We start from the raw sequence: 288,358 nt of genomic DNA, 5'->3' as shown, positions 1-288,358 counted from the left end.
AATGTCATGAATATTGTTCGACAGCAAAATATTTGTGTTCACATATCACGATACTTTCAAAAGACTGACATTCATTTCTTCGAAGTTCCAAGATGTGAAGATACCAAGTCACCGCAACCATATTGCGTGACTGACCAAAACGCGCACACCAACATCTAGTACCAGATGAAAAAACCGTCTGCACTCATTTTTATAATATTGGTGGTTTGTGTATAGTGTCAATGTCTATTAGAGTAATAGCTATTTATTTCCAGTGTTTAACGGCATTAACACCATGAACGAGAAAAAATGACTGCCAGTTTTTAACATCATCAGCATAAAAATTGGACAGTTCATAGTGTTTTGTTCTTTGAAGTAGTCGTATGTCCCTAAGAAAGAGTGAGCTATGTCGAAAATGCATTGTAAATACAACAAAAAACGTGTTAGACAACAATGTAATTCGCTGAAGGGGTAGGCAGTCACAGGCAAAACAAATACAATGAATAATATTTAAAAAAAGCTTAGATACACACTGGGTTGGATTATCAAGGGCATTTAGAGTGGTGGTGGTTTATTTCAGTAGGGAACAGTGAAGTTAGCAACCAGTCGCACTGGTTGCGTTAGCTGCATTAAAATAGCCTTTGCCGGCCTGTGTGGCCGAGCGGTTCTAGGCGCTTCAGTCTGGAACCGCGCGACCGCTATGGTCGCAGGTTCGAATCCTGCCTCGAGCATGGATGTGTGTGATGTCCTTAGGTTAGTTAGGTTTAAGTAGTTCTAAGTTCTATGTTAAGCCCCATAGTGCTCAGAGCCATTTGAACCATTTGAACCAAAATAGCCTTTTATTTGGTCATTATCACTATTCTGCGTTTGTATCACCATTTTCAGGTGAATAAAATGTAATACGTCGAGTGGACATATTTAGCATATAATTCCCTACCATAACTTAGGACGTTCTCTTGGTGCTTTATCCAGCCTGGAGATGACTGATCAGTCTTTAATAATCCTCCTAAGTCCGTTGTGGATCGCCCCTTTTATCCAGAGGGACCTTCCCTTGCGACAGCTGTTTTAGGGCACCTTGCAATATTTTTCGCTATGTGGGGATATGGCGAGAACTGCTAAATCTGAAACATGTAGTTGCCTTATTTAGAGGCAGTCACTCAACCCAAATAATGCGATATATGGAAACTGTAATGTTGCGCAATATGGCATAAACTCAACTGGGCGATAGCGACTGCCTCCTGATCATGAAGTGGATGTGTAATTTAACACGGGAAGCGACCGAAATACACGTTTCTCGTCTGCTATTGGTTGTTCAGGGCACGCTCTTACTGAACACTTGTCGCATTGCCTTTTGTGGCCTCTGACTGTCCTTCTAGAAAATAGATACCAGAATGTTTTGACAGAAAGGCATGGCTAGGCTGTCTGAGGACTAAGACGCCTAGAGAAAAACGTACATAAGGCTGACGAATGTTGTAAACAGCACGAATTTTAGTTATCTTTTATGACAGCTCAGCGTAATTAGGGTTCAAAGTGATGGTGAATTAAGGTGGCAGACATTGCACTAAGATAATTCTTCTGATAAGTAACATGTGTTTTCATCCCCCTGAGTAGTGCTTGTTTATTATTGTCCATAAAAAAAAGAACCAAGTGTAATGCGCTGATATATGTCGCGGAATAATGTTGGCACCATCACACTAAATGTAACCAATATAACGCAATCTTAAAAGTATCCACAGCTCTAGGTGTCAAAGTCCGCAGCTCGTGATCTAGTGGCTAACGTTGCTACCTCTGGACTGGGTTGAAGATTTTCTCTGCACGGGGACTGGGTGTTTCTGTTGTCCTCGTCGTTTCATCCTCATCATTATCATTGGTGACAGTGGCTAGATTGGACTGTGTAATAAATTGTACTGTGTAAAAATTGAAACTTTGTACAGGTGCTGATGACCCCGCAGTAGAGTGCCCCACACACCAAGCATCATCATCATCATCATCTAGGTTCCCAGAATTAGATTTTCACTCTGCAGTGGAGTGTGCGCTGATATGAAACTTCGTGGCAGATTATAACTGTGTGCCGGACCGAGACTCGAACTCGGGACCTTTGCCTTTCGTGGGCAAGTGCTCTGTAGGTTGGTAGAGTTGGTAGAGCACTTGCCCGCGAAAGGCCAAGGTCTCGGGTTCGAGTCTCGGTCCGGCACACAGTTTTAATCTGCCAGGAAGTTCCATCATCTAGGTTTCAAAGAGCCTGCTTGGTACACCCGTAGACACGGCGCCAAGACTCTTACCATAACTGTCTTCCTTTAGGCGGGGCAGCTTCTTTTATTCTGGTCGCTTGCGACATCATCCTCATGGTATCAAATAACCCTTAGATCCGAATTATAATGTCTTATGAACCAGATTAAGCCAGGAATGGTATACTTGCCCTTCCGCTCTTACCACGCGATCAAGCAAGAATAACTCGTGCTTGATCCTTGTCTCCGTCTCAGAAATAACGGCATTAAATAAGGAAGTTAGTATTTAGCGTCCAGATTTCCTTATTTTCGCCACATGGTCAATCTCACAAATGGTTTTCACTAGACTTCGCTGTCCATCTGCTGATTCTAGTACTTCCTTTATTACACCACTTACATTACCTCTTCATAGTTAACATCCACGTTTAGTTGCATTTTTTAAAATAATCACAGCTTCTTCTCTGGACTTCTTATGAATAGTGGTCCACTCCCAGACATTGTTCCAAAAATAGTCAGGGAAATCTTCCAAACATCGGCTCAATATTGGACAATACGATTCTATTAGATGTGTAAACTGAGAAGGCTACATTTCTCTACGACAATGTTCGTCTTCTGTACGTTCATCCAAGTCACCACTCCTTGCGTTTACTTTTCCTTCGTTGACAGCCTGGCAGAGGCAAACCTCCATCTCAGTTATGCAAACAATGGTAGTTATTTGGAGAATTTAACATTCAACAATAAATCAAGAACTCTTAACGTCTAATTATGACACTTTTTTGAAGCTCAACATCAATCAGTTTCCCCTCGCGTTTGATGCGAGTCCCTTACGAAGCATATCTGTGTCGTCTATATCGATTCTAACTCTCGCGCCGACGTCAATTGTTTTGCGCTGGATATTATCTTTGCGGCGTTAACCGTCACTCATGATTCACTGCCTAAACGCATCACTTCACACAGTTTACACATCTAAGCGTGCACTTGAAATTATATATGAACATTCACTGGGAACCTCTTTTGGTTACGCAGCGTCATTTTCGGGAAACATTTCTTTCTTCTTGAAGGTCATTCAGATCCTTTAAAAATCTTGATGACATTAGCAATGCTAAAGTTCCATGTTTACCCAAACACAGGGGAAGCCTATCTCCACTATATTCTTTACAGCACTCGATAGTAATAGTTAGTCACTATTTCTACAATCTGTGTCACTGATTAATTATTTCAGTTTAAAGTTTTCTAACACTAAACACACACAGTTTATTGTTATGTTTTTACGAGCGTTCATCTCTGTCACTCGCAATACCATTCCTCCCTATCTTCTAATCTTCATTAAATTTTTTCAAGTCGTTATGGGAAAATAACCCTTTAATTCTGTTAGACCCCGGGTATGCTAACAGATAAGCCCCAGGGTTCGGAATTTGTAGAATGATGTATGGGCCAGTATATAATAACTCCCATTTCTTTACACTCTTCTTTATTAAGGATGATTTGGTATGTCTTTCTACTAGTACCTTCTCTCCGACGTGGTACGCCTGTACCCTCTTGATTAATTTGTCATATTGTTGTTTTCTCTGATCTGCCTTTTGCGTCATATTTATGATGGCTTGTCTTATTTTTTCTTCCCAAGGCATCTCAGTTTCCTGAGTTTTGGGCATATGTTCAGTCCAGAAGTTTTCTTCTTTTGCCTCGAACATCAATTCATGAGGTGTATATCCAGTGGAGGAGTGGGGCATGTTGTATATCTGCTCAATATTTCCTTTTGAACTTGAGCCTTTAACCTCCAGGGAACAGGATAGAACGTTCTACAATACGTTTCGTGCGGCTTAACGTAGAGATGGCATATGTATCCCTTAATAACTCCTGGCTTTTCATCAAAAACGTTTTCATACGTTAATAATAATTCATTGAGCTGCTTCTTCTGATCTTCGATAATGCATTCGGATTCATTTAACTTTTCAAACACTAATTGACCGAAATATTCTTTGACTTGGAACTCATTAATTACGTGCTCTTTAGAATTTTGCGCCGCCCTGACTACTTGCATACTGATCCCACAATTATATTTTCTCGTAAGCCTTTTTTTTCTCAACGACTCCAACTCAATTTCTTGTTTATTAACATTCAACCAAATTTTTCCTGTTTTAAATCTATTTTGCATCCGTATTGACGTAGGCTGTCGACTCCGATAATGCAATCTACCACCAAATTTTTCACAACAAGGAATGGGCTTAATATTGCTACATTTCCGAATTCCACACCAAGTAGTGACTGCACCTTTACATTAGCCGATCGAGCCCCAACGGCGCCTATTATTCTGCAATCTTGAACTGGAAATACTGGTACTCGTCCTATATTTCTGATCCTGTTGAATAGTGCCTCCGAAATAACATTTGTGGTTGCATCTTTGTCTAAAACCGCCACTATAGATATGGTCTCCATAATGACTTGCACTTCGGCTACTGCCGCCTGTTCCTTATCCTCATCTTGTGGTTCTAAGTCCTCGGTCAGTTCATATGCCAGTAATCGTCCATCATTATACGTTAGCATGGGTACACATATCCTGTTGCCCCTCAACCAATTGTTGACCGCTCCTCCGGGGCACAAGTGGGTCCTTACAAGTTTGTTGGATTTTGATTTGTCTGCTGGTTGACATCTTCCGTCACTTCGGTAATTACCGGTTGATTCGTAGATGTCCGTCCCCACTTATGTTGGCTATTTGAATTCGTTCCACCTGGTTGATTCCACTTTCTATTATTGTTATTATTCCAGGCTTTGGGTCTGAAATTTCTTTCGTTCCCCCACACGAGATTGTATCTTTTCCCGTTCCTGTTGTTCCTTGAATAGCCCCTCGCAAGACCATTGCCGGGATTACTATTGAGATTTTGAGGGGTTTCTCCATTATTTAACGATCTCTGTTCATTCCTTTTAAGTGTCGATTGATCGCCATTGGTATAACACATACTTCCACCTTGCCTACCGTTTGGCGGAGGTTCTATCTCCCTATATTGGAATCTGTTAGTACGGGCTTTCTGGTTGTTCTCTTCGATAATATCTGTATGGTCTAACGTCGTGAGGAACGACTCCAAGTCTTTGTCGTTGCCGTAAATCAAATGATTCCGGATGCTAGTTGCTAGTCTTGCCTTAAGTATGTTTATTATGTCTGGCAAGGGCATAGGTCTGTCCCAGTATCTCGTTTTATTTATATATTTTTCGAAATACTTTCTAAGGCTTCCTTTCGAAAAGAAGAAAGGCTCTGGGTAGAGCACTTCCTGCCTTAGGCGTTCCTGTACCCCTTCTGACCAGAACTTTGCTAAAAACGCGTTCTCAAAATCGTCATATGTCGAGCAAACAGAAGTCACGTCCGAGCCCTAGATCGCCCCCGAACCTTGTGTATATCCTGTAACAAAACTGATCTTCTGCCACTCCGACCAATTTCTGGGTAGCACTCCTCTGAAACTCCGAATAAAAACAGTTGGATGGATTCCCCTTTTGTCAGGGTTAAAAATCTGGAATTGCCGATGCTTTATCATTTTTCCTTCGGCATGGCAAAGGCTTTCGTAATCTCCGTTAGATAAGAATTCATGCAAACAACCAGCTTGTGGCAATTTAATGTTTGAATTACTTACACAAGTCGGTATTGTGTGCGAATGGGCAGTAACAGGCTCTATAGTCGCTGCCAACTTCTGCTGCTGCCCTGTATTCATTTGTTCTGAGCTTTGTTGTGAAGCGCGCATAGACTCTTCTATCGTTTGTTTCCAATGCTCCAAATCAGCACGTAACTGCTGTCGCATCTCCTCAAGTCCTTTCGCAAACAAATTCTCTTCCTGTTTGCCAGATAAACTGTGGAATGCTGCCTTAACATTTTGCTCAACGTTTTCACACATTAGCCTTTTGTTTTCTAATGTGATTTCGGATAATTTACCCGTTAATACGTTAATTTGGTGGTCTATAACGTCTTGACGCTGTGTCAGATGTTCAACGCTTTCCTTTAGGTTAGCCTGTGTACGTGCCAATTCAGGAAGTTGCGCAATTGCACATGACATGGCGTCTTGCTTTTGTACTAATTGCGGAACCATTTCCACTTGTTCCCGTACAGTATCTATCTTAATAGCCACATACTCCTTCATTTCGACACGTACGCGGTCAGTAGATTCCTCACATTGTGCTTTCACCAATTCTATTTGTGCAGTTAATTTTCGTTCCGTCTCTTCGGCCTGATCTTTGACTTCCTTGGTCTTCGCCTCTATGCGCTGCTCTAATTCTGAAAAACTGTCTAGTAACTGCTGCTTAATCTCAGTCTGGACTAATTTCATTTCTTCTTGAGTTTGAGTGACTGTCACTAATTGTGCTTTAATATTGGTTTTCAGATTTTCCTGCCCTTCAGTAACTGAGGCTAATTTCGCGTTAATGTCGGTTTTCAGATTTTCCTGCCCTTCAGTAACTGATGCTAATTTCGTATTCAAATCATTTTGCCCTTCAGTAACTGAGGCTAATTTCGTATTCAAATCATTTTGCCCTTCAGTAACTGAGGCTAATTTCGCCTTAATGTCGGTTTTCGAAGTATTCGTGCTCTCGGTTATCATCTGCATCTGTCTCATGATAATTACCAATGGATCTAATCCATGCTGCGTACTTGCTGTTACACCTCCAGCCGTGTGTACAGGGCGTTCTATTGCGCTATCTGTAGCCATCGGTCCTACAACACTTCTTACTGCATCATTATTATCAGTGCTAACAGCTGAAGGCTGTTGCGTGCTGCTATGCTCTGCTTGACTCATCCTAAACATTGCCCTAGTTAAAACCATATAAATGTTCTACTATCACTAAATATAACTCCCTTCTACTGTCACTATATGTAACTCCGTTCACACAAGAGTACTTCTGTGTCTACTTTCTTAGTGTACATATACAGATAAATACAACTGGTACAGGTCAATCAACACACATCTAACATGAACTAGCAAGCTTTAATAATAAACATATAGATTTAGCCTTTTCTCTGCGCCCAGCGTGTTGTCTTTCGGCTTTATTTATAGATCCAATTATATCACCTGCGAGTCTTTTCTCTCTTTTCCAAGCGTCAGTTAGGTTAGCTCGTCGTAGTTGACATGAAACAGAGAACAAAATTATTTTAGCAACGTCCAAAAAAGTGTCCTGTCACGGATTGGCCATTTTAACATTTTTTTTTTATGTTAAGGATAATAAGTTGCCGTCTCTTCATCTAAGAATAGGTGATGAATGCAGCTAGCCGCTAACTTTGTGTAATGTCTTGTCTGTATAGACGTGTATCTGTTGCCTTTAAGATCCCTTCACCTTCACACATAAATCTATACAGTAAAGTAAGGGCCTCCCATTTCTTGGCTGATCCGTGATAAGACAGACGAAAAGTTAGACTAATGGAGGATTATTAGTATTATCTCTATTTTCATTCGCTCTCTCTCTTTCTCTCGTTTATCTATGTACAGTTTTTAATATAATATTTCATTATGTGAAATCAGCCAAATAGAATCTTTGGTGGAGTCCTTCGTCTTGGTAATCAGCGGCTGGCTTGCTGTAAGAGATCTTTACATTTATTATTACTGTTAAACACTGCATTCAGTCGGGAGAATCAATCGTGTGGACAATTTGTTCCTTTTACGAAAGATTGCGAATTCCAGCCTTTTTGGACGATTTAACACAGACTCAGTGATTGCAGGCTCTCTTCGACACAGCTGAAACTTCCCCACTAAGTACAGGGCCAACGTGATCATCAAATGATTCAGAAAAAACTCATTCGTTCATTCACTCCAAAACAAAAAAGTCACAAACCTTATTTATGAAGGAAATTGTGTATTCAATCCATCTCCATTACATGTCCAGATCTCCGTGGATTCCACGTCTTAATTATTTTCCGTTTACAGTCTCTTTCTCTTCAAACAACCCGCTAGCGACACAAATGTTAATTGGCGCGCTTTAGCGAGAAGAAAAGCAAAATATGTATCTCTCACAAACACGTCAATCCCTCAACAGATACTCCAGAAGCTGTCCTAGTTACCACTCTAACAACCATGGAGAATGCATATATGCATATCAGTTATTTCAAAGAATAAATGGCTCTGAGCACTATGGGACTTAACTTCTGAGGTCATCAGTCCCCTAGAACTTAGAACTACTTAAACCTAAATAACCTAAGGACATCACACACATCCATGCCCGAGGCAGGATTCGAACCTGCGACCGTAGCGGTCGTGCGGCTCCGGACTGTAGCGCCCAGAACCGCTCGGCCACTCCGGCCGGCTCAAAGAATAAACGCACTAGAAAATACTTTGGCGTCGTCGAGCTGTCGCCGCATATGTTACGAGAAAATCAGATCAGATACTTTTCCAAAGTGAATGAATGTGGATGGTTCGATTGACAATGATTAATTGGTGCGTGGTAGAGGGTATTTTCTGTGGGGACGTTACAAGAATCCATATCCAGCAAACATACACAAACATTACAGTGACAAATTTGGAAAGCATTTGAAACTACAAATTAATAAGACCTGTGTTTAGCTCGACCATGGGACCGGCATCTTTCTTTCATCTTTATAATCAACGAATAAGTCTACATATGTTGACTCTGTATCATCGCAGCGTTTATCATTTACAATGTAGATGTCTATCCATAGCGAATTATGTTGAATCATTTCATATTGAAATGCATTATTTTTCATAGAGTGATGATTCATGGAGAAAACTGGACTACATTTTAGACAAATTATCCCGTCTGCAATAAAATGCGCAACAGTTCCTCCATCTGTCGAGAATCAGGTAGTGAAGATTAAATTTACTGGAACGGCGTTAACTTATAACGTATAGTGCGAAGTGGATCGTCATCTATTGGCCCAGAATATTGTAGTTTCTGTAAGGGGCAATACAAGGAACCCTGTGGCCTTTCGTATAATAGTATACGCTAGTTCACAGTCCTGAAGCTATTTTTCTTAAGACAGTCTGAAGTTCTTTAATTTGTCGAATAAAAACAGTTGATAACACGTGTTTTAAACGCTTGTAAAAATGCCACACCGACTGTGGGTCAGTTACATTTACATCTTGACTTCCTCTGCTGGAGAAAATCTGTCAAAAATTGCGATGGATTTTCTGACTTTCGGATTTTATTGTGATGAAACATCAAAATCCCAGAACAATAAAAATTATGTTTGTTTTTGCACGAATTATATGTGACAATCATCCATAACAAGTGAAAACGACACACTGATAAAAACATTTACGATGTCCCGTGGAAATTTCCAAGCTGTTTTTGTCCATCCCGTAGGAATGATGACGTAGCAATGGCAGAAATAAAGAAAAGAACTCCTCGACAGTAGAAAATTAAATAGCATAAATACAGTGTAATATTTTAAGGTAAATCATTTAGAGGTCCTGTAATAATAGGCAAGTGTTGACAGAAATTAATGATGCAGATAATAAAATTAAAACTATATGGGGTATTGTGCAAAGGAAGAGAGGTCTACCACTCAGTGTAGAAGATACCACAAAAATTAAAGTAAATGAAATTGTTGTGACTGATATTTCTCAACTGGCCAGTCATTTTAACCATCACTTTCAAATAAAGCAGCAAAAATACAATTGAATGGTTCAAAAAATGTAATAAAAATGTCATTTCACAAACCATTATACAACTAGAAGCAGTACCAACGTACATCACTGAAATACTATAAAAATTCTGAAAAACAAAAGTTCATTCGGTATTCATGGTATTTCAAACTGAATTCTGAGAAGTTTTTCTAACTTAATAAGTACTGTCCATACAACGAATTTTTCCAGGCAGTTTAAAATACGGAACTCTTAAACCTCTATGTAGGAAAGGTGACAAGAAGGACTAAAATAATTGTCGTTCAGTTTCCTTGCTAACGTATTTTTCCAGAATTCTCGAAAAAGAAACGTACTCAAAAGTTACCTCACGTTTAGGTAGAAACAATTTACTTAGCAGCTCATAATTTCGTTTCCAGAAGGGTTGCTCCTCTGAGAATGCTATTCATACATTCGCTCAGCAAATATTATCTGCCATAAATAAAATACCCCAGTTGGTATGTTTATGATCTTTCCAAGACATTTGACTGCGATGATCATGCTGCAATCTTACAAAAACATAAGTTTTACGGAATTAACAGTTTACATGCAAATGGTTTGAATCACACTTAACAAACATAATACCAATACTAGTGCTCAATAATTCTAATATTGTTGAAAGAAGTGACAATTTTAGTGACTGGGAAGAAATCACAAAGGAAATCCCACAAAGGGAGACCTTCCAGTTAACACGCATCAAGCAGAATTGGTACTCTTTGCTGACGGCAATAGCGTTTTAATCAATCCCATTAGAGAGAATGGCTCAGAAGACATTGTTGGTAAAATTTTGAATGAATTATTAAGTGGTTCGTTGAAATTATTCTCCTCTTTAATTTTTAGAAAACACTCCATATTCAGTTATGCACAACAAGTAAAGGCATGGCAAAAACTGATGTAACACATGAACAGGAGTCATAAAATACGGAAGAACTCGTGCTATGAAAACTTGAACTGGAAGAAACATATTACTGAACAGCTCAAAACATTAAGTTCAGTAACTTCACTTCTTCCTATAATTGCAAGTCTTAGAAACAAACCAATCTACCTCCTGACATATTTTGAATATTTACACTCAATAATGCCTAATGGAATAGTTTTCTGGACCAAGTCACCACTTATAAATAAAATACTGATTGCACAAAAGCGACCAGTAAGAACAATATGTGGTGTCCACCCGCGGTCGTCATGTAGGAGTCAGGCATTCAACTATACCTCTCCATTACATATATTCGCTTGCGCAATTCATCATTAGTAATCCATCACAGTTTGAGAAGAACAGTGATGTTCATACCTACAATACTACAGGAAACAATGAGCTTTATTAACCGTTATTGAACCTATCAGTGGATCAGTTAGGACTGCAATATAGAAACTCATGTTTTTGTTCATTGATCCAAAACCGTAAAACATCTCACAGGTAGTAAAGCAGATTTTAAATCTATCTTAAAATCATCCTCTTTAGATAACTCCATCTACTGCATGGATCAATTTTTATTGCAATATCGATAGCCTGCAAGAAAAGAAACTAGTTTTTAAGTGAAATTGCATGAGTAAAACTAAAAAGATCTTCATTAATATTTACATTAATTATGTGTGCATTGTCTGAAAACTGACACGTTCCACATCATTTAGATAAAAAAAATCATTTAAATTATCTATGGAACATGCAACTGAGTGATCAATACAAAGTACGACCTGTGTTCACTCCAGACGTTACTCAAGAATTAAAGTTGTGTGACGCATGTCAACTCACGTTAGGGCCGTCTTAGTAGAGGGTACCTTCTCTCAGGTGAAACAACACACATATGAAGGGTGGTCGTTTCAGAAGGCTAATGAGATGCAGTTCTCTTGTTCAACACAAATTTCTCATTTGTCTGACTTTTTAGAAGTTGTTCTATACTCCTACATTTACGAAATAGGTGTGGTTGACATAATGGAACACTGCAGACTTGAAAGATTACCCTTCTCTTATTCAACTGTATTTGGTTTGTCCCCTCATCTCTTATCCCTTGCCTTCTGGACTAGTGATGACTGTTGATCTAGCTCCGTACAACGAAATAGCATCCTACTACCAACAGTGGTAAAAAGTGACCTACCAGACTGCATACAACGCTCGGCCCTATTCCACATAAGTCGATTTCGATATGGTCTGTCACTGAAAGGACATCACTATGTAGCCCCTCTCATTCATTCATATTAACAAAATTTGCGATGAGGGGAAAATCTCAGGAATTCTCGGGATGTTTTTATGTAAATGTAGAAACGCAAACTGTAATTTACAAAAATGGCATTTTATTCCTCTTTCTTAGAACAAGGACAAGCGCTTCAGTAAAGCTTTATATTTTAAATCAGAACTGTCACAGTAAACATCAAATGGTCACCACACACATCGTGGTTTAGATGTAGTGGGACAGAAATTTAAAACGACGAGAAAGATACTCACCGCTGAGTGCATGAGGTCTGTGATGAGGGAAAGTTAGTCTCATTCTCCCACATTAATCCAAGATACAAACAGAAAGCATGCTATTCTTACAAATTCCGAAAATAGTTGTTATGCTAAAATCCTCCCACTATATAAGAACTCAATCTGTTCGGTATTTCAAGCTCCGTTCACTAGCTCATGACAATAACTAGTAACGTGAGAATCACCAACTGATGCCAACGCGAAAACTCATTAAACGAACACCAGAAAACCGCTGAAAGGAGATAAGCCTAATCCTTGTCACATACAAGATTGATTACTTTTAAAGGAAGTCGCAATTAGAGATCTCAGACAATAAGCAACTACCAGAGAGCTACCCACATATAACTGACAACTGTGGTGATCAAAGTTCATCTCACAACATCTTCACAAAATCGCCAAAACATACCATTAAAATGGAATAATTTACACCAAACACTTCCTCATCATATGGTAAAAGGAATTGAAAACGATAAAGCACAAAATTAATACATTTTGATACATTTCTCCTAAGATCAGACACAACTTATCGACCAGCCAATAAATATCTGAAAACCGCTCCTGTTAGCGCAACCACTCCTCTGCTTAAGAAAGATGGTGGAGAGAGATTGTTGAATTTGAAAAGTCCAACCATCTCTCTCGCGACAGACTTAGCTTTTTCTCCTTATCCTGACGTGTTTCTTTCTTTTCCACGTCTTACACGACGCTAACTAGAACACGGTTTCTCTCTTTAAAAAGTGGTGTGGAGAGATTGAGTTTAAAATGCCCTACGAACTCCGTCGCCCCATGCCTAGCTTTTACACCCTTATGAGAACATGTTCTCTTATCTGCCTCCTATGCTTTCTTTTCCAAACACCCACGCAATCATTCAGTGGCGATCAACCATAAAGTACAGGATGAAAGAAAAACAGTATTCTCAGGGGGAAGTTAACTAAAGCAAAGACCTCAGTCCCAGGCTATCAGATATGTGAATGGATCGAAGACCTTATAAATAACAGATTACAGCGCGTCCTTCTGGACGGTGAGCGTCCATCACAGACAAGAGTATCGACAGGACTGCCCCAAGGAAGTCTGATATGACTGCACTTGTCTATACGTATATCCATCATTCAGATAACGGTGTGCAGCAGTCTGTGGCTGTTTGCTGATGACACTGCAATGCAAGGGAAGACGTCGTCGTTGTGTAATTTTATGAGAATATGTGAAGGTTTTCATAGAATTTCTAGCTGTTGTGCTGAATGGCAGCTTGCTCTACATGTAAAATAGTGTAAGTTAATGAAGATGAATAGAAAAACAAACTAGTAATGTTCGAACCCAGTATTAGTGATACGCTGCTTGACACAGCATCGGCTATTAAATATCCGGTCGTAACGTAGAAAGCAGCATAAAATGGAACGAGAGCATAAGGTCCGTAGTAGGGAAGACGAACAGTCGACTACAGTTTATTGGGAGAATTCTAGGACAATGTAGCTCATGTATAAGAGACCACTTACAGAACACTTGTGCAATCTATTGTTGAGGCCTGTTCGCGTGTTTGGGATCCCCACCAGGAAGGATTATAGGAAGACGTCGAAGCAACTCAGAGGAATGTTGCTAGATACGGTACTAATAGGCTCGATCAACTAGCGAAAATTACGAAATGCCCCGTGAACTTAAAGCGGAATGTATTCAGGGAAGACGACGTTCTTTTCGTGAAGCGCTGTTGACATTCTTTGGAGAAACAGCATTTGAGATAGATTGCAGAGCTATTCCACTGTAGCCAACATAGATCTTCCGAAAAGACAGCGGAGATGAGAATCAGTGTTCGTATGGAAGTACACAGGATGTCGTTTTTCCCGCACTTCATTTTCAAGTGGAAAAGGAAAGGTAATTACTAGCAGTAGTATAGCTTACCCTTAGCCATGCAACGTAGTTTGTTAGTTAGTTAATGTCCCTTAGATCTCTTCCAAGATTTTTTATGGAAATGGTGTAGAACGATTCAGTTTCCAGGGTACTTATAGGTATGTCAACGTTAATGAACACGTTTCTTAGTCCTACTCCTGCAATTATACTTAAAAGCAAGTGTTTTTTTAAGTTACTAGTTTTTTAAATAGAAATTCTTCCATGGTGTGAAAGAAGTTGTCTATAATAAACAATTTTAGGTTAGATTTTAACTTGATTTCCTACCTGTAAAACATTTTACGCTATTGGCCAAATGATCAAAAATTTATGTGACCACATATTGAACGCCTTTCTGAGTCATTGACAGCTTTAAGAATCGCTAATAACTGTCATTTTTTCCTTTAATATTGTAGGCATCTTCTCAAATTGTGCTGGATTATTTATGATGAATTTCATTAGCGAATATTGTGGTGGTGTAGTTACATTGTCTCACTCCTTGAAAAAGTCCCTACACCATGACCCCAGATGAATACCGCATAATAGTCTTCTTTCTCGCTTTCTGCAATCAGCACACCCTTTATAATTAGTGAGTGACCCCAGAACATATTCCATAAGACATTACTGCGTGGAAATATGTCAGGAGGTAGGTTCTCTTGTTTCCAAGACAAGCAGTTATACGAAGAGCAAAAAGTGGCTGGACTTAATTTCTTGAGCTGTTCTATACTACGTTTCATCGAGTTTCAGTAGCATTCTACTATATTTAGTGAGTTCCGTTAATGTGCTGCAGCAGTTTTTACTAAGCATTTATATGTAGTACAGAACTGAATACAGTGTATTTTCTCAAGAGTAAGAGACTCTGTTTTGAGAAAAACACTTAACAATTCTTTGAAAGTCATCCTAAACAATCACTCTTGCAGATTTACCTCTATTGAGATTTATTGTAATACTAGTACTGTGTGCAAAAAGTACTAGTTCTGCTTGATGCATATTAAGTGGAAAGTCTCCGTTTGTGGGACTCCTTTTATGATTTCTCCTTAGTCACAATGTCAGAATTATTCAGCACTACTATTTGCAATCTATTTGGTAAGTGTGAGATCTTAATTCTATTATTCAAATACATTGACACAAATATCCGGTGCGTGAAACTGAGTTCGAAATTAGCGTCTCATTCTATATATACCTCATTCCACACCACCTCTTTTAACTTGCTCTTAAAGTAGTGTATCCTATCCCTTGAACAAGACTCGGTGCTTTTTGTGAACCTGATTCAGGGCTATAAATTCCTTTGTTGTTTATTTACATTACATTACCCTATCCTCTATAACAAGACTCAGTGCTTTTTGCGAATCTGATTCAGGGCTGTAAATTTCTTTGTTGTTTATTTACATTAACATTGCAGTGTGATCAGAGTGTCCATTAACAAATTGCTTCGCAGTGAGCATTGCCATTAGAAATGTTATCAGTCCATGTGCTACAGTGTTTCGGCAGACGAGCCGGAAATTTGAATCACAAATAACGATTCCAGTTTACTTTTCCTTTCCGTATTTTTTAAGAAGTCTACATTGAAATCTCCACAAACTAAAACTGTTTCTTCTTGTCTCAGATGAAGCTCAATAATGTCTCTGTGTTTCTCATAAACATCTCAAAGTTTCCAAGAGGGGATCTGCAGACTGTTACGATTTCCAGACGAGTATTCCTCAGTAACACATGACAAGGACATGCTTCTAGGTTCTGATCTATATAGAAAGTATTTCTTTCAATATTTCTCATGTTATCGCCATTTTACATACGTCGGTACTCCTCCTTTTCCATGTCAGCTCTACACGAACAAGACCCTAGTTTATAACCCCTGATATTTAACTTTTCTATCCCTGTGCTCACGAAGTGTTCAGAGACACAGAACACCTATCACTTCAGAATTTTCCACATCTTCTAGTCATACAAGAAGCTCATCTACACTCCTGGAAATGGAAAAAAGAACACATTGACACCGGTGTGTCAGACCCACCATACTTGCTCCGGACACTGCGAGAGGGCTGTACAAGCAATGATCACACGCACGGCACAGCGGACACACCAGGAACCGCGGTGTTGGCCGTCGAATGGCGCTAGCTGCGCAGCATTTGTGCACCGCCGCCGTCAGTGTCAGCCAGTTTGCCGTGGCATACGGAGCTCCATCGCAGTCTTTAACACTGGTAGCATGCCGCGACACCGTGGACGTGAACCGTATGTGCAGTTGACGGACTTTAAGCGAGGGCGTATAGTGGGCATGCGGGAGGCCGGGTAGACGTACCGCCGAATTGCTCAACACGTGGGGCGTGAGGTCTCCACAGTACATCGATGTTGTCGCCAGTGGTCGGCGGAAGGTGCACGTGCCCGTCGACCTGGGACCGGACCGCAGCGATGCACGGATGCACGCCAAGACAGTAGGATCTTACGCAGTGCCGTAGGGGACCGCACCGCCACTTCCCAGCAAATTAGGGACACTGTTGCTCCTGGGGTATCGGCGAGGACCATTCGCAACCGTCTCCATGAAGCTGGGCTGCGGTCCCGCACACCGTTAGGCCGTCTTCCGTTCACGCCCCAACATCGTGCAGCCCGCCTCCAGTGGTGTCGCGACAGGCGTGAATGGAGGGACGAATGGAGACGTGTCGTCTTCAGCGATGAGAGTCGCTTCTGCCTTGGTGCCAATGATGGTCGTATGCGTGTTTGGCGCCGTGCAGGTGAGCGCCACAATCAGGACTGCATACGACCGAGGCACACAGGGCCAACACCCGGCATCATGGTGTGGGGAGCGATCTCCTACACTGGCCGTACACCACTGGTGATCGTCGAGGGGACACTGAATAGTGCACGGTACATCCAAACCGTCATCGAACCCATCGTTCTACCATTCCTAGACCGGCAAGGGAACTTGCTGTTCCAACAGGACAATGCACGTCCGCATGTGTCCCGTGCCACCCAACGTGCTCTAGAAGGTGTAAGTCAACTACCCTGGCCAGCAAGATCTCCGGATCTGTCCCCCATTGAGCATGTTTGGGACTGGATGAAGCGTCGTCTCACGCGGTCTGCACGTCCAGCACGAACGCTGATCCAACTGAGGCGCCAGGTGGAAATGGCATGGCAAGCCGTTCCACAGGACTACATCCAGCATCTCTACGATCGTCTCCATGGGAGGATAGCAGCCTGCATTGCTGCGAAAGGTGGATATACACTGTACTAGTGCCGACATTGTGCATGCTCTGTTGCCTGTGTCTATGTGCCTGTGGTTCTGTTAGTGTGATCATGTGATGTATCTGACCCCAGGAATGTGTCAATAAAGTTTCCCCTTCCTGGGACAATGAATTCACGGTGTTCTTATTTCAATTTCCAGGAGTGTATTTTATTTTTCAATCACCTGATGTTCTGATGGAACAAATTAATTGTATTTTTCCAGGGACTGTTGCATACATTATGATGTCGATTTGCAACCATTCACTCATTGCGTATTATTTCATATTTCTAAATCTAATGGTACATTTACATGTTTCTTCTTTTTCCTCTTGATATCCCTTACCTGTACGGTGCGGCAATCAACTTGGCAATGTTATTGGTAGAGTGCGGCCAAGTGCTCTTCTTGTCTCTGTACCAGACCTGTATTCACCTAGTGCGATGTGGGAAACCGCCTATAAACAACATCCAGGGTGGCCGGTACACCGCAGCTCGCCGTGGATCAGCCGGGTGGCCCCGACAAGGGGATGGCGTGCCTCCCTGAATCCTGGAAGTGACGTACATACCCACGCATGTATGTGGACGAGTCTACATCAACATTTGTATCTTCATATATTCTCTGTTAAGCACTGTGGAGTGCATGTTATGGGTCCTTCCCGTTCGAATCGCGTATCCAGGGCGGGAAGAATAACTGCATAAACTTCTCTGTGCGTACTGCAACTGATGTAATTCTGTCTTCACCATAAACAACGGTGTGGTACTTCGGACGCTTGAAAATATCTCTAGATTCTTCACATAACACTGGTTGGTAAAATATTCTAAATAGGCATTCTAGGTATAATGTGCGTCTTTCTGGAAGAATCTTCCAATTGATGTTGTTCAACATTGTCCGAAAGCCCACTAAATAGTAAAAAAAAACCTGTGATCATTCGTCCCTTCCTCCCATTTCTTAATTGGTCCCCACACACTTTTGAAACATTCTGAAATGTCACGCACAAGTGATAAGGAAGTAGTTCCTGGACACCACTGTTACTCGTATTTGGTTCGCTGTCTCCTTGTCTGCAAGCACGGCTACCGCTAGACTTGCAAAACCAAGCAGAACGAAATGATAGAAAGTAATCAGTGTCCGTTGGAGGCTGACTGAATTTAACCAGTATACAGCCACGTGACTTCCTCTTGTTCGTTATTCATTTATTGCAACCAAAAATTAGACAGTGAGAGAAAATCAATCGTTCTGTCAATCTACAATCTACCAACAGTCTATTTATTGTCTAAGATTACAGTTACTTTATTTACGTGTTCTTAGAATTATGATGTGCAAATTACGAAGTTAAAAATCGTACTCACTCATAATAAAATTATTATTTTAATGTAAATCTTGATTGAAGCGCAACTCCCACACAAAAAACTGGTTTCCTGATTCTAGCTATATGTACAAACACACATAGGAAGACGCATCATTTTTCAGAAAGTAAGGCAACTGGAGAACTATTTCTTGAATTTTTAGTTTCTTCTGAACGGTGCTATAGTACGTTATTATTTTCATTAGTATTTACAGAGCATTATGCAAAGTGTATAATATCCTAACAGTCTTTCGCAGATACTAAATCACGCTTATGTACACGCACTTTTGTTGAAACAGTTCCAGAAGTTCCCTATCCGTCGTGGAACACAGAATCTCTCTCTCTCTCTCTCTCTCTCTCTCTCTCTCTCTCTCTCTCTCTCTCTCTTTCCTTCACACACACACACACACACACACACACACACACACACACACACACACACACCTACATACACAGCGTGTTTCAAAGCATTTGCATCACATGTCTGAGCTGGCAAATCACATCGTCGGGAACAACTTTTGTTACAGACAGAATGGTTGCTGACATTTCCCGGTGACATTAGACTATCTTCTGAGCTGTTCATTCCTCTGACCGACAGCTAGGTGTTGGCATTCTGCAGCGTCTTGTGCATTTCCAGTAATCAAGGCATTTTGTCTGTACGAAAGGGAGAGGCACAAGAAAATGTTAGTTCCTGATTAACTTCTAAAATATGTTCCTTCACTTACAGAAACTCATTCTGATGATTTTCTTGTTGAAAATCACTGTGTCATGTTACTGTGGTTGGTAGTATGCTGGACATCTAGTTAGTATACCCTGCCGGTTCGGTCAAATTTTGTCGTCCCAGGGCTGCAAAATACTGAAGCATGCATAGCACCGCTGGGAAGCGTCATTAAAAAAATGGTTCAAATGGCTCTGAGCACTATGGGATTTACCATCTGAGGTCATCAGTCCCCTAGAACTTAGAACTACTTAAACCTAACTAACCTAAGGACATGACACACATCCATGCCCGAGGCAGGATTCGAACCTGCGACCGTAGCGGTTACGCGGTTCCAGACTGAAGCGCCTAGAACCGCACGGCTACAGTGGCCGGCAAGCGTCAATAAGTTGTTATTCGCGTCGTGATCTGTCACACCTAGACCTCTGATGGAAAGGCTTCGAAACGCGCTGTATATGTATACGTGTGTTTTCGTGGTCTTGAGTCCAAAGAGTGATTTGGTGTAGATCTCCGTGTTAGTCCTTCAACGTGCATAATTACTGCAACCAATATCAATTTGAATCAGCTTACTGTAGTCAGGCCTTGGACACCCTCTACAATTTGTACAAGCTCTTCACACTTCCAAACACTACCAAATTAACCATTTCTCGATGCTTCAGAGTGTATCCTATCAACTAAGCTCAAGTCAGGCAGTACCATAAATTTATTTTCTCCCCATTTCGATTCAGCACCTCTTCATTAGCTAACTGATGTACCTACACAATTTAATGGTGCGACATTTCAAATGGATCTATATTATTTTATTGCTTCAGCCACTTTTCGTCCACGTTTCACTTCTGGAGAAGGCTGCATTCCAGAAAAACAGCTGTGGAAGCGACGTAATTTGGAAATTTGTGGTGAGTTCCTGTGGGACCAAACTGCTGAGGTCATCGGTCCCTAGGTTTAACACCCTACATAATCTAACTCAAACTAACTTACGATAATGAGAACACACCCACCCATGCCGAGGGAGGGGGGCGGGGGGGGGGGGGGCGGAGTTGTGCGTACCGTGGCAAGGCGCCCACAGACCGCGTGGCTACCCCACACGGCGAAGCGACTTACAAAGATATAAGTTTATATTGGCTGTTAATGATTTCTCTGGCTCACAAAAGCTTTTCTTGCTCTTGCTAGACTGCATATTATACCTGCTCTTATCCATTTGCCATCAGTTGTGCTGCTGCCGAAAAACTCATGTAGTACTTTAGTGTCTCAATCCTTATCTAATTCAGTCAGAATCGATTGATTTAATTCCGTTAAATCCCATTATCCTTGTTTTAGTTTTATCGATGTTCACGTAATAACTTCTTTTGAGGATAGTATCCATTCCGTTCGGATATTGTTCCAAGTCGTTTGTTCTCTCTCACAGTTCTATACTGTCGTCGGTAAACGTAAAAGGTTTTATTTTTTCTCGAAGAACTTTAATCCCCTTCCCCAATTTCCCCTTGCTTTTCTTTGCTGGTTGCCTACAATACAGAGTGAATAACTTGATAGGTTACAACCTTGCTTCGCTCCTTTCTCATCTTCTCCTTTCTGCTTCAGACATGCAGTCTCATACTTGCCCAAGCTGCCACTAAACTGTATTTTTTCGCTGCTAGCTTCAGAATTTCAGTGTGTTCCATTCAGTATTTTTAAACCCTTTCCTTAAAACTAAAAATGCTATTAACGTCGTGTTGTCTTTCTTCACTCTGTCTTTTAAGGCAAGTCGTACAGGCAGTATTACCTCCCGTGTTCCTACATTTCTCCAAAATAAAAATTCGTCTTTCTCGAGGTAGGCTTACTACCAGTTTTTCCATCCGTCCGTAAGTAATTCGTGTCAGTATTTTGCAACCACGTCTTATTCAAATTATAGTTATAAAATAGATGTGAAACGAGGTCGCAATGTCATACCATCACAAATATATGGAGTACGGGAAAATATTTAGAGGATCGGTTTCCACTAAGACAAAGCGAACAACGTGGCGAATTTTTCTGACGTACACAAGTAACTTTTAACGTTTGTAGCTGAGGCAAAGTGATACCGGCTTTTTATGGAAGCTGTGTACTTCGAAGATGACTTCAACAAGACACCACGTGTGAAGCTCGATGAAACAGTAACAAGATAGCCTGTGACTTCCCGTTGGCAGAACTGGCCAGAAAAATGTTTTCTCTTCTGTACTAAATACAAGGAAACTATTACACAGTAACGGTCAGTTTGTTTATGTGGTGTCACCGCCAGACACCACACTTGCTAGGTGGTAGTTTTAAATCGGCCGCGGTCCATTAGTACATGTCGGACCCGCGTGTCGCCATTGTGTGATCGCAGACCGAGCGCCACCACAAGGCAGGTCTCGAGAGACTGACTAGGACTCACCCCAGTTGTACGGACGACGTAGCTAGCGACTACACTGACGAAGCCTCGCTCATTTGCAGAGCAGATAGTTACAATAGCCTTCAGCTAAGTCAATGGCTACGACCTAGCAAGGCGCCATTAGTAACATTGCATGTATCTAAAGAGTCTCACTTGTATCGCCACAATCTCCAGATGTACCAAAAGGATGGATTAAAGTTAAGTATTCCAGAAGCTACGTACTTTTCTTTATAGCATTCATTACACATCCTGTTTCAGACCTCACGCCATCCTGCTTTAGCTTAGCGCGTGCCTTTCGGCTTCCTCTCATTGTGTCTAGGCTGTCTTGTCTAGACACAACATTTTAACTGTGCGCTTAATATGTAACTGCAACATGAAAAGATGTAAGACAATGAACTATTTATATAAATAAATATGAAATTTTTATTTTTGCCTATGACAGTTTTTCCGTATGACAATTTGTTTCCGTCTGTATAGATGAATAGCTGAACTGATTTGTTGTATGCTGTTTATGTTCACCAAGAATAGGTGGCAGCTGAGGAATGGGATTATAAGTATGGGTGAATGGATATCGACCGTGAAATACGCTGACGATAGTACCATCGTTAGTGGAAGTGAGGAACCAAAACAAGACCTGTTGGATCGAATGAACAATAAAATAGGCACAAAGTATGACTGAGAGTAAATAAAAGGAAAACTAAAGTAATTAACAGAGATTAGTGACAAACTTGACATCAAAATTCCGGACATGTAGTAGCTGAAGTAACAAAATTCTTCTGGCTCCCAAGCAAAATAATCATGGAGAATTCAAAAACCAGACTAGAAAATTCAGAGACGGCATTATTCGGTGAAATAAGTCTACTAGTAACAGATGTAGGATTCAATTTTATGAAAAAATTTCGAAAAACTTTCGTTCGCAACCCAGCACTATGCGGATGAGGACCAGAGACAATGGGAAAATGGAAAGGAGGAGAATCAAAGTGTCTGCGAAATGAAAACTAAGTGGACTGATAAGAAAAGGAAGGAGGAGGATATCCGCGGAAATGGTGAGGAAAGAAATATGCGGACAGCACTTGCCAGTATAAGGAAGAGGAAGTGACTTCAGTTCCACTGTAGGCAGTCACAGAGGGCAGAAACAGCAGGGCAAGACAGGGACGTGTGAGTGCTACTCTGTGATGGGTGGGTGGGTAGGTGGGTGGGTACAGGAGGCGAAGTCGCGGAGAGCCGCACCTAACCACTCAGTCACGAAACAGCCCCCCCCCCCCCCAAAAAAAAAAAAAGTAAAATTGTAATGGTACCCATTATTCAGACTATTTTTGTCTTCGTTAATATTCGGTCCCGTGGTCGGATATCGGAACGGTGCTCTAGAGAACGGTGATTCACAGAAGAAAGAGAGAATCACCCGACACAGTTCTTGATAGCGCAATCGCGTGACCGGCAACGGACGCACCGAATTCTCACCCAACGCGTCCCTCACACCTTCGTCTCCACTGCGTATTCTTAAATTCTGCCTACAGCATTTAAAAAATGTGCTCCTATCGTACTTCCTTTGTTAAGCTGTTACATTCAGTGCATTTAAGAACTGCAATGTTTTGCGAGTCATTTAACTGTTGGAAAATCATCCTTTAATGTCTCGTCGACGACGAGTTCATTAGAGACGGAGAACAAGCTCGAAAGGTGGAAGGAAGTGGAAAACAAACAGCAGTGCCTTTTTAACAGAAGCATCCGGCATTTGTCTCAAGCGATTAAGAGAAATTATGTAAAATCTATATCTGGTTGGGCAGATGGGGAGCTGAATCGCTTTTTCTCTTAAATGCGAGTACAGCCTGCTAACGACACTTGCACTTAGCTTTATGCAAGCCTCTGAAATGAGCGCCTTTCGCTTAAAAACTACTGAATCACAGCTCAGGAAATGTTGGCAGACTGAAACTTTCCATCCTGTACACTTAGTGATCAGTTCGAGCGGCAACATTCGTATAAATTTTATAGTCGTTTGTGAGGCGTACGTAAATATCGTTGAAGGTTGGCATTTCTTTCCTCAGTTTAACAGACCTACTTCAAATGTGTATCAATGTCCATGAGACTTTGTAAGCAGCGTAGTTTATGCTTGAGTTACAGGAAAAATGAAAGAAGCTCAGTGTAACACACCTTTTATTTCGTGAACTGTTGCACATATCGAAACAAGATTTTCGGTTTCCGTCAAATATTAGAGCGTCGAAGGACACGCATATTTTGTTTGATTAATGTTTTTAGCGTTGGTGTCAACGGAGATATTGAAGCGAGTACATTTTTTAAAAATGGAGCTGCATTCGATAGCTCATGAAAAACTTATTACAGTGATATTGCGTTTGTCAATGTTGACGTTGAAGCCTTTCGTAAAAAAAAAAATCGAGAAATGAGCTAGAATCTTAGAGCACTGTGGCCGGAAACGGCACTGCTGTGAAAACACCGTCCAGCAGACGTCTCTGACCAGGCTGCGTTGTAGTAAAACGTGAGGAAGGCCTGCGCTATGAGAATAAAGCTTTGTTTCCACTGCAGCCAACTTACGACCCAGATGGAGGTTCAGCTACGAATGTTGTATACGGCCATACAACAGAGGCTAGAATGTAGCGTATCACAAAGGGAATAAGCAAATTATTTCACACTTGTGTATCCTGCAAGATTTACGTAGCCTGAAACAGAGAAATCAGCTGTTCATTCTTATACGCTGCTAAAAGCAACTACTGCATTAAATATCTAAATGTTAGAACGGAGATTTGATCTATCTTTTCCTGTACGTGGTTGTGTAGTTCTTAGAGTTGTAATACATGCTGCCAGACGACTGTCTCTACCTACACTGCTCTAAATTATATCATATGGCATACATTAGCTGTACTAAACATTTTATTAAAATACCTTGGTGACCACCTACTCACCGTGAAATAAATATTCTTCTTAACAAAACTTCTTTTCATGGTGAATATAAGCGCGTAATGACAATGGTACCAGCTACGCGCAATACACGGTGTCGACTTGTTTGACACTGCAGTTCAGTTTCGTACACACGTACGAATTTACTGACAGTGACTTGGTACCCACACAATTTACCTAACGTAAAATTTATGATTTATTTAAGCACGTACTCAAACTATTGACCATGGACTGAAAGGCTCGTTTGCAATCTCCGTTCAAAAGAACGATGAGCAGATCTAATCGCAGTGGATGATGCGGCAGAGTGTGTACTGGCGATTCGACGACACATATCGTCTGGCGTAGTTGAAGCTTCGTCATACTCTCCAACTTTGAATGCTCCCCGAAGGGGAAAATCAAGAGGTGTCAAATCTGAGGACCTCGCAGGCAATTTGATAACAGAATGTAGTCCTATCCAACGTCCAGGAAAGTTATTATTCACTAGTTGCGTTGCAACACGGGCCGAGTGAGCTGGACGACCGTCGTGTTGCAGCCACTTGCCCTGTTGAATATCCAGTGGTACCTCTTCTAGAAGAACAGGCAGAATGTTGATCATAAAATGTGCATGCGAATGTCTATTTAGAACGTCTGAGTCGGGCTAAATGTTTACGGTCCACGGACGTTGATATTGCACCTGGCGAAGACAGTGTGGACTGCGGCTGCCCAGCAGTACATGTTATGCAAATCTACATTACAGTTGTTAGGAGACGTTGCTTCATCGCTGGAGAGCACACGTTGGAAAAACTATAGGTCGTCTCTCAGTTTCTGAAGCGCAAAGCGACAAAATCGAGTGGCTTACGCAGTGACAAATGATGCAGAGGGAGAGTCTGTCGATGGAGGATGCGAATAACACTCGTCTGGCTCATTCCACATTCCTCTGCAATGTGTCTCGTATCACTGTGCGGATTCATTAGTGTCGTAGCCAGAACAGCTTCTTCGTGGTCTCTGGCAGTTGCAGTCTCCTTTCTTGCCATCTTTTTGAAGTTTAAGCAGCCTGTCCACACTACCATCTTAACGATTCGTGCAATTGCGTGGCGCTTCGGACATTGGCGATACGGATAGATAGTCCTATCCGCAGTACTGTTTTTATGGCATTTCTTTTACATTCACCATATAAAAGTAGTATATCAAAGTTCCGGTCATTGGTGTACATGTGTGCTCGCAACGAATGTTGAAGCAGTGATGAGCGGCCTGAAGTGCAGGCAAGTTAAGCTGGGAAATGTGTTGACATTCTGGCATAGCGCGACACGACAGCTCTGCCAGGTAGTGTTGCCACCGCTAATGCCTTCCGGCCACTGTGCTCTCTAACTGTACGAAATTTCTCGAATGTTTTTACGACAGGTTTCAACGTCAACATTAACAAACGCTACATCACTGTAATTGTCTTCTCAAGAGCTATCGTATACAGTTATAACAAGTACACGGTTCCATTTAAAAAAATGTACTTGCATCAATATCTCAGTTGGTACCAGCGCTACAAGCATTAGCGAAGCAAAAGCATACGTGCTCCTCTACGCTCTGACATTTGTCAAAAACTACTTTTCGATATGTGTAACCGTTCACGAAATAAAAAGGGTGTTAACGCCTTACGTGACTCACCCTACATACAGGACACCCTGTGTATTGTATTGCTTGCAATTGAAAGTTCATATGTCCGTAAACGAACCGTTAGCGAGGTAACTGCGACTTTCTCGTCACACAGGTGTACACCCGTGCCCATTGTCGCAATGAGTTTCGAATCCTTTCGAACACACTTGAATCATTTGGAAATTCTTGACATCCATTGACGGGTCTCTGCTACAATTCTTCACCCTTGTGAACCGGAGTGGCGTACGCTACACATTTAAGATGCCCCCAAACACAGGGGTTCAGATCAGGTGATCTTGGAGACCATGCCTCATGTCCTGGTCATCCCACTCATCCCTGGTCATATCGGCAGGTTAAATTTCGTTTCACCATAATGCATGTACCACACGGTCTGGCGTTGTTCTAAGGGAACATCTTTAAACAATCCTACACGATGGTGCCGCAGAAACCATAGGTAATTTCGTTCACTCAGTTTGTTTGGTTACATTCACAGCCCAATAAAACTATCACCTGGTACTCCTAACCATTCTTTCAGTGCGAAACATCGCTGATGTGGAGGCTAATGCGCAACATGCAGTTTGTGGCCTGGATGACTCCAAACCTGAGAACTATGATCGTTAAATTCACTATCACAAGTGAAATCCGTTTCATCTGTAAATAAAATGTTACTGTCAAGCCTACAACTGTCCATCACTTGTCGTCGAATACACTGGCAAAGCGTCAGTCTACGACCAAAGTGAGTCTCACTGAGACACTGAACTCGGTGGAGGTGGTACTAGTACACAGCACTGAAAGCATAATCCTCAAAACACAGCAGTGGCTCATTCTAGGAATTTGTGTTGCAAGTCACCTCGCCGAGATTCCTGGACAGTGTTCGACTGTTTCCAGCACCGCATCTTCAAGCACAGGTGTAATTCGTGCAGGCCTACCCATTCCCACAGCATGAGAAAACTCCCAGTAACTCGGGGGCCTTGATACATCCTTGTAAATGTTTAAATCTCGGGGTGCCTTTGGGTAGGTATGCTTCTTGGTAGAATCTTGCACTCGCTAATGCATTGCCGCTAGCTCTGCTATACATGAAATACACATTGGCGTGCTCGTCATTACTGCAATGTTCCGTGTTACCACCAACACTCGCACTACACAACTGACGCTCCACAGATGACTACGATGAGTAGCACTCTGTGTACTGCAGTGTCGTATCCGTTCTGTTTAAAACTCTACTTCTCGGAAATTTAACCAAAGACAACATCATGGACCAAAATCCAGTGTTCACAGAGAATCATGTTGATGGTGGTTGGTAACCACAATGCCCCAGTTATCTCGCAAACGGTTCGTTTGCGGACCTATGTTTATAGAGAACTTTTGTTTCTAGTATTGTGCACTTTCAACCATACATGATTACATCATTAATAGTGATATTCCATATATACTTACAAAGTATATAAATTGATGTACTTATGTCTGTATGTATGTTCCACATCTCCTCCTAAATCACTGGACCGATTTCAACCAAACTTGGTACACACATCATTTGTTGTTGTTGTGGCCTTCAGTCCGGAGACTGGTTTGATGCAGCTTTCCATGCTACTCTATCCTGTGCAAGGTTCTTCATCTCCCAGTACCTACTTCAACCTACATCCTTCTGAATCTGCTTAGTGTATTCATCTCTTGGCCTCCCTCTACGATTTTTACCCTCCATGCTGCCCTCCAATACTAAATTGGTGATCCCTTGATGCCTCAGAACATGTCATACCAACCGATCCCTTCTTCTGGTCAAGTTGTGCCTCAAACTTCTCTTCTCCCCAATCCTATTCAATACTTCCTCATTAGTTGTGTGATCTACCCATCTAATCTTCAGCATTCTTCTGTAGCACCACATTTCGAAAACACATCATTTACAGTATGGAAATAACAGCTGTGGGGGTAAAAACCACCAGTCTGTAAGAGGGATGGAGGTGAGGGTGAAAAGCAGCGTATCGCACGACGCGAGGAATACCCACAATTTAGTGATCCACTATTTGGGAATGAGAGCACTTAGAGACTCGCAACAACTTTACACATCATTTCAAACCTCTACGAAACTTTTCCCCTCTGATGAACCCCTTGATGAAACCGAGAAAAGTTTACCACTTACAATATTTTCGCGGTTCATGCTGCAAATCTGCTACATGAAGCATGCTTTTACTTTATTACCTCTTTACTAATAAGCGTATTCGAGACATATTTTGCAGAAAGTATTCACATGTACCACTGAACGTACCAGAAACGTTACATCATTCTACGACACTTACCAGTAAACGTACTCAAGGGATACACTTCGGTTTTGTCGGCTTAGAATATGTTCTAGTCTAGAGCAAAATAAGAGACACATATTTCCTTGTACAAGTCCATACACCCGTTAACAGGGTGAGACACCCCCTCGAAAGAAATTGAGTTTGATGTTTCTGAATGAACACCGTTGAAATGGTAACATATAAAAAAAAGCTTCAAAGTTTTGTGGTTTTTAATATACGTGACAACAGTGTACAGATTTTTGTCGAAAAAGTGATTTTTCGAAATCCCCTCCTCCACCATTACTTTGTTTTTAGCCATTTAACTAAAAGTGAAATGTACAGCATCGTTAATACCAAAGTCAGCCGTATGTGATGAAGCATTTCTCAGAAATTAGCTAGAGATATACGTACGTGTGTGTCCACTTCAATGGCAATTGTAAAATTCGGTTGTTTAGTAAGCTTTCCCGGATAAATATATTTTAAAAACAAATTCTACGTATATTTTACTGTTTTTCCTTTTAATAACGAAACATAAAATATCTTGCTTTGTAGAGTGTTTCCTTTTTACGATTGTTTTTTTTTTTTCAAGTTGTAACACTTTGAGATTTAAGTATGTTATATTTAAGATTGTTTGTACATTGCTGTTGTAACATTACTGTAAACGTGTAAAACAATGAGGAAGTGTAGAATAATTTAGGTCAAAAAATGCTCAACGGTCTCTGTATTTGTGCACAGCACATAGGACAAAGGCAGTTTCATGACAGAAGGGGCAAGGAAGAGATATTCCTCGTCTTCCCCTCTGCCGACCAAACGTATCTAAGTACTCGGTCACCGGATTGGCGACAAGAGGTTTGAAGGAAGTGTAACAGAGCCAAACACTCTGGGTACGGCCTTTCTGCCATACATTCCCAGAGTGACGGACAGAATCGGCTGTATATTGCACAAACACGGCGTAAAGACAGTTTCCAAATCGACAAGGAAGATCAAAGAATGTCTTAGATCGGCAAAGGATAAAAGAGACCCACTTGCAATGTCGGAAATATACCGCTTACCAGGTTGGGGCAGATGGAGAAATCGGCCGTGAGACCGACCATGTAATAAAATTCGCCGACACGTAGTTCGCCGACACATGGTTGTAGAGAAGCACTATCACTCAGCTTGTTTAGAGAAGCCGTAGAAATATACAAACACAGGAACAGCTTCAACAAGAAAGAAGAAAGCCTTAAGGTAAACGGATCCTGGCTTCCCGTACTGCAGCAAATGACCGTCGCAGGTAGCAAGAGGAGAACCGCGCCGGAAATGACCTCGGAGAAGCTCTCGGACGTTGGCGCGCCAGGTACACTCGCCAGCAAAAAATGTGGGTCACCCCTGAATTCCAACGTGTAGGCTGCACCTGAAAGTATCCAACCAACATAGCATATCTGTGTTGCACATAGTAGCAACCCTCCACAGTACAGGCGTTATAAGATACACAATGGGTACCGCTAGAGACTACTAGAGAACACCGGTCTTTATGACAGTCCGTCCAGATGTAAAGTAACACCACGATAGTACAGAAGAGATCAGACAGTCCTTAACATTTGTAAACTAAACTTAATTACAATAAGTGACATTTGAAATGTTATGGGACAACTAGTTTTGTCACATAAATCGTTCAGTAATCCTTAGGCACAATTAAATATTTGAGACAGTATATGGATTTATAAAGTTGTATGGCAATTGGCAACAAGTTCTTTGCTGTCTAAAAGGTTTACCCAACACATGCTGAACGTCGTTCAACGTTCAACAGGGTGTGGTTTCGCATCAACTTTGTGTAATACTAAGCAGTTAAAAGAAAACGTGATTAACGGCGGCAACCACTCTACGGAAATCCCAACATTAACAGTGAATCACAAGTAATATCATTGTTCACATTACTCATCAACAGGTACTTGTACACGAAGTTGTACTTTAAATGACATGACCAACGTCTTCGTTCTGGATCCAGATGCAAACCCAAAACGTAAAGCCATTGTTAACCAAGCAAGACTTTGTGCCTTATCGAGACTCGATCACTAGGCAGCAAAAGACGTCAAATATTGACGTTTGCACCAGTATCAGTTATCAATTCTCAACTTGAACGTAAATCGCGATAATGTTTGTACAAAAGCAGGAACCCTAACATGACAATTACCTTCTTGGTAATTAACCTCTAAAGACGTTGTATAGTGTTGCATTGTCAAGAAATAAAGGATGCACATGTTTAAAATTGAAATGCCATCATGTAATGCTGGGGACAAGGATGCGAACCCAGCACCTAATCGGATTGATGAATAAGTACGTACAATCGGAATGTAGATATCACAGTTTGTCACCAGTAGTGGGGTTGGAACCTTAAATGACGACTGAAGTTGTATTGCCTGACCGGGATTCGAACCCGGTGCCTACTGCCGTCGTTGTCTAACCAGGAACAGACGAGAAATGTCCAATGTTGGTCCATCATCAGCGATATGTGCACACGTTTAACTAGAAATAAGGTGACGAAAATGTCTATTCTGACTGAGATTCGAACGCCGCACACATGGTTATGAAGACACGTTAATAATCAACTTCATATTCAGTAGTAGCTAGGTGTAGCATGTTAAGTTGCAAACCTTAAGGCCTTACTCATCCCTAGTAACGTGTTGCATAATATCTGCGATATCATGATGTTAATTTACAAGTGGATTGACTGCCGTAAAGAGCAATGTTCTCTAGCAGTCATGTATCAATGAGATGTAAATGAAGTGCCTCAGCAGAAAGTAATTTCCGTCGTGCAGCACGTACTGTTTCAGAGACACTGAGTACATGTTATAAGTGCACAATACGTGTATTATATACTAAGTATATACTATTATTTGGACAAGCTGCCGCCAAACCTGTTTACTTATACTTTCAAAAAATTGGTTCAAATGGCTCTGAGCACTATGGGACTCAACTGCTGAGGTCATAAGTCCCCTAGAACTTAGAACTACTTAAACCTAACTAACCTAAGGACAACACACACATCCATGCCCAAGGCAGGATTCGAACCTGCGACCGTAGCGGTCGCGCGGTTCCAGACTGTAGCGCCAGAACCGCTCGGGCACCAACGGCCGGCACTTATACATTCCGCTTGGTTGTCGTGGTTGAATACAGGTTTTCTTAAGGCTACATCTAATGCACAGCGCTTAAAAGAAAGTATAGTTTCCTGCGTCATGTTATTGCTAGCTAGGTGGAATATTTTGTGGTAGCTATGTTTAAAATGAATGTATTTTTGAAAGTATTGTTCGTCAAATATTTGAATATATCGTCAACTGTAGGTGTGAGTGCACAAGTTATAGCATAATAGCTGTAGCTGCGTTAGTTTGTATTACAGACTTGGGTAGGTTCGGTGTAAATTTTGATCCTTCAAGGGGTGATCGTGGCCATGCGGCCCGGGTCTGTACTAGCCGCGGCTCGCGAGCTACGGGCCAGCCAGGCTGGCCGAGGCGAGACGGAAGTGAGCGAGCTGGCGGTGGCGTTGGTGGGCCAACAGCCCGGAACGAGCCACCACGACTGCGCCGCATGCCTCTGCCTCTGCCACTCCGTTTGACGTAAATATGTTTACCTCCTCTCCTGGCATCGACATAAGAGCGGCAAACAGAAATACACATCAGGCTGTCTGCCGTAATGGCTCACTGGGAGAGGTCTATTCGAGGTAGAGTCAAAAAATGGTTCAAATGGCTCTGAGCACTACGGGACTTAACATCTGAGGTCATCAGTCCCCTAGAACTTAGAACTACTTACACCTAACTAACCTAAGGACATCACACACATCCATGCCCGAGGCAGGATTCGAACCTGCGACAGTAGCGGTCGCGCGGTTCCAGACTGAAGTGCCTAGAACCGCTCGGTCACTCCGGTCCGCCAAGGTAGAGTCGTCGCTCTCATTGAGGAAGGAGGATGTTCCATCAGAGAAACTGGCAGACGGTATGGCGTACCACATACCACTGCAACGAGATTGTGGAGGATCTGCCTTGAAAGAGGCACCACCAACAGGGCTCCTGGCTCAGGCAGGAAGAGAGTGATCTCACAGCAGGAAGACAGGGCCCTAGTGTCTAGGAGCAGAGAAAATCCCTTTCTGAACGCGAATCAGTTGCGGCGGGAGACCAACTTCCCCGGCTCCAGTGACACGATTCGCCGAAGTCTGAGGGACGCTGGACTGCATGCACAACGATCCGCGCTGAAACAAAAGCTCAGCGAAGACAACCTTTTATACCGGCTAGCATTTGCGGAGCTCCATCTAAGGGCGTCATGGGACAACGTTATTTTCACTGATGAGAAGGTGTTTTCCACCAATAACGACGGTCCACGAACCGTTTACGGGCCGCAAGGCACTCGACATCCACGCGAATATGTAACCACGACGAGAAGAAGTGGCCGGCTATCTGTTACCTGCTGGGGTTGGAATTTTGCGAGAGGGGCGGGAATTCTTCAGAGGATAGAAGGAACTCTGGACAGCGCGCAGTATACCCACATATTGGAAAATGTGATGCTTCCGTCAGTGCGAATGCTGTAGGCAGAAGGGGACGTCACACTGGAAGAGGACCGTTCTCTCATTCACAAGTCTGCATTTGTTCAGCAGCGGCTCTCCACGATTGGCGTCAACGTCATGGACTGGCCACCACGGGCGGCTGATATGAACTCCATGGAAAACATGTGGGCTGAGGTCGCCAGAACATTAACAGAGAACTGGCCACGAAACCAACCAATAACTGCGGACGCTCTTGGGGACTGCGTCCTGGAAGCCTGGGAGGAAGTTGCTTCTTCAGGCTGTTACGTCCGACGGCTTATACATTATATGCCAAGACGCGTGATAGAAGTACAAAATAATGAAGGATTCTGGATAAAATATTAGAGTTCTTAAAATGTTTTGTTATGTCTTCTTTATCGTCATTTTTCCTCATTCGGAGCTAGTGGAAGATCGCGTGGCAACACAAAAGAGACAATATGGGTTAGTTTTCCTTTGAGTTGCCCGTTTAATTTAAGTGGGTTTCTTTTGAATATACAGTTTAAGTATTCTATTTTGATTTCATTTATACCCTGTCTACATACTTGCAAACCAATCAGCGTAGATGGACTCCGTCACAGTAGTTTTTGATATTTCAAATACGTCTATCTCTTCCCCTCCATCCATGAATACACCCTCCGTCCTCCACACAATACGCCAAAGATTTCATATTATGTTTACTCGCCGCACGGGATCAGCCGAGCGGTCTAAGGCGCTGCAGTCGTGGACTGTGAGGCTGGTCCCGGCGGAGGTTCGAGACCTCCCTCGGGCATGGGTGTGTGTGTTTGTCCTTAGGATAATTTAGGTTAAGTAGTGTGTAAGATTAGGGACTGATGACCTCAGCAGTTAAGTCCCATAAGATTTCACACATATTTTAACATTTATGTTTACTCGTTGTTTGTGGTGTCACCGCCAGACACCACACTTGCTAGGTGGTAGCCTTTAAATCGGCCACGGTCCGTTGGTATATGTCGGACCCGCGTGTCGCCACTGTCAGTGATTGCAGACCGAGCGCCGCCACACGGCAGGTCTAGAGAGACTTCCTAGCACTCGCCCCAGTTGTACAGCCGACTTTGCTAGCAATGGTTCACTGACAAATTACGCTCTCATTAGCCGAGACGATAGTTAGCTTAGCCTTCAGCTACGTCATTTGCTACGACCTAGCAAGGCGCCATTATCATTTGCTATTTATCTTGTGATGCATGTACCGTCAGACCAATGTTCACCAATTATGGATTAAAGTTAAGTATTCCAACAGCTACGTACTTTATTTGAAAGACTCAAATCCTTTAACTGTTCCAGACCTCACGCCAGCCGCGTGAGCTTGAACGCGTGCCCTTCGGCCTCCCGTCCTAGTGGATTGGCTGTCTTTCCAGTACACAAAATTGTTAATATCTCTTGTATTCTCTCTCCTCTCACTCTCTCTCTCTCTCTCTCTCTCTCTCTCTCTCTCTCTCTCTCTCTCTCCCTCTCTCTCTCTTTCTGACACTATCGCCGCAAGTGCCCTTACACTCCCCCAAATCTTTGTAAACAAATCTAGCGGTTTCCAATGACGCTACATTTTCTCTTTTACTTGCTGCTGTCTTTACTCTCTATCATTCCTCTCACCACCTATGAAACCGTATTCATTCATCTCCCCTTCCCTATAACCCATTCTCCGTTCTGAGAACTGTCCTTCCTTATCTCTCGGTCCTAAGATAAAACGAACTGTGGCACACATCTAAGTAAGCAATACTTTGCAAGCATTTCACGCTTATATTTTGCACTTCTGCGCTTCTATCCATTCCAAGATCCCGCCCTCCTTCCTGTTACGCGTCCCTTGACATCTGCATCTACATCTAAATGAATACTCTGCAATTCATAATTACGTGCTTGGCAGGGGGTACTGTGGTCTGGTGGATTAATCTTGTATTGATGTGTTCACATCTCACGTCAGGCGTAGATTTTTAACACACACAAGTAGCTCTCCTTCACCCCTAGTAACGCCAAGTGCAGAACGCCAGTAAGCTCCGTAGTTCAATATCCGCAGTAAGGATGACATCCCTTCGCCGCCGACTAGGCATTCGTTTGCGCTGTGACAGATGGAGAAACCCCGTAAGGCAGAGACTCTGTCATCAGCAAGCCGTCGTAAACTAGAAAACGTATTTCATTTAATGAACCAATGGCCATGTAATTTCACAAGGCTCTTACTTTATTTGAAACTGAGACGTTGAAAATTGTGGTGCTAAACTGGGATTAGAATTCGATTTCACTGTGTCCCCGAAGATTGCAAACTCTTCTAGGCTTCCTCGAAAGGCACCTATCTGGTTTCGAATCCTGATCAACACAAAATATTCATAATTTCATTTCAAGCCCTAGCATGTGCACTCCGAACTACTGGTGAAAAATAGTTGCGTTTTCAACGTCTCTTCGTGCGTTGTCAGCTGTAACGTATTCGTTTCAACTCACAGCCACATGATGAGTTTTTTACCACAACATTACAAGATCAAACGTTTCCTTACATCTTTTCAAGTTCAAACATTCCTCTCCATCCTACTGGTGAAAACGGATTTGGGTTTGACGTTGTGTTCGTTGTGATCACCAACGACGATATGTTGTGCATTCAACTTCTAGCCAGCAGAGTATTTTCCATCACATCATTGAAAGTACAAACATGCCATTCCTAGCTATTATTGGGAAAGAATTTGATAGTTAAAGTGTCTTCATGACCACGTGTGCGGGGTTTGAATTCCATTCAGCACAGAACTTTTCGTCGCCTGATGTCTAGCTAAACATGCGCCCATCTCGCTACTGGTGAACCAACTATAGCTAGAAAACGACGGTGCTAGATGCTGGGATCGAATCCCAGTCAGGCAAAAACAATTCTATCGTCAATTAAGGTTCCAGCATTTCGCTATTGATGAAAACATTTGATATTCAACTTCTGATTTTATGTACAGTCGTGCTCAAAAGTATCCGAACGACCTGAATTGCATTTCACCTGATTCCCATGCGACCTACATAATGCAGCTGTCTAGCAGGTCCTCTAATCGCTCCTTGGTACAGTCGTTTGGCCATTGAAAATGGTTCCAACGAATTACCACTATAAAACACTGCTCTGTATCGCAATAACTCAAGATGTAAAGTAGTACCACTATACTACAAATATCAGGGAACACCTCATCACAGATAAGACTGTCCTTAAGGCTTGAAAACTCACATTTATTGCAGTAAATGACATACATGAAATGTTAGCACTCTCATTATTACGTCAGATAGGTAATGCACGTAGTAAGTTCGTCGTATTCATGATTTCCTCTTCAAAGTAACATATCATACTTGTTATTTAACACAAAAGTCATTAAAAATTTACGTTATTCTCGAGCAGCTAGTTGAGAATATGTATGAACTTCAAATGACACGACGAACCGCCTCGTTCTGCATATGGATTCAAACCCATGTCATGCAGGCAAGGCCGCGGTGGACGTACGGTTCTGGGCACTTCAGTCCGGAACCGCGTGATTGCTACGGTCGCAGGTTCGAATCCTGCCTCGGGCATGGATGTGTACGATATCTTAGGTTAATTAGGTTTAAGTAGTTCTAGGTTCTAGGGGACTGATGACCTCAGATGTTGAGTCCCATAGTGCTCAGAGGCATTTGAACCAATCATGCAGCTAACATTTCGTGGCTGACGGAAATTAACAGTCATTCCTGACTAGGCATAAAGAGAGTGATATACCTCATTTTTGGACAGTATCAGTTAGCAAATATTAACTTCAAATTACATAACGTAACATTTTTAACGGACGCGAATTCCTACCCAGCATCTATTGTCCATGTTAACGAACTACAAGAGATGTTTAATATTGCTACTTCACAAGTAACTTACTTGAAATGCAGTGAGGTAAAGCATTGTGTTGGACAGGGATTCGAACCCAGAACCTAATCGGATTGTTATCGAAGCACAATCAACTTTGACATATCGGATTGTCTCGGCAGTAGATAGATGTATTAAATGAAATGACGAGACGAAACATTAATTTTTCCTTGCCAGGACTCCAACCCGGCACGTACCGCTGTTATATTCTAGAGAAAAGGAACTTTAAGTATGGGTTTGTTACACCAGCAGTAACATGCGAGCATGTTTGAACTAGAAATATTATGATGAAGTGTTCAGTGCTGACTGAGAAAAAAATGGTTCAAATGGCTCTGAGCACTATGGGACTCAACTGCTGTGGTCATAAGTCCCCTAGAACTTAGAACTACTTAAACCTAACTAACCTAAGGACACCACACACATCCTGCGACCATAGCGGTCGTGCGGTTCCAGACTGTAGCGCCTTGAACCGCTCGGCCACCTCGGCCGGCGCTGACTGAGAATCGAACCGCAAACTTATCGTTGTTGACTACACACAAAGAGACGACACTTACCGAATTTTTCTCCACCAGCAGCTCGGAATAACATCCTTGAACTTACAGTGATCTCGCAAATAGTTCTGTGTCTAACTGGGAGTCAAAAGCGTCAGATATCGTTAGTGTTGACAACGAATAAAAATGCATTAGGAATAAAAATTATTATCCACCAGCAGATAGGTGTTCTCATGCTAGAGCTTGATAACACATAGTGAAAACTTTAGTGCTGGGCCAGGATTCCAACCCATTCATGCGCAATAGAAAAATGGTTCAAATGGCTCTGAGCACTATGCGACTTAACTTCTGAGGTCATCAGTCGCCTAGAACTTAGAACTAATTAAACCTAACTAACCTAAGGACACCACACACATCCATGCCCGAGGCAGGATTCGAACCTGACACCGTTGCGGTCTCGCGGTTCCAAAAACTGTAGCGCCTAGAACCGCATGGCCACTTGGCCGGCCATGCGCAATATGTGGAGATGTTGAGGAATATGCAGTTTTGAACAAACAACAAGTTGTAGTCGAGCTGTATTGTCACGAAGGGATCAAATTCCGCGTTAAGGGCGGTCTGAGTTGCATTCCCAGTTCAGAACCAATTTTATCGACATACAGAAGCTCAAATAAAAGATGGAATAAGTGTCCTGTGACCATACACAGGGTTCGTTTCGTCACTAAAAATGGCTCTGAGCACTATGGGACTTAACATCTATGGTCATCAGTCCCCTAGAACTTAGAACTACTTAAACCTAACTAACCTAAGGACATCACACAACACCCAGTTATCACGAGGCTTTCGTCACTAGAAATAAATAACTCGTATAAGTAAGGTTACTGGAGAATGAGTTTCTACATGTCGCCACTCCTTACTTTATTGTGGTTCCACCTAACGTCTACTTGATAGAGAAGGAATATCATGTTTAATGTGATTTTCAGACAACAATGCCTTTATACCTTCTTCACTTGGCGTAGCCAGAAGAGAATCAGCCTCCCCTTATCCAAAAGAAAAAAGAAAAACGGCAGAAGTTGGAATCGAACCGAGACCATCATCATATGAAACTATCATTAGGCCAACAGACCACAAATACCCTCTTCTCTACGACTCATTTCTCTATAATAACACCGTTGCGGCACACAAGATGAGAATTGTGACACACAGGCTCCCTGTAGTGGTTTGCAGGATGTTCAGTATATTCATTTACTTGGTTGACCGAATCGCCATGAACTAGCTGCCTTGGCTACCCAGTGCATATATTCGACTCTGTTTTGTAATCACCGAAATAAAATAACGTAACTGCCACCTACACAGAACTGCCAACAGTGTAGGATGCAGAAATTTAAATAGGAAGTGTTCCTTTCCATTTGAGCTACTCTATTGCGCTATCTGTTTGTTGAAACCATCGTGCAGTGCAAAACAAATGCTGTAACTGTCTGTCTCTCAGAAGTCTATATCCGGCCATACGCATTATCTCACAGCACTGTGGAATGCCGAAGTTCTGGAGGAAGTATTGTCCACTTCCAGTGGTACTGTAGCTACGTCACAGCTAGTAGCGTGACGGTAAGCGTCGCGCACTGTCGTTAAGACGTCGCGTGTTCTATTACATTCGCTACTACATTTTTTTAAAAACGAAATTCTGCTGTCTGCTGAAGTTAACAATTTAATGGAACTTTGAACATAATTCTCTTCACTTCTCAACACAAAATAGTCGCATGTGGAAAAAAGGCTAACTTCTGCGTCATTTTGTTCTTTTCAGGTTTAATAGACGGCCAGACAGCAGATGTGCTCGAAGCTTTTGCATTATGTATGGGGAGAGCGCATCGTGCCAAAATAGTCAGAAAAGTATTTTCTACATTAGCTGTCGTCTGGTAGTGGCATTTTATTCTTCTTCAAACCTTGTTGGACAGCTTTAACTCAGAACAAGTTTCCTCAGTAATCAATAAACTGCATGTTCATTTTCAGACTGTTATAGATAACATCAGAGAATTCGCATATATCGTTGATGATTAATTTCTCTCTCACGTTTAGTATTGTTTTAACAACACTAAAAGAAACCATACGAAAACTTTGCACTGTATTGTAAGAAATGAAATAAAACTACCCACGATAACCTTACGACGAAAGTAAGTCTGTTTTAACAAAACTGAGTATCTGTACACAAGCGTGCCTCTATCTGCACGAGTTAGGAAAATACTACTCACTTAGATTTCGATTGGGTCTATGTCTAAATGGTATGATGTGCCATACTCAACAGGTATGTAAACGTGGCATTTCATAAATAAAGTTACGTATTCCTAGAAACCCAAAATTTGCTTGTCAGCAGCGGAAAGAGGCGTTACCTATTGTGCAGCATTGTAAGTTTTTCACCATTGCACTTAAAGCTGAAAGTATTTTCTTGCGATTTGCTAATCAATTTATTTCCTTCATACTTATCACCCTGGCATGGGAGTCTTAAGTGAAGAACATTATTGAATTTCGTATCGTTGACGGTCGATTCGAATTTCTTCAGAGACTCTTGTATTGTATTGCAGCTTTGCAGTCAGAAAGCCGAGATCTACGACCATTAACACAACTTACTGAGTCGAGCTGCCAAGAGGATTTGATGTGTAAAGGTTTTCTTCTGATTTTGTTACAGAATTTTTTCTGGGAATTCGCAGGTCCATGAAATAATACACAAAAAAAGCTCGCACGCGCTGCCCCTACCACGGTTAGAACTGACGATTTTCTTAACCGTTGGAACACGAGACACGAGCGGTACCACGAGGCTACGGACACTCTGCTGCCAGCACGAAACTCTGGTCATCACGTCGTCGTCTTTACGAAAGTGCCACTCAAGTGACGCTCTGGAGCACATCGGTTCCGTGTTCCCGCAAGACATCAAAAAGCTCTTCATTGCGTGTCTCACCACGAGCTACACTCCTGGAAATGGAAAAAAGAACACATTGACACCGGTGTGTCAGACCCACCATACTTGCTCCGGACACTGCGAGAGGGCTGTACAAGCAATGATCACACGCGCGGCACAGCGGACACACCAGGAACCGCGGTGTCGGCCGTCGAATGGCGCTAGCTGCGCAGCATTTGTGCACCGCTGCCGTCAGTGTCAGCCAGTTTGCCGTGGCATACGGAGCTCCATCGCAATCTTTAACACTGGTAGCATGCCGCGACAGCGTGGACGTGAACCGTATGTGCAGTTGACGGACTTTGAGCGAGGGCGTATAGTGGGCATGCGGGAGGCCGGGTGGACGTACCGCCGAATTGCTCAACACGTGGGGCGTGAGGTCTCCACAGTACATCGATGTTGTCGCCAGTGGTCGGCGGAAGGTGCACGTGCCCGTCGACCTGGGACCGGACCGCAGCGACGCACGGATGCACGCCAAGACCGTAGGATCCTACGCAGTGCCGTAGGGGACCGCACCGCCACTTCCTAGCAAATTAGGGACACTGTTGCTCCTGGGGTATCGGCGAGGACCATTCGCAACCGTCTCCATGAAGCTGGGCTACGGTCCCGCACACCGTTAGGCCGTCTTCCGCTCACGCCCCAACATCGTGCAGCCCGCCTCCAGTGGTGTCGCGACAGGCGTGAATGGAGGGACGAATGGAGACGTGTCGTCTTCAGCGATGAGAGTCGCTTCTGCCTTGTTGCCAATGATGGTCGTATGCGTGTTTGGCGCCGTGCAGGTGAGCGCCACAATCAGGACTGCATACGACCGAGGCACACAGAGCCAACACCCGGCATCATGGTGTGGGGAGCGATCTCCTACACTGGCCGTACACCACTGGTGATCGTCGAGGGGACACTGAATAGTGCACGGTACATCCAAACCGTCATCGAACCCATCGTTCTACCATTCCTAGACCGGCAAGGGAACTTGCTGTTCCAACAGGACAATGCACGTCCGCATGTATCCCGTGCCACCCAACGTGCTCTAGAAGGTGTAAGTCAACTACCCTGGCCAGCAAGATCTCCGGATCTGTCCCCCATTGAGCATGTTTGGGACTGGATGAAGCGTCGTCTCACGCGGTCTGCACGTCCAGCACGAACGCTGGTCCAACTGAGGCGCCAGGTGGAAATGGCATGGCAAGCCGTTCCACAGGACTACATCCAGCATCTCTACGATCGTCTCCATGGGAGAATAGCAGCCTGCATTGCTGCGAAAGGTGGATATACACTGTACTAGTGCCGACATTGTGCATGCTCTGTTGCCTGTGTCTATGTGCCTGTGGTTCTGTCAGTGTGATCATGTGATGTATCTGACCCCAGGAATGTGTCAATAAAGTTTCCCCTTCCTGGGACAATGAATTCACGGTGTTCTTATTTCAATTTCCAGGAGTGTATTTCACGTGGAATGGTGATTTCTACGAACTGCTGGAAGGCGTCGCCATGGGTAGTCCTCTCAGTCCAGTGGTGGCCAACTTCTTCATGGAACAATTCGAAGCACAGGCACTGGACTCGGCGACTTGCAGACCTAAGGTGTGGTACAGGTACGTCGATGATACTTTCGTGGTGTGGAGCCATGGTGAAGAACAGCTCGGTGACTTCCTAAGGCACTTGAACAGCCTCCATGCCAACATAACATTTACCATGGAAGTAGAAAAAGACAAGAAACTGCCATTTCTAGATGTGCTGGTCACAAGGGACGGCGAAAACCTGGGACACAGCGTGTATCGAAAACCGACACACACGGACCGATACCTGCACAATTGTCAAACCACCACCCGAGCCAGAAAAGAGGCATGATTAGTACGCTCGTAGCGAGAGCAGGACGAATATGTGAGCCGCAACACCTCAAACGAGAAATGCAACACCTCGAAACTGTTCTGAGGAGCAATGGGTACTCCACAAATTACATTAGAAGTGTAACAGAGCCAAACACTCGGCGAAGTAAGGAACCAGAAGAAGAAATGTCGGGTACGGCCTTTCTGCCATACATTCCCAGAGCGACGGACAGAATCGGCCGTATATTGCGCAAACATCGCGTAAAGACGATTTTCAAACCGACAAGGAAGATCAAAGAGTGTCTTAGATCGGCGAAGGAGAAAAGAGACCCACTTGCAATGTCGGGAATGTACCGTATACCATGCACATGCGGAAAAGTTTATGTCGGAATGACTGGACGATCCATTAACACCAGGATCAAAGAGCATAAGCGACATTGCAGGTTGGGGCAGGTGGAGAAATCGGCCGTGGCAGAGCACGCACTGAATGAGACCGACCACGTAATAAAATTCGCTGACACGAAAGTTCTGGCTGTAGAGAAGCACTATCACACGCGCTTGTTCAGAGAAGCTGTAGAAATACAAAAATACGCGAACAGTTTCAACAAGAAAGAGGAAAGCCTTAAGGTAAACGGATCCTGGCTTCCCGTACTGCAGCGAACGACCGTCGCAGGTAGCAAGAGAAGAACCGCACCGGAAATGACCGCGGAGAAGCCCTCAGACGTTGGCGCGCCAGGTACATATAGTCTGCGGCCGCGTGCTCGGCTCCAGTTCACGACCGGCAATGGAGGGTGAAGCTTTGACAATGCCAGCCACTCGTGCTGGAGAAACGTCAGAAAAATCATTAGATGAACGTCGGCCGAAGAACCCGAGACAGAAGCCAATAGGCAGTTTGTCAGCTAACCATTCTTCAACTCTCTACAGGTTATTCTGTAAATCGATATTGTTTTCTGGCATTGCTACTTTCATATGGACAATCGCGTCATCTACGAATAGTGTTAAAGACGCTCTCTACTAGACCATATATATAAATCTGGTCCTACACTCGATCGTTTTTTTTTCCCACTCAACAGCCCCCTTCTGGGCGGTACAGTAAACGTACTTCTAGATGGGCGGTGCTATAGAAGAAACGTATCGTGGAGCCGTCACCGTAAAGGATGCGCCGCTGTAGGTGACGTAACTGTGGATACTGCGAGGCCTACGAGAGAGACAGGTACTAGGTGTAGCATAATTTTATCGGTTTGATGAGGCATTACATATTTCATGAATTGAGAACTGCTAAGCAGTAGAGACTAAATGCTAAAAACGAGCAGTTACACCATTTATGCAGGGCACAAACCTTAAATTAGAGCTACTACATAGATGCGTATTTTGTTGTAGTACTAGTAATAAGTAAGAATCTATAAAAGCAGATTTCAGCAGAATATGCAATATTTGTTAATATGTAAACACCCAGTTACGAGTTAGCACGATCAGAAACACATTTCGTTTGCTGAGTTGAGCGAGCGAGCCGGCCGCGGTGGTCTCGCGGTTCTAGGCGCGCAGTCCGGAACCGCGCGACTGCTACGGTCGCAGGTTCGAATCCTGCCTCGGGCATGGATGTGTGTGATGTCCTTAGGTTAGTTAGGTTTAAGTAGTTCTAAGTTCTAGGGGACTGATGACCATAGGTGTTAAGTCCCATAGTGCTCAGAGCCATTTGACCGAGCGAGCGAGCTCATGCTGCCCTCGTGACGCGCGCGCCGCGGTCAGTCTTTCTCGAGGCCGCGGGATACTGCCACCGCAGCAAACCACGTCGCAGTACGTCGGCTAAGCTCTGTCGTCAGAGCGAAAACCCTGGCGCAATTCTTCCTTCACTTTCTCCCATGCTTATAGGACATTTGTGCGTATTATCACAACACTGATATGCATAAAGGGTATATGCATTACCAAGATGCCTGTGTTAATAAGTTATTTTACGTGAGCTGCCCAAGTATCACATTGCGAGGTGCATACCTAGGCACCTTGCAGTTCTGGAATCGACCCATGCTAATGATACTGCTTTTAAGCGCTGCAATCAGGGACAAACCAATGTCTTTGATCCACTGCAGTTTCTCTTCACATATCCGTTGTATATAAGTGCAGAGATTTACGTACACGTGACATTTGTAGTTGGCGGAATACACACATCTCCGCATTTTCAAATGATGTTATACGGTTTAAGCCATTCGAGCTATGATAACTCCCTTGAGTGAAGGGAGATAATGATATAAGCTATCGTGGAATAGTAAATCAGCTGCAGCTTGGAAGAACTGCTGGACTGTATTAAAAATCAGCCAGATTGTATAGACATTATGTGACATAATGCATACCCGTGGTTTAGGGGTAGCGTCTTTGATTCATAATCAAAACGTCTTCGGTCCCGGGTTCGATCCCCGCCACCGCCTAAATTTTGATAAATAATCAGCATTGGCGGCAGAAGACTTCCGGCATAAGAAGTCAGCCTCATTCTGCCAACGGCCTTGTCAAAGAGGGCGGAGGAGCGGATGGAGGTTCAGGGCATTCTCTTGTCCTAGGGGTGGGAAATTGATCCTAAAGGCGGAAGAATCAGCAATGATCAACGACATGAGGATGCAGAAGGCAATGGAAACCACTGCATTAAAGACACGTAACGTGTATCCACAGGACATGTGGCCTGTAATTGAAAAAGTGTCATGATGATCTCTCCATTGGCAAAAGATTGCCGAATAGTACCCCATTCCGATCTCTTGGAGGGGACTGCCAAGGGAGAAAAAGATTGAATAATTTACGAAAGGATAACGTTCTACGAGTCGGGGCGTGGAATGTCAGAAACTTGAACGTGGTAGGGAAACTAGAAAATCTGAAAAGGGAAATGCAAAGGCTCAATCTAGATATAGTGGGGGTCAGTGAAGTGAAGTGGAAGGAAGACAACGCTTTCTGGTCAGATGAGTATCGGGTAATATCAACAGCAGCAGAAAATAGTATAACAGGTGTAGGATTCGTTATGAATAGGAAGGTAGGGCAGAGGGTGTGTTACTGTGAACAGTTCAGTGACCGGGTTGTTCTAATCAGAATCGACAGCAGACCAACACCGACAACGATCGTTCAGGTATACATGCCGACGTCGCAAGCTGAAGATGAACAGATAGAGAAAGTGTATAAGGATATTGAAAGGGTAATGCAGTATGTAAAGGAGGACGAAAATCTAATAGTCATGGGCGACTGGGATGCAGTTGTAGGGGAAGGAGTAGAAGAAAAGGTTACAGGAGAATATGGGCTTGGAACAAGGAATGAAAGAGGAGAAAGACTAATTGAGTTCTGTAACAAGTTTCAGCTAGTAATAGCGAATACCCTGTACAAGAATCACAAGAGGAGGAGGTATACTTGGGAAAGACAGGGAGATACGGGAAGATTTCAATTAGATTACATCATGGTCAGACAGAGATTCCGAAATCAGATACTGGATTATAAGGCGTACCCAGGATCAGATATAGAATCAGATCACAATATAGTAGTGATGAAGAGTAGGCTGAAATTCAAGACATTAGTCAGGAAGAAACAATACGCAAAGAAGTGGGATACAGAAGTACTAAGGAATGACGAGATACGTTTGAAGTTCTCTAACGCTATAGATACAGCAATAAGGAATAGCGCAGTAGGCAGTACAGTTGAAGAGGAATGGACATCTCTAAAACGGGCCATCAGAGAAGTTGGGAAGGAAAACATAGGTACAAAGAAGTTAGCTGCGAAGAAACCATGGGCAACAGAAGAAATACTTCAGTTGATTGATGAAAAGAGGAAGTACAAACATGTTCCGGGAAAATCAGGAATACAGAAATACAAGTCGCTGAGGAATGAAATAAATAGGAAGTGCAGGGAAGCTAAGACGAAATGGCTGCAGGAAAAATGTGAAGACATCGAAAAGATATGATTGTCGGAAGGACAGACTCAGCATACAGGAAAGTCAAAACAACCTTTGGTGACATTAAAAGCAACGGTGGTAACATTAAGAGTGCAACGGGAATTCCACTGTTAAATGCAAAGGAGAGAGCAGATAGGTGGAAAGAATACATTGAAAGCCTCTATGAGGGTGAAGATTTGTCTGATTTGATAGAAGAAGAAACAGGAGTCGATTTAGAAGAGATAGGGGATCCAGTATTAGAATCGGAATTTAAAAGAGCTTTGGAGGACTTAAGGTCAAATAAGGCAAAAGGGATAGATAACATTCCATCAGAATTTCTAAAGTCATTGGGGGAAGTGGCATCAAAACGACTATTCGCGTTGGTGTGTAGAATATATGAGTCTGGCGATATACCATCTGACTTTCGGAAAAGCATCATCCACACAATTCCGAAGACGGCAAGAGCTGACAAGTGCGAGAATTATCGCACAATCAGCTTAACAGCTCATGCATCGAAGCTGCTTACAAGAATAATATACAGAAGAATGGAAAAGAAAATTGAGAATGCGCTAGGTGACGATCAGTTTGGCTTTAGGAAAAGTAAAGGGACGAGAGAGGCAATTCTGACGTTACGGCTAATAATGGAAGCAAGGCTAAAGAAAAATCAAGATACTTTCATAGGATTTGTCGACCTGGAAAAAGCGTTCGACAATAAAAAATGGTGCAAGCTGTTCGAGATTCTGAAAAAAGTAGTGGTAAGCTATAGGGAGAGACGGGTCATATACAATATGTACAACAACCAAGAGGGAATAATAAGAGTGGACGATCAAGAACGAAGTGCTCGTATTAAGAAGGGTGTAAGACAAGGCTGTAGCCTTTAGCCCCTACTCTTCAATCTGTACATCAAGGAAGCAATGATGGAAATAAATGAAAGGTTCAGGAGTGGAATTAAAATACAAGGTGAAAGGATATCAATGATACGATTCGCTTATGACATTGCTGTCCTGAGTGAGACTGAAGAAGAATTAAATGATCTGCTGAACGGAATGAACAGTCTAATGAGTACACAGTATGGTTTGAGAGTAAATCGGAGAAAGACGAAGGTAATGAGAAGTAGTAGAAATGAGAACAGCGAGAAACTTAACGTCAGGATTGATGGTCACGAAGTCAATGAAGTTAAGGAATTCTGCTACCTAGGCATAAAATAACCAAATGGCGGACGGAGCAAGGAGGACATCAAAAGCAGACTCGCTATGGCAAAAAAGGCATTTCTGGCCAAGAGAAGTCTACTAATATCAAATACCGGCCTTAATTTGAGGAAGATATTTCTGAGGATGTACGTCTGGAGCACAGAATTGTATGGTAGTGAAACATGGAGTGTGGGAAAACCGGAACAGAAGAGAATCGAAGCATTTGAGATGTGGCGCTATAGACGAATGTTGAAAATTAGGTGGACTGATAAGGTAAGGAATGAGGATGTTCTACGCAGAATCGGTGAGGAAAGGAATATGTGGAAAACACTGATAAGGAGAAGGGATAGGATGATAGGACATCTGCTAAGACATGAGGGAATGACTTCCATGGTACTAGAGGGAGCTGTAGAGGGCAAAAACTGTAGAGGAAGACAGAGATTGGATTACGTCAAGAAAATAATTGAGGACGTAGGTTGCAAGTGCTACTCTGAGATGAAGAGGTTAGCACAGGAAAGGAATTCGTGGCGGGCCGCATCAAACCAGTCAGTAGACTGATGACCAAAAAAAAACAAAACAAAAAAATGCAAACCCATTCTAGAAGCAGCTTATCGCAGTTCGCTGGAGGCTACCAAGCGATGGGGGAAAAGAGCAGGTCATCGTCGTTTTTAAGAAGGGTTATTGGACACATGCACACGATTATAATTCCATATCGTTCTCAAAAAGCTATAGTATGATTATGGAACTTGTTTCTTGCTCACGAAGTATGATGTTTCTTAGAACACAAATACCCTCGACAAAAATCAATGCGCATTTCGTTGGTAGAGGTCTTGCGACACACAGTTTCGGCGTCCATTGACTACAGAAGCGTGCTGTAAGTCAGTGAAAAAAATGCAAGTTGACCAGAAACTGGCCAGTTTTGTTACTGTATTGAGCGCTTGTTAGCGAATGAAGCTCTACATGCTATTCTCCATGGGATGAGACTGAAGGATGTAAAGACAATTACGGTAGTACCCCGGTGAAGTGTTATAGGGTCGTTACTGTGAGAATACATGAAAGTGATCCAGTAGAGAATGTCCGAAGCTCTGTGAGACTATTAATAGAGAGTGCTGTTGTCTATAGGACAGTCTGCAAATCCAGAGGACTGAAGTATAAAGCAGGGAGACCTGCAGGGAAGGCAAATGATTGGTGCACAGGCTGCCAGTTCACACTGAGCGTAAATAAATACAACCGCATTGATAGACGATGACTACGTTATTGGCGACATACCACTGGAGACACTAACATCCGTAAAATAGCGCCAACTTGGATGAATCTAATATGGTAAATCTTTCAACAGCCAAGATCGCATAAAATTTCTGTTTATTTAAGACAACCGGTTTCAACAGACTTTACTGTTACCTTTAGCGGTGACAAACCCTTTATAGTGTGTTATTTTTATCCACTTGACATCTTGTGAGTGAGGTTCAGCGTAAAATGAACATGTTTTAAAGCAAAGTGATTTTAATACCTGAAGATGACAGCAAAGTCTGTTGAAACTGGTTGTCTGAAATAAAGAACTATTTTATGCAATCTTGGCTGCTGAATGGTTTTTTACAATTAAAACAGATCGCACTTGAGTGCTCTCAGAATAAGAAAATTCAGTCTAATGTGGAATGACCGCACCAAACTACCTGTAGAAAAATGAGGTGCAGGCTGTGATTAATTGAAAGAATCCCAAGGAAATTTAATTCATACACAAAAGAAACACTTGCTCAATCGAGTCTTGAGTAATGCTGAAATGTTTCGCACCATTACCAAATTAGATTAACAACATAAACAGAAAAAAACAATGGAGAGCGAAGCGTTTAGCCACGTGTCAGTTAAGCAAGCGCGAGACCGTTATGGACATGCTCAACGAACTCCTGTGGCAGACGATATAAGAGCGGTGTTACGTATCGCGGAGAGGTTTACTCCTCAAATGCCGCGAGTGTACTTACGAAGATGATTGATGGCAATGATTACTCCTTCCCTCGTATTTTTCGTAAAATAGCCACAACGACAAAAGATCTGAGATCTAAGAGCGTAATGGAAGTTGCTGGACAGTTGTCCTTCCCACGCATCATTTCCGGATAGAAAAGGAAATGACACGTATTACAAAAGTAGCCTCCATCACACACCGTGAGGTGGCATGCCGAGTATAGATGTATATGTAGATGCAGATCTGAGAGAAACAGGACGTCATGGCAGCTGGACGAATATTGGGACATATTCTCCTTCACGACTTTTCAGAAATAATTGCAACAAGTTCCCTTCTGTGATTGTTCGGTTTTTACTATTCCATGACCAGTTTCAAGTCGCCTGGCGACATAGCGTCAGATGGTGCACAATATTAGTGATTGTGGCATTGTGGGGCGGTAGTGTGGTTGTAGCGAGACAGAATAGACGAAACAAGCAAACACTTAATGTGGCCCGTTATCTGGACTTATTTGCAACATAGGACCGACCTCATGGTTTTATTTATAGTTATTAGCGTCAATGGGATTAATCTGGGGGTCAGAAATCAATCCGGGATATATATTTCGCGTATTTAATTTATGTTAATCCCACAGTACTACATCAACTTAGTCACACGGGACAACTCTCGCGTGGTGGCCGTGCGGTTCTAGGCGCTTCAGTCTGGAACCGCGTGACCGCTACGGTCGCAGGTTCGAATCCTGCCTCGTTCATGGATGTGTGTGATGTCCTTAGGTTAGTTAGATTTAAGTAGTTCTAAGTTCTACGGGACTGATGACCACAGATGTTAAGTCCCATAGTGCACAGAGCCATTTGAACCAACCAACTCTCGCGTGCTTTACAGATGGTAAACAAAGAAAGAATATGATTAAAGTTAATGTTCAAAGATTCTGCGTTGGAAGAGGGATTTTGTTCTTTCAACACTCATTTTCGAAAGTTGGTGATCGATGACAGCGGATGAATATACCAGTTTAAGTTACATTCATTACCACAAAAGTAAGACGTACTCATTATTGCAAATGTAAAGCGTGCCATTTACAAACTATATAAAGCTACGTTTATATATACTTTGTAAAGATACGTTTGCAATAGCTTTTTATGCTGTGGAATTAAAATACCTGGAAAACATAACTTATGTTACCCACAGTAATATGTGCACCAGTATTAAACACGTGGATGCCAAAAATAGTTCAAATGGCTCTGAGCACTATGGGACTTTAACAGCTATGGTCATCAGTCCCCTAGAACTTAGAACTATTTAAACCTAACTAATCTAAGGACATCACAAAACACCCAGTCATCACGAGGCAGACATGGATGCTAATAACTGTAGGTAATACCTTCCAGTCGACGTTATGACCTAAATAATTCCTGCTATCTCGCCACATTCAGTGCTTGCCCGTTTCATTATCTCTGTGTTGACATAAGTACACAGCGAACCCTACAATGCAACTAACAGTCACTGAAAGTGTGTACCATCCCGTGATGACCCTTATTGGCACTTGAAACCGGTCATGCTATAATAAAAAGTGAACCATCACAAAATGTGTCTGGCTGCAGTTATTTGTGAAAACCTTCATTTAAGACAGCCGTAGTATTCTACTTACATAAAAAGAAAGCTTCTTCGTTCACTTTTCACTAGTAGGTTTCAACCAGATACCGGGAGAGGTGGTAGTTTGGTGAAGGAATTCTAATGGGGAATACAGGAAATCTTCCGAAAACTTTGGTATTGGCAGGGGAATGCATTCCTTTTTAAAATCAATCCTGGAAAAATATGTCCCAGATAAAAAAACAAAGTATCTGGAAAAAGTCGACGACTTACCCTACGCGCAGTGTACCTGTGTCGCTGGTATTTGAATCCTTGTCTACAGGAATGTGAGGACGTCTTGTTAATAGCTTCGTAGTGCTTAATATTAGTCTGAAAAATGTGAGACGGGAATGTCATCAGTATTCGTCGGCACAGAAAGCAATATGGATGTTGGAGGTGTACACGATCTCAACATCTGTTAAAGGACGTTAACATGGTGTGTGTCACCCTTCACCCTTGTGATGGCTTGAACTCTGCTGCAGACCCTTTCAAAGAGCCGTGTGATTTTCTGTGGAGGAATGGCATCCCATTCTTCCTCAAGGGGCTAAACCAGAGACGGTAGTGATGTCGGACGGTGGGCTCTACAGCCAAGTCGACGTTCTGACCCATCGCAGAGGTTTTGCATTGGTAGAGATGACGTATTGTAATACGTGAAGCTGCTGAATAATTTATTTTTTACTGTGCAAACGGTTTAGGTCAGCGACCATTTTCGAGAATAGTCTTTCGTAATAGTGGGTGTCTATATATCTCACAAAACAATTGTCAGAATATAACATATGTAAACAATATTCTGTTATGCCAAGGTAAATGACTATGTCACAACAAACAATTTTATGTTTTTCATAACAAAATATTGTTTACAATTGTTATATTTTGATAAATATTTTATGAGATATATGTGCCACCCATTATTACCAAAAACTGCACTGGAAAATATTCTCTGAGCGAAACCAATCCTACAAGGAAAAAAAATATTCAGCAGCATAACGTGTTATATTGCGTCATTTCTATGATATACCAATGCTGTGGAACACAGAAAAAAAAAGAAACGTGTTGCACTGGGTTCAGGGATCGGGACCCTAGGAAGGCGAATCCATTTCAGGAATGTTATCGGCCACAGAACATTGCTCCAGAGACACTGCTTTATAACAGGGTGCGTTGTCAAGCTGATACACCCATCGTCTGCGAGTTGCTCCTGCATTGTTCGAAGTGCACAGCGCTGTAAAATGCGTTCATATCGGTCTGCATTTAGTGTTTTTTTTTTTCTTAAGCGGAATGAGCGGACCGTGCAACAACTACGAAAAAACTCATCGATATCGTAACATCACCTCCTCCATTCTTCACTGTTGGCACCACGCACGACGGTAGGTAATATTCTCGAGGCATTCGCAAAACCTAAATCCTTTGCTCGAATTTCGTTTTCTTTACAAAACCATCTTTCGCTTCAATTTTTATCTGTGTTATTTTGTCCATGCTGTGAGAAGAATTTCTGTTTCAAATGTTTGTGCGACTATAACCATCCAATAAAGTATCTAAATATTGTAACGAAAAGTAAATTTTTCACTCGGTCGTACAGTCGTTATCAGTAGATTTCTTAGTCTTTTGTTTTTTAACCGATAGGTCGATGTTTTCAAACGTTCAAGTAATATGATAAGTAAAGTCATCTGGAGATGTACTACAAATGAAAAAATTATTAAAGGAAGTAAAAAGTTAATATGTTGATTAAAATGACACAGCAAGGGTTACAATGAAGTAAAAGTTGTATTAAAACAGATTCATTTAATAAAAATAGTGATCATAGTCGTTTCGACAAAAGTGTACAAAAATTTCTCCAGGAGGATTCGAACCAATAACCTTCAGAATACACAACTTAGGTGCTAGATTGCGGCGCCATTTTCATATTGACACTCTTTCCGAGCATCTAAAGGCTCTAGTGAATCGCAAGAAATTCTGAAATTCTTTTGTGCCAGTTAGTCGGAAACGAGGGCCCACCAGTGCGAATGTCAGCAGAGAAAGAGAGATACCTGGGAGCCTAAACCAACACAACCGTAGGTGATTTCGAATAGTCTGTCCCGTCCCTGGAGGCCTCTACTTGTCAGTGAAGGAATAAGAGAGGGGCGCTGCAGCAGACACACTTGCCACGAACAGTCGCTCGTGTAAATGGGGCTCAGATAAGGTGTGCCGCTTGCACGGAGCTGCAGCAAGCAGCCCCCGGGGCGTCGGGTGGCTGGCAACCCCTGGGGAGCCCCGCGGAGCCGCTGCCCGGGGCGACGCTGCAAACTGCATTACGGCCGGAGTTGGCGACTAGGCTACCCTGCCCCAGCCCCTGCCCCTGCCCCGTCGTGTCAGCAACTTGCCGTCGCGCTGCCTCGCTCCACGCGCTACAGGCCAGCGTGGTGCAGCCCAGGCGGCGCCTCAAGCCTACCACAGGCTTTAAATCCAAGGTGCCATCCCACAGCATGTCCGAAACTGCCAGTGAGAGTAAAACTGTCTGCCGAGGCGGGACTGGACCGTCGATCCTTGGCTCTAGCGGACAGTGCTGTTACCGATTTAGCCACCCCCATCTATAGACGTGGCCGCCTGTCTCCCTCCCCCCCCCCCCACCCATCGGTTAATTTCTAGGTGTATCTGACTCCTCTTTTGCGAGGTACGATTTGTCGCGCTTTTAACCTCCTGAGTTCAATTTTGATTTTATGAGAGAAAAGTTTGTATCAGTCGTCAATGAATTGTTCTTGGAGAAAATAAGTTTCAAATACAAACTCTAACAATCGAACTTTTCACGAAACCTGCAGAACATGTTGCAAGTGAATACTACTTAAGCTATAAAATAATTGAAATACTATGTTCAGTGCTGAGAAAATAATACGAAACAGTTTGAAAACATTGCCACTGGTGAAAGATTAGATAGTTCTGAATGTAGTCACAGTGCTACAAGTGCTCACAAATATGGCCCAATACGCCGCGCATAAAATCGGTGTTTCTGGTGGTCATACCTCGGTTTCTCTTGGTAATAAAAAGGTAGGGAGGCCCTCCTCGTTCCTTACCTCATCAATCCAGGTCTACTAAAACACTCAGCTGCGCCTTGTCTGACTGTGAGTCTTCACCTCTTTCGGTGGCAGGGAATTCACATTTTCGCACAGACGTCTTTGCTTCTTCTTTTTCGAGTTCACAATCGGACACCCAGCAGTCATCCAATTGATACGGCGTCTCAAAACGTTATCATGATTTGCCAGACACAGCTGCTACATTTCCACTGTGTCTCACTTTGGTGGCCTGCCTGAATTGGTGTGAATAATGGTGGAACGCATCCTAAGGGCGCGTTTGTCATGTTAATAGGTCGTGCAATATGTCTAAAATTGATTTATGAGTGATTTTTTGTTTCACTTTTTCCATTATCGTTTTCATACGCATGTCTTCGGTCTCCAAAGCATCCACTTCACAAGGTATTTCCCATTCTTCGAGGAGAGACACTCTGCCAATTGTGTCATTCAAACATTCAAACTCGATGACCACACTGGAATTGCCACCTAGCCACTGTATCATATGAAGGTGATGGCTGCCGAACACGTAAGCCATCTTTAGTGTTGCTCCTCTTCAGATGTGGAAGAAGAATCGCCACGCCTCATTCCACCGCGCCATTCGCTCCTGGCTGCTCTAACGAAATGCTACTGTAGTGTGGGGGCGGACATTTCACTGAGTACTGGGACTGGCGTGACGCTCTTGCAAAGCAACGGAACATGATTCACGCGTCAACTCAGCTAGGCGTGGATTCTGGCGCTAGCGGGCAGCAGTGGCCTCGACCGGACGCACGGCGAGGTGCCTCGAGAATGCGAACGCAACCTCAGTCTCACCCTCGAGCGGACCCCACACCCCCTTCCCCTCAGCCAGTACAGGGTGGACAAAATAAACCGACCTGAAAAACAATTCATGCGTCTTAATACATCAGATCACTAGGTCCGGTTAATACGTCAAACCACCAGGTCTGGATGGAGTCCCAGTTCGAGTTTACAAATAGTACTCTACGGCTTTTGCCCCATACCTAGCTTGCTTTTATCGTGAATCTCTCTCCCAGTGCCAAGTCCCAAGTGTCAGGAAAAGAGTGCAGGGACTCCAATGTATGAGGAAGGTAAAAGAATGGAGTCGCAAAATTACAGGCCAATATCTCAACTTCTTTTTTCTGCAGAATTCCTTGAATATATTCTCAGTTCGAATATAATGAACTTCCTTAAGTCTGAGAAGCTTATGTCGACGAACCAGTATGGAGGAGGAGGATATTAGTGTTTAACGTCCCGTCGACAACGAGGTCATTAGAGACGGAGCGCAAGCTCGGGAGAGGGAAGGATGGGGAAGGAAATCGGCCGTGCCCTTTCAAAGGAACCATCCCGGCATTTGCCTGAAGCGATTTAGGGAAATCACGGAAAACCTAAATCAGGATGGCCGGAGACGGGATTGAACCGTCGTCCTCCCGAATGCGAGTCCAGTGTGGAACCAGTATGGTTTTAGAAAGCATCGCTAGTGCGAAACTCAGCTTGACCTTTTCTCACGTGATATACTGAGAACTATGGATGAATGGCAACAGCCAGGGACCATATTTCTGGATTTCGGGAAAGCGTTTGAACAGTGCCCCGTTGCAGTCTGTTAACGAAGAAATAAGTTCACAGGTCTGTCAATGACTCGAAGACGTCTTAAATAATAGAATTCACTATGTTGTCCTCGACGGCGAGTGTTCATCAGGAATAAGGGTATCGTCATGAGTGCCTCAGGGAAGTGTGATAGGACGGCTGTTGTTCTCTATATACATAATTGATTTGGATAAAAAAATTGGGCAACAATCTGCGGTTGTTTGCTGATGATACCTCGCTGTACGGTAAGGTGTCGACGTTCAGTGACTGCAGGAAGATACAAGACGACTTAGACAAAATTTCCAGTTGGTGTGATGAATGGCAGCTAGCCCTAAATGTTGAAAAATGTAAGATAATGCGGATGAGTAGGAATATCAAACCTGAAACGTTCGGGTACACTATTACGCATTCTGCTTGATACAATCAAGTTTTTAAATATCTGGGCATAACGTTGCAAAGCGATATGAGTTGAAACGAGCACGTGAGAACTGTGGTAGGGAAGGCGAGTTGTTCACTTCGGTTTATTGGGAGAATTTTAGGAAAGAGTAGATCAGATGTAAAGGAGACCTCATACAGGACGCTGATGAGACCTATCCTTGAATACTACTCGAGTATCTGGGATTCGTACCAGGTCGGATTGAAAGAAGAGATCGGAGCGATTCATAGGCGGGCTGCTAGATTGTTTACCGGCAGGTTCGAATAACAAGCCAGTGTTGCGGAGATACTTTTGGAACTCAAATGGGAATCCCTGGAGGGATGGCGATGTTCTTTTCAAAAAACAATTTTGAGAAATTTTAGAGAACCGGAATTTGAAGCTGACTGCCGAAAGATTCTACTGCCGCCAACATACATTGCGCTTAAGGACCACGAAGGTAAGATATGAGAAATTAGGGCTCACACACACACACACACACACACACACACACACACACACTCGTTCTCGCTCTATTTGTGACTGGAGCTGGAAAGGAAATAACAAATAGTGGTGCAGCGTACCCTTCGCCCCGGCTACGGTGTCTTGCTGAGTAGTCTATCAATGTAGATATACATGTAGACGAAGAACGCCGTGAGTAGACGAAAGTCATTGGATACCTCGTAATGTCGTGCCCACCTACCTTACGTTCGGCGTAGTGCAGCAGCTAGACGTGGCATGGACGCAACAAGTCGTTGGAACTCCCATACAGAAATACTAAACCTTTCTGCCTCTATAGTGGTCCACAATTGCGAAAGCGATGCCTGTGCAGGATTTCGTGTGCGAACTGAGCTCTCTATTAAGTCTCACGAATGTTGGATGGGTGGCCAAATCATTCACTCGAACCATCCAAAATGTTCTTCAAACGAACCGCGGACAACTGTAACCCAGTGGTATGGCGCTTTGTAATTCATAAAAATTACATTGTTGTTCGGGAACATGAAATCCACGAATGGCTACAGATGGTCTCCAAATAGCCGAATATAACCATTTCCGATGAATGATCCAATCCATTCCATGTAAACAAAGCCTAAATGATTATGGAGCCACCACCAGCTTGCACAAGGCCTTGTTAATAACTTCTGTCTATGGCTTCATGGGGAACTCGTCAGACCAGACCACGGTTTTCTAGTCGTTTAGGGTCCAACCGATATGGTCAAGAGCCCAGGAGAGGCGTTGCAGACGATATCGTGCTGTTAGAAAAGGCACTCGCGTTGGTCGTCTGATGCCATGGCCCACTAAAGCAAAATTCCGCCGCACTGTCCCAACAGATAAGTTTATCATACGTCCCACATTGATTTCTACTGTAATTTCACGCATTGTTGTTTGTTTGTTGGCACTGACAGGTCTAAAAAGACGCCGCTGCTCTCGTTCGTTAATTGAAGGCCATCAGCCACTGCGTTGTCAGTGGTGAGAGTTAGGTCTAATGCCTCTTGGCATTACACTTCTCGGAATATTAAATTGACTAGCGATTTCCGAAATGGAATATCCTCGTCCAGAGTCTGTTAATTGCTGCCGTGCGGCCATAATAACGTCTGAAGCTTTCGCCCACGAATCACCTGAGTGCAAACGACAGCACTGCCAACACACCGCCCTTTTATGCCTTGTGCAGACTATACCTCCGCCTTCTGTACATGTGCACTTCATTATCGCATGACTTCTCTCACCTCACTGTATACAGAACCTATCAGTGTTCGTGTCGATGATGTAAGTTGGGAAAAAAAATTGGAAATTTGTGGTAAGTTCCTATGGGACAGCTGAGGTCATCAGTTCCTAGGCTTACATGCTACTTAACGTAACTTAAAATTACTTACGCTAAGGACAACACACACGCCCATTCCCGAGAGAGGACTCGAACCTCCGACAGGGGAAAGCCGCTCGAACCGTGGCAAGGCGCCCTAGACCGCTCGGCTACCCAGCGCAGCTGTAAGTCAGGTTGCCTGTCTTCATGAAAGATTTGGTCAGTTTCATTTTGCTCACCCTGTACATTGTGATTAACAGTAATTAAATATTTAAACATTTTTGCTTGTTCTTAAGCAGATGAGCTACAGACATCTTTATGTAAATTGTTATGTCAACATAATGAGGAGTAACTTGACAAAATATTTTTCGGTCTACAACTCGGTAACTATGAGTGTAGCGTAGAATGAGACTCAGTTTGTCAACAAAAGTACGCTGTCACCAATAGACGAAACGAATTAAGTTAGCCTAGCTAACGAAGAACATAAACGAGAAACCGCTATCCAAACTCTTTATCTCTGCTACCGGGATTATTTTATGTAGCTTAATTTGCTTAATCTACGTGTTAGATCAACGAACATCTGTGGTACATGGGTGACACCAGTGTTAAAGGGCTTACAGGCGTGAAGTCGTTCGGTGAACCGGTCATGATACAGTAAAGAGACAATTTTATGTTAAATTCCAAAACAATGTTTTTGTAGACAGAGGAACGGTTCACTATTACTATGCATTGTGGCAAGTCTTGTTCAGGAGAAGGTTGAGTGCTTACTACAACAAACTCACAAATTATTAGAAACTTATTAAAACTTGAACGCCCCATATACAAAACCCATTTTATGCACTAGAATGAAATTTTGGGTGTAGATAAAAATCTTGCACACGCTATCAGAAACCTGATAGATAGCTGACTCCTTTTCACTAAAATCAATATAGTGGCCCATAATCACATCAGCATTGTAATGAGCTATTTAAATATATAAATATAGGGTGTTCCGGAACTGCATACTACATTTAGCTGGTCCGCAAGACGTGGGAGCCATTTTGTTTTTACATGGGCTTGCAGAACCTGCTATTTCTATGACAAGGATTTGGAAAGGACACTGGTGGGCTAATTAAGATACCAAACTTCGTTATGTTCTTATTTTTATTATTATTATGTTCCGCTGTCTTAACATCCATCCGTAGGTAATGAACTAGCAGTTCAAATGTATTAATAGAGAAATTACATAATACTATAATATCAAAATATGATTCAATAAAGTGGAGACATAAAAGCCTCCTGATATCCTACAGTTTTGGTGCCTTTACCTGAACAGCTTTTTCAGTACGCTAAACGAAACTGTTCTGCCTGAAGCTTATCCCCATTTTGCACAGACTTTTAGGTTCATCTACGTCTATGTTATGGATCATCTTGTGCTAAAGTCACCTTCGTATTCTTGTTACGTGTGATTGTAACTTTATTTGACTTCTGGAATTTGAAATGGCACTGGCCTCGATGTTCAAGGATACCATCAGTGTACAATGTCCAACATTTTATTGAACGGCTTTGCCCCAAGTGGATTACTGTAGATGCCTTTCTGTCAGAACTGTGTACACCACTGGGATCTCATCACATCCTTATGCCTGAACTCTCTTTCCATTTTACCGAAAATGTTGTGTGGCGGAATGAATGAGATTCCGATAATAGGGAACAACATCTTAACAGTTTCATCATTTTAAAGGGCATCGAAAAGGAGCCAGTGACACAATGTTGCCAAAACTCCACTGTTCTTGTTCTGACCGCAACAACTGTCAGTAAATAAACGTACTCTTTAAAGAGCCTCTGTATCAGAGTTGCATAGCCTGTGATGTAGTGCTAATCCAGTTTCATTACACCCTCTGTGTTACTCATTCTTTCTTCTTGTAACGTTGCTGAAGGTGAATCTGCTTGTAGCAAGTGACTTCCAATTCTGTCACGCAGCATTCGGGTATCTCAAGCAAGCAGAAGCAGATAAACAGCTCTATCAACATAAGAGCATAACGCCTGCATTGTAATGCGCGTGTGCTTGTGGGTTCTGTAAGAAACAAATGAGAACCTGAGAAGCTGTCTCCTTGACAGAGTAAAGAGAAATATCATCTTCGCCCGGTGCCTACTTTCTTGCGGACTGCAGCATAAACATTAATTTTTATTCACAGACGATACAGTGGAATAAAAATTTATCTGATTTTGCACCCGTGAACTTAATGACTAGGCGGTAGCCACAATAGCTGCGAGCAATATAGTGCCTTTTGCACCTTCAAAGGAATATAACTGGCGTTTCAAGTGTATGGCTGATGCACGTACAGCACTTTGTAGCTCACTGCATTTTCCTTTTCTCGTTTTAGAAGGCTTGTTGCGCGTTTTGAAACTGAGGTAATAGCGAAACCTGTTGCTCGTTAAGTAAAAAAGGCTGGAGGATGGAAACCCACAAATCGAATTTTCTGTCGTATAGCCAGTTTTGCAAATGGGCTATTAACACGGCAAATGCTTTGGAAAGTAGTGTTCTCGTAGGTGACGTATAATTGATGCTGTCGCTAATACTTATAACACTTAGCACTTCGTTAGATGTAAACGTCGTGTGACTAGGGCCTCCCGCCGGGTAGACGGTTCGCCGGGTGCAAGTCTCTCGATTTGACGCCACTTCGGCGACCTGCGCGTCGATGGGGATGAAATGATGATGATTAGTACAACACAACACCCAGTCCCTGAGCGGATAAAATCTCCGACCCAGCCTGGAATAAAACCCGGACCCTTAGGATTGACATTCTGTCGCGCCACCACTCAGATACCGGGGACGGACAGCACTTCGTTAAAGAATGGCAGTTTCGCGTAACAGTTTAATCGTCTTTAACATGGCAGTATGTTTAGTATAACTGTTTTAGTCTCACGCAGCGAGATTTGTACTACGACGATACTGTCCAGAAAGCGATGAATGCATTTCCTCGCTGTTTGCTTAGAGGATGGGTTGAGCGACACTACGCTCGGACATAAATAACTTTCCGTCTACGGCGGCGTAAAAGGAAACATTGGTCGGCGTGTTTACACGGACGCCTCCGATTAGCTGATGCGTCTGGCAGCAACTATCTCAACATGTGGTGCTGTCGTGAGCTACTGACTTTTTCGTGATACCTTGTTCTGCGGACAACATGACAACTGTCGCGCTTAGTTACGATGCGCGAGCATACACTTGAAACATGCCACTGGCTGATATCTGAGTCCAAAGATGCAGAGCTATGTAATGAAAATTTTCTACATCTTTGTGAAGAATATTACTGACAGTGTCCCACCTGCACAGTACAGGACTGAAAATTTTGTTTCCTACACAAGCATTTCCTTTACGTCTGCATGAGAACCGTCTGTAGATTATTCATCAAGTAGAAAGTAGCATCACGGAAAGAACAAAAAGTTCCAATGAATTATTACGTTCTGCTTGAAACATTCAGGTTGACATTTTTTCGAGTCAACATTGTTTACATCCTTTCTAGAATAAATACGTGTAATACCCACTCTAAGACAGAAAGAACAACATACCATGAAGGATTTATCCGAATGTGACGGAAATCAGTAGATGAGATTTGCATGTTCAGGTAAACAAATGATTACAATTTCAGAAAATTGAATGATTTATTCAGTAAAAAGAGCTTTACAAATTGAGCAGGTCATTAACGCGTTGACCCACCTCTGGCCCATATAAAAGCAGCTATTCGACTTCGCTGGCCTTTCGGGCTCACTTCAAAAGGGAACTCATCACTGAAGACGCATTCCAGTCAATGAGAGTCCAGGCCGAAGACCTGTCTGGGTAGGCTGACCTCACGGACCGACAACGAGAACTGATGGTCTCTGACGCCGATTCCTTTCATGGACCCTTTTGCTCCTCATCTGTAGCCCCCTTACAGCACAGCGTTACGTTTGCGATATTCTCCGCTCCATTTGGTTGCCTTCCTAGCAAACCAAACTGGATAATGGATACTGCCCTCCCGCACACGGCAAGAGTTTCTACAGTTTATCTTCGTCCTTGCTAAATTCTCTAGTTTGAATTTTTGTCTGTGACTCATTTTAAAACATTTAAGCTCTTTTATTACAATTTTCTTCATGATATCACAGAACATCAAGAAGGTTTTTCAGCAGTATATTATGCAAAATTGTTGATCAAATGCACAAGCAAAATTTAACTTCTGAAAATCAGACTCACATTCTTAATTTATCTTGCTTTTAAAAAATTTCCTTTTTTTGTCCACAGGTAAGTGACGCCACCTAGCAGCGCCATGAACGGGTGAATAGAAGATGACGTTACACACCAGCTGGCGATCGGATTCAAGGCAGGCACAGATGGGTAACGTAACGAGATACTTTGTTTTCATAACTTATCGGGCCACTAGTCATGAGCTAAAATGAAAATGTAGGTTCATCCGAAGTAATAATTAAAACTTACAAATTTCTTTTGTCGTCATTAATTAAATGGTAGACTATAACCTGTATGGTACTTGTTAACTGCGACTCAGTATCTAATGATTCTAAAGATATTAATACACACGAAAAGTTTAAGTCAAAACAGTAGTGAGTGAAGATTCAAAGTTAGCTGCGCGTATGTTCCAGAGGATTCTCAGTTGTGGATACCGATTAAACGCTGTAAGCTTTTTGCCACTGAAAAATTCTTTGACCTTACCACATAAATATTAATCTGATTCGTTTATTTGCGAAAGCGAAGGCTGATATACGTTAAAGTGGTATCGTATCGGTAATTTTTTGTAGTAGAATGTAGGATTAAATGACACAACCAATTCGGTGATTTGATTAACTTGCACTTTTCACGGAATTCTCTGGGAAATATCGATAAGAAAATCATTATTTCACTAATTTTGTTTAATACATTATCACAGAATATTTATCTCAGACGAAAGAAGCAGATGCAACAGCCATTCCCCAAACTTCACTTCATGAAAATTTCGACGAACTTCCCGTTTTCAGATATTTGCGTTTTAAAAATACTTTCAGGATACAAAGGAGAAAGAGCCAAAGTTTCAAATATTATTTACCTGATGACTAGTTTTGAGTCGGGACCCAATCTCAAATCGGCCAGATACTCAAAACGGTGTTTCCTAAATTATAATAACAGTGTCACGGTAACAAACATTCACGTATAACAAAGTGCGAATGAACAGGTGCACAGCTCACAGAGCCTAGCCTACATAGTTATCTTTGTGCTGTGTAACTGTTCATTCGCACTTGGTTTGTTACCATGACATGGTTCTTATAAATTGGAAAATATTATTTTCACTATCTGGACGATTTGGAAAGAGGTCTCGACACGAAACTAGTCATCAACTACATGAAAGCGACATTTGTAACTTTGGCTGCTTTTCCGTTGTACTGATCAACACGAGTTGCTTCCATGCAATTACACCAGCATGCTTTACTTTAAAAAGTTTGGGCATATTCTGCTGACACTTTGAAACTAGGATCGTAAAAGATTATGGACAACATTTCAAGTAATAAAGTTAACGAGTCTCTGCTTTTAATAGTACATAATATAATGATGTGACCATAAAATATGTAGCTGAATATAGTTTGACTATACTTACACACTGACGAAGAAATCCTTTAAAAATTAAAAAAAAAATTTTAAGCTTATTATGGGAAAACCAGGTATTTTTCCTTAATGAAGAGGGTAAAACTTCATTCTACAAAGTCCTTGTGCCTACAAAAAAGACACAAATACTAGATCACGCTATTTTGCACCGTCGTGTTGCACCCTCCCAAGAAATGGAAAAAAATAGGAAAAAGCTTAGAAATGGCAATACAAGGGAAGTATACATAAGTAATATTACAAAAGGCAGCACGTTACGAAATACTGTCCTTCGTTTTTCTGTCGAAATCTGAACGTATACAGTATAGGTATAACATAATGTTATTTGTGTCAAAATCTGTTTCTGTAAATATGGATGTGTTTTGGTAAGGTACAAAGTGTCTGCAGCAAAGGCGAGGAAGAATTTCTTTGTGGTTAGCTGGTGTTAAGCAGATTCTGTTAACTTCCCCAACTCTGAGCGCTGCAGATACTGCCACACTGAAGTCCCGTGTCAGTGTTCTTTGCCTGCCCTGCATGAGACGCCTACGCCTCAGAGACACACACGCTTTGCGAGGCTGCCGTCTGAGCGCGCCTCCCACACGCCGCCAGCCAGTGTGTAGACGTGTGGTTGCGCTGCTGTTTGACATGGCGAATGGTGACCGTCCCTCTCGTTTCCGCGACTCGTTTGATGTACGTACAGGTACTCAGGTGTTGTGCGTAATTCCCTATCTTCGTCGACGTTATCGCAAATGACATATGTTATAGGGTTGGTGTTGGTTTGAAGGTTGTATACTGACAGTAGTTGCAATTTTGGCAACAATGTATATCGCTAGTGTTGGCTCGAAATTACGTTCACTTGTTTTAATACTCCAGCTCGCCTTCTTGTTATTCCATTTTATAAAAGCTTTTTGTCTGATATTGTTACTTTCTACCCCATTCGCATCTATCGATCAATACTGTTGTAAATAGGTGTCACTTACGTGTAATTTACGTAGGTACCTAGAAACTGAAAATAATTGGAAATCAACACTTGTACGCTATATGTCGGCGGAAAAATATTTCATTTTATGTGCCACAGGACGTAACAGGCAAATGCCTAAAATTTGAAGGAAGGTGGAGGACACAAAGCAACAGGACACTGTATGTTGCTTACGAAACATTTATTCACAGACCATTTTCCAAAACTCTGATGTAAGAACATCAGTAGTCGCAGAGTCGCTGATAAACACCTTTCTACTCGGAATGTGCGACTGTCCGTATTTATTTTGTAATATTTTTTCCAGCATTGTGTCACACGGGATGTATCACAACAGTTAACATATAGCTTTTCAGGGTATGGTGCCGCTTCATATGTTTCAGATGAAGAGAACGCCCCATTCGCGCATATTTCACCTCAGGAAGCCAAGTGTAATAAAGTTTCCCACTCCTACCACCACAGGAGTCCAACGGTATCGACGGTTATAAAATTGTGACGGAATGTCATGCTGAGTATAGGAGTCGTGACGAAACATGATGAACCTTCGACAAGAACATACCACAGTTGACCAAGAAGAAAGCTACTTCAGTCGTGGCCGAACCATCGACTTTATCTAGTGGCATTTATTTTACAGTTCAGACGTCACCACATCAGGAAAACTTCTCTATTAACATACTTAAGATGCGGGAACTTACGCAGTTGTATCGCAACGTATTTCGATTTCGCCTAATGATTTAAAAAAGGAACATAGTAACTCATCAAAGTTGTTTTATGAGCTAATACCAAGATATCCAGGACATCTGATGATGACATTCGTCGAAATATGGATGACATACGTAACATGTTTAACACGCATAGCAACAATTTATGCTATCTGAGGCTGGGGAAACGGGATGAAAAATATGTATTTACAAGTAAGTTACTGTGTTCTCTTTGGGCAGTGTGCCAGTGTGGGATGTAACGTTGTTGGAGCTTTTATTGTACCTTTTTAGCGAATTCTAAATAGAATATCCGTAGATGTTTCAGTGATATTTCTGCTGCCAACTATTATTAAGAATTTTCGCCTCGTGGCAGTTTTTTGTGAAGGACTGTACGAGTATAATTTAAAGTTGATCGCTCCACTTACACTCACTTGGAAGTGAGACAACAGCCGCCGTGAAGCTAATGGATTTGCTAGAGAATATAGGGAAAATGTAACACTAATAATCTGTTTAAATATGTTTTCGAGAAGCTATACTCCTCATGATCAGTCAAAGACAGAAAAGTATCGCAATGTTTATATGCCGCTACGATGTGTGCTGTTTGCTGGTTACCGGTGAACAGTTTTAGCCAGAACTCTTGTTTTGCTGATTAGATGCAGTGTTTGACGCCATCCATCATTAGCATTTGTTCTTACTCTTCCATCTTTACCATTTACGTATTGTGCCGATGTGTCATGATGTTTCCATTGTAGAACGAATTAACTTTATACACATTGAACAGCGCCATTGAAACTACTGTAAGAATGCAGAACAGTGCGAACACTAAGACATCAACGGGGACATAATATGAAAGGGGTGTTGTAATTATGATGCTTATCTTTTTCAAATGTAGGAGCAGTAATTGAAAAAACATCATTGTTGCCAAAAATCATCTCGAAATATTTCTGGAACAAACAGGAAAACTGACCAACTAATTCCATCTGAAAAATTTATCGTTATCAAAACATCACTGCGTGTCGTCAAAACTGAAGGTGATAAAGTATTCGGTGTAAAGAACTGAAACACTTAGGTGACTGGATCACGTAACTGACCAGAGAACCCAGACTTTAGAAAATAGAAATCGCAAGTTTGGCTGTCTTACCATGATCACAAAAGGAGCAGTTACAGTACTAATAACGTACTCACTGCACATCACCACCCCATTTAGGGTTTCTATTGGGTAACTTCGCGGCCGTCCTGCACGCCGACGGTTCTATCAACCCAAGTGTCACCGCCGGACAGCACACTTGCTAGGTGGTAGCCTTTAAATCGGCCGCGGTCCGTTAGTATACGTCGGACCCGCGTGTCGCCACTATCAGTGATTGCAGACCGAGCGCCGCCACACGGCAGGTCTAGAGAGACGTCCTAGCTCTCGCCCCAGTTGTACAGCGGACTTTGCTAGCGATGGTTCACTGACAAATTACGCTCTCATTTGCCGAGACGATAGTTAGCATAGCCTTCAGCTACGTCATTTGCTACGACCTAGCAAGGCGCCATTATCATTTGCTATTTATCTTTTGATGCATGTTCGACCGATGTTCACCAATTATGGATTAAAGTTAAGTATTCCAGCAGCTATGTACCTTTTTTACTAGACTCAACTCCTTTAACTGTTCCAGACCTCACGCCAGCCTGCGTGAGCTTAAACGCGTGCCTTTCGGCTACCTCGTAGTGGCTTGGCTGTCTCGCCAAGTCACAACAGATCCCTTGTAAAATTTACGATTGCAGTTGGAACCAACTGCTGTTCCTGCCCATCTGATGTTGTCTGCATAGGGTGTAAACCAGGCCATTTTGCACATATTATATATGTGATAAATCACTGGGGACATTATGATTGTTATTGACTACTGTATATACTACAAATTATGATGTGCTTGGTATAAAATGTGGACCAGTAAAGTTGTGGCCGAAGGCGTCATAGGTTTTGCGTCGCATTCATCTCTTACAAAGCAATACGTTCACCACCAGTATCATAGCAGAGATGGGCGAACACATCTTCGATAGATTCAGTGGCTCATTATTCTTTTCGCTACGGAAGAATTTCAACGAACATCACTTAAGCAACCGAAATTTTAGTGCTTCTTCTTCTTCCTCGTCTTCATTGCATGTGTTACGCTAATTGCCTATTACAGCACCCCATCTCTGTATGGTCTTCCTATATTTCTTCTACAGATGCATTTATAATCGAGAGACTTTACCTGCCGTTTTCCTCCACCCATATTCCTTCAGTTTTCTATTTTGTTTCATTCTTTTCTTTTAGATCAGAGATTCCTAATTTTTCATTACATTTCTCGTAGCATCTTCTCTCATAAATCCTTTCACCTTTCTTAGAAAGCTTGTCTGTTCAGCCTGTGCTCTTCTTTTTTGGTGTTTTGTTGTCACCCACGCTTCACTTCCTTAAATGTTAGTACTGCTATTTTTTTTTAAAACTGCACCTGCCCCTCTTTTCCGAGTTTTTCTGTAAATTTTTTGCAATCTTGCAACATATGAATGCTACTTTATTTAAATTTTAGTTCACTTCATGGTTGTGTTCCTATACTTTGCCGTATTCTAGATATTTAAAATGTTTCACCTGCTCAAAGATTTTATTGCTCAAAACTGATTTTAATCTTCCTGGTTGCATACCTTGAAACACCTTCGCTTTTCTTTTACCTACAGACAACTTACGGTTGTTTCCTGAGGCTATCTGCTGCGACGTCTAGACTCCCATCTTCATGTTCTCTCCACTCAGTGTTGGGTCATCTGCGTATAGGATTGAATTTAGTTAAGCGTCTTGAGTTAAAAATTTTGCTTTTTGATTCAACATTCTCCATTTCCTGATATCTTTCTGTGCATAGGGTGAAAATTATTTAAACGGACAAACTGTGGGATCTTACAAAGAACACCAAAACAAACATTTCTCTCTAGTGTCATAGTTACTTATGACCATTTTGTAAACCGATACAGGCCATAATCGCTCTCAGCATTCGGAGGATATTAGTGGTTAACGTCCCGTCGACAACGAGGTCATTAGAGACGGAGCGCAAGCTCGGCTGAGGGAAGGATGCGGAAGGAAATCGGCCGTGCCCTTTCAAAGGAACCATCCCGGCATTTGCCTGAAGCGATTTAGGGAAATCACGGAAAACCTAAATCAGGATGGCCGGAGACGGGATTGAACCGTCGTCCTCCCGAATGCGACTCAGCATTCGTGCAATTGCGCACAACATGGAGAGGAATGAGATGAGTGTAAGAAACGTCCCTGATGAGTAATTGTTAATCCAACTGTTACCTGGTGATTATCCACTCATAGCGCGGGTTTCACAGCGTTACCTCGAACTCTGGTGTACTGCGTTACCAGACAAGAAGAGTCTGCGACAGTTGGTACAAGAAGTACCTTGGAGGTACGTCCACAGCAGGAACATCGATCGCTGCGCACAAAGCAGTCACGCTGCCGTAAGAATCACCCCCCTGGGGCACCACCAGGAAGAGTGCTGCACGCTTAAGTAGCGGTGGAGTATCATAAGTCGTCAGCCGCAAGTTGTCAGTCCGAGTCTTGATGGGGACTATGGAGTTCCAGTTGAACGTTCGTCTTGTATTCAAGTCAAGTCGTCGAGCGACATAGAAACGGTGGGCGATAAATAGATAGTAGAAAAAGAACTGTGATTAGAATTACCGTGTATAAACAGAGATAGCCTTCCTATACATTTAACTGAGTAGTGTTAGTATGGAACTGTTCTTCTAATAGTAAATCAAGACAGAAGATTAGTTTTCTCCTCACTTTAGTTGGGAGAACGTTATTTAGTTTGTATTCCCTCCACGCAAGACGGATACGCTAAACTTGCTGTTTATAATTGCTATAGTCAACGTTACCAAAGTTCGTAATATGTTTTACTACTCACTATTTTGTGCTACTTTGATTGTGTGTGTGCTGCTCTGTAACCCATGCATCCGTGCTACCAGGACACCTTTATTAGTCTGTTTCAGCAGCAGCGAGCTTTTCATCAAAGTGGACGCCCCCAGTCCACAACAGAAAAGGTGTGAAATACACCTAGCATTTCCGTCGTATGTGCTTTTCACAGATGAAGCAACGTTTGATACGATGGGAACTTCGACATCCGCAGTTCACATGTTTTCAGTGAGGTCAATCCATATGCCAGGTCTACTCTTGCTCATCGATTGCGGTTCTACGTGAATGAGTGGGCAGATGTTGTTTGTGGCCATTTAATGGAGCCGTATCTCCTACGTAGATCATTAAATGACAGTCATTGTTTCAGTTTCCTTGATGGACGACGTGCCAGTCTCTACAAGAGAGCGATGTGGCTCTAGCATGACGGGCGCCGGCGAATTCCAGTTGTCCTATGAGTGGATTCTTGAACCGTTAGTTTCCAGAAAAGTTATTTGGCAATGATAGTTCTGTACCATGACCTGCAGGGGCACCTTCATTCCCCCTGCAGAGTACGGCCGAGAATTGTTACGAAGACCGAGCGAGGTGGCGCAGTGGTTAGACACTGGACTCGCATTCGGGAGGACGACGGTTCAATCCCGCGTCCGGCCATCCTGATTTAGGTTTTCCGTGATTTCCCTAAATCACTCCAGGCAAATGCCGGGATGGTTCCTCTCAAAGGGCACGGCCGACTTCCCTCCCCATCCTTCCCTAATCCTATGAGACCGATGACCACGCTGTCTGGTCTCCTTCCCCAAAACAACCAACCAACCAACCAATTGTTACGAAGAACGAAACGCTGACAGTTACTTTATGTGGGCTGCGCAACTTCAGGCGAAATCTGTCACCAGGCCCTCGTACTTGGTGGGAGGCACTATTTTCTAGGCGTCTTTACGTGTTCACTGTGCCTTCAGAACTGAAAGAGCATCGTGCGGCGATCGACGTTCGTACTAACACTTCCCAACACAACAGTGCAGAACTTCATCGGATGTTCAGAGTGGTTTCCATTTCGCCACCGATGGGAACTTAATTTCGCGAATGGAATGTGGTCCACTCTGCGCACTTTACTCGTATGGCAGCACATACTCGAGCGCTCTCTATGTAGCTGAGACACGTATGCAACACACTCGTGACGACGTGCGGCTAAGCAGCCACGTGGCGAGCAGCGTCCAGAGCCGGCACGTGGCGGATGCAGCCGCGGTCACAGGCCACAGCGTCCACGCCGCACACCGCACGTCCGTGCCGGTGACCGCACGCGAAATCGAGGGCCGACCGCGGACGGATCGGGGGCGCTCGCCCTACGCAGCCCACCTGTACTTAGTGTTGTTCTTTTTCCATGATTACCCCTCCAGTGAACGGTTAGCAGCCAGATGTCGTACAGGCTTTTCATGTAAGTGTGGACTCTCTGCACACTCCACATTTATTTTACACAAACTGGTAACACAACAAGAAGTAGTCCCAGTCCTCACGCTACAGGTCAGTACCTTTTCATGATTTAACTTTAAGTTTCATATTTATTTGCATTATTTTGCGCTACCGTACTTCTCACAATCATTTACTTTTGATTTTACGGTTCAAAAATGGCTCTGAGCACTATGGGACTTAACATCTCAGGTCATCAGTCCCCTAGAACTTAGAACTACTTAAACCTAACTAACCTAAGCACATCACACGCATCCATACCCGAGGCAGGATTCGAACCTGCGACCGTAGCGGTCGCGCGGTTCCAGACTGAATCGCCTAGAACCGCTCGGCCACCATCTCTGTACTCCTTTTCCCATAAAGCAGTAAAGAATTACATCACAGATCACGATATGACAAAGCTCTTGGTCTTTACGTTCAGTGTTTGTTTACTGTAAAACGCAGTGCCCTTAACCCGAGAAAACTAAAGGGGCGAGGGTTTGTTACATTGTTACTAACCCATCGTAAATTTTACTACTCCGTATTTCAGTCAGAGAAAGTCATTTTGATACGTATGCGTATGCTTAGGCTTCCGCCGCCATTCTCACAGTAAATGAAATTCTTCTGGGTCTATCTCCGCATTGTCTGTGTTTAAGAGTTCCGACGTTTCGGGCACATTCCATTTGGCCTTCCTCTGCGTGCTCAAACGTCAGTCAGAGAGAGAGAGAGAGAGAGAGAGAGAGAGAGGAGAAGAAGAAGAAGAACTACCCTACCATCCCGAGGAAGGCCACTTGCAATGGCTGCAATGGTGGCCGAATCGTCAGAAGTTTTAAGCACTGACAATGGGTGTGTCAATTTTTGTACTAGTTAATTACATTTGTAAGACCTCTAGTGGTATGCCACATACATTGTAAGTACAAAATGTCATGTTTTACATCCTATCCTGACAATACCAGATTAGCGGGAACCGCAGATAGGTAGCAACTGCAGTCGTAACATAACTATGTTAAAACATAACTATCTTTTCATTTCGTATACATTTCATTAACTTAAGCCTAAATTTCCATTACTTTCAATAGCGCCTTGATCGTATGGACTATCTGCACACGTCCAGAAAATAATGTGTCTGTAATACCTCCATCTGATACCTATCTATTCTTTAGAAATTTCTTACATAATATTATGTTAATAGCAGAGACGTGATCACAGTCATGCGTCTGAGAATGGAGGAATCCTTAACAGATTGTCTTAAAAAAAGGAAGTCTAGCATGAGGCCAATAGAATCACACGACGCTGACCGTCCGCTGTTTTGTCACCTCCCAGATGACATCATTTGGAGTAGGGTCAGCACACCGCCCTCGCGTCTTTCTAGTCCTTGGAGCCGCAGTGAATCACTCCTGGCAGTATCTCGTACTGAACCGGAACTCTTTGCATGGCAGTCAGGTGCAACGAGCGCTCAAATCCAAAATATGTTTTACAGTAAATAATACATCCTACCACGATGATTTCATTTGATTTGTCTCTAAAAGAAAGTGAGCACTGCTGTACAATGTTTCCTCAGTTATTCGAATAACGAGACGAGTTTTACGAATATATGGGATGAAACATTCTATTACATAGGCTACACAAGGTGCTTCGTGTAGCAATTGAAAAGCCAAAGAAATTCGTCAAAACAGGCATATGTCACTTAACGTTGAATGACCATCAGTCTGGATAATCGTAAAAGACAATCTTAAGTTTTAGAATATGATACTCTGAACACACAAAAGACGATAACATGCAAACACATACGGTACATCAAATTTGCAAATCATCTTGTATGTCATAATCACCACTCTACTGGTGTAAAAACGCCAGTAAACAGTAATAATAATAATAATAATTGTACGTGGCTAAAGTTCACGTATCACAAGCTGGAAAAGATCCACTACTGTTACTTTTAATATGCTACAATGCCACCTTTCTGACTTGAACACATTCTTTTTTTGAGGTTATGATTTCACTAACTCAAGGTATTTTCCCAGACAGGTTAAAATATGCCATTGCCAGGCCTCTCTACAAAAAGGGGGAAACCACAGATGTCAATAATTATCGGCCAGTGTCCCGGTTTACAGCATTTTCAAAAATCTTCTACAAAATAATGTACTCAAGAGTGGTTAGAGATCTCAACAGTAATGGGATACTTAGTAAATCACAATTCGGATTTCAAAAGTGCTGTTGCACTGCGACAGCAATATACAGTGTCACTGTCCACGTAATAGAGTTTTTTTTTTAAATAGGAATTTTCTGTGACTTGTCCAAAGCATTTGATTGCGTGACCCATGGCATTATGTTACAGAAATTATAATTCTATGGTATAAATGGAATAGCATATGAGTAGTTTAAGTCATACCTACAGAACAGGAAACAAACAGTTTCTTTATATGGGTCAAGTGATTTAAATAATTTTGCCACTTCATCTAACTGGGGTGAAATTACATCAGGTGTTCCACAGGGTTCAGTCATGGGTCCCTTCTTATCTGAAACAAGAAGCTTAACTGACACTGTTTGCTGATGATACAAGAATCATTATTAAACCAGTAAAAGAAACTCCAATTGAAAATGATACAAATAAGGTCTTTGAAAAAAAGTCATTCATTGGTTATCTGCAAACTAACTTTGGAAAACACAGTTCATCCAATGTTCTGCTGCAAAAAGTATAGTTCCTTCAATAAATATAACACATCAACAGAAGTCAGTAGACAGTGCAGAGCGTACTAAGTTTTTGGGTGTACATACAGATGAGAAACCTAACTGGAAAATTCATATTTTCGATCTTCTAAAGCGACTAGCTTCAGCAACTTTTGCAATCAGAATAATTGCCAATTTTGAGGATATAAAAATTAGAAAGCTAACATACTTAGCATACTTTCACTCTCTGATGCCATACGGAATAATATTTTGGGGTAACTCAACACTTAGGCAAAAAGTATTCACTGCTCGAAAGGAAGTGGTTAGAATAACGTGTGGGGTTCATAGTCACACGTCTTGTAGGCATCTTTTTAAAATATTGGGAATTATTAGAAAAGCCTCACAGTACATATACTCACGAATGAAATTTATTCTGAACAATATGGGCCAGTTTAAAAACAACAGTGACATTCATGATTATAATACCAGAAAAAAGAAAGACTTACACTATCCTTTACTCAAACTATCTTTGGCAGAGAAAGGAGTAAAATATGCTGCTATAAAATGTTTGACAAATTACTAGATGAAATGTTTGACAGACAGCAGTAACTACTTCAAAAATCAATTGAAATCATATCTCCTTGACAACTCCTTCTATGCCATAGATGAATTCTTGAATAGGAATAAATGAATCTATTAATATAATACATTTAAAGGAATGGGGTAAATGATAGAAATATTAATCTTTAACACTGTACTGTAATATCACATGTGCATTTGTTGTGCACTTGTCACGTTCCACATCATATCGGCTTCCGTACCGTGCGATTGATCAATGGAACACGCAACCAGCTAACTAACTAACTAGCTAAAAATTTCGATAAAGATGTTTGCCTACTTTTGGTTTCCAATAAGCTGCTCTTTTCCGTCCATAGATTCCGAACTATATCCCGATTATGATACGAGGCCTGTTCAGAAAGTAAGCTCCGATTGATTGCCAAATTGAAACCACAGTGAACATCAGAAATGTTTTACTTGTAACAATTAGCTACACCTTTCAGCTACTTCTCTACGTAGTCGCCGTTCTGACTTAGACTTTTGTCATAGCGTTGTACCAACTTTTCAATAGCCTCATCATAGAAGGCAGCCACCAGTGCTTTCCGCCAATTCTCCACGCTGGCCTACACCTCGTTGTCTGTGTCAAAATGTTGTCTTCAAAGACAGCGGTTCATGTGACCAGAGATGAAACTCAGGGGGAGACAATTGCGGACTGTATTGTGGGTAATCTCACATTTCCATTTGAAAACGATGCAGGAGCATCTTCATTGCCCCTGCAGAATGCGGCTGAGAATTGTCCTGAAGACGAAACAGCACGACAGTTATGTAATGTTAGCTGCATAGCTTCAGGCGAAATTTCTCACCAGGCCCTCGTACTTGGCGGCAGACACTATTTTCTAGACATCTTTACGCACTCACTGCGAGCTCAGAAATGAGAAGAGCGACGTGATGCTAACTGGGGTTATACTAGAGACACTACCCAACACATCTGTGCAAAGCTTTATCGGATTTTCATAGTCGTTTCCATTTCGCGACCGATCGGAGCTTACTTTCTGAACGCCCCTCGTATTTTTCATCGACATGATGTCACAAACTACTTCTTTCTTGTAGTAAATTTATCAGTTTCTCTCACTTAATATTTCATGTATAAGAACGTTGGCGATTCGACAGAAGAAAACAAAGTAATTTGTACTTCTCCGACTGTCGTCAGAAGTATGTACGTTCTGGGGATGAGATCGGCTACATTCTACCGCGCTCTTAGTTGATTTAGAAAGATTGGCCGCCTTCGGCTGGTATCAACTTCGGCGGACCCGACCGACTTCGGTGGTACTGCGACCACAGCCTGAGAAGTATTGCGCTATGGAGTCTAGGCTGTACTCTGCCGCATACTTGTCATTCATTTGCGAAGTGCGTCCGTTGATGTACCGTGCTGTCAGATTTGACTATGTACACGTTTTACTCTTTCGTTTGGTATATCCAAACTGCTCCATGTAGGAGCATTGGTGTGTACGCTTAAGCCACCGAAGCTGAAGCGTGAAACACACATCGCTGCCGCTGTCGGCAGTTGCAGGCAAGTCAAGAGGTAGGCAATCTAACGGGGCCATTTCAATAGTCATGTCACTGAAAGGCGATAAAGTCGGTCACTGACTAAGGTAAACACCGCTGTAACGAATTCATTACGAGCAGATGTATCGGAGCCCTCGCGACCCTTCTGCCATCTGTCTGCAAGCTTTCGACGCAGTCGTGTCATTGGCGCACCAGTAAACATTTGGACCCGAAGTTTCTCCACTTTCTTTAACTTGCAACTACAAATCAAGTGAATTCCTTCCTGTGGCTGTTCGTCAGAACGAAAATAAAACATTCCTTTCCTTTTCTTAGTTTCAATCCAAGATATATAACTATCACAAAGGAACTAAAGGTTATCAGCATGCAAGAAAGAACTACTACTTTAAGGGGTCCGCATTCTTGCAAGACCACAGTTTGGATTCATTAACAAACATGTTTCATCACCGTTGGTGCATCATCAATGTATTTTCCTGTCACCGCTTGTTTTGTTACGTAATGTGTTTCCTGTGACTGTCAAACGAAATCGGTCACATGTCTATATAAACATAGCACGACATCATTGCTATGTTACGGATTAGTTGCTCATAAACATACAGTGAATGCTGGGTGCAGACCACAGCAGTGAAACGGCAATCGGATTTCAGCCAATGACTGTGAGACGATGTCGCCTTAAGCATAAAATCTATGTTTGATATTGCGTCAGTAGTTGGGAGCGACATTAAAGTTATATTATTCTTGAAGAATCAGGTTTCTCATGATCGCTCGTAACTCTTTTTACTACTATTACTGGTTTCTACAGTCTATGCTGTCATCATCGGATTTTGCAACAATAAGCTTAAAAGTTGCAAATTGCTAATTCATTTGGCAAACAAATACAAAAGAAATACAGTTCCAAACAGGTCAACTGTAGCAGCGACGCCATGATGTGTTAGTGCACACATTGGGCTAATATCGTATGACAGTCACAGGATATACATACTCTAACAAAACAAGCAACAATAGGAAAATCCACGCAATACGTCACAAGTGTCGTGAAACATGTCTGGATAGTAAAACAAAACTGTGTTTTTGCAAGAAAGCAAACACATTTGATTGAGTAAGACGACACGCAAGACCTTTGAATTCGAGTGTATATATTCAGCGATGGAGGAAAAAGGGCAGTTTCAGGGACAGCGCAGGTAAACCCGAACATACAGCAAAGATGATCTTCTTAGCTCCATAATGAATCTTTCACAATGGACAGTGCGCTATCAAAATCCTCGTGACAAATTAAAACTGTGTTCCATTCCGTCATTAGAAGGCCTTTTATTGATAGAAACTGTTCCAAACTATCACGATTCACTCGAAGACGATAGGCGTTCACAAGTTATTCCAAAGAGATCTCAGGTTTTACCATGCTACTTGTGAAAATTACTTTTCAGAAAAAGCGGAATGCAACGGTTCTGGCGACACCTTAATAATTTTGCTGTTTCCTTGAAACAAAGTAGCTAGTTCGGGCTTGGGTTATTCGTTTTTACACACATTGTAACTGTCATAAAGACACATCTAGTTTCTATTTAAATAAGATATTTTGTAAAAGCCTATCAGTTCAAATGGTTCAAATGGCTCTGAGCACTATGGGACTCAACTGCTGTGGTCATAAGTCCCCTAGAACTTAGAACTACTTAAACCTAACTAACCTAAGGACATCACACACATCCATGCCCGAGGCAGGATTCGAACCTGCGATCGTAGTGGTCGTGCGGTTCCAGACTGTAGCGCCTTTAACCGCTCGGCCACTTCGGCCGGCAGCCTATCAGTGTTCAATCTTCCGGACACTATGTATAATATTATGGAGAACCATGGGCGAACATAAATATGTACTCTTCGTTCAACATTCACTTACCCACAAAATGTCAGTCCAGGCCATTGGTAAAATCACTTTCCTTCCAACAGAAATAGCATTTTCTAATGAAAGCCAAAATGTCGTTCTGCAGAGGTGTTACACACCGACTGCTGAAGTATCATCAGGCTCTCAACCCAGAATTGTAATTTCTGTCCATGACTATCCACAACCATTTACGATAATCGTACCATCCTATTTCATAATGCTTCTTATGTTACAGACTAATACTGAATACTAGAAGTGTAGGTCGGATAACTAATTAAGAGCTACCAAATCTGGTCGGAGAGAAAAGATATTTAATGCACAACCTAATTAAATGGCCACGTCCTAAAGAATCACGGCATGGATAGTTTGATAGTGGAGGGTGGGTCAGAAGAGCTGCGTCAAGAGGTAGCCAACTATCTGAGAGAACGTTCTGAGACCCGTCGTCTGAGTCTTTCGAAAGAGAAGAGAAAGTGTAACATAAAACCGTAGCATAGAATAACAGATTGTTGTTCATGTTGCGGTCTTCAGTCCGAAGACTGGTTTGATGTAGCTCTCCATACTGCTCTATTCTATTCAAGCTCCACCATCTCCGAGTACCTACTGCAACCTACATCCCTCTGATCTGCTTATTGTAAGTATCTCTTGGTCTCCTTCTACGATTTTTACCCCCGACGCTTTTTCCCAGTACTAAATTGGTGATCGTTTGATGTCCCAGGATATGTCTACCTTTTCCTAGTCAGTTTATGCCACAAACTTCTTTTCTCTATAAAACAAAATGGCTGTGCAGTGTGTTGGTGTTATGCAACGCGTTTTGAAACTTCAAACTTCATACTTCGGTAGCTAAGGTACTCGGCTTCTCTCAGGGAGTTCATAAGAGATTGTGTGGTCGTTGGAATAAAACGATAAAATTTGAGGTATAAGAGGTAATTTTTTTTTATTGAAAACGTATTCTAACTATGAACGGTGAGTCTGTGCACTGCATTGTAGTCTTTCTCTTCTTCATTGTACAGTTATGTCATTCTCCACAACTACGATAGCGGCTTCGTCTATCCCAAGTGCACTAAATGGACGTTCTTGTTCTCCATGTGGTGTTTTGTCGGCCTTATAGTCACCAGAAATCATTCGGTCTGGTGCTGCTTTGAACACTTGATTGTATTCGTGTAACATCCTTTGTACACCTTGGACTACTTCTCGTCTCAATCCACTGATACTTGTACATCGTTGCTCAATATCTGTTTCTTCATTTGCGATAAAATATACTTCCAGAGATTTATGGTCTTCGTTGGGTAGTGGTAGTAATGAACCCATGTTGTCATAGATTTGTCCTTGGATGGAAGAAACATACTTGCGGGACATCTTCCAACTTCTAACTTTCGCTAACTCGTCTGCGGTACATTTCCTCGCTTTGGTAGACATAGATCTTGTACCATTCACAACCTTCCGGAATCTGACTAAAAATGACTTCCAATTTGTTTCTTATATCACTCTGAAATAATTGGAACTACGTTCAGCTATTGTTGTTTCCTCACTTTTTGCAAATTAAAATTAGAGATTTACATTCCTGAGCAAATGCGGAGCTAAGGAAGAGTGTTCTAAATGTGGACCTTCGGATACAACGATAACGTTATTGAATCGCACAGTTTAGTTTGCCAAAATATGATATTTCAGTAACAATATTGTAATTAAGATCACTCTTATTGAGTGCAAAAGTTGCTAACGTATTTTCGTAATTAGCTGTAAAGATACTACACTTACTCATGTAAACTTTGATCTACTTTATTAGCAAGCTAGTAGTCAAGTACATGTTCACAAATGAATAATGAAATCGAAACTTGAAATTACTGGTAATCGTAATTCGTACAATTTTTGGGTAAATCAGTCACACCAGTGGATGCAAAGAAGGTTAATTCTTTCGTCACTGGTTCGTTTACTGAGCGGAGGTACTCATGTAACTCCAGTGGCTTTCTTTACAAGAAACTATATAAATGCTTCAAGAACAAATATCTCCCGAGATGATACTGACGACAAAACCAGGGAAATTCGAGTTCATGCGAAGGCTATCTGTCTGCTGCAACTACTGCAACCGCATCATTCTCGAAAGGAGTTGAAAAGCACAAAAAATGACAGTGTTGTACCAAATATGCTCCTCCACATAACAGAACGTGATTCTTGGTGTACAGAGATAAAGGTAGATGTAGAAGTAGTTTCCATGAGCAGGCAGTTGCTTTAACCTATTTCTGGGGTGCCGTCGATCGCATGAACTAGGAGTTTAGTGTTAGTGGTGTGATGTGAATTAACTGTAACAAAATACAGATTCATTGGTTACCAATAATGAATTTAAAAACATCCCTATCGATGGTTTCCCAGGAAACTGTTCTTCTGAACAAATACTTAGCCGCAGACCATCGGTTGCTCAAGTGCAAGTAATAGACAGGACAGGAGACAGGACATTACAGCCCGAGTTATTGCGACGAAAGGTAAATTCATTACATCAGTTTCTGAAGGTTTTTAACAAATGTGCTATACCCCGTTCCTCACACAAGTCGGTATTTTACTCGGCGCTTTTCCTTTTCACGTCATTTCCAACGTTCCATGTCGCGCAGAATACAGCTGGACACACTTTAGTGGTTCATTCATTCACTCTACGATGCCGTTCTATAACCTGCTACTGGCAGTTGTTTCCGTCCCTAGGTGGGAACAGAAGGTCACAGGGGTAAAAAGTGGAGAGTCCCTGTGAATTTTATAGGAGAACAGTTCCAAGAAATGAATCACATTGATTCATACACCAATACTGTGTTCCAGAAATCCTCTTTTATTTTCAGATGGACACGGTGATTGGAGTAGCTGTACACATTCTTTTATTTGTCTTACGAATTTCTTGATAGTAAATAAAACAGAATGGGAACTAGTATGAGATGAACCTGCAAAGCAAGAAAGACGGTAGTACTAAACTATAGCAACAAATTTACACTGAGTTCATTCTGAAGATTTATACATGTTAGAAACATGAAAGTAATTCATTTTCTAGCTAGTTACAAAACACTTAACATTATGAAATGTTTAGAAAGTAATAATACATCGCTTACGTGGCAGTGGTCTTGCAGTTGGGAGGAATTCCTGCATGTCCACGAACTTCTCTCGAGATGCTGGCAGGATATCTGGAAACAATAATGGAAATCTATGTAGGGGCTAGTAAAATTTAAATTGAGATACAAATTTTGCAGGTGTACCTTTTTCTGGATATGATACACACCCTTCTATGCACTTTGAGAATGCAGCAGGTTTTCTTTTTGTAGTGTTTCATCCATTTCTTGCTTTTTGCGATCGATTTGTTGTCAGTATGGAAATCATCCATTGTCCATTTTATAGCTGGTGATACACGACGAATAAGGAACGTAACTAAGCTGAGCATATGTTTAAGGTTAGGACAGAAATGGAGAACAAAACAGTTGACAATTTGTCGAAGTGGAGATTGACTAACCTTTAAAATGCACCCCACTGCTAATACCATGCAGTACAATATTTTCTTACCCAGTATGTTGTTAACTTGCGAACTGTATTTAATCAACGAGATATTAAATATTACTGTGACTAGCCTTTTTCTTCTCTAATTAATTGGTGTAATATAATGTAGTGTAATTAAGTTACACGAATAGACAATAAAATGCCTTTCACAAAGAAAGTTGACTTAGCCTTTTTTTCGCTTGTGGCCTTCTCTCTGTAATGCAGTACAGCTTTTGGGGTGGATGTTCGGGTGCGGTGTTGAATGCTGGAGTATGGCTTCTCTCCGCGGTCCCCTCCAACAGCAGCCTCGAAGCTGGCAGAAGAAGGAGAAGAGAAGCAGGAAGCCTGCAGAGTTTCTATCGACCTGCCGGCACGCAAACACACACACACTCCGCCACCACCTGTCGGAGACTCCAGAGTGTTCCCCTCCCCAGCCCCCAACAGCGCTAAGCACTTCGGTCGCCAAATGGGGATGGAGAACAACCATTTACCCCCACTGTCTTCCCGCTGTAAGGCAGAGGTGGGAAAATGTGGCTCACAGTGAGACCTCTCCAGCGTGAAGCGCCTGTGATTTCAGAAGACGGTACAACCTGCAGAATGATAATTTCATGTCCTCCAATAGCCGCGTGCTATTCTTTCAATTGAACGCCATTTCGGCGACTTGCGTGTCTCTAATCTATCCCAGTTATCTAACTGGGGAAAGCCATAGCCGAAATTCACCCAGGCATCCGAACCACATGTCGTCCTTGTCGACTCCTCACATCACTCACAATTATAGGTTACATTAAATGCAGACAGAAACTTTCTGCAGTCCAAGCGGGATTCGATATCACGAACTTTTGGTTTCCTGGCATGTACTTTACCACTGGACCACCAGTTCCAACATCTGCACAGTAAACACAGCACATGGGATCACAACGCTCGATTTCTTATTGTATCACAAGTCAGACTCCCCCCAAACGTCTAGGACTACTCCAGTGAAATGTATATTAGTTGTGTTTTGCAGTAAGTGTGGTAATGTAAAAGTCTTTCTATTACGTGATACGCAGGGTGAATTTGTTGGCTTCTCTAAAACTGCAGATCGCTTAAAGTCTTTGAGACGGGTTTTACGATTAATCAAGGAAAACTCCCAGTTGGGAAACGGGGCAAAAATTTGTTGGTTGCTGTCGAGTTGCAAGTTACAATTTCTTTATTGATTACTTCAACCATTAAAAGTCATTTCTTTATCACTTGACCAGGAACAGATCCAAACAAGCTAGTAGGAATGGGCGCCTATTCAAAACAATTTACTTTACAGTTAACGGCCAACCCATTTTACTTAAAACCGACTTTGATAACACATGTGATAACAAATCAAAATTTTTAAAGTAATGAAATTAAAAACTTTGCTTTACCGTTAATAGCCAAGCCATTTTGTATAAAACAGACTTTGACAAAGCATTTAATAACAAAATTAAAACTTTCTAAGTAATGAAACCAAAACAACCACCAATTTGCACACAATTTTGCTACCGAATATGTAGGGAGCCAACTTCTTTTAAATTTTGGCACAACAAGGTACTAAATTACAAGGGCTCGCTAACGAGGAGGCAGAACTAGCATTTTCGAAGGATGCCAAGTAGATTAAAACAATCAAAGTAAAGACAGTCATTCACCTTTTACAATAACTAACAATTTTAAAGCCACGTAATTTTAAAGACCCACCAATGACAGGCAAACTTAACCTTTTTAAACAGTGGCCAAAAACAATCAGAGTAAAATACAACCATTTAACATTTTACAATAACTAACAACTTTAATACCATGTCCTGCCATCAAAATGTCCTGTGATGGAAATAATTATCCGACCGGGTGTAAGGGCGGCCACCACTGTTTCCCGAAGGATGCTCAGGCTAGAAGCGGACTAACAGACCCACAACGCCTCACATTCAGCAATCACATCGACCTCGCACGAGGCCAGGGGAGGAGGAGGAATCAATTCAGGAACCATAATCCCTGCCCAAAAATACACTTCCTCCCAGGCAGTACTACGAGGGCAGTTCAATAAGTAATGCAACACATTTTTTTTCTCGGCCAATTTTGGTTGAAAAAACCCGAAATTTCTTGTGGAATATTTTCAAACATTCCCGCTTCGTCTCGTATAGTTTCATTGACTTCCGACAGGTGGCAGCGCTGTACGGAGCTGTTAAAATGGCGTCTGTAACGGATGTGCGTTGCAAACAACGGGCAGTGATCGAGTTTCTTTTGGCGGAAAACCAGGGCATCTCAGATATTCATAGGCGCTTGCAGAATGTCTACGGTGATCTGGCAGTGGACAAAAGCACGGTGAGTCGTTGGGCAAAGCGTGTGTCATCATCGCCGCAAGGTCAAGCAAGACTGTCTGATCTCCCGCGTGCGGGCCGGCCATGCACAGCTGTGACTCCTGCAATGGCGGAGCGTGCGAACACACTCGTTCGAGATGATCGACGGATCACCATCAAAAAACTCAGAGCTCAACTTGACATCTCTGTTGGTAGTGCTGTCACAATTGTTCACCAGTTGGGATATTCAAAGGTTTGTTCCCGCTGGGTTCCTCGTTGTCTAACCGAACACCATAAAGAGCAAAGGAGAACAATCTGTGCGGAATTGCTTGCTCGTCATGTGGCTGAGGGTGACAATTTCTTGTCAAAGATTGTTACAGGCGATGAAACATGGGTTCATCACTTCGAACCTGAAACAAAACGGCAATCAATGGAGTGGCGCCACACCCACTCCCCTACCAAGAAAAAGTTTAAAGCCATACCCTCAGCCGCTAAAGTCATGGTTACAGTCTTCTGGGACGCTGAAGGGGTTATTCTGTTCGATGTCCTTCCCCATGGTCAAACGATCAACTCTGAAGTGTATTGTGCTACTCTTCAGAAATTGAAGAAACGACTACAGCGTGTTCGTAGGCACAAAAATCTGAACGAACTTCTCCTTCTTCATGACAACGCAAGACCTCACACAAGTCTTCAGTGGACTGTTCTTCCTCATGCACCCTACAGCCCCGATCTCGCACCGTCGATTTCCATATGTTTGGCCCAATGAAGGACGCAATCCGTGGGAGGCACTACGCGGATGATGAAGAAGTTATTGATGAAGTACGACGTTGGCTCCGACATCGACCAGTGGAATGGTACCGTGCAGGCATACAGGCCCTCATTTCAAGGTGGCGTAAGGCCGTAGCATTGAATGGAGATTACGTTGAAAAATAGTGTTGTGTAGCTAAAAGATTGGGGAATAACCTGGTGTATTTCAATGCTGAATAAAACAACCCCTGTTTCAGAAAAAAAATGTGTTGCATTACTTATTGAACTGCCCGTAATAAGAAGTCAAAAGATCACTGTCTATAAATACACCGGCGTCAGGGACAGGAAACCCGAACGCAGGAGGCCACAAGGCAGAAAAGACGCTGTTTGCACAAACCAAAATTCTTCATTTAACATCGAAACATTTAACCAACTTAACTTGCAGTTTATTAGAGAAACAGCGGGTGAACTCCGATGCAAAGGTTCCTCACACCCGACCGTGTACACATCGCCAGCGCACCCAACTGGGCACAGTCACGCAGCCACACGCTCTGTCACTGGAGCCCTCGACTTCTCTGCACCCACGGCGGCGAAATACCACTCCTCAGGTTAGGCGAGTTACTAATCCATCATTCCCGCCTCCAGACGAAAAATTTAAAGACATCCTTTGCCGCTCCCACCAAGTAGTGACTCGGAACAACAGCAGCGGCCCCCGGGTGCTCACAGCAAGATCTTACACCCTTCTCCCGTCAACTCGTTCCAATCGTCTCGCACCGCCAGGATAAACCACGCGACTTCTCGGAACAACAGCCAACTCTCCACCGCCACACCACGCCGCGGTCTTCTCATACGACATTGTCTAAGTCCCAATTTTAAACCCGACCGACCGACCGACTCGTCACCGCTAGGCAACCAACCGCCATCCCCACAAAAATCTTATTCCCTTAGATAAGGCTAACAGGAAACAATGACTCGAAGATCGATAAGACCAGACACGCCGCCAGAGGGAAATCTCAACAGAATCGTACGCAGCATAACGATAAATATGAAAGAATCAAATAACGATGGAATGGAAGGACTCAGAACAATATTTACAGCGCGATATATGTTGAGAGCCAACACACGGCTCAGTCTTTATAAAATTTAGTTTGTCTATAAGCACAGATCTCACAGAAATAGGAATAGGACAAAGATCGCTTGTTGTGCAGGTCAGGATACTATTGTTGGTTAACTATCTTTTTCCCTGCGACTTCAACCACATGTGTGGTCAATACGTTTAGTGAAGATGCCTTATACCCCCCCCCCCCCACCCCCACCCCGCAGCCCCCCCCCCCACCACCATATACACCTCTTCGCCCCTCTTTCTGTCCACCTCTTGCTCTCATATCTCACTCTCTGCCTTTTTCCTTTACAATCTCTCTGTCTCTTCATCTCCTCCTCCCAGTCTCTTTCCCCATCACCACATTACACCTGCCACCTGGCTCAGACATGTTCCCCTCCTCCCCTGTCTATGTTGTGCCAGCCAGAGAGGCCGAGCCTTTCTAGGTGCTACAGTCTGGAACCGCGCGACTGCTACGGTCGCAGGTTCGAATCCTGCCTCTGGCATGGATGTGTGTGATGTCCTTAGGTTAGTTAGGTTTAAGTAGTTCTAAGTTCTAGGCGACTGATGACTTCAGAAGTTAAGTCCCATAGTGCTCAGAGCCATTTGAACCATTTATCTCTGTTGATTTTCTCCTCCCGTCACTCAGTTCCTCCCCTCCTCTCTCCATCTCAGCCCATCACCAGCTGTGCTCATTGGCAATACATATCAATAATACAGGCCTATACTACTCCCACAACACACCTGTCATAGAGGATAGGCTACACATCAGAGACCTGAACATCATTTATTTGCCCCGATACACAGGCTGCCACGCAAAGTAGGTCTATGAAGCAGGTTGATACTAGTCCAACACTACTGTCATTCAGGGCTGCCTCCAGGTTGGGGCCAGGAAAATGTTTGTTGCTTCTGACAAACAGCCCGCTCTGCAAGGAAGGTTTATTTGGAAGGGTTATACTGTTCTCACACAACATGTCTGTCATGCAGGGAAGACTTTATGCCAGGGGCTGGAAAGACATGTATTTGCCAGTATCCCTGCTCCTATTGGATAGGAGGTTATAAACTCAACAGTGCTCATATTCATTGGGTCTACTGTTTCTGTGCCAACTTTGCTTGAAATCGATCCAGGGATTTGGGAGGAGACTCTGGACACACAGATCATAGTAAAGAAGTTTTTTGTACTTGGTGGATGGATATTTTATACCAAAAGCATTTATTAAAAAATTTGGAATTCTGAATAGTTTTAAGAACTATAATAGCAGCGAATTTTGACAACTTCATAATTCATATGGAATTAATTTGAACTCAGCGTAGGCCCACACTCGGGGAAAGTGTATGAGGGCAGGTACAGGAGTCGTGCATCCCCAGTCATGGCCAGGTGCTAGTGGAGCTGTTTTTCCATTGCCTTCTTTCGACCTGCTATGGTTAAGGGTGCATATATGGATGACTGTGATGATTGCTTGGACAGCCTAGTCTTTGGCTTGGATTGTTATGGATGAAAGCCAGTGATGGCACGGAGCCTACTCCTCTCATACTGCACCACGGGCCCCGCCGAACTTGACGTCTCCATCCGACGAACAGATCACCATCAGTAGTCACGTGCCCTCTGTTCGTGAGACGCAGTGCAGACGTTTGTAATACTATCCAGGACATTGGGGCAAACACTAGCCATCAACTTTACGCCTCCCTCCTCCCCTTCTGACGATATACAGGCAGCGAAAACTTTCCACCATCAGGATCTGAAGCAGCGTACCACTGAGTCGAGCCCGATAGCGACCTCGTCTGGGGGGACTTGACACTCCCTGTCACTGCAACAGAAACATGTATTTTAAATGTGACAAGTATTTCTCTCAACAGGACACTAAATATAGCGATTTAAAAGCGATATCTACTCTTCTGGGTACTACTTGTAACTTATTTTCAAGAAAGACGCACATGTAGAAGCTATAATATAAATAATTTCGTGGATGGTACAGTAAATACTTGTCAGTTTCTTGTAGGATATAAACAGCAAATGCACTTTCTCTACTATAATTTGATAAATTATTCATGATTTTCTGTTATCATTTGTAAGAATGGAAACATTAGAGACACCGACATTGGCTTATGTGTAGGAAAGGATTTGTCTAGCTGCGTGGTAGACATCAAATAAGGTATTGGAGTATTTTGCTGATGTGGAAGGTCCCTCTTCTACATGCTGTTATACTCAGCTGCATAAGGTTTGTAAAAATAAATAAGACAACAATATTTACTCACGTACAAACTGATTGAAATTTTTGCCTAATCACAGTAATTGCTCACGTACAGACGACACGAAGATGCACACACGTTGAAGATCTAGGCTCAGAGACGACAGCTACATACCCATAAAGTGTAGTGATATCTGAGTACACATGACGAACTAGTGCACCTCATATCGTGGTGTATGTATTTATTATACATATAGAAGTCTCGAAAAGTCTGTAATAGCGTGAGATATAACGAGACAATTTATGCATTATTATATTTCACTTCTCTTGTTTTCATGTAAAACATTTTCAGTGCTGCTTTAAGTACAAAACAGAGGATGGTGATTACAGTTTAATTCCTAGGTGGTTATTGTTCCCTAGCACCTAGTTATCAGTACTCAGTAAAGACTAGTGTCAGCTCCGAACATCAGCTTTTAGCAAACGACGAATGTGTCTACAGCGAGAAATGAACCGTATAGAACTGCAGTGACATCTAGCTATACCCTGACAAAATGGTAACTTAGGGCAAATACTCGAAATAATGCAGAGTAATGCAAAGTTATACTACAACAGGTTCTCTTCAAGCCACATTTTGCTACTGTAGGTGCATCGCTATCTTATTTTTAAAAAGTTTACGACCTATGGAAAATGTCGTACGGAGCTAGTGGAATTCAGAGAGATTTATTCTACAAGTCATTACATGTGGTTAGCGTTGAGAAACTGTATCTACTGTATCGAAGCTCCAGAAATAATGAACAGTAAACCCCTGTTACACAATTGAAAATGTTAGGAGAGCTCACCTTCAAATAAATAATTGAAAATGTTCCTGTCTACGCAGATCCTAGCAAACATTGTCAAATCAGAGCTGTTCACGTGAAACTGAGAAAAGAGACTTAAAATATTCGTTGAGAAAAGCTGAATTGTACAATCCGTAACTGCGTATAGCATCAGGTGCTGGCAACAGTATTCAGGGTATAACTAACATGTACCACACAATCTCCGGGACACATTCCTCACACGTAGACGAATAACTTATGTCACATGAACATGGTTCAGGAAACGCTTTGCTTCCATGTTACAGCTCATTTAGTACAACTTTGGTGTTTACAGATGAGACATAGTTTCAAAGAGATCAGATTTTAAATTTACGGCAGTCGGTATATATGGGAAGACGTCCATCCTCACGCAGCTGTTGAAGCAAGTCATCAACAAAGATTTTCTTTCAATTTTTGGGGTGGCATTGTTGGTGACTGTTTTGTAGGGCATCATTTTCTAGCACCTAGGTTCAACGGACCAAGTTATCACAATTTCGTAGAGAATGATCGACCTGATCTGTTACCAGATGTGTCTTTAGCTGTTCGACAAAACATGTACTTCATGCATGGTGGAGCATCTTCTCATTTTAATGTTAGTGTCCGTCGAGTTCTATACAATAGAGTCAGTGACAGATGGATAGACCCTCTCCGGACCCAAACACACTGGACTCTTATTTGTGGGGGCATTTTGAAAGTTCAAGTCTATGGAACCGCAGTACAAGATCCAGTCTCCGTGCTGGTATTATGGAAGGCTGCGAAACCATACGCAATACTCCAGGGATACCTCAGCGCATCTGAGATTCGTTACGACGGCGGGTTGACGCGTGTATCAATGCCCATGGAGGGCATACTGACCATCTCCTGTGAGAGAGAGTTACATGTGGCATCTTAGTGCGTTCTTTCCGTGTGGCTTTTCCAGTCATCAGTGACCTGGAGAGAATGAGTTTTAACATGGAAGCAAAGCATTTCCATACCCGTGTTAACATAAAATAATTTCTTCATCTACCTGTGAGGAATGTGTCCTGCAGTTCGTGCCATACATTTTCGTATATTTGGAAAGCGTGTGATATTCGGTCGGCAGCTTGACACGTATACATTTTAACGAATCCGCAATAACATTGTTGACATTAGTAATTTGTAGAACATTTCTCGTGGATAAATAGTGGTCTGCCTAAAAGTACTTTAAAAATGGAATACAAAACAGGCTCTATCATGAAAACATTTATTTCTGTACCAAATGGTTTCGGTCAGTGTTTCATAATCCTCAGACCCTCATCCCAAGAAGGTAGGCCATGGCGGTGAATGGAGTGGATATTGTGACTCCACGTTGATGTTCTTGGAGTCATAACACTCGCTCCATTCACTGGCACCGCCTACCATGTTGGTATAAGGGTCTGAGGATGGTCAAACACTAACTGAAACCGGTTCCATCTATATAAATGGTCTTACAGTCAAGACTGTGTTGTAATCCACTTTTATTATTGGAAATGTTTCCGGGATCTTTTTTGAAGGTGTCATTCTGGCATGTAATTCAGTCACATTCAAATTAGACCAATAAGTTTACCAGTAATTCTCCGAATATCTGACGGAATCTGTTACAATATATATCAATTGTGGTGAAGTAGGTCGCAAGTATACTGCTATTTGGTCTCTTAAAGTGTGGTGGATTATACGGTGCAATTCAAGAAACATTCAAATGCAGCGTCTTCTGACCAGACAATTAAGAAATTACATCTACGACAGTTATGGGTTATAAAGACCTGGAAGGAACAATTCATAAGAATATGAAGTGAGAGATCCACAGAGTTAAGGATAAAGAAAATAACATGATTGTTAACACATAGGAAACTGCAGAGTCCTGCAGAATTGACAGCTTACGAAACATTTGTACAGCTAGTAATGAACTACAGTTCGGAACATGTTTCTAGTGAGTGGTACCCCTCCCCGGTTGATGAAATGCGTTATACCAAAGAAGGTAAAGGAAACTCAACTGACATAGAAGCGCAGAAAGATTACATAGAAAAATGCAGCAACCGGTTTTCATGGCTGAATCTAGGAATATCCTTTGAGCTTCTACATCTGACGCTCGTACAGTATGTGTAAATAAAGTGAGATTATCAACAACTCACACAAACATAAATAGCAAATAACGCTTCTTCCTGCTCTCCATCTGTGAGTGGAAATGGAGGAAGGCTCTGTAATTTTTTTTATGTGGTAAAGGCCATAATGCATCGGTTTCTGCCCAAGACATGAGAGCGAAATAGTGGATAGAAAGAGGTGTTGATCAAACCAATTTACAAAAAGGTGTATCGCGGACTGCATGTATTTAACTACTGCTGTATAATAAATGTACGAAGTGGCTAAATGACAAATTCTTATTGTTATCAATGAATAAGCAGTCACGAACTGCTGTATTTATGACAGATCAGATAATTAATAATAAATAACTAAAAATAGCAGAAAAAAACACTGTTTCTTAGGGTGAAAACCTCATCACATTTGGTCCATCATATTTCGGGCTTGCACCCGGATCACGTTAACATCTTGGCACGATATTTCGGCTAACAAACATGCATCCATGCCTCGGGCATGGATGTGTGTGATGTCCTTAGATTAGTTAGGTTTAAGTAGTTCTAAGTATAGCGGACTGATGATCTCAGAAGTTAAGTCCCATAGTGCTCAGAGCCATTTGAACCATTTGCTATAGAACAAATTCCCTTGCTCATAAGAGATCGTAATATACGAGCACAAAATGCGATGTATAATTGCACAGGAAATCAGTAGCATAGGCTTACAGTCGTGTGCCCCTGTCCGGAAACTCGAAGACAATGTACAGCGCCTCCTTCCAGACGTTTGGAACTGTTCGTCGTTCCATCAATCTACGATAAACATCTGGCATGATCCAAAAATTAAGTTTAATTTTGGAAATTTGCACACCTTTTTCTTGCTAATTAGTTCATATCACACTTTACTGCTTTGAAAAGCGACGCTTCATTTCTCTTACCTCTAGAATTCACCTACTTCATAATCACTCATCACTGTCTGATCTCATTAGCTTGAATGGTTACAGAGAACTACGAGCAATAGAAGAGAATTAACTGTGTTCACACGTCAGTGTCGGATTCAGACGTTTTAATACTTAAAAATATAGCCGGCCAAAGTGGCCGTGCTGTTAAAGGCGCTACAGTCTGGAACCGCAGGACCGCTACGGTCGCAGGTTCGAATCCTGCCTCGGGCATGGATGTTTGTGATGTCCTTAGGTTAGCTGGGTTTAACTAGTTCTAAGTTTTAGGGGACTAATGACCTCAGCAGTTGGGCCCCATAGTGCTCAGAGCCATTTTCTTAAAAAATATTTATTTTTCTCGCTCACAATTTATAGAGAGTTTCAGGCCTCAATAAGACAGCTCTGGCTGACCGAGCTCAAACGCCTAGTTTAATACGCTGGATGCCGCACAAAAGCCTGTTCTCCGAAACACAAACAAAAGCTTCTCGGCCATGAATAAATCTGCCGCTCGGTAATTAAGTTAGCTGTTTTCTTCAGATTTCCGCTGCACTACTTGAGAAAACAAGTGCAGAGCTAATGAGTTTACGTAGACGAATTAACGTCAAGTTTGCTAGCTACACAACTGAAAACTGCTGTACCGGACACAGGCTGTTAACAGCGATGCCACGTTAACCGATTGAATGAAATATAAACAGTCGCGTTCTGCTTATTGCGCCCCGTAATACTTCACAGAAGTGTCGCCCTTAAAACAAATGTACCAGTGATCACTAGTCATTTACGGTTCATTCTGATGTAAGGAAGGTGGATAACAACTCTATAAACTTTAAGGGAATTTTGAATATCCTGCGCAAATTTCATTACGAAACTGAGTATCCCTAAAGGACATATACAGACTGATAAGGTAGATGTTACGTACAAGGGAACGAATTTCATTTTTATATCATATGGAAGAATTTTACGTCTAAAAGCATTTATTAATGATATTGGTTCTACATTTGTAATAAAGATCTCTGGAAGTGATACTTGATTTAACTGAGGAAAGGGAAATTGTGTTGAGCCATTGTAGAAATTGGTGTTTTGAAGAGCGCGCCGCAGCGCGTAGTGTGAAGCAGTCACCCTCCGTTTCTGGCGGTGGCGCCGCCGTGGCAATTGCAGCTTTGGTGTCTCCCTCTGGTGGGAAAGAGGAAAGGTAGCCCGTTCACGTGCATTTAAGGGGCGCTATGAGCTCGCCACTCGGCCGTCCTTCCTATGTCACCATCCATAACACAGATTCCTACACCTTTTACCCCTCTGCCGGTGTGCCCCAAGGCTCCGTCCTCTCCCCCCTTCTGTACCTTTTGTACACGGCGGACATGCCGCCGCCGTCAGCCCCCGTCCACCTTCTCCAGTTTGCCGATGACACCGCCTTCCTTGCCCTTGCCCCCACCCTACAGCGCTCTCAACACCTTCTCCAATCCCATCTTGACCGGTTCACCGCTTGGTGCAACCAGTGGTTGCTCAAGGTCAATCCCTCCAAAACCCAGGTGATCATTGTAGGCGAAACCACCCCTTCCTTCCACCTCCTTGATTTCTATATAACCATCTATGGCCGTCCTATCGCCCTCACTCCCACCCTTAAGTACCTTGGCGTCACCCTCGACCGCCGCCTCTCCTGGACTCCCCACCTCCGGACAATCCAAGCCAAGGCACACTCCCGACTCGGTCTCCTCAAGCTCCTCTCCGGCCGTATGTGGGGTCTGGACCCCTCCACTATCCTCCACACCTAGAGATCCCTCATCCGTCCTATTCTTTGTTATGCCCATCCGGCTTGGATCTCCGCCCCCCCTACCTTTTATAAATCCCTCCAAATCCTTGAACGTTATGCTCTCCACCTCGCCTATCGCATCCGTCTTCCCTCCCTCACGTGGATCCTGTACGATCTCATCGCCTTCCCCCACCTCCTCCTTTTCCTTGAAAGGATATGGATCCTGTACACCTCCCGCAAACTCGATCCTCCTCACCCGCTCGTCTCCCCGATCCTCTCCCACCCCTGCCCGCTGCCGCGCCTGTATTCGCTCGTCCCACCCGGTCTCCATCTCTCCACCCTCCTTACCCTCTCCCAAGGTGGCTTCCGCCAGCTCCCCTCCCTGATGATGCCCTCCTCCCCTCCATCTACCCCTCCTACCAACTTTGATCCTCCCGCCCTCCTACTGTGCTTGCTCCTCTGGGCACCCTCCCTCCCTTCTCTCCCTTTTCCCTCCCTCCTCCCTTTCTCCCCCCTCCTCCCCTGGGCCTCCCCTCCCCTGTCCCTCTCCTCCTGCCCCCGTCTCCTCAGCCATTGGCATCCTTTTTCTCCCCTCTCCCCCACCTCACCCCGGTTCCCCTCTTGGCAGGTCCCCGGACTCGCACACGCTAAGTGGACATTCGCGTGCCGGAGATCACCGCCATCAGTGTTTCGTGTGTGCCGTCATGTTTAGTGTTCAGTGTCACCGTCACACTCCATCGTTCACCAGTGCCATCGTCTTATTCAGTGTTTGTGTGTCGTATCAACAGTTTGCAGTGTGGATTATCGTCGAGTGTGAACGGCTCCATGCTTGTCTTTATGTGTCTACTGTTTTATTGCCCACCGTTCTGTAACTTATGTGTCTTATCCGTGTTTCTTCTCTTTGTGTATCCTTTGGCTGAAGAGCGGCGTAGAATGCTGCTGACAGCCTGCCTGTTGTACAGGTTTAAAATAACAATAAAGAAAAAAAAAACTCGCCACTCGGTCAGTCTGGGTCTGTCTCTCATCCGCATTTATTAGGCAGTTAGTGTCTCTCGTTCGGATCAACCTTTAAAGCCGGCAAAATGAGAGTCTTTCCATTCCGCCAGTAAGAGAACTCAGCGAGTGGTCGCCCGGTCGGGGCTTAGTTCATGCATCTGAGTCTGCGCGTTAGGCCGCCAGTTTGCTCGAGTTTGCTCAGGCAATGGTCATTGGCGGTCGGATCGATAGGTTGGTCGGTCGCGCACTTAGACACTAGATCAATTGTCCGTCTTGAGCGTCGGCGCATGTGAGGTCGCCACGTGAGTCCAGTGGGCCGCGGCGTATAGCGAGGGGTAGTGACTCTGCGGTCGACACGATAGCAACAGGAGTCGACCCACGACATCAGTCTGGCCGGTGCGAGCTGCGACGCCGTGAGACGGAAGATCGGCGCGCCTTCCTGCGTCCGTTGAAGCGGCTGGCAGCGGACGGTTCGGGAGAGCACTTAGGGGGTGCTGCGGTAGGTCTTCTCGAGAAATCGCACTTTATTAGAAGTTAATTGATTGGTGATATGTTGTTTGATTTTCTCTTCTTAAATTCTACTTGTTTTATTGGTGAGGTCACCAGCCGTTTTGATTTGGGATCGTCGCACCATCCTTCTCCGTTTGCATACCCGCGGGAAGGTGGTTGTTTATAAATTGGGTGGTCCGTTTTACCCTTGTGGAGTAGGGGGCGGGTTAAAGCAAGCTCCCGTTCGGGTTGTTCGATAATCTCCCTATCAATCTACAGCACGTTAGTAGCTGCCTCTGTCATGTTTGTCGAATTTGGTGTGTTAACGAATTTATTGCTTGGAGTGTAACGGTCTAATACCTGAAATATGTTTTAATCTTTGGAAACTTTGATGTTATTGCCTATGATCTTGAGAGGCGGTATCTGTGTACTGTAGAGCATTTTAACTGTTGTTTGGCCAACCTTGTAGAATTTTAAATAAGATTGTATTTCATGGGCTTTTCACCGTAAGACTTTTCTTAGAAGTTAATATCAAGTTGCACCTTCGGTGACAAGTTTAATATTTTAATTGTTAGTGTTTCGTACCATTTCCATCCCTCCTACTAGGGGTGCATAGTTTGTGTGCTTGTGTAAATTATTGAAACTCTTAGTTTAAAGTTATCTGGTGTGTTGCAGATTTGCACCAGTGGAGTCTTTCAGAGGCTGTTATGAGCGGTCTTAACCACGGCCGTGTCAAAATGGGAGCGGCAAGGTTCTCTGCCCGAAAGCTAATACAGTCAACACTTGTTTCTTTCTGCCTCTGAATAAATTTTAACTTTGATATTTAGAGGTTGTTTTCTGATTTTAATTTTAAATCTGTTTCTTTTAAAAATGCTTTTAGGCGCTATTAAAGTGAATAAAATTCCCATTTGTTAAAAGGAATTTGGTTATTATTTCATCAGTTACTCTCTGGCAACTAATTCCTTGCGTAAATAGTGTGATTAAATGTGTTAATGTTCTTGATGAATCGCTAGTAAATAAAATAAATTCTTAAGAATTTCTATGAAAATAAATCATGGTTCATGTGTGTCACACGTTTATCGATTTGAAGCGTCGTCTTTGTGCTTATCTAAACATTATGTAAGACACAATAATGTACATTGTGCAGATGGTTTTCTGTTAAAAGACGTACCAGACAGGTTGAAATTCCATTTCCTTCTCTCCATCTCTTCTGATGTTTCCACAGCTATTTATGAAATACGTTTTCTGCTTAATTCGATTTCATTTACCAGTATTTACTGTCACGACGTAACTTAGCATCATGCTGTCTTCCCCAGCTGCTTTACATTTAGGCGTAGAGTAATTTTTACTCGTGGATTCCTTTGGACTGTGGTGAGATCTATGTTCTGGGAGTACCAGTGACGTCATGCATCGAAATTTGCCAATGTGTAAAGATACTGACATATTTTCTGTGCACCACACTCTATGTTGCATGTTTAAAAATATCAGTGATACCTGTAGTTATACTTTCGCTGAATATGTCCTTATCTGACATATGGAGCACAAGAGCTAACGCCTTACCATCAGTTCACATTTTAATACTTAGTTGTTTACATTACAGATGTTTTTAATTGCTAGGGTGTAATTTGTTTCATTTCCTGAGGTAGCATATGAACAAAGAGACCGAGTTTCTTGTGCAAGCATATTTATCTGGTGGTGCAAGTTATCTTGTATGGTTATTCGGTATTAATTTATATTAGGAGGGATGAAGCACTATTTACATTCGATTTTATTAGGTTAACACTCTTTAAGATTCATGAAACAAGTAATCTGCACTGGAGAAATTGTTCAAGAAATTTCCGTTACTACTTTCTAGCACATTACTTAGCAACTCGTTTCCAAGTATTGTGCCGCGAATAAGATTTGTAATTCTTCAATTAAATCGATTCTATTATGCGTTGTACATTTAAAATTATATATATATATAACACTTGTGCGATAGGTATTAACCTGTTGAGTGTATCTTTTTTGGAAGCATCAACCAGTTGGCTGCCATAACACGTCGCAGCAATAAATATTAGTAAATGAGTGTTGGTGAAAAATTATTTTATAAATTTTGTAATACGGTTGTGCCGACCTCAAAAAGTCCCATTCAGCGTGGATAAAGTTAAGTGTAACATCTGTACCTTGATGAGCAACATTCACCTTTCTGCAGTACACGCAAGTTATTTTACACACACCACTCTGTGACAAAGATTTAATTCTGCCTTTACTAGTGAAGCTGAAAGTCAGAACAGGAATCTAGAAAATAAAAATTGTTTTTCTTCACTGCGTTTAAGAGTAAGGAATTTTCGGGGTTGGGATTGCCAAGTCCGTGAAGCGGGCTGTCAGCGTGTGTACTGTCGGGGAGGGGTGGGACAGTCAGCAGTGCTGATGGGCCCACAGCGTCAGGTTGTGTGTGACGGGCGGCGTTTACGCGCGGCTGGTCATCTGACGTGACGCAGTGGCTCACCGGTACGTACGTGATACCTCCTCCTTCAATGAGAATTAACTACTACGCTAGTGACAGCAGATTCTACAGTTTCAATGGGTCCTATTAAAGTTGGAGCGTTGTTTGGGAAACTTATAGCTTTCTGCGCTTGCATTAACACTAGCGTGTGTGAGAAATCCAGTTCCTGGATAAACAAGATTGACCTTAACTTCATACCACAAATTACCGTGGCAATATGTAAGTCATCCATATATATATAATCTATTTTATCCCTATGTAAATGAAAATAAGGTGGTGGTAGTAATTTTTCCTGGACAATAATTCGGATCAATCATTTATAATAACTGACTTTCTGACAATTCAGACATTAAACAATTTTTTTGTAATACAGGTGTTAAAACTATTAAACATAAAACTAAATGAAAAGCCCAATAGTGCACTGTAGTTATATTTATTTAAGTCAGTAATAGTTCCACGCAACCGTTTTCGCAACTTGTAAGTTGGATCTTCTGGTGTATGTAACTGCTATTTTGTATGAGGTGAGGAGTTGTTACAGAATGCCGCAGAGTTGCTGTCTGAGTGGCTAGGCAAAGTTCTCAGCCCTCCTCAGTTGACAAAAAAACCGTCATCGACTGGCAAAAAAGAAAAAAACATCTATGACGCATGTCATGTCTGTCTTAAAACCACGAACTGTCATCGCTTTACTGATTAATATTTGTTCTTTTCGGCCTATGTCAAGCAACAGGCAACCATAAATGACGTTTTTTTATCAGTTGAGGATGATTTGAGGAGGACTGAGAACTTTTCCTGGCCATGCCAACAGTTAATCTGCGGTATTCTGTAACAACTCCCCACACCATATGACATAGCATTTGCATTCGCCAGAAGATGCAACTTACAAGTAGTGTAGGTGTATAATTGACTTCAATAAAAAATTGTAGCGGACGATTGGAATTTTCATTCAGTTTTGTATTTAATAATTTTAATACCTGTGTTAAAAAAACTGTCAATCAATCATGTATACCTGTTTTAGCTGTGGTTGCCCCAGTTTCAAAGTTATCCATATTTATGATGTTAAACACGTTAAAATCTGATCATACGAACACTGACTAGGCTGACCTAGATTCATTCTCCGGATACACACCATCACAGAACTCTTGCAACGTGCAGGAATAAAGGCACGAGTGTTGTTCTTGTTGTAGTCTTCAGTCCTGAGACTAGTTTGATGCACGAGTGTAACAACTAGAAAATTTACAGACTACGGTGTTTTCGATCGCTTCCCTTGGACAAGAGTTCTAAGGACGTAAACGCTGACAATTTATGATAAAATTTCTTAGTTGTCAGGCTTCGCCTTCGAACTTCTAGTGTATTTGACCTTCAAGCACCCAATGACACCACAAGAATCCAGAATACGATCCCAGAAGAGGTGTCGAAACTTCAAGTATTCTATGAGTTTTCAGAGCAATTTGAAACGGTGTAACGAGTCTGATGATTTTATCATCAATAACAATGCTCATGTCACGAAAACCTTCAGATCTATGCAACATAAAACGATGGTATGGTTGAACATTTTAGTTTTGTATAAACCGATATGTACTTTCATTCATTGAGGTGTTCGGATTATTGTGTCGGTGGCTGAAGACGGGAATTCGTCCTGATATAGAACTCTTACATACTGGAAAACATCTGAATGTACCGGGTGATCAAAAAGTCAGTATAAATTTGAAAACTGAATAAATCACGGAATAATGTAGATAGAGAGGTACAAATTGACACACATGCCTGGAATGACATGGGATTTTATTAGAACGAAAAGAAATACAAAAGTTCACCAAATGTCCGACAGATGGCACTTCATCTGCTCAGAATAGCAATAATTAGCATATCAAATTAAGACAAAGCAAAGATGATGATCTTTACAGGAAATGCTCAATATGTCCATTATTCCTCAACAATAGTTTTAGTCAAGGAATAATGTTGTGAACAGCATTGTAATGCATGTCCGGAGTTATGGTGAGGCATTAGCGCCGGATGTTGTCTTTCAGTATCCCTAGAGATGTCGGTCAATCACGATACACATGCGACTTCAGGTAACCCCAAAGCCAATAATCGCACGGACTGAGGTCTGGGGGCCTGGGAGGCCAAGTATGACGAAAGTGGCGGCTGAGCACACGATCACCAAACGACGCGCGCAAGAGATCTTTCACGCGTCTAGCAATTTTTTTTCGGTTCTAATAAAACCCCATGTCATTCCAAGCATGTGTGTCAATTTTTACCTCTCTATCTACATTATTCCGTGGTTTATTAAGTTTTCAAATTTATACTGACTTTTTGATCACCCGGTACTTGCATGGTATTAGACTGGACGTGATTGTGTTCCGTCTGCGAGGTTTTGATAGGATTCACAAAATTACTAACGGCAATTTGTAAAGGATCATGACCGACGAGTTGTCAGCTAATCATAAACGTATGTTACACAGAGTTACAGATTAGGAATACTACGTTACTGCTCTCGAAGAATGGGTGCAAACCTCTCAGCAAATGGTCACCGGCTGTTTCCTTCATGAACATTTACATTCGTGTTTCGTGGGGACGAATCCTGCGTCGAGCTTTAAAAGGTTTTCGATGTAATGGTTTCATTGCCCTCACTACTTAAGGTCAAGATTCGATAGTATTTGTCGACCTACAAAAGCCGTTCAGTAATAATAAGTGAGGCACCATATTTGAAGTCCTCAGAGGAACAGGTAACCCTATCCGGACAGACTACTTTCCTACAATATGTACCAGGTGGTTAGAATAAAAGTACACCTACTACAGACGTGCAGCGTGGTCCGTAATTATCGTATATCAGCGAAACTTGGTAGACATTATAATGCGTTAATGCAAAACCAATTCAATCTGCCAAAAAAAAAAAAAAACTGTTTCTGATTTTGACCGTTAGGTCCAAATCTGCTGCTGTGAATGCAAGAAAGACGTATAGAAATATTTCCATGTGTAATGGATTAAGAACGGAACGTTTGCAGAAAATATCAAACTGAGAAAGGTATAATGTTGATTTTATTATTAATCACCGCTTACACAATTTGTTCAGTGTGACCACTGGAGACGTCGACGAGATACTGCATCCGTAAAACTTCGTGATCAGCAGCTGCTCGCAGCAGTTCCAGTGGAATCTCAGCAACGTGTTCCTGTGTACTGGTCTTCAGATCGGGTAGAGATAGATCGTGTCGCAGTTTAACGGATTCTTTTAGATAGAGCCTGATTCAAAAGGCATGGATTCACATCAGGTGACCTCGCAAGCCATGTATCTGGAAACCCCCCTGTTCGTGGAAGGTTACATTAAACAGATCTTTCACTGGGTCAGCGACATGAGGTGATACCGTATTTTGCACTAAAATAGTAGTTTCCACGTAGCTGCGCTCTTCCGAAGCAGGAAACACATGCCGTACAAGGATGTCTCCGTAGCGTGCAGATGTCACGGTACACGTGACAGGCCGAGAATAAAGCATCGTGTGAATCCACAACACACGGTCACATACGGCGAGTGCAATGGCTCTTCGTGGACAACCAATTGTTCAATGGTACCCAAATTCGGCAGGACTTTCTATTTACTGCAACTAATACTGTAAAAATTCGGGAGGACGACGGTTCAATCCCGCGTCCGGCCATCCTGATTTAGGTTTTCCGTGATTTCCCTAAATCGCTCCAGGCAAATGCCGGGATGGTTCCTTTCAAAGGGCACGGCCGACTTCCTTCCCCGTCCTTCCCTAATCCGATGAGACCGATGACCTCTCTGTCTGGTCTCCTTCCCCAAATACAACAGTAGTACTGTAAAATGTGCTTCGTCACCCAGAGAATATAGCCCTCCCACAGGTCACCAAGTTCGAAAACCAAAGAACAAATTCAGAACGTTTCTACGGATCATAAAGTCTCAGTTGCTACATTGTCTGGATCTTTCACACGGACCAGTGTAAACTAGACCGCAAAACATTCCGTACTGTTAACCATAGGATGCACAATTCTCGTGACACTGCAAGAAGACTGGCACAACCTGGGGTACGTGCCGCCTGGTCAGTTACAGCAGCAACAGCATCGTCAGTAACTTCCACCGGGCTGGGACACACTGCTATTCCAAGTCCCATTCCAAGCCCACCTGTGTTTTCGAGTTTCATTATCATCTTTTTTTAAACAATTTAATGGCAGCGGGCTTCTCGTCAGCCCTTTTCAACGTAGCACTGTAATTGCTGCCGTTCACATAAAACAGCACGTGGTCTCTCTTCTCGACGGGCATAGTGCTCACTCACACTATGGCTAGTCACATGGTAGCCTGGTTGTCGTACAGCGCCAGATTCGCACCTGGTGGCGAAAACTGGAATTATTATTATTATTTTTTAACGTAAATCGTTTCTGCAATGACGTATTAGCATATGTATCAAGTTCCACTGTCATACGACAGTTACAGCCCACACTAGCCCGCCTTGAGGAGCTGCACATTAATTTTAACTACCAGAGACAATGATTCATGACGAAATCAAAGGAATTTGTGACAACGTAAATGTCCTTCGATTGAAAACGGCGTGAGGCGGAAAAGCAGTGCGTTATCCCTACTGTTCTAAATTCAGTATGAAAGTGCACTAATGCTTCGCTGACGACATTCCTGTCCTCTGCGAAAGCGGGGACGCATTATAGGGCGTGCTGTGTGGAATTAAGTCAGCTGAGGGTACAATGTTAAATGAGAAAAAAATCGAGAAAGTACGACAAACTTCACTTCACAACAGGGAACTGTTAATAGACGAAATGAAGGAATATTGCTACCTTGCAAGAAAAATGACGGACGATGCACAACCAACGTAAAAAGTAAAGCATCCCAGGAATACAAATATAGACCCCATTTGAGAAAGATGTTTCTGAATCAGCATGTCTGAAGTTCAGTGTTCTTTGAAAGTGAATCACGCACCATGGGGTAGCCTGAACACAAGGAAATCGAAGGTGTTGAGATATGGTGTTATAGAAATATGGTGAAAATTAAGCAGACTGGTAAAAAGATAAAGACGCTAACTACACCAAAAGAGAAGTATGGAACATGTGATAAACGGTAGCTGTAAGAAGAGACAATCGTAACCTGATATATGTAGGTGGTCGTTCTTGTACCGACTCAGTAATAATTGTCAGTAATCAGAAGGCTTCAGGAAACTAGCAGGCAGCCGCCAGTCTTGCGTATCCAACGAAAAATATACTGTGAGTAGCTCCGAAGTAACCATAACTAAAGAACACAACATTTTGAATGTGCTATTGGGATCTTTAACAATACACACACTTTAGCAAGGTACTCACACGTCACTGAAGTGGCAGTTCCTTCGGTGTGTCACTTCTACTTCCACATTCGCATGTGACTGTTATCAAATAAATATACCGAGTGGGGCGGGGTAGTGGACTCACATTCGGGAGGAAGACGGTTCAAACACGCGTCCGGCTGTCCTGATTTAGGTTTTCCGTGAGTTCCCTAATCGCTTCAGGCAAATTCGGGGAAGGTTCCTTTGAAAGGGCACCGCCGATTTCCTTCCCCATCCTTCCCTAATCCGATGGGACAAATGTCCTCGCTGTCTGGACCCCTCCCCCAAATCACCACCCAAGCAACCATCAAATAAATGCATATGGTGGCAGCACTGCCTGACATAAGTATAGTTTGACCGCCTCAACAGCTCCTTCCTTCCGACATTTCGCACGCCCAGCTGTGCATGCCTTCAGGAAAAATTCAACAAGTTGGACACAAGTTCGGCAGCTGAGCCGTGTACCACGAGCATCAGTTGTTGACGACAGTCGGTGCCATCAGCTATCGCAAATTATAAACGCAAACTGTGTAGCGAATTCAAAGGTGGAGGACCTGTGCCGCCCGTTGTCACCTCTTTGCTGCATGGTGTTTCCCAGAGATTTACCACTAAAGACGTAGTCACACAATAATTGATCTTTTCTCGTAATTAAACGCACCGCGCTATTGTTTGCGTGTGTGTGTGTGGGGGGGGGGGGGGAATTCGGCTGCCAGTCCGTGCATCTACGATCTATCATCTGTAGATCTTGCAGCATTTCGCTACAGATTTCTGGAATTACAGTAGACTACAGAAACACACAGCTTCCGACGTTGCACCTAAAATCGTAATTCTTGGAAAAATGATTCTATTCCATAGACGAGTTTCTACGCAAAGACTGGTAGTCCGAACAGCCCTTGTTTTTAAGAGTAGCAAAGTGAGTAGGATTGAAAAATATTGTGTTCATTAATGTTAACACTATACATGCGTATGTGTCCTGTAAATTGACTTCTTTTACACTGCTGGCCATTAAAATTACTACACCAAAAAGAAATGCAGATGATAAATGGGTATCCATTGGACAAATGTATTATACTAGAACTGACATGTCATTACATTTTCACGCAATTTGGGTGCATAGATCCTGAGAAATCAGTACCCAGAACAACCACCTCTGGCCGTAATAACGGCCTTGATACGCCTGGACATTGAGTCAAACACCTTGGATGGCGTGTACAGGTACAGCTGCCCATGCAACTTCAACACGATACTACAGTTCATCAAGAGTAGTGACTGGCGTATTGTGAGGAGCCAGTTGCTCGTCCACCATTGACCAGACATTTTCAATTGGTGAGAGATCTGGAGAATGTGCTGGCCATGGCAGCAGTCAAAGATTTTCTGTAACCAGAAAGGCCCTTTCGCAGGGATCTAATGAAGGGTAAAGCCACGGGTCGTAACACATCTGAAATCTAACGTCCACTGTTCAAAGTGCCGTCAGTGCGAACAAGAGGTGACCGAGACGTGTGATCGATGGCACCCCATACCATCACGCCGGGTGATACGCCAGTATTGCAATGACGAATAATTGCTTCCAATGTGCGTTCACTGCTACCATCATGATGCTGTAAACAGAACCTGGATTCATCCGAAAAAATGACGTTTTGCCATTCGTGCACCCAGATTCGTCGTTGAGTACACCATCGCTGGCGCACCTGTCTGTGATGCAGCGTTAAGGGTAACCGCAGCCATGGTCTCCGAGCTGATAGTCCATGCAGCAGCAAACGTCGTCGAAGTGCTCGTGCAGATGGTTGTTGCCTTGCAAACGTCCCCATCTGATGACTCAGGGATCGAGGCGTGGCTGCACGATCCGTTACAGCCATGCGGATAAGATGCCTGTCATCTCGACTGCTGGTGATACGAGGCAATTGGCATTCAGCACGGCGTTCCGTATTACCCTCCTGAACCCACCGATTCCATATTCTGTTAACATTCATTGGATCTCGACCTACGCGAGCACCAATGTCGCGATACGATAAACCGCAATCGCGATAGGCTACAATCCGACTTTTATCAAAGGCGGAAACGTGCTGGTACGCATTTCTCCTCCTTACACGAGGCATCACAACAACGTTTCATCAGGCAACGCCGGTCAGCTGCTGTTTGTGTACGAGAAATCGGTTGGAAACTTTCCTCATGTCAGCACGTTGTAGGTGTCGCCAGCGGCGCCAATTTTGTGTGAATGCTCTGAAAAGCTAATCATCTTGCATATCATAGCATCTTCCTCCTGTCAGTTAAATTTCGCGTCTGTCGCACGTCATCTTCGTGGTATAGCAATTTTAATGGCCAGTAGTGTACATCGCTTCCATGAAAGAATCTTTCCGATGCTCTATGCAACATAAAAGTAAGTAACCTGTTATGTCTGCCATTGACTCTAACTGGCTACCGACAAAGCGACGTGGGACCGAGAACATTATCTACAGTACGCTCCAAGACATGTGTACCCGCACACAGCAAGCAATTCGCAGCCCCTAACTGCCCAATTTGGTTTGAGGGCGCTCGTGCGGCCATGCAGTCACCGTGTTGGCACAACTCCAACGAGCGTGTTGAGGACGTCGTGTGGCGGTTGAGTGGCCCTTGATCAGGATGGCTCCCCAACGATCTTGTTGTTTCGCGTGGATCAACTCGCCTGGATGAACTAGGATGTTATGTACGACTAGGCAGATGTATATTACGCTATAGCTCTCAGTTGCACTCGTATTAACCTTCATTGCAAATGGCGAACGAGTCCGATTACCGGATACACACAGTTCAGTCAGTTAATTGGACCATTGGTCAGAAGCCTGAATAACCACTTTTGGCTGGCCGGACGTGAAAGAAGAGAATCAGTAAGGTTCTGAAACATATCGATAGAGAGATGGAACCAGGCTGTCTCCAGCACAGTGGCTAGCTGCGCTAGGTTTCTCGGTTGAGAATACATGGTGAGAACAAGTCGATCGAGGTAGGTTTAAATTCGGGGAGTTTGGTGGCCAGGGGAGTACAGTAAACGATCCACGTACGCTGCGAGCTGTGTGACACGCTGCAGTGTCCTCCTGGTAGATGCCACCGTGCCGAGAAGGAACAAGCTGCATGTACTGGTGGACGTGGTCTCGAAGCATAGGCGCACACTTACGTTGAAACAATGTGTCTTCCAGAACGACGACATCAACCAGCGAAAGATTCCTATAACCTTAGCTGAACTGTCTGCCATGTTTTCCCCAAAGTACAGGATATTCACACTCGTTTACTTAGAAGTCACGATGCGAGTGGATATTTCTAATAAAATGAATTGAAGAATCCTTGGTAAATATGGTTAGCTGCTCAACTGTGAACTGCACTAACCATTGCAAAAACAGTTTTAGCATGATTACATTTCCAACTCACCCCGGACGAAGAAAACTGGGAACTATGACCTGTCGCTCAATTCTCTATTATAAATCTTCGTTAATAAAAGTAGTTATAAACACGAAACGAACTGCATAAAGTTGCTTTTCTTCCTCCAGTCCAAAACTTTAGTGAAGCAGTTGATTTCAAAATTTTTCTAATCCTATGATATTTTCGTATTTGACGAAGTGGAGAGGAACGTTTGCAATGTGTCTGTACGCCGTTATCATAAACACACACCGAATAATAGTTAACTCCCCTCCTTATATAGTTACGGTAGGACGAGTGATAATTAAGATATTTTTATAGTGATTTGGTCATTGTGAGGGAACTTGCACAAGTACATAACTATCTTGACGTACACAGAATGAATGAAGTTAAATGATAGGTGAAACTATTAATAAAGATTCGTTTCACTGCAACATGAAACTATACTCCCAAGTTCTGCAAATAAAAATGCCGCATTTGTTTAGTTACCTACACGTCCTTATGATTAAAAATTATATACCACTTTTGGAAGTGCCTGTATACAGGCAAAAACTAATACATAGGCACATGTTGTTACTACATAAAACCCACATTTGGAGACACTGGTACCGAGTTCTTAACTCATTACATTTGGTATTTACGAAACACCCGGAAGGTCCGAGCCTACATCTCTGTAAATGTGTAATACTGATTCGAATGGCTCTGAGCACTATGGGACTTAACTTCTGAGGTCATCAGTCCCCTACAACTTAGAACTACTTAAACCTAACTAACCTAAGGGCATCACACACATCCATGTCCGAGGCAAGATTCTAACCTGCGACTGTAACGGTCACGCGGTTCCAGACTGTAGCGCCTAGAACCACTCGGGCACTCCTGCCGGCTGTGTAATACTGCATTTAAATTTTTCTGTTGTATGAAAACAGCATTCTAAATGTCTTTATGCACTGTAATTACTTTTCGTACACTTCACATATGCAATATCAAATATTTTATTAGTAATATTGTAATAAGTTGCGTGAACGAATTAACCACACACAAGATAAACATCGCCGAATCCTCAGAGACGGGGAAAACATAGCGGACGATCAGCCTATTATACATAGTGTTACAAAAAGGTACTGCCAAACTTTCAGGAAACATTCCTCACACACAAATAAAGAAAAGATGTTATGTGGATATGTGTCCGGAAACGCTTAATTTCCATGTTAGAGCTCATTTTAGTTTCGTCAGTATGTACTGTACGTCCTCGATTCACCGCCAGTTGGCCCAGTTGAAGGAAGGTAATGTTGACTTCGGTGCTTATGTTGACATGCGACTCATTGCTCCACAGTACTAGCATCAGGTTGGTGTTAATCACGAACGTGGTTTTGCAGTCAGTGCAATGTTTACAAATGCGGAGTTGGCAGATGCCCATTTCATGTATGGATTAGCACGGGGCAATAGCCGTGGCGCGGTACGATTTAATCGAGACAGATTTCCAGAACGAAGGTGTCACGACAGGAAGACGTTCGAAGCAATTGATCGGTGTCTTAGGGAGCACGGAACATTCCAGCCTATGACTCGCGACTGGGGAAGACCTAGAACGACGAGGACACCTGCAACGGACGAGGCAATTCTTCGTGCAGTTGACGATAACCCTAATGTCAGCGTCAGAGACGTTGCTGCTGTACAGGGTAACGTTGACCACGTCACTGTATGGACAGTGCTACGGGAGAACCAGCTGTTCCCGTACCATGTACAGCGTATGCAGGCACTATCAGCAGCTGATTGGCCTCCACGGGTACACTTCTGCGAATGGTTCATCCAACAATGCGTCAATCCTCATTTCAGTGAAAATGTTCTCTTTACGGATGAGGTTTCATTCCAACGTGATCAAATTGTAAATTTTCACAATCAACATGTGTGGGCTGACGAGAATCCGCACGCAGTTGTGCAATCGCGTCATCAACACAGATTTCCTGTGAACATTTGGGCAGGCATTGTTGGTGATGTCTTCATTGGGTCCCATGTCCTTCCACCTACGGTCAATGGAGCACGTTATCATGATTTCATACGGGATACCCTAACTGTGCTGCTAGAACAGGTGCCTTTACAAGTACGACACAACATATGGTTCATGCACGATGGAGCTCCTGCACATTTCAGTCGAAGTGTTCGTACGCTTCTCAACAACAGATTCGGTGACCGATGGATTGGTAGAGGCGGACCAATTCCATGGCCTCCACGCTCTCCTGACATCAACGCTCTTGACTTTCATTTATGGGGTCATTTGAAAGCTCTTGTCTATGCAACCCCGGTACCAAATGTAGAGACTCTTCGTGCTGATATTGTGGACGGGTGTGATACAATACGCTATTCTCCAGGGCTGCATCAGCGCATCAGGGATTCCATGCGACGGAGGGTGGATGCATGTATCCTCGCTAACGGAGGACATTTTGAACATTTCCTGTAACAAAGTGTTTGAAGTCACGCTGGTAATTTCTGTTGCTGTGTGTTTCCATTCCATGATTAATGTGATTTGAAGAGAAGTAATAAAATGATCTCTAACATGGAAAGTAAGCGTTTCTGGACACATGTCCACATAACATATTTTCTTTCTTCGTGTGTGAGGAAAGTTTGGCCGTACCTTTTTGTAACACCCTGTATAAGAGATCTAAACCAGGGAATGCCATGAAAACATTTCCCGACCACAGCGCTCCCTTCTCTTGTTTGGACGCTTCCAACTGTTGTTGCTGGGTGTTTGCTTTCAGACGTTTCCCGCCGTACACGCCAACGGTCATCTGAGACCTAAAAAGGTCACCTGTCGCCACTCTGCGGGTCTCCAGTTGGCGTGCAATCTCCAGTCTTCGTCGCCGATGAACAACAGTCAACACGGGCGCGTGAATCAGGCGCCTGCTGCGGCACCCAGTACGCTGCAAAGACCGCTGAATGATCGTTGAGCAAATACTGTCGGTAGCCCTTTAGCTCACCTTTGGGGTCAGTTCCTCGACAGCTGTGTGTTGATTCGACTGCGCACGTCTCCGCGGCCGTCATCTGTGCTCGTGGTGCACTACAGTTACCTCGGCACCGTTTTTCGATAGCGCCTTTTCGCCATCCTCGGTATGCTGTAACGACAGTGGCACGCAAACAATTTACAAAGATACCAGTTTTGCAAATGCTTCCACGGTTGTCGCAAATGCCAACGCTCATGGAGGTTTAGACATCAGATAAATCGCTACGTTTCCGCATCCCCCGACACATGTCATGTCTCCACTGCTAGTACTGCCGTCTGTAAGTGTGGTGTACGTACTGTAAGACCTTCGGTACAGACACCATCAGATTATTTGACTTGTCGCTCTAACGAAGTAGGCGAGTGTCAGCAATATGTCCCGTGGTCTTATCGTGGCGTGTTTATCTTCTGCCGTTAGGTCAGACGATAGAAATGCCACTTGCAAGCTTAGAGTAGCAGATTGATGATGACCAACTTTAAACAGAACTTGATCAATTTTCAAACACATTAATTAAAATAATAAAAAGCATAGACATTACGTAACTTGATTCTGGATGCTGTTTACAACTGACAATCTGAGGTTCCTTTGGTCTTGGTACCTTAATCTTATTCTTACATATCTCTGATACTTGACAAAGAGTCTATACATCTATCTTCGTGGCTATGTACAGCAATATGATAATCTTATTAGGCGCAGACTGAAACTTGACGATAGACTGGTACAGACTAATGCAGACTGGTACCGACTGGTGCATACATTTGCAGACTGGCTAATCGGAGGTCTGTACACTCGTTATAATACCTCGCGCATTCAGGTATCACTGCACGAGTGTAATCCGTGAGGAGAAAAGGTTCTACGTTAGCAGCAATCTCATTGGCTGCGTTACATATTAATACGCGGATCGGCGGAAGCAGAATTTGGTCCGTCTCTAAGGCAGCGCCATCTCGTAGTGCGGAGACGGACGAGCGCTGCGTCTGCTGTGTTGTGCTTAGCGGGGCACGCTCTATTAGTAAAGGTGTGTACGCGCTGACTATGCAGAACTATGTACACAACAGTAAGTGACTATCACATGTTGAAGTCGAATGTAGGCGGTGGTCACATTAAATTGCCTGGATCAAATTATTAGTGTTGACACACACATGCGCACTTCTTAATTTGACCACAGTAAAGTGCTTCCAGGTTTAACTCACATCCTTCTCATTGCTTAGCGATGTTGATGACTTTAGGAGGACGACTGAATAAATGGAGGTTAGTGGCAGAGGGTACCAACAGAGATATATTTGCAACGGAGTCGTTAAATTTAGAGTGCTGGTACTCCGTCAATAGGACGCTGCACGCGTTACGAATCGCTGCTGTTCATTTCAGCACGGGGCGTCCACGTGGGCTGCACGCGGCAGCGTGTCGCACGGCACGCCAGAGCACGCCCGCGCGCACCTGTTGCGTGTCTCGTGCCCGCCGCGCGCCCTCGCAGAGTGCGCCATCTCTCATCCCGAAGACGCCACCCAGCAAACAACACTAAAGTGGTCGAGCCTACGCAACTGCATTAGCGGCACACTTTTAGCCTGAAAGAAGTTACGTGGTGTAGAATCATCATCGAGATTTCAAAATAGGACGTGGGTGAAAAACAAAAAATGTTGGTCCGCAGCTCGTGCTCATTCGGTAGCGTTCTCGCTTCCCGCGCCCGGGTTCCCGGGTTCGATTCCCGGGGTCAGGGATTTTCTCTGCCTCGTGATGACTGGGTGTTGTGTACTGTCCTTAGGTTAATTAGGTATAAGTAGTTCTAAGTTCTAGGGGACTGATGACCATAGATGTTAAGTCCCATAGTGCTCAGAGCCATTTGGACCATTTTTTTGAAAAAATGTACCTTTGAAAATAAGCCACATAACTCAACATTTTTTGTCTAAAAACTCAATTTGTATCTTACGTTGCTTCGGTGGGATCATAAAAATTCTCATCTTACAGTGAGGCGTTCGAACAACGCTTAACAAAGAAAAAGGAAGTTTGTAAATTACATATACGCTTTTTAGTGCTGCAATGAAGAAAAAAGCTTTATGTTACCCTTTTAATTTTAAATGTATATTCGTGTAATGTCATAGACGTTACTACAATGAGCACACTACACTAATAAACTGAAACACATCCTGTAAAGCATGAATCGGTTTTTTTAAATCTTGTGATAAAATAATTATCCCCTATGAGAACTATGCAATAGAAAATAAATGTAACGTTAAGCAGAGCAAAGCGAATGGTGTCTGTAATCCACAGACTTTATGCACGAAAAACGTGAAGAAATATCAGTTTTTCTCTAAAAACAAAAGTTTAGGGAGCGAGGCCTTCTGGTTCTTGTACTCATTTCTGTTGTCTGACGGCAGGCGATCAGAGGTAGTGGTGAGTCATCAGTGTAATTGCCGATTATTGCTGAATAATAACTGCTACTTTTCGGTTAAATGTGTCTGCAATCATCTGTATGAGTTTCACATTAGAGGACAGTGTATCAGGATTGTGCACGCATTGAGACCAAACGGGCGATATCTTAGCGCGTCGTGTCCTTTAAGTATTGCGTGCATATAATCTCGAACCTTTGCATTCTTTATTGCGAAATCCGATTCTGTACTATTATTACTTTTTGTATGGAAGTCTTGTAGTGACTTCCATACAAAAAGTAGTAATACTTTCACTGTCAGTGCTTCCCAACAATGACGATGTACAATAACCTCTAGGACCTGATACACCAATAAGAAAAGAAACGCATACGTAAATCATTAAAGGTGTTGAAATATAATAAAACAGCTGGAGATTTTTTTATGTTTGTTAAAGTAGTAGCCGCATCGTGCTGTCGCGTTAGTAACGTATCTTTCTAGAGGCAAACTTTCCTGAATCTCCTGCAAACGTTTCACCAGATTTAAATATTTCTTTCACATTTTACTCTAACAGTAAGGAAAGATACGTTACAGCACATTCCGGCAAATATGAAAATGCGATACAAACCTTAGAAAAAAATTGTCCTTACTGCCAGAACTTCTCCGTTTCACTTTAGCTTGGTACAGTTATTGTTTCCATCTCACGTTAGAAACAACAGCTTCTACAGTTGTTAGCTAGGGCGATTTCCCAGGCAGCGAGTGGTAAGGGCAGTGGCTTGGTCCAGCGAAAGTCTGGCGCTACAGCGTGGACCGTCCATGGTCTCACAGTCTGTCCGTCAGAGCCAACCGCAACAGACCGTCTAACAAAGACCACTACACATTCGTACATAAAAAAATATTTTACTCCAAGCCTTCTTGGACGTGGTTCTGGAATGGACTTATTTTCTCCTAATTACTCGCCATTCGTCACGTTTTTGGCGGGATTTGACTTATTTTGATTTGAAGAACTCAGTGCAGATTTTTATTGAAAATGGAGTCTGGTAAATTTGTCTTTCCAAAGGCAAAAACTGTTTTCCTAAGCCGTGTGGGATTGGCCGAGCGGTCTGGGGCGCTGCAGTCATGGACTGTGTGGCTGGTCCCGGGGGAGGTTCGAGTCTTCCCTCGGGCATGGGTGTGTGTGTGTTTGTCCTTAGGATAATTTAGGTTAAGTAGGTGTATAAGCTTAGGGACTGATGACATTACCAGTTAGCTATCATAAGATTCCAAACACATTTGAACGTTTTTTGTTTTCCTAATTCCCTACGTATGTCAGTAACTTTTCCTTCATAATAACTTGTTTTACTCCTTAGAGTCAAACTTTACTTGCTCCTCTTAATAATTCTTTTGCCGTTAATAGCGGCACTTCGCTTCTACATAAACGCGTGAGCTTGCAGCCCTTACATTGTGTTTTGAGAATGAAAGTATGGTCCAAATAGGTTGTATTTTTTATTCTCCGTGCAAATGGCCAATTTCAACCGTAGGGCATTTTTAAGCATCTGTAATCTGTTCAAAAATGGTGAAGATAGTTGATGTATAAACTGTCTACATGCTCTCGCGTGTACATTTGCTTTATAGCCAAAGTTACTTACATATCTTAAGCTTCAAGCTTCATTTAGGACTGTAATACGTCACTGGTACAAGCGAACAGATATGCATCGTGTTTTTATGCGTATGTGGCACAAAAACAATATAATACTGTACATGATTACGTCCATTAGCCGATACAAACAGGAAGCTGCCATATCATAATATATGCACAAGTCTTATAATATGACCAGGGATCTTTGAATCTATCTGTGAATGATAGGTAACAGTGGAGCAATATTCATTGTCCGTTATTTTCATTGTGCTGTCCTATTAAAAGTAATGGATCGAAATTAATATGTCACGCCACATCTAAGGAATTACAGTACATAATTCAAACTACAAAAGATAAGTCGGGCCTTTTAAATAGGTGTGCTAGTCAGTCTATAAAATAAAACAGTACTGATTTTGTAACAAATACGTCATGTGGTACATTAGAATAACTAACAAATATACACTGGTGCAGTTTTTATATCTATAATAAAACTGGAAACTATATTTGGCTTACACCATGTAAGTACAGTTGTTGGAACTCACAGGCATTATGCGAAGGAGGAGGGACCTGCTTTGGATTGCCCGTATGGGCCATCTAAATTACCGTGCAACATAATGCAAAATGGAAGTATTAGGTACAGTTTTGAGGAAAATAGTCTCATTTAGAGCACACACTTTAAAATCATATACTACTACCTGATTCGTAGCTCATACATCATGTGTCAGGTTACACGTACAAAAGTATCATTCATTGTCATGTTAACCCCACTAAAAATATGTCGGACATCCTCATGGGGAATATTACTCAATCTATAAGCTAAAACCTCCGTTAGAAAATTATTAACAGAAGGAATAGAACAGTTTAAACCAACATAAGCTTGTGCGTGGAAGTGCTCAGGAGGGCAAATTGTAGCCCACAGCTTCTGCAGTACGGAGGGGCCGAGTTACAAACCACTACTTCAGAAGTTCGTTATGTCGGTCAGTTAAACGTATACATACGAAATACAAATACTCAGAAAGCCATTCTTCAGGACTGAACACATGTGGTCGTTATCGGGCACCAGCTCGACCCCTACGAACCAGCGGCCCATAATTTACGGCAATCAAGTGACCCTACATCACGGGGTTCCGGGTTAGATTCCCGACCGGGTCGGGTAATCTCCGCTCGGAACTCTCTCTCTCTCTCTCTCTCTCTCTCTCTCTCTCTCTCTCTCTGTGTGTGTGTGTGTGTGTGTGTGTGTGTGAGTGTGTGTGTGTGTGTGTGTTGTCCTCAATACTATTTCATCACCATCGACGTGAAAGTAGCAGAGGTACCGGCAAATAAAAGGGCTTGCACCAGGCGGCCTCACTTCTCAGCAGAGGACCCCCGGCCAGATACGCCACACGCACACTTCCTTTCTTGCGTGACATGTACGTAGACACCTGGTGCAGCATTGTTTCCGGAAACATTTAACTGCCAGAAAATGCAGACTTGCTACTGTGTCGCGTTCTGAAGATGGATTAACACCCCGTTAAAATAGTTTTCATAATATTTCAGCTCATAACCGTATGTTGGGATGTTGCGTACTTAGGTTTTCCGAGAAGCGACTTCTGCAGAAAACGCCACTTACGTTTCCACCGCTAAGAGCGAGTCATGGTCTTTCTCTCCTTCATAATGTGTCTTAGAAAACTGTGTGAAAAAAATAAGAAATTTATTGTAATAATTGTGAACTATGGACTTATCGTGTCCGCTACCGCACATGTATCACGAAGCCATGAACAGTTACCGTCTCTCTTAAAGCCAGATTCTAAGTTCCGGATTACTGGGCATTGTACGCGACATTCCACTGGAGGCGCTCATTTACTTCGCCGGAGCACGATCTACCACTCGTCTTATTCCTTGAGGAAATCAGAAAATAAAAAATTGAAAAAAATATTGACGTAAATCCTGATTCACACTTTGAGACAACTACCCAATTAGCTATGCAGTAGAAGTTACATCAACAGATGCTAACGCAAATTAAATAATGTGGTAAACGTGACACTGTAACCCAAAATTAGCTCCGTTGGCTCGGACGCAGGGATCACACATGCTGGAGCCTAGAAGAATAGCTTCCAACAGCCTCAAAGTGAATGAACATCAGTGTAAAATTCTGTATTGTTTTTAAGCAAGAAGCTCAGAATAAGAAAACCACAGGTAAAGAGAGCATTTATGGCTTGCTATAAAACGCAGGCCTTACTTCGAAAAAGAAATTTCTGAGATGAATGTCAGGGATTGCAATCTATGATGATGGTGAATCATGAACAGTTAGGTACACAGGATGTTGTATTGTTGTCAAATTAGATATCTCAGGTGTCCCATTACAGGTGAATTGCTGTCATCTTTTCACTGAACTGGATAGAGAGGAAGGCAGTAGCTTTGGATAAGTCGCCTCGATGATTGATTTCACATTTGAGTGTCTTGGGACAGGAGATGCTTCGCAACGAATTTGATCCACGTCCTTTGTCGATACTAAGAACATTACACAATATAAGAAAATGTGGAGGAACAGTACGCACTTCAGCAAAAAAATTGTTTTGACATGTAAGCTAAAGTGGTTCATGGTGTGGGTTCTTGTAGTCATGTCCTAGTTCATGAACCACGGGCAACGTATGAGTGGCCAATTAAGTGGTCCCGACAGTCGGGATACCAGTTACTTTGGAATATGGCTGGGCATCTCGGACATATTCTGAGTCGTGGTCACCTTTGTGCTCATACGGCAAAGACTACCAAATCCACCGGTTAGTCCCTCAACCGTTAGGGGTAAAACCCAATGGGACTCGGGGCAAGGAAGGCTAGCAACCTGCTTCCCTGGTACTTTAAATATGATACTGGCAACAATCAGAGCAAAACGCATCGGACCTTCGGAGGTGACGGAGTCCCACCTCTAACTGACAAACCAGGGACTCCTAAGATACGATTTGGCAAACAAATGGTAATGACATGAGGATCTATTAATATCAATTGGGGCTACTCTGGGAAGAAGGTAGAGCTGGCAGAGGCTGCAAGTAAGATGCAGCTGGACGTTTTAGCTTTTAGTGACGTTCGGGTAAGGGGTGAGAAAGAAGAGGAAGTGGGAGAATACAAGGTCTCCCTGTCAGGGGTCAAAGCAGGAATAGCACAATGGGCTGTAAGGCTTTACATCAGGAAAGAAATGGAACACGGCGTAGTTGCAATAAGGTATGTAAACGAACGACTGATGTGTATAGATTTGACAGTGTCTAGCAAGAAAATTAGGATTGTGTCAGTATATTCGCATTTTGAAGGGACAGATCAAGATAAGATGGATAGTTTTTATGAGACACTCAGTGATGTAGTTGTTAGAGTAAAGGACAAGGACAGTGTTCTACTCATGGGTGATTTTAACGCCAGGATTGGAAATCGAACAGAAGCGTATGAAAAGGTTTTGGGTAAATTTGGAGAGGATATGGAGGCCAACAGTAACGGGAAACAACTCTTGGATTTCTGTGCCAGTATGGGCTTAGTAATCACAAACTCCTTTTTTAAACATAAGAACATTCACCGGTATACTTCGGAAGGCAGGGGAACCAGATCTGTCAATGACTATATAATAACATCAGGAATTCAGGAAGGCTGTGAGCGACACACGTATGTTCAGGGGATTCTTTGATGACACTGATCATTATTTAATCTGAAGTGAAATTGGGATTGTGAGGCCGAAAGTGCAGGAAGTCACGTCAATATGTAGGAGGATAAGAGTGGAGAAACTTCAGGATAAGGAAATCAGGCACAAGTACATAACAGCGATCCCAGAAAGGTAGCAGTTAGTTGAATGTAGTCAATTACAGTCACTGGAAAAGGAATGGACAAGGTACAGGGACACAGTACTAGAAGTGGCTAAAGAATGTCTTGGAACAGTAGTGTGTAAAAGTAGGATGAAGCAAACAGCTTGGTGGAATGACACAGTCAAGGCAGCCTGTAGAAGGAAAAAGAAGGCGTATCAAAAATGGCTACATACTAGAACTCAGGCAGACAGAGACAGTTATGTTGAAGAAGTAAACAAAGCCAAACAGATAATTGCAGCATCCAAGAAGAAATCTTGGGAAGACTTTGGAAACAGGTTGGAGACTATGGGTTAAGCTGCTGGAAAACCATTCTGGAGTGTAATTAGCAGTCTTCGAAAGGGAGGTAAGAAGGAAATGACAAGTATTTTGGACAGGTCAGGAAAACTGCTGTTGAATCCTGTGGATGCCTTGGGCAGATGGAGGGAATATTTTGAAGAGTTGCTCAATGTAGGTGAAAATACGATCAATAATGTTTCAGATTTCGAGGTAGAATGGGATAGGAATGATGATGGAAATAGGATCACATTTGAGGAAATGGAGAAAATGGTCAATAGATTGCAGTGCAAGAAAGCAGCTGGGGTGGATGAAATTAAGTCGGAACTCATCAAATACAGTGGAATGTCAGGTCTTAAATGGGTACACAGGATAAATGAAATGGCCTGGGAGTCGGGACAGGTTCCATCAGACTGGACAAAAGCAGTAATCACACCAATCTTTAAACATGGAAACAGAAAAGATTGTAACAACTACACAGGTATCTCTTTAATCAGCGTTGTGGGTAAAATCTTCTCAGGTATTGTTGAAAGGAAAGTGCGAGTATTAGTTGAGGACCAATTGGATGAAAATCAGTGTGGGTTTAGGCCTCTTCGAGGTTGTCAGGACCAGATCTTTAGCTTACGGCAAATAATGGAGAAGTGTTATGAGTGGAACAGGGAATTGTATCTATGCTTTATAGATCTAGAAAAGGCATATGACCGGATTCCTAGGAGGAAGTTATTGTCTGTTCTACGATATTATGGAATAGGAGGCAAACTTTTGCAAGCAATTAAAGGTCTTTATGTGGATAGTTAGGCAGCAGTTAGAGTTAACGGTAAATTGAGCTCATGGTTCAGAGTAGTTTCAGGGGTAAGACAAGGCTGCAACCTGTCTCCACTGTTGTTCATATTATTTATGGATCATATGTTGAAAACAATAGACTGGCTGGGTGAGATTAAGATATGTGAACACAAAATAAGCAGTCTTGCATATGCGGATGACCTAGTTGTGATGGCAGATTCGATTGAAAGTTTGCAAAGTAATATTTCAGAGCTAGATCAGAAAGGTAAGGTATGAAGATTAGCATCTCCAAAACGAAAGTAATGTCAGTGAGAAAGAAATATAAACGGATTGAGTGCCAAATAGGAGGAACAAAGTTAGAACAGATGGACGGTTTCAAGTACTTAGGATGCATATTCTCACAGGATGGCAACATAGTGAAAGAACTGGAAGCGAGGTGTAGCAAAGCTAATGCAGTGAGCGCTCACCTACGATCTACTCTCTTATGCAAGAAGGAAGTCAGTACCAAGACTAAGTTATCTGTGCACCGTTCAATCTTTCGACCAACTTTGTTGTAAGGGAGCGAAAGCTGGGTGGATTCAGGTTACCTTTTCTACAAGGTTGAGGTTACAGATATGAAAGTAGCTAGGATGATTGCAGGTACTAGTAGATGGGAACAATGGCAGGAGGGTGTCCACAATGAGGAAATCAAAGAAAAACTGGGAATGAACTCTATAGATGTAGCAGTCAGGGCGAACGGGTTTAGATGGTGGGGTCATGTTACGCACATGGGAGAAGCAAGGTTACCCAAGAGACTCATGGGTTCAGCAGTAGAGGGTAGGAGGAGTCGGGGCAGACCAAGGAGAAGGTACCTGGATTCGGTTAAGAATGATTTTGAAGTAATAGGTTTAACATCAGAAGAGGCACCAATGTTAGCACTGAATAGGGTATCATGGAGGAATTTTATAAGGGGGCTAAGCTCCAGACTGAACGCTGAAAGGCATAATCACTCTTAATTGATGATGATGATGATGATGATGATGATGATGATGATGATGATGTAAGCCAAAACCATCTGCACTTAAGACTGCTGCTTTTTATCTCTTTTCTGTACTAAACCATTCTAAATGTAAAACTATGAACCACGAAGTTCAGCCTCAAATATCACAGAGATGATTGTCGCCGATTCCTCTCCCCAGTGGTTGCGGAATTGTGCGCTTGAGAAGGGAAATTCGTGTTAAATGTGCATAACACAATCAGCACTTAAACTATCTGCCAATTTCTATTAGTAAGCAAAAGTACAACATTAACATGGAATGTACCATCATTATGAATAATAACTTCTGTTTTTAGAGTTCAAAAAATTATGGTGTGTTCATTTCTTGGAAAAGCAACCATTACACACTTAGCTTTAGGATGTTTCCTGTCCGTTACCCGCAGCAGTGTTGAAAGCAGAGCAGCCAGCACACCTGTTAGAAAGTTTTTTGATTCTACTTATTTCTCCACATATACAACATAATTTATTTGGTTCTTTACTGTGTAGTGATTTCAATAATCCAGTAAACCAGTGATTGCAATCATTGTCATCGTCATCACCACAAATACTGAAAACATTCGATAGCTTCGGTGAACTTGTGTTCCGTCCTTACTTCTGGCTTTCTTTTTCTTACTTACCAGCTGCTCAGTAACTTTCACATTCTTGTTCTTCAACCAAGTCTGTCGCTTCTCTTCATTCCTTACGATTTTCTTCTCCGCAGATTCTTCTAGCGTCCTTTTCAAGGACATGCTTGTTAAAATTTGTAAGTTTTGTGATCTTCTCCTCGTCTTTATCTTGGCTTTTAGTATAGAAATGGATGAAATTTCGCTGAAAAGATTTTATTTGTTTGTAGATGGTTTTGGATATTACTGGGTAAGCTTGAAACAAAATGTTGAACGAGACGACGATAATATTCCTATAATGAAAAAATTTCGACCATAAAATCGATTTACGCAGCCCATCATAAGTTAGTAAAATAGTATTTACAAATACCACCATTTGTTTAATTTGTTGAAATACGGGGTATTGACACACATGTAGCCTTTCAGTGAAACGTTACAAGCTACTGCAATCAGATTATATATGTTAAACTGTTGTATATAGGGTGGAAATGCATGTAATGATACAATGAATTATATTTTAGAAAAACATTCAGATAAGCATCATTTAATAATGACTGTAAGCTCACCTTGTTATTTTTCTGTCTGCAGTGACGCATCCCCTAGCTCGAATGGCGCCTGTCTTCTTTCACCTGTTCGTTGCCTGCAGGAACCAGCAGAGGGCAGCAGTAACCGTAGCAGTCGCCCAGTTTACCGGGATCCTGAAATACTCAATGTGTACGATTGCCCCCTGCGCACAATTACCCAACTCTGCCTTACCATTTACACTTCAGACTTCTTCTGGAGAGCATGAAATTCTGATTGAAATACGTAAATTCGACCATGGACTTACTGTATAATGCTAATAAAGAAAAGAAATTTCTTAAATGGGTATGCAACAATAGTGGATATCTTGTCAATACACCAATCTAGATCGCTTAATATATTACTTTATTTATTACGTCGTTCCGGCTACTGCCATCGTCAGATTTGCAGTTACTATTGAAAGACAATAATTATGAGAGGTGTTTGTCATTCATTATCAGTCTGCAGTAGACAAAAACTTAAAACGCTAGAGCTTTTTGAAAAAGTCCACTCACCAAAACTCGTAAATTCTAAAACATCGTTCGGTGACGATCAAATGAAACCTATGCCTAAACGACACATCAGCTCTCAACGTTGCTCAAAAAGTAATTCTCCATTGAGAACTGAGAAATAAGAGGGAAAAGAAGCATTGCCGCAATAGTGCTACCTCTGGATTCTCGGTAGTATCTTTATATTTTGGATAAATGGCAGCATCGGTCGTAAAGACTGAAATCCTTTGTTACTGATCGATTTCGGTCATTATATGACCATCTTCAGTGCAGTGCAGTACTTGGATCGGCAGCTGCTAAGGTCACAAGAGAGTCTATTCCGTAATTTCAAAACTATTGTATGCAGTTAAAGTGAAGATATCTACTGGAAGTAATCATCACAGGTTACACCTCACAGAAAATGATGTGTCATTACGATACGGGCCTACAACGTTCGAAAGCTTGCACTGTAGATGGTCACACAGTTACCGAAATAGATCTGCAAAGTAAATGTTTCGATCTCTATGATCGATGCTCCAATTTATCCAGAATATACTGACAACAATACGCTCGTGATGCACACGGTTCCAATGCATTTAGAGATAATAATAATAATAATGGCGTGTGACGAGGGCCTCCCGTCAGGTAGACCGTTCGTCTGGTGCAAGTCTTTCGATTTGACGCCACTTCGGCGACTTGCGCGTCGATGGGGATGAAATGACGATGATTAGGACAACACAACAGCCAGACCCTGAGTGGATAAAATCTCCGACGCTGCCGGAAATCGAACCCGGGCCATTAGGATTGACAGTCTGTCGCGCTGACCACTTTTTTGTTCGATTTAGTTCGTTGTATCTGCTCGGAGCGGACGTCGTAAGACATCCTTTTAAGTTCGTTGTTGATCTGTTAAGCCAGTTTTTTTTATTACTGAGGGCACGTTACCCTCTGACCGAACACGCTGAGCTGTGCCGGCGCCACTCAGCTACTGGAGGCGGACGATTTAGACATCAAATAGTATCTTTGTAAAAAAAAAAAAAGTTTAAGCCAAATTGACAGTTGACGGCCTTCTGATGCATAGTTTTGGGGAGTGAACTTTTAAAAACTGGTTTCACCTTTAATTTTTCGTCCTTCGTAGCCCGGTAACGTATAATAGACACGTCTCACTCTTACGCTCTGATCTTAACTACTGATCTGATGATGCCAGTAGCCGCAGCGACGTAATAAAAAGATAATGTGTTAGGCGGTCTAGAGGGCTTTATTCACAACACACTTGGATGGAGCGCTGCACAAGCAGCTCACGCCAAACATGAATGGCGACGGGACCGGAGAAGTTGGCCCGGCGCCGAGGGTGGGCGTGTCCGGCGAGGCGCGGTGCTGCCGCCGAGGCTCCACAGGTGCCGGGAGCGGCGGGGACGGGAACCGCGGACCCCGAGCCTGGAAGCCCCGCCGCGCCACGCCGGCCTCGGCCGGTATCGATCTGAGCCGCCGGGGCCGCCGCCGCCGCCGCCGCCGCCGGGCCACGCCCCGCCCCACCCACCGCCCCCAGCTGCAGCACCTGAAGGCTGCTCGCCAGTGCACCGCCACTAACGTACCGCCACGTGGACTGTCTTCCCAATTACAGGTCCGGCTCCACGGACATTTTTAGTACTACTGGATGGTTAATTTTCTACAGGAACGAAAGTAAACATCTTCTGTGCCACAAGGCACCGTATTTGGAAGCTGCAAATGCTCTCAACATAAATAAACGATTTACCAATCAGGATCAGCAGCAGTAAAAGATAGTTCTCTGTCATTGTCGTTGACTATAGGAAGTACCTGATCTACATTTACGTAAATACCTCGGAGGATAATCCTCTAACAATGCCATTAATTTCCTCTTCTGTCCCATTCGAAAGGGAAAACGGACAGCCTGTATGCTTCCTTACGACCTCTGTTTCCTTTTATGTTGGCTCTGGCGTTCTCACGCGAGATTTGTGTTCGTGACAACAGGATGTCGAGCAGTACATCGCAAATGCCTGTTCTCTAAACTTTCTCCATAGTAACGAAACTTCCTGGAAGATTAAAACTGTGTGCCGGACCGAGACTCGAAATCGGGACCTTTGCCTTTTGCGGGCAAGTGCTCTACCAACTGAGCTACCCAAGCAGGACTCACGCCCTGTCCTCACAGCTTTACTTCTGCCAGGAGAGCTTCTGTAAAGTTTGGGAGGTAGGAGACGAGGTACTGGCAGAAGTAAAGCTGTGAGGACGGGGCCTGAGTCGGGCTTTCGTAGCTCAGTTGGTAGAGCACTTGCCCGCGAAAGGCAAAGGTCACGAGTTCGAGTCTCGGTCAGGCACACAATTTTAATCTGCAAGGAAGTTTCATATCAGCGCACACTCCGCTGCAGAGTGAAAATCTCAATCTTTTTCAATAGTGTTTTGTGAGAACAGGAATTCCCACTTGACTTCACGGAGCATCTCCGTAATACTCGCTTTTTGATCGAAACTACCAGTAACAAATTTAGCAGAACGCCCCTAAATTGCTCCGATACCTTCCTCTAATCCAATCTATTGGGGAGCCGTCCCACAAGAATAAGTGGCACTACTTTTCTATGCGCGTTCTCCTTTATAGATGAGCTACACTTTCCTAAAATTCTCCCGATAAACCAAAGTCAAACACTCACCTTTCGTATAACCGATCTCCAGTGCTCATTACATTTAGTTTCGGTTTGCAGCGTTACGCGTCGATATTCAGTCGACGTTGTTGTCTCAAGCACTACACTAATAAAACTATATTCGAACATTACAGGGCTGCTTTTCCTACTACTCAACGTTTATCCATATTTAGAACACTACACACAAATTCTGTCCACGTAATCCTGCATCCTCCTATAGTCACTCAACGGTGACACATTCCAGAATACTGTAGCCTTCTGTACAAACAGTTATAGGCTGTTGCTCGTCTTATTCGTCAGATCGTTCGTATACATAGAGAAGAAAAGCCGTGGAGCAATCCTGTCGATGTCTTTCTCGCCATTGAGCACTCGCAGTCTAGAAAAACGTACTGGAATCTTGTGTTTAAAAATTCTTCGAGACACTCTGAGGACCTCTGCGCATGCTCGGCCCATCATTTACCGTCTGTACTGTAGCACATGTAATCTCCCCACGGAAAATTACCCTCTACCACGCAATAATTAATAATGGTCAATCAAATCATCCACATTTATTCACTTTTGAAAAGTATCTGATCGGATTTTCTAGTAATATATGCGCCGACAGCTCATCGACGCCAAGGTATTTTTCTAGTACGTTTATTCTTTGGAATAACAGAGATACATATATGCATTCTCCATGGTTACTATAGGGGGATATCTAGGACAGCTTCGGAAGTATCTGTTGGAAGATTGTCGGGTTGCTAAAAGAGACATATTTGCTCTTCTTCTCGCTAAAGCGAGCTATTAACGTTTGTGCCACTAGCGGGTTATTTGAAGAGAGAGAAAAACTGTAAACGCAAATTAAGTAAGACTTGGAATCAACAGAAAACGGAACATGTAATGGAGTTGGATTGAATATACAATTTTCCTCAGAAATATGGTTTGTGACCCTTTTATTCTAGAGTGAATGACGAATGAGTTCTCTGTCTGAATCATTGATGATTGTCTTGGCCCTGTAATTAGTGGGGAAGTTTCAGTTGTGACGAAGAGAGCCTGCAATCACCGAGATTTTATAAAATCGTCCAAAAAGGCTTCGGACACATCTGAAATTCTAAATCTGTCGTAAAATGAACGAATTGTTCAAACGATCGATTTTCCCAACTGAATGCAGCGCTTAACAATAATAATAGATATAAAGATCTTTTACAGCAAGCCAGCCGCTGAATATTAAGACGAAGGGCTCCACCAGAGATTCTACTGGGCTGAGTTCACGTAATGAAATATTATATTTAAAACAGTATAGAGATAAAGGACAGAGAAAGAGAGAGAGAGAGAGAGAGAGAGAGAGAGAGAGAGCGAATGAAATTAGAGAAAATACGCAGAATCCTCCATTAGTGTAATTGTTTGCCTGTCTTATCACGGATCAGCCTAAAGATAAAACAGGAGGCCCTTACTTTACTGTACAGGTTTATGTGTGAGAGACATTACACTAAGTTAGTGGCAAGCTGCATTCACATACTTTCATCATTTACAGTATAATCCATTATACACTGTTTTAAACAATATTTGGAAAATCAGGTAATGTGAAATTTCACTAGTACTTTCATCCAGCATTCGCAGGACGTCGTGTGTGAAAACGGCAAGTTGAGTTTCACACGAGCGATACTTTCTATATGCCCTTTATTGATAGAAACTTTCCTGTCTCAAGTAAATTGATTGTTTTGGAACTTAGAATATGATCAACAGTTCTTCAGCAAACACAGAATTTTCGCTTCGGGCTTTGCGTTGGGCGAGAGAGTCGCAGTAAATGCATTTACCGCTGTCTGTCATATGGTAGTGAATATTATATCCGTACCCCTTTACTCGAGACTAGTTGAAGAACGATTTGAAACAACGTCACCACTCTGGCACTTCACAGTAATCTCTGTTTCATCGTACCTGAAATTTACTAAATGCACTGAAGTCAAATCAATGGATAGGGGTGTATGAAATAAGTGAGTGACGTAAGAAATAAGTGACGTAAGAAATAAGTGACGTAAGAAATAAGTGAATGACGTAAGATGATCTTCTTCTCCTTCTTGTTCTTCTGCCCTCCAAATGTTAGGCCTTTGTTTGTTCTTCAGCCGAACGGACTACAATTTCTCACTTTGCTACGTAGTCAGCCGTACTTCATTCTGTAGAGATGATCACTCCATTTTCATCTTTTCAGTTTTGTTTCCGTCGTTGGAGGTATTTAACTTCTTACTAAATGTGCTGGTTCTTAGTCTGCCTTCTCTGGTACAGCCTTTCACAGCCCTAGTAAATCGGCCCGGATAGTACTTTTTGCAAACGACTCACGACTCATTTCCGTATTGCAGAGTGAGGACGGGCGTACTTTATAAAACTTTATTCGTTTGACGTTTGGTATCTTGTTTCTTAAGTATCTGTTTACTGTCGCACGTGTGTTCCCAAATTACCACTTTCTTGCCTGTATCTTCCTCACACTCATACTCGTCACCATATCCCAGACAATTAAAATGGTTGCTCTTTTCTACTACTCCATTGTTCAACTCTATTTCTCTTCTTATGGGATCCTGTCCCATCAAAGCCATTGCTTTCGTTTCCTTTGCGGGTGTAGTTATGCTGTAGCCTTCAACTATTTTGCTTGCAAGGTAAATTTCTCACTCCGTTTGTCTCGTAAAACTCAATGTCGCCTGCATACAAAACGCACTAAATCGTCCCTATATACACTCCTGGAAATTGAAATAAGAACACCGTGAATTCATTGTCCCAGGAAGGGGAAACTTTATTGACACATTCCTGGGGTCAGATACATCACATGATCACACTGACAGAACCACAGGCACATAGACACAGGCAACAGAGCATGGACAATGTCGGCACTAGTACAGTGTATATCCACCTTTCGCAGCAATGCAGGCTGCTATTCTCCCATGGAGACGATCGTAGAGATGCTGGATGTAGTCCTGTGGAACGGCTTGCCATGCCATTTCCACCTGGCGCCTCAGTTGGACCAGCGTTCGTGCTGGACGTGCAGACCGCGTGAGACGACGCTTCATCCAGTCCCAAACATGCTCAATGGGGGACAGATCCGGAGATCTTGCTGGCCAGGGTAGTTGACTTACACCTTCTAGAGCACGTTGGGTGGCACGGGATACATGCGGACGTACATTGTACTGTTGGAACAGCAAGTTCCCTTGCCGGTCTAGGAATGGTAGAACGATGGGTTCGATGACGGTTTGGATGTACCGTGCACTATTCAGTGTCCCCTAGACGATCACCAGTGGTGTACGGCCAGTGTAGGAGATCGCTCCCCACACCATGATGCCGGGTGTTGGCCCTGTGTGCCTCGGTCGTATGCAGTCCTGATTGTGGCGCTCACATGCACGGCGCCAAACACGCATACGACCATCATTGGCACCAAGGCAGAAGCGACTCTCATCGCTGAAGACGACACGTCTCCATTCGTCCCTCCATTCACGCCTGTCGCGACACCACTGGAGGTTGGCTGCACGATGTTGGGGCGTGAGCGGAAGACGGCCTAACGGTGTGCGGGACCGTAGCCCAGCTTCATGGAGACGGTTGCGAATGGTCCTCGCCGATACCCCAGGAGCAACAGTGTCCCTAATTTGCTGGGAAGTGGCGGTGCGGTCCCCTACGGCACTGCGTAGGATCCTACGGTCTTGGCGTGCATCCGTGCGTCGCTGCGGTCCGGTCCCAGGTCGACGGGCACGTGCACCTTCCGCCGACCACTGGCGACAACATCGATGTACTGTGGAGACCTCACGCCCCACGTGTTGAGCAATTCGGCGGTACGTCCACCCGGCCTCCCGCATGCCCACTATACGCCCTCGCTCAAAGTCCGTCAACTGCACATACGGTTCACGTCCACGCTGTCGCGGCATGCTACCAGTGTTAAAGACTGCGATGGAGCTCCGTATGCCACGGCAAACTGGCTGACACTGACGGCGGCGGTGCAGAAATGCTGCGCAGCTAGCGCCATTCGACGGCCAACACCGCGGTTCCTGGTGTGTCCGCTGTGCCGTGCGTGTGATCATTGCTTGTACAGCCCTCTCACAGTGTCCGAAGCAAGTATGGTGGGTCTGACACACCGGTGTCAATGTGTTCTTTTTTCCATTTCCAGGAGTGTATATTGAGATCAGATATAGCATTTCCGATGAAACATAGTTGGAATAAATGCAGAATTTAAATCAAAAGACAAATTTAGCATTTGTTGGTCTGGAAAAAGCCTTTAACAAGAAAAACATTAGATTATAGACAAGAAATGAGGACATTCACTGCATCTTATAAAAAACTTCAGAAGGCCTGCCAGAACAATATGGCCGCGGCAATACAGCCTCCGACTTACTTCCGACATAAGTCTGTCCAGACGACAGGACCGCCACATGACGAGGAGTGACTGCTAGTCGGACACACGCACGGTGCATGTAGTATTAGTGAGCGTGCTGTCCATGTGTAGAGTGGGGGAGGCGCACGATCTGAGTTAGACCGAGGGCACTTTGTGATGGTCCGGAGGTCGACACGAGCATATGGGGAACTGCACAACTTTTCAGGTGGTCGAGGAGTGTTGTGGCGAGTGTCTTCAACACGTGTCGAAACCAAGGTCCCGACGTCGTGGGGTTGGGCGGCTGCCCCTCGTTACACATGTCGGACGTCGTAGGCTGCGAAGACTGGTAAAACTGGACAGGTGGCGAACTATGGCGGAAATAACATTTTAACGCTGGGCAGAGTAAAAGTGTGTCTCAATACATAGTGCACTCCTAACGAGGGGCCTACGCAGCCGACGACCCATCCATGTACCAATGTTGACACCGCGACATTGACAACTACGACTGAAGTTAGCTCATGACCATCGACACAGGACGTTGGCGCAGTGACAGAGTGTTGCACGGTCTGATGAATCCCATTTCCTTCTTGATCATGCTAATGGGAGGGCGGGAATCTGTCGTCTTTCAGGTGAACACCTGTACTGCGAGACGGAGACAACCTGGCGTCGGCTCCATGACGCTCTGGGGAACACTCATATCTTCATGCATGGGTCCAATGGAGCTCGTGCAAGGCACCATGATGGCCATGGAGTATCGTACACCGGTTGCAGACCGTGTACACCCCTCCATGAGTATCACGTTTTCCGACGGAAGGGGCATTTTTCAACAAGATAAAGCGTCTTGTCACAAGGCCAGAAGTGTGATGGGGTGGTTCACGAAAGACAGTGGCGAGTTTCAATTGATGTGCTGCCCAACCCCTTCAACTCAATCCGGTGGAACACATTTGGGACGTGCTTGAACGTGGCGTCAGGGCTCATCAACCCTCCCCGGAATGTACGGGAATCAGGTGACTTGTGTGAGCAGATGTGCTGCCAGGTCCCTCGAGCGACCTAGCAAGCCTCATGGCTTCCGTGCCACGACTCCCGCCGCTGTCATCCGTGCCAAAGGCGATCATAATATTACGGCTTATCAGTGTGTAGCCATTGGAGGTGTACTAAGAACTGGTTAGCAGGTTGTACTGGTCTGCACCATGCAACAGTTCTCTCTACATTGGAACGCCACAGTATTAGAAAATAACCCCAATAATGGTTCACTTCGTATCTGGAAATTAGCAAACAGAAGACAGTTCTCTGGTGTCACAAACAGGGTGTTTCAAAGCTCTTGCATTAAACGTCTCGGGGTGATAGAGTACGGCGTGGGCAACAACTTTGTTGGAGATCAAATTTTCGCTGACGCTTTCTGCCGACACTAGGAGTCGTTTAATATTTTTTGGTTTTGGGACGACGAGATTTCACTGAACTGTCACGGTCTACTAACCAGATCTGCTGCACACTACCTACCCCACTTATCTGACAAAGTGATTTTCAGCAAGACCTTAAATTTTGCATCGCCTACTTACTATGATATAGAGCAGATGTGTGGATTATAGGCAACACACAAGGCATAAGCATGTGGCTAAATTCCTGACTCTCTGCCGCCTCTCAGGGGTGTGACCAATACAACATAAGTCGTAGCGTCGCCGGGGAAGGCCCGCGAACATTTTGTTTCTAAAACGTCAAACGATACGCCGCGTGACGTGATCTATCACCTCTAGACGTTTGACACGAAGAGTGTGAAACAGCCCAAATGTAGTGTCGTTCCAAGAACGAGGTCCCAATGCAAGGTTGGTAACTCGCGACGGGACCACCAGATAAGCCTACTCTCTGTTAGAAGCTACGAAGAATGAGAGACGTCACCGTATACACACCACCCGGATTTCCGCACGCCGCCGCTGCAGAATGATCACTTACCTCAGAGCGGAGGGCCGCTCAGCCCAGTCTGCAGCCGTCGCCAAGGACGATAGCGCCGTCTCACCACAGAGCCAGCAGTGCGGGAGTCGTGTTCGTCAGGACATTGCAGCAAAGTTTATAATCGACCGTAATTTAAAAGGCGAGATAAGAATCTTGTGCTGTATCAAACGATATGTTGGAGGTCGGCGACGGTCATAAATATACATGGCAATCCTGTGGCAATGGATTGTTCCAATGTATTTCCTATTGTTCAAGTTACAATACTGTGATCTAATATTCTGCATCTGTTGCACCAACAGCTCAGCCTCCCCCAGAAGTAAATCTAAGGGCCCGCCACAGAGCCGACGAGTGTTTTTGGTTTTTCTATGCCATTGCTCGACCAGTAAAGATGACAGATGACTCAATATTTTTTCTCATTCCAGATGTCACAAATATTATATTGAAATACATCCAATATAATATAAATGATGCACCTATTGCGGTAAACAGTAACATCAGTATGTCGTTCTCAGAGAGTAGATTGACGCTTATATGCAATAGAACGTAATGCACATGGTTTCTTACATGGAGCACTTCTTAAAGTGAAATTTTACTATCTTAAGTTGACCAAACAGTGAAGTTGTCCATTTTAAATTTTTAGGATAGAGGGTAGATGAGGGCTTCATCGGAAGTATCAAGTTGACGGCCTTCTACAGAAACTGAAAGGTTCTCTCTTCATTATAAGAATGATCTTCACCGTGTCTGAAATTGAAACTGGAAGGCTTGTCTAGTTTGCTTACTTTCACCCTGTTACCTCGTGTGCTATTAAATCTTGGGACAACTCTGCGCACTCAGGAACAATTTTCTTGTCTCAGCAAACTGCAGTAAGACTGACCAGAGGTGTCAGTTGGCGAATTTCGCATAGGCTGGGTTCAGGATGAAACTAATACGAATATTACTTTCAGTAATTGGAGACTGTCTGTGTGTCAAATCCTATCACTATCACCGAGCGAGGTGGCGCAGTGGTTAGACACTGGACTCGCATTCGGAAGGACGACGGTTCAATCCCGCGTCCGGCCATCCTGATTTAGGTTTTCCGTGATTTCCCTAAATCACTCCAGGCAAATGCCGGGATGGTTCCTCTGAAAGGGCACGGCCGACGTCCTTCCCTAATCCGATGAGACCGATGACCACGCTGTCTGGTCTCCTTCCCCAAACCAACCAACCAACTAGCAATGTGAAATCAAGTACTTTTAAATTCCGATTACAGTGTCTGATCTAGAGTCGTCTTTGCTACGAATATAAATTTGCGAACTACTTTTGATGTCTCTGTTTGTCCATCCATTTGATTCGAGGTATGACGGACTTCGGCCGTTCACTTAAGTAATAAAATGAAACACCTACAACCGTCCTTACGATGTTGTTTATCACATGTGTATCAGTTTCTGTGCTTTAGTGCACCAATTTTAGGCCTTAACTGTCGCTCAGGGGGTTAACTCCAATTGTATATACGATTCATCGGTGGCTAACTTCTATGAACTGGTTTTCGTAAACTACCTGTAACAACGATGTTGTGTTTCCGACCATCAATTACCAGCTGCCTGGAGAAACATTCAAAATACAATGTCCAAAGACATGAGTCAGCGATTCGTGGAACTATCACACACAATGGCAAACTGTTCTGTAACGGTAACTGTAACTTGTTAGAAAAATCGCCTCTGTTGAATTTACATGAAATGTTGGTAATCAGAACTGTTTTTAACGTTCTTTCAAAGGTTCGTTTAGGCCCCAGAATAGATTTTTACATTGGCAATGGGTAACTCGGCTCTGCTCTATCTGCACTCCAAAAATGATGAGTAGAAATAAATCAGTTTGCCTTCTTTTATTATTAACTAAGCTGCTGTAGCAAGTGGCTTTTCTGCCCTCTTTCTGAAAAGACGATCGCTCTCCACGGAATGTTGCAAACCGCGGGAGTGCGACTTTTCCCCAAACAAATTTTTCATTTAAACAGTGACTGTAGCTCCAGTGAAACGTTCTGTAAATAAGTAAGACAGTAGTTTGCAATTAGACTGAAACCCTTTAACAACACAGAGAAAACTGACATTAACGATTACTCTTTTCTCATCATCATCTTCCTCAGCGTTGTCATACACCATAATTAATGCTTTTAACAGACACTTTCTTAAATCACGTAAAATGTACTCTTTTAGATTACTGGTAAAATATATTTAAATTAATCTTCATGGGGAAACTAATTAGCATACTGATGACATGACCGATAATTCTCCCTGGATGCCAACACGCAGATATTATTAAACGCAACAGAATATTTACGCTATAATAATTACTAAACTAGCGCTTGCAATAAAATAAACCTAATGCAAATTACCTTCTTTTTCAAATAGAGAAAGAGCCATCCCTCTATACAACCATACCAAATCTTACTTTATCCTCAGTTATGCATCATAGGAACAGCTCAAATAAAAATCTGTGTGCGGCACATCTACCATCCAACCTTTCGCTCGTCCATGACACATATCTCTCCCTCATGTGCTCTGGCCCACAAATGCTTCCGACCACTTCGCTCGCCAGAGTTCTGCTCCATGATTCAACCTCTTGTAGCTTCAGAGTACGTATCACTGATGTGTGCGGCATGTAAAGATGCTCAGAGTGCTTAACATTGCAAATAAACTGTCAAATATACCAAACAAACCGTCATTTCTCATGGCATATTCATCTTTCATAGCCATATTTCCTAATATGTACACCATTCAAGGGGTGTCCCCATCCTGCCCGCTCTGTATATCGGAATTGCCTTTGACAATATTAACTCTTCCAAAGTAGACTGCTGCAGTGATTGAGGAAACTAGAGAAAAACAAAATTCAATTGCACAACTATTACTTAAGTACAGCAGAGAAAGGTGTGCAGTGTTGACTGGAGGTTTCATTTTCAATATGCTTTCAGCATAACGGAAGGAATTGTAGTGACATGCCTGAAGTATTCAAACCCAAGTTGAAAGGTTCCCTCGTGGTACACTTCTTCTATTCCATACAAGGGTTCCTCACAGTAGTTGAGAACTCTTCTCTGTAATGTGTTTTTCATTATGATACTCCTACCATTCTTTCGTGTTTTACTAATTCTTGCGTTTACACTTCCTCTAATGTGCATTCTGTAAAAAGTGGACTGATTCTTTCCACCACAAGGTACAGGCTGGGCAAATTTAAATTGGCCCGGAAAATATTTGTAAGACTGACGCGGAATTGACTCTTGTTGATGATACGAGAACTGCCCACCAAAGAAAATAATAGAAACCGTGATTTCGATGCACCAGGAAGGTTGCTGCCACATGTCCGCATGTGAACGTCTTCCGCATGCTCTGTCCCGAGTACTTCGCCGTGTCACTACGACTGACGGAGTGACAGAAGTAGCCGTCCTAGTGACCAGTAGAAAGGCGAGACAAAATGGTACTCACGATAAAACAGCGCTTCTCCAGTGCTGAGCACTACGAAAAGCACAATTCGTACATAACATTTACGGAACTGTTTGCGCAAGAGTGTAATACTGGAAATGTTTTGCAAAAGTTAGAGCAAAGTCTGAAATGCAAGGCTCAGCAGCAAGATGACGAGAAGTGGTAGACATTTCCAGCATCTCGTGTGAAGTTCATCAACAAGGGTCAATCTTTCTGTAAATACTTTTCGGACCAGTTTCACATTTCCTACCTTGTAGAATGTCACAATAATTTAAGTTTGTTGGAATTCAAACATGAAATACTCTGGAAAGCTATCGGACATCCAACTTGGCGTATTACCGTAACAGTCAACCATTATAAGTATCGGAGAAAACGGACTGTCAAATATGGAGTAAAAGAGTACAACACACGATGTTATTTCGGGAGTGCAGCGGAGAGTCATTTAGGTGGCAGCCGACGTCTGCCTTTTTTTGCGTAATTTGCTTCGAGCTTATAGAACAATACTGTGAACAACTTAGTACAAGTATAAAACTACTAGCTGACAAACCCAACATTGGCCGGGTATTCATTCTGCCCATTTACTGTTAGAAACGAAAATAAAATATGAATTGTGTCTGTAGTATAGTATCGAAAAAATTTCATTTCCGTCTATTCGTGGGAACATCTTTGAAATTATGAAACAGTAGTAGAAAGAAATTCGCATAATATACAAATACATAAGAAACATAATCTGGTACCGCTTCTGTACGCTGCGCGCAGCTGCTTCGTGTGTCTACAGCGCTATTTTGTAAACGTCTCTACGACATCGTCTCTTCACAGCTCTATAGGTGGCTATTGTTCTCGCCTAGAGTCGTTTGCGCTCCACAGTTGGAAACTGTCAAAAGCGCTGCCAGGTGTCAGGGAAGCCCTTAAGTTGACTCTACAGCAGTAGCGCCTTAGCAGGCCTAGTAAAGAACAAGTTTATTAAAACTTCATGCATGATGCGGCATTGTTCCACGTATTTCAGTATTTACGGCGTCATATCTCTTAAATTATGTGTCGTTAAATGATATATTCATGCAGGCACATTCAGTGACGTATGAGGACACTGCCTGCGAAATATGTTGCGAACAGAATTAGCAGCAAAGAAATAATAAATTTAAATGCCACACATGATGCAGCAGTTTCTCACGCATCTCAGTATTTATGACGTCATATCTCCTCATCTGTGACAGGTATGTGGTTCTTACCCCCCCAACGACCGTGCTTGACAATAAAAGATACGTGTATCAATTTGGTTGAAATCGATCCAGTGGTTTTGGAGGAGATGTGGAACGTACATACATTCATACGTACATCCAATTTTATAATATGTATGGATACATACGGAGAAATCACAATTTAAATAGTCTGAGTAATGATCCAAAATTATTTTACGGTGTCCACATACGAGAACCTTAGTATAGCTAAGGAACATTTAGATATCGCTTGCACACAAAATAGAATATAAAAAAGGACAGCTTGGATTTGGGAGCATACACTTAGATATTACAGTGCTTATGCAACCACAGAGCAGTTGTGAGGAAGGAAATCTCTAGTTTCACAAGGTTTCGCAGTAAACGGTCAGCCAAAAAAATATCGGCTGCGCGTTGTAAATATACTGCCAGTTTTAGAGCTGTATATTCAAGCATTAATTTATTATTAGATATTCTGTAAATCAACAAGCTAGCAGCCTGCTTATCCCCGTTAGAGCAAGAACCGAAAGGAAAACGCTGCACGTTCACGCTTGGCGATAACCACTTTGCTAACCATGGTAACTGCATGTAAGTGGCGCAGTAAAAGGTGTCCGACGGGTCCGTCGTTGGGTTTTGTCAGATTCCGGATTTGTCTGGAACACATCATGTCGACGTCTCTGTTTTTTTTTCTGCAAACGCCAGCGATCTAGCAGTTCTATTGTCAAAAGAGCGTGGTGAAGTTAAATTTCGCATTTTCTGCTGGTAGCGCCGAACGCCGATTACCTCAGCATTTCCCCTCACACGTCTCCGCCCACCACAAAGACTAATCTTGTCATTTGGATTTGAGCAACTGTTTCTGAAGAATGCGGATGCGAAGAAATAGCACACTAGCTGCGTTAAAAATTGTTTCTTAACTCAAGTGGTGTGCTATTTCTTCACATCGGACATCTTGTTATTCCATTTACACCGCCACCTCCCAGTGCAATCGGATTTCTTCTTTGTGGCATGTATATTTGTTTCACACAGTCAAAGAGAGGGACTGGACGTGATCAAAGTTCACAAAATAGAAAGACTCCTTAGCACAGTGAAAGTAAAATTATGTTCTATAACTTTCAAAAGGACACTTCAAATATTTATCGAAAATTGCGGAAAAAATAATATAAAATAAGAATATCGGCACTCGATATTGCCTTTTGATATCGATATATCGGTGAAAGAAATGTCGCCAATATACATCGATTTTTTGGGGGGAAATGTAGATATATTGATATTTTGTCAACAGCCCTAGTTTACATCCCCTTCTTCCTTCTGACAGTCGCAGAATCGGTTATCTTTTATGCCTATCCAATGTAAGTAGAAAGAAGTTGGAGGCTTGGTTCGTAGCCTACACATTCGTATCAAGGTAGTTATCAGCTTACTGTTGGCATTAAATTTTCGATACCAGGGAGGAATTTCTAGTTAGATACTGGTTGGATTCCAACGTGTACTGTAGCTTTGTAAGTGGGCTGCTTCTGTGTTGGCAGCGCTGTGTAGCGCTTTGCATTGGATCTCTGACTGCGCTTTCTTTTTACGAGGCTCTGTGGCTGATCGGACTCGTTGTTGGAAGTTGGTCGCCAGTGGTGTTGGGCAGCTAGTAGTTACTCTCCAGCAGGGTTAGAAGTACTGTTGGACAGCTGGAGCTGAACAGCCAGCAGTGATGGATGTTAAGTGTGAGAAGGTAGCATTGATGGAGGATAGAGGTCTGAAGTGTTAGCGTAGGCCAACGATCTAGAAGTATCCGACTTGTAGATTGAAAATTATTCAGGATTATATATCTTTGTACTGGATGTCAATAACGATTTATATTCGTGTTTGCACTGGATGTCACATTATTAAGGTAAAAAATACATTATCTGGTTTGCAACAAAATCTTCCTTTGCTAACCACATACCTGTTAGTAGTTGGTGGCTTTAGTAGTTAGAATCTTTTATTTAGCTGGCAGTATTGTCGCTAGCTGTATTGCAGTAGTTCGCGTAAAGAAGATTTTTGTGAGGTAAGTGCTTAATGAAATGTGTAGGTTATTGTGAAAGTTTACCGTCTAACCTCCTTGCCTAGGGACGCCAGATGAAAGTTGATGTCGTCAGGCTCTGAATGAAAAATTGCGCAACGGATAACTGGGGAGGGGAGCTTGAGAGCGCTACCTAGAGAGCGTGTCCTTTCTGTACGATACTAGGCAAGGGGTAGGAGGGCTCACATGCGGATGTGTGGGTCCCTGCATTCTATAGCTTTTATTTTAAATAAATTTCTTTAACTTGACTTCTTTGTGATTTTTAAGGTATGTTAAAGACTGATGACAGTTGATTACCTATTTATTTTAAACATTATCACTCGACTTTACAGCGATTGCAGCAATTGTTTCGTTTTACAGATACTACAATTTTACAATATATACGGGTATATTATATACTAATCTGCACGCACATTTCTACGGGTAAGACGGAATTGCGTTGGCCAAATGTATACCACCAAAGTCTCCCAATATTTTACATATGACATTCACTATGTGAGGAGGATAACGGGCAAACTGGGGACCAAATACATTAACACAGGGGGTCAAATTTCCTAAATTAACGAGATCATTCATTTCCTTACACAATCCGAAGCTGGAAATAAAATAATTAGTACAAATATTCAAATACCTCTCTTCCATGCGTGAACATTGAGACAGACGCACTGAGGTTACGTCTGCTCACTTACCCGTCTTCTGTAACACCCCTCCACGAATATGGCGGGCACCCGGAGGTCTTCCTGGGCCCCGGTGGAGGGGGTGGCCGAACCACTTGGCCATGACCAACCTCTCCACCCAAAATCTTGTGACACTGGGAAGTCTTTGACTTTTACCTGCCTGTGCTGTCTCTCTGATCCCCTACCCAGGAGTAAGGTTGGCACTACTACACTACAGAACTACTTCCCAACAAAGATTTGGCCACGCTTTACGGAAAGGTGTGAGGAGGATTAGGAAAGTTCATGTGCAGATTCACATTCACGTACAAGAAATGCATAATAGACGACACATATAAATACGCATTATGAAGCCTGACACATTTCTTTCCACCCGTCCACATGGGTTCTGTTGCACCCGCCGCCGGCCGCGTCGTGTAATAAAATTCGATGCGGAGCCGCCTCTGTTTGTATTTGCCGGTGCGAGCGAGCAGCGAAACCTGCTGCTTATAGAGCGGAAACTACTGTACCGTTTCAATTGTTAAGATTTCTTTTTAGTCAAGGCAATTCTTTTAAATTAATTATTTGACGTCAGGTTGTAATTTTTTTGAGTAGTCAGATTGCGTTGCGCTAGAATATTGTGGGTCAGTGTTGACATGATAAGAAAAAGTAAAGAGAAAGTAGACTCACTACGTTTAGTTTAACTCAGCTGTTTCAGAATCAAATAAGGCAGAAGTCTCATTTTCTCAGTCATTCGGCAATTTAAGTACAGATTCACACATTTAAATAAAGAAGTTTCAGCTTTAAGGCAGACTGACGTCAGGCGTCAATCCTCTGTCTGCTCTTCCTCGGCCAGTTGCCACGTCCATAACGTGAAACCGGAGAACGGCAGATCGACACTCATTGCAGGACCAGAAACACTGGCCTCTTTCGCAAATTCGTCGTACTTGGCAGTTTAAGCCAATCCAGTATGAGTTGCGGTCCACATAAAGGAGTTTCTCATACATCTTCGTTTATTTAGCGATGATTTTCGTGTTATTTCTAGTATTTGATTTTTTATTTTGTTGCTCCACTTAGGGTTATCCGTAGATTGGAGTACGCTTTTTGAGTCAGACACTAACAAAGGGTTCTGGAGCGCCGTATGACGATCAAATTTGGGAGGTTCTCGAATCGCTGTCGCTTCCGCGGTAAAAAAAAATAGGGAACCGTGCTGGGCAAGCGAAATAGCTTGGAATATTTCAGCTTGGAGCAAGATATAACACATCCTATCGCCAAAGTCTCGTGATATTGAGAGCCATCAGTTCTCACAAGAACGAAGTAAGGTCAGTAAAGATTAATACAATCACTGAAACTTGGACTGCTTGGCCGGGCGCTATGGCCGAGCGGTGCTAGGCGCTTCAGTCAGGAACCGTGCTGCTGCGGTAGGTTAGGTAGGCTTACGTAGTTCTAAGTCTAGGGGACTGATGACCTCAGATGTTAAGTCCCATAGTGCTTACAGCCATTTGAACCATTTGGACTGCTTGTGCAGAAACAGTTTCTCATAAAACTGCAGTAGTGACTAGCGAGATTTTCCAGCTGTTATCAGAATGGGACGATGTAGCCTTAGGACTAAAACTTTCGCCATTGTTCCAGAAGGTCGAAGCTTTATTGTAAAAAATTTACAAAAAATTTTCGATTGAAGGTATAGGCCATCCTGGCCACTACTTTCTTCAATCTTTCGGCCAGCATATGAATCCCGCGGCGGAAGAACTGAACGTCTTTTGAGGAAAACCATGAATCACTCCAGTTTTGCCCTCGCTGCTCCTGAATCACTGGATCCCGGGTTCCACTTCCGGCCGGGTCGGGCACTTCCTCCGCTCGGGAAATGTGTATTTGTGTTGTCCGCATCATTTCATCGTCATTCGTGAAAGTGGCGAGACTGGATTGCGTGAAGATTGGGAATTTGTACGGGCGCTGGTAACCGCGCAGTTGAGGGCCCCACAAACCAAACATCAAAAATGGCTCTGAGCGCTATGGGACTCAACTGCTGAGGTCATCAGTCCCCTAGAACTTAGAACTACTTAAACCTAACTAACCTAAGGACATCACACACACCCACGCCCGAGGCAGGATTCGAACCTGCGGCCGTAGCGGTCGCGCGGCTCCAGACTGTAGCGCCTAGAACTGCTCGGCCACTCCGGCCGGCAAACCAAACATCATCATCATTGTTTGTATGGGCGGAAGAGATGATCAGCAGGCTGTGTACCATACATCGAGGAATGTGGTAGTCAGAGTAAGAAATGTCTGGAGAATATGGTGAGTAGGGTAGGTCTTCGATTTCAGAGGTTCCGAGTATGTTTTCGCGGATTTTGCGACATGGTGTCGAACATTGTCATGCTGCAAAACCACCTTTCCACGTCTGTCGCTGTATTGTGGCCGTTTGTCTTTCAGTGCTCTGCTCAAACTGATCAGCTGCTTTCGAGTACAATCTCTTGTGATCGTTAACGTCGGTTTCAGTAGTTTAGAAAGCTTTCTCTCTTTTTCGACGTCAACAACACTCTTCGTGCGGAGTGGAAACGATTATCTGCACGGTCTTTCACTAATAGGTACCTCACCATAGGTCTTACTAAGCATTTTATGAGTCTCACCCGCAGACTTGTTCATATTAAACCAGAAAGAACAGAGCCCATAAGTCGATAAATTCAATCGAGAATAACTTTATGATGCAATCACAAATCGACTATTGTTTTGATGTCGTTATGTTTACAAAAGCCTAAGCTCAGTGCACGACCCATACGTCCTACCGCCTGCACCACCACTTCCCAATACTGCCATTTATTGCAAAATGGCGAAATCAATGTTATTGACGTAATATATGTTTGAATGCAACTGTCAATGGTAAGGAGTGAGTCTAATGTTGTTACTAGTAGAGGTCAAAGTTTCCTATGAGCGGAAAATTGTCTTTCATGTCTCGTAGGACGTTGATTTACTTTTAGGTCGTTGGCTCCTGTGACAAATAAAGTTTTTCGCTTAGCACTGACGTCCAACATACAGCATAGGTTCAACAGCTTATGCTAGAAGGAGTCGATAACATTGCTCCAAGGCATATCTGCAGTGTAAATTTAGCAGCGTTGCGATATAAGAAGCATCCGCAATTATGCGGACGATGGCTTGTACACTATCAAGAGAATGTAAGGAGCTGCACCACCATAGTAAATCAGTAGTATGAATAACGCTGAGCACAACAAATGGATACATTGGTTTCCGTTTTATATTTTGGTAACAGTCCAATTAAACTATAATTGAAGGTTCATTGAAATTTTCATAGAGCGTCTCCACTCCTCGTCTGTTTCTATCATTCCAGCACTGTCGAAATCAAAAAGAAAAATATGCAATCCGTTAGCCGACCATTATTGGATTAATGTGAGCGATGTGTTGCAATGTTTATGATTTGTTTTGTGCCACTCGCTGGTGAAAAGATGGGAACCGCCCGTCAATTAGGTGACGAGAGCACTTGACGCGGTATAAACGAGCAATTCAGTAAATTCGTCAAGGCGAACTTGGCAGCAATTACCGGCTAAGAGGCACCCCTAATGAGTGCTACAGCGCCCAATGGAATGGGGACTACGCTACCGCCCCAGTCTAGTGGTTAGCACGGTGGGCGCCAGGTGGCAGCACATGTTGAAGGGCTGCAAGTAGTTCGCGCTGAGGCCGCTAGATGGACGCTGCTGTGCGAAACCTGGCAGATGTCGATCAATACGAATTCGGGGGGCGTGGTCGCTTCAGTTTTCTCTTGTGGAACGGAAATAAATAAGAATTTAGCCCCAGATATTCTGATCAGAAATGTTTCTCTTAGAGTCCTTATTTTCACACTTCACTGACATGACATGATCAGAACTGTAATGCTTGTTGAGACGGATGTGACACTGTTCTCTTATAATCATAAGAGACTGGTACGCAACTTTTATATTGACTGTCAAGGCGATAAGTGATGCTGTCCATAGGAAAGTACTACTGACTCATCATCATACCTCAGTTACAGTACTGGCGCTAACTATTCTCTACAATGCAGCGCTGTTATAATCTCCCATACTAAATTTAAAATGGTTTAGGGTTAACTGTTTCTGCAAAGAATATATACATTGAAGGGTAAGGAGCGTGTATGTATCTGATGACACACAAAGATTCACTCCATATTAAAATGTGGATGGATTTCTTGTGTCTCCCAGGTGCTAGTTCGTGCAGACAACATCTGTACGTCATTCAGGATGCACACTGACGTGCTTTCGTAGTTCCACTATGTGAGGTAATAATACCAAACATATACAGGGTGAGTCACCTAACATTACCGCTGGATATATTTCGTAAACCACATCAAATACTGACGAATCGATTCCACAGACCGAACGTGAGGAGAGGGGCTAGTGTAATTGGTTAATACAAACCATAAAAAAAATGCACGGAAGTATGTTTTTTAACACAAACCTACGTTTTTTTTTAATGGAACCCCGTTAGTTTTGTTAGCACATCTGAACATATAAACAAATACGTAATCAGTGCCGTTTGTTTCATTGTAAAATGTTAATTACATCCGGAGATATTGTAATCTAAATTTGACGTTTGAGTACCACTCCTCCGCTGTTCGATCGTGTGTATCGGAGAGCACAGAATTACTTAGGGATCCAAAGGGAACGGTGATGGACCTTAGGTACAGAAGAGACTGGAACAGCACATTACGTCCACATGCTAACACCTTTTTATTGGTATTTTTTACTGACGCACATGTACATTACCATGAGGGGTGAGGTACACGTACACACGTGGTTTCCGTTTTCAATTACGGAGTGGAATAGAGTGTGTCCCGACATGTCAGGCCAATAGATGTTGAATGTGGTGGCCATCATTTGCTGCACACAATTGCAATCTCTGGCGTAATGAATGTCGTACACGCCGCAGTACATCTGGTGTAATGTCGCCGCAGGCTGCCACAATACGTTGTTTCATATCCTCTGGGGTTGTAGGCACATCACGGTACACATTCTCCTTTAACGTACCACAGAAAGAAGTCCAGAGGTGTAAGATCAGGAGAACGGGCTGGCCAATTTATGCGTCCCCCACGTCCTATGAAACGCCCGTCGAACACCCTGCGGAATGTGCAGGTGCACCATCATGCTGATACCACATACGTCGACTCGTTTCCAGTGGGACATTTTCGAGCAACGTCGGCAGATCATTCTGTAGAAACGCAATGTATATTGCAGCTGTTTGGGCCCCTGCAATGAAGTGAGGACCAATGAGATGGTCGCCAATGATTCCGCTCCATACATTTACAGTCCACGGTCGCTGTCGCTCTACCTTTCTGAGCCAGCGAGGATTGTCCACGGACCAGTAATGCATGTTCCGTAGATTAACTGCCCCGTGGTGTGTGAAACCCGCTTCATCGGTAAACAGGTAGAACTGCAACGCATTCTCTGTAAATGCCCATTAACAGAATTGCACTCGATGATTAAAGTCATCACCATGTAATTGCTGATGTAGCGAGACATGAAACGGGTGAAAGCGGTGACGATGAAGTATGCGCATGACACTACTTTGACTCAGTCCACAGGCTCTCGCAATGTCCCGTGTACTCATGTGTGGGTTCATGGCAACAGCAGCTAACACACCAACTGCACCCGCTTCTCCTGTGACGGGCCTGTTACGGACCCGTTTGCGTGCTACGACCATACCTGTTGCATACAGTTGGCGGTAGATGTTTTGCAATGTGCGGCACGTTGGATGCTCTCTGTCCGGGTACCGTTCTGCATACACCCTGCAGGCTTCAGCTGTATTTCGTCGACACTCGCCATAGATGAGTATCATCTCCGCCTTTTCAGAGTTCGAATATACCATGGTCACAGTTCCTACAACACTACACTATCACAGACGTCTGGTAACACGGTGTACTACAGTTGGTCTGCGTGCGGAGACTATTGCAGAATAACAATAGCAGCAAGCGCTACATGCAGACACTGCAACAGCTAGACCAAACCACAACAGTGCACTACAGCCACACCCGTAAACACGGTCGTCATCGTAAACACGTCCCTGCAGATGCTGCTCGCCGACCGTGGCCCGTGTTTGTTACAACACGCAACTGAACGTCGGAGGTTTCAAGCGTCAACTTTAGGTTACAATATCTCCGGATTTAATTAACATTTTACAATGCAACAAACGGCACTGATTACGTATTTGTTTATATGTTCAGATGTGCTAACAAAACTAACGTGGTTCCATTAAAAAAACGTAGGTTAGTGTTAAAAAACATACTTCCGTGCATTTTTGTATGGTTTGTATTAAACAATTACACTAGCCCCTCTCCTCACGTTCGATCTGTGGAATCGGTTCGTCAGTATTTGATGTGGTTTATGAAATAAATCCAGCGGTAACGTTAGGTGACTCACCCTGTATATTGAATGTTCATAAGAAAGTATGATTATAACATTTTTTTTATAACTGTTGCTTTACGTAACGTACTAATCTTCCTCTTCGTTTTCGTCCTGATTGTATACTATTACAGGTCAATCCCTCGTTCTCTTTCTTCCTGACAGCATCCTTAATGAGACACCAATAAAGCGTAATGTTCTGTGGCGAAGAACTTGACTATATCTCGATCTTTGATATGCAACCAGAACTGTTGTGCTTTATGATATCCGTAATGGTTTCACTGTATTTTCTTTTTATATTGATGAAAAAAATCTAGAATCAGCTTCATGGGAGCGATAACTTTTCGATTACTGCGTAGTAGTATACTGTATGTTTCTCTGATAATAGTATTAAATAATAGTCTCCAATAATATTCTAATCCCTGTTTTACGTACAAGAAATGAAAAAAAAAACAATCCGCACCAGTATAGTTCATTTTATCATTATTTCACTTCGTTTTTTAGTACTTTAGTCCAAGTAGATATGAAGTATTTAATTAATTATCTTATTAAATTCTATTAAAATTTTCAACTAAATTCAGTGGCTTTCTGATTCATTATGCTAACGAAAATTTCACATCCTATTCTGAGGTCGAATGCAATGATATTAAATGTTACTAACCACCCTCCACGATTCAGCGTCTGTAACAATACAGACTCATCACCTGATCTGCGGAATAGCTTTGATCACGTGATGTCTCCTTCATAAAAGCGGAGAGGTTGTCGTTCTGCGTTCATTTCCTGCTAACAGACACTTTTTTTAAAAAACTGGAAATGCTCTGTAGAAAAATACTGTCATTTCAACGTGCGCCTACGTTTGACGCCAGTATCTGCAGTGTGCTTCGTGTGGCACTAGACTACCAGAGATTCAACCTACACACAATAGCTAATGCCATCAGAATTTCAGAAAAAATTGTGATGAACAATTCACTTGAAGAATTATGTAAGGGAGAGCTTTGTTTAACGCTGACCAAAATTAATGCTAAGATGGAATTCTCAGCGGTGTCTGGACCGTCTCAGTATCGCCAAAAATCTCTTGTTGAGCAGATGTATTACTGTAAATTGGACATAAACTCAGAATTCCACGAAAAAACGGAAATAACATAGGGTGAGACGGTGAAAGTCGGTGTCTCTCAACCAATAAGGAAAAACCAGATTTTATCTGGAGGAAAGAACATGGCAACTGTCTGGACCGATTCTTCTTTTGGATATTTTTCAATGGGCAGATAATAACAGGTTTATACTACTCAAGTAAAGGAACTATACACAATTATGTGCGAAGCGGCCTGCATTGGAACAACCGTAGCAGAGCATCTGCCCATAAAGTGACTTTCTCGATGGGAAAACTGAGAGATTTGAAGCGCTGATACATTTTATTCACGTTACTTAGTACCCTTTGTCTTCGACTTATTCTAACATCTCAAGAAAATCGTGAATTAAAGCGTTCATCTTGTATCGAAAAGTTTCTGTTAACTGCTAATGCCTTGTTTGCGGAACTTACAGATGCCACTTCTCAGATATTAGATTTTTTTTCTTCCGATGATGGATACCCTTCATTTACCGGCCTCTTCATCTCAGAGTAACATCTACATCTTGCATCTTTAAGCACCTGCTGTACTTATTTCTGTCTGCCTTACCTTAAAATATTCATCTCTACAGCTGCATATCATGGACTGGAAGTTATTTCCCGATGTGTTATCATACTATCTTTCTCTGTAGTTAGTTTGTGTAGTTTCAGCTTCCTTTTCTATTATCACGTGACAAATTCGTTTCCGGACCGTCGCACAGTCCATGGTTGACTTGGATCCAAATCTTTGCTCTAGATGCACTTTCTAACTAATTCGTCCTTCAGGTTGTGCTGCTAGACTTGTTTTAGAGAGGAATACTCTCTTTGCTTGTATCAGTCTGCTCCTTCTATCCTTTTTGCGTCGCCCGTTATGTGGTGTTCTCCTTCCAAGGTGAGACGTTTCCGTTACTTCGACTACTACATAGTCCCCAATTTTTAGGCTAAATTTGTCATTAACATCATTTATGTATTACTTGATGCTTTATTCTATTTCAGTCCATATTCTGTGCTCAGTAAGCTGTTCATCCCGTCCAATAGGCTCTGTAATTCTAACTCAGTTTTATAGAATTTAACATTGGTATATTTTACCCTAAATATGAATCTCACTTCTGAACACCACCCCTCTCTCTTGATTCTTCTGCACACACGTTGATCAGCATATGTGAAAGACGGAATGGCTGTATCCGAATACCTTTTTCTTCTTGCTCCATTCCTATAGTTCCACTTTGGTTCTTGCACATGTTCTCTGTGGCGAATACCTTTCTTTTCTTTAATTTCAAGCATCTTGCACTACTTTACGTTGCAGAACATTCTTTCTTTGTTGACAAAGCTTAAGGAAAAATCTTGCTTTTTCCTTAAACCTTGCTACCATTATCGGCTTAGTCTTAGAACATCCTCTTTATCTACCTTAAAAAATCGCTGATCGGTATGTAATGGAATTTACAAACTTGAAAACGTTGGACAATGCATGTACACTGAAAGGAAACTACGTGCATTTTTTAGTTAAAAAACAGTCATTCATTACATAATCTACAAATTTTAACTAAGCCCTCATATGAAAAGCTGCCTAATGTTCAGTAGGTATGACGGAAACACACACATTTACGTAAATTTTAAGACGTTGGGCACGACGGAAATGGTGAGGATCGCCAAGTGTTGACATGCAGTATTCATTAGCAAGTTGTATGTGACAAATCACTGGATCCCATGTATAGCACGAGTGTCCGAGAACTGTCCCGTCTGTAAATTCGAACATTTAGCATTCTGTGGTGCAATTGACTGCGAGGTACAGTAACGAAAACCCCATGAACTTCTTATAATAAGCTGTTAATAGCACACAGTGACAAATGACTAGCTAATAACAGCAAAGCCGCATCTCTGATGGCAACGCGAATCTTTCCTCTCGAATTTTATGATCATGTCACAAGAAATATGCTTTTAAATAATTTAAATAAAATCGTAAATATTTCTAAGCGTATGTGTGATGCACCTCCCTAACAGTGGCTTCTTCATATATTCTACTTCTCTGGTGGCGGGCGGATCCGCATCATCTCTAGCGGTATTTGTCTCATTGTGCTTCTAAGCTCAGAGATTTGGAAATTTGTGCCATGTTAGAAACGAATAAATGACACGAATGTTTTCTGCTCAATTGGGACATAAAAGGTTTAAGTATTCCATTGTGATATCCGATTCCGGTTTTAGCCATCCAGCAGTTACCCATACAGCCTTGCTTCGATACACAGCGACACGATGAGTTGGAATGTGGGCTATGGAGAGGAGATATTCGGTGCGGAAGCAAACGAGCTCCCCAATATTGCATTCTTTGAATTTTTATCCGTGGAATTTCGTAATCGAATACCTTTGGAATCGATGTGTTGGTGATACGTTACACGAACGTGGTTGGTTACTACATAAAAGGTCGTTGCAACAGATCGTCTTGAAACGGAAGGTACCAAAATGAAAGCTGAAATACTAATTGTGTCTGGCCTAAACCAGTTCCTCCTATTGACAGCGGCAAGGACGCAAAGTAAGTGAATGCGGAATTAAATGACAAATGAATGTACCTGATAATACAGTCACGTGGAGGAACTGGCTCCTTTTCCAGTTACAGTTTGTCATAGGTAACTGGAACAATGGAGAGTCGCAAATGACTGGAAAACCATACAAACGTTAAGAAAGTTTGTAGAAACAAATCTACATCTTACATGCCAGACAAATGTCAGCTTGGTGTAGAATTATGGAACGCCTTTTACGTTAGCATTCGGTTTATTTATTTATTTATTTTTTTTTTTTTTTGGAGGGGCGCCTTGAAAAGATCTGTAAAAGTATCATCACGAACTCCATAAATACTCTTAGTGTGAACGGAACCACTGGTGAAGCCGATAGGGGAAACATCCATTCGACTTTGTATAAAGGTAGGAACACGCGGGGTAAAACGTTTCTTATGAATTATCTTCTAAAACAAGGCTGAAATGAGAGAAAACTTCATTTATAGCATTCGTAGACTCAAAGAGCTATTGACAATTTTTACTATAGTATACTCTTTCAAATTCTGAGGAAATCACATTAGATACGAAACATTAAAACCGTTAGCCTATATTTGCTCTTTGCACAGGAGAGTAACTGAAATAATGGCGCCGGCCACGGTGGCCGCGCGGTTCTAGGTGCTTCAGTCCGGAACCGCACGACTGCTACGCTCGCAGGTTCGAATCCTGCCTCGGGCATGGATGTGTGTGATGTCCTTAGGTTGGTTAAGTTTAAGTAGTTCTAAGTTCTAGGGGACTGATGACCACAGCAGTTAAGTCCCATAATGCTCAGAGCCATTTCAACCGTTTTTTTTTTTTTTTTTAAATAATGGCAGAAGTAAAAACGAGATAAATTATATTCTGAAACAGGTTTTCCTGAAAAGAAAAAGTAGGTCAAAATTTATCTGTTTAGTGTTGTTTGTTGCATGCTGAAATGTGTGCAGCTAACTTGCTAACAATCCCAAAACTGTCTGACTTCTTAATTCCGGTAGATTGAGATCCAGTATCAGTGTAGATTCCCCACTTTTTGAAAACTACTTATGAGAATGCAAATTACTTTTTAAGAAATTGTATTTTAATTATTCTGAAACGCATCTGACTGTAAATCTGATTCCATAAAACAATGATTCATAAAATACTCATAATGACTAACAGTTACATAATTTGAATGTGACCTTTTACAGAAACACATCTATTGAATTTGCATGGAATTTCAGTAAAAGATTCATTTAGGTCCTAGAGCAAATTTTTCCCTGGCGATGGATAATTTCACTCTGCTCTGGCTGCGCTGCAAATAATGACTGAAATATATCACTGAGCTGCAGTTTGCCTTATTATTATTATTATTTGCTTTTCAGGTGATGCTTTGGGAAAGGTTCTGATAATTATTATTCACGTAAGAGTGCAACGTGTGACAATGCAAATTTTACCGAACGCGTTTCTTTGAAGAGTGGAATATGTTTGGTGAAATATCTACAAATTGCAAAACGAAGTACTGTAAAAATCTTTTAAAAACACAAAAGGGAACTTAGCATTATCGTACTCGATAATACTTGGTTCTACCAAATATTTCTATTACAAAAATTTGTGTTCTTGAATTCCTACTAAAATATTATTTAACTAACCCAAATGAAGGAGGGTTAATTATAATACTGAATACATGATTGATAGTCCTTCGTGACTGCCAACACGTAGATATTATTGGACACAAAGAAATCTTTGCTCAGCAATAATTCTGAACATGCAGTTGATAGACCCAATATACGTTGCTTTTTCTGAAGTGTTATCCCATTATCTAGTCATCTTAAAAGCCATCCTTCATCCCCAGGTTACATATCACGTAATATCTCTGACAGAAGCCTGTGTACGACACCTCCGATATCCACCAAGCTGCACTTTCTGTTCTGCTATGATCCTGCGCCCCCCCCCCCCCCCCTCTCTCTCTATCTCTCTACGACTTCGCAACAACGACTACAGCGCAAGCCTGCGACTCGACAGTTACCTGCTAGCTTGCCAGCGCTTTTCGTAATAACGTAACCTCTGGAAACCAGCGACCGTGTCTTGTTCACGTATTTAGTACGCAAAAATATTTAAAGTGGCGATATTCTGAAAGAAAAGGTAATTTTCATTATATTTACATCCAGAGAGACACCAAGTGGTAATGATGTAAGAAACAAAAACTGATTTTGTTTATGGATTTTTCCGTCACTTCTTCGTAGAACAATTACAAATTTAACATTAAATAACAAGTAAATTGTTTTAGTTCTGCTTATTTAGATTAGTAGAACAAAAAGAGTTTAATTGCTATTCAACCTCATATAACGGTAAGACAGAGGCCACCCTGATATCAGTTTTTATCGCAGGAATAAGTGGACATATGACGCACCTGTGAAAGATCTTGCTCAATAAACACTCGGTCGATCTCTTCTTAAGTTCTGGTCGTCATTGCGGGACACTTACAAAGTGACATCACGCAGAACCTTGACACATTTTCCAATACGAGTTAAAAAAATTCCTAATTTTCTCCGACACAGAATAAGAATGGAATGACTTGTATAGGCAAACGTGAAAGATGGTCAGTTTGTGTTCCGGAGCAATGAAGGACCACGTGAGGCAATATTTACGTTATGACTAACCTTGGAAGATAAGTTGAAAAAACACAAATTTACATTTACGACATTTGTAGATAGAAAATTTTTCCACACTGTTGACTGTATTACAATCTTTGAAATTCTGGAGGTTTCACCGGTGAAATACTTGGCGTAAAGCGTTATCCACAACTTCCACAGAAACAAGACTTCACTTGTAAGAGGCGAAGGATATAAAAGGTAGCGAGTATTTTAGAAGTGAATGAGCCAGGTGTCGTAGCCTATCCCTAATATTATACAGTCTATTCACCATTTGGATTTGCAGCTCCTTATGTTTACCGTGTTGACAGTTAAAATTGTTCAATGTGAGGTCCGCCAGTCATGCAAAACACTTCTTTTTCCAAGTTTCCGAACACGTTTCAGCAACATTGTGCCATCAACAGTGGGTTTCAGTTTTATTTAATGTGTAATGTGAACCTTTTTACTACGTGATTACACATTTATGTGGATATTTAGTTCAAACAACAATTCGTTTCCTTTTGTTAATACCTTTACACTTGGTGTGCATAATCTTTCAGGACCACTTGTGCATTATTTATTACAGGTAGCTTCTCATCTGCAACCAAACGATGTTGAGAAATTTTGTTGGGCGTTAACCTATCATTTTATGCTCTATTTAGTTTGTCGCGATATTTCTGGCGTACATTCGTTTTTACTTACGATTTCGTGTGGCAAGCCCATTTATTCTCAGCAAAAAAAAAGGTTCAAATGACTCTAGGCACTATGGTACTCAACTGCTGTGGTCATCAGTCCCCTAGAACTTAGAACCACTTAACCCTAATTAATCTAAGGACATCACACACATCCATGCCCGAGGCAGGATTCGAACCTGCGACCGTAGCGGTCTCGCGGTTCCACACTGTAGCGCCTAGAACCGCACGGCCACTCCGGCCGGCTTATTCGCAGCATCATGGTGAGTTGTTGTGCAGCACACGCAAATGTAACACGTATTTTCGCAAATAAGGTCGTAAAAGCACCAAAACACAGTGTAATTGTTGTTGTTGTGTGTCCCAGCCCAGTCAGTGTTCTTTTGTCCACCAGTGAGTTCGGCGCCAAATTTTAATTTTGTTTACATTTTACGCTACGGGCCATTATAATTGCTACATCAGGAAGAAATTCAGATGATAAACGGGTGTTCATTGGACAAATATATTATACTAGAACTGACATGTCATTACATTTTCACGCAATTTGGGTGCATAGATCCTGAGAAATCAGTACCCAGAACAACCACCTCTGGCCATAATAACGCCCTTGATACGCCTGGGCATTGAGTCAAACAGAGCTTCGATGGCGTGTACAGGTACAGCTGCCCATGCAGCTTCAACACGATACCACAGTTCATCAAGAGTAGTGACTGGCGTATTGCGACGAGCCAGTTACTCAGCCACCATTGACCAGACGTTTTCAGTTGGTGAGGGATCTGGAGAATATGCTCGCCAGCGCAGCAGTCGAACATTTTCTGTATTCAGAAAGGTCCGTACCGAACCAGCAACATGCGGTCGTGCATTATCCTTCTGAAATGTAGGGTTTCGCAGGGACCGAATGATGGGTGAGCCACGGGTCGTAAGACATCTGAAATGTTCCAAGTGCCGTCAATGCGAACAAGAGGTGACCGAGACGTGTAACCAATGGCACCCCATACCATCACGCCGGATGATACGCCAATATGGCGATGACGAATACACGCTTGCAATGTGCATTCACCGTGATGTCGCCAAACACGGATGCGACCATCATCATGCTGTAAACAGAACCGGGATTCATCCGAAAAAATGACGTTTTGCCATTCGCGCACCCAGGTTCGTCGATGAGTACACCGTCGCAGGCGCTCCTGTCTGTGATGCAGCGTCAAGGCTAACCGCAGCCATGGTCTCCAATCTGATAGCCCATGCTGCTGCAAACGTCGTCGAACTGTTCGTGCAGATGGTTGTTGTCTTGCAAAAGTCCCCATCTGTTGACTCAGGGATCGAGACGTGGCTGCGCGATCCGTTACATCCATGCGGATAAGATGTCTGTCATCTCGACTGCTAGTGATACGAGGCCGTTGGGATCCAGCACTGCGTTCCGTATTACCCTCCTAAACCCACCGATTCCATATTCTACTAACAGCCATTGGATCTCGACCAACACTGCAGCAGTGTCGCGATACGATAAACCGCAATCGTGATAGGCTACAATCCGATCCTTATCAAAGTCGGAAACGTGATGGTACGCATTTCTCCTCCTTACACGAGGCATCACAACAACGTTTCAGCAGGTAACTCCGGTCAACTACTGTTTGTGTATGAGAAATCGGTTGGAAACTTCCCTCATGTCAGCACGTTGTAGGTGTCGCCACCGGCGCCAACCTTGTGTGAATGCTCTGAAAAGCCAATCATTTGCATATCACAGCATGTTCTTCCTGTCGGTTAAATTTCGCGCCTGTAGCACGTCATCTTCGGGGTGTAGCAATTTTAATGGCCAGTAGTGTATCTTTGTGTGTGTGTGTGTGTGTGTGTGTGTGTGTGTGCGTGTGCGTGTGCGTGTGTGTGTGTGTGTGTGTGTGTGTGTGTGTGTTTTCTGTACGCTTCTTAACTGTATTTCACCTGGTGTTACTTTTGTGTATAAATTGGTGTGTCTTTGCAGAGTGTAGTGTATCCATTTATCGTGTGTGTGTGTGTGTGTGTGTGTGTGTGTGTGTGTGTGTGTGTGTTTGCGGGTAAACTTTGTTTGTGCTTTCCGTTTTGTAAAGTTCTTTTAATGTGTTACATACTGTGCCCTTGCAGAGTGTAGTGTATTCATTTATGAGCTGTTTTCCTTCTGTTATTGCCTTCTGTGTGTGGAAGCTTTCCTCGATGATCACTTTGCTGTATATGCTGTGGCTGCGTTTTAGTGTTCTAAGTTTGTTTCTATTGTAGTTGGGTGGTGATTGTGGGCTATAAGGTGGTTAGCAAATGTGCTATGGGAGCTGTTGCTTTTTAAAGCTGTGAAATGTTCTGAATATCTGGTTTTGATGTTTCTGTATGTTTTTCCTGTGTACGGTGACTGGCAAGTGTTGCATGTGAGTTCATATATTCCCGATCTGTTAAATTTCTCTGTGGGTATCTCTTGTGCTCCGATCTCTTTCTGCGTTGTGTTCTCTGTCCTGTATCCTGTTTGGAGCCCCTGTTTCTTTAATATGTTGCCTATTCTGTGAACAATCATGTTATTGTAGGTGACTATCTGCCACTTCGTTTTGTGTGTGTGTTGTTGCTCTGTTGTGTCTTGTGTGTGGTCATTGTTTGTGTTTTCTGTTGTACTGTGTTGGGTGAGTACTTGTGTGGGTGTGGTATGCTCATTTTTCTACTGTTTACATATTTTTTATTTAACTTGTCTACCATATGCGTATCATAACCATTTTCTACTCCTATTTGTTTAATTGTGTTTAGTTCTTGTGTGTAGTTCTGTTTGTTCAACGGTGTTCTGTTTAATCCATGGAGCATGAATCTGAAGTTTGCTTGCTTACTTGTCAGTGGGTGATTTGACAGGTTGTGGATGGTGTTGCTTGTGGTTATCGGTTTTCTGAATATTGTGAAGTTGTGTGTGTTATTTGTTTTATGTATGGTGAGATCTAGAAAATGTAGTGTGCTCTTAGTTTCTGTTTCTACTGTGAAAAAACGGTGTTTCGCATAACTGGCGGACCTTACTTCGAACAATTGTACAGTCTGTACGTCGAGCAAGAAGTAAAGGGAACCAAGGGGAAATTTGAGAAAGGAGTTGATGAGGAATAAAAGCTTCTACTTTTTGTCGATGACATTGTAACTGTGTCAGAAACGGCAAATTATTTACCAGAATTGTCGAACGGCGTGAATTGTGTCTTACGAAGAAGGTAACAGATGAAAATCAACGAAACGTAAAACAATTGTAACGTAGTGTAGCTGAATTAAATTAGGAGATAATGAGGGAATTAGTCAGGAAATGTAACAGTAAAAACAGAAGACAAAAAATGGCCCAGCAAAATAACTGTTGATGGGAAAAGTACAGATGGTGTAAACGGGCAAAAAGATTAAAAGCTTCTATGCAAAAGAGAAATATGATAATGACAAATATAACTTCAAGTATTCGAAAATCCTTGCCAGTAGTATTTCTCTGGAATGTGGTCTTACATGGAAGTGAAACGTGAACAGTGAATAGAGCAGATGAGAGAAGAATAGTAGTTTCTGAAATGTTGTGTAAAGACAAATGCAGAACATTTGATCGGTAGATCGAATAACCAATGAAAAGATACTGGCTCGAGTTGAGGAGAAAAGATCTTTATGGTAGATAGTAACCGAAGAAAGAGATTTCTTGTGAGGACAAATCCTGTGGCAACAAGGAATATTTAGTGCTGTAACGGTGGGAAGTGTGGGAAGGGTGGGGATGGGGGCTGGGTGGGGGCAGGGAAATATTGTAGAGAAAGACCAACACTGACTACAGTAATCACATTAATGTAGATGTTGGCAGTAATAGCTAAGCAGAGAGGTTCTAACAGCACAGATTAGCGTGGAGATAACGTCAAAATAGTCTTCAGACTGAAGAGCAATACAGTAGAACTTCTCGAGTAACTCCCACTTAGGAGTGTGAGAGACCATGCTCACGCAGAGGTATCCCAAACACTCTTTCTCCCGATGGAGCAGATAGGGAGCCAAATGGTTCTGGCCCATCACGCACGCCCCGCCACAACTGCCCGTTGGCCTGCGAAAGGCAGAGATAGGTGGTGTAGGTGCACATCTAAATGAACCTGTCATTCGCAAACAACTGCGTTGTATTACATACTGACAGGTTCGCCTGGCTCGATCTTCATACTGGACAATGTCAGTAGGGACTGAATTATTATAATTATTATTATTATTATTTACTATTATTGCCGTGAATAGTTAAGAAGTAAAATAATGGTAGTTCTGTCAGCATACCACAATGTTTCGTCCATACCGGCACTGTCGAAGAAACGTGTTTTTTTATTGTTTTTATTTTTTTAAGTGCTGTCTTGCCAGAGTTTCCGGCCTCTTGTTGCTGTTCGTTCTTCTGAAGTCACACCTGTAATTAATGACGTGTAGAACTGCCTTTTCTAAAAGTAACTTTGCCTTCAACATTTAATCCTCGGGGAATTTCCCTTACACTCATGAATTTCAAGCAAATTGAACAGTGCGCGTAACCGGATTTGTAATTCATTCCAAACTTCGATGAGGCTGCAGTTGGAGATATAAGAAGTCCAAGCCCAGCAAATCCAGATGAATTTTTCTAGGATCACAAGGGAAATGAAGGTGCTTTGTCGACTGGGGCATTAACATGCGAATACAGATTGAATAGCGCTGCTGCAGTGTAGCCCTGCATAGTTTTGTAATATTCTTTGATGAAGGCGAGTAGTAAAATGTTCCCATTATCGTCCTTTTAAGCAGAAACAATGTGGAGGAGGTGTGTTGATCCGTTGATATAATCGTGGCAGCTTACCATTTCCATGTGTAGTAATGGAAGTAGGATGATTCTAGGTAGCCAACAAGATTGTTAGATGTATGACAAAATGTTCTTCGACTGGTGTTTGGCTCGAAGATTCAAGAGGGATTAAGAGAGTAGTTTCTATTAGGAAATGTACGACATAATGGTACAGCCGGAACATTATGCCACCCTATTTTATATTGTTTTGAGCCACTTTCGGAACGCAACATAACAGCGACTCTTCTTGGTTTGAATCGTCAAGTCTTTGCTGAGGTTAAGCAAGTAAGAGACAGTACATGTCTACACATAAGTGACGCAATCCCTGTGAATTTTGAGCTGATGGTTTGTGGGCGCCGAGCTTGCGATCGATAATATCCCATATGCGTTCCGTCTGGTTGAGATCAGGCGAATTTGGGAGCCAAGACATCGAAGTTGGTTCATTGTTGTCCGCCTCAAATCACAGTCGCACGATTCTGGCCTTTTAACTAGGTCAGTTATCCTGCTGGAGGACGTCATAGACGCCGGGGAAGACACCAAACGTGACGGGGATGCAGGCGGTCTCCAGTAATGTTCACGTAGTCCTTGGCTGTCATCGTGCCCCCCCCCCCCCCCATCACTACCACAAGTGAATCACCCCTAGTGTGTAGTGTTACCGTCACCGTTCTCCACCAGTAGTGCGGCGTAAGTTTCACACAACCGTCAGCCAGGATGACTGCGAAGCCAGGCACGACCATCGGACTGGTGTCAACAAAAAACGTAATGCGTCCGATCAGTCGAGGCACTTCCACTGAACCACAGTCCAATATCAACGAGGCGGTGACCACTGCATAGTCTACCTCTACATAGATACTCCGCGAGCCACCGTACAGTGCGTGACAGAGGGTACCCTGTACCACTACTAGTCATTTCCTTTCCTGTTCCATTCGCAAATGTAGCGAGGAAGGAACAACTGTCTATGTGCCTCCGTATGAGGCCCAATTTCTCGTATCTTATCTTCGTGGTTCTTACATGCAGTGTATGTTGGCGGCAGTAGAATGGTGTGGCAGTCAGCTTCAAATACCGGTTCTCTAAATTTTATCAAATAGTGTTTCTCGTACAGAAAGTCGCCTTCCCTCCAGGGATTCCCATTTGAGTTCCCGAAGGGAAGTCGCCTTCCCTCCAGGAAGTTTCGTCTACGTCATCTTGCATCAGCCTACAGACACTTATCTTCGAGACCTTCTTGTACACCACACCATCATCAGCGAACAACCTGAGATTGCTGTCCACCCTGTCTGCCAGATCATTTACGTATTCTTTCTCTGACCAGGGACTGGTTGTGTGTGTTGTCCTCATCATTTCATCATCTCCATCTTTCGTGACAGTGGCTAGAATGGACTGTGAAAAAACTGGATTGTGAAAAAAATTGGGACTTCGTACGGTCGCTGATGACCGCGTAGTTGAGCGCCCCATAAACCAGACATCATCCATTTATGTACTGAGAAAATAGCAACGGTCCTATCACACTTCCCCGGTGCACTGATCATGCTACCCCTGTCTCCGATCAATACTCAATTGAGAGGACAATATACTGGCTTCTATTACTTAAGAAGGCCTCTAGGCAGTCACGTATCTGGGAGCCTGTTCCGTATGAAACAGCTTCGTTAACGGTCTGCAGTGGGGTACCGTGTCGAATGATTTTCGTAAATCTAGAAATATGGAATCAGCCTGTTGCCCTTCATTCATTCGCAGTGTATAACGTTAGAAGAGAGAAAGCTGGGTTTCACAAAAAACTATGCTTTCTAAAGGGTGAACTTTTCGGTATCTACGAAATTTATTACATTAGAACTCAGAATATGGTCTAGAATTCTGCAGAAAACCGTATGGACGACAAGGAAGTAGGCAAATCTGGTGTAGCGCGGGGTAGCCGCGCGGGGTAGCCGCGCGGTCTAAACGCGTCTTGTCACGGTCCTCGCGGCTCTCCCCGTCGGAGGTTTGAGTCCTCCCTCGGGCATGGGTGTGTGTGTGTTGTGCATTACGTAAGTTAGTTTAAGTCAGATTAAGTAGTGTGTAAGCTTAGGGACCGATGACCTAAGGAGTTTGGTCTCATAAGATCTTACCACAAATTTACAATTTACAAATCTGGCATAGAGAAACAACTGAAAGATTTTAAAGCAAATAAATCACCAGGCCCAGATGGAATCCTAGTTCGATTTTACAAAGAGTATTCTACGTCATTGGCACATTACTTAGTTTGCATTTACCGTGAATCTCTCGCCCAGCACAGAGTCCCAAGCGACTGAAAAAAACAGCAGGTGACTGCAGCATATAAGGAAGGAACGGACCCGCAGTATTACAGACCGATGTCCCTAACTTCTGTTTTCTGTAGAATACTTGAACATAATTTCAGTCCGGATGTAGTAAACTTTCTTGAGATTGAGAAGCTTATGTCCACAAATCAGCATAAATTTGGCATAGCGAATCTTTTCACATGCTATATTGAGAACCAAGGATGAAGGGCAACAGGCAGAATCCATATTTCTAGATTTCCGGAAAGCTTTTGACTCGGTTCACCATTGCAGGCTGTTAACGAAGGTAGGAGCATATGGAATAACTTTGCAGATATGTGAGTGGCTCGAAGACTCTTTAAATAATAGAACCCAATATGTAGTCTGCGACGACGAGTGTTCATCAGAGACAAGGGTGTCGTCAGGAGTGCCCCAGGGAAGTCTGATGGGACCGGTGTTGTTCTCTATATAGATAAACGATTTGGGACCAGGTGGGCAGCAATCTGGGTTCGTTTGCTAGTGGAATAGGGAAGGAAACGACTAGTTGTGGTACAGGATAGCTTCCACCACACACCTTATGGTGGCTTCCTGAGTATGTATGTAGGTGTAGAATGTGGCTTCACCACTAAACAAGATATATGATACATGTGGAGTTTCCTGTCTTAATGCCAATGTACAGAAGTTAACATCGTTTCCACGCAGCTCTTGATTGGGAGATGTGATAGGGACAGAACCTACGACGATGGAGAATGCGTAGGACACTTGCGTCGCTCGTGCAACTTCCTCGTGCGACTGCGGGGGACCTGAGGCGCAGATCACCTGCAACAGAAGCAACAACATTAATTTCTCCCTCTTCTGTCATCACCTGTTTCCTTTAGTTACGGTGTCGAAGTTTCAGCCTACCACTTTCACGTAACTGGTTGAAGAGGTTGATAAACAATTGCCGAAATGGTTAACGTCTATTAGGATATCTTACCACACACGTGATACAAAAACGAATGGCATTCTTCCTACTCTCGCCACACACGAAAAGCGTATCGCCTTTTCCTGCATTTGTAAATCCCGTCGTCCACGCATGACCATCTACTCGGACTGTCACACTCTAACCGACTAGGAAGTCGCAATGCGCTCAAGGAACGCACTAGCACACTGGAAGCAAACATAACGTCTTACATAGTAACTACAAAGGCTGAACGGCACAAACAAGTTTTTCGATGTTGAAACTAACCAAAAAACGATATCTTGTCAACGACTCGCACTAGAATCCTACAATAAGCATGACTGAAATGCTAATTTAACCTACCTTTAGTTTGTTAGTTTTAGTAGGGATTGATCCATGTAAAAAAGCGTATGTTTGTATAAAAATACACTTCTAAGTATTATTACAATCTGCGGATTGGCTAAGAATCCATTGTGTGAAAGCCGCACATCAATAGCCCTTCCCATTGGCGCAATACCTGCGGTGTAACTTTTAGGTGATTTACACTGTATACTAGGTGTCCCACCTAACTTTGCCACCTCACATACTTTCAAAATGAAGCAAAACGTGAAACATACAATTTTCTGGGGATGTACCTACGTTACGGCTCACACAATGGGCAACAATTCAGAATCCATGCAAGCAAACAAACATCACTTTCAAAACAAAGTTACATTTTTTTAAATGGCACACGTGTTTTTTTTAAAACTAGAGGTATAATGCTGGTACCCTTGGTTTCACAGCCCTAAACCGTAAACGTTCTGGAATTATAAGATCTCAAATAATTACGGCGGAAACTGTGGCGCCGTTACCATTCCTTAGTCTACGAATTTCAAAAAGCATGACGTTTAGAACAGTGAAAACAAATCTGTCGTCACTGATAGTTATTGTAGTTTCCATTTCCGGATATTTGATCTATGGTGATTGTATACAGCTGCTCTCTTAATCCCTAACATACAAAACCTATGTCGTCGACATTGTTTGCAAAGATGGGGTCTTCTGGGGACTTTCTCGACATAGTAGTGTAGAAGATTGCTCACATTACGTTCTTTGGATGTCTAAACGTGTATTTAAATTAAATAAGTATTATTGACGTGTTGGTTTATTGTCAAACCTCAACTGAAGAATACGTACAAACTGGTTGCGTGCCATGGCAGTAATAAAAACTGCACGACGAATATTTTCGTCTGTGGCTCATATTTCTAAAATTGGTTCCTTCGCTAGAGAAAAGGCCCAGCAGACAGTAGCACACTTAAAAATGCTATTTGATACAATCTGCACCTGTCGAAATTCTCAATCTGTTCAGAGCAGCATTTGCTTTGCAATGCTGAACAACAAATCACGCTTTAGCAGTGGCAAAGGTGCATATAGTATCTACAATTTGGTCAACAAAGAACACTTTGTAAACTTCAGGCATTGTGAGTGCAAGGTCAACAAATGTTGAAATGTGTGTGAAATCTTATCGCACTTAACTGCTAAGGTCATCAGTCCGTAAGCTTACACACTACTTAATCTAAATTATCCTAAGGACAAACACACACAACCACGCCCAAGGGAGAACTCGAACATTCGCCGGGACCAGTGCAAGATCACTCGCATTCGTTGACGCGGGATATTCTTTGATAATGTGATAGATTGACAATAGAAAATCACAGGAGACACTGAACTGTTCATTTTCTTCATCGGGATCCTCGTCACAATTTTAGATGGCAGTGTAACTTTCTTCTTAATTTACTTCAATTACGTAATCATTACGGCACCTCAACTCAACCTCACGATACCGGAAGTATTTTACTGTGTTTCTGTTAACTACTTAACATATTTCTGAGACAACATTCAGATTTGATTTCATTTTTGATACATCGATATGTTTATATTGCAATGATTTTGTCACTATGATCTTTGAAGTACTTGTAACTCTTGATTTTTGGGCGCGTAAGGGGCTATTAGAGAGTCGGACATAGAGAAAGTCGATTCTTGGATGTCATGTTGGAAGGACGCGTATTGTAGTCAGCTTATAAAATGTGAACTTTAACAGTGAGGAAGATGTTTTCAAGTATGTTTTCTATTGTGAAGTGATGTTTTGTGTGTTACGTGATATTGCAACAAAAGCAATAAAAAGGAAGTGTAACTTAAAATCGGAGTGCTGATTATTTTTTTACATCACCATTGTGCTAACTTTCAAAGGTTTAATCTTCAAGAATGGTTTGTGAAACACATCTATAAAACCTTTGAATATAGCAGAATAAAACTTAGGCCTCTTTGCATCCGAGCTTAGAATCATCACCACCTAGATTTTCGACGATTGAGCCATGATTTTACAACGAGACCAGAGTGACAAACACGAAAATATGAGTGCCTAGTTTATTCATTATTTCATGAAATGACTTTATTAACTGTGCTCTAATGACACCTGCCACATAATAACTTTGTTGTTGCCCGAAAATGCAGTATTTAGCAGCTTGAGCAACACCACTATCATTAATAATTTTTGACCTTTGTTGTGGTAAGGTTGTTAGATAATGCATCTTGTTCTGGAACGAAGTCCTGACTAGGTTCTCTCGAAACGTCTTCGAGGTCACTGAAATCACATTCATCCAGCATCCGAAGAATATCAACTTAAGAGATTTTTTCCGGGCTATTTTGAAAATTTTGTGGAATTCACATTATGAGAAACAACAAAAAAGTACATCAAACTATGTAGCATGGTAACACCAAGTGGGTTACTGTCAGGTCCCCGACTCTTTTCTTACTTTTTTGTATTTCTTTAACGAATGCATCATAGATATCATGAAGCAGTATTCATCTTAAGCACATGCATGGCACAAGGGCACAAGGGCATATATAAAAATTAAGACTAAATTGTTCCTCACTGTTACAGCAGTATCACTAAAAATCAATGTCTGTGGGCCCTAGAGGATCCTGCTTGGTGTGTTAAAGCTTAATCACATCTGTCGCACCCTGTGAGTTTGCAAGCTCAGACGGCCCACCTTCGGGCAGAAAGCACCCCTCCAACGATCCTCAATCGAATAAGCAGGTTGGCGTGACCACCGGAAACGCTCCTAATGCGATATTCAACGAGCGGCACACACGCGTGGCTAGCCGCCGCCAGGGTGTCCGGCGTCAGCAGTCTGTGCCTGCTGCGGCAGTAGCCGTGAGCGGGTGGGAGGGAGGGAGGGAGGGTCGCACACTTTCCACTTCGGGTGCACAGAGGCGGGTGTTGGCCCCCACCGCGCAGCCTAGCATTTTGATGAATCGTACGCGACACTTTATTATATGAATTACGAAGAACTGGATTCTGGAATAATGACTGATTCCGGTTCACCTCGACTAAAGTCAACGGCGATGGAATCGCAAGCACCACGATATGTTTTCTGGAGATGATTCACTACGAAAAATTGAACGAATATATTCTAGAAATTGTTCTTCAGTTATGCCTTAACGAAAATCACAACAAGTTACCCAACAAAAACATTCGCGTGATATTTCCATTTGTTTTTCACAACACTATTTCTTTAAATGCTCACACTAAGAAAAGTACTCCACCATTTTAACAACAACAAACGAAAGATTTAAAAAAAGGTACAGCATACGTGATTCAGGGACGCACTCGCAATCCGTAGTGTGTCACATGCTTTCTTTCAGCCGTCTAAGAAGTGTTTATGGTATTCACTTTCGTTTCCAACAGAAAAGACTAATCAAATTTAAAAAATAATAATATGGTATTGGAAACAAACTACTGAAGAAGGAGCGAGCACAAACATCGAAAGCATCGGACGATCGACCTGACATCACTGTTTTAAATTACTGACCAGCTTAATGCAGAATGTTAGTGTAAGACGATGAGTTTGACTTCAAGAAAATTTAAATAACAAACGAAGGGCTTCTACTAATAATTCCAGGAGCATTAAAGAAAAATCATGGCACTGGCGGTCTCAGAGAAATCTTTCAACTTTACTCAGTAGTACGGAATTACGAAGGCAGTCAAGTAGTAAACAGAAACCAACTTCGAGTAATAAAAGTGAAACTGACGGCATAGTTGGTCAAACACTAACGACGAACGAAGCGCTTCCAGTCTGTAGCGCCTAGAACCGCTCGGCCACTCCGGCCGGCCTGACACAGACAGATTAATGAAACACGGACTATAGGTTAAACTTGGAGGAATAGTAGAAAATATAAGATGCATCACATGGGAGAAACACATCAGACTTACGGAGGCTACTAGAAACGAACGGGAAATCTGGCTCTTTAAGGACATCGGCACAATGTCTGGATAACAGCAGTCTAACAAAGTCAGCATGATTTTATTATAACGTACAGTCATGATCACAGTTATGTTGCACAAATTTTCGCATTACCAGCTTAGGTGTTATGTTCGATGGAGACTATATCGTTATGAGCAGGCTACAAGAACCACGCACTGTTGCTGCGCTATGGGTTATGGTATTACCGAGGGAAGATGGCACTGTGAAGACGGTGGTCGGACTAACTAATCAGTTGTCGAACTTAAGTAATTAACAGCTCCTTATACGGATGCCTTAGACGAAGGCCAGTGTCAATTTAAATGTAATACTCTTCCATATTTATGCCTCTTCATTTTGTAAGCTAAAAAACTGTGCAGGGAAAGAGAAAAGACCAGTAAACGCGAGCTCTAGAATATATACCTCAAAAGCTGTAAGCGCTGGTCCCGGCGGAGGTTCGAGTCCTCCGTCGCGCATGGGTGTGTGTGTTTGTCCTTAGGATAATTTAGGTTAAGTAGTGTGTAAGCTTAGCGACTTATGACCTTAGCAGTTAAGTCCCATAAGATTTCACACACATTTTTTTGAAAAGCTGTAAGCAGTTTTTCATCTTCGCCGTTGCGAAACACATCAATTCTTTCGAAAAAAGTTCCCATAGTTCTTCATGTATGCATTTTAGAGCCCATTTTTACGAGACGTTTTTGCTTCGAATGATCGTTCCGGTCATACAAAACGGGCTTCTGCAGGAACCAAGATTGGAAGGGTCTGATGACACACCATCGTATTTCCGTTGTCACAGACATAGGACTGTCGAATTACGAGTCGAGATAGTGATGCCGATTGTCGAGTTACAACCAAAATAAGCTGGTGTACAGGGACTTCGTCATCACAACCCCACACTTTACTGGCCGTGAAGGTGAAGGTTTTAAGATGGCCAAAATGTCTACTGTGTTGTACGAATAACACCACCACCCCGATTCTTTAAAGAATCCAGTTCCCATTTATAAAACAGCTTTAAACATTCGATTATGTTTACAGCAGGATTAATGTGTTAAATACGACGTTATGCGAGTAACACCTTCATGGTTGAAGACGGAATACCCTAATTATGTTCCTTTTATTAGTTTTCGGTTATGCACTCCGAGACCAGTAAAAAAAAGCTTATAGAAGGTTAAAAATTATCTTTAAAGCTTGTTGCAAGTCGCCAGCTGTCATTATTATCAAACAATGGGTGATTATAGTCTGGGTAATTGGCACTCCATTTTAAGAAAACACGAATCTCAATGCTTCTGACATCATACCTCCAGAACTATGTATCGTCAAATGATATAATTTTCCTGGTACATTTGACGGTAGATGTAGATACTGTCTGCAAAATGTATTGCGAATCGAGTTGGTAATAAAGAAGTAATAAATTATAACCTTGTGCGAAGCGCTGACGTATTACTGTGTCTTCTTCCTGAAACGATTCTGCTTATGAAGGTCATTTACAAAGCCAATCTTCTCTCTTCTCGCAGTCTACCGATCGGCATTTCCTCCCATGCTAATCCTCTTCATGTCATACCATCATTGACATTGTCTCTCGATATCGATTGTGGTGTACCAATAGGTTTTCATCCAGATTCTTCCCATTCAAGTGTTCTTCTTCGTGGTTAATCTTTTCCCATTCTTTTGACACGTCCAGAGTATTTCATAGTATTTCTGTCCATAGTTCCTGTTAGGAAACCTGAAGTGTGTTTCGTATTGTACGATTTATTATCCTGTCCCTTCTCATCTTAACCGAGATCCCTTCTAAAAAGCGCAACTCCTTTGCTGGTATTCTAATCAGCTCTTTCTTTGTCCAGGTCTGACATTACCATATGTAGGTCAGAAGCGGTACATAATATTATTCACGTATTTTGGTCATCCAGGCAGGTATTTTACAGCTCCTAATTACATCTGATGATCAACAGACAAAGGAGCCTCGGATCAAAACCTGCATCGAAAATGACAATGCCTTTAAGCTGACCTAGCAGGTATAACGTCCACGACGGCATAGATAAAAGACGTATTTGTCGGAAGCAACAATTTCACGGCGTCAAGAGTGAAAATGAAGTAAGTGACAAACTTTTCCGTTTTCATTATGTGTGTCAGCGAGAAAACGGTTCGAAAAGGTTTGAAATTATGTATCAAGTCTATTAGGAATCTTGAAATTATCCCATTGTCAGGTACTGGTTGGATATAGTTTGGATAACTGGTACACCATGAGCTATGCTGCCTCAAGATATATACACAGTTTCTATCTTCAGTACTCGACTTACTTTGTTAAACCATTCATTTATCCATTTTAATGTTCAAATGTGTGTGAATTCTTATGGGACTTAACTGCTAAGGTCATCAGTCCCTAAGCTTACACACTACTTAATCTAAATTATCCTAAGGACAAACACACACACCCATGCCCGAGGGAGGACACGAACCTCCGCCGGGACTAGCCGCACAGTACATGACTGCAGTGCCTTAGACCGCTCGGTTAAACCATTAACTCAAGGTCATAGCTCCTACTGACAATATTATTACAGCACGTTCAATTTTCAAATTCTGTGACTAACCATATGAACTACTGAAAATCTAATTTTTGCTGTCCTAGGCGTTTGTCAGACAGTTGACCTGCCCCTAAGAGCGTCCACCGCTCTAGGCGTTCAGCAGTAGCCTAATGCGCAGAATGATTTAGCTACCCCTACCGATGTCGTCTCATGCAGCCTGCAGTGTTGTATCTCGCCTTCAAAAATCACGCAAACGATTTTCATATTCTCTCTCTCGCTAAGCGCAAACTGTCAGTCCCATATAAAAAATTAACCGGACCTTTTTTAAGAAATTTAATGTAGTTAAATTTTTTACTGGATACGTTTACGGTGGAGGGCTCTGTTTTCGAGTTATTCAAGAAAAACGTAGAAAAGTAACCTTCAGACGCACCTCCACCCCTATATTCTTCCCCGCCAGTCATGATTTCTAGTATGTTGTTCACGGCACTCCCAGCACGAACTATTCCTCACATTCTTCATTAATTGGCCTTATTACGCCCCAGCTTAGTAGATAGATTACAAATTGTAAAATTGACGTTTATGTAAATTTTTCCAAACAGTTTTGTGAATTTTAACACCATGAAAGAAAATATTACGTCGCTGTATTTGTCAGGCTTTCTGACTACGGAATACTGTGCTTGTAACGGCCAAGTTTGAATGTACTGCCAACGTAATTAATTGTAGCGTGACGTTTACAAAGGTCGTTTTTCTTTCTTTACCGTCACGGACAGATTTAAATTAATAATGTTTACGAATATTCGACTATGCTGGTGGCGTAATAGACCAAATACTAAGAGTCCAAAAAGGTCTAATGTCGGGAATAGTTCGAGTAGTCGGAAATTTATGTACAGTGGAAAGAGGGAGTGCCACGAACAACATACAATAAATCCTTATTGGTGCTGGATGAATGTGGGGGCGAAGATGCGTTTGAAGGTCATTTTTGTACGTTTTTGCGTGACTAGGAAACTTTGGCCTCCAGCGAAAAAGTATCCCAGTACAAAATCTAAATACGTTATATTTCCTACAAAAGTTGCTGTTCATTTCTTCTGAAGGATTAACAGTTCGCGCTTAGAGGGGGAGAGTATGAAAATCTCCCGCGTGGTTTTTTAAAGTCAGATAATACATTTCGGGTTGCATAATGCGACATAAGTAGGGAGCAGCTGAATTACTCATTATAGCTCTTCTAGTGTTACGAAACTACACAGCCTAATACCCAAAGGAATTTTACTGAGTTGACAGTTTCATTTATGAAGGTCCGTATATTATGCCTTGGGGGCCGCCCTTTTACGGGTCACTCCTTGGGCAGCGCTGCCCCGGGCTGCTTCGCGGCATCCCAGGGAGATGGATGGGCCACGAGGCGTGCCGACCCATGCGAGGCGCTGATCGTCGCCCTCAGGACACCCCCTCCCTCTCTCCACGCCCCAGAACAGCCCCACCCCACCCCAGCCCTTATCGCAGTCGTTAGCGACACCGCCAGAGGGGCGTCGTTACCCTAGGCGTCTGCTGCTGGCCGTCGAGTTGCAGGTAGCCGTGCGTCTGCATACAGAGTGCCGTCTACCGAGTGGGGAAAGTGTCGCACTGTCCCGACCGCGTCATTATACGCCGGTTAGTAGGCGGGAGCTTTTCTAAGGGACAGCACTACAGTTTGGCTAAAAGCGGAAATTATTCCAGCATTATAACCACTCCTCGACTTCGTGTTCGAGGTGCGGTAGAATACTGTATAGGTAGAGTGAGGTTCATGTCTGGTAGGGTTGGTAGGTTCAAAAGTGTGTCAGCTCCTCTGTGTTTATGTCTTGTAGGGGAGAGAGAGAGAGAGAGAGAGAGAGAGAGAGAGAGAGAGAGACATAGAAAGTTGGAAGAGATGTGGAGCTCTGGTTAACTGGTGAAGGAGAAGGGTAGGGAATGGTAGATGGATTGTACATTCCTCTACGATTTGCAGGATTTGGAATCGTAAAATTCAGGAGGGACGCAAGACTGCCAGGGCGATTTAGTCACAATGTCAGCATATTAGTAGTTTTATAGCTTTACTTTATTGTAGATCCATCTACTTAGCCGACGTCACTGACACACTACTGCGCAGTGGCGCTCGACTCCCAGGTAATGCGGTTCGAATGCTGATGGTGTAAATTTTTGACTTCCAGTATTTGGCCGCAAGAGGAACACAGAGAGTGATGCAAAACTCGCAATCACCAAATCTCTCCGCAGCGTCTCATGAAGTGAGAGCATCCGTCAGATGCTACTGGAGAGGGTCAATCTATTCGCTGGCACAGGCACCCTACCCCTTCCCTTCGTCCACAGAACAAAACGTCCAACCGTACACTGTACAAGCACTGACGGCAGTCATCCACGCGGCACTGATACACGCTTGACACTTGGTGAAAGGTCTGAGGCAGGCAACGACAAACTGACTGCACCAGGACCTCGGCAAGAGCGGCGATGCTCCGCCAGCGCTCACGTGTTGATTATGAGACCACTTAGATTTGGCTGCTGTGGGCTTCCTTTTGGTTGGTTAACAATGCGAACTCCAAGGTATTTTAGTGTTGTGACAACAGTGAAATGGTCGATCTTAAACACGAGTGATGATGTACACTATATCAGATGGTCATATTCGCGATGATTTGGTGATGCGGACTACAGTGCGCAACAGTAATGGATCACATTTTCAAAATCCAATAACTGTCTCCCATTGTGATGCATATGCTTGAAATCTGTCTCAAAGATGGCTACAACCTTCCCCTGTGATGGTACAAAAGTGTGGCGCCCTGTGACTTCACCCCTAGGTCGGCGACGCTCCAAACAGCAAGGAGACCACACATGCGAGAAAAAGGCCACAGTTCAGAGGTACATGTGAGCTATCACGTGCGTTAGTGATGTCACATTGGGACCAAATTTCATCACAGTTAAGCCCAACACCACCATGGACGTGTCGCACGATGGGAAGGTCATCACACCCTCTCTGACTCACCTTTCAGCCCTTCTTTTGATGCCCCTGCCATGGAGCCACAACCGCGACATCTAGCGTTGAAATCACGCGGTTTTCTTATGAATGGCTGCAGAAAACGTTTCTCTCATCGCCGTGCAAAATCGACACGAAAAGGCCTCAGTAAAGTGCTTCAGTGAAACCATCCGCTGTATGGGAACGCTCATTCCTACACATTTTAGGTTCGGAAACGACAGATCGCAGTGCGCTGAACAACGGGACAACGTTCTTGGAAACGTTCGAAACTGCTGACACCGCCAGGATGGTTGACTCCTTCTCGAGGGACATGACGGGCCTGCAGCCACACTGAACTTCATCTCACCCCCTCGCAGTGTAACGCGACCGCAATTTTCAGTGGAACCACTGGTGGCCGTTCAAAACCATTCGACGAAACATAAACGTGATACGAAGCAGCAAAGGATGTTTGTTTTTCCAGCCCTACTGTTCCGCGCCCTTCTGTGGCGTGTTCGGGACGGGGAGGGGTTACAACATTAAGACGTGCGTGGACAGAACTGGAAAGACCACCCTGCTTGGCAACACTCCTGGCGCCATTAATGCACCTTTCTTGAGCAAGTTAAAAACGTGCCTGTGAGGAACTTCAACACTGGCTCAGCCTCGCGGCTGCCCCAGTGTCCGAAGGCAAGCAACCACCACATGAACGGCGTCGAGCAGGCTGCCTAACCACCAGGCGCTAGAACGGCCTCTTAGCTGAATGTGTTCCATGTTTCTAACAGGTATATTTTTAACGTCCTCCAATAAGGTGTGGACGTCACACCGAGGATATTGCCGAACTGGGAGATCTTAGAGAGACACTTTGCCGTTTCATTCAAGCACATGTTACTGTTCCGACCCCCGTGTTGACACCACAGAAAGGATCAAAAAGCATTAAACCATCTTACAGCTGTGGTCTTTCCTCCCAGGCGTCTAAACCCAGCTGTTTGAATCGTCGCAGGGCGCCACTATTTTGCAACGTTACAGAGGAGGGTTGTAGGCACCTTTGAGCTAAGTTTTAAACTTACGCGTAGCATATGAAATAATTACGCGGTATCAAAAAAAATGATCCCTTAATTGTGTTGAACAGTCTACTAATGTGCGAAATACAAAAAATTAAATATTTGCGATCTGGACTGGACATATTCTGTAAAAACCATCTGTCAACAGGTAGAGCAGCGTATCAAACTCCGAAAGGTTTACTTGGTATAGAGTATGTGTACAGTACGTGAGAACTGCAACATGCCTCAGCCCTTGGTGGGGCCTTCTACTGGTCCCCAGAGGCTGCAGAAAGCGACGCCGTCCACTTGACCGTGACTCGCCATCGCCGGCGCCGCTCTACAAAGTGGCATCCCGGCGCTGGAGGCGGCGGCGAGGCGGACCGCTGCCTGCCGACCCCGGGGCCTCCTGGAGGCGGGCAGCGCCGCGATTTATGCCCCCGCAGGGAACCCCCGCCCCAGCCTCCGCCAGAGCGTGGCGCCGCGCCGTGCTCCGCTTTATGGAGTGTAAAACGTTCCGCGAGATCGCACGCCGAATGCCCGAGGAGGGCCTCCGGCGCGTGTGCGTGGGGCTGCAAGCGTGTGCTAGCAGCAGCAGCAGCAGCAGCAAGAACAGCGGGCGGCTTATCGGTCGCGCTGAACAGCAGCCGCAGACACGCCGCGCACGGACAAAAAGTAGAGCTAGCGGCCGAGCTCCAGACGGCTTAAGCGCCTGGCTTAATCGAGACCGATGCGGTTCCGTGCCGCGAGAGGGCAAGGTGTGCTCTTCCAGTGCAGCGTTAGAGGCGATTTCGTCCCTCTCCTGCTGCGTAACACTATTGGAAAAAAGTCCAATTTCAAATTTCTTTTTAACCTACAACTAGCTGAGTACCCGGCATTACCCCGGTATGTACTCCGATCGTTTTAGTACACTTCCCCGTCCCCCCTCTGTCCATCTCCTCATCCCCCACTATTTCCTTCTCTCCCTCTGTCCACCTCCTCGATCCCCCAATGTATATCTCCTCCTGTATCTCTCACTGTCCATCTACTCCTTTCCACCCACTACGTCCATGTTCTCCTGCCCCCCTGTCCCTGTGCTTCCCTCCACCATGTCTTGCTACCCCTCTGTCTCCCCCTCACCATCTTCTCCTCCCTCTCTCTCTGTCCACCTCCTCTTCATCCTCTCTTTCTCTGTCCATTTCCCCCTCTTCCACGATATCCCCATTTTCTCCTCCCTCATATATCTTTCCATGTCTTCCTTCCTCCTCTCTTTTGGCCCATTCCTTCCCTGTTCTCTTTCCACGTTACCACCCCCAAACCAATAGGAGACTACTGTTTCTTACCCGCACAGAATTTCTTTACAGATATTAATACATTGACGGAAAAAATCGCATCACAAAAAAAAAATTAATGTAGAATAATGAAATGTTGGGAATACACTTGTCTAGGTAACTTATTTACAGAGTCCATGTAAGCGCGAAATAAGGCATTATAGATGTGAAACGCTGGTACATTAATAACCGGTGTAACCGCCAGAATGACGAATGCAAGGATGCAAACGTGCATGCATTGTGTGGTGTCACCGCCAGACACCACACTTGCTAGGTGGTAGCCTTTAAATCGGCCGCGGTCCGTTAGTATACGTCGGAGCCTCGTGTGGCCACTGTCAGTGATTGCAGACCGAGCGCCACCACACGGCAGGTCTAGTGAGACTTCCTAGCACTCGCCCCAGTTGTACAGCCGACTTTGCTAGCGATGGTTCACTGACAAATACGCTCTCATTTGCCGAGACGATAGTTAGCATAGCCTTCAGCTACGTCATTTGCTACGACCTAGCAAGGCGCCATTACCAGTTTATATTGAGATTGTAATTATGTATCATCAAGAGCGATGTTCTCCAATTATGGATTAAAGTTAAGTACTCCAGGAGCAACGTACCTTATTGGCTATATTAATTACACTCCTGGAAATTGAAATAAGAACACCGTGAATTCATTGTCCCAGGAAGGGGAAACTTTATTGACACATTCCTGGGGTCAGATACATCACATGATCACACTGACAGAACCACAGGCACATAGACACAGGCAACAGAGCATGCACAATATCGGCACTAGTACAGTGTATATCCACATTTCGCAGCAATGCAGGCTGCTATTCTCCCATGGAGACGATCGTAGAGATGCTGGATGTAGTCCTGTGGAACGGCTTGCCATGCCATTTCCACCTGGCGCCTCAGTTGGACCAGCGTTCTTGCTGGACGTGCAGACCGCGTGAGACGACGCTTCATCCAGTCCCAAACATGCTCAATGGGGGACAGATCGGGAGATCTTGCTGGCCAGGGTAGTTGACTTACACCTTCTAGAGCACGTTGGGTGGCACGGGATACATGCGGACGTGCATTGTCCTGTTGGAACAGCACGTTCCCTTGCCGATCTAGGAATGGTAGAACGATGGGTTCGATGACGGTTTGGATGTACCGTGCACTATTCAGTGTCCCCTCGACGATCACCAGTGGTGTACGGCCAGTGTAGGAGATCGCTCCCCACACCATGATGCCGGGTGTTGGCCCTGTGTGCCTCGGTCGTATGCAGTCCTGATTGTGGCGCTCACCTGCACGGCGCCAAACACGCATACGACCATCATTGGCACCAAGGCAGAAGCGACTCTCATCGCTGAAGACGACACGTCTCCATTCGTCCCTCCATTCACGCCTGTCGCGACACCACTGGAGGCGGGCTGCACGATGTTGGGGCGTGAGCGGAAGACGGCCTAACGGTGTGCGGGACCGTAGCCCAGCTTCATGGAGACGGTTGCGAATGGTCCTCGCCGATACCCCAGGAGCAACAGTGTCCCTAATTTGCTGGGAAGTGGCGGTGCGGTCCCCTACGGCACTGCGTAGGATCCTACGGTCTTGGCGTGCATCCGTGCGTCGCTGCGGTCCGGTCCCAGGTCGACGGGCACGTGCACCTTCCGCCGACCACTGGCGACAACATCGATGTACTGTGGAGACCTCACGCCCCACGTGTTGAGCAATTCGGCGGTACGTCCACCCGGCCTCCCGCATGCCCACTATACGCCCTCGCTCAAAGTCCGTCAACTGCACATACGGGTCACGTCCACGCTGTCGCGGCATGCTACCAGTGTTAAAGACTGCGATGGAGCTCCGTATGCCACGGCAAACTGGCTGACACTGACGGCGGCGGTGCACAAATGCTGCGCAGCTAGCGCCATTCGACGGCCAACACCGCGGTTCCTGGTGTGTCCGCTGTGCCGTGCATGTGATCATTGCTTGTACAGCCCTCTCGCAGTGTCCGGAGCAAGTATGGTGGGTCTGACACACCGGTGTCAATGTGTTCTTTTTTCCATTTCCAGGAGTGTACATTGTCCTGTTCCAGACCTCACGCAAGTTTGCGTGAGCTTAAACGCGTGCATTTCGGCCTCCTCTAGCAACACGGTGTTGGCTCTTCTGCCAACACATCACATTGTGTAGTGCAGGTGCCGTTTGTGAGGTTGTGGGATCGAGTTCCATGCCTGTTGCACTTGGTTGGGCAATACAGGTACGGTTAATGCTGTTTGTGCAAGACGATGGATATGTCTACCAATCATCTCCCATATGTGCTCGATTGGAGAGAGATCAGCTGATCTAACAGGATAAGTTTACATGTCGATAGTGTGTAGAGCATGTTGGGTTACAAGAGTCGTATGTGGGCGAGCGTTTTCCTGTTGGAAACACCCCGTGGAATCCTGTTCATGAATGGCAGCACAACAATCGATGTTCGTGGGGTAACCACGAGAATGTCCCCGCTGTCATACGAAGTCGCACCCAGTTGCAGGTCTACTGTGCCTAGCACGCATACAGTTTGGCTGCAGGCCCTCAGTTGGCTCCCTCCTAACCAACACCCGGGCTATCAATGACAGCAAGTCAGGACCAACTTTTATGACAAAACACAACAGTCCTCCATCTTGCCCTCCAATTACCTCTCGCTTGACACCCCTTAAGTCACAAACGGTGATGGTGTGACGTCAGTGGAGTGCACTCCAGAAGACGTCCGACTCGGAGTTGTCCTTGGAGTAACCGATTTGCGACAGATCGTTGTGTCACTGCCTTGTCAAGTGCTGCTCAGAGTGCTGCAGCAGATGCAGTACGGTGCGCCAGAGCCATACGCTGTACAGTAGGATGTTCCTTCTCAGTAGAGCCATTTGTCCGTCCGGAGTCCGCTCTTCTTCCGACCGGATTTTCTCGTGACCATTGCCGTCAGCAGTCATGTACAGTGGCTACATTCCTGCCAAGTCTCTCTGCACTATCGTAGAAGGAACATCCAGCTTCTCGTAACCCTATAACACGATCTCGTTCAAACTCCATGAGGTGTTGAGAATGACGTCTTTGTCACCTGAAAGGAATTCGTGATTAACATCAACTCGTCATGTCCAATCCAAAATGTAACTAATTCTCAAGACCGTTAGAGCGTGTGTTTAAAGCAAACCTGACTTGCATCCTCAGAGGGACGCTAGTAGCACAACGCTTATACGACTCACCCGAAATGAATCGACATCATCTTTCAGATACAGACACACTTTCGTCTATGTCGCACGACTCCTTCTTCAAGTTGCGATTTTTTTTCCGTCAACGTATATCTACTGATTTCTTAGAAATCGATCCAGGGTTTTAGTAGGAGCTTCTTAGCCGCTGCTTTGCCAAATTCCACAAGTGTCACTTGTGTCTGACGTATGTTTAACATATTTCACACCTATTTGTACACATATTTAGCGAATTTCATCCTCAAGTTTCGATTGCACGCTTCTCAATCTCTATGACGACATCTTTCCTGAACAATGACATAATTTTGAAGATACATTGAGTGGTACATTTTTATACTGTCTACGAAATGTGTTGCGAATATAGTTAGTAATAAAGACGTAGTAAATTAAAATTTCTTTCGTAATGTGGCATATTTCCATGGATATCAGCGTTTATGACGTCACATTTCCTGAACTGTGATAGGTAGGTGGTTATTATTCTGACGACTAGTGGTTGACAGTAGGGTATGTGAGTACCACGTTTTGTTGAAATCTGAGCATTTGTTTAGGAGTAGTTGTGGAACATAAACAGATACATACACACATTCTTATAACATGTCCTCGTGATGACTGGGTGTTGTGTATTGTCCTTAGGTTAGTTAGGTTTAAGTAGTTCTAAGTTCTAGGGGACTGATGACCATAGATGTTAAGTCCCATAGTGCTCAGAGCCATTTGAACCATCTTATAACATGTATTGATTCAGTTTCACTTGCTGACACACCGACGTAGTCTGGAGGTCGTTGACGTGCGCTTTAGCGATGGTGCTCGTTTCGGAGGTGGCCGGCTGGAATTCTGCGTAGACAGATGCTGGGGTAATATGGTTCAAAGTAGTCAACGACACAATCTGCGTATCGGAACAATAACAAAAAATTAAACTACAACCTACCCATCACCGTGCACACTTCTACGTTGACACTGAAAGAAAAGTTGAGCAGAATGGATTGCGCTTGAAAAGTTATTATGAAGATCAGTAAATGTAAACCAAGGGCAACAGGACATAGTCGATTCAGATTTGGTGATATTGACGGAAACAGACTCTAAAAGCATGTAAATTGAAAGGGGAGTGGGGAGAAAGGAAAGGAAAGGAAGGGAAATGATTACTGATGTCAGCTCCATAGGGACATAACGTGGAATCAGCGGCAACGACTGAAAATGTAAACGACACAGGGATTCGAACCCGGGATGTCCTGCTTACTAGGCAGGTGCGTTAACCACTGTGCCATCCGCGACGCAGTGTCATCGCAGCTATGCGGACTAGCTCGGCACGCCTCACGGTCGAGCCACACTCCCATGGAGTTGCGAACTGCGCGTGGTGTCTGTTCTTTCCGACATGTCCGACTACCGAGTCTGCACTATTGCGTATCGCTCTGCAACACTGTTGCTCGTGTTGTTCAGGATCCCACGACTGATGGATTCAGGAGGACCGTCTCATCTCCATCGAGTAACCGAATGTATCCAAGCGCCTAGGCCCGAGAGCATAAACATAGTGCTTGCTTAGCTGTGCAGGACCGTACAGCAACGTCATCTACCTTCAGCCTGAAGCTGAACCGTGTCCACACGCTCAAAGTGACGACACCTCGAACTGAGCGGACTGTCGTTAGGTCACCACTGTGGCGGATTACTTTGACGCATCAGTGGAGAAAGCAACGTCCCCATAACATTGACGTCACAGCACATTTTCAGACAAATCCACATTCTTTGTACAGCATGACGAGGGACGTAACCATCTGTTGAGGCTCCGAGTAGAGTGGACGTCGCCAGAGTGGATTCGTCATCGTCATCTGGGCCAAATACCTTCTGTGATAGTACAGAGTGTCATTAGATAGAGAAAAAGATCACCCCTCAGCATGCCCAGTAGTCTGTAGAACAGCCATTACACAAGGAGCATGAATTCGACACGCAATTTTAATTCAAATGTGGATCATATATTTATGTCTAACGTTAACCTACTACGAAGAATCTTGGCCATTAGTCTTTCCCCAACAGTCACTTGCGACAGGTAGGACGGCTACCATTCTGCGGTCAACGACCAGCAAGATCGGCAGAGTCCTGAGCCGACAGGGAATCAGACCAGTCTTCCGGCCACCCAGGAAGATTAAGGAGATGTTGCGACCCGTGAAAGATAATCTCGGCCTGAGAGTACCGGGAATTTACAGCATTCCTTGCGAGTGTGGCAAAAATTATGTGGGCCAGTCTATAAGAACTGTTGCCGATCGCTGTGTGGAACATCAGCGTCACCTGAAAAACAGGTATCTAGAAAAATCGGCGGTGGCTGAGCACAGTTTGCTAAATAAACATAAGATTTTATTCGATGAAACAAGAGTACTTGCTCACGCTTCAAACTATTGGGACTCTGTCATCAGGGAAGCAGTTGAAATTAGACTCTGTGAAAATAACTTCAACAGAGACTCCGGTTATGCACTCAGCAATGCATGGAAGCGCGCAATTGATAAAGAAAGAGCGCAGAGGGAGACTTCTCACATTCCTCGCAGTTCTCCACCTGTTGCGATGGATGGCGCTGCAAGCAACGCTGGATAAAGCGCGCAAAGAAAATCTATGGATATAGAGGCCGCCACCTCGGTACGCGCCGTTTTCACCGTGACGTAATCCAGCCAATGAGAAGCCGTTCACTGCTTATAAAAGGGGGAGCCTCACCGGTCCACGACAGTCAGTTTTACCCCTGACGAAGATGACGGAGGTAGTCATGGAAAGCTTGGGATGTTATCCAAATTTGACGCGGCAAGTAAACCGAGAACTTTTTATGAAAGGACTCCGTCGCGAAAGACTTCGTAGTCAAGTTAGTAGAACTTTCAGTTGAATAAGTTATATTCTTCAGTACAAATTAAAGTTGAGGCAGTCTATCTAGTTTGGTTGCCACTAATTCACAAGACCGGATTATAAGTGGAAACATCCCTGTCACACACGTGAAATTGTTTGAACAGAGTAAGTATGAAATCGGTAGGAAAGTCCGCAAAGTCCAGCCCATAGCATATCGTAGCGTCGACTCCAGGCGTGTGTAGTCTCCACTCTGGTACCTGTCGATGCTGTATTCTCTCGTTACGATGCAACTTATAGTAAGCCTAGACTTCGCAATCAAAGTTTAAAAGACAGCTAATGGTTCTCCTTCCTTCGTAATAGCCATCTGTCTGCAGCCCACTCTCGTCCATCCCCTATACCCCACAACTTTTCCCTCCTCCCTGTAGGTAGAGTCTGTGTCAATTGAAACATCACCTCTTTTTTTTATTTCTTCCCCTTCTAATAAAACTAAACATAACTTCAAATCTGCTGAACTAAACTACACCATTGTTAGTGCCCTCAACTATCATCATTATTATCAGTTTCAGTTATTACTATTATCATTATTAACATTATCAGTAATTTTAATATTAATATTGTTATTGTTACGATTGTCGTGAATGTCTTGTAATATTTTTGGTATGTATTGCTCCTGATCGGCTGCCGGACCTTAAAGTCCTAACCTGTGGGATTAAATAAGCAATAAATAAATAATATACATGTAATCGATCCGTGAATGCAGGCATTAGATTTGTAATTTCATCAACTGTCAGAACCTCTTATGTCACTTCAGTTGTCTGAATTATTAAAAATCTTTTTGTTTATATGTGCTGGATTTGGTGGTTGTCTTGCCATTGTTAACATGAGTGTGACTCGCTGTGGGGAGGTCTGTCATCTACGTTGTGCACTCTAACATGACATAAACTGAAACCGTTTGCTGAATGACGTTTGTATACACATAGAATGTGACAATTATTGAACTATAACAAAAAGAAACGTAAATTATTTACTAACTACGGCGTGCACACGCATTATTCCACATGTAAACGCCACAACAGATATTCAGATTTAGCTTATGACATGTTCGATATGCCGGCCATCATTGGCGATGATGTGGCACGGACGAACAGCGAAATTCTGCAATTACCCCCTGAAGTGTCCGAACATCAATACTGTCGATGACCTCCTGAATGGATGTCTCCAGCTCAGCAATGGTTTTGGGTTTTTTTCCCTACGTCGTGTCTTTAATACAGTAGCACAAAAAGGAGTCGCATGTGCTCAGATCCGGAGAATATAGTGGCCAATCGAGGCCCATGCCAGTGACCTCTGGGTACCCCAGAGCCAGAATGCGGTCCTCAAAGTGCTCCTCCGAGACATCACTCTCCTTCTTCGATCGAGTCGAGCTCCGTCTTGCATGGACCACATCTAGTCGAAATCGTGGTCACTTTGGATGAAGGATATGAAATTGTCTTCCAAAAATTGCACGTACTGTTCGGTAGTCAGTGTGCCATCAAGGAATATCGCACCGATTATTCCGTGCTCACCACACAGTGACCCGTTTAGGGTGAAGAGACTTCTCGGTCGCAAAATGCGGATTATCAGTCTCCGAAATCCGCCAATTTTGCTCATTTCATGTGTAAATGGCCGACAATAACAAGGCGCGTGCGCATACTAATTCCCACCATCCTCGTGGCCAACCGTGCAGTTTGAACGTCCTAACACAGACATTTAAGAAGTTATAACGATTTTATTTCAAAAAGTTCAATAACTGTCACCCCGTATGTGGCTCTCATGAGTAATAAGCTAACATCTTGAGCCATCTTAGCACACTATATGAGCCGGTCCTTTGGCCTTACACAGTTTCAGTTGTTCCTTCTGGGAGATACTTACTTACTTTCATTCCATCCATAATACTGCGTGTACTTCAGTAAAAACGGCGCCTCGGTTAACTGAGCGACACGACTCTGTCTGCAGACACTGTGGCTCAATCGAAAAACTACACCAGGCACCAACTCCCTCTGTTAGCCGCACATCGCCTGGAAATAGCCAACTTCAGTGAATTTTTCGCAAGCTGCCTTTCCCCTCAGGGAAATTAAAGCTCGCTGTAGTTAGTCGAAACCGGAAAAGAACGGAGAAGGGCAAAGTTGTTCCTAAATGCAGTTAGCGTGTTAGAACAAAGTTCTGAACTTTCTAGCAACTAGACGGTTAAAACTTCCTTCCCTGCAAGCGATACAAACATCTGAATAATTTATTGGTACATAAGCTGCCAGAATGCGAACTACGTTCAACCCGAATTCTTTGATAGTTTCAACTTTACTACCACGCTAGCACTCTCGCCGTTACATTCGCAGTTCTTGAGAAATTTTGTCGTTTATCTTTTTCCTGAAGACAGTGTCTAAATCCAGGCAGAATACATAGTTTCAGAACAAATTATTCAAGGCTGCAATTCCTTTTCTACTGTCGCCATATCAGCCGAGCAGTACATTCGCCATATTTTGCTGTTGTGATTCCGACTGCGACATGAAAACAAGCCTCTGCATTATCTCCTCAAGCACGATCGGGTTAGAACTGCAGAACTGCGTTACTGGCAACAGAAAATGCTGTAATTCCATTTCAAAAAGCGAAGTTGATACCGATACATCTGTAAATTATGTAGCTATGAAGGAAGTTTATACATCGTTTAGTGAGGACTTTCGCATAGTTAACCTGGGTGGAAACAGAATTAAGATATCTTAAACATTTCTAGAAATATTGTTGATAAACATTTTAGGTGTATCTTCCTGCTCGGTTGAAATCGTTCGAGGCTACGAACTCTTCAGCCCACGCAAGATTATAGACAGCAGCGTACGAATGAAAATAAAAGCAAGCGAGACGTAAGACAGGGTGGACAAAATATGAGGTCAGCTGAAAACCGAACACCATCCACAACGGGACCATGAAATGATTCCAATCAAAAGTAGTCACAACTCGCGTTTAAGGCATTTATCCCGCTGAGAGGCGAAACGGTCAGTCCCTGTTCCGTAGAGCGCGGTCTGCCGCAGACTGCGCTGTAACACTCTGTGTGTCTAGTGTAGTGTGTGTGTGTACACGAAATTAATTACTGAAAAATGGGACCACTTAAGTCCTGTACTGCAGAGTCGAGTCGACAGTGATCGGTCGCCTGACGTCGCAGTGCACCGTTTCCAACGTCTCAAAAATACACCTAACTCGAACCAATTAAAAAATTACACGTCGAATGAACTACTAAATTTTGTGTGAATAACTTATCCAAATCACTTTAATAGAAGTCCACTGTTGATTTACGTACCTAACTTGCGAAACCAAACTCAGAATACGAAAAATTTTTCTGTTGTGTTGGCTGAAGAGCCAACACCGTGTTACTAGTGGAGGCCGAAATGCACGCGTTTTAGCTCACGCAGGCTGGCGTGAGGAGGGAAGAACTATAGTGACGTGAGGTCTGGAACATGACAAGGAACTAGAATTCTGAAAGCGGACATAGCTAGTTTGATACTTAACTTTAATCCATTAATGATGAACGTCGCTCTTGACGGTACGTGATTTACAATATTGTCTGTTCAGAATTCATTCTAATTACTGAATATGGCGTATTGCTAGGTCGTAGCAAATGATGTAGCTGAAGGCTATGCTATACTATCGTCTCTGAAAATGACAGCGTATATAGGCAGTGAACCATCGCTAGCAAAGTCGGCTGTACAACTGGGGCGAGTGCTAGGGAGTCTCTCTAGACTTGCCGTGTGGCGGCGCTCGGTCTGCAATCACTGATAGTGGTGACACGCGGGTCCGACGTATACTAACGAACCACGGCCGATTTAAGGGCTACCACCTAGCAAGTGTGGTGTCTGGCGGTGACACCACAGTTTCACGCACTCATATATCAACATGTTCACTGAAATTTACTTTGTATAACAAGAAAATAACTTCAAAACTAATTATAATTTATCTGACCTAATCACTGATCAAGTGTGTAATGGTTTTGTTTTGCATGTGTTGTATAATAGTATGATTATGGCCCTGAACTATTCTTACACTTACCGTACCTCGGTACAGTAGAAGTTCTTGAAAATGGAGCATAGCAAGCAGCGTGGGCCACAGTAAAGCAAAGTTAAAATGCTAAACTAAAATGATATTCAAGCACGTGTACCGCCACATATAATGCGGACACAAGCAACATAGTATTTCAAGCATAGGAATAATTCTGTGTTCTAATGTTCTGCAAAATGTTCTTCTTATACCGAAGAATTACCTTCCAACTTCAGTGTCAAGATCGTGAACAGTATTGACCTTATACAAAAACTACTGGTTTCAGTAACAGCTGTAACAGGTTCATAAGTCAAAAATTTACTTTACACAAATGGTTAATCTATCCAAAATGATCTCGTTCTTTCACGAAACGTATATGTGGGGGAGAAGAACTAACTTCCCCGAATAAAAGTTTCAACCAGATCTCCGAACGACAATTAGCCTTACCACACAGTGCTAACTATCTGCAAGTACGCAAACCTGTGAATTTATCTTGACTCTCAGTTCTTCGCTAAACTCTTTTCAGAATCCATAAATACCCTCAAATAGTCTTATTCAATCATTTTCATCAGATCTGTATTCAATGTTTAGCTCCTCAACTCCAGATAAATATTTCGTGACCATTCAGTTCAACGTTTGCTTCCCAACACAAGTCCACTACTAATAATGCTACCTCAGTGAGCGCCGTTAGCTAGAGACGGTGTAACAACACAACCAAAGATCGCAAATCGTCGTGACTTGCTCTCAGATGTGTGCTTATCAGTATATGAAAATTAGAAGTTAACAGTTTTGTAGTGACCAAGATGACAGGCACACGTCACCGCCCACAATCGCATCCACTCTTGCACTTCCTCGTCTGATTGAAACCAACGTCCACGCATATCTTTCTCCAGGTCGCCAGAGATGTGAAAATCACACAGTGAAATATCCGTGCTATACGGAGGATGTAGCAATGTTTCCCAGTCATTTCGCTGAAGCGTAGCCTTCGTCCAATCAGCACTGTGGGACCGGACATTGTTGTGCAGCATAATGATTCCGTCCAACAGCATTCCGATAGTCCAAGGGCAAACTGTGGGAACATTTCACATCCTCCCCGCCACAGAAATCCAGAACCATTCAGTCAAGTTCCGATAAGGCCACGATGACCTTTTCTTTGACTGCAGGGGCCTTCTGTTCGTTGGGTTCCTCGGGCGTGGAACGACATCGAATGTGCAGTGCCATGGAGTCACTTTGTTGGAACTGCGATCTGCCTTTAAGTCAAAATAGCCAGGAATGCTGTCGGACGGACTCATCTTTCTTCAAGATAACGCCCGCCCCACACTGCCAATCCAATGAAGGTTACGCTTCACCGATTTCGTTGGGAAACACTGCAAGATCCTCCGTACAGCCCGGATCTTTTACAGTGTGAGTTTCACATCTCAAGCGATTCGAAGAAAGACCTGTGTGCACGTCGGTTTCAGTCTGACGAGAAAGTCCAGGAATGGCTGAAGTTGCAGATCCGTCAGCGGACGACCGCATACACGAAACAGGAATTGATCGTCTTATCTCACTGTGAGATAAATCTATTGATGCATGTGATGATTACTTTTGAGTGAAACCATTCCATGGGCCAGTTGTGGTGGTTGTTCGGTTGTCATTTGACTGCCCCTTATAAAAATTGGCCCAAAAATGTTTCGTGCACCTTGAGATAGGCAACCCAATTTACGTTATCTGCTTCGAATGTGGATGACGTAAGTTGGGTAGCTACCTTAAGGTGCATGGAATATTTTTTTTGGGCTAGTTTTGTTCTGATCATTCCATACACCCCTTGGCAGTAGTTGTCTCCTCGGGAGGAGAATGTTGACCTACATATAACCTGAGCCCCAGAAGGCGAGCTGATGGGGCCTACCTAAAGATGGTCAGCGGTATTGTTTGTTGACCTGCAACGCGGCACTGGACAGCTAAATATTCAGAAATGAGGAGCTGCTTGATTTTAATAGCACCGCAATTCTTCTATGAGGACTCTCCTTTCCATCCTTATGACCACGTGACTTCGGAGACTACCCCAAATTACTTCCTTTTCGACCGCGCAGCTGTTTGAATAGATGGCATGCAGACCTTCTGGTCACTTTGGAATATTCACCATAAGCTCAACTGTCATCAAAATTATCAGATAGAGTCTGCAATTATTTGATACCCACTAACTTATTTAAAATATATGAGTAATAAGGAGCAATATCACAAAGTATTTAACTGGCAAACTAGCTCTTCTATGAATTATCGTAAACGGCGAAACTTCAAGAAAATGCTACATTTGAAGTATATGTGTCATATATTTTTGGTGTGTAACTTTCTCCGAAAGAGAAGTGCTGATTTCTTTCGATTACAGAGCTGTAACACATCTCCAGTAGAACATAACGTATTCTATGCCTAACGTGTTCTGTGCCTACGACGTTTGAGTTTATTTGCTCGGTAAGAGCTCTGCCACTTTCGTGCTATTGTTACTGCCTTTCCTCCGAATTAGAGTATGATAAAAAAAGGGCAAATAGAGCAAGGAAACGATTTTGTATAGTAACTGGAAACTGCTGTTTCATAAATGTTTCCAACCTTCTTTGTCTTAAGAAAGAAATGGTACCCTTAAACGGCATGCATTTTTATCGCTCCCTTTTCCCGAGCTATCAATCTATGCAATCGTTTTCCCTTTCAAACAAAACTTCCATCTGTTTCGATAATAGTGGCAATATTGCCAAGGACCATTCATATTTGCTGAGAATTTCAGAGGAATGTGCCGTTCGTTAAAACTTCCGCACGCGCCGGAGAGATAAATCACCAGAGACAGAATAAGGACAATTTCTATCTCAAGAATCAGAATAAGCTTCAGCCGTATTTTAGACAGGGAAACGAAGATGCTGTTGAGAAAATATTGTTTCAGAAGCCGAACTGCCAGGATTGCTCAGGAATCAAATTTTCAAGAACTGGCTTGTTATTTAAGAAATGTTCTTAACTTGTTGCGAAACATCGAGACTGAGTACTTTTTCAGTATGTTGAAATGTATGGGAATTTCGTCATTGCATTTGTAATATTACTTAGAAGGAATTTCACGATGTCGCATCTCGTCTTCACCACTGCAAAAGTACCATGGGATCTATAAACGGCAATGACTTAGCTCTTGACTTTCCCAGAAGACGGTAACAATTTTCATCGAAACCCAGAAGTGTAGCTACATACCGATCTGTTAGGATCCCGCGAAAACTTCAACTAATTCAGGCAGGAACTAAGTAGATTCGCACACGTTTACACGGCTGGTTTCATCTGACGAATGCTTAAGTGAATATATTACTTCAGATATACATATGCATCGAAAAATTCGTTTAAATTTGACACTCAACACCGTACCCTCCTCAGATCTCTATATAAACGTTTCGGTGGTAAATACAGGTCAATAAACGACGTACAATAAAATTAGTTTAGAAGCTTAGAGATATCATTTTGTACCGGAAACTTCATTTCATGAAAAGTCACGAATTTCCAAAGCTAAGAGAGATACAAGTGTCTGCTGTCAATCATCTCGTTTCAGGCGAAACGTATCACCCATGTGAATACGAAGGTAAATAGGCCACCTGTAGCTTATCGCAAATCTCTGACAATGGTTTGATTGAACGCGAGCCGTCATGGCGCGCAGTTGCATGCTCTGTACATTTCATTTTCAGATTAAACACAACAGTAAAGTCATTATTTATTTAATGTAATCAGGTATACGATAGTTACGAGCATGAAGTTAGATGTACTTGCTACGCTGGAGAAGTAGTGTTTTTATCTGATCGTCAACTGTCGCACTTCGCTGAAGCGCGTGACTGTGATGTCATCACGCGGTATATTGTTCCAGTGAGTGCAAGAGGCACGCAAGATGAGCAATGCCTTCGATGTCGGTGAACTTCTCGCTTACCAGATCATCTTGGTCACACGCATCGAGTACTCCAATCCCAGAAACTCACAGGCACTGGGGCTTTTAGTCGAACCACGGTGTCAGAATCATACCAGATGTGCCGCATGATCCTCATCACTCACAACTGGCATTATGGTTTAGACCGTTAGGCTGTTCTGGATTCTTAATACTCCAGCCATGTTTCGTATGGATGCCAGGTCAAGACACTGGATTCGCATCCGGCAGGCTGCCGTTTCAAATCCCCGGCCGGACATCCGGCTTTAGGTCTTCCGTTGTTTCCCCTAGGCGGCGTAAGACAAACTTCTGGATGGTTCCTTTTAAAGACATGGCCGATCTGACTGAGTATCCTTCGCCATCCCGAGCCTGTGATCAGTCTGTAATCACTTGATCGTGGACGCGACGTGAAACACTAATATTCCTTCCTTCCTTCCAGTGAAATCGCAGTGTTCTCCGCCCTGATGGTTCAAATGGTTCAAATGGCTCTGAGCACTATGGGACTTAACAGCTATGGTCATCAGTCCGCTAGAACTTAGAACTACTTAAACCTAACTAACCTAAGGACAGCACACAACACCCAGCCATCACGAGGCAGAGAAAATCCCTGACCCCGCCGGGAATCGAACCCGGGAACCCGTGCGTGGGAAGCGAGAACGCTACCGCAAGACCACGAGATGCGGGCGCCCTGATGGTGTTGGCCAGTGTGGATACAAATAATTACGCCTGGATTTCGTTATTTTTCTTCTAACCTAAACCTATGCTTGAAAGAATGTATATGTAATACAGTACATTGATAAACGTGAGTTTGTAAGTCTCACACATAAACATACGTGCAACCACGAGAATGTAAGTAGACAATATTCATATCAAGAAACAGTCGAACAATCGTGTCAATAAACGCAAAGTGCTGCAAGTCAACGTGAAATCAGGTAAAAAACGTCAGTGCAAAACGCAGGAATATGTGGCTTATTTGTAAAGAGAGACCACTTCCAGATATAAGTGGAAATCATTCAAAACAACGTCAGAGGTAGAATCTCGTCTGAACGAAGGAGGACGCCCGCACGGATTTTTTAGTAATTACAAAAATGGGTTTCATATACCTTTGATAATTGTAAAGCAGCTACGGTCGCCATGGCTACACAAATAAGTAACTAAATGTTTAATTTTCTGCCAAACATCATTTCGCTTACGATTGTTGCCAATCTGCTGTTCTTGACTGTCTGTTACACCGTACTGTCTCCTCAGCCACTTGCTGGGCTTCTCAAGTCTTTAGATTCATTCACATTCAAATACAGATTGTTCTCAAATATAGTATTTCACACATGAATAACGTTGATGGCTTGTAAAGCAGATATGCGTTCGTATTTTTAAATCTTCTTTATTCGGGTTTAGTCGATCGCTCTGGTGTACTCCTCTTCTTAGACTCTAGAATTTATTTAATTTATGAAACATTGAGTGAGCTGTTACATTACAAAATTCATGTTAAGAAAAAATCTAATTTTATAGTTAATTATCTCAATTTTTACCACAGTTTTTAATAGATTTGGAAAATTTTAGAGTTTCACACACCTGTAAGTATGGTTTGTACGCTGTGCAAAATTTATTGAAGAATCTCTCTTACGTATGGAGTAAAGTGTACCTATAACATAAAATGCAGCCAACAGTAAGTAAAAAATGGTGAAGTTTCACATGCAAAAAAAAAATATTTTGCTATGTTTTTGAACTTCCACTGTTACAAGTGTGAATTCCGAATCATTCCTAGTCATGATAAAAAAGTTTTATGAATTTATTTGTAAAAGTGTAGACAGCGGAAATTAAAATGCCCTATGGTGCCTCTCCCGCTCCAAGTCCGCTCGTTTGACGTCCTACCCCCATTAACACAATGAATCGCATATTAAAGTTACAAACATGTGTATATGTCTTAAGGCAGCGTATCTCAAGGAGCGCAAATCGGCCAGACTATAGTCGTCCATTACTTGAGAAAGAGAGTAGCCTACTGAACGACTTTCAACATGTTCATAGTATCATAATGTCAAATGTTTTCTAAACTTTTTCTCACTGACCACCACCCCCTGCCACGGGCCACGCCAAATACAAACACACAAACATAAACAAAAATTGGAAGAGGGAAACGTTTATCGCTGACTACATTTTCGGTCATCATGCACTACAGTTTCAGCGTGAGACATGACGTTCTATCCGGCCGGTTTGGCCAAGCGGTTCTAGGCGCTTCAGTCTGGAACCACGCGATCACTACGGTCGCAGGTTCGAATCCTGCCCCGGGCATGGATGTGTGTGATGACCTTAGATTAGTTAGGTTTAAGTAGTTCTAAGTTCTAGGGCTGATGACCTCACATGTTAAGTCCCATAGTGCTCAGAGCCATTTGAACATGACGTTCTAATTTATTACTTCTCTATTACTACATGTATTCACAAAACATTCTGCTGACAGTACGTGCATATTGCGCTGAATGTACCTCCAAAATTATATCACTGTACTGCACATAGTACAGGAGATATGACGTCATAAACATTGGATGGTTGGTTGGTTTGGGGGACGGGACCTAAAAGCGAGGTCATCGGTCCCATCGGGTTAGAGAGAAATGGGGAAGGAAATCGGGCACGCCCATTCAAAGGAACCATCCCGGCATTTGCCTGAAGCGATTTAGGGAAATCACGGAAAACCTAAATCAGGATGGTCGGACGCTTTCCCAAATGCGACTTCAGTGTGTTAACCACTGGGCTACCTCGCTCGATCAGAAACATTGAGATGCGCGCAAAACTAGTATTTGTTAAAATGCAGCGCAAATTATGCAGAATATATTCATACAGTGTTTGATAATGATAGCATATTAACTCATTTGTGGAGTACTCAGGTGCCTCGAGTTATTTTACATATGGGAATTAGATTCTGTAGAGAATCGCCATGTTTAATCACAACGCCCGTAATACGCCACGAGCAGGTGTGACAATTCATGCTTGGGAGAACCATTAAAACAGGGCAATTTTGTAGTAAATCTTTACCGTGCCAACAAATGACATTTCCGTAAGTAACTTGTGTGTGGTTGTCGAGACATTTAGTAAAGGTGGCCTAGAACGTGTGTCTCAGCCTGCAGTGGCTGGCCGAAGTATTCCTGTGAAGCAGCGGGCTGTTTTACAGTCGATGCAGCGTCAGGCGACACACACGCGCGGGCGGTCGATGCTGTGAGACACGCGAAGTCTGTGATCGCAGTGGCCCGCCGTCGTTCGCAGAACCTGCTCAGCGGCCTGGGGCTACGCGCGTACCGACAACGCTACGGGTCGGCAGTGACGTCCAGCGAGGCCGTCAGGACACCGCGCTCTCGATCGAGAGGATCGGTGTTCAAACCCCTGTCCCGAAAATCCTCATTTATGTTACCCACAGTTCCTCTAAGATCGCTCGAGATGAACACCGGAATGACTCCTTAAGAAAGGACACGGACGATAACTTTTTGTAGTCCAGTAAAGGTCTAACTTTTTCCCCGCGTGTAATGACGTTGTCTGCTATCGTACATTACACTTGTTCCCATAGAGCTGATAAGCCATAGATGGGTTGCCGAGTTCAACACTCCCATTTGTTTGACGGATCATTATCAACACTGTCACAACATTAATCACTGCGCTTAAGCAAACTGTCATAAAGTTTTGCGAGCACTATCTATAATTCCCTTCCCACCGAAATTGTAAAACTGAACATTTCTCCCACTTACAAGATTAGAAGTGATTACATCTACGCGTAGGAATTCCTAAAGCCCGTCTCCCACCGTGTAAGGTTCTCCGCAAGTTTTCTAGATGGCTGCCGGGAAGTAAAGCTCTGTATAAAGGAAAGCGTGACCATCGTTTTCCCCTGATTTTGCAGCCTTTCGCACTTCAGGACTGCCTAAAACAAAGTCACGTGACATTAGCAGCCACTGTGGGCCCAAGCGTTACGTGTGAAGCATAGGAAGTGCTGTGTATCTTCGAAGTTTTAAGTAGAATAACGCCTTAGTGCTGTGCTTTTGGCCGTTCGTTTCGAGGCGAAAAGGGAGGAAAACTGTACAGAAGATGCAACAAGAAGAACAACATTGGTCGCAATGGGAAAGGTTGCAGGAACTCGACTTAACCACATTCACTTAATTTTATTCATTTTTGGCCTTTGTCTCCTTTTTATATTTCAGTTACTTAGTTTCCACACCATTGGAACAACAAAAAAAGTCAGAAGAGCTAATAGGAATGTTTAATGGTAATTTAATTATAAAACAGAAATGTTAGAGATAAAAGTGCCACTGTTAGCACTTAAAAAGAAAAACAGTGAATGATATCTTACAAAGTTATCATGAATGGTAAAAAAATTTCACCTGATTTACTGTACAGTATGGTTAAACTTATATTTATGATGCTCACAATAATAAATTGTACTTTGTACCACACAATGTAATGTACAAAAAAGAAAAAATTGTTCGCACTAGGCAAGTACCGAACCTACGATATTTCGTTTAGTAACCATTAGCGTTACCAGGAGCCTATTATTACTGTAGCAACGTAGCTGCCATTACAGATAAAGTTGTTACTGTTTCCTACAACCTACTTATGATCGTAAGCCTAGTTTTATCCGAACACATTGTAAGTAGGCTGTTTAGGTTTTTATGCTGGCAACGCCACGTAGCGCTCTGTATGAAAATCACTGGCTCTGCTGTGTGTGGCTGGTCTGCATTGTTGGACAAATGGCTCTGAGCACTATGGGACTCAACTGCTGAGGTCATTAGTCCCCTAGAACGTAGAACTAGTTAAACCTAACTAACCTAAGGACATCACAAACATCCATGCCCGATGCAGGATTCGAACCTGCAACCGTAGCGGTCTTGCGGTTCCAGACTGCAGCGCCTTTAACCGCACGGCCGTGCATTGTTGGAATATTTGCTATTGTAGTGTTGGGCAATTGGATGTGAACAGTGCGTAGCGTTGCACAGTTGAAGGTGAGCCGCCCGCGGTGGTGGATGTGGGGAGAGAGATGGCAGAATTTTGAGAGCAGACGATCTGGACGTGTGTCCATCAGAAAGAGTAAATTTGAAATATTGGATATCATGAACTGCTATATATACGATGACTTTTGAACATTATTAAGGTAAATACATTGTTTGTTGTCTGTCAAAATCTTTCATTTGCTAACTATGCCTATCAGTAGTTAGTGCCTTCAGTAGTTAGAATTTTTTATTTAGCTGGCAGTATTGGCGCTCGCTGTATGTATTGCAGTCCGAGTAACGAAGATTTTGTGAGGTAAGTGATTCATGAAAGGTATAGGTTATTGTTAGTCAGGGCCATTCTTTTGTAGGGATTATTGAAAGCCGGCCGGAGTGGCCGAGCGGTTCTAGGCGCTACAGTCTGGAACCACGCGACCGCTACGGTCGCAGGTTCGAATCCTGCATCGGGCATGGATGTATGTGACGTCCTTAGGTTAGTTAGGTTTAAGTAGTTCTAAGTTCTAGGGGACTGATGACCACAGCAGTTAAGTCCCATAGTGCTCAGAGCCATTTGAACCATTTGATTATTGAAAGTCAGACTGCGTTGAGCTAAAAATATTGTGTGTCAGTTTAGTGTTGATCAGAATAAGTAAAGAGAGAAATGTCAGAGTACGTTCAGTTCTGCTCAGCTGTTTGAATATCAGATAACGTAAAGGGTTTACCAGCACTGTCTGTCATTAATTTTTCTCAGCGGATGTTTCAACATTTTAAAAATATTTTATTCTCTTGTACTTTCGTAATCATTCTCCTAATGTCATAGAACAATTGCAGACAAAATTTTGTGGGGTAGGTCTGACAAAAATATAAAGAATGTATAATTATATTGGCACGTTTATCAGTGGTATTTACTAAGGTACCGCGCATATACATTGAATTCATTGCCTTATTTCGTATAAGAAAAGAGACATTGTGCGAATTTTCGTAGTACCGAGTAGCACCAGCAAGAAGTAAGTCGATACAGAGCTTTAAATTAGCGATGAATATTTCCTTGTACTTGAGAACTAATATTGGTTACATTTTGTCCTGCTGAATAGGAGCAGTTTAACGCTAATTACGAAAACAGGTTTACAAACTCGATACTGCAACAAGAACTGCGAAATCTGCTTTCGCCATTAATAAAGGGTAGCAGGGAAAAATCATTGTTTCTTGCTCGCCACAACAAATGCTTTTCGACTCAAATGTAATAACTCAGAAGAAAAACACCCTTGAACAGCGTTTGCACTAGGCGGCTGTACTCTACCCCTTGTATTTTCCAGGAAAAAAATGGCATAAGGCGTTTAATTTCATTTTAATATAAGTTCGGAACTTCGAATCACCTTCACCTTCTTTCTTCTCGCTGGTCTGAAGCGCCTTGAATTCCTCTCCTGTGCCAGTGTCTATATCTCTGGTTTCCTCCAAATGGCGGCGTTCTGTGGAATTTACTCCCTCATATGTTAACATATGCCTTACCATCCGGTCTCCTCTTTTTGTTGTACATACTCCATTCCTCGCCTGTTCTGCGCAGAATCTCCTTAGCACTTATGTTGTCAGTCTTTCCACAACTGGTCTGTTATTCCACATTTCAAACGCATCTTATTTTATTTTGTTTCTGGTTTCCTCACAGTCGACGATACAATGTCCACTTGGTACATGTGCTTGTGAGTGAGAATTCATTTTAAAATTCAAGTGATTGTAGCGAGAAGTAAAACATTTTGAAGAATATTTATTCTTCAGAGGTCTCAGTCACCACTGAAACGGCCGTTTTTTCACTAAGGATCCCCTTGTATGTACTATTCATCGTCTGACATCGATCTTACTTCGTCCCTCATGCGGCTTTATGGTTCTCAGTTAGCACAAATAGCTATGACGTCCTCAAATGTTATTTAAATTTCTCTCTAATCTCATTCCTCCAGATAGCTGCTGAATTCTCCTCTGTGACATCCGTGCCTCCCTCCCATTCCCAGCATCAGTGGCCAAGTCTTAGTGGGGACGGTAATCAACATCCATGCCTTCGTATGGCAGTCGTACACAAGAACAGCTCGTCTATGGAGGACTACTCGTAGTTGCTAAGACAGAGATCAGGTTTCCCGATTATAAATGTAGTGGGTAAAATAAACCCCTCTCGGAAAGTAGTTCATACACCTTAAGATAGGCAACTCAACTTACTCCACCTGCCCAAGGTGCGGATGACGTGATTGGGTTGCCTGTCCTACCATGCATGAACTACTTTCCGGGCGAGGTTTATTTTGCTCACCGTGTACATTTGTATAGAGGTCGCCGCAGAGAACCAGCTCATACGAAAAGATTATCTATTTCTTAAATTGAAACTTAGGTATACCACATCGGTCCGTTAAAACTTCCAGGGCTATTTTTCCATCTAAGGCATCAATCTGCATCTTGCACAAACTGCTGAGTAATTTAAAACACAAATTTCATACGCAGTAACACATTTTCTGACGAAGTAGTTGATAATATCACAATAATTCTATCGGTACTTCTTGCAGGCATGTGGAATCTCGAATAATGAATTCCCGCCTTACGGCTTAGTGTGCGCTAATGGTCGATCTGTATGTTTTAGCCTCAATCGTTGCTTGATGGGTGGGAAAAAGGTGTAAATGTTGTAGTATTTCTGGCTTATTCAGCCATCATATTAGGCTCCAGGAAGCTATTCCCAGGGCTGTGGAGATGCAAGAAGCATAGAGGTGACGCAATGTGGGATGATCTACCGCTGACAGATGTTAGATTCGGTACCATTCCTGTGAGAAAGACCGCCTGCATGATGCTTTGCTCTGTGATTGGCTGCTGTGTTCGGCGGTAGGGCGCCAAAACGTTAAATTTTAGTTGCTATTATTAATTAAACCTGTCATCCAAATTACTTCATTTTTTAAATAAAAATCTCTCAACAGCCAGCTATCAATCAGTCATTTCAAAATTATTAAAATCAAAGTATTACTAAAACGAAAGACTGACGATATTAGTGCCGATGCACTTCGGTAGCGTTTGGGTCACGCCTTGTTGGCTTGGCGCGCGAAGTGTCTCGGGCAGTCCGGCTCTTCAGTTCTGACCGTTCCAGTAGACAGACATTTTGACTGTGGCAGGATGTATTTCATGTTATTTTAGCCAGATATAGTGACTGTGGAAAGATATGTTCAATACGTTGTGATCAAGAATAGTTTCTCGTGTCTATAAACGCGAGTGGCATACCAAACGAGTTATAGTTTATTCGTAGCAGCAGTTCCTTGTGAAGTTAATTTCAGTCTCAAGAAAAAGAATCCACGACCTGCGTGCTGTTTTCTGCGCTGGGGACGTCATCATCATGGAGACATCAGGTTAGTGACGTGTACAAGAACTTGTGTTTTCCACACAGGACAGTGGAAACAACTAGGCACCTCACGTGTACTGCATGCACAGTACAAACGTGCTCAGTGACACGTCATCTGCAGTAGTGCAGAGGAGGTAAAGAAGAATGAAAGTATTAACACTATCTCACTTTTATTCCTTTTTCTTGCCGTACTGTGACACCCCGTTTCTGTCGTACTCCATTCTCTCTGCCAGGTATCATTTCGCGAGCAGTCTGTTTGGCACCTTTCCAGGGTGTCCTCTCACATAATTTCAAATACCGTGCCGCGTCTACCTTTCTTTAAATAGTGCGCTGCTGCTCTTTGACGGATGGCGACGTGACTGGGGGCGGTGCACACTTCCATCAGCAGCCGAGTACAGCAACTAGATCGACAACAGCTAGAACGAGTCTGGGAGCTGCAGCCGCGGCCGTGGCAGAGCTGTTGGTGGCCCGGCGCCGCGTCCCGCCGCCCGCAGCACTCGACAGCTGAGGCGACGCGGGGCGCAGCGGCCGCGGCTGCCGCTTAATGAGGGCCGCCCGTCCCGCGCAGTCTGTCAGCGTCGGACGCGATCGATGGCCCCCGCGACGCCCGGCGCCGCCCCCATCCTCCAGCTGGCGCCCTGTCCTCGCAGTGGGCCCGGTAGCCGCTGCCCGACTACCCGACTACTGAGCACTGGCCACAGCCCTCACGCTTGTCGCGCCTCACGAGGTCGTATGAGAAGGCCACTGGATTGCAAAAGAGGGTACAGGCCACGCCAGAAGCATATCCGAGGGTTCACCGGCTTGTCTACACCTACAGCTATATACAGGGTGGTCCATTGATAGTGACCGGGCCAAATATCTCACGAAATAAGCATCAAAGAACGAAACTCGTCTAGCCTGAAGGGGGAAACCACATGGCGCTATGGTTCGCCCGTTAGATGGCGCTGCCATAGGTCAAACGGATACCAACTGAGTTTTTTTAAAATAGGAACCCCCACTTTTACATATTCGTGTAGCACGTAAGGAAATATCAATGCTTTAGTAGGACCACTTTTCTCGCTTTGTGATAGATGGCGCTGTAATAGTCACAAACGTGGTATCACCTAACATACCGCCAGTGCGGACGGTATTTGCTAAGTGATACAATACCCGTGTTAAAATGGACCCTTTACTAGTTGCGGAAAAGGTCGATATCGTATTGATGTATGGCTATTGTGATCAAAATACCCAACGGGCGTGTGCTATGTATGCTGCTCGGTATCCTGGACGACATCATCCAAGTGGCGCTGGATAGTTACGTTATTTAAGGAAACAGGAAGTGTTCAGCCACATGTGAAACGTCAGCCACGACCTGCAACAAATGATGATGCCCAGGTAGGTGTTTTAGCTGCTGTAGCGGCTAATCTGCACATCAGTAGCAGTCAAATTACGTGAGAATCGGGAATCTCAAAAACGTCGGTGTTGAGAGTGCTACATCAACATCGATTGCACCCGTACCGTATTTCTATGCACAAGAAACTGCATGGCTACCACTTTTGATCGTCGTGTACAGTTCTACCACTGGGCACAGGAGAAATTAAGCGACAACGACAGATATTTTGCACCCATCCTATTTAGCGACGAAGCGTCATTCACCAACAGCGGTAACGTAAACCGGCATAATATGCACTATTGGGCAACGGAAAATCCACGATGGCTGCGGCAAGTGGAACTCAGTGACCTTGGCGGGTTAATGTATCGTGCGGCATTATGGGAGTAAGGATAATTGGCTCCCATTTTATCGATGGCAATCCAAACGGTGCAATGTATGCTGATTTCCTACGTAATGTTCTACCGATGTTACTTGAAGATGTTTCACTGCATGACCGATTGACGATGTACTTCCAACATGATGGATGTCCGGCACATAGCTCACGTGCGGTTGGAGCGGTATTGAATAGCATATTTCATGACAGATGGATTGGTCGTCGAAGCACCATACCATGGCCCGCACGTTCACCGGATCTGACGTCTCCGGATGTTTTTCTGTGGGGAAAGTTGAAGGATAGTTGCTATCGTGATCCACCGACAACTCCTGAGCATTACGGAAGGCCAACTACTCATTGTTGAGAGGAGTGTCGTTACACTTATTGCCAAATGCATTGAGGCTGACGCCATCATTTTGAGTATTTATTGGATTAATGTGGTTTTTACAGGTAATCACGCTGTAACAGCATGCGTTCTCAGAAATGATAAGTTCACAAAGGGACATGTATCACATTGGAACGACCGAAATAAAATGTTCAAACGTACCTACGTTCTGTATTTTAATTTTAAAAAACCTACCTATTACCAACTGTTCGTCTGAAATCGTCAGCCATATGTTTGTGACTATTACAGCGCCATCTATCACAAAGCGAAAAAAGTGGTCCAACTAAAACATTCATATTTCTTTACGTACTACACGAATATGTAATAAAAATGGGGGTTCCTATTTAAAAAAAAACAGTTGATATCCGTTTGACCTATGGCAGCGCCATCTAGCGGGCCAACGATAGCGCCATCTGGTTTCCCCTTCAAGCTAGACAAGTTTCGTTCTTTGTAGGTCTTTAGTTTGACGCTTATTTCGTGAGATATTTGGCTCGGTCACGATCTTTGGACCACCCTGTGTATACTCCGCAAACCACCATATGGTGCATGGCTAAGGGTATCCTGTACCACTACTAGTCATATTCTTTTCTGTTCCACTATATGCCCCCATACAAGTCCTAATCTCTCTACTCTTACCTTCGTGGTTCTTATGCGACATGTACGTTGGCGGCAGTTGAAGTGATCTGCAGTCATCCTGAAATGCCGCTTCTCTAAATTTTCGCAATTTTGCTCCATGAAAAGAACGTCGCCTCCCCTCCAGTGATTCCCATTTGAGTTCCCGAAGCATCTCCGTAATACTTGCGTGTTATTCGAACATACCGCTGACAAATCTAGCAACCCGCATCTGAATTGCTTCCATGTCTTCCTTTAATGCGACCTGGTGCAGATCCCACATCCTCGTCCAGTACTCAAAAATGAGTCCTGTGTGACGACTCCTTTACAGATGAAGCACAGTTTCCGAAAATTCTTCCAATAAACCGAAGTCGACCATTCGACTTCCCTATTGCAACCCTGACATGCTCGTTCCACTTCATAGCGCTTTCGAACTTTACTCTCAGATATTTATTCTACGTCATTCTGTAAACAAGCACACTACTAATGCTGTATTCGAACATTATGGCTTTATTACTTCTTCTCGTCTGCATTAACTAACTTTTTTTTTCATTTACAGCTAGCTGCCATTTTATCTAAGTCATCCTGCATCCTCCTTCAGTCACTCAACGACGACTCTCTCTCTTACACTGTAGGATCGTCAGGAAACAGCAGCAGACTGCTCCTTACCCTGTCCGCCAGGTCATTTACGTATACAGAAAATAACAGCGGTCCTACCTCACTTCCATGGCGCACTCCAGACAACAGACTCGCTGTCGAGCACAACATAATGGGTTCTGTTGCTGAATAAGCATCCGAGGGACTCATATCTCGGAATCTATACCACATGTTTGTACCTTCGTTAACATTCGGTGTTGTGGCACCGTGTCTAATGCTTTCCGGAACCCTAGGAACATGGGAGCCGCCTGTTATCCTTCATCCATGGTTCGCAGTATACCATGCGAGAAACGGGAAAGCTGCGTTCCGCACGAGCGATGCTTTCTAAAACCGTGCTGATTTGTGCACAGAAGCTTTCTCGTCTCATTGAAACTTTTTATACTCGAACTGAGAATATATTCAAAGATTCTGCAGCAAACCGATGTTAAAGGTGTTGGTCCATTATTTTGTGAGTCCGTTCTTTTACCATTGTTATGTACAGGAGCCACATGCATTATTATTGGGTCGCTTGGTACTTTGTGGTGGGTGAGGGATTCGCGATTAATTCAAGCTATGTAAGGCGCCAGTGATGCAGAGTTTTTTTTTTGGTCATCAGTCTACTGACTGGTTTGATGCGGCCCGCCACAAATTCCTTTCCTGTGCTAACCTCTTCATCTCAGAGTAGCACTTGCAACCTACGTCCTCAATTATTTGCTTGACGTATTCCAATCTCTGTCTTCCTCTGCAGTTTTTGCCCTCTACAGCTCTCTCTAGTACCATGGAAGTCATTCCCTCATGTCTTAGCAGATGTCCTATCATTCTGTCCCATATCAGTGTTTTTCACATATTCCTTTCCTCTCCGATTTTGCGTAGAACCTCTTCATTCCTTACCTTATCAGTCCACCTAATTTTCAACATTCGTCTATAGCACCACGTCTCAAATGCTTCGATTCTCTTCTGTTCCGATTTTCCCACAGTCCATGTTTCACTACCATACAATGCTGTACTCCAGACGTACATCCTCAGAAATTTCTTCCTCAAATTAAGGCCGGTATTTGATATTAGTAGACTTCTCTTGGCCAGAAATGCCTTTTTTGCCATAGCGAGTCTGCTTTTGATGTCTTCCTTGCTCCGACCGTCATTGGTTATTTTACTGCCTAGGTAGCAGAATTCCTTAACTTCATTGACTTCGTGACCATCAATCCTGATGTTAAGTTTCTCGCTGTTCTCATTTCTACTACTTCTCATTAGCTTCGTCTTTCTCCGATTTACTCTCAAACCATACTGTGTAATTAGACTGTTCATTCCGTTCAGCAGATCATTTAATTCTTCTTCACTTTCACTCAGGATAGCAATGTCATCAGCGAATCGATTGTGCGATAATTCTCGCACTTGTCAGCTCTTGCCGTCTTCGGAATTGTGTGGATGATGCTTTTCCGAAAGTCAGATGGTATATCGCTAGACTCATATATTCTACACACCAACGCGAATAGTCGTTTTGATGCCACTTCCCCCCAATGATTTTAGAAATTCTGATGGAATGTTATCTATCCCTTCTGCCTTATTTGACCGTAAGTCCTCCAAAGCTCTTTTAAATTCCGATTCTAATACTGGATCCCCTATCTCTTCTAAATCGACTCCTGTTTCTTCTTCTATCACATCAGACAAATCTTCACCCTCATAGAGGCTTTCAATGTATTCTTTCCACCTATCTGCTCTCTCCTCTACATTTAACAGTGGAATTCCTGTTGCACTCTTAATGTAACCACCGTTGCTTTTAATGTCACCAAAGGTTGTTTTGACTTTCCTGTATGCTGAGTCTGTCCTTCCGACAATCATATCTTTTTCGATGTCTTCATATTTTTCCTGCAGCCATTTCGTCTTAGCTTCCCTGCATTTCCTATTTATTTCATTCCTCAGCGACTTGTATTTCTGTATTCCTGATTTTCCCGGAACATGTTTGTACTTCCTCCTTTCATCAATCAACTGAAGTATTTCTTCTGTTACCCATGGTTTCTTTGCAGCTACCTTCTTTGTACCTATGTTTTCCTTCCCAACTTCTCTGATGGCCCTTTTTAGAAATGTCCATTCCTCTTCAACTGTACTGCCTACTGCGCTATTCCTTATTGCTGTATCTATAGCGTTAGAGAACTTCAAATGTATCTCGTCATTCCTTAGTACTTCCGTATCCCACTTCTTTGCGTATTGATTCTTCCTGACTAATGTCTTGAACTTCAGCCTACTCTTCATCACCACTATATTGTGATCTGAGTCTATATCTGCTCCTGGGTACGCCTTACAATACAGTATCTGATTTCGGAATCTCTGTCTGACCATGATATAATCTAATTGAAATCTTCCCGTATCTCCCGGCCTTTTCCAAGTATACCTCCTCCTCTTGTGATTCTTGAACAGGGTATTCGCTATTACTAGCTGAAACTTGTTACAGAACTCAATTAGTCTTTCTCCTCTTTCATTCCTTGTCCCAAGCCCATATTCTCCTCTAACCATTTCTTCTACTCCTTCCCTTACAACTGCATTCCAGTCGCCCATGACTATTAGATTTTCGTCCCCCTTTACATACTGCATTACCCTTTCAATATCCTCATACACTTTCTCTATCTGTTCATCTTCAGCTTGCGACGTCGGTATGTATACCTGAACTATCGTTGTCGGTGTTGGTCTGCTGTCGATTCCGATTAGAACAACCCGGTCACTGAACTGTTCACAGTAACACACCCTCTGCCCCACCTTCCTATTCATAACGAATCCTACACCTGTTATACCATTTTCTGCTGCTGTTGATATTACCCGATACTCATCTGACCAGAAATCCTTGTCTTCCTTCCACTTTACTTCACTATCTAGATTGAGCCTTTGTATTTCCCTTTTCAGATTTTCTAGTTTACCTACCACGTTCAAGTTTCTGACATTCCACGCCCCGACTCGTAGAACGTTATCCTTTCATTGATTATTCAATCTTTTTCTCATGGTAACCTCCCCCTTTGCAGTCCCCTCCCGGAGATCCGAATGGGGGACTATTCCGGAATCTTTGGCCAATGGAGAGATCATCATGACACTTCTTCAATTACAGGCTACATGTCCTGTGGATACACGTTACGTGTCTTTAATGCAGTGGTTTCCATTGCCTTCTGCATCCTCATGTCGTTGATCATTGCTGATTCTTCCGCCTTTAGGGGCAATTTGCCACCCCTAGGACAAGAGAGTGCCCTGAACCTCTATCCGCTCCTCCGCCCTCTTTGACAAGGCCGTTGGCAGAATGAGGCTGACTTCTTATGCCGGAAGTCTTCTGCCGCCAATGCTGATTATTTATCAAAATTTAGGCTGTGGCGGGGATCGAACCCGGGACCGAAGACGTTTTGATTATGAATCAAAGACGCTAGCCCTAGACCACGGGTACAGTGTAGTGTTGAGTACCCTAAGTAAAACCGAAGTGGGATAAAATCAGGACATGGTGACTTATTTGCTTTCAATTCCTTCAGATGTTTCTGTACACCAGTGATGCTTATTACTATGTCCTCCATACGGGAGTCTGTGTCATGGTCAAACGACGATATGTTCCTGCGTGAACGATTTCTTAAACCCGAAATTTAAAACTTGCAATTCACTTTTGCTGTCTTCTACTGCCACATCAGACTGGTGAACAAGTGACAGGATAGAAACCTTAGACCCACTTAGGGATTTTACGTATGTAGGACCGCCCTATCGCATAAATCTATGGAGAGAGTATCTCTCCATTGCCGATGTCGGTAACGCACACATGCGAAGACGTAAAGGGTATTTTTATAGCCGTTGTGTCAGCCTCCTTTCTTAAAAATTAAATTAGGTTCAGTTTAATTAAATTTTGTTCAAAAGTCTCGGATCCCGAACGTTAAACTTGGGTAATAAATTTTAATGGAGTGAATAACAGTTACAAGGAGGCCTAACACACGAATCGCTTGGAGAATTTAAGTTACCGGTATAGCAATTTGCGCTCCAGTATTCGCATATGACAGCATTCAATAGCGTTATACAGTTCCGCAAACCGCTTTAAAAGCAAAGAATACCAAATATAACACAGACAGTACCTAATTGTCTCAGGCTTAATGCCGCATTTGGACGCTGCGTTAATCTGATTGAAAATAAGTAATCTCACGCCGGTCCACTTTGTAAATGAAACGCCGGAATCGCGAGAATAAAAGAGAATATATATTCTTGAAATAATACAGGATGCATATAAATAAAACCATCCTGTGAAGTACACTAAGGGGAAAAAGAGATAACGACCTACCACAAAGGAATTATCCGAATGGGACGGACGGTGGATGTGATGTACATGTGCAGAGCAACAAATCATTCCAGCTTCAGAAAAACTGGATGATTTATTCAAGAGGAGGTGCTTGACAAATTGAGCAAATCAGCAACGCGTTTGTCCAACTCTGGCCCTTCAGATACTTAGGTTGAAGTTGACTGACAGAGTTGTTGGAGGTCCTTCTGAAGGATGTCGTGCCAGACCGCACATTCTGTCCAACTAGAACGTTAGATCGTCAAAATCACGAGACAGTTCGAGGGCTCTGTTCTCAGATCCGGAGGGACCTGGATGCTGGCCAAGTCAGTCCAGAATGGCTTGCAATGAAAGGCAACAAAAGTGGGCGTACAATATCGTCAACCTAACGCTACGCTGTAAGGGCTTCAGGGATGGGCCGGCCGAAGTGGCCATGCGGTTAAAGGCGCTGCAGTCTGGAACCGCATGACCGCTACGGTCGCAGGTTCGAATCCTGCCTCGGGCATGGATGTTTGTGATGTCCTTAGGTTAGTTAGGTTTAACTAGTTCTAAGTTCTAGGGGACTAATGACCTCAGCAGTTGAGTCCCATAGTGCTCAGAGCCATTTGAACCATTTTTGTCAGGGATGACAATCAAAGGGGTCCTGCTACGAAAATAAACGGCACCCCACACCATCAGTCCTGGTCGTCGGCCCGTACTTCGGGTGACAGTCAGGCTGGTATCCTACTGCTATCCGGGACGTTTTCAGACACATCTTCGGCCTGAAATCTCATACGCTGGAGTAGAAATGTCTTCAGTGACGAGTCCCGTTCCGAAGTGAGCCACGATGACAAGCGAAGACACGTCTGGAGACGCCCAACTTGACAGACTGCCACGATACTCCTCAGGAGGACATCGAACAACTCTATCAGTCAATGCCAAGTCGAATATCTGGTTGCATAAGGCCAGAGTTGGACCAGCACGTTATTGACTTGCTCAATTTGTGAAGTCCCCCTCTTGAATAAATCATCCATTTTTTCTGAAACTTGAATGATTTGATCGTCTGCACATGTACATACATTTATTGATTTCCGTCCCGTTCGGATAATTTCGTGGTGCGTGGTATTTTTTTTTTGTCTTACATTGTATTTTGCTGTCCGCTGCTATTTTGCTCATCCTCTGTTATCGGCAGTGTGCCTCGTAGTTACAACTTCCTGACAGTCTCTAAGAAAATATTAATAATAAACGCAATAGCCCTATCCTGGCGCAAATATAATCACGCCAATCTAGAACGACTACAGTACAAAGTCACTAGCACAATATCTTAATTTTCTTGTTTTGCAGGAAATCGGCGACTTGTGAATCTCATGCCTCTTAGTCCAGTGTTTCGTCCTTCCGCTACATCCACAACAGTTCTCTTGGCACTGCAGTCTCGGCAATATGAACCTGGGTGGCGACTCGGATGTTCTTACGGGAAAATGAAAAGATTTTTCCTCATTTGTCGCCATTCTACCATCACTCAGCATCAGTTCCAAAACACACACATCAAAAAAAGTTTTGCGTCACCTCAGTTCCGAGAGTTCATGAACCAGTACAGAAAATTGGAATAGAGAGCAACATAAAAATCATTTCCGACCTTTTTACTGCTCATGAAAACCACATATTGCATGTTTCACAACCATACAGCTAGACCTTCAGAGCTGGTGTCCAGATTGCTGTGCACACCGGTGCCTCTAATACCCACTAGCAGATCCTCTTGCGCTGATGCATGTCTGCATTCGTCGTGGCACACTATCCACAAGTTTATAATGGTACTGTTGGTCTAGATTGTCCCACTCCTCAACGGCGATTCGGCGTTGATCCCTCAGAGTGGCTGGAGGATCACGTCGTCCATAAACAGCCCTTTCCAATCCATCCCAAGCATGTTCGATAGGGTTCATGTCTGGAGAACATGGTGGCCACTCTAGTCGAGCGATGTCGTTAGCCTGAAGGAAGTAATTCACAAGATGTGCGCGATGGGGGTGCGAATTGTCGTCCATGATGACGAATGCCTCGCCAATATGCTGCCGATATGGTTGCACCATGGGTAGGAGGATAACAATTACGCATCGTTCAGCCGTTACAGCGCCTTCCATGACCACCAGCGGCGTACTTCGGCCCCACATATTGCCACCCCAAAACATCAGGGAACCTCCACCTTGCTGCACTCGCTGGACAATGTGTCTAAGGCGTTCAGCCTGACCGAGTTACCTCCAGACACGTCTCCGACAATTGTCTGGGTGAAGGCATATGCGACACTCATCGGTGAAGAGAACGTGAAGCCACTCCTGAGCGGCCCATGCAGCATGTTGTTGGGCGCATCTGTACCGCGCTGCATGGTGTCGTGGTTACAAAGATGGACCTGGCCGTGGACGTCGGGAGTGAAGTTGCGCACCATGCAACATATTGCGCACAGTTTGAGTCGTAACACGACGTCCTGTGGCTGCAGGAAAAACATTATTCAATATGGTGGCTTTGCTGTCAGTGTTCCTCCGAGCCGTAATCCGTAGGTAGCGGTCATGCACTGCAGTAGTAGCCCTTGGGCGGCCTTAGCGAGGCATGTCATCGACAGCTCCTGTCTCCTCCATGTCCGAACAACATCTCTTTGGTTCACTCCGAGACGCCTGGACACTTCCCTTGTTGAGAGCCCTTTCGGGCACAAAGTAACAATGAGGACGCGATCGAACCGCGGTATTGACCGTCTAGGCATGGTTGAACTACAGACAACACGAGCCGTATACTTCCTTCCTGGTGGAATGACTGGAACTGATCGGCCGTATGTCCCCCTCCGTCTAATAGACGCTGCTCATGCATGGTTGTTAAAATCTTTGGGCGGGTTTGGTGACGTCTCTGAACAATCAAAGAGACTGTGTCTGTGATGCAATATCCACAGTGAACGTCTATCTTCAGGAGTTCTAGGTCTTTGTCTTTTTAATTAATATTTTATTGGAGAACAAAGTAATGAACGTAAGGGGACCGCTACACAGTGTTCCTCCAGCTGGGGCAGGACATATGCTGGTATTAGGCCATGACGGTGGCGTAGTGATAGAGGGGTTGACGGGGGTAGGGGGAAGGGGAAGTAAGGGGAACTGGGAGTTCTGCTGAGTTGCGGGATATCACGTAAGTGGTCGTTTTGGCGCATTCTCTAAAGCTTGTTTCAAAAGAGTGAACGCCATAAACGCGAATTTAATTCGTATAAGTTCCAGTTTCTAGCGGTAACAATACTATCTTTTGTATAATTTATAAAATACGTCGCAGTTGCTCAGGATTGGATTCTAGAGAATTCAGGAACGTTTCGGCGCCAGTTTTTGGCCGGAAACTGGAGGAGAGGTGGTGGCGTGAAGTTACTGGTTGCTCAATCTTCGTGTTCCGCTCTAAACCACAGTGTCCCATCTAGGTGGATCTGTTGGTTGTGATTAGTCTGCTGGGTGTGAATGTTTGGCAGACATGACGCCACTCTCTTCACGCAGCATTTACGGTTACCTACGCAAGTAAGTTGCATTTAGCCAGGCTGACACATAAGCCAACCAGTAAAGTAACGAGTGCATCACGTCGAATAATACGTGTGGATCCCAGAGAAAGAGCCGGCCATTGTGGCCGTGTGGTTCTAGGCGCTTCAGTCTGGAACCGCGTGACCGCTACGGTCGCAGGTTCGAGTCCTGCCTCGGGCATGGATGTGTGTGATGTCCTTAGGTCAGTTAGGTTTGAGTATTCTAATTAATGAAATTAGTCATGAAGAAATTATTCAAAATAGTCCCCATTTGCTTCAATGCATAAAGTCAATCGTCTGCAAAACATGTCCATAGTTTTGAGCAGCACATCCCATGGTATGGCTGCACACGCTCTTCGGATGCTTTGCTCCATATCGTTTTGGGTAGTGGGCTGTCTGTCATAAACAATATTTTTTTTAAATAACCCCATGCCGGCCGCGGTGGTCTAGCGGTTCAGGCGCTCAGTCCGGAACCGCGGGACTGCTACGGTCGCAGGTTCGAATCCTGCCTCGGGCATGGATGTGTGTGATGTCCTTAGGTTAGTTAGGTTTAAGTAGTTCTAAGTTCTAGGGGACTGATGACCACAGATGTTAAGTCCCATAGTGCTCAGAGCCATTTGAACCATTTTTTAAATAACCCCACACGAAAAAATCAGGAGATGTTAGGTCTGGCGAACGTGGAGGCCACTGAATTGCTCCGCCGCGTCCTATCCACTGACCATGGTACCGAAAATAAAAAATTCCACACATTTTTAGCATAATGGGGAGCTGCTCCGCCCTGTCGGAACCACATTCGTTGCCTAGTTTCTAAGTCAACATCTTCCATTAGCTCCAACAAATCATCGCAGAGAAGTTGTAAATAAGATTCCCCAGTAACATTAAGGTCAAAAAAATGCCGTCCTATCAAGTAACCGTTTAAAATTCCACACCAGACACTTAACGATCATTTGTGTTGATTGTCAACGTGTCTGTGCCAGTGTGGATTGACAGGAGACCAATAATGACAATCATGGCGATTTTAATTCGCCATTGTTTTTGAATGTGGCTTCATCGGTGAACACAACGTATCTAAAAAAAAAATCATTGTCACCTCTTATCATTTCCAAGGCCCATTGGCTGAAATAACGCGTATTTGCATATCTTTCGGCGTTAATGCCTGTGTCAGTGTGATATGATATCCATGATATTAATGTGACTTCAAAATCTTCAAAACAGTTTATTTCGATATTCCAGTTTGTCTCTGAATCGCACAACTAAACATTTCGGGATCCAGTTGAACACAGTCGAGAACGGTAAGTGTACGAGCGTCATTTTCATTGTATTCACGTTGACGAGGTGGACGGTACATGTATCAATTTCGAGCTCGTTGAGTGCAATTTCGAATAATGTTTTCGCTTGGATGTCATCTGTTTGGGAAACGATTCGCGTACAATTGTCCAGCTGCAGCTATTTGTTATGGCATTCACCTAAAATTAACATCATATCAACAATCTCTGTAGGAGCATAGTGAGCCATGTTTCGCTAAAGAATAATTTACTTTCGTCAGTTGATGTTTACGGTTCACAACCTGAAAGTGAAGTGACGTCTGATCGCATAGCACCGACCCTTATACTAAGTCATAGTTCACAGTTTAGACACGGTAGCGCCACAATCAGGTTAGTAATGCAATTGTGAAGAGTTCCCTAAGGAGATTTTAATACCATTCCGCCTGCCCCCATCAAAAACTGTGGCGGGTAGGATACATTTTGTAAAAGAAATAGCTTAATTTGTCGTAATGAAAGAATTGGTCCACATTTTGTATCGATTTAATGCGTCCTTCTCGGATCATTCTATATAAATGGGAGTTCTTCCCCAATTTTAATTTTTCTCCATTTCAGCTCCATCTGTCAATGGTTTAAAAATTTTTTCAGACAAAACTTGATTACTTTTTATGGACCATCCGAATCTGCAACAAAAAATGGGGGTTCCCATTTAAGATTTAAAAGCTGCCCCCCGTCCCGGGGACTGTAAGTCACGTGTAGTATCATTTAATGTCCCCCTTTGAACTTACGAACTTGTCTTACGCACTATTTTTACCTGATTAATAGTTTTCGAGATAATCTCATCCAAAACTTTAGATGGACCACCGCTTCAAAACCAAGCTCGAGATTTTCAAATTCTTTCCCTCTCTACGCGCAAACATCAACCGAAAAAATTAACGGGACCTTTTTGTAGGAAATTTAATGTAGTTAAATTTTATACTGGGTTATGTTTTCACTAGAGGCAAAAATTTTCTAGTTATTCAAGAAGAACGTACAAAAGTTACCTTCAAACGTACCCCAGCTCTTACACTCAACCTCTCCCCCCCTCCCCCCCCATTGGTCAGGATTTCTGTTGGCTACGGCAAATAAAAGTGGTCCGGGAGAGTGGATACGAATGATCGTGAATTTGCGGTAGCATTTTCGGAGGAGGAATAGACCTACAATTACTTCCAACTGGATGGAGCAACTGAACATACAGCTTTCCGAACTTTGTAGCACATTTCCAGAATCTTCATGGCTGACATAGTTATTAGCAGAGGCATTCTGGTCGCTGCCACCCAGGTCACCTGATCTGTCAATGTGCCATTACTTTGTGTGTGGAGCCTTCAAGTCTAAAGTGCATCGCAACAACCCTCATAGTCTTCAAGAACTGCAGCAGAAAGTTTCAGTTGATACTGCGGCAATTTCAGCAGTCCAGCTTCGATCCGCCTCCAGCAACTTTTGACCAGGTCCCAAAATTGCCAAGAGATGATCTGCTGTCGTCAGATTAGTACTGTATTTCCTTTCCTCTGCGGTGTTTCGTTGTATGCTGGAACTCTTTTCTCCACTTCTATTTGCCGCACCTTGCAGTATATCATTCATGGCACTCCCTCCTACTATTGTACAAAAATTTGTGACTGCTGGAATTATTTCCCACATTCCACATCATTTGGTCTCCACTGACTGGCCTTACTACGTCACCGGCCTAATCGAGTACTTATAAATTGTAAAATGGACGTTTGTGTAAATTGTAGATAGCAATTTTGTTAATTACAGCTGCACAAAATAAACAATTACATCGCTGTATTCGTCAAGCCTTCCAACTACGAAATTACTATGGTGACAAGAGTTAGGTCTGGATCGAATTATCGACGTAATTAGTTTTAGCCCTAACGTTTGCAAAGTCGTTTTTCGTTCATTGCTCTCGCTGGCTCATTTAAAATAATATTACCAACAAAATACCTGTTTTTGCTGGTAGTTAGCCCAATCAAAATAGGTCGACTACGAGGAATAGTTCGCATAGATGGAATTCTTTGTACAGTCGTAGGTGGAAGTGCCCTAATAATATACCATAAATCCTGATTGGTAAAGTATGAGTGTGGGGTGGAGTCGCGTCTGAGGCTCACATTTTCTTGAATAAGCTACAGCTGGGCCATTGCCGACTCTAGTCACTTGAATGGACGAACCGTCGCGTCTAGTGGAAACGTTCAAAAATGGTTCAAATGGCTCTGAGCACTATGGGACTTAACATCTGAGGTCATCAGTCCCCTATAACTTAGAACTACTTAAACCTAACTAACCTAAGGACATCACACACATCCATGCCCGAGGCAGGATTCGAACCTGTGACCGGAGCGGTCGCACGGTTCCAGACTGAAACGCCTAGAGCAGCTCGGCCACACCGGTCGGCAGCGGAAACGTATCCCAAGACAAACTTTGACTACGTTATATTTCCTACAAAAAGGGGACCTTGTTCATTATTTCTGTAAGACTAATACTATACGCGTAGCGAACAAGAGAATATGAAAATCTCGCGCGTGATTTTTTTGAAGGCCAGAATGAACATTGCAGGTTGCCTGAAACGACATCGGTAGGGAATCTGAATCGCCGTGTATATCGACGCATGCGTATGTCTACTTAAGGACGTTATTTCCGAAAGAGCTAAATTTATTAGTGCCTCTTCCCCATGATGTGACGCTATACCTAGTGGAAATGTACAGTTCGTATCTCTGTCAGCGCAGCTCCCTATTCACTGCAATGTTTTCAGCCTGCCCAGCATCAGCACAGCCGTGCGAACTAACAGGATCTCTGCCCGGCCGCCGTAGTGTTTTCTCCCTTTCTTCTCATTTAAGACACGTCCTTTGTGCGCGCCGCCCCTTGCGTCAGGGAGTCGATTGTGCGGCATTCTTTTGTCTCCGCGTCTGCCGCACTGTCGGCTTCAGTTCTCGACTTTCTTTTGTCTGTGGAGAGATTTGTTACGTGGCACGTCATGCGCCAGGCGCGTTTTCACACCACCAGCCGTTTTCCCCTGACATTTCTGTGCGCTTTCTGTTCTGGTTTTAGACACCGAGCAACTTCTATTGTACAAAAAAAAAAAAAAAAAAAAAAAAAAAAAAAAAAACTTCCAAATAAATTCTTTTGTGTGGCAATGACATTATCCTCTAAAGCGTGCTCGCACATGCGTTAACTTCATCGCTGCAAGTTACGGTACTATTTCATTTGTTTGCCTTAACATATACCCAGTCACTCTGAGCAATAAAATGCACCGGCGCTTTTCCATCACAAATGTTTTGTGATCACTGTAACTTAGCGCTTCTCGGTTAGTATGCTGCGAGCGGATATCTCGGTAGGTTGTCTTATAGTGTTAAGCGCCCACTTTAACTGACAATGGCTAAAGATTTAAGTCACACTGTAAAGTATTTTGTTGTTTTAGTTTGTATTATGCTAATTAGTTTAAAGGACCTTAATCTATGTGTATAGGTTCTGCTTTCACAGGAACGCAGAGAACTGATATCAGTATGTTTCGTCTGTATCTCGCCTACCCTAGAAGACTAGTCCAGGTGAGCGACATACCCACTTCCAGCAGCCACGCACCAAGTGCCAAAGTATTGGGACCATATAGTAACACTTTCGCTATACATTATAGGTTCTTCAGATATAACTTGGTTATTATTTGACAGGCAGGGGACTAATAAACAGCCGGCCGGTGTGACCGAGCGGTTCTAGGCGCAACTACCCTTACACTGTGTAAGGGTAGTTGACTAGACCCCTCCTGAGCGATCAGTTTCTATGTATATAAAAATGTGGCATTAGTTGCTGCGGTTAGTTCATGCATTGCACTCCGCATGGATCGCAGTATTGCGTTTGAAATATTTTGGCATATTCCTCATCACGCTGTTGCAGCGGGAGGACGAGGTGAGTTGTCTGCTGCGCATAGAAGCATTGCAGAACAGTTGTTGGGGACATTAGAGAATTTTAAAACTCGGAGTCAGATAGTTGAGAATTTATTTCTTTATAATTCGTAGGAAGGTAATAACAGTGTATGAGTATTACTTTGTAGTGCAAGTCTGTGTGTATGTCTCATTGTGATACTAACTCACAAGCATAAACTGGGAAGTACGAAAAATTATTTACTGTAATGGTGATTTTGAATTTGTTATGATATAGCCAACTGGGTTTTCTATAGCCAACTGGAGTTTTCTATGCATTTCAAAAGTCGTTCCATAGAAATAAGCTGTTGCTAACTTCTTGTTCTTTACTTATCGTATACGAATATTTGTAAAATTAAATAGTGTCTAATGTTGTTTCCTATATTACTGTAATTATATTTATTATTTTCACTTTATTTGTGCTGTATCATGGTAGGCTGCCATAATAACGTGGTAGAAAAGTTGCACCTCCCAGATACAGCATGTGGTGTAATTTTTCTAATAGAAGTAGTAAACTTACTTGTTTTGTAAGTTCGTTAGCGCATATTGTTCAGACCTATAAAAAGGTATTGAGGGAAGGAAATTTCTGTCAGACTTAGAAACTTATTTTTTGGAACTAGGTGGAAAGAGTATTGAAACCTGCCTGTAGGTTTTGTCGAGATCACCCCCCCCCCCCCCACCCTAGTGAAATAATAAAAAATTGTCAATGAAGTGTCAGCTTTGTTATAGAAATACATCAAATATGCATGTGGAAGAAAGAAATATTGTTAGTTTCGATATTCAAAATTTCACCGAAAACTACTGGTCTATTTTATAACATGATTCAATAAATTTTGATTTTTCAAGGCATTTATATGTAATGAATAAGATATCTGAAAATTTGCGTCCATGTTGTGGGAAACAATCAAATCAATATTATACAAAATAAATCAGTTTGAAAGTGATAATTAAAAATCATTAGCCGAAAACATAATACTACAAGTAACATACACTTTGTAGAGCTGGGACACTTGTTTTGGAGCATACATCTTCAAGGCGAATAGTTACAGCAGTTCCTTGTCATTCCAGATCTGCACGTTCGAAGAATTAGACAGTTGGTGTCGTCCTTCCAGTATGTGACTGTTATATTTCAGTCTATGAGCAAATCACTTTTCGAGCAGTGGAATCGGAAATTTATGTATTTATGATTATTACACTAACCGAGTCGAAACAAGTACTTAATGGGAAATCAATCCAGAGATAAATATGATGCCGTATTTTCTTTTTTTTTTGTGGTTTTAGGGTGCACAACTTCAATGGTCATTAGCGCCCAGACTACGTTAGGAATGCACCGCGAGGCACAAGTTTAAAACAGCAACTAAAAGGGAAAACCCGATAAAAGACAGATTGACAGGCATAATCAAATGTCCTTAGACAGGTTTGTAAAGTTGATAAAACGAAGAACGCCAGCAGCTGCTCCTGGGTCATCCGCTAAAATGGCATCTAGAGTACATGGCAGGCCAAGATCAAGACGCAGTGTAGTAAAATCCGGACAGGACGTTAAAATGTGGCGGACCGTCAGCAATTGCCCACATGTCCAGAACGGCGCCGGCGCAGCCGTCAGCAGATGGCGATGGCTGAACCGGCAGTGTCCAATTCGTAACCGGGCCTAAACGACCTCCTCCCGCCGAGAAGGGCGTGAGGAGGACGTCCAAGCCGCGGGAAGAGGTTTCAAGGCCCGAAGCTTGTTGTCCGTAAGTGCAGCCCAATCGGCATGCCACAGCGATAAAATGCGCCGACAAATGACCCTGCTACAATCTGATGAAGGGACACAACAAGAAGCTGTCCGAGGCTGGAGGACAGCAGCCTTGGCCGCGGCATCTGCAGCTTCGTTCCCTGGGATACCGACATGGCCAGGAACCCACATAAAGGTAACCGGAGAACCGTCGTCCACCAGCTGCTGAAGAGAGCGTTGGATCCGGTGCACGAAAGGGTGAACCGGATACGGATCACTGAGGCTCTGGATGGCGCTCAGGGAATCGGAGCAGATGACATAAGCAGAATGTCGGTGGCGGCAGATGTAAAGAACAGCCTGGTAGAGGGCAAAGAGCTCAGCTGTGAAGACCGAACAATGGCAATGGAGCCGGTATTTGAAACTTTGTGCCCCGACAATAAAAGAACACCCGACCCCGTCATCGGTCTTAGAGCCATCTGTATAAATGAAGATCGTATTAATGAACTTCTAACGAAGTTCGACGAACCGCGAGCGGTATACCGAAGCTGGGGTAACCTCCTTTGGGAGCGAGCTGAGGTCAAGGTGAACGCGAACCTGAGCCTGGAGCCAAGGTGGCGTGTGGCTCTCGCCCACTCTAAAGGTTGCAGGGAGTGAAAAATCAAGGTGTTGAAGGAGGCGACGAAAGCGAACTCCAGGGAGTAGCAGGGCAGAGACATACAACCAGTATTGACGGTCGAGACAGTCGTCAAAAAAGGAACGATAAGACGGGTGGTCGGGCATTGACAGTAGCCGACAGGCATACCGACAAAGCAGTATATCGCGCCGGTAGGTGAGTGGCAATTCACTGGCTTCAGCATGAAGACTCTCGACGGGACTAGTATAAAACGCTCCGATCGCAAGACGTAAACCCCGATGTTGTATGGAGTTGAGGCGGCGTAAGATGGACGGCCGTGCAGAGGAGTATACGAAGCTCCCATAATCCAGCTTGGAGCGCACGATCGACCGATATAGGCGAAGTAGGACGGTTCGATCCGCTCCCCACGACATACCACTGAGAACACGGAGGACATATAGAGAACGGGTACAACGGGCAGCCAAATATGACACATGTGGAGAGCAGCTAAGTTTCCTGTCAAATGTAAGACCTAAAAATTTTGTTGTCTCCACGAATGGGAGAGAAACGGAATCGAGTCGTAAGGACGGTGGGAGAAACTCTTTGTAGCGCCAGAAGTTAATACAGACCGTCTTCTCGGCAGAAAAACGGAAGCCATTGGCGACACTCCAGGAGTAAAGACGGTCAAGATAACGCTGAAGACAGCGCTCCGGGAAACATGTACGCTGCGCGCTGCAATAGATGGTAAAATCGTCCACGAAAAGGGAGCCTGATACATCAGCTGGGAGGCAATCCATTATTGGATTGATCGCTATGGCGAAGAGAGCGACGCTCAAAACTGAGCCCTGTGGCACCCCATTCTCCTGGCGAAAGGTGTCTGACAGGACAGAACCCACACGTACCCTGAACTGTCGATCCATTAAAAAGGAACGAATAAAAAGAGGGAGGCGACCGCGAAGGCCCCATGTATGCATGGTGCGGAGAATGCCCGCTCTCCAACAGGTGTCGTAAGCCTTCTCCAAATCAAAGAACACAGCCGCGGTCGGGCGCTTCCGCAAGAAGTTATTCATAATGAAGGTCGACAAGGTAACCAGATGGTCAACAGCAGAGCGGCGCCTACGAAATCCACATTGTACGTTGGTAAGTAGGCGTCGAGATTCGAGCAGCCAAACCAAACGAGAGTTAACCATTTGCTCCATCACCTTACAGACACAGCTGGTAAGCGAGATGGGTCGATAACTGGAAGGCAAGTGCTTGTCCTTCCCCGGCTTAGGAATCGGTACAACAACAGACTCGCGCCAGCATGCGGGAACATGTCCCTCAATCCAGATGCGATTATAAGTACGAAGAAGGAAACCTTCACCCGCAGGAGAAAGGTTCTTCAGCATCTGAATATGAATAGAATCAGGCCCTGGAGCGGAGGACCGTGACCGGGCAAGTGCATTTTCAAGTTCCCGCATGGTGAATGGGGCATTATAACTTTCACGATTCGAGGAGCGGAAGTTAGGTGGCCTAGCCTCCTCTGCCTGTTTTCGGGGGAGGAAGGCAGGGTGGTAATGATCGGAGCTCGAAACCTCTACGAAAAAGCGGCCGAAGGCATTGGAGACATCCTCAGGGGCCACAAGGACGTCATTCGCGACCGTCAAGCCAGAAACTGGTGAGTGGACCTTAGTGCCAGACAGCCGGCGCAGGCTACCCCAGGCAACAGAAGGAGTAAAACTGTTGAAGGTGCTTGTGAAAGCAGCCCAGCTGACTTTCTTGCTTTCTTTAATAATACGACGACACTGCGCACGTAATCGTTTATAATTGATACAATTCGCCACTGTATGGTGGCATTTAAAGGTGCGTAAAGCACGTCGACGAGCACGTAAAGCGTCTCTACATGCTGCGGTCCACCAGGGGACCGGTACGTGATGTGGAGAAGAAGTAGTGTGAGGGGTGGAATATTCAGCAGCAGTGAGAATGACTTCCATGAGGTGTGCGACCTGACTATCGCAGCTTGTGAAGGTTTGATCCTGAAAGGTCGCCCCGGAAGAGAAGAGCCCCCAGTATGCTTTGGAGATGTTCCAACTAGGTGAGCACGGAGAGGGGGTATGATGCAGGAGATGGATAACACACGGGAAGTGGTCGCTCGAATATGTATCAGAAAGTGCATACCATTCAAACCGGCGTGCAAGTTGGGTAGTACATATAGAGAGGTCTAAATGGGAATAGGTGTGACATGTGTCCGAAAGAAAAGTAGGGGCGCCAGTGTTGAGGCAGACAAGATTGAGGTGGTTGAAAAGGTCTGCTAACAGGGAGCCCCTCGGGCAGGATGCTGGAGAGCCCCATAGGGGATGGTGGGCATTGAAGTCTCCAGTTAACAAAAATGGTGCAGGGAGCTGAGCAATAATTTGCATCATGTCTGCCCTGGTAACGGCAGACGACGATGGAAAATGCAAAAGTGGGGAGAGTAATTCGAACGGCAACTGCCTGCAGGCCGGTGTGCAATGTGATGGGATCGTAGTAAACATCATCCCGGACCAGCAACATAACCCCTCCATGAGCCGGAATACCTGCCACAGGGGGTAGGTCAAAACGCACAGAGGTGTAGTGTGCCAATGCAATTTGATCGCATGGGCGGAGCTTCGTTTCCTGGAGGGCTACGACGAGCGGACGGTGCAAGCGGAGCAGCAACTTCAAGTCCTCTCGGTTGGAGCGAATGCTGCGAATATTCTAGTGAATAAGTGCCATCGTGAGAAGAAAAAGAAAAAGAAGATGCAAGAAGGGGTCACCTCGAAGGCCGCTGAGGGCCTGGCTTCGAGCGAGCACTGCCGCCGCTATCAGTAGGCGGGCAGTCATCGACCATTGGTTCTATAGGTTCATCGGCCATCTTGTTAAGATGGCCGGGAGGGGGAGCTTCCTCCGCCGGTGAACGGCCAGATGGGCTACCAGCGGTGCGGCCAGGCGAATCGGATGACGGCCTGGGGCGGCAACCGCTGGGTGGCGCAGGAGAAGAAATGCGCCGTGGCGGAGAAGGAGAACTGTGCTTCCTATGAGCCTTCTTGGAAGGTCGTTTAGTGGAAGTACTGGTCGATGGCTGGGAGTTCGAGGTACGTAGGAAGTCTGCACGGGACGGTTCCTTCTTGAAGGCCCGTGCACCTGACTTCTGGGTCTTCGTCTTGGCAGAAGCTGATGAAGGTGCTTGCGTCTGAGGGGTGACGGGAGGAAGAGGAGACGTCGACTGGGCGATCTTAGCACTGGCCGAACGGACGACCGTAGTGCTGAAGGTCAGATCACATGTCTGCGTCGCCACCTCCCTGGTAGTCCGAGGAGAGGCGAGGACAGTACTGTATTTCCCCGCTGGGAGCAGCGTGGGCTTCCAACTAGCAAATAGCTTGCGAGCGGCCGAGGTGGACACTTTCTCTTTGACCCGAATTTCCTGTATACAGCGTTCTTCCTTGTATATAGGACAGTCGCGGGAGGACGCTGCATGGTCACCCTGACAGTTCACACTCCGAGGAGACGGAGGTGGACAGTCACCCTCATGGGCATCCCTGCCACAAGTGACACATTTAGCCGCATTGGAACAAGACTGGAGAGTGTGATTAAAACGCTGACACTGGTAGCAGCGCGTAGGTGTCGGGACATAGGGGCGAACAAAAATAACCTCGTAGCCCGCTTTGGTGCGCGACGGCAGTTAAACACTATCAAAGGTCAAGAAAAGTGTCCGGGTCGGTACAAGGTCATTGTTGACCTTTTTCATGACCCTATGGACGGCCGTCACGCCCTGCTCAGCGAGGAAAGACTGAATCCCCTCGTCAGTCAATCCGTCGAGTGATCTAGTATGTACCACACCGTGAGACGAATTCAAAGTGCGGTGAGCCTCCACCCGGACAGGGAACGTGTACAGGAGTGTGGCCCGAAGCAATTTTTGTGCCTGAAAGGCGCTCTCAGTTTCTAGTAACAAGGTACCGATACGCAACCTGGTACAAGACTTGACAGATGGGGCTATGGCATCTACGCCCTTCTGGATAACGAAAGGGTTGACAGAGGATAAATCCTTTCCGTCCTCAGATCGGGAAACTACGAGGAACTGTGGGGCAGGCGGTAGTACTTTTGTCACTGGTGGCTGGTCAAGTTTCCGTTTTTGGGCAGAAGTCGAGAGAGAGGGAGAGAAATCCATTGCGGAGGAATCCCCCATGATTGCCAGCGTCTCCGATGGCGCGCTCCTTCCTTGTGGGGACCCTCTCAGAGGGCAATCCCGCCTTAGGTGAATGTTTACACCTCAGGTCACACCTCCCGAGAAACAGACGGAGGAACCAATCGGCATGGTCGGAAGGTATCAGCTCAGGCAATCACCCCTCCCTGGGCCTGGCCTTTACCAGGGGGTACGTGCGTGCCTTACATGTCTACCCAGGGCGGGGAATTACGCGTTACCCCGTCACCGGCTACGCGTGCGAACGCGTGGGTCGGCGTTCAGGCACGCACAGGGAGGAAGGAAGAAGAGGAAAAAGAAGGGAGAGAGGGAGAGAAAGGACAGACTGTCTCAAACGCCGAGGCGGATACCAGAGAAGGCAAGGAGAAGAAGGCAAGGAGAAGAAGGCAAGGGAAAGAGTAAGTAAGACAGTGGGATGGAAAAGAACAAAGAAAGGAACCAACCAAAGGAAGGAAGAAACCAGAAGAAAAGAAAAACCAAAATGACCGCAAATATAGGTAGTGGAACCGTCCGTCTCCGGACGCAGGCGCTAACTACCCCCTTGAGGGGGAGGGACTCCTTTTAGTCGCCTCTTACGACAGGCAGGAATACCTCGGGCCTATTCTAACCCCCGGACCCGCAGGGGGAGATGCCGCATAATGAACACTGACAGCAACGGCGATTCGTCTCCAGTGATACTATTTAGCTGAACTTCTCATTCTCAGACGAACTGTAGATAAATGCACAAAAATTAGTTTTCATTGCTATATTGTGCATGGAATGAATTTATATGTTAACCTTATCAGGAATAGGGAAAATACAAGACCTGTGGTACGGCTCGTCCCACAGGAGGTTCGAGTCCTCCCTCGGGCATGGGTGTGTGTGTTTGTCCTTAGGATAATTTAGGTTAAGTAGTGTGAAAGCATAGGGACTGATGACCTTAGTAGTTAAGTCCCATAAGATTTCACACACACACAATACCTGTGTGACTCACAACAATTTGCTGGAGAATTATGGGCCATATTTCTTATTGTTGTCTTCGATACACTTTCACATCGTAGTTGCATACTAAACAAAATAACATTCTTTCGAAATATCAGAATTCGAATAAACACTGTTTGGATGACAGAACTCAACACTTCCTTCGCAATGGAAACACTCTGTCAACAGTGAAACTGGAATCCGGTGTACCACAAGGATGATTATATATATAATATTTTTTCCACGGTTTGCATCGCGTATGTATTCGACACATCTACATCTACTGTGCAATTTTCAATTAAGTGCCTGGCACTTCCCGCTACCGGACAGAAGGCAGAAAAACGAACTCTGATTTCTCTTATTTTATTATGATGGTCACTCATCCTCATGTAGGTGACCGCCAACATAATATTTTAGCAATCTAAGAAGAAATTTGGTGATAACAATTTTACGAGGAGATACTGCCGCAACGAAAAACGCCTCTTTTCTTTAATGATTGGTGCCCCAAATCACGTATCATGTCCGCGGTATTTTCTTCCCCATTTCGCAATACTACACAACGTTCCCACACTGCACAGCAATACGCGAGAAGAGAGCGGACAAGTGTGTTGCAAGCAGGCTCTTCAGCAGACGTGTTGGACTTCCTAAATGTTCTGCCAATAAATCGCAGTCTTCGGTTTGCTTTCTTAACAACATCATCTATGTGATCGTTCCAGTTTAAGTTATTCGTAATCATAATCCCTAAGTATTTAGTAGACTTTGCGGGCTTTAGATTTGTGTGATATAGCGTGAACCGAAATTAGGCGGATTTCTTTCAGTAGTCATGTGGATGACTTCATATTTTTCACTATTTAGTCATTTACCAGTTTTCGCACTGTACAAATATCTCACCTAAATCATTTTGCAGTTGGTTTTGACCATTTGATGACTTTACAAGGCCGTAAATGACAGCATAATCTGCAAACAACCTAAGAAAGCTGCTCAGATTGTCTCCTATGTCGTTTACGTTGATCAGGAACAGCAGAGCTCTTACACTTCCATGGGGAACGCCATGCAATACTTTTGTTTTACTCAATGACTTTCTGTCAATTACTATGAACTGTGGCCGTCCTGACAGGAACTCACGCTTCCAGTCGCACAACTATGGCGATAGTCCATAGGCACTCAACATTATTAGAAGCTTACGATGAACGGTATCAAAAGCCTTCTGGAAATCTAAAATTATGGAATCAATCATAAGTCGATAGCTTTCATTACTTAGTAAGAATAAACAGCTAGCTGTGTTTCACAAAGAACAATATTTTCTGAATCTGTGCTGACTGTTTATCAGTAAATCGTTTTCATCGAAATAATTTATAATGATCGAAAGCAGTATATGCTCCGAAATTCTGCTGCAAATCGAAATCGAAGTCAGTGATAAGGGTCTGTAATTCAACGGATTAGTCATATTTCCTTTCCATCTATTACACACAGTTCTTTCGGAGAGCGAGCGACTGTTCTGCACCCCCCCCCCCCCCCCCTCCCGCTTCGCTGTGTCGACATCTACCGTCCCCATCTGTCCACCTCGTCATCCCATCTGTATCACTCCCTCTCCCTCCCTCCCCCCTTCTCTCTCTCTCACTCTCTCTCTCTCTCTCTCTCTCTCTCTCTCTCTCTCTCTCTCTCTCTCTCTCTCTCTCTCTCCATCTCCTCCTCGGCCCTCTTTGCCCATCTCCTCCACCACCTCTCTACTACCACGACTTCATCCCTCTGCCTCCCTATCCATATCCTCCTCCATTGTCTCTGTCCGTCCCCTCCTTCCCCTCTCTCTCTGTCCAACCCCTTTTCTTCTCTCTGTCTGCCCATACACTCCTCCTCCTCTCTGTTCATCTCCTCCTTCCCTCTCTCTCCGACGATATCCTCCTGTCGTTTCTATGTCGACCCCTCCTGTATCCACTCCCACTATCCATCCCCACTGTATCCATCCTAACCTTGCCAATCCATACACATAGCCCCAGCAAAGCAGGTTGATAAAGAGGGCCTATACTAGGTGAGATATTTGTATAAGTGCAAAAAGAGAAATCCGACAGTGACAAAGGGTATCTCGGTAACGGTGAAGTTTCTCTGTTATTGCGACCTACTGTAGTAAGCATTTATGGAAATCAGTGTGTGAATTTGCAATTTCAAGTTCCTCAATTTTCTTTACTTTCTTGTCTACGTGCATCACCTCTAAATCCTTTTTCGATCTTTTTTGAGGTTACCATTAGTACAGTAAATGTGAGCGGCTTTGCATCGACAACCATTGGTAAGTTATCTCTTCATGACATTTGTAAACAAATAGTTCAAATGGCTCTGAGCACTATGGGACTTAACGTCTATGGTCATCAGTCCCCTAGAACTTAGAACTACTTAAACTTAACTAACCTAAGAACAGCACACAGCACCCAGCCATCACGAGGCAGAGAAAATCCCTGACCCCGCCGGGAATCGAACCCGGGATCCCGGGCGTGGGAAGCGAGAACGCTACCGCACGACCACGAGATGCGGGCCTTTGTGAACAACTTTGGAATATTATGGAACATCTGATGGCTCAGTGCAGTATGTTGGGGCGTACGCATGTCTACTGAGCTAGCCGGTGCACATAGTTAGTGGGATGTGTGTCTGATGCGACTGGTGTTCACTGCTATATGAAAGGAACGCTTGGTGGGTGGCCGCTACCATGGATACGTGGAGCAGAGTTTCTGGTGTTTCTGTAAGTAAAATGAGGACTTCATCGCCAAGTAATTTAATTTGTTTTCATTTTTTGAATTTGTGTGTTGCTTTTTAAGTTGATCATTAGGTAGGGTTAACAAAGACATGCAAATTATGAGGGCTTTACTCCCGAAACGCGTTGCTGAGGGTTATCTTCCTAAAATTATTTGTTGTGTACTAAAGTACTTTAATTGTAACTATGTATGGAAAGTGGTTGAAGAACGGTGAAATAACAAGTCGGTGACAAGGTTTTGAACACCCACGCCTCATCACAGAGAGTTGATGTCAGAGACTACCCACCTCTGTAAAGCAGGATACGGCAGATCTGACGACATAGTACAATTCTGGTGCAGGTGTAAGCGTTTTGATCCACAATGTTCAGCGTACATTGCGGAACAAGGGGCTCTGCAGCAGACACTGTGTGTTCCCATGTCCACCCAACTACATCGTCAACTACGACTACAGTGGGTAATGAATCATCTGTATTCGACGGTGGATACTGGAGAAAGGTCGCCTGGTCGGCTTAATAATGTCTCTCGGTGCAACAAGTCGACGATCGTGTCCCAAAAATTCACACGAACCGCTGTCCGAAATGTGCACCGCGCCGCGGGATCACTCAGATAGTGCCAGTATTGTTGCTATGGGAGATATTCACTTGGTTTTCCGCACTCGCAAACACAGGACAGTAATTTGCGGGAGTTACGTGACCGATACGTAGACCTTTCGTGCCACATACCTGCAGCAACCTGCCAGATTCTTATCAGTCCGTGTTACGCTGAATTGCTGTTCAGTTGGGTTCCAAATGCCGACCGACACGCTGTTACGCAGCTGGTCTCGTCAGTTTACGTCCCCGACAGGAGCGAGCGGCAGCTTTGCCGGGTAGCTTGTGTTCTGAGGGCCGGGGCCGGCGGCAGCACGTGGCCGCGTCGTGGGTTCACTGCTCGCCCCGGCGCCCACTGCCTCAGGGTCGGCCCCGGGCTATTGACCCACCGCTGCCCCCTCTGCTGTTCCCTCTATCAGATCGCGCGAGCGGCCGCAATGAATATTGAACAGGAATACGCGTGTCTTGTGATAGTAAAAATTTTTCCTTATCAGCTGCCGATCTCCGCGCAATACGGTTTCCGCGTCGCTGCTGGAATTGGAGTAATAATTTACTAGAACTGCGAGGCGGTATGCCGGCCTTTTTGTCGTGCGCTTTTCACTTCAGTGTGGTTGTGTGTGTGTGTGTGTGTGTGTGTGTGTGTGTGTGTGTGTGTGTGTGTGTGTGTACAGCAAGGGAAATTGGAGAACACTGGCCACTTGTGATCATGCAACACTCATTTTTGTTCGATCTGAATCCAGTTGCACTACAAGCAGAACCTGATGTCTCTTGTTATAGTATGAAGTCTCTTAATTCAATACTCAAAGGGGGCGGGGGGGATGTTACAGTGTTACTAACCCATCGTAAATTTTACTACTCCACATGTAATTCAAAGTACGCCATAATTTATAGTTTATAAACTAATTAATTACCGTTTTAAGGTCTCTACTAGTATGTCCCGTGCAAAATGATCACAAAATGTCCTGTTTTACACCCTGTACCCACGATACGAGATTGGCGGGAAAAGGGAATTGGTAACAACTGCAATTGGAAACTTCGCGATGGTTTAATGATCTTGTGTTACTGACAGCTTTAATAGGCTACAAATGCTCTTGTAGAACTCTTCAGTACTTCTTGGAAATTTTGTTTAGAATTACTACAAACACACCAGCGGAATACTGGATAAAATTACAGTAAAGACTTTCAGAAAGACCGTTTCCCTCATTTGTTAATATGTCACTGCATATGAGGTCAAATTTTGGCCAGAATTACGGACATCGAGCACGAATGCGTAGACGGCAAATTTTGAAAGGTGAAAACATCGAAAACACCTGCCTAGACCCAAAACCAACACGGAATAATGGTGCCAAAGTACGTTAGGAAACGAAAGAAAAGAAAAGAAACTATTTAGTTTGGTTCAGATACACACCTGAGAAATGGGGATAGAAACAGTGCTGGATGCAGACCAGTCGCATACACTCGGCTTACCCAGAACGCCTGCGGGTTTTACCAGGACCAACTACTACGTATGACAGTTTACTTGTGAACTTTCAAAATAGTAGACACCACTGACGTTTACACGAAAATAACTGCGCAGCCGATAATTATTTTCGTTTTACTGCCACACGTTTTCATCTCTGAAGCTATCTTTTGTTCAGAGCACTGTCGCCTTCAGTTCCAGAGATCAGGTGTGACCCCTGTTCCGTATTCTTGGGGCAGTCTCATTCGTGCAACCTCTTCTTGCGTTTTTCATCACTCGTTTTCTCCTGTGGTACGTGTATCTTAGCTTGCATTGGTAATAAGCAACCCTTTCTTTCCACATCGTCGTCCCATTTACTTCTTTCTTTTTTCATCTATTTGATCGTTTATTGGTTAATTTTATGTGCATCAACATCTGTGCCGCGCAAGCCCCCTTACGGTGTATGGCGGAAGGTACTTCTGATAGCACTGTCCGATCCCCCATTCACTGCTCCATTCATGAGTGGCACGTGGGAAGAATGGTGGACGGTAAAGCTGCGTGTGACATGTAGTTACTCTACGTTTCTCGTCGCGAGACGCCTGTGGGAGAAGCAACGTATTGCCCGACTCCTCTTGCAAAGTACGCTCTCGAAATTTCAACAGCAAACATCTCCGCGACGCACAACACCTATCTTATAGTCTTCGTATATCCATAATTGAAACGGACGACTTGGGACGTCACGTAGTGTAATATATGTTAAAAAATGAAGAAATTCTTCCAGCTGTATTAAGGTGTTAGTTTTATTGGCAACTAGTTTCGATGTTGTTACTTCATCATCTTCAGGTCCATACTTGTTGATAGCAACCGTATTTGTCTTACACGTCTATCTTATAGCGTCTGCCACTGGAGTTTTGTAGAACATCTCAAGGCTCTGTCGTCGAACAGTCGATCCCGCAACGAAGCCCTTTGCTCTACTTTGGACCCTCTGTACACCTTCTGTTTACAGTATTTCGTAACGGTCCCAGACGAATGAACAATAATCAGCTATAGATACAAGAAGCACTTTATATACCTCATTTTTCGTGCATGAATTGCTTCACTGACATTCTCCCAGTGCATGTCAGCGTGACACCTGCTAAATGTACTGTTTGTTTTATATCGCCATCCCCCTTTAAGCCGCTCTGGATGGTTAATTGAAGGTAGTTTACGGCAATTACTGCTTCCAGCGACTTGTCGCTGACAGTGTAATCGAACAGCAGTAGATGGGTCTGCTTACGCGCAGTTCGTTACGCTTATTTACGTTCAAAGCCAACTGCCAGTTCTCCGTCCGATCATCGGTCCTCTGCGGCGCTTCGCGTATTTCTCTGCAGTTTTCTGGCGTCGCTACCTTTCGACAGACAGCAGCATCGTTCACGAATATCCTTAGCGAGGCTCCAGCGTTGTCCACTAAATCATTAAAATAAACTGAAAACAGCAAGGATCCTGTAACGCATTTGATGATTTTGTTCCGTGAAGAACACGATGTTGAGTTCTGTCTGCAGTGAAGCCGTGAATCCATTCGAAAATCTGGTCCGACACTTGTTAAGTTCGTATGTTGTTCTTTCTAGCACTTTAATTTTATAGTTTAACTAATTTTGTACATCCTTTCACAACTCTTAAAAATTTCATTCCGGAAGCTTAATCGTATTTATCTTTCACTTGATAAGAGTCCAATACTCACAGCCGTCGAGAACTGCTATAGTTCAGTTTGCTTTCTCTTTTCGCCTTTTTTAAGTTGAAGCTACAGGAAAGAGTAGTGAAATTTTACAAGGTTATCCGACATAGTTGACAGTATCTGATCTTAGTTGCTTCGAACGAATTTTGAGTTGTAGAAGAGTACGAAACTGATAAAAGTATAAATAGAAAGAAATTCTGCTACGAAATAGTGTAATTGGTTGTTTAAAGCAATAAAAGGAAGTTTATTGTACACAAAATAAAAGTTCGGGGCCTTTGTTATCAATGTGGGAAACAAAGGGGTACGTATTTGCATAGAATCTTACCACTTTTTTTCTTTTTTTTAGTAAATTAGGATTTGCGCTGGCTTTTCCTTTGCAGAAGGCTGCCCCACGTAATTGTGACTCGGTAGACTATTGCAGCTTCCGCATACTTAGACGCCTGCGGCAGCTGTGGACACGATGGTTTCCGGCAGAGAGCCAAGGCTGCGGGCGACACTTTGCGCCCACCTGCTCTCCCAAGATATTGCTGATATCTGACTCTGCAGCTTCAGCTCGAAATCCGCAATACGGTGTATTGAGCATGGTACTAATTGCACCGTATAACTACACAGCTCATACGAAACATTATGCCCCTGTGCTTAATATTCTCTTGTAGCGTCTTTGGAACGCACTGCAGTAGCGATGCTGCGTCCCACAGATTCGGTACGTTGTTGGTAGGTTTCCTGACGTATATGGCAAGTAAATTACGGTCCTGCAGTTAGCTACTGAGACGTTGGCGCCATATAGTATCCTAGATGTGTTCCAGGCGTTTCAGTTCAGATAAATCTTGTGACCAAGGTATCCCTGTGAGTTTGTTATCACGCTCTTCAAATTACTGTAGTGCCATTCAGGCCTTGTGACACGGATAGCTATCCCGCTGGAAAATGCGATCTCCATCTGGGTGACATCAATCATGAAGGAATGCCGATGGGCCTCTGTAACTTTTACATTGTCCACAGTTGTCATGGCACCATCGTTTACTATTATAGTTTCCATAGAAGTCCAAGTGAATGTCCCCATTAACATAACACTGCCCCCATCGGCCTACGTCGATGGCATGGTACAGTCATTCAGCATTGTGACAGTGTATCTGGACACGACCACGGACCTGATGTAACAAGAGACCGGATCCATACGACCAGGCGACACGTTTTCCTTGATCCATGATCCAGTCTCGATGATCCTGTGGCCCATTCAGTTTAACTCACGACGATGTGGGATCGCCGGCCGAAGTGGCCGTGCGGTTAAAGGCGCTGCAGTCTGGAACCGCAAGACCGCTACGGTCGCAGGTTCGAATCCTGCCTCGGGCATGGATGTTTGTGATGTCCTTAGGTTAGTTAGGTTTAACTAGTTCTAAGTTCTAGGGGACTAATGACCTCAGCAGTTGAGTCCCATAGTGCTCAGAGCCATTTGAACCATTTTTTTTTATGTGGGATCAGTATGGGAACACGTAGGAGTTGTAAAATGCAAAACCCCTTTTCACCAATGTTCACTGAGCGGTGTGCGCCGAAACCCTTTTGCCTGTACCAGCGTTATACGCTGATAGATTTGCCACAGATCGCTGCCTATGCTACTTCATAGAACAGGCAAGCTTTCGACCTCTACGTTATTTGGTGAAGCATGGACGTCTGACACCTTGTCGCCTTCTTGTGGTTTCACCTTTCTTTAAAGAGCTGATCAGCTTTGCCGTTTCCGATATGGTCGTTCACAAACACGGGACCATAACAACGTACCGTTTCTCAAAGTCACTTATGTTAGTATATTTCCCAATTTGCGACCCGCGTCGTTCTTTCTGCTGAACTTCTGTACTTCCAGAAGATTATGGCCACTAGCCACCTCTAGACTGACTACTCATTCTGCGGATACAGAGAGCCATGTATCCGCAGAATGGGCACTCAGTCTAGAAGTGGCCAGTGGCCATAAGCTTGTGGCTCACCAGTCAATCTGATCACTGCGAAAGTAATTCACCCCTTCGCCCTTGCATTGCGTCGATTTATTGACATTTTTGATGAGTTGCTGCGGACATTTTTTACTTGTTAGGAAGAACAACTTTTGTAACACAAGTGGGATGTACTCGAAATCTCACACTTTTTCAACAAGTCGTCCAAGCTTTACATTCATGTCATTATCCAAATAACGAAACGTTCACCAGTTTAGGTTTGCGGATGAATATAGTCGTCTGTGGAAATGAAGGTATCCTCTTTCGCACAGGTATGTACCAAATAAAAGTGTCGAATGCATCATTTTGATGGGTATGAGTAGTCAGAAGACCGTCTTTGTTACCTTCTACAAATACAACATCCAAGAAACCATTGTCGATATATAAAGCCGTTCTGTGACGATTCGTCCCCAACTGCGGGAGCCATCGGTAACTGCGTTAAGGGCTAGAGGGACCTCCGCAGTTGAGAGGCCCAGTGGAAAATGGCCACATGCCACCTGCTCAGTGATTTTGTGATTCTGGTACAGGAAGACAGCCGATGCCACCTAGTATCGTAGGTGAGAACTTCTAGCACAGTGGCATGTGCCACTTCCTTTAAAGATAGCGTATTATATTTGCTGTTATTCAGGACTGACACATTCCCAGTGAAAAAGAGGCCCATGACAATAGTATTTCTGTGTCTCAAGAGTCGATTCGTCTCATTGGTTGACTTGGTTTTTCAAATGTTATTTATATGTTTCCAAGATGGCGGCAATAGGTGTTGCAATTAATGTTACTCACGAAGAAAATGCAACAGTTCATGTAAAAAGAAAAGAATGCGTAAGGAAAACGAGTGGAAAGATAATGAAAGGAACAGATTAAGAAACAATGGAAAAGAATATAAATCACGACAAAATTAGACTGTGCCCGAGAAAGTGTTTCGTAATGCCAGTAATCCATGCTGCAAAACTAGTTTCTGCAAATACTCAGCATTGAATGAATAGCAGAACGAGTGCGATATTTATTGAGTTTTATCGGTTTGGAGATTGTAATAAGCAAAATGCCTATTTATTTGGATTAGTGTGGCTTAATAAGTGAAAAAAGTGTATCCAAAGCAGAGTGAGGTTCCAACAGTAAGCCAGAGGAACATTTCTTTCAGGTATTTCATTCGTGACACTCAGTTACTGAGGAATGTGACACTGAGAGACATGAATCTACAACACATGTATCTGTAGATACACCAAGACAGGATAGAAGAAGCAAGCATTCTATCACACCGCATGCCATTAATAACGAGACAAAAAATAAGGTTAGAAATCACATCTAAATGTTTCCAAGGTAAACATCACATTATAGTAGAACGCAGAATCCGAAGAAGTTCTACATAGCCTCTGTTCACTCGATTGCTACAACGTATAGCTTCTACTGTGAAGATCCTAAAAATACAGATGAAGTCCCAGTGAAACAACAATTGTATGAAACCATTTTCAACACGGGATACAATATTAGTTTTAAATTGCCGTCGAGTGGTACGTGTCGTATTTGTGATTCTGCTAAGGCACGTAATAACCCCGAATCCACAAATATCAAGCTACAACTTGAGAAAGCTGAAGCTGCATATAGTGCTCTCACAACTGACTCAAATGAGTCAAAACAGGATGGTAGTGATGCAGTCGTTTCGTGCATGGAGTTACAACAACACCATATAGTTCGACGGAGATGGTTTTTTATAAGAGACAACTTTGGACGTATAATATCTGTATTCACCGTTGTAGTGATGAGAAGGTAGTGATGTGTATCTGGTCCGAAAATGTTGCATCTAGAGGGGCCTATGAGGTAGCCAGTTGCGCTTTAAAGGCTTTAGGCATGGTGAAGGAAGAACGTCATCGAAGGCTCTAAATTTACTCTGATTCGTGTGTTGGACAGAATAAAAACTATATAATCCTAGATCTGTGATTGTATCTCCTAGACAAAAAATGTTTTGATGTTGTTGACCACGTGTTCCTACCGTTTGACACGAATTTTGTAGTTACTGAGAAGCTGAAAAGAAAGAAACAGCCAACAGCAAAATGGGTTAAACTGATAAGAAAGAACAACCAAAAGAACCCGTTCACTGTGGTTCAAGTAAAGAAAGACGACTTCGTGTCTTTGTCGTATATAATGAACATTATAGTCAAACGTAACGTTATTGTTGACAAAAAGACTGTAGAGATCAGAAACGCAATGGCTTACAGATTAGTGAGCGGTGAACATTCTGCATATATCAAATATTCACACACTCAAACAGAGGAACTGGCGCGAGTTAGTTTACAGAAGGGTCGTAGACGATTTACGAAGATTGCAGACTGCCAGTTGGTTCCTAAGTATCCAAATGGAAGTCAAATTAAGGCAGCAAAGTCCAAGGACCTTCAAAGCTTACTGCAATTTGTGCCTCCAATATAGTCAGGTTTTTGATAAGTGATGGTAGTGACAATACAACTGAACAGAGAAATATTGATGAGGAGTTTGACTATTAATGACATGCTACACTCCTGGAAATGGAAAAAAGAACACATTGACACTGGTGTGTCAGACCCACCATACTTGCTCCGGACACTGCGAGAGGGCTGTACAAGCAATGATCACACGCACGGCACAGCGGACACACCAGGAACCGCAGTGTTGGCCGTCGAATGGCGCTAGCTGCGCAGCATTTGTGCACCGCCGCCGTCAGTGTCAGCCAGTTTGCCGTGGCATACGGAGCTCCATCACAGTCTTTAACACTGGTAGCATGCCGCGACAGCGTGGACGTGAACCGTATGTGCAGTTGACGGACTTTGAGCGAGGGCGTATAGTGGGCATGCGGGAGGCCGGGTGGACGTACCGCCGAATTGCTCAACACGTGGGGCGTGAGGTCTCCACAGTACATCGATGTTGTCGCCAGTGGTCGGCGGAAGGTGCACGTGCCCGTCGACCTGGGACCGGACCGCAGCGCCGCACTGATGCACGCCAAGACCGTAGGATCCTACGCAGTGCCGTAGGGGACCGCACCGCCACTTCCCAGCAAATTAGGGACACTGTTGCTTGTGTGGTATCGGCGAGGACCATTCGCAACCGTCTCCATGAAGCTGGGCTACGGTCCCGCACACCGTTAGGCCGTCTTCCGCTCACGCCCCAACATCGTGCAGCCCGCCTCCAGTGGTGTCGCGACAGGCGTGAATGGAGGGACGAATGGAGACGTATCGTCTTCAGCGATGAGAGTCGCTTCTGCCTTGGTGCCAATGATGGTCGTATGCGTGTTTGGCGCCGTGCAGGTGAGCGCCACAATCAGGACTGCATACGACCGAGGCACACAGGGCCAACACCCGGCATCATGGTGTGGGGAGCGATCTCCTACACTGGCCGTACACCACTGGTGATCGTCGAGGGGACACTGAATAGTGCACGGTACATCCAAACCGTCATCGAACCCATCGTTCTACCATTCCTAGACCGGCAAGGGAACTTGCTGTTCCAACAGGACAATGCACGTCCGCATGTATCCCGTGCCACCCAAAGTGCTCTAGAAGGTGTAAGTCAACTACCCTGGCCAGCAAGATCTCCAGATCTGTCCCCCACTGAGCATGTTTGGGACTGGATGAAGCGTCGTCTCACGCGGTCTGCACGTCCAGCACGAACGCTGGTCCAGCTGAGGCGCCAGGTGGAAATGGCATGGCAAGCCGTTCCACAGGACTACATCCAGCATCTCTACGATCGTCTCCATGGGAGAATAGCAGCCTGCATTGCTGCGAAAGGTGGATATACACTGTACTAGTGCCGACATTGTGCATGCTCTGTTGCCTGTGTCTATGTGCCTGTGGTTCTGTCAGTGTGATCATGTGATGTATCTGATCCCAGGAATGTGTCAATAAAGTTTCCCCTTCCTGGGACAATGAATTCACGGTGTTCTTATTTCAATTTCCAGGAGTGTATGTAATGTGTTATGCTATAGGAGTTTTGCTATTTGGGGAGCAAAATAACTGATGATGGTCGAAGTAGAGATGATGTAAAATGTAGATTGGCAATGGCAAGGAAAGCGTTTCTGAAGAAGATAAATTTGTTAACATCGAGTATTGATTTAAGTGTCAGGAAGTCGTTTCTGAAAGTATTTGTATGGAGTGTAGGCATGTATGGAAGTGAAGAGAAGAGAATAGAAGCTTTCGAAATGTGCTAAAGAAGAATGCTGAAGATTAGATGGGTATATCACATAACTAATGAGGAGGTATTGAATAGAATTGGGGAGAAGAGGAGTTTGTGGCAAAACGTGACTAGAAGAAGGGATCGGTTGGTAGGACATGTTCTGAGGCATCAAGGGACCACCAATTTGGTACTGGAGGGCAGCGTGGATGGTAAAAATTGTAGAGGGAGACCAAGAGATGAATATACTAAGCAGATTCAGAAGGATGTAGGCTGCAGTAGGTACTGGGAGATGAAGAAACTTGCACAGGATAGAGTAGCATGGAGAGCTGCATCAAACCAGTCTCAGGACTGAAGACACAACTAACAAACTATTTAATGTGTGTACATGTCAAGGATTTCATTTTTTTGTACTTTAAACTGTAATAAAGTGGCCTAATATTTAATGGTATTTGCATCACGCTGTCTAGTTACTGTAACAACTGTTGGTATCACAGCGGGAGTTCACTATACAAACTCATATTTCCTTACTTCTCATTTCCTGACACAACATACTCTGGTAGGATGTGCCCCTTTTCCACTGGGCCCCTCATTTGTAGCGCTGTATAGAGCAACGCAGTTTTCGTTTGAGCTGTTGCTTCATCTGATCAATTAGGGCGCACAAAATTGAACATCTACAACGGCACACAAAGAGAATGAAATCACACTACGAAGTCATATCGTAGGAAACAGCGTGCCATTCACACGTACAAGGTATGCTGAAATATTTCCCGGGTGGTCCCCTCTTTTTTAATTGATTTCCTGCGTTTAAATTCACTTTTGGGACTAAAATGACCTTCCACAAGTTTCCAAACAGTGCTTCGCTGACGGTACTTGGCGTATCATTATCACGTCTCCTCTAGCTTTTCAATTCGATTCCGTTGTCAAACATCCCCAAACTTCAAATGAGCAATCAGACAAGTCAGTGCTATGCTTCATGGAGGGTAGCGTGGCCAATAAGACGTAAAATCGTTTTTAATTAACAAGTAGAGTTTCTACGACGCCTTGTTGGATTACGATGTTTGCATTTGAACCTCTTGTTTGGTGATTTTTATTTTATCACTTGCGCATTATGAAAATATGCTGTATGAAATCAGTAGTACATTGAGAAAATCTCGTAAACAAGCCGTTTCCGGTACGATTTGTTGTAATGAAATAACAGGAAATGACGTATTGATGGTGAAGAATTTTCGGACTTGGAGCTTTTCCTGTTATATTTCGTGAACAACTAAATGCCGTTTCCAGGCACTGGCGCATTTATCTATAAAAAACGCGTCCTTGTTTGTATGGTTCGTTATAATAAAATGTCAGCTAAACACATCTCTCGCTAAAGCCTTCAGGACATCGTAAGATGAAAGACATAGACTCAAACTGATTTGCGTAACTGTAGTGTATTGCATAGAGTGTGAAGGGTTGCCTAATCGGTTCCTGCTTTCTTCGTATGTTTTGAATTGACTTTATTTTTTCTGGGACTTTCTTAATAATTTATAGAAGTACATTTACAGTATTAGATGTAATGTACACTAGTGAGTAAAACTTAAGGAAGATGTACACTGCGAAGCAATATAGCTCCATGAATCTTGGGCCATACATTGGAAGAACTGCTGGAGTGTAGGGCAGAAAGTAACTAAAAGAAATACACGATAGAACAAAAATAAATGAATGTTATTAAGAGACAATAATTACGCTGAAGTCGTCGCGATTTATCACGGTCCCCTGGACATGAGAAAGCACCAGACGTGGTTCGAAACGCTCTCGATGCACGTGAAACAGCGCTGAGAGCAAAAGTAAACTCCGGGACCGCACTCGTCACACATCGTCCTCCTTCCAGTTTCCCGTGGTTCGTAGCCGTTTAAAGTCAAGGAAATGTTGTACCCGGATCAGCCCTATTTGGAGCTATAGTCATGCAGACGTCACGGCGCGACACTCGAGAAGACCGGCCGTGGCGTGTACGTCACAGCACGTGATAGACGTTGCACGCCTCACGAGTGCCACACCAACCGTCTTCGGCGGGCAGCGAGTGACTACTTCAGACGAGTTTAATAATTCCTGACAGCGTGTTGAAATGCATGCAAGTTCTCGATCGCACACGACAAGACAATGAAGTTTAGCGAGTATGTTTTCAATTAAATATTGATTTCCCCTGGGCCCTACATGGAGCGCATTAGAGTGACGCCACAAGTTAGTTGCAGGGCTCGTATGTCTCGTTAGCGCCGCGTCAAGCCGTGCGACTCCCGTCTTCCTGGGTACGGCTGAGAGATTTCTGGCAACATGCTGCCGCACCTTCATCCGTTTCTACCGAAAGTTAATATGTTACTTTACTTCAAGTGCCTCGCAAAATTTTGCACAGCTGTGTACATAGAAGGGCGTTCTTCGTTCAGTAGTGACTTTGGGCAAGTGTGCGAATGTCGAAGGAAACCTGGACCAGTCAATTGCAAAGATTGCTGTTTGTTATGCATACATGTAGTCACACACACACACACACTTGCATAAATTACAAAGGAATTAACGGTAAGATTGCTGTACATAATTGATGTTTTGGATATATCTACAAGAGAGCTTGCACTACTTGCAGTAGATTTTGCATTTCCAGTTTCAAGTCTTCTGTATTTCTCTTGTTCTAAAATCTCTGCTATTGAATAGAGGCTGGCAGGTGTGGCCGAGCGGCTCTAGGCGCTACAGCCTGGAACCGCGTGACCGCTGCCTCGGGCATGGGTGTGTGTGTCGTCCTTAGGTTAGTTAGGTTTAAGTAGTTCTAAGTTCTAGGGGACTGATGACCTCAGAAGTTAAGTCCCATAGTGCTCAGAGCCATTTGAACCATTTTTATTGAATAGAAACGGATTGCCTTTGTTGTTCTCGTAAAAAGTGATAAATAATATAATTAAATAATTTCTATATTACGTGAAGAACCATCGAAAATTGGTGTCACATCAATTGTAATGGAAGTTTGAAACCCGATGAGCTTACTGACTGTACATGGAACTTCTTTTTTGTCTACTATCGTGAACATGGATTTATTTACATATAATACATACAGAAAACATGGTTAGCATATCGTTAACAGCGCAGAAGCGCTCTAAGAAATATATACATGAAAAGGCCACATGTAGAATCGAGGTTCGGGGGATCTCGGTTTTTGGTTCCTACTCCGGCCTTGTGCACGGGGTGAAAACATTTTGGTTTAGTCCGGACATGCGGCCATCTGTGTAGCCACTTGATCATCCGCCTTACTGTAGCTGTGCTACAGTATATTAAGCAAGGTTTAAACGACGAACTGGAGCTGGCGCCCGGGCAAATTCATCAATTCCTTTCGCAAAATTAATTGGGCTGAAATTAATGCTCAACTAATGCCACCATTTGCATGAGCAACCTTTGGTTTTAATGTGCAAAAAAGAGGAAACATTCATTTTCTTGGATGATTTTACAGGGTACCACTTCTATTTTTTAAACTTGTACGAATCAGTTGAAACTTTGCACGAACGTGGCTAAGTGGATCAAGTCAAAACGAACTTCTTTCATCCAATAATCTTCATCCGTTTTCGGGATACGATGATCTAAAGTCGCGCCAAATGCGGCACGTAAAATTCGTTCGTACTTGAACTGAATGTGCGGAAACTGTTTAAAGTGAGTCAAATAATTAAGAAATGCATTCATACAATAAATTAAAAATCGCTTTAACATCTAGGTTCATTCGGATATTACGTGCGAAAAGCACGTTTTTGGCGAGTTTTCTTTTATACGAGCCACTTCTGTGTTTCAGACTTGTGCAAATCGGTTCAAATTATGTAAGAAAAAATATATGTAATTAATGGTCGTTCTGTTATTTTGTGAAAACATTATCCATTGTCACGATATAACCAACATGTTTAGAACCATAATAACAAAACCCATACCAGATCAGTAATTTCCCGAGTAAACAAAAATTAACATTGTTCGCCAAGATATGTCGGTCTAACGGCAAAATTATGATAGAGTAAAAGTTGTGAACCAGAATGAATACTGCTCCTGTCATAGCACAAAAAAGACGAATATGTCCTGGACACAGTTAGAGATGTAAGAGAAAGGAACTAGCATTTCCACTTATGTGGCAGTTTCTAAGACATTCAAATTAGAACATCTTGACATATTCGCACTTTTTTACGAGTTAACAATACCTCCCAAGCACAGGGATCTCTCTTAGCTGCAAGATGTTGGCATCCCTGTATCTTGCAATTTATAGGCTCAAGTGCCCGATCCTGTGCTGAAAATTCATAAAATTCGCCAGCCGTATGATGACATGAGATGATGACATGTGTCATGTTATACGAGATGATATCCTGTACCATGTTACCTTACTTGCATTATGTTACATGTCATGGGTACTACTACTAATAAGTAAAAAAGCGCGGATATGTCAAGATGTTTTGATCTGAATGTCTTAGAAGCTGCCAGATAAGTCGAAAAGTACGCATCTTGACGAATGTGAAACCTGGAGTGATTGGCCATGAGATACATGTTGTTGTTGTTGTTGGTTGGTTGTTTTTTTGGGGAAGGAGACCAGACAGCGTGGTCATCGGTCTCATCGGATTAGGAAAGGATGAGGAAGGAAGTCGGCGGTGCCCTTTCAGAGGAACCATCCCGGCATTTGCCTAGAGTGATTTAGGGAAATCACGGAAAACCTAAATCAGGATGGCCGGAAGCGGGATTGAACCGTCGTCCTCCCGAATGCGAGTCCAGTGTCTAACCACTGCGCTACCTCGCTCGGTGAGACACATGTCCCGTGTAAGGACGACGTAAGGGAAGCCGTGACAAAAGTTGCCGTTTCTCTTTGGCTCTTCCATCAATCTCTTATCAATCGTACCTAACCAAGTGTCCTTGTGTGATAAGCAAATGCCGGCCGGTGTGGCCGTGCGGTTCTAGGCGATTCAGTCTAGAACCGCGTGACCGCTATGGTCGCAGGTTCGAATCCTGCCTCGGGCATGGATGTGTGTGATGTCCTTAGGTTAGTTAGGTTTAAGTAGTTCTAAGTTCTAGGAGACTGATGACCTCAGAAGTTAAGTCCCATAGTGCTCAGAGCCATTTGAACCATTTTGTACGGAAGTCCCGGTACACGAGTCTCAGTTGCACGTACCCGAAATTTTTTTCCATCTGGCTCGTTTCCACTTGACTGCAGCTTGTATAAGTGATCTATCAGGTAACGCTGGAAGCTCCGTGAAGCTGTATGGAGACGATGTGGTTGTCTGTAACATGCCAGCAACGCAAGACTGTAGCGAGTTGCAGGAACACCTGCAGAGGTCTGAAACTCATGACTGTTGCAGCTACTGCTATTTGACGATGCACCAAAATAAATGTGACGCATTGTGGATAAATAGGCGAGGAAATCCACCTCTGGACCACTCCACTACTTCCGAGAAACGTAATACTCGCATAAAACAAATTGCAGGAGGAGTTGCGGCCTGGCTGAGATTTTTGGAAGAACTTTCAGGAAATGTAATTCACCCAAGAAAGAAGTCGTTTACAAAACGCTTGCTCGGCCGATTCTTGAGCATTGCTTAAAAGTCTGTGAGATTCTTACCTCGTTGAATTAACAGACGATATAAAATTGATGCAACAGAATGTGGCTCGTTTCGTCGCGGGATCGCTTACTCGGCGCGAAAGCGCTACAGACATACTGAATAAACTCCAGTGGCAGACACTACAATAGGGGCATTGCGCATCGTGGAGACGTTTCCTGTTGACATTAAGAGAAAGTACGTTCCGGGAAGAGTCAAATGACATACTGCTGCCTTCCACATACGGCTCGCAAAATGACCACGACGAGAAAATCCGAGAAGTTAGAGCCTATAAAGAAATTATTCCCATGCGCATGGGTCGTCGACGGGGGGAAAAGTAGTGACCACAGTCCGTGATATGGCATGCGGAGTGTTCCTGTAGATGTAGATGAGGACGTAGCTGTCGTTCCGCTCTGCTAGAGAACAGAACTGCCTCTCACTTGCTGGCGTCTCACTAACATGTCACTTCTCCTACCATGCATCGACAGTTGTGAATACTGTCTACTTTTCTGAGTTAATGTTTCATGGTTGCCAGTCCTGAGTAAGGACTGCTGTGTCATCAGCGGAGATGGCTATCGCGTTGTGTGTCTCTGGATACCGTCAATGAAGCGTTAAAACTAGAAACCTCTAAACCCTACGCTATAATACTCTCGCTTCTACACCGCGTTGTGTTGACTGTTTCCCGCTGTTGAGAGGTCTGTTCGTGAAGAAGAATTCTGCTACAAACAGACCGTCACTAAGTCAGACACTTCAAGGTGACGCCTTCTGTCTGCAGTCCGCAGACGCTCATTTTTTGTAAATACGATGGAGAGAGCTGTAAAAGGAAAAGTCCAATATTAACTTTCTTAAATATCGGACATTAAAGTCAGGACTCCACACCTTACCGACATTGATCTTAATAGCTTACACAACACCGAACAGTTAGAACATAGCAGGTGATGAGTGCCGTGTACTGCCCGCATCATACGCTATACGCCGTTAACACTGCAGCTGGTCGGCGCCAGCTGGATGTTCAGTGTCTCCGTGTGATATCTTGCGTTCACGTGTAGTTTCTGCCTTCCGCGGTGCAGTGCCCTCACGTGTGTATGGCAGTTTAGCGCTGCTCCTGTTCGTGTGCTTAAACGACAAGACAGCTGAAAACAAACTAAGGCTGTCCTGTAGAAAGTAATAAAGATATTTTTGTTTTCTGATCCGGCCAACAGTGATGAATCTAGGAATAGTAAAAACTATGCGCAAGTTGATAAAATGACACGACCTTGTGGTAATCTCAACATGTGATCACGTGTTTCGATTCTCCACGAAAGGGACAGAAAAGAGAACGGAAATATACCAAGCTGTCGATTTCAGCCACGGCTTTAGTACATACAGCTATACCCCTACACTATGGTAGAATATTCGAGGGATAGAAAAATATGGGGTTTTCTACTTGAAAAAATAAATTTTTCTGGCTGTGCTTCTCTGGTCATTGCTTTTTGATTCATATAATGTACAGATGGACGAAAAATTTTAAGGGTATGCTGTGACACTGCAGCATCAAGAACGAAGTTTTGTAAAAAATTTCCCATTCCATTGTGGCAGGCTGTTACAGAAACTGATTTAAAAGCGTACCATAACAAACAGTCTCGGTTGCGAAATTATTGCGTATGCAGATACTTTCACACAATTTGTTGAATGTCCCAAGAGGGTGAAACGCGTCTCGGAACCGAGGCTGTTGCTGTTCTGAAACGAAGTCTTTGCGTGCTGAGGACAACAGTCTTGTAATATGATAAAACTTGGGTTTCACAAAATGATACGGACAAATACGTTTTGGTTGACTACGACATATCTGTTGGCCTAAAAGCACTTTTAGTTACTGTCGTGCAGCGAATATCGGCGATTTTGTTGATGGGTGCAGTGACAAAATGTCAGTAAGAGCTACAAATAAAAAATATACGGGAGGCAGGGAATATTCTAGCTCATATTAAGGCCAGTCGTAGGAACTAAAATACTAGCTGCGGCGTATAAATACTACGAGTCTCTCGTAGATAAAATGGGTTCGTAGGTGACACTGTACGATAAAGAGGTCTCACATGATACCAAAATTAATTTTATAGTTTTCGTAACAACCTTCTCGCTGGAAGTGTTACAAGGTCCCAAGAAATGCATATTTATGAGCGACGACATTTTTCGTTGCACAGGGGGAACAATTTCATATCTCTTACAGTACTTTAATTTTTTACATCGTAACCGTTTTACTTATCTCGTCTCATGCAGTGCTTGGTTCTGAAAATGTTCATGTGTCTTTTTTTTTATCAGTCCGGGTTGAAGTAAGAAGTTACTTTTCCTCAAAATATCTTGTGACATTCGTTTTGATTTTTTCCGATGTATCTGGCAAGTATTCTTTTTTCGAAAGTACTCCATCATAATCGACGGTAAAACTAGAGATGTCTAATTTTTATTAACATTTTAAGTTACCATTGCCACTGCTGTACGATGGTGAGATGACCTTGAGACGTCTGTTTGCATGGCGGCCTCTTAGTGAGCTAAATTCTGTCCGAGAGTAAAGCTCTCTAACATCTACCGTGAAGAATTTATCCGTCGATGTCGCTCGATGCAGCAGCCTCCACCTCGAGTACCTCTGCAGCGGGTGTCTCTGGCAGTGTGCTTGCATTCATCGCGGAGCAGAGCAGAGCAGCCAGGCAGCTGGCGCTGAGTGGTGCTGGCGGCCGGGCCGCTGTTGACTCGGCAAACAGCGCCCGGCGCTGCCGCGGGCGTCTGTACCACGCCGCCTCTTAAGACATCCGAGAGCCGCCAATAACGGCGTTCTGACGCAGACCCGCGCTGCGGCAGCTCGTCTTAACGAGTCGCCACCGGCGCGAGCGGATGCCGCTGACGTTACACGGGAAGTTCCTGCCTGGGAACGTTACTGTCACGCAACCGAGAACGGTAGCATCGGACCATGCCCGGCGGAGAGAGACCGGGGGGGAGGAGGCGCTGCAAACCGGGGTATCTGTCCCAGGTGGCAATTTCAGGGGCCGCCATCTTGTTTCATAAAGATCCTAGCATCCAACGCTCACGTTGGTCTGTCGATTGTTCATATGATTTTGAAACGCACCCCTGTTGGTTTTTGAACATTTTTTAATACATTCTAAGTTGATTCGTGACTGAATCATAAGTTGGTTTTTGAATGTCGCATCTAGAAGTAAGAAGGTTTGCCGCAAATAAAAAGGGACGCGGCTATTCGAGGTGAGCTGAATAAACCTGATCGGGTGACTGCCAATAGTTGTCTGTTCATGTGATTGACTGGGTGTGCGAATCATCAGCGTTGTTATAATTATTAGAGAAATCCACAGATTCAGACTACCAGAGTGGAAATAAACGGGAATTACAGGTAAGAAAGATTATATATAATCTTCTCGGTGTGTCCAACAAAATGAAATTCTGAAAGAATATTTCTTTCAGGTCGCTGCACTACTAAGAGCCAGTTGCACAGCCCCCGGTTAGAAGCCGCTTAATTTTATTCTCGGAATAGGGCAGAAAATACTTAATCACGCCCAACGTGGAGAATAAACGCGAGATAACTAAACCGTTGATACTGGGAGGAATAGTTACAGAATTAGTGATGATAAGATTGTTTTTTACAAGGAGGTAGGACAAGAAGCGGGGACATCACACAAACTATATGGAAGAATATGACGATTCCAAATTTACATAAAAATTTCGTACTACCACTACTTTTCGATCTCATGCTTCAGAAACTGCTGCATATGAATGAAATGTAAAGCTATTTCCTAACATAAAACTTTTTGCTTGTAGTAGACCTGATAGGCATTTGACATCGCTACTTTGCGAATTATATTCCGTCGAGTTATTTACGTAAGTGAGATAGGCAAAAATTACCATTTGTGCCAACACAGTCTCGCTTATTTGGCGTGTGTTGCAATCGCTGCAATATTAGAATGGCTTATTTCGTTTCATCTAGCAGACAGTGGCAAAATAGACGTAATGAAATCGAGAAATCACACCAGTCTTCGGTTGTAATCGTATTAACAGCCTGTATGTACCCTGCTTATATGTTTGTGTGTTGGCAGCGCTTTTGACTGCAGTAATATCACTGACAGCGCTGTGTGCCCTCTGTAAGAGACTCCGTGGCTGGTCGGACTCACAGTTTCAAGTTACGTAGTTAGCCGTGATGGAGGTCAGAAGCAGCGTTAGCGCGGGCGGACGGTCTGGGCGTGTGTCCGCCATGGAGACTTAATATTGGTCGGACGTGGATTGTAAAATGTGAGTAATCGTATTATTGACGATTATATAATTTCTGGAACTGGATATCACGGACGATTATATAATGTTTGGAACTGGATGTCGCATAATTAAGGTAATATCTGCTCAATACATTGTTTGCTCTGCAGCAAAATCTTTCCTTGCTAAGCACTTGCCTGTTAGTAGTTAGAGCCTACAGTAGTTAGAATATTTTTATTTGGCAGGCTGTATGCTGCAGTTCGTGTCATGAAGATTTTCTGTGAGGTAAGTGACTTACGAAACGTATGGGTTATTGTCAAGATTTCTTCTAATTCAGGCCCATTCTTTTGTGTCAATTAATGGTCAGATTGCATTGCGTTTGTATGTTGTCGGTCATAAATGAATAGAATAAGTTTGAGCTGTATTGGTCAGGGAGAATACTGTAGTTCAGTGTTGAAATGATAAAGACAATACGTTTAGTTTCAGTTTTAGAAGGTTCAGTTGCATTAAGCAATTTAAGTAAAGAAGTAGAAGTTTCACCTTCTCAGTTATTTCAGTTTACGTAAAAATTTAAATAAATAACTTTCAAGCTAATACAGTAATAGACCTCGACATTTTGATTTTTCATGTAGCAAAACTTTTGCTATGTTTGAGTTAATACAGTAGATTCTTTCGCAGAAAGGAAAGCACGCCGTGTAAAACTCTAGCAAGATTCGGGAGAAAAAATGCTGGGACCTGAGTACTGAAGTAATGTGTACTGTCTTACTTGTCTCTTTGTCTTCACTAGTTATGTGTTTCCTACATTTAATTTTATGTCACACAAAAGAGAGTTATTATCTAATAGACAATATAGACTGCGAAAAGAAAAAGTGTTCCGGAAAAATCCGATATGTGGCGAAACTGAACGGCGGACCCGTCGGACACCTTTTATTGCGTCACTTACCATTGTTTGCTAATTGGTTATCGCCAAGCGTGAATATTAATTTGTTATTGATATTGCAATTTTACGCCGTTATTAGACGTTTCCACTTGCCATTTCAGGGTCCCTTATATCTATATTTGATGGCTGCGGTGCCGGCCGGAGTGGCCGAGCAGTTAAAGGCGCTACAGTCTGGAACCGCACGACCGGTACGGTCGCAGGTTCGAATCCTGCCTCGGGCATGGATGTGTGTGATGATGTCCTTAGGTTAGTTAGGTTTAAGTAGTTCTAAGTTCTAGGGGACTTATGACCACAGCAGTTGAGTCCCATAGTGCTCAGAGCCATTTGAACCATTTGATGGCTGCGGTTTTCCGGTTTAATGCGGTTATATCAATGGTTTTAAATATGAGTAACGTTGTGCGGAATTAGTATTTGATTTATGGGTGACTAGACACTTCAGCCAGTACAATAAAGCCGGTCGCTGCGGCCGAGCGGTTCTAGGCACTTCAGTCCGGAACCGCGCTGCTGCTACGGTCGCAGGTTCGAATCTTGCCTCGGGCATGGAAGTGTGTGATGTACTTAGGTTAGTTAGGTTTAAGTTCTAAGTCTAGGGGACTGATGACCTCAGATGTTAAGTCCCATAGTGCTTAGAGCCATTTGAACGATTCGAACCTAAATTGCTTAAAAATGTACCAATGCACATATTTTTGTTAGTAATTACATATCACACGAAAAATTCCAGTTTTCTGTTTTGAAGCATAATAAACAACAGGATTAGCGTTGCCACAACTTAACAAATAGACCCTAGTCCCCTAATGTTACATCAATGCCCGCTTCCAACTGGCCATGGTTGATTGGCTAATGGATATGAGAGCCTTGAATAACTGCTTACGCAACATTACTGATTTACGTAATTTATTAATAGTAGTTCACTTAAAAACAAAATCACTTCATAGAAAGGTTGGTTAAATAACTGTTCCTTTGATTAATCGGGTAATAAATTCTCAACCAATAACAGTTGCAAACAACATCACAGTTACTGTTCATTCTCCACATAGTTGCCGGCCGCGGTGGTCTAGCGGTTCTAGGCGCTCAGTCCGGAGCCGCGGGACTGCTACTGTCGCAGTTTCGAATCCTGCCTCGGGCATGGATGTGTGTGATGTTCTTAGGTCGGTTAGGTTTAAGTAGTTCTAAGTTCTAGGGGACTGATGACCTCAGATGTTAAGTCCCATAGTGCTCAGAGCCATTTTTCCACACAGTTAAGTAAACCAACACCGCAGAAGTCACTGAAAGGTTAATACACGTACCGTATTCCACTGCTTTCTTCTCCAATATCATGACATCCTTACTGAGGGCTAAAATGCTACAGCACAGAGTGTTCATGTTGGGCCCACGCTGTATTGTTTTATCTGCCGTGGGAAAACACCCACAAACGACATCGGCCACAGCTCGCCGTAAATTGCGACCATACAATGTCAGAGCCCACGGGTTATCGTTCCACAGCAGCTTTGAATTCCCAAGCGTCTCGGTTTCACCATCATTTCATTACCACACAGTGCCAAAATTATTAATATAAAATTCGGACCATCCGGCCCCCAACACTCTGCCGTTCTGCCCTTCTCGCTCGGTACTCTACAACCATCCTCTCCTCGCCGCCAGAGGGTCACACGCCGCCAACTCGGTGCCTCAGTATCTCTGGCGAGGCCAATGTCGACCTTCAACACTCGCGGCCGGAACACAATCGTGCCGATAATCCGCACAACGTGATCTTCGCTATTTAAGGAAAATGAATAGCTTCACTTCTCAACTTAAGCTTCGTAATGCTATTGATCGCAAATAAACAGTTGTATAACAAGATCATTGTTACTTGTTGCACATAATCAATAGATGCAACTGAGCGAAACATTTGCAACAGAGACTGTTTTCTATGTTTGGAACATCAAACCTCTTTTGCTGCATCAGGCTAAAATGGAGCGGAATAATGATCTGTCGTCATTTTGTAAAATCGTTACAATATGAGGAGTGAAAGTTTTTTTAGATGTTTGCCACAGTGAACACTTTATCTACGTGTATGTATAAAGCAGACCCCTGGATTCCAAAGTTTATGTTGTTGTCAGGCAGTCAGTCCGCGTGAGAAATACTGCGGTATCGAGCGCTCGGTGATGCAGGCGTGGAGGCCTGAGTTCGGAATGCTATTGCTGGAGGTTGGTGTGTGACAGAAGTTATTTGCCGCATGCGCTAGCTTTGTACAAAATGGGATGTTGCGTTTGAGGAACACTTTCAATTTTTGGGTCCTGAATTTTTATAACTGTCATTTTTTGACTATTTGCATTGTTGCTTCATGTAGTGGAGAATAGGCATACATTCAAGAAAGAATGAAATCGATCTTTACCCCTTTTTATTTTGAAATACTGAATGTAAATTTTGTTTAAAGAGTTAACTTCGTGAATGCAATAGGTTTTTCCTGAAGAATTAATTTCAAGAGCTTTTTGTTTGCTTTTCACGTTACAGTAACCATTATCAATGATGCACGCTTGTTACAACTGTTTTAATGTAGCTGGTTAATATATAACTAAATCAAGTTATCAAATTATTCGATACTGAGCTATCCAAAAGTTTTAAATCATTGCAATTCGGACTCGCTTTACAGCTCGCAAGATATGATTATTACTTTCACTGCACTCCGAAAGTTGTATTTAAGTAATATCAAAATTAGCGTGATTTATTTGAGCATATTTCAGAGAAACGACTGCACTGCAGCTGCCGGTGTAAGCGTTCTCGCACAGATAAGCCAAGTAATTATCAGGACTAGAATTAAACATTGTCTTGTGTCTTGGGAATAGCAATTATCAGTTCAGATTACATTCAGTGAAACAATAACTGGTTTAAAGTACATTCTAGTATAATTTAGTTCAGTGGATCGGTGTTTTTCATTGGAAATCTAAATACTGAGATTATGTACAAAGTTTATACAGCAACCTAATATTCACATGTGGTGGATTGACTGCGGCTTGTGCATAATAATTGCACTTCATGTACTTAATTATGCACGAAGGTACTTTAAACACAGAGTTATATACATAAAATATACAGTCCGGTTCAAATCTGAAGGTTTAACTGAAATGCAAAAGTAAAACTTTCGTTTCAAATGTTAGCAAAAGCATAAAAGTTACAATGAATATTATAGTTGAAAAGTTGTACTTTTATATGGCTGAAAAGTTACGCTGAGCATTAAAGCTGAAAAGTTACAGTTTTCTGAAATTATTTTCATGCTATTCCCAGTATGGTGACTATATCGTCTCTACTTATTCCGTCATCAGCTATTTTGCTTAATATCAAAACTCGTCGACTGCCTGTAGTGTCCCTTTTCCTAATTTAATCGGTCCAACGTCATCTGATTTAATTCGATTACATTCCATTACCTTTGTTTTATATCTGCTGATTTCATCTTATAATCTGTTTTCAAGACACATCCGCGATACATGTAAAAGTTTAAACTGGATTCGCATGGGGCACAGTACTTATGGAGAAAATACACACAAGTGGCGAAAACTTCCAACGATCCGTTTCCTTCTCGAAGAAATGGTTCAAATGGCTCTGAGAACTATGGGACCTAACTTCTGAGGTAATCAGTCCCCTAGAACTTAGAACTACTTAAACCTAACTAACCTAAGGACATCACACACATCCATGCCCGAGGCAGGATTCCAACCTGCGACCGTAGCGGTCGCGCGGTTCCAGACTGTAGCGCCTCTTCTCGAAGAACACACCACGGTGATTCAGTGTAGCCTTCGCTGCAACACCCATGTGTCTTGTGTAGATACCGGCAACTAGTCTCAGCATATAAAATTTAAATCGACTCGCCTCTTAAATTGTGCAATGGACAATGTAATAAAATTATGGTGAAAGGAGTTAGCTAACCAGGGACTTCCAAATGCTGCCTGTCTGGGGCACAACCACAGTGGGCTCGATATAAATTACCTGGCATCTGCCGACGACCTGGCACTTCTGTAGAAACATCCGTTCAGTGTTCTCAGGCGATAAGCAGGAAAGATAGAGCTCAGTATGTCACTTGCAAAAACACAATGCATCATGAACAAAAGTGATTCGCCTTCCACACTGCACCTGGAACTGGGAGAAATCGAGAAGAAGGTTTAACTATCAGGGAGAATGACTGGAACCCACAGAATAGCAGTATCAATAGGAGTAAACAAGCTGGAATTGGCATACCAACTGTTCAAGAGCAGTTTTAACAAAAAGTTTATCGCCCATAACACGAAAATGAACCAGACTTGAAGCTTCGCTTGTCTAATACACACTTTTTATCTGATGAAAATTGCCTTATGCTTTTCGATATTACATCATTTCCAAAGGCTAAAACAACTGTGTACTCAGTATCATAAATAAGTACTGATTACATTAATATCACAGTGAATGTACCAAGTTTTGATAGTAAAAAAATCATGCTCAAAAACTGTTTACTTGTTGACATATGGGTACATTGTGCCTCGGCATCTGCTGTGAAACGCAGCTAAGTGCGAACTGATCGTAGTGCTAGGTGGGCTTGGTTCAAGACGGTTACAAGAGAGCGCTACCGTAATGATTGCCAATTACCTGCAGCTTGAACAATGAAATTTTAAAAAATTTAAAGAATTAAACGTCGGAACCATCAGACTAATGATTTTTCTGTTACATGTGTCTTACAACTAACTGAATACTCGCAGAACTGAGTGGAATGACAAGACAAACCGACAGAAGGCACTGCTTATGGGAAAAAGTACTAAGCAGAGCTACATCACAAGCCGGCAGCTGGCACTGCTTATGGTAACAAAATTCAGCATTTATATATCAGTTAAACGTATGTACAAAAGCATGTGACAAGTTATAAATGCAAACGAAGCTGATACGAAATGAGTAAAAGTACTTTATATTGTTCTTTAACGTATGTATGTGGTGGATTGACTGCGAATTGTGCACAATAATTGCACTTCATGCTTCATATGACGTATGTGGTTGCAGAAAAAAAACTGGAGAGTTTATTTAAAATGTCTAGAGCCTAGCCTCTTTGCAAATATCAGCTACTATATGCAGTTGGTCGTGGACAGCATTATGAATACCTTTGAATTACATAAGATTCCTTGATTAGCAACAAAAGTTGCATGTAACCCAGCGGGTGTGCATTAAGTACAGACTCCATTTTCACATATATTATTTTTCATGTGCACAGAGAATAAAGCGAAATAAGATAAGAGCAAATCGTCATAATAGATAGGGGTAGAGATACAAAAAATGAGTGGGAAAATGTGGGACGGCTGGGGTATATTGAGGGTAAATTGAGGATGGGTATGGGGGATGGGAAAGGGTGAAGTAAAGAAAGATAACATTGAGGAATAAGAATGAAGGAGGGGGGCGGGACAAGTGAGGGGGAGGACAGCAGTTGGAGGAGGGGTTGGGAAATCAGAGGTGGTTTCAAAGATACCAAACTAGCCACAAGATTAGTACATAATCAGTCACATTTGTTGTACAGTTAATTGTATTGTGGCCACAACAGGACCTCCATCACATAAAAAAATAGAGGGCATTGCTTATGGAGACAAAATTCAATGGGAAGTTCAATGAATTTAGTAGATCACTCAGTTCAGTCTTTTTACAAGTATATGTGACATGATGCAAATACGTAAGACTACGTAGCAATAAAAATTGTGAAATCACCTTACGCTGAGCATTTACCAATAGATATTGGTGATTAAGCTAGCATTTTGTAAATGTAAAATTCATGTACAGTCCAGACTCTTTGTGAACAGTTACTAAGGTCTATAGCTGATCATAGACACTACCATCCACTTACTTAAGTTATATAAATTCAGTGAAGTGGAAAAATGACAGCGACGTCTTGCACAGCGTTTTTGCAGACTGTCTTGTAAGCACCACTAGAGTGTCATCCGACCTGAAGCTTGAGAGTTTCAAGTACTGAACAGGAAGGGCCTCCCGGACAAACCAAAATGTCAGTAGAGAAAGATAATGAGGGAGGCAGAGCGACCAGTTGAGAAAGATAGCAAATGTAAAGGACGACCAAATCAGCTGTACTAATACTCTGAAAAAACAACGGACACGGCTAGGCCTTCTGAGGACACGTCTACAGGATTCATCACAGTAGGTTGACGAGTACGTTCTCGCGTGCTGATAGGAGTACTAAGTTACTATGGTTGATGGAAGGGATAAAAGATCTGCAGGAAATGGAGAGGTATAGGAAGTGACCTGAAAGACCGGATATTTGTCAGGAGAATGCTTCGGCGAGTGAGGTTCCGGGAGAAACAACCGAAACAGGAGACAGTGGCGCCCTGGAGAAAAGGAAGGGAGGAACGACACAGTCAGAGGATGAGCATATACTGAACTAACATGAAAACGACCTCATTACACATCAGTTGAATGTCGTGGCCCTCAGTTGGCATGTACGAAACAAGAAGAAGAAGTTACCGACATCTCCTGGAAAAAGCGCATGGTGTGTCTGTATAGATCTTATGATCCCTTTCTGTGTGTATGTGTGTGTGTGTGTGTGTGTGTGTGTGTGTGTGTGTGTTTAACAGAGAGAGAGAGAGAGAGAGTGAGCGAGCGTGAGCTATTGCATGCCGGATCGAGAGAGATAAGCGCCAAGCTAAGCGTTTTCTCGCGCCAGTCCTCCGTCCGACGTAAGCCCGGTTTTTTTCCACAGCGGGTCCGCCTCGCGTGTCGCACCACAGTCAGTGATAAGACGTCGCTTGCGCCTGCTGGTCAGCCGCTTGTGGTTGGGTTGCGTGCGGGTGGCGCCGCTCCTCGCTCCAGCAACGAAATTGCTGCCTTAAATTCTGAATTCAGACTCACGCTGTTGCTTTGCCATAAAACGCGCTAAAAAGAGAGGAACATTTTGATAGCCACTTAGTGCTACCTTTACTGATAACTTTGAAACTTTTATTTACTACCTTATTACCCTTATTTTCGTAGCATGATCCAATCAGATTGTGTCCGAATTTCAGGAGAAACATTTTACTCTTTTTAGGATTCCGTACCCTAACCGTTAAAAACGGAACTCTTACAGGATCACTCTTGTCCTTCCGTCAGTGTGTCAAATTGTTAAAAATGCATTTTCTCAGGAACGGGTAAATGTATTTAAATTGATGTCGCGTATTAAGAGCTAAGGTTCCTAGGTGATATAAAAAATCGATACTTCCAAGTCGATGAAATCAAAAGATAAGGCCATTTATGTGACTCGCTAAGTCATTCATCAAAATCTATAGGATACTTCCCATTGACCTGGAATCAAGATATTTCTTAAAAATCAAGGTTTCACAGTACAAGGAAAGGGCAGACTCCGAAAATTATTAATCTGTATTTATATCGTACGAAAAAAAAACAACAAATTTATCTGTCTGTCTGTCCTGTTGAGAACCTTTTTTCTCGGGAATGGATAGATGTGTATGTTGCCTGTATCGATATCGATTCCCGGTAACTATTTATATAATGAAGTTTGTACGGAAGCCTTGGTGTGTGTGTGTGTGTGTGTGTGTCCTACTCCTACTTATCCCGATTTGTTTCTTTTGTATCTTTATGTAATCCATCATTGTTATAGCTCTTCAAATAGTAGTAAGAATTACGACATTGTGATAACTGCAGGCTAGTCATTTGCACATGCTCCATTGATTAGCATCAGTTACTGCGATTCATCATTCCTTTCTGGGACCTGCTGGACCGCACGATGCGCAACAAAGGCCACTTCCAGAGACCTATTAGGCTTCTCCTTTGTTGTGTCCACACCGCTAATTACACTCTCTCAAAAAGAGTTCTTTTCTGCTCGATAGATCGCGTTGTCCTGATTTTCTTGCATTTCTCTGCCTGGCCAACTGTCCAGTTGCGGATTTTGTGCCTAAAATTTCTTCTGTCTGACACAACAAGGTCCTTTTTCTCTACTGTTTCAATTTTAGTTTTACTGCGGATTACTTTAAGTAAACTACGACAAATATCAATGACGCTACCTATTGCGAACTTTGTGGCGAACGAATTGACTTTACTTCTCTACGAATTCTTCGCAATTGGAAGAAATATTGTTACCTCTTAATAGATTCAAATATTTCAGACGACATCAAACCTTTCGTCTTTGAAAGCAAGTCAAAACTGTTCATGGTAACTTTACACACTTCTTCATAATTTTATTTCATTCTCCTCATTCAACATGAGTCACACAAGATAAGAAATGACTCCTCTTGGCGTACATTACATTATATCACAACCATCTTGATACAGACTGACAGCACAGAGTTCAAAATTACACGACATCGCATTTCATTTCTTCAAAAAACGTCGCAATCGTGAATTGACGCGTGAGGAATCTTGTTACCCGTGACCGTCGAATGGATGGCGACGTCGACCAGATGCGACTACGGCTCGTCGGTTGGCTGAAGACTGCCACCGCCGTCGGTGCTTCCGGCGTCGCTCGTGTGACGTAGAATAGAAAATCGTTTCTAGAAACCAGACAAACAAACATGTTACGATGCACAAACAAGACAATATTTAACAGATACACTTATGTGTATCCCTTGTGCTGACCAAGAAAGCTATGGAGAAATCTCGTACCATTACAAAACAATGCGCATCGATATTTTCGTATAAACTCTAACACGGATTCTTATGATTGTTTTGTAATTAATTTAATGCCCGCTTATATACCACCAATGCTGTAACAGTAAAGAAACACGTCTAAGTACTTGCGGGTTTATTAAACTTGCAGGCAATCGCAATTAAGGTACACCTATAATTAAAATTTTTTTAGACTTGTTTTAATAATCATGCTCCTGTAATTTTAATTAAATGTATAGTCCCCTGATACTTTGTGCATTGCACCTGGCAGTGTCATGAGCAGTGAGGGGGCACTTATAACGGGAAATTAACATCAATTTCATTTCCTCTTTTAAGTACCTGTGGCGCACGTTACTGTGTAAAATGTATGTCAGCTTCGTTTACATTTCATAAGCGGAAACAGAATAGAGCGATATTATATTTTGAGAACATGCAACTCTCTTCATATATTGACCTAAGCGTCATTCCATAATGAAATGCGCAATCCTTTAACTACTCGAATACAACCAAGAGATTTCAAAAACACACTTTGCGTTAATGTCATGCAGTGTTCTATATTTCGCTCATGGAGTGGGTACAGTTCAAGAAGGAGCGCCAACATCGTATGAAGAGTGAATCGCCTAAAATTTGCACTGCAGATAATGCGGAAATGAGAAGTGCTAACGATGTGCGATTTCCACAGAATAGATTCTTAATCAAGAGCTCGCTTTGTTACCCAATCAACAGTCAAATAATACTTATAAAATGTATTTTTTTTGTGCAAACATGCAATTTTTAAAGTGACGTTAACAAACTAAAAGTAGAATGTCAGTGGTCTTCGTCGCAGCATTGTAGTACGACTCGTTTTCGAGATACTTTCGTCACCGACAGTTTTTTGTGACATTCAACCAGCGTAGCTGCCAGCTACGATGTTGTCATGATTGCTTACGGACTGCGTGTGTCTTCCTTGAGTGCTTCGCTACACGCTAGTCTGTTAGCGTGTGACAGTCCAAACAGCAGGTCGCGAGTGGACTATAGGATTTACCAGTGCAGAAAAAGTAGACATGGTCATGGTGTAGGGAATGTGTAGGAAGAATGTAGTTTGTTCTTGTGCGGTATATGCGGGAATATATCCCAATAGATGTCAACCACCTCGGCAGTTAATCAACCTCTTCAACCAATTACAAGAAAGTTGTAGTACAACACCTGGACAAAGTAACAGAAGGGAACAAGTGACGACAGAAGAAGAGGAAATGAATGTTCTGCTGGTGGTGCAGTTGAGCGGCACGTTAGCTCCCGCGCAATCGCACGAGGAATAGGTATGGTTCAGGCAAGTGTCCTACGCATTTCCATCGACATATGTTCCACCCCTGTTACATCTCTCTCCACCAGGGGCTGTATGGAAAGGATTATGAAAATCGTGTTACCTTTTGTACATGGGCATCAAGGCAAGATATTCTAGATGTGACATACATTTTCTTTAGAGGTGAAGCCACATTTACCAATCTCGGCCAGGTAAGCCGCCGAAACATGCACTACGCGTGTTGGCCTTTTGACAGACTCCGTTGGCTTCGTCAGGTGGCACATCAGCGCCCATGGAGTGTAAACGTGTGGTGCAGCGCAGTGAATGATCAGCACATAGGCCCATATGTCAAAGACGGAACTGAACGCGCACAAGTATCGCAGTCTCCTAACAGACCATCGTCCACGGATGCTAGTTGATGTTCCTCTGCAGACTCGAAGGAACCTGTGGTACTTACATGATGGTTGTCCAGCCTGTAGTGCACAAAGAACTACAGCATGTCTTCATGAACTGTTTCCGAATCGTTGGGATTGGATGCAAAGGACCCTGAATTGACACCCGCAGACTTTTTTTTTGTGAGGAAAGCTGAAAGACGCTGTCTACAAGGACATGGCAACTACATCCGACGATATGCAACGACATATTACTGCAGCCTGCTCGGGTATCTCCGCTGAAATGCTAGCGTGTGTACAGTAGTTTGCCATACCAGACTGGAAGCGTGTATCGCCGCTGCCGGTGGTCATTTTGAACGCAGCTGCCTCGTTACTGGTCAGATTCAGGACAACTAGTGTATACACTTACGTTGTTCTTTAGTGTGTGCTACTACAGGTGTTGTGCAAGTATCGGTGTGGGAATACTTCAAAATACGATACCTACACTGAGGCTCATAAATTAAGGATAGTTGCAGAATCTGGTGCCACACAACGTGGCATTACACTAAACTGGCGCTAATAGCATAGGCACATAGGGAACACACATGACACAGATCTGTAAGTCCACAGAAAACCGTCCCGAAACACGTGCTACAAAACGCCACTGTTTCCCGCGTATGTACCCCGTCATCAATATGGGCTGTGGTCACCATTCACACGTACACAAGCCGCACACAATGGGTTGGCATACTCTGGATCAGGTGGTCGAGCAGCTGCTGGGTTATAGCCTCACATTCTTGCACCAGTGCCTGTCGGAGCTCCTGAAGTGTCGTAGGGGTTTGAAGACGTGCGCCGTCGACCGAGAGCATCCCAGACGTGCTCGATGGGGTTTAGGTCTGGAGAACAGGCAGGCCACTCCATCAGCCTGATATCTTCAGTTTCAAGGAACTGCTCCACGATGGCAGCTCGGTGGGGCCGTGCGTTATAATCCATCAAGAGGAAGGTGGGACCCACTGCACCCCTGAAAGGCGGACTTAGTGGTGAAAATTGACGTCCCGATACACCTGACCTGTTACAGTTCCTTTGTCAAAGACATGCAGGGGTGTACGTGCACCAATCATAATCCCACCCCACACCATCAAACTACAACCTCCATACACGTCCCTTTTAAGGACGTTAAGGGGTTGGTATCTGGTTCCTGGTTCACGCCAGATGAAAACCCGGCGAGAATCACTGTTCAGCTTATACCTAGACTCGTCCGTGAACATAACCTGGGACCACTGTTCTAATGACCATGTACTGTGTTCTTGACACCAGGCTTTACGGGCTCTCCTGTGACCAGGGATCAGTGGAATGCACCTTGCAGGTCTCCGGGCGAATAAACCATGTCTGCTCAGTCGTCTGTAGACTGTGTGTCTGGAGACAACTGTTCCAGTGGCTGCGGCAAGGTTCCGATCAAGGCTACCTGCAGTACCCCGTGGCCGTCTGTGGGCACCGATCGTGAGATATCGGTCTTCTTGTGGTGTTGTACGCTGTGGACGTCCCGTATTGTAGCGCCAGGTTACGTTTCCTATCATCTGGAATCGTTCCCATAGTCTTGAGATCACACTTTATGGCACACGGAGGGCCCGTTCTACGACCTGCTGTGTTTGACCAGCCTCCAGTCGCGCTAGTATTCTACCTCTAGTAACTTCATCAATATTAGTCCTTTGAGCAATTTTCAACCCTCAGTCACCTTCACCACGTCTGCAAACGTCTGCACACTTACTCGCTGCACCGTACGCTGACATGCACCAACACACCTCTGCTTATGTGGACTGCTGCCAGCTCCACCGTGCGACGACCTCAGGTTAAATGCACCGCATTGTCATACCCCGAGGTGATTTAAACCCACAAGCCGCCCACCAGAGCGTTGTTTCACCATGTATCAACATTATCAACTTCCGGAAGGCGTTCGATACAGTTCCGCACTGTCGCCTGATGAACAAAGTAAGAGCCTACGGAATATCAGACCAGCTGTGTGGCTGGATTGAAGAGTTTGTAGCAAACTGAACACAGCATGTTGTTATCAATGGAGAGACGTCTACAGACGTTAAAGTAACCTCTGGCGTGCCACAGGGGAGTGTTATGGGACCATTGCTTTTCACAATATATATAAATGACCTAGTAGATAGTGTCGGAAGTTCCATGCGGCTTTTCGCGGATGATGCTGTAGTATACAGAGAAGTTGCAGCATTAGAAAATTGTAGCGAAATGCAGGAAGATCTGCAGCGGATAGGCACTTGTTGCAGGGAGTGGCAACTGACCTTTAACATAGACAAATGTAATGTATTGCGAATACATAGAAAGAAGGATCCTTTATTGTATGATTATATGATAGCGGAACAAACACTGGTAGCAGTTACTTCTGTAAAATATCTGGGAGTATGCGTGCGGAACGATTTGAAGTGGAATGATCATATAAAATTAATTGTTGGTAAGGCGGGTACCAGGTTGAGATTCATTGGGACAGTGCTTAGAAAATGTAGTCCATCAACAAAGGAGGTGGCTTACAAAACACTCGTTCGACCTATACTTGAGTATTGCTCATCAGTGTGGGATCCGTACCAGATCGGTCTGACGGAGGAGATAGAGACGATCCAAAGAAGAGCGGCGCGTTTCGTCACAGGGTTATTCGGTAACCGTGATAGCGTTACGGAGATGATTAATAAACTCAAGTGGCAGACTCTGCAAGAGAGGCGCTCTGCATCGCGGTATAGCTTGCTCGCCAGGTTTCGAGAGGGTGCGTTTCTGGATGAGGTATCGAATATATTGCTTCCCCCTACTTATACCTCCCGAGGAGATCACGAATGTAAAATTAGAGAGATTAGAGCGCGCAGGGAGGCTTTCAGACAGTCGCTCTTCCCGCGAACCATACGCGACTGGAACAGGAAAGGGAGGTAATGACAGGGGCACGTAAAGTGCCCTCCGCCACACACCGTTGGGTGTGTAGATGTAGATGTAGATATCCTTAATTTATAAGCATGAGTGCAGTAAATGATTCGCAACCGCAACAAAGAGCACTGACATTTTAATTCATTATACTTTAGCTGGTTAATGTCAATAGGCATATTACTGTTTAAAGAAAGTGTACATTTTCACATAAATATACTTCCTATGTATTATTACAATCTGTTGATCGGCTAACAATACGAGCCCCTGACTACCAATCCATTCTGTGAAAACCACATCTCAGCAGCACTTTTCGATTTTTGCAATTTCTGCTGTGCAAGTTTTAGGCGATTCACCTTATATAATAGGTAGAACGTTAGAAAAAATTTCGTATTTTCAGACATGGTTGTCCGGGCAAATACAACGAAAAACTATCTTGTAATCACGCACTATCAAATGCATACGGTAAGAGCTTGAGTACATGTTAATTTTCGCTGCTGTGAAACATCTTTTTTTTCTGCAAGTTCTTTGCTGTTACGAACGACCTATAGAATTTAGTAAACAAATAAGGACACACACCTCTGTGATATTCGATGGAGAGGACGTGCATTAAATATCTGTTAGTGTCATTACTGTAAACTGTATTCACAGTTCTGAGTAAGAGCAGTGAATACATTAGTCCTAAGGGAAACGGCTTGTGTTTTTATAAGCCTGTGAAACGTCTTTTTACTGTAGTTTCTCTCTGTACTTACCAACGAGATGGTGTCATTGTATTATGTTCTGGTGAACTTACTCAGAAATGTGATTACGGTTTACAGTAATAACATAACGGAAGTTTACTGTATGCTGTCTCCATGGACTATAACAGAGGAATGTGTTCTCACATTCTGGAGGTTGTCTGTAGCAGCAAAGAGCTTCCAGCAGATGAGATTTTGTTTCACAGTAGCGTAGATGAACAAGTGCCCATACCTCTTCAGGAATGCATGACAGCGTCCATGTGTAGTGTTCTGTCAATATATGGATTTTTTTATTTTACTTTTTATTTATTTATTTATTTATTTTTTCACCAGCCTCCTGACTGGTTTGATGCGGCGCGCCACGAATTTCTCTCCTGTGCTAACCTCTCCATATCAGAGTAGCACTTGCAACCTACGTCCTCAATTATTTGCTGGATTTATTCCAATCTCCGTCTTCCTCTACAATGTTTGCCCTCTACAACCCCCTCTAGTACCATGGAAGTCATTCCCTCATGCCTTAACAGATGTCCTATCATCCTGTCTCTTCTGCTTATCATTGTTTTCCACATATTCCTTTCCTCTCTGATTCTGCGCAGTACCTCTTCATTCATTACCTTGTCAGTCCACCTAATTTTCAACCGTCGTCTGTAGCACCACACCTCAAATGCTTCGATTCTCTTCTGTTCCGGTTTTCCCACAGACTATGTTTCACTACCATACTGTACTGTACTCCAGACATACATACTCAGAATTTTCTTCCTCAAATTAAGGCCGATATTTGATGTCAGTAGACTTCTCTTGGCCAGGAATGGCCTTTTGCCATTGCTAGTCTGCTTTTGATGTCCTCCTTACTCCGTCCGTCATTGGTTATTTTACTGCCTAGGTAGCAGAATGGAATACTGAATGTTTTTAAACACCCGATATAGAAATGTAACTGAACACAATTACGTACTTTGAGACACAGTTTGTGGGTCGCATCCAATGACTCACGACGGGACGTGTCCTGCAGAAACACATTTTGGTGTATTATAGGAAGTGTTGAGTGCCCCTCAAAACGATAGAAAAGGATTTAATTATGGAACTTTCTGCATTTGAAAAGAATTTTACAATCTCGACTGTGTCTGTTTCATCAACGGTGATCATTTACGTATATTTCTTTAAACCTGTACTACAAAATGATAGTCAGCTGTGCTGGACTAGTTATTTGATTTTGATAGCAATTTTCTGGAGAGAGCCGTATCAAATTATGATCTCTACAAAAATTTATTTTTGTGACCAAAGTACGTTAGGTTCAAGCGTGGAGAGCTGCATAAAACTAATTTCACACTGATGAGCGCAAAAACAACCGACACTACACCTCAGTGAACTCATAGTGTTTCTATGTTGCTTCTTAAATTATGTAGCATTCATTCGTCTGCCACTTGCATATTACGCCACGACATTCTCTCCCACAGCGATCTCTCTGCTGACCTGTACTTGCACTGCACCGTCATTGAAACCTGCACACTTACTCACTCGATCGCCCTGATAAATTTCTCTCAGACCTGTGTTTATATCTCTATTGTTAATACCTACTCGAAACATTTGTAGTTCATTACTATATTTATATTTTTTTTGTTACATGTTCGCTAACTTTAATGTATCGGTATTCCAAATTAACAACTGTGTTTCGTGGTTCAAAAATGGCTCTGAGCACTATGGGACTTAACTTCTGAGGTCATCAGTCGCCTAGAACTCAGAACTACTTAAACCTAACTAACCTAAGGACATCACACACTTCCATGCCCGAGGCAGGATTCGAACCTGCGACCGTAGCGGTCTCGCGGTTACAGACTGAAGCGCTTAGAACCGCTCGGCTACTCCGACCGGCTGTGTTTCGTGGGGTCAGGCCTCCTAGATGCAACTTGGGCCTGCTCAGAAGCTCCTGTACCACCTCAGTCATTTACTGCTGATCATTGTTTGCCTATTCAACCCTAAGTATTGTGGCCACTGGCCTGTCCTGTCATAAAGGTAACTTTTGCTTTGCTGGGGATAAAGTGATTCACTTGTTCTCTCTCTCTCTCTCTCTCTCTCTCTCTCTCTCTCTCTCTCTCTCTCTCTCTCTCTCTCTCATGTTTTGAAGAAGACTGTGTACTCGACGTCCCGTATATCTACTTTCCCAATCATGACCTTTGAGATATTGACTGTACAATTCGTGCCATATACTTCATTTGACATGTAAACACCGTCTTTTCTGCCAGGAGATGATTGTCTGCCGGGAGGGAGGTCTGCCACATGTATAGTGGCGTTCAAGCTTGTCACTGGAAGGGTGACGCCGCTTGGTGTTCGAACTTGTATTCATGGACTAACGTCACCTGGACAGCGCGATCCACATGCGTAAATGCGAGAAATCGACAGTGAGGTAATAAGCCCCCTCGCAAAATGTATCTGAAAAATGCGAAGAACTTTCAACCCATTTAAAAACTATTACATTACAGGTAGTATATAAAGTAAACGCTTATTTAAAAAGTATTAAAGAAAATTCAGAGAGTCTACATATGAAAGGTAAAACCAATGTATACAGAAAAGAGACATTCATTGAAGAAATTAATTTTTAAGGAAGTAGAGACTTCCTCTTTCTGTGACTTACTTCTGGCTTCGCCGTCGATGTATTAAGAGGTAATGTTGCCGAATCCTCTGTTATGTCCTTTTACGAAATAGTAATGATTTCATTCTTGTGTCAAATTTCTGTCAGTTGTTGTAACTGACCTTTTACTATCACAACACTGCTTTATAAATAATGGATTTATATGTTACAGAGAGCTGAGTCGGATAGTCGTGCTCACGTCGTTTGCAGGCAGAGCTACGCATAGTTCATCGCGCTGTACCGTATAAGTATTTTATTGTTCAAAAGTCGAACCGGCAGATCTGTTTTCAAGAAAGTCCGATCGAATATTAATTACCATCTTACACGTGGAAGTCGCAATAGTATTTTTACTGTCAACGAGCCTCCAAGGAATTATGATCCTCAGTAGCAACCAGGGCCTGAAGTGTTGAAGGAATATAATCGTCGATGGCACAGAAATTTGAAATGTAAAAAAGTAATGGTGACTAAATATCCTAAAAGTCTCTCTCTCTCTCTCTCTCTCTCTCTCTCTCTCTCTCTCTCTCTCTGTGTGTGTGTGTGTGTGTGTGTGTGTGTGTGTGTGTGTGTGTGTGTGGTTCTTAAATGGCTGGCCCCGCGGAAAGATACATTAGCCCTCCCCATCCAGGCTGACTGAGGGTGCAGGGCGATTGGAAATCACGCCAACACATTGCCTTCAGAATAAGGGTTTTTTGTTTTATTTCTTTGAAGATCGTTCGCATCAGGAGCTCATTTCGAGGAATCACTGAGATTATAATCTCCCACTCTGTTGATATTCCGTATTAAAACAAGCCCCACAAATTCGTCCGTGCGCCGAACAGTTTTAATGGTGCCTGGAAACGAGCACATGAGGCAAAGCTTATTCAAAATAGAAAAACCGGAATTCCTAAGGTCATATGTGGGGAGTGATTAATTCGTGGTCCGGTGGGGAGGGGAGTGGGGGGACTGCCTCACTGCCAGTTTCCTGCATTTTAGCATTCAAATCCCTGCCTTCGAGTGACGTTAGAGTCGATACTGGAGTACTGAGCGATGCCGTCCGACCAACGACAAGTTTGAACGCCACTGTAAAGGAGGCAGACCTCGCTATCAGCAGTAGTTATCTTCTGACGACGAAGATAGTGATCATCTCCGAAAGCTCGAACCTTAACTCAGATTTGGCGCGGTTTGCACAACGAGATTTTATGAGAGAGCTGTTTGTTAGAGACGAGGAAACGCGCCAGGGTAGGTGTTTGCCGGGGGCGCCACCGCCTGTTACTGTGTGGCGCGCTGTCTGGGCAAAGGTCCAGGGCGGTCGGAGATGAGAAATGGGGGCCAGCTCTGGCTCATACATACACACATACATACAAACGTACAAACAGGCGGGCAGTGGCGGGCGGGCGCTGATACGACGCGGCACAAAGCTGCGCAGAACAAAACACCGGCAGCCGCCACTCACAGCGGGCGCTGCTGGCTCTTCCACCAGCCGTTGACGCGTGCGCCGCACGTTTCACCTCTTGTCTGAGTCAAACGTATCCCAGGCAGCGGGGGAACAGCCCCACCGTGCATAGACGCATTGGAGCACAGCTGTACGACTAGGTCTTCCGTACGCAGCAGCATCTGCGAAGCAGCACGCAGCATCTCCGGACGTACTAAAACGTTTGTCGGAGCCGCATCGAGAACATTTATAGTGTGTCTCAAACGAGAGTTTATATATGATGTGACAAAACAAAATAAAGCTTGAAGTCTAACAACAAAATCTTTACTTACTATTGAAGTATACAGTTTGGGAATTTAGGTCTTAAAAATGTGTCATTTGAATGAAATCCAGCAGGCCTACGGCAGTCATTTAAACGATGAATAAAATTTTGCGTGATGGCTGGGCATGTAGACACTGGGACGGTTGACGCCTTGCTACGGAGATTTTCCTTCTGTTTCTCCAGAGAAGTTAGATTATTGACATACACTTTAGATTTGACATTTCCCCATAAGAAGAAATGCATGGGGCTCAAATCTAAACTCCATGGGTGCTAAATTATGTCACCCACCTGAATATCAATATGCCAGGGAAAATTTCAAGAACTCGCAATCCAGACGGATTGGACGTGTGTCTCGCTGAAACCAAGTTCTCTGGTTATAACCAGGAAAGTTTTGCATTTCAGGCACCAAACAAGTCATTTACTATCTACACACATAACGTTTCTAATTCACGGTAACTGCAAGACCCCTCCCGTCCTCGAAAAAGTGCGGGTCAGTTATTCCTCGAGCCAGCATGGCAGCCCATACAGTAACTTTTGGCGATTGAAGGGGTTTCTCGTGCTTCTGTTTAGGATTCGTTGCACTGCAGAAGAGACAGTTTTACTTATTGACGTGACCGTTTAGGTGAAAATAAGCCTCGCCAGGGAACAAGATGATCTTAAACGAAGGGCACTCAATAATATCATAAACGAACTCCAGCCTATGTCTCACGTCCTGTGGCGTTAATTCCTGCACCAACTGGATTTTGTAAGGGTACAGTTTAAGATCTTTTTGAATAATTCGGTGCAGGCCTCCTTACTGTTACTGTCATACACTAGGTAACCAACAATGTGAAGCTGTGGCGCGTAGCAGCGTGTCGTGGCTAAGTTTTATAGGGCTTAACAGAACGTGGCTGAATATTTTCCTTTTGAATACTTTTATAGGGTTTAGTGACAAAAGAGGATTATTATACTCTTATGCACATTTCTTGCATACGCCTTCAGTCACTAGTAACGTGCTTAGCTGTAAGTATTGTGCAGGTTCTGCATGGTCTGTTTCATCAAATACATCGACGTACAAAGAGTTAAGATGGATTATAGAGGAGCTGAAACCCTGTGGAACAGTTCGGCATCGCCAGCAGTTACACGTTTTCTTCCTTCGTACGTTTCGTGGTCTGAGCCGACAAGAAACTTAGTCGAAGCACGTCTTCCTATTGCGCTCCGAACTACCCTTACAGTGGAAATTGCCACTCGGGCTGGGAGGAAGGAAGATTAGAGTTTAACGTTCCGTCGACGACAAAGTGATTAGAGACGTGGCATAATCCCAGCGTGGGGAAGGAAATCGACCGCGTCCTTTTGAGACGAAGCATCGCAGCATTTTCCTGGAGCCCACACGGGAGGCCACAGCCGGATGGACGGACATGAATCAGCGAGTCCCTTGAGCTACCACTGAGCCACTTCTGCCCTGTTCGGGTAAAAATTTCGTGATAGATCCCGCATGTTATTACATAGTACTTCCGTGTTTTCGTTTGATGTGCTATATTTATATATACTTCCCATACGGGTAAAGTCGATTCACATACGGGACGAGCATGGAGCTCATGGATTACGCAGAAGCAGATTTTTGTGTAATCATTTTGCAATTTGTATTATAACTAATCACGGGAGTTTGTTTTACCTCTATGTAATGGTAAATGTTCCCGAAAAATTCGCGACTGACGATTAGAACTGATAAGTGAATGGTTCTCTGTTCACAAGACGCTTAGCGTATTACGGTTGATTAACCGAAGAAAGTGCAGAGGTTGGGCAAAAATACGGAAAGACCACGAGAAATGGACGCTTGAATATAAATGGAGACGCTAGCCAAGCCTGCAGGTAACGCCTTTGTATGTGACCACGAGAGGCACCTGTGCAGTGCTGTCAACACGTTGTACGTGTCAGCTGTGGTCGTAAAAGTGTTCTCTGTAGTTGTGAGTGCAATATGTCGGAGTTACGTAAATTCGAGCGGGGTAGACTGGTGAAGTTCGCACGGTAGCTGCTTCTGTAAAAATGTTAGTCGAAGTGTTTTGTGTTTAAAGAAGCACCGTACCGACGATTCATGCCGCTTGCAGGGGAAAGGAAGAACATCGTCGATTAAGTCACGACGCAGACGAAGGTTTGTGTTGAGTGATCGTGACAGGCGGTTGTTGAAGGGGATTGTGACAGAAAGAAAGAGCGGCAAATGTCACTGCAGGAGTGACTGCCACACTCGCGAACCTGCGCCAAAACAACACGAACGGACGTCCATAAGCTGGGAAGCGCAGTGCGAGGTGTAATTCCAAAACCGCTCATCAGTGGTCCAGCTCCCCGAAACGTGGTGCCGGCGCTACAAATTGGGGACTATGAAGTAAGGGAAGAAAGTCATTTGGTCGGCTGGGTCTTGATTCACACTGTTTCCAACTCCTGACCGAGATTCACAGGAGTGACACTTGGCGGAGGCTCGATAATGATTTGGGCAACCATACCGTGTTATTTCATGGTCCCCATGGTTACTTTGCAACGTTGTACTCCTGCCAAAGATGACGTGACCATTCTGGCTGATGAGGTCCATCCCAAGGTATACTACTTGTTCCACACTGGTGATGCTGTGTTACGGGACGACGGGGTCACTATTCGCACAGTTCGCACCGTTCAGTGCTGATTTTTTGAGCACGTGGATAAATTGTCGTCGCATGTCCCCTGTACACTACTGAGCTTTTGTGGTCTTGTTTGGAGAGAAGGGTGAACGATCGCTAGCCACTTCCGTCATCGTTAGCTGAACTTGTCAGAATTTTGAAAATCGTGCAGTACCTGTAGTTATCCATTTCGAGACGACTGGAAGCTGTTTCGCATGGCAACGGATTTCTTACGCTACACCTGGCATGGTAAAGTGTTGCTGGTGGAAATCTCGTTTCGCAGGATAGAGCGGATAAGGTTATGGTTGTGGAGTAGGCCGCAATCAGTTACTGTTAGTTGCACAAAACACACAAACCTTTATTTTCCTAAGAACCACTTAATTACACACTGCCTTAAAAGGATCAAATCAAGTCCTAGTTAAAAAAAACTTGCGCTATCTCCTGGGCTGAAGGCCTGAACACAAGTTATAAAAATTCCTTTAAAGAATACATGTGGCTGAAGGCCTTACTTAAAAAACTATTTCACGTAAATACTCCGCTGAAGGCCACACAGAAGACGTAAAACAACTAGGGGCTTAGGGCCTGGATAACAAGAATTTCAGATAGAACAAACTTTCAAAATTTAGTTTTTAAACAAATCAATCTTCAAATTTTAATGTGAGTCGGCCGAAGGCCTTATTTTAAAATTACAACAAACTAAATTAATAGATGGCTGAAGACCTCGCGCACTACATCAGACTAAAATGAAAATGACAATCTAAAACCAACAGAACAGTGGTGGTCAGAAGTGTTCCAAGGGTCGGCCTGAGGAGGTAGCTCTAACGTAAGGTGAGGTGAAACAGGCAGCCAAGAGTAAGGTTTAATAATCGGATGGTGACCCGACCCAGGAATGGCTGAAGGACCGACCAGCAACCCAATCAGTTCCCTTCCACCCGACCAATGGTACGGCAACTGAAAATATCAGCTGAGGACGAAGATACCAGCAGCACTACGTCCTCAAAATTGGCGTACAAAAACAGCCAATGCACACTAACGACTCTTAAGAAAAAATATGAAGAAACAACTAAAAGGCTATCGAACTACACACCGTGCCGGACAGCGTCAACACAGTGAGGAAAAACACACTGCGGGGTAAACTATGCTAACGACCAGGGCAGGTAACTGGGGTGTTAACGGTCACAAAGCAGAAAATACCGCTGGTGCACTTCACTGGTAACAACCAATTTAATTGTTAAAGACTATACAGGAAGACGGCTGCAAAATTTCCCCGACTCCAACTCAACATATGTTGCTGATAGCTGGAATGGCCCAGGAAGCAACAACTGGCAATGAAAGAAGAGATGTCCCAGCAGTTGAGGTTTCATAACAGGTTAACAGATCACTCAACTTCAGTGTTCAGGTTCGGTGGGCAACGAACTTCGTCGCTCTCACAGCTGGCGCCTCACAATCCGACAACGCGTGCTCGCCGCCAGCAGTCCGGGCCTGACTCCACGCCGCGGAGACTTCCTCGATGCTCTGTCCCGACCAACAGACTGCGATACACACCACCACACGGAAATATAGCGGTCACACCAAAGATGGCACAGCAGTACTAGTATCGATAAGCGCTGCTGCTGCCACTGACGGAGGCAAGTCACCAACTCGTTATGGTAGTAACTCAGGGAGAAATAAGACGCCAATCGATTGCGACAAAATGCCAAAGAACAAACGGCATCAACGCGAGCCTGCCAAGGCTCATTGGTATTCCATATTTGTTAAGCATGCAAAAGCTGTAGCGAAACACGGATAATGTGTAATATGTACATGAACCACGATGAAACAATGAAAACGGAAAACCGCGGATGTCCTTGGAGTAAAGAGAGTGTGAGGCAAAGATATAATGGTCCTTCCCTACTGCTCAACTTGTAAGTCGGAGAAACCATAATAAATATAAGAGAAAGATTCAGGAGTGTAAGTGGTGAGTGTGAGGTCAGGGTGAAAGGGTATTAATTTTAAGATTCTCCACTGACATTGTTATACAAAGCTGATGTGAGAAATAATTGCAGGAATTGTTGAATGGATTCAAAAGCCTAACCTGCACAAAATATTGGCTGCGAGTAAACAAAAGAAACGTGAAGTTAATCGTAATTAACAGAAATCAAATTAGTGGCAACACTAACTTGGAATATTTTCTTCATTTAATACAGGTCATGAAGGAATTGTGCTACATTGGAAGCTAAATAACGCATGAAGGACGAAGTAGGGAGGCCTAACACAGGAAAAGAGGGCATCATTCAGTGAAAGAAGTCTGATAGCAGCAAACGTAGGCCGCAGTCTGAGAAAGAAGCTCCTGAAAATGTACGTCTGCAGCGCAGCATTGTGTAGAAGCTAATCATGGAATGTTCGAAAACCGGAAAAGAAGATAATCGAACCGTTTCAGATATGATGTTACAGAATCACACTGAATATTACGTGCGCCGATAAGACAAGAGAACTAAGAGTTTGGTTGAGGAAAGGAATTTTACGCACTGTAGAAGTGATGGGATGACAGCACACGTGTGGAGCCAAGAGGCGAGCTGTGCCCCGTACTGGACTGAACTCATGTGCACAGTCACTGATGTAGCTTAAGTTGTGTCAACAACATGTCGTTTCCAGAATGAGATTTTCACTCTGCAGCGGAGTGTGCGCTGACATGAAACTTCCTGGCAGATTAAAACTGTATGCTGGACCGAGACTCGAACTCGGGACCTTTGCCTTTCGCGGGCAACTGCTCTACCAACTGAACTACTAAGGACGACTCAGGACCCGTCCTCACAGCTTCACCTCTGCCAGTACCTCGTCTTCTACCTTCCAAATTTCACAGAAACTTTCCTTTGAAGGAGAGTGTGAAACCTTAAAAAATGGTTCAAATGGCTCTGAGCACTGTGGGACTCAACATCTGACGTCATCAGTCCCCTAGAACTTAGAACTACTTAAGCCTAACTAACCTAAGGACAGCACCCACATCCATGCCCGAGACATGATTCGAACCTGCGACCGTAGCAGTCGCGCGGTTCCAGACTGTAGCGCCTAGAATCGCTCGGCCACACTGGCCGGCTGTGAAACATTACACCGGGTCGTTATAACCGAACTGCAGCTGCTCACAGTGGTACACTGTGGGCTTTAATTACCGTATGGCAGTGACAGCAAGTAAGCATTCTAATGCATTAATGTGGAACCTGTTTATGTTGGGAAAAAAATTAGTTGCAATTTCGGATACCATGTGCAAATCTGGCGCTGTGAATGCAAGTGCAACGTTTAGACATGTTTCCATTTGTGATGGATTAGGAACAGGACGTCTGTAGGAAAGGTCGAACAAGTGAGGAAGGCATAATGTAAATTTTATTATATACCGCCTCTTGCACAGTTTGTTCGATATGAACACTGGATACGTCGACAAGGTGCTGTACAGTGCCATATTTTAACCTGGTGGCCAAAATTTAATGTATTTCTTTTCCTCTGTAAATCGGTTCCACATTAGCCTACCTACCGCGTTTCCCTGCCGTGTGGTTATTGCGGCCCACACTGGATCTGGCTGTAGCTGCACTTTAATTACAACCACACTGCGTTTTACAAGGGTGACTGATCCGTACAGTAACGGGAATAGAAGCATTAGCTTTAATCATATATAACGAGCAAAACTTCATGCTGTTTCCAGCTTTCAACTACGAAGTGCCAATGGCTGCAGTTGAAAGCAATAGCAGTTTATAGCCCTCCGGCAGTACTGAAGCTTTGTTGCAGATATGTTTACAAAATCGGCCAAGATGAGTGGTTTCAGTACGCGCACGAAGCTGCTACCACTAGCCCAATGCAACTGATATTCTTACAGCGAACCGACTATAGTAACATGGACCTTGGGAATGTTGCTGATTGTTTCAACAAAACATGTTACGACAGTCCTTGAGTAACGAGACAACATTTTCGCGTAGGTTACTACCGCGAATAAAATGCTTCAGCTTCGATTAAACACCATCAGGAGAGTGAGAAATTGAAATATCAAGCAGGAGTCAGGGAAGAGGATTCAACCGTAATAAAACTCGGCTAAGTAGTAATAGATAATGTTTTCTGACCCTTAAAATGGGATAGTGAAGTGACATAATATCGTTTATTCATACAAGAATAGCATCAGCTTAAGTCGGCTAGAAAATAAATTGTAGTATTACTGAAGTAATTCATTTATGATCCAAAATACAACAGCGCCTCAATCCACCTCTGCAACGCAGAACAGCAGTGATTCTGCGTCGCAAGGTTTCCAGCAAGTCCTTGGTAGGTAGCTGAAAGAACGTGGCACCACACGTATATGCACAGTAATGCAATTGCCGAAAATAGGACCAATGGTTTGAGGGCACTGATGTGTCACGCAATAGCGTCCCATATGTGTTCCATCACGTTCAGATCAGGCCAGTTTTGTGGCTATGATATCAAGGTCAGCTCACTATCATGTTTCTGAAAACAGTGTAGCAGGACTCTGGCTCTATGACAAAAACAATTATTCAACTGGAAAATACCGTCACCGGCAGGGAAGGAAGACATCAAGAGTTCACGTGGTCCCTAATAATATTCACGTAGTCACAATTGTCATAGGGCCTCCGATTACTACCTGGACACCAAGCACGCCCAGGTGAATGTCCTGTACAGCATAGTATGAACCCACCGCTCTGTGTCTGGGGGGCAGTGCATGTTCGGCTGGCCGCTCATCTGAATGATGGCATATCCTCTCAGAAACATCAACATTGAGTAACAAAAAACGTGATTCATTCGACCAGTGACATGTTTCCTCTGATACACATTCCTGTGTTGATGATCACGCGTCCACAGTAATCGTCTCTGGCGATGTCGATAGGGCAACATTGTAAGACTTAGGGGTCGCCTGCTGTGAAGCTCCATGTAAAGTAACGTAAATACGCTGAACAGTAAACCAAGAATCTCTTGTGGCAGCACCAGTTTTGTGCTCTGTCGTCAGTCCTGCCACAGATCGTGGCCTACCCAACGCTACAAAGCGAGCAAGCCTCTGTTCTCCACGTTCTGTCATGAGGTATGGACATCCAACCCCTTGTAATTTGCTAGTGAATTACAAGATTTCCTACCTTAAATGACCCAGTTCTTTTGTCTGTAGCTTATTTCTGCACACCTTTTAGCCCCGACGTAAAAATTGGATGTAATAACTTTCACTATCTGAGGCATCAAAACTCCCAAATAAATGGACCCATTTCATTGTAGTTTATTTTAAAGTTGCTTTAATGGGGATTGTCACGACTTGTTTGATGGCAGTCTGGTTAGCCGTTCAAAGATCGTCAGCTACACAAAGTGTAAGTGTTTGCCACCAGTGTGCTCTTTTCCAATACCATCCCTAAACTGTAAGTGGTGTAGTATAAACTGTAAATCTCCAAAAGGCCAATCTAAACGTCTGCAACGGTATACATGGCTGACCACCATTCACCATTCTTCCGGTTTGCAGTTCCTGTGTAAGACTATTTTTAATGGCAAAAATTTTGATTGAAAGCCACCCGCGAAATATTCTCGTATGCTCTCGCGGACTTTCTATTAGGGTTTTTGTTTTGTTTTTTAAGTTAAACATTACATCACTTTGACGCAGGTCTAATAATATGGACGCCACTTTGAAAAGTAGCACAGTGGCAGCTAACATTTTACGGGCACTGTTATTGCCGCTGTTTATTCCTTATGTAGCGAAATCCATTTTAAAACCTGATTGGATGATATACCTGTGAATTAAAAAAAGAAACACGAAAATTGAGCAAATAGTGTTCGAATTATAACACCCCCGATAGAGAGGCACTGGTAATAAGCAATTGTACGAGTCGTTCCAAAAACTAACACTGCCCTGAAAGACATGTTCTAAATATGTTTTAGTCCACCATTTCTGCAACCTTGTATTCATGCTTTTTTTAAATTTAAAGAAATTTCTCCTGTTAATAGTTTTAAAGTGAAATGCAGTTCTAATGAATGATATGATATCTCTTCTCAGTTTGTGCACCTTTCCCTAAGAAACAGAAAATCTCACTGACCCAATATGAGTATGTAATGGTATTGCCATAAAGTTTTGGTATGCCAATACAAATTTCAATGGATTCTCTTATCTCAGTAAGTTAACTAAATTTCCATTATGTATGGAAATTACATGAGGTCTCAAAATACAGATTACCAGGTTAGAATTTCGCTGCACTAAACTGAATACCTTTGAAGAAAGAATGTTTCTGTTCTAAGAAATATATACTTTGAAACAAACTGTTTGCATGAATTGCACATAAATAAATGTCAACTACGAAGTAAACTTTCATTTCATCTGTTGAGAAGTTTTATGACGTGATGTGACCTGTGATGAAATAATTGTGAAAAATTGACACTTACCTTCATTTGGCATCACATTTGGGCTGCACTCACCAGTGGCTTAGATCCTTCATCCTTCCATATGTTGGGGGAAAGGGGTGGGGGTGGTGGTTCAGCTCTATTTAGTTGCAATAGTTTAACAGATCATCATTCCAAAATATATATACTGGTAATTGTTTAGAAGTGGAACACAAGTTTCATCTACTGAACATGCTGATATGAATGAATGCAAATGAAGTAAAAAAATTCTGTGTATGAATGAATTTATTTATTTCTTTTATTTATCTTCCATACACTCTTGTCAATCATCACTAACACATGGAATGAGAAAAATTTTAGATTATAGTGGTTCACAATAGAAAATTATAGATGTACAGCATGAATACTATGTAGGGACAAAATAATTAAGACTTATGGACACCAAGTCCAAACATTAACAATAAGCACATTCTTGAGACTTAAGTTTCATAATTTTAGGAATAATAATGATAAATTTTGAACAACATTAATTATTAAATTACTATTTTATAATCTCCAGGGTAGTAATGGAAGGTTTTTAAGTACGTGGGACACTAAAAGAATGCAAATAAAACACTGCACCATAAAGTTTTGTGTAGGAAGAATGCATATGAAAGCACTGTAGTAGAAAAATGGCGATGCTTATAGACATTATATTAGGTCAACCTGTAAATTGCAAGTAATTACCATCTGTAAGTGTATGTTATGTGGCAAAAATGTGTCAAGTGGTGTTGGAATATGATCTGATTACATTAATTAGATTAGGTGAGTGAAAAGCAATTGTGACAGGCTTAAGCTTTTTGAATTTTCTTTTATAAACAAATATATTCAAAAAGCCAACAGAAGGGCGTACCTGAGAGTCCACCTCAGATATTTTCCTCTTCAGCAAAGATGAGCTAACAAGAAGGCACTTTATGGCACAGAACAAGCATCTATTTAAAGAGCTCAGTAATTACTCAACCTGAGGATTAGTGGCACTCAATAGTGCTTGTAACAGAAGTGAGAGCTGTTCCACAATTACATTACTATTAGATGAGGAGACCTGCCAATCTGTATACACAAAGAAGGCCATGAAAGTACTGCAAAGCCCTCCCCTACCAGCTTCTCCATTTGTAATGGTAGTAAAATATATACAAACATGATCTACATAAGAAAATGTTGAGAGAACAACAATTATAACAGCTGCAGAGAAAGTAGTAAACTCAGAAAAAGAGAGGCAATTGTCACAGCGTGCACATCTGCACTCATAACAGTGACAGTAGTAGAAGACAGAGTAACACCACAAACACTACGCGAAATCGAAGTTTGCCTACTAAATAATGCATAAATACTATAGTAGCTTTTTCAACAGTAACAATTAATGAATCATTACAAATTGGCAGATTTCTCACATGTATCACAGTGCTAAAGTAATAACTTCAGTATATGAAGAAAAGTGTTACAGAGAATGTAGAGAACTATAGAGCAATTTTGCTCTTGTCTTCCATTTATCACCAAAACAAACTAACCTTGTTTGCAAAAAAAGTGGTCTGCTATAGCACAGTTTGTGTAAGTTTTTCTCAAAATAATAAAGGAAGGTGATAAAAATGGCATTGTCTTGTCATTGCCAAAGGCATGTGCCATGTTGGGCCACATAACTTTATTACACAAGTTAGAAATACTATGAATAAGGCGTGCAGCAAAGAAGTGGTTTAAGTCATACTCAGAAAAGCAAGTGAATTGATTTTTAGGTTTCACATACTATAAAAAGATTACTATTGATCCTCTCTGCCTGCCACACCCCCTCCCATCCCTCCTGTATGTATCATTCACCACCCAACTTCAAATGAGAAAGAATTAGTGTAAGATTCTTTATATTAAAGATCAATTTCTTTGATAAAAATTTCAAGTTAGGCTATTACTGTTGATAGCTGTTAGCAGCTGTATATTAAAATATTTATATAAACTCTCAGCCATAAGTTGCAGTTTGGTAAGTTTGACTAGTTTCAGATTGACCTAATTAGTTCAGCTTAAGAAGCATTTGTTGATGTTTCAATATTACTGATGACAGGTTTTGTATTAATGATTCAAAAAGAATCTAAGATAAAGATTTTAAAATTATGTTGTAAGAGTTTGCAGTTTTCGCTGAGTGTATTTTGAAATTTTTTTTCCATTAAAATATATAAACACCAACAGAAACAACAGTTTTCATTATTGCCTGGGATGAATGTCCATTGCAGCATACCCCATCAAATAATAAAAAATCATTTTCGTGAAGAGTAGCAAGTGCTACTGCACAGGCAATAGCACGTTGATTCGTACAGGCAAGAAAATCTCTTTCATGTTCTTTGAGAAGTCTGCTGATGACAATATAATTGTAGACAATCATATTTAAAATAGTGTCTGATGGGTATTTAACTCCTCCATGATCAAGTCTCAGTATCAAACTAAAATGTTCGTTCATTGGCAACTCCTTTTCAATCACAATTTCATTCAGGCAACTCTCACATTTCAGCTTCTTAATCACTGCATCCTTACCCATGAACCAGCGATACAGATAGCCGTACCGTAGGTGCTACCGCAACGGAGGGGTATCTGTTGAGAGGCCAGACAAACATGTGGTTCCTGAAGAGGGGCAGCAGCCTTTTCAGTAGTTGCAGGGGCAACCGTCTGGATGATTGACTGATCTGGCCTTGTAACATTAACCAAAACGGCCTTGCTGTGCTGGTACAGCGAACGGCTGAAAGAAAAGGGAAACTACAGCCGTAATTTTTCCCGAGGACATGCAGCTTTACTGTATGATTAAATGATGATGGCGTCCTCTTGGGTAAAATATTCCGGAGGTAAAATAGTCTCCCATTCGGATCTCCGGGCGGGGACTACTCAAGAGGACGCCGTTATCAGGAGAAAGAAAACTGACATTCTACGGATCGGAGCGTGGAATGTCAGATCCCTTAATCGGGCAGGTAGGTTAGAAAATTTAGAAAAGGAAATGGATAGGTTAAAGTTAGATATAGTGCGAATTAGTGAAGTTCGGTGGCAGGAGGAACAAGACTTTTGGTCAGGTGATTACAGGGTTCTAAATACAAAATCAAATAGGGGTAATGCAGGAGTAGGTTTAATAATGAATAAAAAAAATAGGAGTGCGGGTTAGCTACTACAAACAGCATAGTGAATGCATTATTGTGGCCAAGATAGACACAAAGCCCATGCCCACTACAGTAGTACAAGTTTATATGCCAACTAGCTCTGCAGATGATGAAGAAATTGATGAAATGTATGACGAGATAAAAGAAATTATTCAGGTAGTGAAGGGAGACGAAAATTTAATAGTCATGGGTGACTGGAATTCGTCAGTGGGAAAAGGGAGAGAAGGAAACATAGTAGGTGAATATGGATTGGGGGGAAGAAATGAAAGAGGAAGCCGCCTTGTAGAATTTTGCACAGAGCATAACTTAATCATAGCTAACACTTGGTTCAAGAATCATAAAAGAAGGTTGTATACCTGTAAGAATCCTGGAGATACTAAAAGGTATCAGATAGATTATATAATGGTAGGACAGAGATTTAGGAACCAGTTTTTAAATTGTAAGACATTTCCAGGGGCAGATGTGGATTCTGACCACAATCTATTGGTTATGAACTGCAGATTGAAACTGAAGAAACTGCAAAAAGGTGGGAATTTAAGGAGATGGGACCTGGATGAACTGAAAGAACCAAAGGTTGTAGAGAGTTTCAGGGAGAGCATAAGGGAACAATTGACAGGAATGTGGGAAAGAAATACAGTAGAAGAAGAATGGGTAGCTCTGAGGGATGAAGTAGTGAAGGCAGCAGAGGATCAAGTAGGTAAAAAGACGAGGGCTAATAGAAATCCTTGGGTAACACAAGAAATATTGAATTTAATTGATGAAAGGAGAAAATATAAAAATGCAGTAAATGAAGCAGGCAAAAAGGAATACAAACGTCTCAAAAATGAGATCGACAGGAAGTGCAAAATGGCTAAGCAGGAATGGCTAGAGGACAAACGTAAGGATGTAGAGCTTGTCTCACTAGGGGTAAGATAGATACTGCCTACAGGAAAATTAAAGAGACCTTTGGAGAGAAGAGAACCACTTGTATGAATATCAAGAGCTCAGATGGCAACCCAGTTCTAAGCAAAGAAGGGAAAGCAGAAAGGTGGAAGGAGTATATAGAGGGTTTATACAAGGGCGATGTACTTGAGGACAATATTATGGAAATGGAAGAGGATGTAGATGAAGATGAAATGGGAGATAAGATACTGCGTGAAGAGTTTGACAGAGCACTGAAAGACCTGAATCGAAACAAGGCCCCGGGAGTAGACAACATTCCATTAGAACTACTGATGGCCTTGGGAGAGCCAGTCATAACAAAACTCTACCATCTGGTGAGAAATACGTATGAGACAGGCGAAATACCCACAGACTTCAAGAAGAATATAATAATTCCAATCCCAAAGAAAGCAGGTGTTGACAGATGTGAAAATTACCGAACTATCAGTTTAATAAGTCACAGCTGCAAAATACTAACGCGAATTCTTTACAGACGAATGGAAAAACTGGTAGAAGCGGACTTCGGGGAAGATCAGTTTGGATTCCGTAGAAATGTTGGAACACGTGAGGCAATACTAACCTTACGACTTATCTTAGAAGAAAGATTAAGAAAAGGCAAACCTACGTTTCTAGCATTTGTAGACTTAGAGAAAGCTTTTGACGACGTTAACTGGAATACTCTCTTTCAAATTCTGAAGGTGGCAGGGATAAAATACAAGGAGCGAAAGGCTATTCACAATTTGTACAGAAACCAGATGGCAGTTATAAGAGTCGAGGGGCATGAAAGGGAAGCCGTGGTTGGGAAAGGAGTGAGACAGGGTTGTAGCCTCTCCCCGATGTTATTCAATCTGTATATTGAGCAAGCAGTAAGGGAAACAAAAGAAAAATTCGGAGTAGGTATTAAAATCCATGGAGAGGAAGTAAAAACTTTGAGGTTCGCCGATGACATTGTAATTCTGTCAGAGACAGCAAAGGACTTGGAAGAGCAGTTGAACGGAATGGACAGTGTCTTGAAAGGAGGATATAAGATGAACATCAACAAAAGCAAAACGAGGATAATGGAATGTAGTCAAATTAAATTGGGTGATGCTGAGGGGATTAGATTAGGAAATGAGACAATTAAAGTAGTAAAGGAGTTTTGCTATTTAGGGAGTAAAGTAACTGATGATGGTCGAAGTAGAGAGGATATAAAATGTAGACTGGCAATGGCAAGGAAATCTTTTCTGAAGAAGAGTAATTTGTTAACATCGAGTATAGATTTAAGTGTCAGGAAGTCGTTTCTGAAAGTATTTGTATGGAGTGTAGCCATGTATGGAAGTGAAACATGGACGATAAATAGTTTGGACAAGAAGAGAATAGAAGCTTTCGAAATGTGGTGCTACAGAAGAATGCTGAAGATAAGGTGGGTAGATCACGTAACTAATGAGGAGGTATTGAATAGGATTGGGGAGAAGAGAATTTTGTGGCACAACTTGACTAGAAGAAGGGATCGGTTGGTAGGACATGTTTTGAGGCATCAAGGGATCATAAATTTAGCGTTGGAGGGCAGCGTGGAGGGTAAAAATCGTAGAGGGAGACCAAGAGATCAATACACTAAGCAGATTCAGAAGGATGTAGGTTGCAGTAGGTACTGGGAGATGAAGAAGTTTGCACAGGATAGAGTAGCATGGAGAGCTGCATCAAACCAGTCTCAGGACTGAAGACCACAACAACAACAACAACAACAACAACAATCACTGCATGAGCACGGTAGCCTGCAATGAAAGTTAAAGACGTTTCAATATCTTCCACTGAAAGAACATCGTCTACAGTTACACTGACTTCTATGTCTAATGTGTCTGTTTCTTCAACTTCAGAAAACATAAAACTTTTTATGGCCCCTACTGTGATATTGCCATAGGAAGGAGAACATAATACTAAAGGCATTACACTTTGAATTCGAAGCTTCTTTTCTGCTTTGTAGACTTGTGTCACTGAAACATTGTATTGCGAACCTCCAAGCTGTCTATACTTTCCAAAACGCCGCTAAAGCACATGTGTTTGTAGCTTGGCTGCCAGTAAATAGCTCATACCTAGCTCTTCAGTACAGTATCGAGCAATCTCTACAACGGCATATGTTGTATGCTGAATAGCAAAAAATGTTTCTTTTGTGAGAAACCCACTTGACAAACCCTTTGCTTTCCACACATCAAGCCAGTCTAGAAAATCCAGCAAAAATTGCATAGAAAAGCTATCAGTTGTCAACGGATCCATATAAGGATTCTGTTTGTGTTTCCCTTTAAACACTGATTTCACATTCATGACATGAAACCATTTTGTTATTATTCGAATATATTCTGCTGTTGATGGTGCATGTCTCAAATCAAATTTATCACTAGCTACCTCAAGGCCCTCTGACACGTGTCGACTGAATATCTGCAGCACTAGTTTCATGCTCTGTTTTTCTAACGATGTAGGGCAAAGTGATTTGAGAGACAATGTGTGACAATATTTTACTAAAGAACTGGAATCTATGTCATAAATCTGTTTCAGTGTTTTAATAGAAGCTACAGAAAACAGGAAAGTGAAAACAACCTTTGGTGGCATTAAACGCAAAGGTGGTAACATTAAGACTGCAACGGGAATTCCACTGTTAAATGCAGAGGAGAGAGCAGATAGGTGGAAAGAATACATTGAAAGCCTCTGTGAGAGTGAAGATTTGTCTGATGTGATAGAAGAAGAAACAGGAGTCGATTTAGAAGAGAGAGGGGATCCAGTATTAGAATCGGAATTTAAAAGAGCTTTGGAGGACTTACGGTCAAATAAGGCAGAAGGGATGGATAACATTCCATCAGAATTTCTAAAATCATTGGGGGAAGTGGCAACAAAACGACTATTCACGTTGGTGTGTAGAATATATGAGTCTGGCGATATACCATCTGACTTTCGGAAAAGTATCATCCACACAATTCCGAAGACGGCAAGAGCTGACAAGTGCGAGAATTATCGCACAATCAGCTTAACAGCTCATGCATCGAAACTGCTCACAAGAATAATATACAGAAGAATGGAAAAGAAAATTGAGAATGCGCTAGGTGACGATCAGTTTGGCTTTAGGAAAAGTAAAGGGACGAGAGATGCAATTCTGTCGTTAAGGCTAATAATGGAAGCAAGGCTAAAGAAAAATCAAGATACTTTCATAGGATTGGTCGACCTGGAAAAAGCGTTCGACAGCATAAAATGGTGCAAGCTGTTCGAGATTCTGAAAAAAGTAGGGCTAAGCTATAGGGAGAGACGGGTCATATACAATATGTCAACAACCAAGAGGGAATAATAAGAGTGGACGATCAAGGACGAAGTGCTCATATTAAGAAGGGTGTAAGACGAGGCTGTAGCCTTTCGCCCCTACTCTTCAATCTGTACATCGAGGAAGCAATGATGGAAATAAAAGAAAGGTTAAGGAGTGGAATTAAAATACAAGGTGAAAGGATATCAATGATACGATTCGCTGATGACATTGCTATCCTGAGTGAAAGTGAAGAAGAATTAAATGATCTGCTGAATGGAATGAACAGTCTAATGAGTACACAGTATGGTTTGGGAGTAAATCGGAAAAAGACGAAGGTAATGAGAAGTAGTAGAAATGATCAGGATTGATGGTCACGAAGTCAATGAAGTTAAGGAATTCTGCTACCTAGGCAGTAAAATAACCAATGACGGACGGAGCAAGGAGGACATCAAAAGCAGACTCGCTATGGCAAAAAAGACATTTCTGGCCAAGAGAAGTCTACTAATATCAAATACCGGCCTTAATTTGAGGAAGATATTTCTGAGGATGTACGTCTGGAGCACAGCATTGTATGGTAGTGAAACATGGAGTGTGGGAAAACCGGAACAGAAGAGAATCGAAGCATTTGAGATGTGGTGCTATAGACGAATGTTGAAAATTAGGTGGACTGATAAGGTAAGGAATGAGGAGGTTCTACGCAGAATCAGTGAGGAAAGGAATATGTGGAAAACACTGATAAGGAGAAGGGATAGGATGATAGGACATCTGCTAAGACATGAGGGAATGACTTCCATGGTACTAGAGGGAGCGGTAGAGGGCAAAGACTGTAGAGGAAGACAGAGATTGGAATACGTCAAGCAAATAATTGAGGACATAGGTTGCAAGTGCTACTCTGAAATGAAGAGGTTAGCACAGGAAAGGAACTCGTGGCGGGCCGCATCAAACCAGTCAGTAGACTGATGACAAAAAAAGACATAAAACTTATTTTCTTCCACTTCTTTTCTAACTGGAAACTGTGGATAAAACATATCTTTACCATCATTTTTTTGGTTCAGCCACACATTTCTTATGCATTTAACAATGTGTATGGCATCAATTAAAAAGAAAAGTGGGCGATTAGGATCAGATGTATGTTTAAAAACTATATTAACAGCTTTATCCAGAGAAAACATGGACATGATTTTGCTATTGATTTTGTTGTTGTCAGTTACCACACAAAAAACCCTGTACCCTATTAGTTCAAGGCCATTTATTATGGCCAGTAGCACATCGTATAATGCATTAGATGAAGTGCTTTTCACCGGTAAAATGTCAACAACATCCCTGTAGAAAGACTTGACACTCTGCAACATAAATACAAACGCTGAATTTGCAGCACATTCCGAGTTATATGACATGCCCAAAACACTACCTCCTTTATATTCCAAATAAGAATTTAGATGAATTTCATCTACACTCAAAACAACATTGATATCATCGCTGTTCAAGTATTGAAATTTCTGTCTTGCATAGGACAGGAAATTACTTCCCCCAAACCTTTCGTGAGATGGATTCACATTAAATCTGCTGCAGATCCTACGCAGAGTGCTTGGATGTGGCATTTTCATTAATGAGCTGCTACATAAAAATTGTAAGCATGAGATGAAATTGAAAATAGCAAACAACACAGCATTATAAATGTAGAACTAAACCTATGATTAAATTTCTTGACATTTAAGAGACTAACTTGTTCATATATAAAGTCTACCATCTCCTTTTCACTCTCCTGTAAACTGTCTTTCAGCACTCCTAGACTCTCTTTCACTATCTCTACAATACTATCTATAGAAGTTTCTGAGTGCCCACAATCTGTGTCTGAAAACTCCTGCAGTACACTGACAATTTCATGGATATTGGTTACAATTACATGAAAAGATCTTTATCCTAATGTCTTAATTTGTACATCTTTCTTAAACAATGAAACATTTAAATTACTATCTATAGCGACAGAATGTGTGATTAATGGTGCTGGATTTCTTATTATCTTTAAGAAACAAACAAAATCACTGTGTTTCACGATCACACCCCACTGTTTGGGCAAATCCACTTCCTTCGTACGCAACATCAACTCTTGCAAAGAACTGAAGCTGAAAGTGTTTTCATAGTCCTTCTGTGATGCTAAACTAATTTGTAACGCTGCAGCTAACTGCTCATTTTCAAGCCTTTGCTTTTTCTCCTCTGGCCCTTCACGTCTACTTTCTTCCTTTGAAAGGTAGGAAGGACAGTTTGGGAGTAGTGATGGAACTGCATCTGGTCTCAAACGTGGTTTGAGAAGGGGGGCTCTTAATAACTGACCAGTCCTTTCATCCACAATTTGTGTTTCCCAAATAACATCATCCTTGTGGAAGTGAAAATGACATACCTGTAATTAAAAATGAATAAAAAACGAAAAAGGTGCTTACAATTGAATGTAATGACAATATTAATAGTGTGAAAACAATTTATGAATATACGAGTAAAGTTAGTTTCTAGTTCTGAAATACAAATAGACTCCCAACTAAAATGCAGAAGAATACTCAAGAGATAAATGTGGCCATGGCACAGTAACTCAATAAAACAGTAACACTACAATATCAAAACACATGCAGTTACATGTCATGGCAACAAGCTCTTAAAGAGATGGTGAAATGAAGAAAGTACTTGCCCCATCAATAATTACGAACATTGACTAATGTTTGTAGCATAATTCAATAACAGTGATAATTTTTTTATATAATTTAGCCTTGAAGCTCATATATTCACTAGAAGGGTGGGATTTTTGCTTAATGTCTTGCTCTATTGCCCCCCTCCCCCCCCCCCCCCCCCACACACACACACCTCGGACACAAGAAAGCATGATGACACCAAACTCACACAGGTGTAATCCATAGAAGCAACTGTGAAACAGTAACAGAATAATACAAAGTAATTGTCACACTGTGTAACCTGTAGAACTATGAAATACTTAAAGGTAGTGATTTTTATCAGATAGAAACTGTTTTGCTTTTGTATTTCAGCTGCTATTTCCTAATCAATATATCAGTTCATAACTTACATAAAAACTGACAATATGATGAACTAATACATTGCCACTTATGTGCTACCTATTAGGCTAAACATGAGCACACAATTGCTTTCAAGTACTTTAGCTGTTTATCTATAAGACAGCTGTGTAGGCCACTGGCATGTATCTGAAATTCCAGACCCAGAAAGTAAGAATTTGTAAAATCCACAAGTATTTTTTATTTTTTACATGTTTTCACAGTTTCTCCCTTTGCATTTTGTGATGGCCTGTTAATCCATTCATGTACTCACTCATTTTTCCTGTCTATGGTTCACTGTAAAGTCTAAAGCCTACTATATTACCTAATAGTAACATTCCTTGCATTGACTTCAAATTCCCACCAATAATTTATTAAAAACAAGCGACTGAGACACTGTTTTTACTTCATTTTCAATTTCTGGGTACACCACATTACTTGTTTTTGAACAGGCAACTTCCTAAAGACTTTTACAGCAAAAAGAAACACTAAATACAGAAGCAGAATACATCGAAAGTCGTCTGTATCTTAAGTGCATGTACTTTTATTCCTAACAACAGGCAGCATAAACAGTAAGTATAAACATATACTGAGACATTTAATTACGTAAGTGTGACTGTGCTTAGGCTATACTGGTTGAACTTGCAGAATGCAGAATTCATATAACCTATACCAGCTAAACTGTAGAATTGCCAGGGCAAGAAAACGAAGCACTATTTTCTTCGGCACTTATACAGTTAAGATCTGATTTATTATTCAAAATGTCGCTGACCTTCCTTACTGCATAAGTGCCTATTCTTTGTTAGCACACTTAACCTCTTTTAAAAAATAAACAAAACAAATACTCACTCTTGAACTTGAAGAAGGAGTGAAGTTATCGCTGCGAATACTTGACAACCATTTCTTCCTCGTTGCTTCATCCTCCGGAAATTTAAACACGGTTACTTTTGGTCCACCGTCGTAATTTCCTCTACAATTCGGTACACAACAACGATACGGCATTTTGCAGGCAACGAATTTTTCGCAGGCAAGAAAAACAGACCACCAGTTTAATGCACAGAAACTAAACAACCAAATCACGTACACTAACGCAGGAACACCATTCACTATAATAGTAAGCTGACGCGAAACTCACCGAACGACTATTCACAAGCACTCTTCCGTGAAACTGTTGAAGAAGGGACCATGTGTGTAGCCATCTTGTGACGTCACGCACTACGTAGACAGGCTTTCTTTTACAGGGGGTGCTGATCCAGCACGGCGTTCCGTATTACCCCCCTGAACCCACTGATTCCATATTCTGCTAACAGTCATTGGATCTCGACCAACGCGAGCAGCAATGTCGCTATACGACAGACCGCAATCGCGATAGGCTACAATCCGACATTTATCAAAGTCGGAAACGTGATAGTACACATTTCTCCTCCTTACACGAGGCATCACAACAACGTTTCACCAGTCAACGCCGGTCAACTGCTGTTTGTGTATGAGAAATCGGTTGGAAACTTTCCTCACGTCAGCACGTTGTAGGTGTCGCCACCGGCGCCAACCTTGTGTGAATACTCTGAAAAGCTAATCATTTGCATATCACAGCATCTTCTTCCTGTCGGTTGAATTTCCCGTCTGTAGCACGTCATCTTCGTGGTGTAGCAATTTGAATGGCTAGTAGTGTAAACCACACATCACGCCGGTAAATGCCAAACAACGCCTCGGATCGTGTAAGGAGAGGAAGCATTGGACGATTGAACAGTGCAGAAACGTTGTGTAGAGTGACGAATCACGGTACACAATGGGGCGATCCGATGGCAGGGTGTGAGTATGGTGACTGTCAGGTGAATGTCATCTGGCATCGTGTGTAGTGCCAACAGTAAAATTCGGAGGCTGTGGTGTTGTGGTGTGGTCATGTTTCTCATGCGGGGGCTTGCACCCGTTGTTGTTTTCATGGCACTGTCACAGCACAGACATACATTGATGGTTTAAGCACCGTCTTGCTTCCCACTGTTGAAGAGCAGTTCGGGTATGGCGATTGTATCTTTCAAGACGATCGAGGACCTATTCATAATGCACGGCGTGTGGCGGAGTGGTTACACGACAATACCATCCCTGTAATGGACTGGCCTGCACAAAGTCCTCACCTGAATCCTAGAGAACACCATTGGAATGTTTTGGAGCACCGACTTCGTGCCTGGCGTTACCGACCGACATCTATACCTCACTTCAGTGCAGCACTCCGTGAAGAATGGTCTGCCATTCCCCAAGAAACATTCCAGCGCCTGACTGTACGTATTCCTGCGCGAGTGGAACCTGTCATGAAGGTTAAGGGTGGGGCAGCACCATATTGAATTCCAACATTACCGATCGCCAAGGACTTAAACGTCATTTTCAGCCAGCTGTCCGGATACTTTCGATCATATAGTGAATCTGCATTAGTTCCCATTACATCCTGAACGCATTCCCTATCGCAACATGTGCCCTCAACACCTCCAGGTGGCATTCATTGTTGCTGTGGGTAGTGGTTTCATTATTTTGGCTATTAGTGTATTAATGACCTCACATACTACTGAATTAACAAAGAACGCTATACAGTGTGTAAACATCAGCCATGACTGTTATCTCAACAGTGCCACTGCCGAAATTTAAAACTAACTTGTGACAACAGGAACCACCATTAATTTCGAAGAATTGTTTAAAATAAGTATTAGTTACTTTCTTTTTAAACTGTTTTTTTTCAGGTACTGACACACAGATTTGGAAATCTCATTAGTTCAAGTACTTTGTGACAGGCATGGACGAGCTACGGAACATTTCGCGAAACTAGGGCTCGTGCATTATTGTCCGCTAGCCAGCGGTTGAAATCGAGTTAGCAGCGCTAATAACAGCAGGAAGCAGCTTCGCCCTGAAACGTTGTACGCGTCGGTGGGACACGGAAATGGCCCCCTCTCGCGGGTGTAATAAATGGAATCGTCAGTTAATCCGTCCCCGGGAGCCATAACCGTGGCGTCGGCAGAATCACGGCACAGCGTGGCGCGGCCAGAAATTAGCCCGCGGACAAAGCTCGAGGGATCTGCTACGGTGCTGATCCGCCCATCAGCAGACGGCTGTGTAAATTGCCTCGCTGCAGGTCGGCGCCGCGCGCCGCGCTAATGCGACTGAGTGGGGAGCCGGCACGTCGGCAGGCAGAAGCAGCGGCGGCACACCCGGCTGACCGGCGAATCGCCCGCTCCCAGCTGTCTGGCGCAGTCCGTCCGCCAGTCAGGGCGCGTCATCGTTTGGCTAACCCACTGCAGGCTAATGTGCGAGTAGCAGCTGTCGGTGAGCGAAAAAGACAGTGAAACCCAGCGCTCTGCTCCCATTCCTTGTTTACTGGCGACCTTTATGTTCTGCCAATCTCTCAACGTGTTTACGAATGTGTGTCCCACATTCTAGTCTTTATCTATAACTCTATCGCTACTTTATCTTGCTTTCTAACCAATGCTCTCTCTGTACTTGGGTTTACTTGCGTGTCAAAATAGCATTCACAGGACGCATGTGAGATTCATGCATAAACACCAAACTGCAGACTTGTATACGTTACAACGTACGATAGTTTCTCCCAAACAAATTCTCGATATTGCATGTCTTTAATTAGTTTACTAATGTTTCCAAATAATTTGGTCTTTTTACATAGTGAGAGATACAACCTATCACACATTATATAAATTACAGTTGTTTTCTGACATGCACAAATAAAGGGTGACGACTACGTGGAAGGGGTGTTCCGCAATACGGGATACTATGATACTACCGTTGACGTCGTAATGCGTCCAGTGTGTTCTACAATGGCCGTTTCAGTCCACCCATCTCGATCCGCCCATCATCAGGGCTGCCCGATCTCGCATGCCATTCCACGCTTTGCTCGTAGAACCGTTGCTCCACAGCCTTCGTGAACGCCTCTCTGAGACGTCTTCGGTGGCCATGTCTTCAGCTGCACTGCTTATGCCGACAATCTCATCGCTCTTCGTAGCAGTGCTGACGTCAGGTACTCATTGGCAAACGTTACCACCTACGGCGAAGCTTCTGGTAGCTGCCTTAACGTCCGCAAATGGAGCGTCATGGCAATATGTAAGGTACTTCGAGTGGTCAGCGCTCCCCCTTTGTGTGTAGCTGATGCCATACAATGCTTAGGATTTGATTTGGCAAGTCGTCTTCGGCGCACAATTGCCCTCAACTGCTTGTGGCTATTTTTCCGACTACGAGCTCGGCTCTTAGATCACCGTTTACGAGCACTAGATCTTCTGCAACGGATACAATATGTAAATATATATTTGGCGTCACGTATCCCCCACATGGCACAGACATGGCCCGTTGCATGCTAGCGGCATTAGAACCATATGTTTGCCAGTACTTGCTGTTTATGTCTGTATCACGTGTCTGACATAGCGGTAGTCCTTTTCTAAGCCCTCACATGGGACTGTGGGGCTGTTGTCTTTGCCAGCATACTGCTGGACGCCCTCGCACCACGCTCTCTCCCAACACCGCTTTCGGATGTCCCGCCGTCCTGCTTTCACTCTGCCACTTTTTCCTTGTACTTAGCTACGTCCTTACGGCGACAATGCTAGAGCACTAGACATCCACGAAGGCGATCTATCGTTTCCTTCAGCAGCACAGGTCACCGAACGTGGCTGAGGGGAAACATCTCCACGTCGACTGGCGTGCCGTTTGGCGATCGGTGTGCGCTCCTTGTCTTGACTCTGACGTCAAGTCTGCACGCTATCTTACTGTCAACGGGAAGCAAGTATGCCGGTCACGCCTACACAAGATTCACCTCGCAGACACCCGTTGTGCGTCGCCTGTGATGTTTTGGACACGGACGGCCATCGCCCGGTGAACAGATCGACAAGTGGTGTCTGGTTATTGGTGCTACGGATGCTGTCCTTTTGTTAGCACACGACTCCTCGTCAGATGCCTACCCAGCTGCTCCTTTTTCCGGACGAGGTATATTTCCCACAAGAGAAGATGCACTCCGTGAAGTGTATTTCTGTACAAACAGTTCACTACTTGTTTTCTGGTGGCGTGAAAAATATCCTTGATTTTTGGTACTCCCTTAACGAAGGCCATTGTGGAGTTGACCGCAATCCCAAATGCAATTTTTCTCCAATTTCCTATGTAGTGTGTTCCTTAACTCAACCTACAGGTCGACATTACCCGCTGGCTATGAACACAACATTTTGGCACATACCAGCGTAGAGAACTGGCGGAAAGCACATGCGGCTGCCTTCTATGACGGGGATTTTGGAAAACTGACACAACGGTACTGCAGATGTCTAAGTCGGAACGGTGAGTATAAGAGGAGTAACTGGAAGCTGTAGATTAGTGTTTTAAAGTAAATATTTCTGATTTCACTGTGGTTTCCATTTCACCGCCGTATATTAAAGTTATTAAATAAAATTAATATACACTCCTGGAAATTGAAATAAGAACACCGTGAATTCATTGTCCCAGGAAGGGGAAACTTTATTGACACATTCCTGGGGTCAGATACATCACATGATCACACTGACAGACCCACAGGCACATAGACACAGGCAACAGAGCATGCACAATGTCGGCACTAGTACAGTGTATATCCACCTTTCGCAGCAATGCAGGCTGCTATTCTCCCATGGAGACGATCGTAGAGATGCTGGATGTAGTCCTGTGGAACGGCTTGCCATGCCATTTCCACCTGGCGCCTCAGTTGGACCAGCGTTCGTGCTGGACGTGCAGACCGCGTGAGACGACGCTTCATCCAGTCCCAAACATGCTCAATGGGGGACAGATCCGGAGATCTTGCTGGCCAGGGTAGTTGACTTACACCTTCTAGAGCACGTTGGGTGGCACTGGATACATGCGGACGTGCATTGTCCTGTTGGAACAGCAAGTTCCCTTGCCGGTCTAGGAATGGTAGAACGATGGGTTCGATGACGGTTTGGATGTACCGTGCACTATTCAGTGTCCCCTCGACGATCACCAGTGGTGTACGGCCAGTGTAGGAGATCGCTCCCCACACCATGATGCCGGGTGTTGGCCCTGTGTGCCTCGGTCGTATGCAGTCCTGATTGTGGCGCTCACCTGCACGGCGCCAAACACGCATACGACCATCATTGGCACCAAGGCAGAAGCGACTCTCATCGCTGAAGACGACACGTCTCCATTCGTCACTCCATTCACGCCTGTCGCGACACCACTGGAGGCGGGCTGCACGATGTTGGGGCGTGAGCGGAAGACGGCCTAACGGTGTGCGGGACCGTAGCCCAGCTTCATGGAGACGGTTGCGAATGGTCCTCGCCGATACCCCAGGAGCAACAGTGTCCCTAATTTGCTGGGAAGTGGCGGTGCAGTCCCCTACGGCACTGCGTAGGATCCTACGGTCTTGGCGTGCATCCGTGCGTCGCTGCAGTCCGGTCCCAGGTCGACGGGCACGTGCACCTTCCGCCGACCACTGGCGACAACATCGATGTACTGTGGAGCGTAGCCCAGCTTCATGGAGACGGTTGCGAATGGTCCTCGCCGATACCCCAGGAGCAACAGTGTCCCTAATTTGCTGGGAAGTGGCGGTGCAGTCCCCTACGGCACTGCGTAGGATCCTACGGTCTTGGCGTGCATCCGTGCGTCGCTGCAGTCCGGTCCCAGGTCGACGGGCACGTGCACCTTCCGCCGACCACTGGCGACAACATCGATGTACTGTGGAGACCTCACGCCCCACGTGTTGAGCAATTCGGCGGTACGTCCACCCGGCCTCCCGCATGCCCACTATACGCCCTCGCTCAAAGTCCGTCAACTGCACATACGGTTCACGTCCACGCTGTCGCGGCATGCTACCAGTGTTAAAGACTGCGATGGAGCTCCGTATGCCACGGCAAACTGGCTGACACTGACGGCGGCGGTGCACAAATGCTGCGCAGCTAGCGCCATTCGACGACCAACACCGCGGTTCCTGGTGTGTCCGCTGTGTCGTGCGTGTGATCATTGCTTGTACAGCCCTCTCGCAGTGTCCGGAGCAAGTATGGTGGGTCTGACACACCGGTGTCAATGTGTTCTTTTTTCCATTTCCAGGAGTGTATTTATAAATCAACTGACGCAACTGTTGTACATAGCGATGCAAGCAACAGTTTTTGCGAGGAATAAAAACACATTTCCATTCCCTTCTTTCAGTAAATAAAACGCTAATAATCTCATACAAGATTAAAAATGAACTTAATATGGATCAGAACCAATCTCTCTCACACTTTCAAGCCAACCGGTTGAAAATAACTGTTTGATACACTGACCTAGGTTTCGACACCTACTAATGGTCTCTTCATCAGAAGGAAATTTTAAAGAATCGTAAAATCACATTACGGGAAAAAATTGTCAGAATTTAGAGCAGCTATACTCAAGTCAGAAATAAAATAATACACGTAGCGAAGGCTGGTACAAGTTTTATTTTATTTCTGTTTAAAACCACAATCTCTCTCATTTTCGTGGGAAGTGTACTTCTAACACTGAGTTACAGGATCGCACAGAAGTCATCTACACAAAATACATCTTCACGACTGAAGAGCGATACTTGTTTCACAGAAAGCTTCACAAGCTCCCTTAAACCTCTCTTCCGTACCCCCTAGCCTGTTGAAGGGGAGGAGAATAGATAAACCAGATCAGTAGTGATCGACAAACGTCGGCACCCTTAAGCCTGTGCGGAAACATCGGCAGACAAGTCACGCGATGGCGTATTCCCTGCCATGAGCATCAACCACAATTTGAATTCTGTCTGGTGTACCGTCACAATATGGCACGAGGCTGAACTTTGTGTCTTCCTTTTATGGGCTTGTTTGTTACAGTCCTCTTTTTCTTGGGACGAAATGCTGCCGCCTTACTCCCCAGCACGTCGGGTACCTGCAGTGCAGTTTCCTGGCAAGACGCCAGAACAAGAGGTTGGCCGCAACGCCTTCCACGTTTCTTCGTCTCAAGAAGAGTCAGGCCATATTTTTTTGCTTAAGGTACTTTCTTGTTACTGAGGCCTGTAATTTGGGCAAGAAACATCTATATACTGTTGCTCTCTTCTCAGTGTAAAGCAGCCAGGAAAAGGAAGTTACATATTCGTCCGAATCAAGGAAGTGAGATCAGCGTTTTTCGTTACGGTATAGTGTAACGAGAAAGGTAGACATCTGTCATCTTCCGTATTCCATTACAGATATATTAATTATTAGATAAGTGGTTACGTGGCGAGGCGGTTTCATAGAAGAAAATACAGCAAGAAAAGACTAATTCTCATGGAAATTATTCGACAAAATACGAATATGAACTTACTTTATTGTAGTTTATGGCACTTCGTGTGTGCATGTTAGACAATTATTCAACTCTTTATCATTTTCATAAATTCATCTGTCAATTTTAGTACTGAGGCTAGAGATCATAGACAGTAGACGCTTCCCATAAATTGAGGCCGAGGCCTGTTTCACTCAACATCTTGTGTGTCGACCGGTATGAAAGAGACTGAGACGTGGAAACGTTCGAATCGGATAGCAGGTAATTTGTGTGGTGTAAGCAAGAAATGAGGAGGTTCTCCGCAGAATCAACAAGGGAAGGAATACGTGGAGAACACTGACAAGGAGAAGGGATATGATGATAGGATACCTGTTAAGACATAACACAATAACTTCTACGGAGGGAGCTGTAGTCCGTAAACTCTGTAGAGGGAGAAAGAGATTAGAATACATCCAGCAGATAACTGAGGATGTAGGTCGCAACTGCTGCAGTGAGATGTAAAGTTTGGCACAGGAGGTAATTCGTGGTGGGTCGCATCAAGCCAGCCAGAAGAGTGATGACTCAAAATGAAAACTCTATCAGAAGTACAGAGCAAGTTCTGTAGCCGTTGGTGTATCGTTTACGCAGGCAACAGAGGCACAAATTCGAGACATTTCACGATATGTCGCGATAAACGAAACCCCTCCATCCTTCTTGTTGTTGTGTTCTTCAGTCCGAAGACTGGACTAATGCAACTCGACACACTAGTGTATCACGTGCAAGTCTATTTATCTCTGCATATCTTCAGGCAACCTGCATGGTCTTGAACCTGTTAACCACAGTCAACTTTGGTCGCCATCTATAATTTTTATACACCCGCCCCTCTGGTACCCTTTATTACGAAACTGATTTTTCCTAGAATGTCCTATTAACCGATTCTTACTTTTAGTCAAGTAGTAGCATCATAAATTTATATCTGACGATAGAACATTGCCCTTTTTCAGGAAGGCTTTTCTCACTATTGCTAGCCTGCATTTTATAGTCTCTTTACTCTGGCCATCGTCTTTATTTTGCAGGTCATCTACTAACTTCTATCATCTACTAACTTCTGTGTCATTTCCTAATCTAATTTCCTCATCTCCACCTGATTTACATCAACTATTTTGCTTTGTTCTTGTTCTAATTTCGTTAATATTCACCTTATATACTTCTTTCGCGACACTAATCATTCAGTAAAAATGCCCTTTCAGGTCCTTTGCTATCTGTGACAGTATTATGATGTCACACCCAAGCATTAAAACTTTTATTTCTTCTCCTTGAATTTACTTCCCCTCCCTAATTTTCCTTGATTACTCACATTCAGTAACGTCAATGGGAGGCTCTAAATCTGTCTCATTTCCTTCTCAGTTACTGCTTCCCTTTCATGTCCTTCAGCATTAATTACTAGAGTCCGGAGTCAAGTCAAGTTGTAGATTTCCAAGAATGATTACCTATCGAAATCGCGGGGTCCAGGCGATACATATCGAACGTGCAATCGTAAACCGATCGTACGACTCTGGTGGCAGGCGTTATGAATAAGTTTACAGTGGCCGCTACTGCAACGACAAAAGAAGAGCGTTACAAAAATACTTGTAATTGCAAAGGAGACGACTTACCTTACTCGTCGTCGGTGTTGTCATCATGTGAATGTCCGTTGCGGTGGTGTGGCTGGATAATTTGGAAGATTCGAACCATGTATTCTTCCTGATACTCGTTAGTTTTCCGCACTGTACGCAATGAAATTGTAAATGGTATTTCAGCATCGAAACTGTTCTTACGAAGTTTTACACACTTCGCACCACCGCAGTGTACATAGTTCCTTTTTCCTCGTCCGGTGGTACTCCATATTTGCGACAAAAAGTCGAACAATTTTCTGCGCTGGATTTCCATGTGAGTGAATCGGCCGAAGAAACGTCAAGAACACCTGATATCCCACTCACTAACGACATAAATCGTCTGGGATTCCCTAGCAACTCACAAATAATTCGCAGAGGTAAGTAATTTAGAGCAACTAAAGGAACGACGGAAAACAGAGTCACATGATCGATTTACGGTAGCACGTTCGATATTTATTGTTTGGACCCCGAGTCTTCGATAGGCAATCATTCTTGGAAATTAACATATTTCGTTCCCTGTATTTTCGCCTTGCTATAGTTAGAATTGCAGGGACCGCATTCAAATTAACATTCCCAACAGATTGCTCTAAATCTACAAATATCATACAAAATACCGATGTTGGAAGATTACAAATAGACGTTTCAATAACGATACTGAAGTGTCTGAAACACTACAACTATCGTGAGGACAAAAGTCAACCTTCGACTTTGTCAAAGAAAGCAGGCTACTTGTTACCACTGTCAATAATTTTTCCGTCATCTGAACGAACCGTTCTTTGAATATGTCTCATAACGACGCCAATGCAACGTTTTTGAGATTTCTCTGAAGTGCGGAGAGGAGGGGGCAATATTTTTGAATTAACTTAGACGGGAATACTTCCTATTGTTGCAGCAAACCGAGGACTAACGCATTCCATTTTTCATTCAGTTCATGCTTTCGTGGTATCAATTATAGCTTAGACGTGTTATTTGGAATAGATATTTTTTAATTTCTCTAAATGATACTTCGAATTATATTAGTATATTTCTGTTAATAATTAGTGAGATTATATTTGATTCACGTAAAAGTAAGTACTGGTACTTATACAACAAATTTTCGTAGACTTCGTCCACGAGCGATTACAAACCTATATCGAGTAATCAAATTTTTCTAAAAAAACACGTTTCTTCTGTTATGATGCGAGGCAGTAGCTGGTCCGCGGCCTTTCAGTTCTTCGTTAGTGGCGATGTTCAAAGGGCCGCCCCCGGCGCCGGCAGGTATCTTCGAGGCACCGGCTCCTGAGCTATTGATAAACTACGATACTACACATTCAGTCTTAAGGAAAATTCCTAAAGTTCCGGACCACGTGGCCTCTCACCACAAAAACTGACCACGAGCTCTTCTCGAGTCTAGTGCGAAATACAAGAGTTGGCCAGAAAATAATGCACAATAATTTTTTTCTCAGCCTAAAACAATGCTACAAACGCGAAACACTACGTATGTATTATCTGCAGCATTCTGAGAGATGGTTCAAATGGCTCTAAGCATTATGGGACTTAACATCTGAGGTCATCAGTCCCCTAGAACTTAGAACTGCTTAAACCTAACTAAGCTGAGGATATCACACACATCCATGCCCGAGGCAGGATTCGAACCTGCGATCGTAGTAGCCGCGCGCTTCCGGACTGAAGCATCTTTAACCGCTCGAGCACAGCAGCCGGCGCCTCCTGAGAGAGAGTGCCAAGTTCCCGTCACTTCCGATAGATAGCATAGCTGCAGGACAGTTTCAAAATGGCGTCTTCAGGTGACGTACAAGCAACGTGCCGTCATTGAATTTCTCAGTC

The sequence above is a fragment of the Schistocerca serialis genome, chromosome 4, assembly GCF_023864345.2.
Source record: "Schistocerca serialis cubense isolate TAMUIC-IGC-003099 chromosome 4, iqSchSeri2.2, whole genome shotgun sequence".
In the NCBI taxonomy this organism is placed as follows: Eukaryota; Metazoa; Arthropoda; class Insecta; order Orthoptera; family Acrididae; genus Schistocerca; species Schistocerca serialis.
Note: the sequence above shows the minus strand (reverse complement) of the source record.